Source organism: Trachurus japonicus, chromosome 18 (genome assembly GCF_045865225.1).
Source record: "Trachurus japonicus isolate A0001 chromosome 18, Traja_1.0".
NCBI lineage: Eukaryota > Metazoa > Chordata > Actinopteri > Carangiformes > Carangidae > Trachurus > Trachurus japonicus.
Genome location: NC_140924.1, coordinates 21,827,440 through 22,049,776, shown reverse-complemented (window position 1 = coordinate 22,049,776; position 222,337 = coordinate 21,827,440). Strand labels below are relative to the sequence as shown.

Sequence of the window (222,337 nt, the reverse complement as noted above, 5' to 3'; positions counted from 1 at the left end):
AAAGGCACAAAACAAGTACACAGTATAAGGTGAAAAGAAAAGAAAAGAAAAGAAAGCAAGAAACTAACTCAAATATAAGATTGATGATTTCTGGTATTGTAAAATATTTTATAACATCATCACTCTGCTGTTACTTTCCACCTATTAAGTAAAATTAGACACCAGTCTAGTTGTGTGCATTGTTCGATACAGTGTAAAGTTACATTACAGATTGCTGTCTATTTTAGGTGTGGGGGCTGTGGCTGCCCAGCCATTGAAGCAGAAACAGGATGTGGCTGATGCGCTTCACATTCAGAAACCTTGTGCAGCTTTTGAGTTTGGTGCATCCATTTGATAGGTTATAAACTGACATGTGTGATGTATTATCATAAACTCTTTTTTTTTCCATAGATGAAACAATTATATGGATTACAAGTGTATATATATCGAAAGTACATGAGCTCAACAGTAAAGGTCACCATCACTTCTGTTGCCTTTTACGGAGCTGGTGTTACAACCTGCATGTGAACAGAAACGACAGTGCCAAGTTCAAACGTGTAACAGGAAACATGTACAGTATCTAACTTATAGCCCTCGTTAGTTTGCGTGTCTGTGTCTTAAGATATGCGTAATGTAATTGCCACCTGTGGTGCGGATTCAAAGTGATACTGTGCAATGAAAAAAATATTCAAATGTGTAAATCTTCCTCTTTCCATAAATAACCACGTGTTTTCCTTGCTGTGCTTTCCACCGCACCCTGCTTGATTTTTTTTTTTTGTCTTTAATCTGCGTTCTCGCCCCCCTTCCCCTCCACCCTCCACCCTCCACCCTCTACTCACAGTTTCAGCTCTAGCTTTTCATCACCACATGCCATGCACCAGCCCTTGTCTCCTCCTTACAGACACACACAGACTATCACTGTTCAAAACTACTGTCAATGTCACCAGTCACTCCCTTTCTGGTCTTCGTGTTTTGGCTCCACAAAGATTATCTCCTGTTCACAAACGTGGTGAGTTTTTCCCGCTGTTTATTTATGTTCATGTTCATTTTATACTTTTTTTTAATTTTTTTTTTGAACAACATTTTTTGCTGCATGTATTTTTGTTTTGTCTAATGTGAATGGCTCATGTTTTGTCTGCTTGTGTCTGTAGTTATCAGCTCCAAACCTATTTAAACATTTTATATTTAAAAATATTTGAACCATAATTTTAAGTACTGGTACAAGAATCGGTGTTATAATTGAAATATTGCGAGCATTGTCATATCACTAATATCAGATCAGATCAGATCAGAATATTTTAGCTTTGATTGCATCTTTAATGTTTTTTTTCATATTTAAACTTAAAGTTGCACTACACAATGCATATATGAGATTAATCTGCTCAGCAATGGCTTGAAAAGTTTCCCCGCCTCAAACTGACAGATGCAGTTTAATTATCATTTTTGACAGGAAACCAGCAATGCTGTCAGCGGTCTGCTAGCTTCCTGTCATTCCAGCGCAGACGATATCTTACTCAAACAAGATAGGCAATACACACTTCCTGTTGTACCACAAGCGTATGTAGCCAACTTATTATAATTCTTTGTAGATGATGCCCTCATTTAATTAAATGTCAAGTAATTCAGACAGGTAGATGGAAGCACCATGCGCCTTCATTTTACTCTTACTTGTCTTTACTTTACTACGTTTTCTTTATTTAGATTCTGGCTGTGAATTCACCAATGGACCGCCTTCTTATCAAAACTTCACAACTGCTTTGAAAGCACAAGGGGTTTGACAAACTGCCAAAAATCAACCCGTGACTGTGACAACAAGCCAGTGGGATTTTTCTACACAATAAGGATTTTTTTCTTTCTAAAGAGGTATGGTAGCCTACATGTCTGAATCTAATCTGACTCAGTGTTTTGAGATTTACAGCTTGATAAAACTGAGAATTTTGTTTTGCTTCCCCTGCTCACAAGAAACACCGCTTAACATCTGTGTAACTCTGCTTTTTGATATTGAAGAACGCCACCTAGTTTTGTCTGAAGGTGAAAAAATATGCACACAAACAGCTTCCTTCCCCAGTTTTCATGTTTTACGCTTCGCTAAGACGACTGACTGCTGGCGGATATTTACTTCACACACGTGTAAATGATTTTACACCTAAAGATATAGTAACTATCCCCCAGGGTGACACTCCCATGAACACAAAAACATACACTTGACACTACAATGACATTCTCTAATGTATGACGTGCTAACTCTGTGAAACTTGTCTCGCCCTTCATTTCAGGCATGGAGGATAAAGCGCCCTCAACTACAATTGTCATTGGCCTTTCTCTCTTCCTAGTCTGCCTGCTTGCATTGCTGTTCTTCTTGTACAAGAAGTTGAACAGGGATACGAATGGAGAATACACTATCCGCCAAATGGTGTACAAGGAAGGAGGGATCAGGGACCGGGTGAGGCGTGCAACATTAGCTCTGGAGACACGTCTGGGAGTCCACCTGTGGCCTCGCGGTGACTCGGATGAAGAAGGAGAGGAAATGCAGGAATTCGAAGATGAGGAGGAACAGGTGGAGGAAGGTGATAGTCAGAGAAGTTACAGTGAAGGCGATGACCAGGAGGAGGAGGAGGACGACGAGGAGGAAGAGGAAGAGGACGAGGCTGGAAATAATGCCCTACTGTGTGGTAAGGGAAAAGGAGATGGCACCTCAGAGAAGTCAAACTTGGAGAACTCGGACGCGGGGGGGCAAAGCGTGCTGACGGACCAGTCAGAGGCACAGGAAGAGACGGATGAGAAAAAAGGGGATAAAGATGGGGATGGAGAAGGTAAAGGGGAAGCAAGTGGAGGGACTGGATTGTTGATAGACCTTAAGCAGTTCTCTGGAAGTGCCATCTGGTCTGACGAAAGCAAAAGTGATGGAGATATGACTGCATTGTGAGTACAGTATGAAAAAATATCGAATACAAAGGTGGTTGAGGGAACTGTCCCAAGCACACTGTCAGGGATACAATCCCATGGTGTTGAAATGATTCATCCACTATTTTCCCAGAAAAAGCGTAATATAATGATGGTAGCTATGACTCTCGTCTTAATTACTTCCAGTTAAGGTGTTGTGATAAAAAAAGAAAAAGAAAAAAAAGCTGACTGCTGAATGAAGCTATTATAAATATGCAGGGGTAAAATGGATTTTGAATGTTTGTGTAAATGTACCTTTCATAATGTACCACTGACTAAGAGTGAAGAAATCATATTTTGGATTATTGTAATAGCCTATTACATGCTGTATAATGTTGGAGTGTCGCTTATCTTTTTTTTGCTTTAAATGTTTTTTCTGACTTGCATTAAAAAATAAATAAAAGTGCAAAAAAAAGCATTTTAATGTGTTCTTCTTATTTGTAATTAGCTGAAACCCAATAAGGGTTGTTGTCTTTATGAAAAATATTGAAGCTGATTCAAAACTTGACCATCAAGAAATAGGTACTGTAGGATGCATCACATGATTTTACAGTGAAATTAAATTGACAGCAAAGTCACTATAAACTCAAAGCCACACAAAACATTGAGCATTGCATCACCAAGCTGCCTTATAATTGTAGGCAATTTCCTTTTTTTAAACAGTAACCTATAGTAAAAATAAAATTCAGGATACACACAACCCATTACCGTAGGCTACCTAAATACAAGTACCAAAGTAGGCTACTGCTTGCAAAATGCAGTTTAAGTACCAAAAGGAGCTAGTACAGTAGAGAAACTTGTGTATCATTAGTGGTTTAGGAAACTCATTTTAACAACCTAATGATGAATCACTCTATGTCATACTGTAGCTATAATGTCATAATCTGCTAAGTGATCAGCACACATACAGTCCCCCAAAAATGTCAGTGCAGTATTTAACTGCAGCCTACTTAAAAGTGAATGTACTGAAAAGTTTCTACCTAGTTTTAAGATTGTGTATATATTCACTTCACTCTACACAAAGAAAAAAAAAATTCACATTTGTATTATCAACAATACACGACAGCCTTAGTACTTTGAAGTACCTATTAAATGGTAATGTACACCATGAAAACAACCAATGGGGATGTAGCTCAGTGGTAGAGCGCATGCTTCGCATGTATGAGGTCCCGGGTTCAATCCCCGGCATCTCCACTCTTTTGTATAGTTCTTTTCTTTCTCCTTTTCTTCAAATCCACAACACACCACGAGGACCGGCTAATGTGCAGAGAAAAGCGTGATTTTACCATCATGACACAGGAATTACATGTCAACTTTACACTTTTACACCTCAACACGATGCTCAGCGAGCGTGACACCACAGGTCCTCTCTGATTGGCCGCACGGAGCACTTGCTCGATTCTGATTGGACGTCGGGGCGGACCGTCTTTGGCGTGGGAGTGTTCGTGCACGCGAGTGTCAAACATTTATTTTTCGCCGGCTTGAATAATTTTCCAGCTTTGGGGGTGAGAGAGAGCCACTCGACGGAGGAGAAACTACATGGAAGAGACAAGAAGTGAGCCCGAGTGTGCGGCGGGTTAGACGCCAAGTGCGGTGACACATTATCAAAATAATTATGTAACCAGAAAGCCGGGATTTTACCTCAAGACTGAAGACATCTTCACAGTGATGGATCAGTGCTAAAGCATCACAACTGCTCCACTAAGCAGTGATTTGACCGGAGACTGGAGCTGATCTAACCTGGTAAATATGTGTGTGTTCTCAGGAATGTGTGCACAGACAGCACTGATTTGGTGAATAATGTTTCTTCTTTTTTCTTCTTCTAAAAAAACAAAACAAAACAAAAAAAACCCCAAAAAAACCTTTGCATTGCACGATCAAAGCCAGCCTGTCACAGTAACCTACTTTACGAGTGCCGCACCACCCTGAGCATCCAAGTTGCATTTTCTCCTCTCACCCTAACTTGATTGTGCCGGAGAAATTATTTCAGCACACGTCACTCATCTGCATAGGGAGTAAGATGCAACCAGCCTGTGAGGCTTTTCAGCGCCCTGAAAGCCTCTCTTGTGTGATTAAAGGACCGACTAATTGCTGCATAGCCGAAACTACAAACATGGAAGGTACAGTTTGCATGCACTGTCATCCCCGAAATATATATTTATGTCCACAGATAGGAGACACATCTGGGTTTGCAAACTGTCCAAGATGGATGCAGCGCCGCTGTGCGCAGGGATGCACGGCGGAGCGGCGGCAGGGTGTCTTTAAATACCCACCACCACCACCACCACCATCATCATCATCACCGGCGGGTTTTTGCATTGCATTTTAATGCCTCAATATTGCCATTTCCCCCCTCATCCTTGCAGGAGTAGGATGTTACTAGCGTCCGCGGTAGTGGTATGGGAATGGCTGAACGAGCACGGACGCTGGCGGCCCTACAGCCCGGCTGTCTGTCATCACATCGAGGCAGTCATCCGGAGCGACCCGCGCTGTGGTAGTGTTGTCCTCGGCCAGGTGGACTCTCGCCTCTCGCCCTACATCATCGATTTGCATTCCATGCACCAGTTCCGACAAGACACAGGTGAGGAGCAGAGAGGAGAGGAGAGGCACAGACACACACACACACACACGGTGGAGGGTGTAGCAGTATAGCCGGGCCTGAGGTGGAGGCCCTTTCTCTCTCTTTTTTTTTTTTTATTGCTCATACTTTATCTTTACAAACCCCTGTGATGATTCTGCTCCAGATGCAGAAGCTTTAATAGGGGGTGGTGAGGTGGGGACTGGGTGTTATGCTACAAAGTGGCTCCTTCTTCTAAATTCTCCTCTGCCATGCAACAAATGTCATTGTTTGTATGTCAAATTTTGGAAAAAATGTGGTCTCCCATATTGCTCCTCAAGGTATTTTCCAGATTTATGCAAACATCACCGCAGAGCAGGGGATGTGTTGATGTGCATCTGTGGTTTTCAAAAGTTGTCAGTGAGTCATTCTGATAGGATCTCCGTGTGTGTGTGTGTGTGTGTGTGTTTGCATGTGATACAGTGGCAGCTGAAGTGTCCAGTCATTCTCACAAACACAACAAACACTTCACTCCTCCTGCAGAAACATTGTTATCAGTCAGTCGGTCAGTCAGTAGGCTACTGCTAAGAGGATACGGACCTGAGAAGGTGAACCATCACACAAGTCAGAGCTCCATACCCGAAAAAAAAGAAAAAAGGCAGGCAGGGCAGTGGAAAACAAAGCAGGGGATTGTCAGTTGTCAGATGTCTAACTTTGGCAGAGACCCCAACTTCGTCCCTCTCTCCCTCTCTCTCCCCCTCTCTCTCTCAACATTGGCTGACAAAAGCTTTTGTGCAGTTTGTTTTCTAAACCCAGCAGAGGCTGAAATGTGGGAGCCAGGCAGGGTGCCCCAATTTAAATAGGAGACAGGGATGAGGAGGAGGAGGAAGAGGAGGAGGAGGGAGAGGAATTTCAGGAGTCTGAGGTCGTAGACAAAATGGGGTTGATGGGAACAGATTTTGTGAATTAACTCCCTTTTGTTGTTTTTGTTAAATGTGGGGAGAACTGTGCCACACATACTGTATAGATATCAGGGTTGGATCCCATTCAGTTTGTTCCCTTTTAAACAGTTTTGTGAGTTACTCTGTTTTTTTCTAATGTCTGAATGAGGGCCTGCGAGGTCAGGGTGGTCCTTTGGCCAGAGATCCAGTTTGTAGAGATTGAAGAGCTCAGATGAGATCGGCACAAAGAAGTGCAAACTTTCAGTCAAGTGGCTGGAAGAGGTGGTGACGACTTTTACATTTGTGTGTATTTTTCTCATCATCCATCCACGGCGATCATCAGGTGGGAAAAAGAGAAAGAATACAGTCCGACCTATAAAACGAAACAGTAAAATGCATATTTCACAATGCTGGGGGGGAAAAAAACTTTAATCTGTCACCTTAACATCTATGTGAAGGCTTGATAGTAGGAAGAGTTTCTCTGGACACCCTGGGAAAGCAAACACAGCCAGCTTTGGGTCGAATCAAGGCTGCCAGCCAATCAGAACGCAGCACACCGTGTGCTGTTACCAGGGGCAACCTGTTTGCCCAAATTCTTAGCAAGCAAACACAGACATGTTGAATTTGTTAGGGTTGTAATCTACTTGTCCACAGCAAATAGTAGTGCAAGTCCACTTACCTCCTCTTGCTTCTGCCTCTAACATGATGGTTACATGATACTTGATGTTTACAATGACAGTGAAGGATGACGTGCAGTAAATCATTCAAATAAAACCACTCCAGATTACAATCTTCATCTTCTGCCCCGCCTCAGGTACCCTTCGACCGGTACGACGTAGCTTCTACGACCCCACCTCGGCGCCAGGACAGGGCTGGTTGTGGGAGTGGGAGAACGACGCCGGCAGTTGGACGGCGTACGACACGGAGGTGGGCATCGCCATCCAGGCGGCACGGGATCGTCAGCAGCCCTGGCTGGACCTGGCGCCGCTGGGTTTCTGCTACCTCATTGACTTCGAGAGCATGACCCAAATCAACGGGCAGACGCAGCGCTGCCGGCGCATCCAGCGCCGCTCGGACCTGGCTTACCCGCTGGTGTCCGGGCCCCTGCCCAAGTCCCACCACGCATGGGGGCCGGCGTCCATGCCCAGCCACGGAGGACTGCTCGGCGTGGACGTGTCCGGAGTGGGAATGGGGATCAGGATGAGCAGCAGTGGCGGGACGGGGAACGGGAGCGCGTACCCGAGCGGCGCCCTCCCCGCTTCGGCCATCACCTCTCTGGGACAGCCCTGCGCCTGCCAGCAGTGCATGCTGGTCCTGAGCGTCAAAGCGGGCGCCATGTCGACCGCTCACACTCTGGGTCGGAGACCGCCACAGACCAAGCCACCCAGTCCCAAAATCAGCAGCCACCCAATCCCGGGGGGGTCGTACTCACTGACGCTCCCTCGGCCCCCCACCCTGTCACGGTCACTCTCCCCAAACAGGACGTCTATAATCGGGGCGACGGGGGGCTTCAGTGTGGGCGGGATGGGCGGCGCAGGAGGTGTAGGTATGGTCGGCGGTGGCGGCCTCGGCGGCCCCAGCCTCGGCTTCGGAGGGGGCTTCACCCACTCCCTCTCCCTCCTCGGCTCGGCCACCGCCGCCCTCTCCATCTCCTCCACCCGTCCCCCTCCTCCGCCTCTCCCCCCTCCTCCGCCGCCCCCTCCGCCGCCCTCCACCACACCCTCCTCCATCGCCACCTCCCCGCCCCACCCCTCCACCTCCTCCTCCCTCTCTGCCTCCTGCTCCGCCCCCCCTAGCCTGCCCACTCCGGGGCCCCCCCCCCCTCATCTCCACGGCTGCCTCCACCTGCACGCCCTCGCCTTCTGCCCGCGTCCTGGGCCCAGTGTCTTCGTCTGGCGCCGCCGCCTGCGCCGCCCCTCTGCCGCCCCGGTCCAGCCTGGCGGGGCTGAGCCGACCCGCGCTGCAGCGCATCGCCATGGCTCAGTCGCGCGCCCTCATCGCCTCGGGGTGAGTCGACAACCACTGCGGTCGCATGTCTGTTTTGTTCAAAATATTCTCCTCCACCTTAAAAAAAGTTCAAGAAATTATGAGAAACCCTCTGGAAATGAAGTATAACTAGAGAATGCATTTCCTGAAGGAAATACGGGTGAATGCTGAAAGCAATAACCCTAATTATGCAAGATTCACATTCCTACAAAAGCCACCCATCATGTGCTTTTCAATTTTAGCCACAAAATTAATCACTTCCTCTGTGAAAATGAATGAACTGGCTGATCAAAAGTAGGTGTGATGATGTCCTCATCACCAAATCAAAATGTGTGGAAAACAGTGAAGTAGCACATGAGGCCCCCCTACCCCAAATCTTACATTGCCACGTATCACTGTAACTGGTCCGTGACATTTTAATCAGAAAGTGTTGCTGAAAAATTTCATGTATTATTCAAAATGTTCCCAGCGATCACACCCCATATCAATTTTTACTGTGTACGAAACAAAGTGAGAGCAGCTGAACGGGATATGTAAGAGAAATCAGTTTAGACAGGAATTTCCCATTTGTTTTGAAGGCCTCATTACACAAGTGTCTGACATCAGCCTCATTAGCATTCGTGAGCCTTTAATCTTTGTGACAAAGTCCACCGGCCTCGTTCATTTCCACGGGAAAAACAATGAAGAGCATTCATACTCGACAAGCTCGGCTCTCACAAGTGTTACACACATTCCAGACGTTTGTCATGCAACAACTTAGTGATGAATTTAAACACACAAAACACTTGTACACATACAGTTTAAATACATTTAGTGATGAGTAAATAGTTTTCTCCAAACATCAGGAGATTGAGGGGGGTCCAGGATTCAGAAAAGCTTGGAAATACTTGCACATGGGCCGGTAACCATGGCAACCAATGTAGTCCAAGGGCTTGTGTCCCAAAACAGGTTCATGGAGTTGTCTGAATAACGTAACCGATTAAAAATGTAAAAGAAAAAATGAACAAGAATCATATTTTAAAAAAAAAACGTTTTCACTTTTTTTCTTACAGCAAACCAGATGTGGAATGCATCTTGGATGCAGCTGATCCACATCTGGGATGTTGTGATTGTTATCAAATGTTTGGTATGCAGTGACTTCAGTTTTCAGGACACTGCATTTCGCCTCAGTGTGTTTCTGATAGGTGGAGCCTGCACCTTATATTTTCTATGGTGCTAACAAAGAGTTGCTGTAAAGATCTTATTCATTGGTAAATGTTTTGGGAACATTTAAAAGCAACACAAGTAAGAGTGTGATTTTCATATTGTTTTCTTTCTTCAATACAAACCTTCCTTAGATATTTAATTTCTCTCAAGAGCTTGGTAATAGCTTTTGATATAGTGTTTTGTCAGTGGTGAAGGAAAAAGATATTATGTTCTGTGATTTTTTTTATTTTTTTTTTAAATGGAAAAAAACTTACCAGGTGCATTTTTTCATTCATGACAGATGGTTTTTCTAGGTCTACATAAATGTTGAGTATTTTAAACAGAACGGTCCTGATCATGAATATGTTTCTCCACGTCACCACACCTGAAGACCAATGTGTGGCCATCTGGTGTTTTGGTGTGTTACAGTTGTTTTGACTGTGCGTCAGTGTCAGTGATTGTCAAGAGGTGAAGGAAGTCACACTATCCACGTGCCATAGCCAGAGGGCGCTGGTCAGCAAGATGTTTGTGGTTCAAGAAACAGACTATTACTAGAACAGGGACATGGCGGTTTCTAAACGTCTGTTTAGCAGCACTTTCTGTTTTGCAGCTGATGGTGGCGCCTTTCTTGTGAAGCGTGTTACAAATGTAGGCATCTAGATTTCATCATACCCCCAATTATAGCCGTTCATCAACATGCTTTCCTCACAATCCGCGTCGTCTCGCTGGAGGAGATGTTTCTGGGACACCTCAGAAATATGAAAATGTCATAACATACAAGAAAAAAGTGACACCTCGTGAATCCCAGATAGTGCAGAGACACTGAGTCATTGAAGAGCAAGTCTTAATGAATTTGGATGCTTGTACTGTGATCAAACATTTAAAAAAAAAAAGAAGAAAAAATCATGTGCTGAGGATGATTTCCATGTGAGCCACCTAACATTTGCATCCCAAGTTTCTGAATCCTCACATTAGCTGAGACAACCCCTGTAAAACAGTTTAGCAGCCGCTAAGCCTCAGATTAATACCAAATACCACAGGCTTAATATTCCTGCTCCAGTAATCTGTGTATTTTGCGTCAGGTGAGCTGCATGTGTGTGACTGACCCATTCTTTCAACATATCATGTGAGAGTGCTCCTCCGTCCAACAGATGGTCCCACCTGCTGCTGTAGTAAACCCAGCGGCGTCACACACGACGAGTCTCCCTGATGCTGTCAGCCTGGGATTCTCTGCTTACCTCTCTGCCGCCCGCCCTTCCTCTCTCCTTCAACCTGTTCTTAGCAAAAGCTCCACTTAGGGCTCCTGCTGTCATCCACCTTACTGCTCTATCCCCAAATGCATTAGATTATCATATAACCCCATTAGTACCGTATTGGAAATGAAGTTCACACTTATAAATTAGGTGATTTAAAATAACAAAACAGCTGAAATGGTGGGTTATTGGTGTTACTAACAGCACTACTTTATTCATTAACAAGTAATCAAAGAAGTTACTGTTTCCCCTGTTGTAACAGCGTTAGTTACCATTAGTGACAATAAAATGCGCCATTACTCGGCATTACTTGACTCAAGAAATCCCGTCACAAAATAATACAACCGCTTAAGTGTACATTAGGCTATATACACATTTGTTTTAGTCCATCAACTGACTGGAAAAAAGCCGTTTATCTGGAACTAACCAACTCACTCAGTATTCCTCCGCAGAGGCAGGAAAAGTGTGCCTCTGCGGAGGAATACTGAGTGAGTTGGTTAGTTCCAGAGGGTTAGGATTAGTTAGTTTGACATATTCGAGCATTTTAAAAAGTAACACAATAGTTACTTTTCCTGGAAATTAATTACTTTTATTATGTAGTAACTCAGTTACTTTTGGGGAAAGTAATGAGTAACTATAACTAATGACTTCATCTTCGTTTTCATTCTTTGACATATTGCTTCTGCTCCTGCACATTTCACTTGGTGTGTATGTGGTTTCAGTCAAAAATCTCACTCGCATTCAATACCCACATAACTATTACCTTATAGCTCTTACATCTAAGATAATGGTTAACTTTTGCCTTTTCACTTCCCAACTTTAGCTAGCTGTTCTAGCTAGCAAGCTTTGTTTTGGTTTCCACATACTAATAAAAAGTTTCTCAGTTGCTAAATGCTATATGCTAAATGCTCCACTATTTTGAGCTGAAAGTGTACAATTGTTGATTTTTTAGTTTTCCTCCTAAAAATAGCTCATTGGTGTGACTAGAGGTGAGGTTAACAAGAATTTTTAAAGTGAACCAAAACATTGAAAGTTGTAGCCCAGGAAACCAAAACAGAAAGCTCTTAATGATATGAAGGGAAACTGAACGGCAGCTTAAAGCAGAAGTAAGCGGAATGTTTGTGTTAATATAAGTCTTAAACAGTTATATCTTCCGACGGCAATCACTTATATAGAGTGTTTGGTCTGAAACACGGGTCTGTCAGTCACTCTGCTCTGCTGTAAGACGAGGAGAAAACTTAACTTGTATCCTACAACCTTTATCCAATGAGGAGAGAGAACGGCATAAAGGGGCGGTCCTCTCCGTGTGTGCAGCCAAGGGATGCGTGTGAATGTGGTGATGTAGGGACGAGGGCGGGGACTGCTAACTCCATCGGCTGACAGGAAGTTAGCCAAAACGACCGGATCGCTTACTTCTGCTTTAATTATAATTCTCAGTGGGTTTATCACTAGGGACAACACAACACATCCTCACTTTATCCATTGTTAACACAAAAATATTGACAAGGGTAGTTTTACCTGGGTTATATGATAGCCTATATAAATCTCTCAGATGCTTATTTATCAATTGAATGAATAATAAAGAGGTACTGAATACTAAAGAGTTAAAGACAGAACTTCACAATATATTGGGAAGCAAATAAAAAGAGACAAATAGATTCAAAAAATTACTACTAATAATACTAATTAATGGTGATATTGATTTTGAGCCAATGTATTGCAGTTATTGACATAAAGTCAGGTGTGCTGTTATAAGATCTGATAAAACAATAACCAAACTTGTATTAGGATTAGAGGTGCCATTGATGAAATAAGAAAAGCTAAGGAGTGAGTGGTGAGTTCCATGTAAAGTTTGTTTTTGTTGTGAAAGCTCGCCAGTGAAATGGAGCAGATGGTCTTTCAAGTGAAGACGTAAACTCTGAGGGGTCTCTAACGTCACAGATTATCACAGTGGTGAGATCTGCTTTTCATTAACACACCTGTCGTGGTCCTTTCTCCACCATCTGCAGTGGGGTTAAGTTCGTGACACCACCACTACCACCACCACAAAACTGTATAATGTGTCCCTGAGCAGAGTTTTTTCTCTTTCTTCACGGGTTAATGTTTTTCTCCTCTTTCTTTTTTTTTTTTACTTCATTCAAGGTGTGAGCTTCTATTTATGTGAGCACTGCCATATGCTGTGTGTGAGTGTGTGCCATCACCTAGTTCTGCAGATGGACGCTGTTCTAATGCCACTAGATTAGCCTGGATCAAAGAAACGTGACAAGCTGACACACCTCTCCTCCTGCTTCCCACCCTTTCTATGCCTTTTCTCCTGCCCCCCCCCTCTTTAATCTTCTCATCACGTTGATCACGTTTACCTTCTTGACACACAAATGCTCAGATCAGTTATTCCTGCTCAGGTTTGAGTTTGTGATTTTGTGAATCACGTAAGTAAGGCACGATCACAGGAGGCTAATGCCGCTGCTTTGACCTGCTGTTGGTAAACAAACCAATATAGTAAGGTAGCACAGCGTAATCTCGTCTGATTGACCAGTACAGTTACTGACTGTACCATGACTATAGTTGACTGCTTTCCATGTCATGTGTTGCATTTAGAGGGAAGAAGACGTAAACAAAAGAGATGGTCGTGTTTTTTTCTTCACCCACAACCCTGGTCCCCAACTTGTTAAAATAATGGAAAGGACAAATGGTGATATATGCCAAGACAACAAATGAAATATATTTAAAGCAGAAGTAAGCGGAATATTTGTGTTAATATAAGTCTTAAATAGTTATATCTTCCGACAGCAATCATTTATATAGAGTGTTTGGTCTGAAACACGGGTCTGTCAGTCACTCTGCTCTGCTGTAAGCCGAGGAGAAAACTTTCCTTGTATCCTACAACCTTTATCCAATGAGGAGAGAGAACGGCAAAAGGGGCGGCCCTTTCTGTGTGTGCAGCCAAGGGATGCACGTGAATGTGGTGACGTAGGGACGAGAGCAGGGACTGCTAACTCCATCGGCTGACAAGAAGTTAGCCAAAACGACCGGATCGCTTACTTCTGCTTTAACAGCACAAATAGCAAAAAAAAGTTTCTGTAAGTATGAATCTACAGTAGGGATGTCACGATTATAGATTTTCTTTGTACGATTATTGTCAGAGAAATAATCACGGTATTACAATTATCACGATTATTATGCATTAATTAATTTCACAACATATGAAAGTGTAAAATCACATACAGTCAAAATATAATTACATTAATAATTATTTACGCTAAATATTTTAAGTAGCTGCTATACCAAATGTTTAAGTTTATTTTAATTGTTTGTTTGTTTGTTTGTTTTTATCACAAATGACATGCTAACATTTAAATTCCTACCACTTGTATGTTACATTATGGACCAGTATTTCTTACATTTACCTTTACTTTGGTGCACATCTGCCTCTGTGTTTCCAACACAATCTATTTTGGAAAGTGTCGGTATTTAGGAATCTTTACGATTAATTAATTGTGGCATTTAATACCGTGATTAATTGTGAAAACAAGTAATCGTGACATCCCTAATCTACAGTATATTAACTTAGAAAATAGCTAAATACAGGTTAGATAAGGACCAGAGGTTTGCTTGGCCTGATTAAAAGTAAATTAACCAAATACACTGTTACCCATACAGTTGGAATAAAATATATGAAATGATTGTGACAATGTGATTCATTCTTGATAGGTTAAGTGTGTATCTTCTCAAGACTGGTAACTGGGACTCAATGTGTAATCATTGCACCTGGTCAAAGTGTGTGTGTATAAATAGATATAAGAAGAGGAATGTGTCTGAAAACAGAATGATTCCAACCTTATGGGCAACAGTGAAAATAAAGGAGAAATAGATATAAATCTGACATCTTCAGGTTTCTACCAGGTAGTCATTGAAAGGTCCCCATACATTTCTGTGTTGAATGTATTTATCTTGATTTTATTATATTGAAATACCTGTATAGTGGTTTTGCGTTAGCACCCAGCTGTATGTGCTCAGGTCTGTCAGCCTTATGGCAACCTGGCAGCGTGACGCGGTACCTAACAGGTAATCCCTGCTGTGACGAATCTCTGGCCTACAACCAGAGTTTAGTCAACAGATGGAAACAGGTGGCTTAGCCCTATAAAAGAGGAAGGAGACCTGACACCAGCACACACAGACAGAGGCAGAGCAAGACGGGAGACAGGAGACAGATACACGCAGACATACTACTGCTGAGCCTCAGGATCGATCAGAGGCAGGAAACAGAAGAGAAGAGTGAGAAACGACAGGAAAGAGACGAATAGGGCAGCAAGCGGATATTGTTGCTGGAATATCTTGATTCCTATTTTTTGGTCTCTTGTGCTTGGAAGAGGGAAAGATGACTATTATCAAAACCGGCAGACCGTAAGTACACTTCTGTGACTGGATAGTCTCAGTAGGGATGCTGTTGTGCTCATTGTAGACTATTGATGAGTAAACTTATGGGGCATCTGCGCTTAAAGTAGTTTGACATTTTATCAATATCAGGGAACATATCTAATTCACTCATTCAATACGTTTTTTCTTTTTTTGGCTTATTCTTTTTTTTATTATTATTTGTTCTGTTTTAATTGGACATACATTGACAACCTCATTTAAGTTGAAAATACTGTTTTTTTTTTTCTTTCAAAAAGGCATATTTGGATTCTGTGACAAATGATGCAGTCAATAATTCTACTTTAAATCCAATGTGTTCAAGAATTCAGAGCAAAGCAACTCATTTCACGTGTACTGTAATCTTTAAATTAAGCCGCAGACAACAGGAAGTCCCATCGCCATGGTTGTAGGACAGTATGTCAAGTCAGCGTCTGTTTGTTTCTCCACATGACTCGGCAAAAGCTCCTTAACCGGTTGACACCTGGTGAACTAGGAAATAGCATATGCTCCGAGGCAGCCGTGTGTAATTCTGTCTGTTGACAGGTGACTCATCAGATTTTGATGCCAGTCTGCTGACCTGACCTGTAGATTGTCTGCTGTTATGTGTGCCATTGATCTGTAGATTAATGTGAGGGTGTCTTCTTCTTGTCTCTCAGAGTGCCAACAGTTCCAGTGAAGAACCTGAATGGATCCAGCCCTGTGCACCCTGCTCTGGCAGGTAAATATACTGATGCAGCCAATTTTACTATTGCATTCAAATCAATCAGATGCACTGTCTTTAAGATTTAGCTGTAGGAGACATTTGACCCATTAAAGTTTGTTGTACTCTTACTTGTCACTGATTTGCTGCTCTACAGCTAATGATCTTTTAGCTGATCTACAGCTAATGATCTTTGGCCTCATATTTAATTTAATTTAATTTAATTTAATTTAATTTAATGTGAAATAAATCCACAGGTCAGCCTTCACGTGTATTGTTAACAGATAATTCCCTGGAGCCAGAGCTCATCACGCAAACAGTAAACCCCAATCAAAGTGACTCACACCCCCCCTCTTCTGGCTCTTTGCAGGTATTACAGGCATCCTGATGAGCGCAGCAGGGCTTCCTGTCTGCCTGACCCGCCCACCCAAGCTGGTGCTTCATCCTCCGCCTGTCAGCAAGAGCGACATCAAGCCCGTGCCCGGTCTGGGTCACTGCTGCCGCAAGACTACCAAGAAACAGGCCCGTAAAGGTGGGTGTGATAACGCCAAGTCTGCTTTTGTACATGTGCATTAGTACATACAATAGTGCTTATGAACTTACTCTGTGTTTTTACTTCATAGGCAAGACCCCTGAGGAGGTGGTGAAGAGGTACCTTCAGAAAGTTCGCAACCCCCCAGAAGAGGTGAGTTCTCAGTCACCAGTTCATAAATAAAGCGATGGTAACCCACCATAACTTGGCAAACTCCAAGGAAGTTCAATGAGAAGTGGCTGAGACATGAATTACATATTGAATTGTCTTCACAACTCAGGACTGCACCATCTGCATGGAGGCCCTGGCAGGACCATCAGGCTATAAGGGCCCCGGCGTTGGCGGTATCTCCCGGGCCGAGTCGGTGGGACGCCTGGCACAGTGTGGTCACCAGTACCACCTCCAGTGCCTCGTTGCCATGTACAACAACGGCAACAAGGACGGCAGCCTGCAGTGCCCCACCTGCAAGACCATTTATGGAGTCAAGACCGGCAACCAGCCCCCCGGCAAGATGGAGTACCATGTCATCCCCCACTCCCTGCCGGGCCACCCCGACTGCAAAACCATCCGGATCATTTACAACATCCCTCCTGGCATCCAGGTACATTGAGACTTAGTGTTTCTGTGATAAAGATTGGGGTTTCACACCGACAGGGCCAATTTTGAACCGTTCAGACCGAAAAAATAACAGGTCCAGTGCCTGAAAAGTTGGTTCTCAAGGAAACCAAGAAATAGTTGGAAGAGAAGGCAAGGACTGAAAACTTGGAGGCAAATAATCTGCAGTGGTCTGTTGTAGAAACTAAATGTTTGGTGGCAATTTGGACATCTACGGACAAAAAGAAAAAAAAAAGCTAGAAAGCAGTACAGGAAAGAACAAGTTGTATGAATTTCACTTTGGGGCTTAATAAAGTAAAGTAATTCTTATCTTTGTACTTGGGGAAGAGATGGTCAAGGCTGGATTCACTCCAACGCCAGACCAAATAATTCATAAACTTAAAAAAAACTGAAGAAGCATTACAGAGACAGCGAAAAAGCTGAAAAAAAAAAATTGAGTAATATACTCCCACTTTGGTTCCACTTAAACTGGTGTGAACGCAGGCTGGTTCACCAGAAAGCACCAAGGTCAGAACCAGAACCGTGTCTGTCTGAAAACACCCAAAGTGATTGCTCTGTTAGGTGTCTAGTCTGTGCTTGGATGATGTAGTAATCTTTGACTTGTCTCCGTAGGGCCCAGAGCACCCAAACCCAGGCAAACCCTTCACCGCCCGTGGGTTCCCCAGACACTGTTACCTCCCCGACAGTGAGAAGGGACGCAAGGTAAACGAGAAAACCACCACAAACTCTTTCTGATTTCATGTGAAGCTTGGCTGGAGTTTGTGATTAAAATCAACTCTTTATAAATTTCTTTCATCCAGGTTCTGAGGCTGCTCCTGGTAGCGTGGGACCGCCGGCTCATTTTCTCCGTGGGCACGTCCAGCACCACCGGCGAATCCGACACGGTCATCTGGAATGAGGTTCACCACAAGACGGAGTTCGGCTCCAACCTGACCGGCCACGGTTACCCCGACCCCGGCCACTTGGACAACGTCCTGGAAGAGCTGAAGGCTCAGGGGATCACCGAGGAGGAGTGTCTACCCAGAGACTGAGCAGGAGACATACAACACACACCGAAAAGCGCGAGAAACCTGGCTGGAGTCTGTAAACACAACAATGCTGGGAGAGAGGATCCACACCTGGACAGCAGAATTACTTTCAAAAATCTGACAAAATGAACAGAGAGGAACTTTTACCACCACAGATGGAAAACAACTTTAAAATAAATTACAAAAAAAAATACAAAACTCTTCACAGGAACATTACAGAAATAGTTTCAGCAGAATTTTGCTGAGATTCAAATTTCTCTTACGACTGCATGAGTCAGTTTTGAAACATGGGAAATAATTTTTCTTTCCTAATGCAGTAAACAGTGTCAAGATTGCAGATGTTATTCAGTGAGACATTTGAGACCACTGTGCACATATGAGTCCGTGTTAGATTAAAAAAAAAAGACAAAAAAAAAACAACAACTGTCATTTATACTGTGAGACTTCTTATCAAGAATGTAACAAAGTGAATTTTGCTGAATTTGAAGTGTTTACCACTACAACTGCTGCTATGTGGAATTGAGAGGAGGTTCAGATGGAGACAAAAACGTGGGGTCTGTAGGTTTTTTAAGTGTTTGTCCACAAGCAGAAATAAGTTTTCACTGCAGATAAATATTTCAAGTGTATAACTGGATATCTGAGCATGGATATTTGCTGACCTCTAGTGGTATTTTTCCAGAACTACATTCCTTTTTAGGTTTTGATTTTTAAATTGTATTGTTGTATATTATTAATACTTGATATATTATACGATATTGTTTCCATTCTTTCATGTTTTTATATTTTAATTTGACGGTTTTGTTTTATATGGTGTATTTCATTGCATTGTTTTTGGGTGTGGCGTGACAAGAGTGAGATGTGGGATAAGCTGCTCGTGTACCTGAGTTTGCCTGACGGTTATTATGCCATTTACAAGCCCCTTTCTTTAAGAAAAGAAAATCATTTTCAGTATTTTGTATTTCATGGGTTCGCAAACTGACATTCCTTAATTGTTCTGTCCTCGGAGCATGGGTGCATTTAATAGCTTTCTGTGTCTTCTTGTATCTGCATTACTATTAAGGACTGATAGAGGAAAAGCTACTATGGATTATACCCCCTACCCAACCCCCCCCCCCCCTCTCTCAGGAGGAGTAAATACCCAAAAAGCTAGGATTGAATCTCCTGCCTCCTGAGCTCAGATTTGCACAGAGCTTTCTACTTAGTATCAAAAGGAAATGGACAGCTTGTATCTACTGTACTTCTGTGTAGGACACACACATACACACACACAAACACACACACACATACACACATACACACACACCAGCCTCAAATGCTCTAATCACACTAAAATGTGGTCTTTAGTTGTTTATTCTGTCATGTTTAGTGTTTGCCATGAGCAGGTGCAAAAGACTATCTCTTGTTGTGGATCCAGCTTTGGCCAAAGTGGTCCAGTTCAGTTTGCATTCAGTCCACTGCGGACTGGTTTATTAAGAGGTACAAGATGTACAACAGTATGTGTTGACATACTAATGTAGGCCAACGTTAAAAAGCATTTATACTTTATGATACTTTATGTATGCACTGTACTGTATGTATGTGTTTTATGTGCACAAATTTGCATTAAACGTTTTTTCTAAGGTTCAAAGAGATAACAAAAATGTAGTCTGGTTTACTCTCTCATTTTATGTAACTTGTTGATAAAGGAATGTTTCCTTAGTCCATGAAGTGAGATGACATATAAACTTTGATAAACTACAGCCACTATAGCACTTTACAAAGGCAAGTAACAAGTGTTGGGCATGTTACTTTGAAAAAGTAATTAGTTATAGTTACTAGTTACTTCCCCAAAAAAGTAACTGAGTTAGCCTACTTAATGATAATAGTATAGATACAAGGTAAGTAACTATTGCATTACTTAAAAATTTTTTTAAAAAAAAGCTCAAATATGTCAAATTACTTAAAATAGATGTATTTAACTACTGCACTAACCAACTCACTCAGTATCCCTCCACACAGGCACCTGCGACTGCTGTCTTCCACAAGCCCGCTGATCTAAATAGGCGGAGTGATACAGGCGTCACGGAGCCTGCTTGTGTGCCGCCGCCATTACTCCCATCACTGCAATAGGTAACAAATATGCAAATTATGGTACACCAAAAACACAAATGGTTGTAAAATTTAATGAAAGTAATTAGTGGAGTTTCAAAGTCTACTAACTGAATCCATTAATTGCAAATATTGCATAAACAAACCAAATATCTAATATGTTAAAATGCTGTTTGTTTAGCTACATTTGACACAGACCAGCTGAACAACTTTTTTTTGTCTCTACAACAGATAATTGTTGCAATCGGAGAGATGGAATATTAAAATAGGTAAGTCCTGAAAGGTTGTGATCACTTAACTGAACTGAGAAATATTTAATGTCATGGGTTATTTTGCATTTTTGTTTCACCAAGAGTCAACTTCCACTATGATGTAGAGATTATAGATTATTCAGTTTACTCGGAGAGTGCTCATTTAATGAAATTATTATATTGTTTTAACAGTATTTTGTTGTAAAAGAAAGATTTCTGATACGTCTTGTTATGTGGTTCAATTTTTAAAATGTTGTCAGATCCCTCACATTACTGACTTCTACCTCTAGACATGAGCGCGCATGACCAGTTTATCTGTAGATTAGTCTGGCTCCTGGATTAGTAGTCTGGATTACCTCCACCTTAATGAATGAAAAAATGTATTAAGGTAAGTAAATACAATTATATGGATGTGAGGACCGCAGGGCTTGATAAACAGCTCTGATAGTGAAGTGTTTATTTCCAATATAGTATTGTTTTCACAAAATAAGCATTTGACATTTACTTCAGGATTTATTTTAAACTGTGACATTACCAATCATAACCATGTGAAAAAATAAGCAGAATATGAGTTTATACGTTTAAAAACATTTATTATTTTCACATTTTGAAGCACAGACCTTTTAACTGGCCACCAGAGACAAACTGGAAAAAAACAAACATATTCAACTTTCCACACCAACTTTCATTCACTCTTTCATTTCTGCAAAGGCAGATCTTAACGTCTCTTTTTTACGTGACAGATGTGATGGATTGTGTAAAGCTGCCAATTTGCATTAGGAAAACACGCGGGCCGCCTGTCAGGTTAGTGAGGAGCAGATGGGTTAAGGGCCTAATCAGGCTGGACTGACGTCAACTAGTGTCGCTAATAAAGACAAAGTGAGGCTGGAAGAAATTGTGCATGTAAAAGTAAACAGTGACAAAGCAGCAGCTAGGATGCTGCAGAGCAGAGGAGCAGCCTGGGCTTTTACAGTCTGTGTATTTCTGACAGTGTGGCTTATTTTTTGGGGAAAAAAAGAAAAGAAAAGAGAAGGAGCAGAGTGGGAGGGGGAGAGAAAGGGAGCATGAGACAAGAGGAAAAATACTGATAAGATTGAGAGAGGGGGGCAGAGGAGGGAGATCCGTGCCTTGGTGAGACTTAAATGGGGGAGGGGTCTCTCCAACTGGTCAGAGAAACCCCTCGCGCGGGGGTCCATTGTCTACCACCTACAGCTATGAATAGAAAGCTGATTACAGCAGTCAGCATGTTGTATTCCACTGCAGGGTTGCCTGTGGCTGATCACGGCATGTTGCCATTTTGTGTGATGTCTCCCCTTTGTCATTTCCACCTGAAGTGTTTCACGGTTTTCAGTGAAAGGCTTTTTTCACTCTCCTTTTATGTCTCAACTGCAGGTTGGAAGTGTTTTCCTCTCCACTACATCATGAAGCAAATCTCTCCTCTCCCTGTCTCAAAATGACTTGTCTATTATTAAAAGCTTTTAAATGGAGCAGCGTGTTGGCTGACTACCAAATCTGCTGCCTTGTTGCCAGGGAAACACATACCCGTGGTCTCTTGCTCTCTCTTTTTTTTCTCCCCTCCACCTCTCCTGCCTCCCCCCTCCTCCTCCTCCTCCTCCTCCTCCCCTGAGGCTCATATTTCAAAACTGTCAGCAATCTGGTGCGCTCACACTGCTGCCTTTCAGCTAAAAGCTTTTTGTGCTGCAAGAGGAGCAGAATGGAGGGGAAAGGAGAGCGGACGGGAGTGGTTAGAGGAAAGGGGAGGGAAAACGAAGGGCCTCCCTCTCCGTTGCCAAGGCAACTTGATGTCACGGTGACATCACGCAGCACTAAAAGCTTTTAACCGGATTCCTCTCCTGCCTTAGGCCCCATTTTGAGTCCTCTTTCAGCTAGGCTAGGGGGAAGGGCACAGGCAGGACGCTGGTGTGTGTGCCTTCTTGCTTTTTTTTTTGCATGTATCACTTCCACACCTCACACAGCTCTTAGCACAGTAAAAGGCTTTCAAAACTCTACCTCTAAAGAGATCCTGTTTCTGCAAAACACAGCCAGCACAGGCCAAGGGAACCATTTCAAAAATGGCATCAGACGATGGGTTCAGCTACCTAATGCCAGGCCACAGTGAGAAACACCGGCGGGCCCCGAACTGGACCGACGGCGAAATGAAGGCCCTCCTGTACGTGTGGGAGGAACACCACAACGAGCTGAAAATGAGCAAGAGGAACGCCAAGGTTTACGAGAAGATGTCCCAGAGGTTTTTCCAGCTGACCGGGGAGCAGCGTTTCAAAGAGGAGATCAAGATGAAGATCACCAACATGTCTTTCCAGTACAGGCAAGTGAACCACATCCTGTTTTGCACCTGTTCCTGAGTTTTGATTCCAAACTTTTGCTCTTGTATGACTATAATAAACATCATTTTTTTGCTTCAACAGGCGACTGAAAACCACAGTTGGTGAAAACGGGGAAACACCGGACTGGCCGTACTACAAACCCATCGAGAAGATCCTCTCCAAGCCGCTGGAGAACGGCCGGGTGAGCTCTGTGGAGTTTCAGGGCTCCGCTGCAGGTCCCTCCACTTCATCCCAGTCCACAGAGAACCTGGCCGCCCAGTCGGAGGAGGGGATGATAGGATTCCTGCCAGAGTACACAGGCTCATCAGATGAGATGGAGATAAAGCAAGAGCTGGACTCTTTGAGCTCCGACAGTGATAACACACAGGGCTCCAGGTAACACAAACCAGATGAGATTCATGTGCACGTACGTGTGTGTTTCTTAGAATACTTTTATTTAGCATAATAAGCATGTGAAATGAGAGCAGGTAATTAAATCAGTGATCAGCAGGGTGTAGAAGGGAAACATTTACAAAGCCAAGAGTAGCAATTAGGGATCAAAGTTTTCTTTCAGCGATAATTTGTAGCCTACCGGTGTGCTAGATACAGATTTATATAGTGTTAAATAACACCTTGATATTAAGATTAACCATATACAGCTAAATACAGTTCTATGAATATATATTTCTGTTATCACATAAAATACATTTTAGTTCAAGCCTTCTCCCTGACAACTGAGTAACTCTGTGGGTATAGAACTGCAAGAGAAGAAAAACAGTTAGCTGGGGTTATCTTACGCTAGAATTTCCTCTCTGCCATTCGTTATGTGTTGGACTAGTTCTAAGCTCTTGTAACAGTTTGTAGCAGATTTTACACAGCATTTATTTGAAGTAAAAATATACAGTATATGACAAAACAATAACTTTGCTTTCATCATATCAGTTCTAGCCTTATATCAACTCTGCATTTTAGCTTTTATATGGCAGTACACATCACAGGCAATTTATTTAGATTATCAAGTGTTAAACATACTTTGAAATATTGTTGACATCTGGATTGGAGAGAATGTTAGTGTTATACTGTCTGTTATAAAAGACTGTGGTCTTAACATGAGCTTTCGAGGTGATCTTCAAAGGCTATGTGTATCTTACAAGATGCAGTCTGATCTAAAAGCACCCCCCCTCTCCCTCTCTGTTCTCCAGCTCCCATCCTATTTCAGCCAGGAAGAGGCATGCAAACCGGCACCTGTCTATGAAGAAAAAGAAGCTGCGGGTGATGCAGGCCATGCTGCAGCAGCAGAAGAGGTCGAGCCGAGCCATAGAGGAGACGTGCAGGGAGGTCCGTCGGGCCATGCACCAACAGAACCTGCTCCAGGTCCAGTGTCTGCAGCTGCAGGAGCGTATGATGAACCTCCTGGAGAAGATGATCCAGCCTCTGTCCACTGGAGCCAAAGACCCTGGGAAGCCCTGAAGAGTGAGGGTCCAGGATCGATGGGAGAAACCATGGGCTCGCCTCACCTGTAATCTCTGATGGAGAAATAAAGTAAATTTATTTTGGATTTCAGTTACACATTGAACTGAGTGGTTCGACAATATGCTGTTATGGTGTCATCAGTCTGGATACCAGTAATGAAAGGTGACGACCTCAGTGACCATAATGACATTGCCAGATTAGTCAGGCTCCGGTGTTTTCATCACAAGCATATTTTGTCTCTTTCTTGATAATTTCTTCCCTTTGAAAAAACACTGTGGGAACAAGAGCCTTGCAAAATTAGACTTATCTTGTCACTTCATATTGTCACAGTGCCAGGATAATTACAAGTTGGGAAGCCTTGATGCCAAAACAGAGCAATTTGTAGCATTATGAACCAGGAGCTGAGGCAATAATCCCTGCTGTTATTGAGTGGGTTGTCAGCAAATAGCAACATAATCAGCATAAACTGTGTTAGATTTCTTGTAGATGGAAATTTCACATCTCAAATGTGTCTTAAATATGCCCCTTTTGCGCTCAATATCAAAATTGTCAGTTTAAATGTTCAGGCTTACTGTCTCCCATGGAGGAAACAAAACTGCTTCTAACGGTATTGAGTTTTATTTGTCTTGTTGATGAAGCTCCACAAAAATGACTGTAAAAGACAGATGAAATAATGTATTGTAAAGATACATTGACTGCTCTCGAGTGGGAAAGCTATATAAAGGTGAAGCTCTTTTGGTGTTATAAATAAAGTAGTATGTGTAACAAATACTCTAATTTTATCTTCTTTTCCAAAGCGGCATCTTTAGATGTGTGTCAGTGTGACCACTGACTTGTACTTGGACTGCACAGTTAATTGGACTAAGTGTATTCCATTTATACTGTAGCATTTAATCTTGGTTGGCATTGTGCTTTTAGGATTAGACTTTTTCCCCCCTGAATACTACATTAAAAGATGACCTGTTGTCCTTTGCATTTCTGCTGAATAAACGTATAGCCTGGCCACCATTTCATGTGTTTGACTGTCATTTTCTCCACTGTTTCTCCTGCATATCTGTTTCTGCGGGGTAATTATTGAAATGCAAAGTACACAGAAGGCAAGGAGTGATAGAGCTGAAATGTTAAAGTCTCTGCCTTCCAGCCTATTTTAAGAGGATTTGGAGAAACTAGGGATTAAGTAAGTTCCATCTCACACGACACCAACTTCACAGAAGTCACTGCCTCCTGAGTAAGAAAATGTAGGCTACTGTTTTTTCCCCCATTGTAATGAAGCTATACCTCACTCACCCTAATAATAATGAAAGGGCAACAGTTTGTCTTGGTCTGTAACACTAATCAAATTGCCATGTGACCTGCTTCATCAAATGAGTGTCAGTTATTATTTCCTGTTTGCTGGAAATGTTTTGGCCACACATGTGTCATGCAGCCATGTGACTGTGCACTGCACTACAGCCGTTGCAGCCCTTTGACCAGGTAGGTTTGTTTACAGACCATTCGCTGTAAAGCACTGCACCAGTGTGGAATAAGCAGGGGGACAACCAACCAGGTGATTTACAGAGCAATGATGGCCAAATCATTTTGGTAAGATATGTGTTGCAATTTAATATAAATTATTTATGTGTGGAGAATTTAGTAATATGAGTAGGCCTATATTTCAAATATAATATGCATTTTCATCCGGTTTCATCTAGTTTAAGATTATATCTTGCAGTGAGATTTAAATCGTAGTATTTCTACATTTAAGTGTGATTAGTCATTTAAAGGAACCCAGGCTTTTAAATTAGATATACCTCAGCACAAAAATAAATAAGGTCAACTGACATCCGTATCAGCCAATGGGCTCGCTCCAGTCGTTTGAATATTGAACGCGACACGGGTGGTAATTGGTCAGAGGGCGACGTCACGTGTTCCGGAGACGTTACGCTGTCATGGTTACTGTGAAAGACGCTTTGTGATCTCCGCGGTGAGTCAATGGAGGGAGGAGGTGGTGCCGTCGTGGTGGTTTTCCCATATGGAGTACTACTGAATCACGGCGCGGAAATGTTGTTTTGAATAATTAAAAGAGGAAAAATGGAGTAGTAAAGTGACAAATGCAAACGCGTGGACTTTTATCAACGTGAATGTTAAACCTTTGGCTCTTTCTGCGGAACTTTTCGTCCTTGCAAAAGGTAATTTTAAAACTTAAAACAGTCTCATTGTGGAGCGAGTGTGTGGGACCAAAAGTTCGTGTTTAGCTTTATTTTATCGGTTTGACGTTTTCATAACGGAGTTTAACATAAACATAAAGCAGCCTCAAGGGTTCTCCAGGTGTTTCCTGTGTTGGAAAGTGTTTAACTCGTGCGGTGAGCAAAGTATTGGAGCACGTAAAAACAGAGTGGTTGACTGAAACCAACGAGTCTGGTTATCATTTCAGATGCTGGTGAGTAGGGAGCCAGCTGGCACTCTGTTTTGGGGGAAAGGGTGGAGGGGTGAATGGGGGGGTTAATTTGCGAGCTGTGTTAGGAGGAAGAACATAAAAGCTGTGTGCCTTAACTGTGACAGATAATTGCTAAAATAAGATTGATATCAGTGTTGGCCTACTTAGTTGTTGCAGCTGGAGAAACACTCTGCCTTTCTGTGTCATAAGGTCCACATTATGTTTTCTATTAGCAACCTTTTTTCTTGATGTATTCAAATGCATTTATGAAATTGCATTTTAATTTCAAGTAGTTCATTTGTATCCAAATGTATTTTGTAAATCTCTTTTGACAAAATGCTATAATAATATGTTTAATAGTATTTTGCTCTATGATGGAAATGCTGAGTTTATCCATTAATGGACTCTGACAGAAAAGTAGTGGCTTTTTTTTTTTTTATAAAGGATTCACTTAAAGACTATCAAGCAGCAATGAGCTGTTTTCAGCTTCTTAAAAGTGAGGACTTGTTGCATTTTTATATATTAAAAATGTTAACTAAAAAAACAATCTAAAGACAAGATAGATGAAAGCCTCTATGTCTGGGTATTTGACAGTGTTGTGTTTTACAGACTAAACAATTAATCTGTAAATTACCAGTATAGTATGTGTATTCAAATGAATTATTGATTGTAAATATTAAGTAGTTTCAGCCTCAGTTTAATGTTTCAAAATTAAAAAAAGAAGTTGTTGCTGAAAGCTGATTATAAACTGAGTTACTTCTGTAACCCCAGTCCTATGTTTTGTTTAGTTGTAGTTGAAGTATTGTTCAACATTGTTTCTTACTGTTTTCTCTCCACTGTGTGTAATTACAGCATGACAACCACACAATAGTGTTGGTAACCTGCAAGTGTTTCAGTTCCCACAAACACACGCACACACTGGATCTCACAATACCCTACAGCAAAAATGAGGATACAAGGACAGCCTGAGGGTGCAAGGAGGCGTCTGGATTTAAATGCAGTTGGGGGGATCAGGAGTGTGGAGGTCATCCGGGGTCGTGCAGGATATGGCTTTACTATTTCAGGACAGCGGCCATGTCTGTTGAGTGGCATCCTGGAAGGAAGTCCTGCTGACCTGGTAGGACTCAAACAAGGGGATCGCATCATGGCAATCAATGGGACTGATGTGTCCACTGCTCTACATGAGGCTGTTGTGCAGTTGATTGGCAGCTGCAAAGGACCGCTGGGGATGGTGGTGCATGCTGATGGGAGAATAATGGGGAACCCCATCCTTAATGACGCAAAATTTGGCAATGGCCCGAAGAGTGGCATTTTCCAAAAGGTCGGGGTTCTTCGCACCATCTCTGATGACTCCAACAACTCCTCCTTCAACTCTGGTCATGCTGTTGCCAACAAACTGAGGCCGGTATCAGAGCCTGACATGTCGCAGTGGTCGCAACAGTGGAGTGTTTTATCTGAGCAACCAAAGGAGGAAACGTCCAGGGTGGGGGACACAGACTCTGTTTTTACAGACGCCGAAGAAGTCAACCCAGACTGGAGTATTTTAAACGTGACCTTGGTGGTTGGCTACTTGAGCTCCACAGAGCTGATTTTGAACACTACAGGGCCAGAGGAGGACTGTTTAAAAGCTATCAGGGAGCGAATACGACAGTTGGGAACCGAGCAGGACACACATACTCTGGTGATGATGAAGATTATGTTCGACTGCGTCCGCCTCTGTGATGACACTGGGGCCGTTTTGGCAGCTTTTCCTACTGAGAACCTCGTCTTAGGGGCCGTATGTGCTGAAGACCCGCGGTTCTTCTGCCTGGTCACTACGGCACATATAGTAGATGGCCAGGTACCAGATGATGGTCCTTTGCGGGCCTCCTGCCACGTTTTCTTTATCGATCCAGATTTGGGAAATCATGATGACCACAAAGCGATAGCCGGACGCTTTGGCTTTGATTGCACTCCTGATCCAGATGCTTTGGGCTGTCTGGAGTTCCCTCAGATTCCCCCAGATGTCCTTCACTTTGTCACAGTCCTGTACAGTGACATGGGAGAGGCTGTAGAGAAGCTCAGAGTAAAACTAGACATGGAAGCTCAGCAGCAAGCCAAAGAGAATGGTAGCACTGGGAAACAAGGAAGCGCCAGCAGCAACGGGGACAGTGGAATTGGAAATGCGTCCCCCCCTGAGGAGAGAGCGGACAGGGATTTCCCTTCTGCAATCCGACCCCACCCAGGGGCCCACCTCCCCAGCTGTCCGTGGGATTATCCTCCGTCTGAAGACCTCACCCCAATAAACCTCTCTGAGAACGGCCATAAACTTAATCCAGAGAACAGTGCCAGCACACATTCCCTTTCAGAGTCACTACCTGGTCCTGATTCACTAACCAGTTTTTATGGGGGTCCCCCACCCAGACTCGAGTTCCAATTTAAGCCACCGCCACCTCCCCTGCCGTTGGGTAAAAAACCTAACTTTTTCGGAGACCCTCTCAGAGCTAGCCAAAAGTGGTTTTCCAAGCAAAAGTGGCCTAAAGCCCTGAACGGTGATCTAGAGGCTCAGGTGACATTCACCAACAACTGGTCCTCCAATGGTAGCCTCAGCTCCAGCACAAATAACCTCCCTCCGCCTATGAGCCAGATTCCCACAGACAGGTACCAGCCAGCAGAAGTCATGATGCCTCCCCGGGAGGAATGGACCAAAAGGTTTCTTGAACAGAGAGAGAAACAGCGCAAGGATGGTACAACCAAAAATGTGAGTAAGACAGCTTTCTTACACTTTAATGCTTAAAGTTGCAGGATTTAAAAATGACACTTTTGAGAGGCTCTCTGGTCTGAATTACTGGCTCCCAAATAATCCATCACAATAAAACATTATCTACCAACCAGTTATGTCTACAGATTGTTACAAGTTCACCAAAGAGAGCTGCTTTTCTTCATTTTATTGAGGCTTTAATAGGTTAAAAAACTCCATAATATGCAGATATTAGAGGAAAAGCCTCAGTGTCAACTCAGGTTGATATTTATCTAATACTGTAGGATTTAAAAAAAACTGATGAACCTTGTTTTTTCTCATATAACCTGCTGTATCCTTGCAGATAATTTCTCAGCCACGTGGTGAAGAGAAAACCTTGTACATTCAAAGTGACAATAAATAGTTCCATTGTAAGCACAGTCCCACTGAGGCGAGAGCATCTGTTTCTGTACTTCATTCATGTTTAACACAGCGACACAGGAAGTATTAAATGGTCACGGGGAGTTGAGTTTCCAGACATTTGGGGGCAGGGGGGGTGTATGTTTTTGGTGGCACCTAAAATGAGATACAATACTACTATTTCAACAGTCAATTGGTGCTGAGTGTGAATTGAACTCGGAAAACACCTGTTGTAGCTCAATGATGTCATTGTCACAAACGTGTGGATATGGTTTTGTGTGTGGGTGTGTGTTGCTTTCCGCATTGTCCACAAGATGTCCCTGTGTTGCCATGTAGCCCCGGAAACCAGCCTTTCTCAGGAAGGCAGCGATGTGAATGCAGTATCTTTGAATTTGTGACTTTCTCTCAGCCACACAAATGGCTCCAGTTAACTGGCATATAGGGAAAAATAGTTTTGTAAAGGGTTAGATGTAAAATTCAAGGCAACCATTATGTCCGTATGCTTTTTAAACTGCCATTCCCATCAGTTGCTGCAGTTTGACAAATTATTTACTTAAGCAAAGTATTTTCCTGTGTTTATAAATCAGATCTGGATCGTGTCTTTGCCCCTGAGCTTGCATTAGATCAGAACGAAAGACAATCATGCACAGGAAGCCTGGCAAATTACAGGGTAGAGCCCATGTCATGCAGTGGTAATTATCTGCAATTCTTAAACTCCTGTTCAAGCGTTAGACACAGCCTATGCAATTATAAGAATACGGATAGCTTGTTAAAATGTATTGTCATTTCTTAAGTGATAGGCAAGCAGAGCTGATTTCCAGTGGTGATTATTGACAGACTGTGAATAAGTGTGTCTATCTTGGTAATTAGGAAACAGGGTAGTTGTGCAGGTTAACCTTTATGTGACCAGTTTGCCATTATACATAAATATAGAATATTTAATGGGCAAATCTGGTAGAAATTCTGACATTTTCAGCCTTTTCTCACCTCTCATACCTCATGCTCACTTCTCTTTTTGCTAATGTCACATTTACATTTTCTCTCCATCCATCATGTTTGATTATACGCAATTATAATGACAATAAAGTTAAATTCAGTTCAGTTGATTTAAAATTCATCACAGTAACTTGGAGCTATTGATGTGCAATATGCTAACCTCAAAACTGCTGTCTAGAATGCAATTATCGAAGGAAACAGTATTGACAAGCTGTCAGTTGTATCGATCTTTGTGTCTTTGCTTATCCATCCCGCCTTTGTTTTTGACAGGGCTCCAGGTTTTGGGGTATGGGTGTTGCTCGTGCCTCGAAACGGCGCTCTTCCAAACGTCTCAGCCTGGCACGATCGCTGGATGACCTTGAGGTATGAAATATATATTCGTTTTTTAACTTCAAAGATTTAGCCTTTTGTTCTAAAATGATAGACAGTGTCACAGTTTGTGTGAAGTGCACCGCTTTTTTTTCCCCACATGGGAAATCCTCAGCAGTTTCAATTTCATTTCAGTATTTATTTATTTATTTTAATTCACGGTCTGACAGTCTTATGTAATTCCCATTCTGTTGGGCTTGTATTTGCAGAAAAGTTGGTCAACCTCACTAATGTGGACATTAAGGTGAACCATCCCCCCCTTTCTCACTCTGCTCCACTTTGAGCTCTTTTTTAACCTTTCATTTCCGTTGCCTTGAACTCTGCATTTGCTGCTAAACTTGTGGAAGGGGCGGCTCACAGAGTGGTCTTTGTGCGCGGCCAGAGGCATGGCCCTGTTTGTTTGGCCTCGCTAATGAGCACTGCTGCACGACTGAATATCGTGCCCACATTCTCTCATATTAATGTCGCTGTGGAACTCTTTCTCCGATGGCCTCCGCATGCATGCATTACTCATGCACACTGATTCACATTCATAAAAAACACGCACACTGTTCCTTCGGCTTATAATTGCTTCTGAATGCACAAGAGAAGACACAAAAACAAACCCCCAAAAAATGGCATACTGTATATCCACGCATTAGTCACACACAGACACACCCGCAGACCACACATTGTAATCAAAGAGGCATGCCACCAATCTCCTCCTCAGGATTTTCCCAACACACACACACAAAACAGTGCTGTTGTTAAAAAAGCTCGCCAGTTCTGAGCAGGTCTGTCCCAGATATATAGTCTAAGGATTTAAAGATGGCTATAAAAGGTTACAACAGCTGCAGACGTTCTGCTTGCAAACCACAACTTCTGTGTCTTGTTGATTTACTGTAATCACTAAGACCACGCTATGCTCAGGTCCTTTTATAAAAACATTACAAATACTAAATATTCTTCTTCTGAGTGGTCAAATTGGAGGAGGTTTGCACTTTTAGGTTGTGACTTATGATGTTACAATGTATTTTTTGCTTTGCTTCTGAGCTCCAAGTTGGCTGATGTATGGAGACTCCCTCACTGTGTGTTTTTGTTGGTGTTTTGTTGGTGTTTCATATTCAGTTGCTATGGCTATGGCCTCCTTGCAGTCGCTAATTATGTTGCATCTGTCAAGAGTCAAACTAATTTTGAGCTTACCGTCATCGCTGACAACTGATACACTTGTTTTCCAGGGGTTTGTTATCAGATATTTATCCCTGTTCTTTGTTCAATTTCGAAGTACAGAGAACTGGGTAGCCTCGGGCTACTGTAATCAGATTTCTATTTTACACTTAGAAGGTGGAACTATTTTTCCATGGAACAAAACAGCATTGGCTTGATGGAGAGCTGGATGTTTTCACACTTATAGTATTGTACCGAGTTCACCTTCTCACCTGTAATACCAGTCCTTCACCTCTGTTATGTGGCTGCTTTGGTAATAAGAGATGGCCTATAACCCTAAGTGCCAGTAATGTCAAAAATACTTTCCTTTTGTGTGGTAGCATCATGGGTAATATGATTTCTGCACATAATCCACCTCTGACATGCCGATGGTAGAGTAAGTGGGTAAAGGACTGACTTTGGTTTGCTTTATGTAGAATACCTTGTGGGGGTCCATATAATGATAGTTTGTGTTCAATTAAACAACAAGACTTGGATTTTGATGCTGGAATTATTTAGTTATGAATGTCAGACATTTACATTGTGCAGATTTGACTGCTGGACTGCTTTGTCTCTCCCAGCAAAGCTAAGAAAGTCTGAATTTAGCAAGCTGGATTAATGCTTCCTGCTAAAGGTAAATCACTGCATTTCTTTGGTTTACATAAGATACTTTTTGTTGCCAAAAAGAAGAACATTTAATAATCTCTTGTGAGGGAAAGATCCGTTTTTGTCAAAACAGTGGTAGGAATGTATTTACATTTATAAAATTGAATATATTTACTGCTGTGCAAACAGAGGTGTTCTTTTGTTTGCTTCGTTCACAGCCATATTGACTGCAGTTGTCAAAGGAGTGAATTTCCCTCTGTCCAAAAGTCTGCAAGTGGTCCAAGATTTTGTACCCTTGGATGTTTGGTAAAATTTGTATGACTGTATAATCCCTAAGGCAAGTTATAGATGTTTCCAATTAGTGCTGCAAGTGGTACTGGAGTTTTTGAGGCGAATTTGAGGATTTAAAAAAAAAGTTAACAGCAGAAAAGCTAGCTACCCATAACATAAAACAAACATTTTTGATTTTCTTCAGTTAAAAGATACTACCTCAGATATGTCCTTACCAAACGATGTACTGCCAACACTGTTTTTAAATCACTACAGACATCTCTTCAGAGTTTCCATGCTGTAATTTGGTGTTATTAAATGGACAATTTATCGACCGGGCCCTACTTATTCAAGGACAGCAGCATCCAACAAAAGTTTCTTATGGTTGCATCCAACTCAAAGTTATTCAGACGGCCTCGAACAAGGCAACGGTATTTAAGCCGTCTACTTTTTCAGGCGGGTCGTCGTGGGCCTATACATTCTGAGACATTACACCATAGGGAATGCTTTATGGCTGTCAACGGCAATTAGATCCTCACCTCGCACTTGGCCCGGGGGCTCTCATTTCAAGGGCTTCACCCTGAGTTCATGGTCAGGTATCAGATAGCGCACCCCTGCCACAGCAAACCAAAGCCCATCCATTGGCATTACCTATGATGTCCTTACTAAATGCAGGGGTTTATAGTTGGAGAATCAGTTGTGTTTACTGTTAGAAGCAACATCGACACAAGCTTCAATACTGGAATCTATAACATCATCATGTATCAGGTAAGTAGAGCATGGGAGATATTCTCTGTTGAATTCTCTGCTCCACTTCAGAGGGAATAGAGATATAGAGTGATCAACCTATCAATCTAAACTGTTGACCTTGACTGTTTGAAGTGCAGGTACAGACTTGAAGGGGTTTTGAAGTGTTTGATTTCTGCTGCACTTCCTAACTCGTGTGTCCTTTCGAAGGATGTCATTGAAGGACTCTTCTCATGGCAAGTGTAGCATGAAAAAATGCGATAAGCTCTCAGTCGGTGCACACATCTGGACTCACAAGGACACTGTGAGACTATTTTGGAGTTCACCATCAGCGCTCGGGGGTCAGACCCTTGCGGATAACCCCTGGATCGTGGCCTCGCTACATGTTGCGGATGAGCCCAGAACAATTTGGACGCGTGAGGCCGTGTTGCTTTTTCCATGGTCGGCGGTGTGCGTCACAGTGGCTTGCAGAGGAATGAGCAAATGATGCTTGTTATTTTTCTTCACATTACAAAGGCTCTGACACGTAGCTTTCGCAACCCACGCACCCAAGTCAGAATAGCATACATATAATCTCGTGCTTTTGGACATGCTTCGATTGTATGTGTGTGCCTTTCTGGCTCAGCAGTGGGAGAAACTGCTTTATAATTCTTGCTGATTCGTTTTCTCTCCGCATCTTGTGATGGGGAAGTGTTTTGATGTATGCTGAGCGTTTTGTTGTCAGATCCTCTTATGTTTGGGCATGTTGAAGAATGTGCAGCTTTGGCACCTCCATGAGCCATACTGAAAATGCCCCCACATCCCAGAGCTCCACCGCTATGAGCCGATTTCTTCTTCATCGTCACAGACTCCTTGATTTTTTTTAGCTCCAAACAGATGCTTTGCCGCCCGTGATGCTTTGCAGATGACGGCGTGTTCAACTTTACAGCGATGACACCATTTGCCGGCTGCTGTGCCTTGTCTTCTGATGTGTTGCTGCATGTGAAAACATCTGTTATTGTGACCTGTGAGTTTATTATGCACACTGTTTTATTCAGGCGTACTCCCGGCGCCTGCTGGGAAATTTGGGGCACCTTTTTTTTCTTTTTTTTTGCTCCATCAGTGTGAAGTTTCTCCTTTTAGGTGTGGAGACATTAGCAGCTCTTGTTTGCACGCCTGTGGGTAATAGATCTATCCTGTGGGCGTAGCAGAAACCAAGAGAAGGCATGAAGACACAGAGACGGGGAGGGAGGTAAACAGAGAGGGAAAGAGGTGGAATTTACAGCAACGAGAGAGAGAGAGGAGGGGGTAGAGGGAGAGAGAGAGAGCAGCAGAGAGAAAGAGAGAGAGAGAGAGGAACCGGCAGCAAAGGAAGAGAGAGGGAGCTTTTGAACTCCCAGTAGCTGTCAGGATTTTCGGCTCTCTTCCACGCTCTCTCCTCCCCCGTTGAGCTCTGTCTCTCTTCACTGCAAACATTGACTCGCACACGCACCGCGGAGCTCCAGCGGATGGACTCGTTCACACACACCAGGTGTGTGGAGCAGCGCTGAAGAGAAAGCCAAACGCACGCACGCAGTGCCATACATGGAGCAAACTTTAACTCTCAACTCAGTAAGTCTTTTTAAGTCTTCCTCATTTTGTCCGTCTCCGCCGCTCTTCTCTCTGCTGATGCCATCTTCATCTCTCACACTGGTGGTATCCTCCCCTGCCACCGTTAACTTTTCCTTCTTTGGGCTCTTTGTAGCTCCTGTTGTAGCCTTTTGAGCGGCATACAGTGGTTAGCTTGTGTGGTCTGTCAGTGGAATGTTTTGAGCAGTGCCAGCCGAATCCTCATGTGCTTTATGGTACACACAGCGCCGCTGTCTACTGCAAAATGTGCTCTAACATCACATATCGGGATGCATGCTGACTTTAAATTAGACGATATGTTAAAAAGGGTTTTTATGAAGTGACCCAGGATTATTCTTGAAAAACTGTATGGGGCCTTTGAATGAAGCGCGCCCTGTTGCGCTCGCCCTGAGAAGTGACCCCCTTTTTTTTTTGGCAAGTCAGTTGGTGCCATTGGAAGAAGTGAGATTCAGTGCGAGAGAAGCAGATGAGAGGTCGTTGTTGTTGGACAGAATCAAATCCTCAGTGAACGTACACTAGCGCTGTGTGTTTGAGGTCGTCGTGTTACAGCGGTGGTTCAGTCTGAACTTGAAATGGTTGCCTGTGGGTTTACCTCGCCACTACTGGCATTGTGCAGGCATGTCCCTGCTCTGATTCACCATCATTATTCACTCATCTCCAGAGCAAGCTTAAGAAAATATGTGTGTGTGTGTGTGTTTTTTTTGTGTGAGGACTATGATGCAAATTAAACATACATAAGCAACTATCAAGTGGCGTTATGATGATTAATATTGTGTTTTGGTGTCATTTGCTAAATTTAGATGGCATGCCTCATTATATACATTTCTCTCGCTATTTTTGATGTGGGTGCTATAACTTGAGAGAATGTGTTCCTGTGGATCAGCAGCAGACGCAGGCGAACACGAAGCACTTTTATCTCACTGACATCACATGGCCGGTTCTGGAGTGTGGGTGGACAGTTGCGCTCACGAAATGTGTCCTTAGGCTAGCATTATAGGATGCAAAGACTAAGCAGCCTGACATTTTCTAAATGTCTCTCCACGATGATTCCTTCTCTTCTTTCCTTCCTCCTGCAAGAGTTTTTTTTTATTGCAAATTACATAGACTCCTCTCTCCAAACCCACTAACTGGAAAAACAGTACATTAACACAACAAAGCTTGAGTAGAAGTTATTTAGCTGTCCAGCTGCTGCTGCTCCGCGTATGAATATGCAACAGCCAATAACCAGATGACCAGATGTGGCTGTGGTTTGCTGAGTTTGCTATTTGACCAAGCTGTAACCACGGAAAATACCCGCTGCCTCTCCATCTCTGGACCGAGACTTCGCTGCAGCTCCGCTCTCACACCAACGCCATGACATCATCTATCGACATTCATGATTATGATATATCTTTTCAGCTAACCGCAGAGCTCCTCAACATCCCCCTGTTGATTGGCTATAGGAAAAGCTGTCAGAACCAGGATGTCTATGGATGTGATACACAACCCCTGGAAATGATTCATTCCACACTCACTGTTTACCTTCCTCAAACATACTATTATTAAATGTCTCTGCTTCACTGAAGGGGAATCTGCTGCCAAGGGTGTGGAGGTTACTCAACGAGGAATGGCTTCAGAACTGCCAAAGTCTTTTATCACCTTCACTGGTAACAGTTCAGACTTGTCTCCGATACATGGGCTGCTCGTCTTTCGTACTGTTTACCTCACACACCTGTAGTTCAGACAACGCCGGGGTTACGCTTGCTTCATGGCTGAGACGCCAAGAGAGAGAAGACAAGGCTGTCTTGTTTTAACTGGAGGGGATTGCAGGAAGGCTTCGGGAAGCTGAATGCAACCGGTATCGTTTTGGCCTTGTGTTGGCAAAAGATGCTGCGAAATCAGGCCAAGGTCTTGTCTGTTTCGCACTGTGGAAATCATAAACATGGATTATTGGGGGCAGCCAAGTTACTCTCCCTGTGATGTTGTGAGGGATTGGCTTGGCAGTCTACTTTGACAACGTAAACACTAACTTTCCCTGATGAGGTATTTTCATAAACATCTTCATCCTGTCGTCAACATAAATAAACATGATATTTATGCTTATATGGCGCCGTTATTGCACGATATCCTTGCTTCAGGTTGAGTCAAAGGCCATATATTGTTCGTGTTTTGTCCTGCCCCATGTGTCATGCTGTTTCCCAAGGTAGTAAATGAAAATGTTGCCCTGAGATGCAAATTATGTAGTACAAATGAATGAATGGCATATTGTGAAATATACTGTATGCTTAGGAAAAGGGGGGGACCGGCACTGTCATTTACATGTGACAGAGATGAATAAAACAAGCTTTTCCCAGGAAGGGTGTGTGTGTTCACAAGGCATCACACCATTTTTGAGTCCCCAACTGCTTTTTTTTCCACCTCTGTGAACATTGCCATGAGCTCGTTATCTTGCCAAATGCCAGTAGTGACTCAGTGCCACCCTTAAGTTTGGTTTAACTTGCCACCTCAGGTTTTGTGCATGACCAAGATGATTACAAAACTTACTTGCACGGAAAGTAAAGGATTGTGTCCGTTGCTTGTCACTGGCAGCGTATGGCCTTGTACATTCCCCAAAAGGGCAGATATTCATTCATATCCTGACCTTATCATTACCCAACAAATGCACCCAAAGCACCCAAGACTTTTCAAAACAGCGTGCGCTAAGCTTTCATGTAGCTCGGTGGAAAACCTGGGGGGGGACTCACAGGGCTAATTATAAGTGTCAGGTTTCAGGTTGGAAAGTCCATTTCTGGTGTTTTTTATGGACGAGGAGAGCAGTCAGAGGGTGTGGTGGCATCTTATGTGGTTTACCCACCTAAAGCCCTCCAGGCTCATGTGAGCGCAGCCTTTTCTCTATGACAATAAATTGAGATGGGAGGGGTCGTGGTCACTGTTTCTAGTTTCTTTCTCTGAAGTTGTTCTATTTTCGAGGGGGTTCAGCTGTGCCTTACAAATCAAATGTATTTTTGTATTGTTTGTTACTTAGTTTGTGTAGTGTTTTCCCAAAACCACCCTGTCATTGATCAAGCCACTATTCCCCTTTAGTCACTCACAAAGGGAGTTAAAGTTAGGCTTCCTTACACAGACATGAGTAGTAGTGAGCAGTGAGTTCAAAATATGTGAGCTGACGGGTTCAGGCAGAGTTAAAATCTGTTGATATCAGAATTCATATTGGGTAAGACAAAATCTGATATTGGTGAAAGCACCACATTCATGACCCTGGGAGAAGTAGGGCAGCAAAGGGAAAAGGGTAAACATATCCACTCAGATGAATGCTAGCACACCCTGTCAGGTTTTTTATCAGCAACAAGTGGCTAACAGACACGCGCGCGCAGGAATGCACAAATCATAGTAATGCCACTTTAATCTAGACAAGAGCAGGCCTGCACCCATCTGCTGCGGCTAACCAGTCGGAGTTTTGGGAACAGGCAGTAGATTACTGCTGATCAGAGGGGATTAAGAGATGAAATGCACTGTGACGATGACGATGGCCTCTGTTTGCATGCAAATCACTCATGTCTTTAAAGATACTGAGAGCAACTCATTTGTTTACCGAGAGGATTACATTTTAAAAGCCGCCTCGACACAAGTCTGGTCTATTTACACGGCTCACGATCCGGGGCCAGACGTGCATCCACCTAGCGTGATTTATTTTAACGTCTGAGGTGGGATCTTGATCAACATAAAAACCCTTTTTATAAGATTAGTTTTTTTTTTAATTAAGCTCTTCAGAGATCAACATAATTAAATCACAACTAAAATGTTGGCTTCCCACTCCAGTGCCTAAGTGTAGTCTCATCTGTACACAAACACACAACATGATGAATTTCACATCCGAAACTCTTGCCTGCCAAAACACATTTTCTAATTTCTTCTTTTAGTTAGGGTCAGGGTTTCGGTAAAGGACCTGCCAGTCAGGTGAGACAATAATTGTGACAAAGACATTCAAAGGATGGTTTTTCTTCCCCGCCTTCCAGTTTGTGTGTTTGTGAAATCAAACCCTTACATGGCTTAATTTTTTAGGGAAGTTTTTTTTTACTGTTCAGTTGTGTTACATGGATTTCAACACCACTGCATCTAATCTAATATTCAAATCCAGGATAAGCTGTGTGTGAAGGTAAGAGCTGAATCATTTCAAGATTGAAACTGACATTGAGTATTTTATTTCTCAGGCTTTTGTGAGAAATATTTCCCTATACTTTCCTAATGGAGAGTGACGGAGGTGAACTATTAGGATGTTCTGTACAAGTTATGAAAAATACATTTTTTTTGTCTGAAGGGACTCAATATAGAGTTTCACAGCTTGAGATCTATAGACATAATACACATGCCAAAACCCAGACGGATGCTAATTGTGCTCATGTTGTTTACCATTCCTGATCTGTTAGCATCTCATAAGCATGCTGACCTCATCAGATCCTTGCTAACGCGATAGAGTATCTGGCAGTTTTGTGGTGACAAACAAGATTTCCCATAGTTAAAACACTGAACTTCACTTTTTTATTAACCCGACAACGATCATACACAAGGTTGTCTCTTGTCTCCACTTAGATATTGTCAGAGGAGTTTTATAATTCTCTAAATCAGTCCGACTCCCTCTCTCTCTCCCGCACTCCTTGCTTGGTTGGGAAATAAATGTCTCTTCCCTCTTATCAGTCGCCGCACCCTCTCCCTCCCTCCCTCAAAAGGAAGTTGCAAGGCTCTTTCTTGATGTTATTTTCAGGGAATAGTTTGTCGTCTGCGGCAGATAGCAGGTCCAGATTATTTTCCGTCTTCGGTCAAGATTGCCTGATGGAGAACTTGACATGCAATTAGTTAGGTCTTATGACAAGCTGTGCGTATTGTCACTGCACAGTCTGTCTTAGAAAAAAGTTTCCCAAATTGATTAAATCATGTGGAGGCTCATGAGCTCATGTGAAGCCTTTTTACTTCGTGGCAACGGACTCCAGAGTTCCGCAGCAAGCAGCTGAAAAATGCTTTTCCTCGAGGCATTTTGTCTGAAAAGTCCCAACATGCTTTGCTCTTGTTGTCTGTTTCTAGCCGTGCTCACCTGGCTGCAGTGAACGCTCTGCCTCAGGGGTGTCAAAGGGCAAAAGAAGAGCTGAAGGGCTGAGCCAAACTCTTTTCTTTGTCCTGTGATTTTGTGATCACAGTTATGGGTGACTCAGCTCAGCGCCGCAAATAGCCTCTAATTACTGCATAGTAGATTTTTATCTGCGCAGGAAGGTGAACACGTTCTGCCTGTGGTAGTGCATACAATGTGATTATCTGCATAGCGCAGTGTTTTACATGAATACCATTTTACACTCCCAAGAATATCAAACTGTGACTTTGTGAAGTCACTGCCAATTCAGATTTGGGAAGCATAGTCAATCTTCTCCCGAGAGTTAACTTGTTATTAGATATTTCTGAGATGCTCCTGGAGCTGTATCAACGCTGCCTACAATTAGTTTTCACACAGCTCCTCCATTTATTTGATGCTTTGCATTGTGGGACGGTAAAGTCCGTCAAAAGCGCTTCACACGCTCACCCAGAAGAGAGGTGAAATTGATTATTGGCACAGTCTTTTTCCCCTTTTCTTTGTGAATGCAATGTGTACACAAAATTAAAGGGATAGTTCACCCAAACTTCAAATTTCACTCATTATCTACTCACCCTCATGTCAACTAAGGGCTGGGAGAAGTTTCAGAGTCCTCCGTGCCTTCTCTGAGTTACAGCGGGGCTCCGTGCAGCACTGCATGTCCATATGACGGTTGCAAACGGAGCTCACTTTTCTTCGTCCAAAAAGACGCACCAAAAAACATCCAAATACCTCCGTAGTGCTCGTCTGTAATGTCCCTCTTGTATTGCAGCCCCAACATGAGAAATTGTTCCGAAAAAAATTTAATAAATATATGTTTTAAGCTTGTTTGTAGCGGAAGCTCCCAATGTTGCTCTGCCGGAATCTCACACGATTTGCGGAGCCGTGAACTGGGTGTCAATGTAAATCGTGCGAGATTTGGACGGACTAGGAAGAGCAACACTGGGAGCTTCCGCTACAAACAAGCTTAAAACATATACTTATTTAATTTTTTTTCGAATGATTTCTCATGTTGGGGCGTCAATACAAGAGGGACATTACAGACGAGCACTATGGGGGTATTTGGATGTTTTTTGGTGTGTCTTTTTGGACGAAGAAAAGTGAGCTCCGTTCGCAACCGTCATATGCAGTGCTGCGCTGAGCCCCCCTGTAACTCAGAGAAGGCACGGAGGACTCTGAAAATTCTCACAGCTCTTAGTTGACATGAGGGTGAGTAGATAATGAGAAATTTGAATTTTGGGTGAACTATCCCTTTAAGCTTTAGGTAACATGTAAGGAGAAAGTAGAACACAGCTTTGTTTTCTTTAGGTCCCAAATGCATTAGATGAGGTGTTGATTGGATAATCAGGCCACCTTCAGACCGACATCGTGTCAGCATCACATGAGACGAGCACTTGTCTAAATCATTCCAGTCAGACTGCTGCATGGACGTAGCAGGTGTAGAGAGAGAGCTTCATCAAAAAAACAAACAAAAAAAAGAAAATTGGCATCTGGCAGTGTATTGTGTTGGTCAGTCAGATATTAAGCACATGGGGCTAAGGGATATGCACACAAAAAAGAGAAAGGAAAACACATTGTGATTGTTTTGGCAGGTATTGCATTTGAGACATGAGTCATATCACTTGGAGTGGTCATGTTTAGTTTTCATTTTCACTGAAAAAAGTATAAATATTGTGATATATGATGATGTGTGATGATTTTAGTGAACAAGCATCTTCCTTTATGTGTAGAGAATATTATGTGTGGACCTGGGTTTCTCAGTAGCACCACCATGGTGTATTTATAGTACGTTGCAACACATTTTACTGTAGTATCCAAACTCTTATGAACTCCATTATATTTTGATTAGTTGTTCAGCCCTAGTAAGCACACATCTCTGCTGAAGTGCTTTGAAATGTGAATCATCATCATCTTTATCCAACCTTTATTTAAGCCTCGAAAATCATCGAGGTTTCCCTCATTCGCAATGATGTCGAGATACAGAAAAAGAAAAAGATCAAGCAAACATTAATATGGAAATAAAACAGTAGGAGACAATACTTGGTGCTCGGTAAAACTGGATTTCGACTGTGTTCCTGGATTGGATTGTCATTCATTGAGACAAAAGACAAAATGATTGTCATCGTAGTAACTTTCCAGGGTTGAAAAATTCTCCCTAGAAATGTGCAGTGTTTCGGCACGTGACGAGCTTTTAAAACCTGTCCTTCAAACTCCACTAAAACTGGACGTCCTGGATCGTATTTCGCTGCCTACAGCAACACTCCCCACTACCAGCACAGCTTTGATTTATTTTTCGTTAACCCAGAGTCCATTAAAAGACCTCGAAACCCTTGTTCTGATAGTGAAATTGGGAAGGCTTTGTCCAACTTTTCAAAATGCACAATTTGACAATGACACTCACTTCACACCAGGTGGTTTACCAGGTGTGTGGAGGTGTGAAGGTAAGCAGGGTACGAGTGTTTCTCTCAACCTCTCGTTCTTCAGTTGTTACACAGCTACTGTACTTGTCAATTTCTGTGTGTGCAATCAAGTGGAACATATGAAAGCCTTTAAAGAGCCACTGTCCAAACATGTTCACTGTTATTTATCCAGATTACAGTTCACATCTATTTCAGTGCCAATACAAACACTATAAAAACTACTGCATTTGAAGCACAGAGACCTTTTCTCTCGCTCTGTCCTCGTGTGCGCTTTCTCTTTCGTGTTTACATACATGAACACACACACACATACACCTCTCCGGTGTATGACTAACATGTCATCTGCAGTTGCCCCCCTTCCAAAAACCAGAAACACAGACCTGCACATATGGCAAACATCCAATTCCAAAAGTGATAGACCGTATAAAAACCTAATTAAATGTGAGAAATCTACCATGAAAAACAGGCTGTTAATAAACACTGTATCTCATTCATTATTCACGGCAAAATTAAGTCAGAAGAATGCTCGCTCGTTTGCCACGGGAAAAACCTCAGAGAATGAAACCACCCATGCTATAAGAATAATAGTTGGTCTCCAAAAACAGTTGGCATGTTGATTGCAGAGATTTGCCAGATATGTGGAGGCACAGTACTGCAGCGGAGACAAGGAGTGATGCCAGGATAAAAAATAAAAAATAAAAAAATAAATCTTTTTCTGGTACATGAGCTAAATTGCAAGCAGAAAACACCAATTGACTCGATTACCGTCCGGGGCGTAAGAATGGAGCTCTGTGACAGCGGGTAATGAAGCCCAAGAGTTCACCAAACTTTTATTTTGATTAAACAAAAATTCATCTGGTTTCAATTTTAACTGACCGAGTATTTTTTTTTCTCTCTTGAAAGAAAAAAGAGAGAGTTCCCCGACTGGAAACAAAAGGGGGGGGGGGGTTGCAGTGTGGTTTTGACATAGTGAGTGTGTGTGTGTTTTTGTGAGGGGAATAAATGGAGGACAAGGAGGGGGGGGGGGGGTTGATTCATCTGATTCCTTCATGCCACTGTGGCACAGGCTGTATGTATTGTCAGGTGGGTTGCCATGGCAACAGCTGCGGAGTAAGGAAATCTTTCTCTCCTCCTTCACACCCCCCCCTCCTCTTCCCCGTTCTCCCTCTCCTCCTCTTTCTTCCTTTCTGTCCAGTACCTTGTCAAATTTCTTGCTCCCTTTTTTTCCTCCCTCCCTCCCTCCCTTTCGTCTCCCTCGCTCCGACTTGTACAGACATGGTTTGCAAGAGTTTTTGGGTGGGGAGTGTTCAGGTATGCATTTTCACACACACACACACACACATACTCTGTCTGGTGTGCTGCTGGTGTAGCTTCTAGGGAACAATGAGTCTCAAAAAGAGACTTTCCTTCAAGAGGACCTGGAACTTCGGCTCCGTAAGTAAACTGTGGTTCACCGACCAACCCTCCTCTACCTCCTCCGTATGAAGCGGGGAGAGTCTTTTTGTTCAGTCAGCTGTTTTTCTCATTAATCTCCCTCTTTGTCGCTCGTTGTCTGTCTCCCACTCTGAACAGCTGTTTGAAGCGGCGCGGTGACTCGTGGTTGTTTGTTTGCGGGGCGCTAGAATCAGCCTTGACTTGAAAGAAAGTAAAACTTTTTTTGAAGATGTTTTTTTTTTTTTTTTTCTCATTTTATGTGAGTGTGGCAAAGTCTTAAAGGAGGGTACATCTCAACCCAGTTTTTGGAAAGCGGGGGACATGCCTAAACAAGCCCAAAAGATAAAAGAACTCACTTTTAAAACATCTGAAATCCAGTCTTTAAGAGGTTTCTAAGGATCTCATTAACATGTGTGTGAATGGAGTTTATCTTTCAGCTATTCAAACGGGATGAAAGCGTGGTCTACCAGTCATGATGTCTCACTCCATATCGTACACATAAATCTGTCGCTGTGATCATCAGCGTTCCTTCGTCATGTGGTGTCTCGAGATGCCAGACTGTGTGTGTCGTTGGGGGGGCCGTGCCACAGTAGAGCCAGAGTTGTGTTTTCCCACTGCAGAAGCCAAATCACACTCTCCTCAGAGACAGAGGGGGGCGCCCACTGTGACTCGAATCCTGATTTTGCCCATTTGGTTGATGACAACATAACGTGGACATCTTGCAGAGGCTTTCCCCACTGGGAAATGGGACATTTGCCAATTTAACCCTGATATGAAAGAGATCAAAGAGGGTCCGTGCTACTTGCAGAGCCACCCACAGTGGACTGGCTTGTTGTCACCGCCGGAGGTGTCGACAGAGGAAGGGGTTGTGTGTGATCGGGCTCCTGGGTCATCGCTTCAGCCTCATTGGTCGGGGGGGGGGGCACTTGTGAGCGAGGAAGCAATAACGAGTTTGAAAAACACACACAGTGGTGTGTGTGGTCTAACCCCTGAAGCCTCATACACACAAACATCCACAAACACTCTGTATGTGTTTGCCAGCCCTGCCTGGTCAACCTTTACAAGTATCATGTGTAATGATGTCATTGTATGGAAGAAAAGGGCTAAAACGATCAGTCAGTCTATTGATTAGTTAATCCCCAGATTATTAACCAACAATTATTGATCGTGTAGGCCATATATGAGGCTAAACAGCCATGTTTTTGTTGTTTCCAGTCTCTCAGTGTGAGGGTTTTTTGTTTCTGTTTTATATCACTGTAAACTAAGTATCTTTTATAAACTACCATCTAGCCACATCTTTTGGGTTTGTACTCAGTTGGATAAAACCAGCTCTTTCATTATTTTTCAAAACTTCCTGTTGTGACACAGACAATTAAGTCTGTCATTGGCAAAAAAAAAAAAAATCAGCAAATCACCCAGTAATGAAAATAATTGTTACTTTGTTGTTACCCATTTGGGAATGTACATCAGTTTGGGAGTATAATCTAATAAGTATGTGACGCACTTGCTGAGATCAGTTGCAATATTTCCTTCATTCATTCATTCGTTCATTCATTCAGAGGATTAGGCGTGCTTACTCAACCTATGACACATTTGCCATTGACATAATTCTCCTCTGACACGAGTGTGTATGATTTGTTGCAACTCTATGGAATTTTAACTCCTACAAAATGTTGATATATATAAATCCTTTGTCATCTAAGAAGGAAAATGAATGAGTGCACTTTATTCTTTTTTTTTTTAAAAGCTTCAGCCTGGAAACCTTTTTGTTTGTTCAAAGTTTACGTCACCGCGTGTGATGTCTGTCTCGTCCTTTAAAATGAACCACAGTCACAACAGTCCATATATTAAAGGTTAGATGGTTTTTAGCTTTTTTTAGATCCAAGGGGGGAACAGACAGATGGAGTGGGTGTTCTCTCTTTTCTCTCTCCTCTGTTTCAGCTTTATGATGGTCCTCATCCTTTTACCCACCCATGATTACTGTACACATGCTGGCCACCACAGAAGGGGCGGCTTTTTGGGTGTTGACTATACGGGGCTGGACTCAGCAGCAACAGAGTTGTAAAGAGGCCTATGACGGACAATTAGTGGTTTAGTGGTCTATGTCTGATAGAGATTTTGCATGTGGTTGTTCCCAAAATGGAACAACGCGTCACGTCAGTGCTCATGACTGCGACTACTTCCCCCTGCCTGTACAGATGGCAAGCTGAATAAGCTGCTCCAGGAGATGTCTGGACTTGTTTCTCGGGCCGAATGACCCATTTGAGAACCACCAATTGCATCAGAATTCAGAGGAAGTTAGAAATTAGAAATGGATGAAGTCATTAAATCAACATCCACCATTTTTTGTGTCATCTTCCTAATGATATTACACCTCCAGAATCTACTATTATGCAATTTCACCACAGCCCAAACTGTGCTAATGCTCACAGGAGACTCGGTTAGATATATTAGCAGCCTTGAATATTCACACTTTGAAGTGGCAGCTCAGAAAACACTCTTCTGGAAATAGTCTCCCCTTTTCAGACGAATCCTCCAACGCACCGATTTTTCAAGTGTTCTTGGACCGAGCTCGAAGATGTGCCTCTCATATCCTCCCCCCTGCATTTAAATTTATTTGCGACGACGGCCTCGCAGCTCAGGAATTAAACCTCCCTTTATTAGCCGGCCTAAAATTACGTTAACATGGTTTTTAGAAGCCCCGATGCGGAGACAGTGATTACTAATTGAGGAATTTGCGAGGAGGTGTTTGTTTAGCCATCATGAGATCAGACATGGGTGGTGCTTTTTTTTATTGAGTATCATTCCTCAGCTATAATTACACCCAGTTATGGAAAGTTGTCTCCGTGAAATGTCCATGCTCGCTAGGGGTGATTGTGCTGTTTGCCCCTTTATTCAGGAGCCTCCACACACGCATAAACCACTCATTCCCCCAAATTAGCAAGTGAAAAGAGGGCCATTACAGCCAGTGATGGCCTCTCAAGAAGCTCTGCCTTGATGAGCTGTGATCTTTGTGACAACAGTTAGCAGGAATGCACACATTCAGGGGCTGAGTGTGTGTGTGAGAGGATAATATAAAATGAGGGGTGGGTCCCGGTGTGGAGGTGTGAACAGCTGTGTTTGGTGGCGACCAGGGGTCCACCCACTTAGAAATGAATGTCTCCCAGTAGCACATTCACACACACTCACTCACACACTCTCAGATTCAAACCACAAAGACACAGACACACACACCTCAGAGCTACCACTGGCTGGATGCCTGGAGAGACGCTGCCATCAGCTGAGTCCTCAGTCTCTTGTCTCAGCACAGGAGGTCATGAGAGCAGCTTTTCACTCATGTCTCTCTTTGTTCTCTTTCAGTCTGTGGCTTCTTCAGATGGTGGTGAGTACCATTCTTTTACTATTACTTTAAAAACACTATTATTTACAAGAATATCACACCTAAACACAAACCTTTTGATTTTAAAAGTTAGGTCATGAATTATTTCTAAGAAAATAGAGGTTTAAAGGTTTTTTCTTCTTAATTATTTCTTTTTATTAACACAGTGAGACCTTTTCATCCTGTCTAGCTCGCAGTGTCGTGTCCATTTATTTGTCTGCATTTTTTATTTCTCGCTCTCTCCCCTCAACGCTCAACTTTGTAGTTGCTCAGTAAAGCGGTCTAATAATAATTAAAAAAAAAGACTTCTGGGTGAGGATGGTGTATTCACTGTAGGCAGCATGCCTCATTAACAAAGGATGTTTGTCGAGCGTGTTTTGGGTCACAGTCGGTGCTAGCGTTGCATGCTGTCTGGGCCTCCTTTTCATAGCCGTTTTTTAATAACATTTGCTAACAGGCTGACCGAGGCTGCGGCGAGGAGTGCGGCTCGGCTCTTTTCACCGTGGATGTGGATCAGGCATGCAGGACTGTTTGCTCACTAAAGCCATCTCATTAACCGCGCTCCACACAATGTGGTAAACACAGATCCCCAAAGCTTCAAACCTGATAGGTTAAACCAAGACCAAACAAATGGCTTGTCAGCAAACTGTACAAACAGCCTCCAAAGAGACACAGGGAAAATTGTCATTTGGCCTTATTGTAGAAAAAAAGACAGGAAGCCTGTTGAATTTTAATAACACGCCCCCAGATTCGTGGAGTTAAATGCTAACACAGAATAAGGACCTACTCTACTTTTTCAGAAGGTCATGTAGAGGCCACATTAGTCATAATCTGAAAGACCTCGCTGTCTGTCAGTGATGTCATTGACTATTTACGCTGCTTTTATTTCACAACTCCATCTGTGTGTGAATCCAACCTACACCTCCTGCAGAAGATGAAGACACTGCAGCTTACTTCACCCAGCTAACATTTCTCTCCTGATCTGCAAAGACACAGCCTGTTAATAGCCGTTGCCCATGCCAACCAGTTTAACTCTCTGCAGAATAACAACAGCTACTATGAATCTGTAACCGATCCTACTGTGATTTCTTTTCTTTTCTTGTCTTTTTATTGTGCGCTCCTTGATTGGTCGGCACACAGTTTTAAAGTGGCCATCTGCCGCCATGATTGCAGGTACTGTGCAGACCCAGGCCCCCACTTTTAGTTTAGTTGACCAGCAGCTCCCGGATCCTCAGCCACTCTCCCTCCCTCCCTCTTTCCCTTTAGCGGTGTCGCCCTGTGCTCCACACTTCCCTCACAACATGTTTTGACCTTTGATGTCCACTTGTTGTGTCACATTTGCTGGAGAAAGGTGTAACAAAGAGCCATTCCTTTAACTCCTTTAGTCCTATCCATGTTGTGTATGTTACAGTTATCGTGTCTTGGTTATCTGTTCCAGTAGGATCAAGACTTTGTTACACTGCTGACACATTATATGTTGTTCCTTTATCCCCAAATTTCCCTAAGCTCAACTTGAAACTGTAGTGAGTTTTAGTTGGTAGTTGAGTTAGTGACATTAGCGCAAAAACTAGAGTCTCATTTTGTTCCTATACAACTCGTCCTTTTTATTTTATTTGTCTGCTGCATGTTGTTTTTACTTTTAACAAAAAAATCTTGCCTACTTTTGAAGATGTCTATTAATAGTGGGAGTTTTTTTTTAAATTGTGTCTTTGATGAGCTCTTGGAAAATATAATAGCGCTCTGTTACAACATTGCTACAAATGGCCTTCTTAAAACTTCAAACATAACCAACCTTCATGAAAATAAAGGGCTAAAAACGAAGGGAAATACAAAAGTCTGAAAGCAGCCTTGACGATAACAATAATATTCCCTCTGGTGGGAACTCCCCCTAAACATTAGAGCTTTCTAACCTCCCCGTTGCTCTCCCTGGTCTTGCAGACTACAGCGGAGTCCAGTTGCAGGGATGCTGCAGCCAGAGCAGCCTGAACAGCAATGGCAGTCTTCCAGGAGCGGGCAGCCACCGAGGGGTCCCAGAGCAGCGCGTGGCCAGCTGGGCCGCCTGTTTTGAACGTCTCCTCCAGGATCCGCTGGCCGTGCGCTACTTCTCGGTAAGCCGGGAAAAAAGTTTCACCAGTTTGAGATGAAAGAATAAAGCAGAGCAGTGTGTTGTTTGAGTGTGTAGATACTGCTCACTGATTCTGTTTTTAGTGAAATCTAGTCTTGAGTTAAAGGTGTACAGAAAAGAAAATTGAATTTAAGCCCACTCTGGGTCATAAAATTAGTGTAATAACTCATCTATCAGACGATGTAGGCCAAACTTTGTGCAAAATTCTATTTTTGAGTAAATCCGGGATGAAAGTGTGTATTTTAGTGTAGTTTTTTTTTTCGCATTGGATAATGCAGGCGCACGGATTATACGTCAGCCTGTACACGATTCACTAGCCACTGATATTGGATCCTAATCCGTCATTCAAACGTCTGACACACGCACACACACACGGAGCTTGGTCTCGCCCCAAGCTTTGAATATCCCGCCCGCTCGATAACGACCAATCAAATTCGTTTTCCTTACTCGGGTAAACTCGTGTTGCAGCTCGTGACAACTCGGCGCGACAAACAGGACAAACGGCCATTTCTGTACACCTTTAACATTTGTTATCAGAGCAGAAAAATATGTTGCTATGCTAGCATTAATAAAACTATTCTCTATGAATTTACATTTGTAGCTGATGTGTGGCTGAATTATCTGACTATTTCCCATTATGCCTATACATATTTAAAGGGATAGTTGGGATATTTTGGCAAATTGGCCTATTGCTATAATCCCTATAGTCATAGCAGTAGGTTCATTACCTTTAAATTCCATTAGCCTCCGTAGCATAGCTCTGAGCAGCTCGCGGCTCTGCTCTGCCATTCTAAAAATAGCTTGCACCGACAATTAAAGGTAACAAACATACTCCTAAGACTGTAAGGATTATGGCAATGGGCCGATTTTCCAAAATGTTGAACTATCCCTTTAACTATTAATATATTTTTTTTTAAATTAAAAAAAAAAATCTTGTTGAAGTATTTTCACATAGTTATTACATTTTGCTGTATAAGTTCATTAAGTTCAGAAACAACTCTCAATACTCATCCTAGTGTGTACCGGCTTTTCTGTTACCGTACCTCCCACAAAAAAGATGTGTGTTTGAATTTAGCCTGCAACACCTTCAGAAAGCTCAACCTTAAGTTCTGGCCCCCTCAGAACCACCTCGCTCCTCACCTTCCCTCAACACCGATCAGAGCTGCACTCGCCCACACACCATCCTGCGCCTACACATCCACCAGTCCTTGTTCACAACATAACACCCAGTAATTTCCTCCCTCACCACTGGTCTCGACACAAACAGAGCCACTGGCAGGGGGAGAAAGTGATAAACCGGCTGCAGATCGTATAGAAACTTTTTTTCTTTACTGTCTGTTTTTACAGGAATTCCTCAAGAAAGAATTCAGTGAGGAGAATATCTTGTTCTGGCAGGCCTGTGAATACTTCAGTCATGTCCCTGCAACTGATAAGAAGCAGGTAAGTCACAGTGTGCTGCTACAGTTGCAGTCATGGTTGTGTGCTTTGTATACTGTGGTCCAGTGTGACTGGCAGATCATGACATTGTTATAAACCTACTGTGGTAAAATTGTATAAGCAGTGGCTTCCACGTTAAAACACATGTCACACATTTAAAAGTAGTCAGCTGTTTCTTTAGAATAGGGATCCAGGAGAAATCTTTGATCAGAGGAATAATAAACTCTCTCTCTCTGTAGAAGAGTTATTTTTTAGTTTTTCTGCTTCTTACTCAATAAACTGATTTTGGTTGACATCACTGTATTACAGCGTAGGGTCAGCCCAATTAATAGTCTTGTTTGTAATTATGTGTCTCTGAACCTCTTCCTCACAGCTGTCCCAGAGAGCAGGAGAGATCTACAACAGCTTCCTGTCCAGCAAGGCCACCATGCCGGTCAATATCGACAGCCAGGCCCAGCTGGCCGACGACGTCCTCACCTCCCCGCGGCCCGACATGTTCAAGACCCAGCAGCTACAGGTACACACAGGCAGGGCGGTTCAGTTTGAAGGACAGCACAGATGGAGACCTTTGTGTTGACAGTATTATGTGGAGTGGGGTTTTGTTCTCTCCCTTTAGTCGCTTTGCACAAGCATATTGTTTTGCCGTCTCGGTTTGTTTATGAAAGGGCTCTGAGGCTTTAGCAGAGAGATAAACACACACTGCTATACACCCACAGACAATCTCGAGCAAACTGTACACACAGACTCGTGGGTTAAAGATCTGTAAATTACTCACAGATGAGCATGGTGAAATGTCAAGAGTCAAGACACCTGTCATAACATCAGCTCTAAGCACATGTTCACAGTGGCAGTTCTGTCTCCATTATGTCATTTTCTCGTCTGTACCCATCCTGCCTTTTTGCACGTCTCACTTCTTCCTCTCATTTTCTTTTTCTCACTTTCACCAACCCTCTTTCATTATGTCTCATCATTCATCACAGTTTTTTATTTTATTTTTTATATTTACGATCTCCTCCCTCTTTCTCCTCATCTCCAGATCTTCAACCTGATGAAGTTTGACAGCTATTCCCGGTTCCTCAAGTCCTCCCTTTACCAGGAGTGTATGCGCGCCGAGGTGGACGGCCAGCCTTTGCCCGACCCGTATCAGATTCCCTGCAGCCCGGCTCCGTCCAAACACAGCGCCAGCTCCGACCGCTCCACCCTCTCCACTCCCAAAAAGGTGCCACTTGAGATTTAGGCTGTTTTCTTAAATGGACCGGTGGCGGAAATTTATGGGGCGGTCATCAGTTTCAGCCTGACAGGTTAAGTACATCTCGTTTGTCTTCCGTCCCGCAGGAGGCGAGGAAGCAGAGGTCAGGGAGGTCGCTGACTGAAGACGGCCGAGACGAAAGCGCCGACAAGAAACGCGGGATCTTCTTCTCGTGGTCCCGCAACAGGAGCTTTGGAAAGGGTCCAAAGAAGAAGGAAATTGGCGACATTAACCTCGGTGAGAAATTAATTAACAAGCCCCGTTTGCCTTTCCAGTTACAAACATCCCCACTGTTAAAAGCCTCTGCGATACACAAACCTCCAAAGGGCTGAAGTGTCCTTGAACAAGACACCAAATCGCTGCCAGCTCCGAGGTTGCCATGAGCTACATGCAGGGGGAGGCATGTAGCAACACAGCTGCCCTGCAGTGATCAAAGTGTTCCCACTAGTGCACTGACAAAAACATACTTGTTGCAACTCTGGCATTTTGGCTCAGTTAAGAGTATTATTCACAAAGAGACGGCATTCAAAGCTGGCAAAACACCAACCTCTGGTGAATGCGGTGAATTTTAATGAAGAGAAATGTTGGGTTCGGATTTTTCATAGACTTTTCTACTTTGTAGTTATGTATACCATTCCTCATTTATTCATTGTGGCTTCACAGGGATGCAGATTATTGTAAGTGAGCTTCCTTTGGTGCTCAACTGAAACCACTCTGCATTTCACCCAGGTCCTTTAAAGGGATAGTTCAACATTTTGTTGTGACCTGCACATTCACCACACTATGAGATAATAACGGAACGTTACGAGACGGAGTTGTTTTCTAGGTAAATTCATGCAAAACCGCTGATGCGCTTGCCTTCAGGGGCAGTTTTTCGGAAAGCAGTCTCTGCATGTGCCTCGAAAACAACTCCGTCTAGTAACGTTCCGTTATTATCTCATAGTGTGGTGAATGTGCAGGTCACAACTTGTCCACGAGAGCGTTGGATTGTGTATTTGATGAGTTTGATGAGGGAAACCAAGAAATCCCATTAGCCTCCATAGCATAGCTCTGAGCAGCTCGCGGCTCTGCTCCGCCGTTCTAAGAATATCTTGCACCGACAATTAAAGGTAACGAACCAACTGCTATGACTATAGCGATTATGGCAATGGGCCAATTTGCCAAAAATGTTGAACTATCCCTTTAACATAAACTCTTTGAATGTAGCTGAAAGAAATATCCACTGTTTACTCATCTTGTTTGATGACACATACTTTCTTGCCTGCCAAGATTTTGGAGCGGCAAAGTGAGAAGTCAGAAATCAGAAATAAAAAAGAATCGTTGCTATTAGTCATGCTGTAGCCTTCCACTGCACCCAGCCGTTTCTTATCATCGACTCTGTGCTGTTGTGTGCAGACTACTGGGGCAGTAATGGGCGGAGGGAGTCCCAGGGCTCCTTGTCGTCCGGTACCAGCCTGGAGATGGCGACTTCCTGCTCTGCCGGAAAGATTGAGGTAAGATTCCTCTGGACAGATCACCATGGCAACACAGAGCCCAGTGTCTAGTAAAGACATCATTATAGGTCACAGTTGTTGGGTTTTTTTTTTTAGATGAAATAAATCCGTGGAAAAAACACTGTAGCTGCAAGTACAACTGAATCTGTATACCACTCTTGTTGCTAATTTAACCCTTTGAATCTTTTTCTTTTCAATCTTTAGTCTGATAATCGCCACTCAGTCGGGGTCTGGGAGCGCACCCCTAAACACTGCAGCGTGATCGTCCCCGACGGCTCCTGCTCCTCCATCACGCTCCGGCCTGGCGCCTCCATCAGGGACGTCCTTCAAGACCTCTGTCACAGCATTAGTGTCAACATCGCGGCTGTTGACCTCTTCCTGGTGGGAGGAGAGAAGGTGAGGGAGCCTGATGTCGCCGGCAAATTACTGACAGAGTCTGAGAGCATCTGCTGCTAATAGATCAGGAAGCAGAGCACCGCTGAGAGCAGCTCTTGACTCAGGCGAAGTGACTCAGCGCTCTGTTTATTAGAAACCAAACTTTGATAATCCAGTGTGACTACATTTACTATTTTAATATGTCTTATTTTGTGAGGAGTCACTGTGAACTTTATCTGAAATCAAAGAATCACAGAGGATTTAAGTGGAGAATAAGATGTTCCAGTATGAGCAGTTTTTGATTTAGTGTTTTTAATGTGTGCTTTTCTTTCCTCACAGCCTTTGGTGCTGGACCAGGACTGCATGACCCTCAGCTCACGGGACCTGAGACTGGAGAAGCGGACCTTGTTCAGGTATGAGTCAATGAATCAATCAAGTTTTTTCAACTTCCTCTTCAAATTATAATCATATTTTCTGTCTTTTTTTCTTTTTAATCTCACAATATTAACTTTTGTTCCTTATCTGCTCTCAGATTGGACCTGGTTCCCATTAACCGCTCCGTGGGCCTGAAAGCCAAACCCACCAAACCGGTCACCGAGGTCTTACGTCCCGTGGTGGCCAAATACGGCCTCCACCTCACCGATCTTGTGGCCAAAATAGTAAGTCGTCCCCGCGGGTTACAATGGCCCTAATGTGTTTAAAGAGCTCCTGTGTGTCCAGAGTGCAGCCTGTGCAGTGTGTGACAGTGCCACAGGGTGGAGTATCATGGTTAGGGGAGGGAAGCGACCGCATCCTTTTCCATCTCTACACGGTGGTTAGCACTCTGACTCAGCCCAGCCTCTGAAGATGGAGCACCAGGGCTATAATTAAGAATGACGACACTCCTCAAACATGCCGACTCTTTTCTCCTCCCCTTAAACCCCGGCCAGATGATTTATTTTCGTCCTGTGGGTTTCCAGCATTATAACAGTATTATACAGTAGACCGGAGCTCAAAGACGGCTTATAAATTAAGCGAAATGCTTGTGCGCTCAGATCACAACCATATGCTAAGACGCATGAAAATGGCAACATATGTAGACTTTTTTTTGGCAAAAAACAGGTGAAGGTGCTAACATCGACTTGTGTTTTTGTTCCAGAGCGGAGAAACTGAGCCTTTGGATCTGGGTGCCCCCATATCCAGTTTGGACGGCCTGCGAGTTGTGCTGGATCGAGCAGATCCGACCTCAGTGAAAGGTGAGACCATCACACAAGCATTACAGACTGATACAACTCAGACTCAGGCTACTTTATTGTACATTAAACTTAAATACAATGGAAAATTGTCCTTGGCACTGGCATGGGTTAGAAAAAAATACACCAGTGGGAGGGTATGCTTTTTTTGTCCTTTTTGTTCTGTTTGCTTTGTTGTTGCAGGTTTTCTGTTTGCTATTCATTTTTGTCATTTGTCATTGTTGTCAGGGATGGAATTGTTATTATTTTTTCTTACTTTCTGTAAAAAACTAAAAAAAAAAGTCAACATAACTGTTGATTGTTAATTTCTCTCTTAATTGATTGGTTTCCCCAATAAACATATTTGAAAGAATAAACAAAAAAATACACACATCATATCAACAGTAGACAAACACATTACATTATGTAAAGAAAATAAGTCATCATAAATATATATATATATATATATATATAAAAGTGCTTTAAGCAGATCAAAGTTATATAGTCAGTTCTAGCTTCTCCAGCTCTCTTATTCCACTGATTAATATATTCAAGTTTTACAGAATCTGTCTCAAGTGTCCACTCCTCCCGTTGTACCTCACCCTGTCCTCATCTGTCCCTGACCTGATGAATTCATGTGTCTCTTGTTTCGACAGACAAACCCAAGTCTTCCTCCCTGAAGAACCACCCTCCTAGCAGGAGCTTTTCTGCTGCAGTAAGTTCTCATTGCATCTTTACTCTCATTCAACATTGCACTAAAAAAAAGTCCACACACTGTGTTTTTTCTGTTTTGTTTTTTTGGCCTTTTTCTACTGCTGCACAGCTTCTGCATCACTCAGATTCATTTATTAGCTGCCCACATTAATCCTTATTAACATGGAGCTAATGCTAAGCCAGCATTTGGTGTTTATTTCCTTTTTTTTCTTTTTTTTGGTATTCTTTGCCCTAACCCTGCCTGTGGCTGACTCACTCACTCACTCACTCATGTTTGTTTGTTTTCCGTGCTGGAGTTACAGAAACATATGTAGGCAGATCATACTCTTAGATACCGGCAAGGTCAGTAAAGACACCGAGCCAGCAGATGGTCCAGTCTCATCTTTACATGACGGCCTGAGTAAATCTGGACACTCGGGCTCAGTAGGGTGCTTGGTAGCTCATGCTTAGCCTCCCCCCCTCCTCCGCCCCCCACCCCCACCCACCCACCCACTTCATCTCCCACCCCATCCCTCCATCCCCTAACAGAGTGCATTGTTATTGTTGCATCTGCAGGGAGATGAGAGGTCAACACCAAAGGACTTTTCTGTGAGAGCAAGTGGACCAGACTCAGCACTCCCAGGGGAAAAGAGAAAACAGAAAAAGATTAATATAGATGAAGCTGAAGGTAAATCCCCCTTTTTCCTTCTTTCTCTCCTTTTTTATTTATTTATTTATTTATTTATTTTTTTTACCTGTGGTGGATTTTCTTAGCTTTGCTTTGCCTCAGGACTAACTGGTATCTTTGGCAGCTCTGGAGGGTTATGCTGTCTGTCAGGTGTGAGGCTGCTGCTGCTGCATGTTAAACCCAACTAATCCTTTTTCTGTCAGGTGCATCCGCTACTTGGGAAGTTTAAAGTAAATAGAAACTCGTTTGATCTGTTTCTTGTTTGGTTTTTTTTGCAGAATTCTTTGAGCTGCTGAGCCGGGCACAAAGCAGCCGAGCCAACGACCAGCGCGGACTGCTGAGCAAAGAAGACCTGGTGCTTCCGGACTTCCTGCGTCTGACCCCGCCCACCTCCTCCTGCTCCGTCTCCTCCGACCTGGCCTGCTCCACCCCCGACTCCCTGAGGCAGAGCAGAGAGAACGGCGTGGTCGTCTCCTCGCGGGGGCTCCTCTCCTCCGGCCTCCGTTCGGAAAGCCTGGACTCCTCCCTCAGCTCCAGCGCCAACAACGGACACGGACACTCCGGAACCAGACGGTGCCTGCTGCCCCCTCCCCGCCACCCCACCTTCGGCACCCACCTGTCCCCCATCCCCCGGCCCTCGGACACCCGGCCGAGCCTCCGCACCGTGGAGGAGGACGCCCACGGCGACCTGACGTTGGTGGGCGAGGGCGACATCAACAGCCCCAACAGCACGCTGCTGCCCCCGTCCCCGTCCCCCATGCCGTCCTTCGACAGCAGCCTGCCAGAAGCCAACTTCACTCCGCCGCCGCCCTGCCCCCAGCCTCAAGACGCGGGCGGAGAGGGAAAGTCCAGTTCAGGTATTTCTACAGCGTAATAATAATAATAATAATAATAATAATAAACCAACGCTCGGTGTGTTTGCGTGTGTGTCGTACGTGCATGTGTGCGCTCTCCTCCTCCTTCATGATAAAAACTCCCTCTACACTGACTCTGATGCACTTTAATGACAAATTGATATTGACTCTTTCTCAGTTTGCCAATCATTTTCAACTGATTTGTTTTTATTAAACATAGCAAAGCATGTGTGTGATTGATCTGAATTACACTCAGTCATGGTGTAAATAGTGATGTGTATATTTTGTTCAGTGAGTAACGTTTACTTGGATGTCAACTTCCCACGCTACAAATTTGCCGGACTGGAACGAGTTTATTCCAGTTGAATATTTTCAAATTTATTTTGTAGGTTTTTGGGTGCATGATGATAATGATGTAACTGATTGCAGAGCTTATAAATATGAATAATATATGCATAATGCATACAGATTAATGATCAATATTTGACAGTACTGTAGTCAGTAAATGTTGTACTGAGGATTCTGATTCAAAGTAACTGAACAATTGAAAGTCACCAGATGAGCAGCTGTGTTTCTTGGCATTATGACTCCATCATGTACAATTTAGAAAACATCGTAGCAAAGCCAGACCCATTTTGTTTTTCCTGTGTTGGACCCGCAAATGCTAAACAGTCATTACAAAAAAACCAAAACAAATGCTGTATTCCTATTCCTCTCCATCCCACCACTTCTAGTTAAGAGCAATTCAACAATGTCAATGTCAAAAAAAAGAAAAACAGAGGTTGTTGGTCGTTTCTTACGCAACTCCCTACAACCGGTGAGTCATTAAACGGTGTCGGCTCCTGCTGTAGTAAATTTGAGCAATGGTGGAAAAAAAAAATTAGTCACAGAAGGACAAGTGCTTCTTTAGCAGCGGTGACATTGTTGAATTGCCCGTCATTCTTTATCTGGGTCATCCACTCTTCCTCTCTAGATGCCTGTTGTAGATAATCACTGCCAATAAACTCTGTACCTGTGATTGAGTAGATCTAATAAATGTTAGAATTGGAAATCACTCTCGTCTGTCTTTTTACACGTTTGTGAACTCAGTTCCCCTCCTCCTCCTCCTCCTCCTCTTCTTCCACCTCTCCTCCCCTCCGCCTCCGCATGCCTTCTCCCGTTCTCCTTTAGCTCGTTTCTTTTTTTTGTCTTGTAGCTTCCTGCTCTCATCAGCTCCCACTCCTTTGTGTACTTTTGCTAGCCTGTGTGCACTAGTTTTTCTTTTCAGGGTGCCTCTGCCTCTGCTCGCTGTGTGTGTGTGTGTTCGCTCTGCTCAGATTGTTTGCTGTGGTGTGTTTGTTGTGTGTGGTCTACTTGTTTGAACACTGCCTCGGTCTACCTTGCTTGGTGATTCGTGAGTGTGTCTTTTCATTGGGGTCACGTTGGCTCTTGTTGTGTGCGGTTTTCAGCGTCGGCATCGTGGGGTCTGTGGAGCGTGTCTTCTGTTAAACTTTGCGTTTTCAAAGCTTTTGCTGGTGTGTTGGTTCATTCTGTGTGTGGAGCGCAAGAACATGATCATGTCTTGCAGATGGATTTCATTTTCTGTTTCCCGTCTTGATGTGTCATTTCCCCTCCTCAGTTCTCACCTGTATGTGTGTGTGTTTCTGAGATTTTTAAAGGGATAGTTCAACATTTTGGCAAATTCACCTATTGCCATAATCTATTACCTTTAATTATCGGTGCATGTTGTTTTGAGATCAGCGGGGCAGAGACGTGAGCTGCTCAGCGAACACAATGGAGGTGAATGGTACAAGGTCCCCTGCCCCTCATTAAACTCATCGTATACACAATCCAACAACTCCAAAATGCTCTCATGAACAAGTTGTGACCTGCACATTCACCACGCTATGAAATAATCATGTAACATTATATTATTATGCAATATTACGACACATGAAGCAAATACTCTGAACTACTTGCACTTTTGAAATCACTCCGCCCAGCAGCCATGTCTGGAAAGTAGTTCCGGCTCAAGTTTGCCTCTAAAACAACTCAGTCTGGTAATGTTACGTTATTATTTCATAGCGTGGTGAATGTGCAGGTCACAGCTTGTCCACGAGAGCGTTTTGGAGTTGTTGGATTGTGTATTTCATGAGTTAGATGAGAGGGACAAGGGACCTGTACCATTCCCCTTCATTGTGTTTGCTGAGCAGCTCACATCTCTGCCCCGCTGATCTCAAAACAACACGCACCGATAATTAAAGGTAATGACAACAGGGATTATTATGGCAAAAAGAGAATTTGCCAAAATGTTGAACTATCCCTTTAAGGTGGTGAATTGATTTGTGATGGTGTTGGTTTCTTGTACAGTAGGCGTGACACTGTCTGTCACAGTCTCTCTCTGCACTTCGAATGTGTGTGCGCGTATGTGTGTGTGTGTTGAGATATCCAATTAGAGACGACAACAACATGTTCTGATTCTGGCTGTAAAGAAAATCCAAGGAAGCTTCTTTTGAAACACTGTGGAGAGAAAAAAAAAAAGATAATTACGCTCAACATGTTTCCCAACAACAACAAAGCCAAATGCTCTTTTGATGAGTATCTTGCACTTCAAAGCACTTTAATCAAAGAGACACGGACATGTTCACTGTGACCTCTCTGCCTGGTGTGGTAATAACCTGTGATATGTACACAAGACCATGAGGAGGAATCGAAGCTTTTCAGCTCCTCTGTTCTGGCTGTTAAGTGCATGAGCCTGATTTCTTCCCACCACCGGGCGCCATGGTAACCTTATCCACGAGTTGACTGAGCTACACAGATAGAAACTGTCACTACTGCTTTTCATCTATCCCCTAGCCCCATTTCTCTCTCTGTCTCCCTTCTCTCTTTTTCTCCAACCCGGCTAAAATAGAAACATATATAGCCATGATGATTCAGTCCGGCGCCACCTCGACGTGGCTGAATCTGTGCTGCTGTGGGATCTGCAAACATGGAAACGACAGCGACGCATCCACTTGACTTGGCTTTTTTAGTGCAGTTGTTGAGTTTGGATGGAAAGCGACACTTAAGAGAGGCACGATGATGGGTACGAGAGCCAAACAGAAGGAGGATAAATCCATCAGTCCAACCAAACCCAGTAAAGTGGCATTTTCTCCTCCTCATCTGCTTCACTCAGTCACTGCTGCCCCTCTCCACTTTGTGTATTTTCTGTCCGAATGACGCCCTCTGCTGTTCCAAGGGAACACGTATAAGTGCTGCCGAGGTGGAGCAACATGTTCCTGGAACAACTTCTATCCAAAACTTATAATAGGCTACCTGAGGGTGTGAAATGCAACAGCAGAAGAGTTTCCACCATCAAACAGGGCTTAGTGACTGCATCTCCTATATGTGGATGTATGGAGTATATAATAAACATGTAAATCAGTGACTCTATGGCCCGTTCCCCAGCTCTGAGAGTCTTTCTGGCCCACAGGTGGTTCACTGTGTTCGCTTGGCACATCAGGTGTAAATTAGCCTCCTGATTGGCCTGTAAAAAATAAAAACCAAATAGACCCTGGTCTCAATCCAGAGGAGCAAAACTGCCACACTGTAATGCTTCAGCTGCTTCTTAATCACAGCTGTAATCACTTCCCCACTCTGTCTGCCAAAGAGTCAGGTCTGTAGGGATTAGGACGTCCACTAGGGGGAGACATCACACAGTGTAACTCCATTCATATGAAACTGATTTGAACTCGATACATATAGTGTTTAGTCTACTCAATACTTCATAAAGTGCACCTAGTTGCAGTGTTTAATAGACTTTTTTGGGGAATGAGAGGCCATAGAGTGTTGCAAGGATCATGATAAGACTGTGTTTCCTTGGCTCACACAGAGAAGATGAAAGGCTCCCTCACCCTTAATGGCACCTCTATCTTATGGATGTGCTATCAGCAAAAAAAAAAAAAAAAAAAGCCCTGTGATGGCTCCATTTCAGCAGTGAGCACCTGAGGCACCATATGGCTCCATTTTCCCCCTCAGGCGCCATGTCACTGTCTTCCTCCTCATATCCCTGCATCAGCTCTCAAAGCTGGCAGCCGCTGACCCCAGACCAGCCTTATCACCCATCTGGCGGTCAGGGGAGGACTCGCAGCGCAGATCTTTTGGCAGCCGGCCTCAGGGAGGACCGAAGCTGGCCCCAGTTCCAGTCCGGCTGGTCTGTCTCTACACTCCCTGCTGTTGCTGTTGCTGCTGTCATGGCTGTGGACAAGACTCGCCACAGGAGACGGGGCAACGTGTGACATGCAAGTGTCAAGAGCTGGTTTTTACTCAGTCACAGTGCAGTCAGCAAGCTTGAATACTGACAAATCTATAGATAAATAATGAAGGCTAAACACAGTCAGGTGCTGGCTCACAAAAATGTAAAACTATATCTATGAAGTTTATAGTTTTTAACATAAACTGTTGATATGGCGACTGCAAACCTGTTAGGGTGTTTCCCAGCATTCTGCCCGGTGCACGCTCGGATATGTTTCAATATATCATCCTTCTGACCCTTAGCTGTTGCTGATGTCATAAACACTTCATCAAGACCCCACCTTTGGTTTTGGGAAGTGAGGAATCGACATTTTTCTGTTAATTTTATCTAGAAAGTTATTGTCAGATTGAGTGTCTAGCTTTAAAAGTTTTTTAAAGGTTGTTTTTCTAAAAGCCGTGAGCACCTGAACCAAACACATATATTTGTGAGCATTAAAAGATCAACTTTAACAGCGATAATACATTTATAAAGATAAAATGAAAGATTTTTTCATCTTTCCCAACTTCTTTATTATCTCCTGACAACTCAGGTTTTTCCTGTGACTCTGACGTCCAGGTTGGGATTCACCGTGATAGGAAATTATATAAATTAATGGCTTTGGAAGATCTACCATTTAAAATCTTTAAAACCGCAATTCATCAAAATGCGTCACCTCCGCATCTCTACATACCAACATCAACACATCGCATCCTGCGGAAAAAACCCTGTGACTCTGCAGATTTGTGTTGATAAAGTACAGGATGTGTCAAGAGGTCTGATTAATTTCTAATTTTGACCAATGTTGTGACTTTTTTTCCCCACCAAACACACAAACTCAGCATCCTTCCGTTGAACTCCACACACAACCATGACAGACACTCATCACTGCTTGTATTTACTTCCTGGGAGTGGGGGGAGGTTATCAGTTTGATTCACCTTATACTTTGTTACACAGAGGGTCTGTGTAAGGTCAGCTGTTGGAGCTCACAGGCTGTGTTTACATGTGTACTGGACAGCAGTGAATCACAGCCAGCAGCGCCTCTGTGTTGAAGTGCTGTGTTTGAGTCACTTGTGCCTCTGTGTTTAGAGTCTGTGGGGCCACGGGGTTCACATGACAAGTGGAGAGTTTATCACTCATCATAACTATAATGCCAGCGTCCCGGAAAACTTTGCCTCTTAGGCCCCTGAGTGCACTCACGTAAGAACAGGGGTAATATCGGAGCCCCCGTGTCCAAGGACGTGATTTTTTTTTTTTTTTTTTTACAGTCCGGGGCTTTCTGATGAGGTCATGCACCTCAGATGAAGTGCAGATGTTGAAATATCCTACATGTGAGGGCAGTGAATCAATACATTTCCCCCCCAAGTTCCACTTTATTACGCTCCTTCCCATGAATTGGCAAGCGAGTCGAGCAAGTTTTAGCAGAAGCAGTTATGTCATCAACCTTGTCTTGACAACAGCTGTCCGGATTACACAACTACATAAATTGTCAGTTTATACAAACGCATTGAACTGATGTGTTCATTTAAGCGAGGTCGGGTTAAAATGTGCGTGCACCCCCTGCGATGGGTGACCAAGACTCTGTTTCTTAAATCCTCTGAAATTTAACACAGTCATGCACAGCATCTGGTCATCGAGCAGTGTATTGTTAAGTTATTACTCAATCGCCTGCGGGTCCACATGAGTCAAAGACAAACACACAGAGATGAAGCAAAGGCCAGTTATAATTGGGTGGTTTTTGTCTATATTTAGTTGTAGTCACTTAAAAAGACATTTTGACATCCATCTGTAAAGAATGAAGATTTTCTATTGTTATTTAGTCATTTAAAGCAGAAGTAAGCGGAATGTTTGTGTTAATATAAGTATAGTAGTTAGTAGTAGTTAATAGTTATATCTTCCGACAGCAATCACTTATATAGAGTGTTTGGTCTGAAACACGGGTCTGTCAGTCACTCTGCTCTGCTGTAAGACGAGGAGAAAACTTTCCTTGTATCCTACAACCTTTATCCAATGAGGAGAGAGAACGGCATAAAGGGGCGGTCCTCTCTGTGTGTGCAGCCAAGGATGCGCGTGCATGTGGTGACGTAGGGACGAGGGCGGGGACTGCTAACTCCATCTGCTGACAGGAAGTTAGCCAAAACGACCGGATCGCTTACTTCTGCTTTAATTACCTGTATCTGTGGTATATATGTAAAATAAATCAACTTACAGTACATTAAATAAACTGATCACCTAACTCTGTAGCTTCAGCTCTGTGCTGCATTTCTTTTTAGTTTCTTTAGTTTGTCAGTTTTCCAACCCACAAACTCATGAAACCCAGTTCCAGCAGTAACAGGCAGAAAAACTCGGGGCTGCTTAGGCTTCCTGCCCAGCACCAACCACCTAGGTGGTGAACATGATGGAGCATCTAGCAACTGAGGAGCCAGACTTTTTTTTTTTAGTTGGTTGGTTGAGACCAAAACAGAGTGTAAAGTAGAGTGAATATTGGATAAGAGGTTGTTAACATGTTTGGTTACAATGTGTTGAGATGTTCCTGCTGTGTTTGAGTCTTTCTGCCTCCCCCTAGTGGCCACAGATAGAAGAAGTGTTGTAGTTGTAGTTTGCCATTTTTCACAAGTGCAACCATAAATATTTAAGTAGACATCTTGCGATCCATAACTGTGTGTCAGCTGACCTTAAATCTTCTGTGTCTTTCTTTCTTGCGATCCACAGAGGGAAGAACAGAGGCAGCTCCCGACATCAAATCACCTGCTGACAGAGCCGCCGACGCCGCACAGCCGGCAGTCCAGGAGGTGATGGATGTGGAGGGGGTTCACCTAGAGGAGGGAACACTGGAAACGTCCAAGGGAGAGGACTCTGAACTCAGCCTGAGCTTCCAGGGCTACGTGGCCGAGCTGCGGCAGTGCCAGAGCAAGATGAGGGGCGCCCAGATGCCCCAAAACGGCCGCAGTCCGCCAGAGGGCAAGGACTGCAAGACAGACCTTTACAAGGCCACCATTGTCTAAAAGGGAACCCACCACTGCTGCACTTTTAAAGCCTGAGGCACTGTCTTCTGAAAGAGAGTCAGTCAAACGATGGGCTGCATGTACAAAGCTGTCAATTTACAGTTAACATTATGGTGATAGATATTGTATATTTCTTATGAATTTTGACGTCTTGTTGATTTTTAGTACTGGTTGTAATTTTTGGGACAGTGGTGCTTTTTTTGGTTTGGTATAGTTTAAAAATTAAGCACAAAGCAGATCTATTATGAGCCATGTTAGACTAAGGACAACCGTGGAAGAAGATTTAAACCAACATTTGGGGACCATTTTCTAATGAGGCACACATCACACATTGTCTATATGTTGTTAATTAATAGCTTTGCCATTATAAGCCACTGCTTGGTATGCCAAACCAAAATCATGAAGCATTAATTAAGCTATTTATTGCAATTTATATAAACGCTTAAGATCCACTTACTAACTTTTCCCACTAGTCTGGAGCACTAAATGCTCCAGACAAAGCAAGAAAATGTTTTCTATTAAGCATTACTAAATTTGATTAAAGACCTATTAATTACAATTTACAGACTATTTGTAAAGACAAACTCAATGCACATTCGATTTTTTACCGAATGCATTGGAAAGCTCCAGAAAAAGGTAGGAATTAGGTTATTTATTGACTGAGAATTGGTAGAGCTGGTAATTAAGATGTTAATTATAATTAATTAAGCTAAACAGCAACTTATGTAAAGTTAAACTATGTGTCAACTTTGTAGTATTTGCACTGGTCTTGACTTCCATTTTTGAAAATAAATATTCATAGGAACCATACAGACATATGGAAAAATGAACTTTGTCAGCTTTATAAAGTGTGCCCCGTTAGAAAGTGATACCCACTGTTGATGGACCATATGTTAGGCAGAACTCTGTTTGTAGGATCAAAAGGGAGGTAGTTCACAATTTTCTTGGATATTTAACTATTTCCTGTTTGTATCTTCTTCCTGTTTTACAGATAACACATGACAGTACCTTTATTGCCTGTAGTTCCTGCTTCTGTGGTTTTGAGGTTGTCCAAATGTTGAATGATTAAAAAGCTTTGATGGCTGTAATTCCAAGAAAATGGACGTGATTCTCTTTTGTACATTTGTCCTGGTATTTTTTTTAATCCTGGCAGCAGAGAAACATCCTCACCGTCCCGTTCTTCTGACCTCTAGCTCAAATATCCTTCTGTTGGATTTTACAAAACAAAGTCTCACATGAGACATTGGCATTCCTGAATTGACCTTCTTGTCATATTTGGTCAACCACGTGCGATGGCTGAGAGTCAAAACTGTCAATAATTAACAGCATAGTTGTCTTAGTTGAACAATTTCCTCTGTGGAAACACACCACCCCCACCTGAGGACCGGTTACTCACGTGGACGTGCTCTTTAGCCGTCAAAACCTACTGTTCGTATTCTTAGCCCAGCATCTGGAGAGGGATTGTTACAGCTGGTGAAAATTAGAGGTTGGATTATGGGACTGGGGAGTTTGTCTTGACACAGCATGTCACTGCTGGAATGCTGACAACACACGAGGCTAGGGTTTGTTACACTCTTCACGTTCATTTCTTCCTGGATGCAAGGGTACTGTCACAATTAACAGAACATTCCTTCAAGATCCCGTTGATACAACCCCAGATCTGAATTTGTCTGGACTTAAAAACTGGAAGTTCCTCAGTGCTGGGTCACTAATTTTGAACGGCAAACACACCTGTACCACCTCAAACACATTTTGAAAGAATTGAATGCAAAACAGTGCACATGTGTCCCAATGTAGTTTGTGTTTTAGTCAGCCAGTGAGTATTGCACCTCCTACAGTTTGGGGATTTTTTTTTTTAGAGTCAACAGTGTCCACATTTTCTGCTGAGTTAACTTAAGTTAAACACAATGAGTCACTCACAGAGTTTTGACGTAATGATTTAAATGTCATGGTAGTTTTGTGGTGCTTTCCATTTTCGCTGGAAATCGGAAGTCAGAGGTCAAAATGATGTCACCTCCGAGTTTAGCGCTTTCCAGATAAAAACACAAATAAGTTGAAAACATGGACAATGCATGTTGCTTGGAGTAACAGACTACAGCCTCATCTGCCTTTCGAGTCGGAGGTCCGACTTCAGATTTAAAAAATCCATCTGAAAGCTCCAAATGAAAGAAATACAAATGAAACACACCATTAGCCCAACCAACCTGTTAGCTGCTTTGTAAGATAACTGATGAGTTAGCTTAGACAGTCAGTTTAAATTTTTTTTTTTTTTTACTAGCCTACTTGGCTGATGAGTGTATTTGACTGACTTATCTGAAATCATTAATCATTTATATCCGAACTTTATTTAATCTCCTTTCACATTCTGGTATTGGTTTGGTTAGAAACATTAGTGACTGAGAGAACCAGCAGGACTGGACCGACTGCGGCTCAGTGTCGGCTCACACTCGGCTGTGTTCTGGCAAAGGTTGCGGGAGCCAGATTTGGATGGACTTGGACCGAGTTCAACCAAGAACCAAGACACATTTGACTGAACTTGTGCCATTTTTTTTCACCTTAAACCTTAAGCAAACAGTAGCCAACTTGTTCTGAACTAAAACAATTTGTTCAGGGTGAATCGCTTTGCAGCAAGTTAAGATTAATGCAAATATTTATTTATCAGACCGTCTTTTAAAAAAAAGAAAAAAGAAAGAAAGAAAACTATGACATATACCTGACAACTATTGAAAGTGACTGGCTTAGGCAGGACAGGACAGGACAGGAGGATCCCTGTGCCCCCCCATCCCCCGCCCCCTCCTCCGCCCCTGCCTCTGGAAACTTTTGCTCTTGTCTTCTTCGTCTTCTTCTCTCCGGCGATAAGTTGCGATGATAAAAAAAAAACCCCACAAAAAAACCGTGGGCGTCTGCGGAGAAGGTGCCGAGGGAACACCAGCCACCAGGGTATATCGCCTCACACATAGACAAGAAGCCTAATGACGCAACGGGTTTACTCAATCCAGCTCAATATTGTGAGGGACAGGATAATACTTGCAGGATTTCCCACGTTTCCTATGACCAAAAGCAGACTGAGGACTCTGAAACTGACAGATATAACGTGACACACTTCAGACCCCTCTCCTACGAGTTCAGGAAATAAGCCTCTCCGGACAGCAGCAGGGCAGCACCAGCAGCAGCAGCAGCCGATTGCAACCTTTTCTGATGGCATACATGATACTCCTCCTCCTCCTACTACTACCATGTGTATTCAGTGCACAGACGGTAAGTTTGATTTATTTATTTATTTCATTTATTAAATCCATCGTGCGTGCAGAAGGAAAAAAAAAAAAGTTAAAACAACCTGTGGATCTTCCTGGATTTCCAGCGCATATTCGTCCCAGGATATGAGACAGACATCTCCAAAGAGCCATGGAGGGAAAACAGGAAAGGTATACTACTTTTTTTTCTTTCTTTTTTTTTAACTTCAGTGCTGTCTTTAATTTAGAGGAAAAAGAGGAAGAGTGGGAGGGATGCACATAGAACTGACAGTTGATCTGATATAGTTTGTGTTAAAGTAACTGAGACAGTCGGTGGTGCAAGATAAATCTGTGCCTGGACAGGTCTGTCATCTGTCATTTACTGTAATATCTGTGTTGTTGATTTAAATACATGAGAAAGTGAGAGTTTGGATGTTTTTTGTTGTGTTATTGTGTGTTGTTCCATCTGTGTTCATTCAAAGTCACTAATACAACTTTTATCTGTTTACAAGTTTTTACTACAACAGGCAAAGAATGTAAATTCCCATTTCGTCAGGGTGGAAGGATTCACCATCACTGCATCACCGTCCTGTTTTCAAAACCATGGTGAGTCTTCATTAACCAAGCCTGTCTGGATTGACTGTTTTGGTTACACAAACACCCACTCACTAGTGTGTATGTATGTGTGTGTGTGTGTGTGTGAACTTGAAGGTTACCACACATTTTGATTACACAAAAGAGACAATTCTTGTGGAAGTGCTGCCTCATCATAATTGGTGTTGTTCAGACGTACACTCATAAAACCACAACGCTTCTCTACGTCACCATCCGACAAAGCGAAGGTATTTAAAAACAAAACACACACAGTGCAGTCATGAATGTGACACTGATGCAAGAGTGTAATTGTGCCTAGTGTCACCTAATTACAACTCACAGTGACGAGGGATTTGTGCAACACCGCCATCGGGAAACATTATGCAATTTTAACGACGTAATGAGATAATTGTCTTTATTAAATTGCTCATTGCTGAATCATTAGCGGGCTTTCTAATGATGTGTGTGCTGCCACCGGAACGTCAGATGTACAGCGATATAAACTGAGGTGATATAAGGTAGAATTAAACAACCTGCTTGATTACCCAGATGAAGTTTATCCTAAGGGCGTGTAAACAGCTGTCACATAAAACCATCATGGGTTTTTATTGCCTCTGAATGTGACACAGCTAGTTTTTTTTTTTTACTGTTATATACATGTTTATTTTGATTAGAAAAAAACACACACAGCAACAGACTTTGCCGAAGGGATTTCATCATTCTTTAGAGACAGGAAGGGTGGGTGCCACTGCCAACAAGCTGGAGCAACATGTATGCAATTACATATGGCCCAACATCTCCTGTCCACCTACACATGAAGGGTAGAGCGATATGACCCCAGCTGTTTGTGTGATGTGTTCATCAACCTCAGTGATTACATGGGCTCTACTCTACGTGCTGCAGATTCAGATTCATGCTGACATTTCCTCACTTTTACCCAAAGACTGGATGATTGACAGAGTCAGTGCTGCTTTTCATCTGGCTGCTGTTCGACCTTCAGGGGTAGATAAAAGCACATTTCACATTGATTGAATGCCACAATATTGGTGTAATATATTTACACTGAAATATATATATATATATATATATATATTGAGGAGCTGTTAGTAATAGATAAAATGTATGTGTGTGCTAGCAGATAGATAGATAGATAGATAGATAGATAGATAGATAGATAGATAGATAGATAGATAGATAGATAGATAGATAGATAGATAGATAGATAGGGAAGGAAGGTGGATGTTATGTAGGTTTAATATTTGCCAAGGTGGCGAGATGACAGGTGATGGTGACAGTTCAAGACGAAAACAAATGAATCCACTTGTTTTTAAGGATATTTCACATCAGACTAAAGTGGTGAACGGACATGCGGATCATATTATATTACCTTAAAGGAGCTGTTCTGGTTGACTTCCAAAATCACCCACAAACAACAATGCCAAAATTAAACTCTCACAGTGCATATCGTCATATTACCCAACCCTAATTTCACAGTCGGTTTGTAATCCAGGTGACTTGCTCGTGACTGTGCCACTCGTCTGTTTCCTCTCCCACAGGTGCTCTGTTACTCATAACTTTGATCGGGACCGGTTGGGGGGCTACTGTGCACTGGAGAAAACTCAGCCAAATGGTTATATATTTATATATTTTTTTATTTTAAAGTTAATTCCCTCTTAGAAAATGTGGTATTTCATTACCAGAAATGCTGTGTATTGCTCTTGTTCATCCTCTAATTATGGTTTTGTTCATTGGTGTGTTACAGTTTCCATCCACACGTCTCGCAAAGACACAGATCCATGTAAGGTGAACCCGTGCCAGAACGGAGGCGTCTGCACGCTCATCCCAAGGGATCGCACGTTCGAGTGCTCCTGTCCTGAGGGCTTCTCTGGGACACTGTGTGAGCAGAGTACGTATCCAGACTACTAATATTAAGATTAAGATGCTTTATTGTCATTGTATATCATACAACGAAATTTCCATATTGTTATGTATAGTTAAAATTATAATGAAACTGCTTTTCTTTTCTTTTTTCATTTTACCATTTTACCATTCATTCAGTCTTAGCAACTATATTAATAACAGCCTAAACCAGACTTCTTTTTTTTTTTAATCATCTATGCATGTGCACAATTGGCTGCTAACTGTTAATCACCTGACAGCCACAGAAGGAAACAGAAGAATTGGCCAGGAAATGATTCCTCAAAACATGCCAACACATTTTTTATCATCGTAGTCATATTGTTTACGGGAAGCATGGCAACAGCGTTAGGAGTTAATCTACTCTAGATTTCACTCCCCATAAAATAACTTTAATATAATACCCACTTACTAGCTTTTTCCATGCATCATAGTCTTCATAGAGGTCGTTCAGTTGTCATGGAGTTGTTTTAAACTTGAGTCAGTTACATAAGAAATGAAAAGAGGGAATATACAGTACAACTCTGTTCTCATAAAGATGCTGAAATAATGAAATAATGTAGTTAAGAAACCTGAATGGACTGAGTCACATCAGTTAAGATCCCTAAGATAAGCTGACCTCTGAGTGAGTTTTTATTGTTGCGACTTTCCTATATTTACTATTTAAAAAACCTATTTAATATGCTTTTAAAATTCCATGCTTTTCAAAATGCTCAAAGGTTTATGGGTAATGTTGAAACGGTGTCTTTTTTTTCTCCGCCAAGGTAAAAGAATCACTCAAACTCTCTTGTCTCCGGTGAAGAGATATCATCTTTAGTTCCAGCCAAGTTCCAAGGCGAAATGGAAAAATCAGTTATGAGTCATGTGCACATAGGTCTCACCCAGCATTTGAATCGCTCACTACCAAAACAATAAAACATAAACATAAGAAAAACACTTGGTATCCACTCTGAATGCATGGCACACAGCTCAGCTAGCAAGAGTTTGCTCTGTACGCTCCACTGAGCTCTTCAATCACCTCTCACATTTCAAACCTATTGCCTTTTGTGTGTTGTGTGTCGGCCCTTCAGAGAAATGCTATGAAATCGTACACCTGCGCTATTATGACACCGGAGAGTCTTGGGGACGAATTCACCTCCGCAACGTGGAACAGTGCACATGTGTGGCAGGGGAAATCAAGTGTGAAAGAGTCCGCTACACAAGTAAGATGTCAGCTTTTGTTTTTCTGTTCCAGCCGTGTCTTGTTTTTTGGCACCATGAACTAAGAACGATATATATTCCCAGCAGGCACAGCATGTTTCTTTTAGTAGTTCACATAACATGATATATAAGACAACTTTTTTTTTGTTACACAACTTTTTCATGTCTCAAAAAAAGTAAAAAAAAAAAAAAAAAAAAAAAAGGATCAGATCTCCTCCCAGCCTGGAGAAATCCCTTCTTTCCTCCTCCAAAATCACCACTTAGTAGAATATAGGAGAGACAGGTCCTACCCCCTCTTTGATCACAGCTCCATAGTTACAAGAGGAACTTCTCCATGGATGAAAAGACAGATTATATGACTCACCGTGACTCAGGAACGGTGTTTTAGGACACACCCCATGGGTCCATGAGGTGCTTTCATCTTAACAGATTCTCTGGCATAAAGGAGCGAGCAGAAGCGAGGTGGTTTCATGCTCCCTGAACCGAAACTGCTTCATGTCATGATGGTAGGGGTTAGTAAAAAAAAAGGTTTCCTTTTAGCTGAGTGCACCTGCATGTGCCTTGACTCGGTTTTCAGCTGAAATTGGACGTTTTTTTTTTTTTTTTACCGAGACAATTTTATATGTTGGCTGATTTGAACTCAAATATTTTGAAGAGGATGAAGTCACCTTTTATTGCAGCGTTTAACACTATGATCTTTATGGACTCAGATGTGGCAGATGTTGCAACAGATTTTAGTTGAATTATTCAGTTTCAAACACATTTTGGCCCGTTTGTGCAGTGCAAATTAAATAGTGTATGTCAGTGCAGAGATTTATTTAGCTGGTGCCAGTGTAAAGAGCTGTACTGACATGTAATCACATTAAAGAGGAACTATGCAAAATTTGCACCTTAATTAAACAGCTCTGGCGTAATTGTGATGGTTAAATGACTTGTTACGGGGAGAATAGAGGCTCTCTGTCCTCCACCTAGCATCTCTTTGCCGAAAACCAACCTTGCAAGATCAGAGCCTCCGACCTGGTGTCCTAGATCTCGTCTCGTGAGAAACATGGACTGCTTCACGGCACTATGACAGAAACACACCCGGTAATCTGTAATCTCTTGTTAAAGGGATAGTTCAACATTTTGGCAAATTGGCCCATTGCCATAATCCCTATAGTCATAGCAGTAGGTTCATTACCTTTAATTGTCGGTGCAAGATATTTTTAGAACGGCAGAGCAGAGCTGCTCAGAGCTACGCTACGGAGGCTCATGGGATTTCTTGGTTTCCCTCATCAAACTTATCAAATACACAATCCAACAACTCTGAAACGCTCTCGTGGACAAGGTGTCCATGAATGCTATGAGCTAATAACAGAACGTTACGAAACTGAGTCTTTTTCGAGGTAAATTCATGCAAAACTGCTGATGCGCGTTCCTGTCAGGGGCAGTTTTTCGGCAAGCAGTCTCTGCATTTACCTCGAAAACAACTCTGTCTCGTAACGTTTCGTTATTATCTCATAGCGTGGTGAATGTGCAGGTCACAACTTGACTACAAGAGCGTTTTGGAGTTGTTGGATTGTGTATTTGATGAGGGAAACCAAGAAATCCCATTAGCCTCTGTAGCATAGCTCTGAGCAGCTCGCGGCTCTGCTCCGCCGTTCTAAAAATAGCTTGCACCGACAATTAAAGGTAACGAACCTACTGCTATGACTATAGGGATTATGGTAATGGGCCAATATGGCAAAATGTTGAACAATACCCACCTCAGTAGACGTAGGTCCAGAGTTTTTATGAAAGTCAAAATATGCACTTGAAAAATGTAGGGGGAGCTCTGTTGGGAAAAAAGCGACTAAAACTGCGAAAAAGCGACCAGACCATAGTTCCTTTAAAAAAAAAATTGATATGGTGAACAGTTACCTATTTACACACTTATCACATCTGACTCTCTAAATGTTAAATGCTCCACTTGATCTACCAGCCGGCTGCTAACATTGCCTGTCTGCCATGTGGTTACAGAGCTGGCGGCACACGGTACAGTAGGTTTATCAGAGGTGACCGCTGCAAATAAAAACAGCGCTGATGAGAGTAATGAGACTGAACTGAAATAATAAACAAGTTCCAGGGCAGGAAACCAAAGCAATGAGGTGAAAGCTGCAGAGCTGAGGGGGGAAACTGCAGAGATGTGTTAAAAAAGTCTTTGGGCTTGTCTCTACCGGCAGCTCCTGTGACTCTACTTGGGCCCACTTTTAAAATGAAAATACTGAATAGTGCAGCTTTGAACTCGGTGAACTCAGATGATGCTGATAAAAGTTTATGATCATCTATCTAAGTATTCATAATGGCTGCAGTTAAACTTCGATTTAAGCTGTTTCATGCTAATGCAGGAATTCATCTTTTACATGCTTGAAAGAAATCTGAATGTGTGGTTTTAAGAGTGTGTCTTGATGTATCCAGTGTGCCGGAGGAACCCTTGTCGCAATGAGGGAACATGTCGACTGATCACCAGCACTGGCAAGGAGGTTTGCAACTGCAGGCGCGGCTACGGCGGAGCAGACTGTAGCTTCGGTGAGTAGAGAGACTGTGTGACACTGTTTGCTCTCACTAATTATCATCAGTATTATCACTCATCATGTGGAAAACAATGGATAACAGGAGTCACACATGTGCATCATCAGAGCAGGTCTTATGTGTGTGTGCACCTCACAGTCTTCGTGTGTTCGCTCTGTGCATTTGTTTCATGTGCATGTTCATACACTGCATGCGTGTTCATGCATGTGTGTGTATGTGTGTGTGTTTGTGAAAATGGTTTGATTAATAATAGCAGGTGAAGACATGAGCAAGCTGCCAAACTTGTCCTCAGTTGCTGTAACTGTTAATGCACGCAGAGAGAGAAAGAGAGGGTTTTTTATCCCCGGACTTGTTCTGACTGATTCCAATGTGAAAGAAAGGGGATCTGTCATCGCACAGATACTCATCTGCATCCGCAAACACTCTGGTTTCTTTCATATTGTTTACATACCTGCGTCGGCCTGTGGAAAAACCTAGACACGGCTGAAATCGCAGTGCGCTTCCGTCCGTGGTTTTTTAGCCAGAATGCATGTGTGTGTGTGTGTGTGTGTGTGTGTGTGTGTGGGTGCAGAGCCGGAGGCAGAGTGCTATAGCAGCAGGGGGAAGCGTTACCGAGGGCTGGTGAACACCACCGCGTCCGGCGCCCGCTGCCTGCCGTGGAACTCGGACCTGCTGCATGACGAGATCCACGTGGGCACGCTGGTCGCATCGTCCATCAGGGGCCTCGGGGAGCATGCCTACTGCAGGTGTGTGTGTGTGTGTGTGTGTGTGTGCTAAGACATCCTGCTGCTGTATATTTCTGGTAGTATCACAACAAATGAAAGATTCCTCCTGAATACGACTTCACAGTTTTATTCGCGGCTTATCTGCAAAACCAGATTTCCTCTCACTTTTTTTTTTCTCCCCCTAAAATCTATTTTAAAGCTGAAATACCCAACTTTACCCTGCGTTACCAAAGCTCTCTGCCAGTCCTGCCCCCTTATCTGTGGAGTTCACGTGCCAACACTCGTCACTTACATGCATGAGCTCTCAAATGACATCCACTCAGAGGCAACCAGCCACCATAAACCCACCAGGAACGATAAAGAAGCTTCATAGTGAATCCACCCTGTCTATGATTAAAAAAAGAAAAAAGAAAAAAAAAAAGTCTTATCTGTAGCACATTTCCTCCTCTTCTATTACTGCTTTCAGTTGTTGTTGTTGCTATGACTACCTAGCAGCCATATGCCCACAGCAAATAGTAGCTATATGCCCTGAAATGTCCCAAACATCAAAGAGCCAATTTCGAGAAAATACTGGGCAAAAAACACACAGCATCAGACGGTCTGACTGACTCTGGCTCAGACGGCTCATTTGCAATTATCACTGGAACAGTTGCACATGGGAGCTTTTATATCAATGAAACCTTCTTACAAGAGAAAAACCAAAAAAAATCAGAGTGTGAGGCTTGGTGAGAAATAAAAACCAGTGTCCCTGTGCGGCATGTGTTAAAAAACAGCAATGCCACACCTACACAAACTCTGTCCACTGTGTTTGTGTGCAGAAACCCAGATGGGGACAAGAAGCCGTGGTGCTACACACTAATTGACGGTGCCATCTCCTGGGAGTACTGCGACGTCCCCTCCTGTGTGATGTCTGTGTGTGAGTAGACAGGACACAGGAGAGTGGTTTTAACAGCGATTTTTGTTTCAAACTCTAATTTATTTTTAATTATAGCAAGTTTATAGTAAAGGCGTCATTATCTATTTAGCTTAGTCAGGCATATTCAAGACAGCTTCATTTTGCTTTCATCCTGTGCTTCCACTGTTTATGAATCTTGACGAAAAAGGTTTATTTTCTGAATGTTTTTATGAAGGATGGCATTGCATCATCGGGGTCATTCCTATGTTCCCACAGCCTTATGTTCCCACATTTCTAACTTTTGTTGTCACTGAAAATTAGGCCCTATGTTCCCACAGCCCTTTGGTCCCACCATTGGTTGGGTTTAGGCAATGAAGAAAAGAGTTGGTTAAGTTTATTAAAAAGACCCGGTAGAGGCTAGACAGGCCAGATAGATAGAGTCCAGATAGGTAGAGAGAGTCCAGTGGGAACATAGGGCCTAATTTTGAGAAAAATCTTAGAACTGTGGGAACATAAGGCTGTGGAAACATAGGCATGGACCCGCATCATCTAGCTTCTACGGTGGCCCTGAGGGCTCAACTATTGTACAAATTCAGAAAACAAGTTCAACATTTTCACATTTCGCAAAAATAAAACAACCCTCACAACATTAAGGAAGTGTTTCCAGGGACACAAAAAGTGGACGGACCCGGCTAAAGGCTTAAGCTAAGCTAACAGTGCATATTTACACTAAGATGTGAATTATGTGTTATAGATGTTATAATAAATCAAACAAACTCACCTTATTTTCATCCACCACTAAAAGGTAGCATCTTCACAACTTCTAAAGTCAAGAAGCATGGCCCAGCTGGGTCCGACACTTGTTCGTGTCCCCGGAAACACTTCTGTTGTGTTGTGTAGTTTTAGAGGCACATGTGTTGTTAATATGATGAAGCTGTTTTCTGAATTTGTGGCATGTTTCTGTCTTTGCATGAATTTTCTTTAAGCTGCCTTGCGTTGAACAGTCATGGCCAACATAAGCCGTCCTCATTTACATTCTTATTTGAATATTCATCTCATTATCATGAAATATGCAGAGTAGGCCTATGAATTACGGCTTTCCATGCTGCATCATGTGATGTCTTATTGACTCAGCCTGATTAAATAAAAAGCGTAGAGATCACAGCTGATCTGCGGAGTCATGCTGCTCTGAAAAGCTGGATTCAGCCGAGCTCACTGCTTTTTTGTTTTTTTTCTAAACGTGGGCTAGATGAGATAGTGGGGGAAATAAGGCATGAGTCACAGTGAATCAACATGTCATGTCAGGTGGAGGAGCCAAATGTTCGTGTGGTGAGTGGGATTTGGCACAGTTGGCCGTTTGTCAGGGCGCCAGGGGTATGCACAGAATCCACAAGCTTGTTCCATCTGTTTCGCCCTCCTCAGCATATGATTTGCAGCTCGGAGATGCTCTGTTACCCTGACATTACCACCACACAGAGCAGCTTTATTGCCTCATGCAGGGAGGGAATCAGCCAGAGAGGAATATTGAAAAATATTCAGGAGAGGTATTTAGGGAGTGAGCTGCAAAAATATTCCAGTTGTGAAACGGTTTATTTCAGCCTGTTCCAGCTCTTGTTATAAAATTGAAGTTTATAGAAGGATTTAATTATATATAATTATGCACTTGTTTCTTCATGCAGTCTCTTCTAGGAGGATTATCCCATTAAATGTCCTGCCCGACATTAAAAAACCTAGCCCCCGCAAGCCGGCGAAGAAGCCCGTGTGTGGGAAAAAGCACAAGAAGAGGTTGTCGATAGCAAGAGGGAGGATAATGGGTGGAACCTCCGCTCTGCCGGGTACGCACCCCTGGATGGCAGCGATTTACATCGGACAGTCAGACTTCTGCGCCGGCAACCTCATCTCCTCCTGCTGGGTCGTCTCCGCAGCGCACTGCTTCTTCCGCAAGTACGTCAGGCAACGGATGATTTCTATTTATGTCTCTGCAGAACAAGCCAAGAGCCAATATACTGTACATAATGTCATAATGTGCAAAACAATGTGCCTCTGAAAAGACATTTTGTGTCCTCGGGAGTGCTTTTCAGCTGCAATTTGTAAAAAAAAAACAAAAAAAACATCAACCTTCAGAAAACGTGCTTTTACTCAGAGTGTTCTTCTCTCTGAGAAGTTTTCTGACTGTTGTAGGAGGTCGCGGCTCAACAGGCCCGTCATTTAAAGACTTTGACCCCCTCAGCTTCACAGCTTTATGAACAGACTATATTTAGAACAGCATCCAGTTCGAGGAAAACCTAAAAACATCACATGCACAGATGCTGTTTACGTGCAAACCTGATGTCAACAAACAGGCATCTGTTGTCGCTGCTCAAGTTCAGAGATCTTTTGTTAAACCATTAAATCGTCCGATTGGACGTTAGGTGCAGATTAAAAAAGACAACCTTATCCTTGGGAATCTGCGAGGGCCCTTCTTTTAAACATTCATCCGCTGCTCAGCTTTCCTTACCAGCTGAACTTTGTTTGGAGCAGAACTAGAGTCCACACGATCATGTTCGGTGTCTGTTCTGCAAATGTGGAACAGACGAGTTAATGTTGGTGGTTAAAGAGAGGTCATGGTCTGTGTCTGGATTCGCCGTCTGGAGACTCTAAACACTTCAGGGAAATCCAGCCGGCAGTTGTGGAGATAAGTTGTCTCTGGACTAAAGTGTTGGACAGATGGACAGTGTTGTGAGTGCATCCATTAATAATAAAAAAAAATGTCCTCCTCTCCCCAGTCCGCTGAAGTCTCAGATCCGCGTGGTGCTCGGCCAGCAGAGGTTCAACGTCACCGATCCCAACACCAGGACGTTTGGAGTGGAGGAGTACATCTTTCCAAAACAGTTCTCAGTGTTTAATCCGACGCTACATGACATTGGTAATCATTAATTGCACGCACAAACACACACACACACACACACACACACACACACATACACACCAGTGACTCACATAAACTAGAAGACCTCCTGTCCCCATTCAGAAACACACAAACTCACTTAAGACCCCGCTCTGCGTGCACAGCTGTGCGTCACTGAACAGCTGTGTCCCTGCGCTCCCCCGCATGAACACACACACACACACACACACACACACATAGACACACACACACACATTGACAGTTGGGTGTGGTGGTTTCACTGTGCAGCGGAGTCTCCAAGTCTACCACTTGCTTCATCGCTTAAGCTTCTCAGTGTCTCTCTGTAACGTTACATCTCCGTTGGCAGTTCTGATCAAGCTGAAGAAGCAGGACGGCCGCTGCGTGAGGAGAACCCCCTTCATCGCGCCCATCTGTCTGCCAGACAAGGACATGACGTTCCCCGACGGCTACTGCTGCACCATTAGCGGCTGGGGACATATGCATGAGAGTGAGTGACCGGCCGAGTCATCACGGCAGTGCTGCTTCACTTCAGTGTCATCACGACAGATCACATTCACCCTGTTCAATGTGTGTCGTTAATGGTTTATTTGTTTACGCGAGGAACTGCCAGAGCAGAGTCACTGTGTTTGTTTGCACATTTGCTTCGCTCGGACCAAAGTTTTGTCTTTATTGTCAGGATGCCGAGGTGTTAGAAACTTTATTTTGACAGTTGAGGTCCAGGCCTGGTCGCTGCAGCTACTTGCAAATCTGTGACTAAGTTTGCACATAAAGATATTTCATGGCAGAGAATAGAAACATATAGCATATAGCATTAAAACTTAAGACTTAAAGAGGAACTATGCAAGATTTTTACCTTAACTATGCTACATTTTTCATTAATTTAACAGCTTTGGAGTAACTGTGATGGTCAAATACCAAACTCAGTGCCTCCCACCCAGTGTCCCAGATCTCATCTTAGTGGCACCGCAACACAAACATGTCCCGTAACCCATAATCTCTTGTTTATGACAGATAAGTCCACATAAATATACACATCATATATGATAAATAACATTATCCAGCGCTCCATCGTTTGCTTTCTTGCCGGCTTTGTTGAAAACAGATGCACGTGGTCGGGAGGATGGTTAGCAAAACAGTGGAAAAATGACCAGACTTGCAGCGTAGCGTAACGTAATATAATGTAAAGTCTTGTAATGTTATATGTAACGTAACGCAGTGTAACATAATGTAAGGTAACGTTATGTATCATAACTTAACGTAACACAACGTTATGTGACACGACATAACAGCTATTGTTTTTTCAGGAATTTGGGGGTTTAGCAAACACACAAGCTATTATTAGACCTTCCTTTTGTGAGATATGGAAACAGCATTGATTTATTGTCATTTTAGTATTAAGTTAAAGAGGGATTTAGAGTTCATTTTTCACTTTGAGACTTCATGCACCCACTCAGTTACTTCAACTAGTTATAAGTCTCTTGTTCCCACATGATTTACTATGTCTGCCATCTTGGACAGCTACTTACAACAGTATATTCTACATTTACTGTGAACAGGCAGATGCTAGAGTCCAGCCAATAAATCTTGCTAAATTTTAAGATTTCAGGTACTGTACTTAATGGTATAAAAGTGTTTTTTATTAAACACATACAGGTGATGACAGGGGTTTTATTGTGTGTTACCATGTGAGGATTGATCCAGCAGAGGAGTTCTGAAGCTAGACTCATATGGAGTGAATGACAGGAGCCTTATGTTGCCAAAAAACTTTACTACTGACTATGAAGACGGTGTAGAGTGAGGGAGATGTCAGATCAATCCCGGCCTACCCACACCTCCACAGCCTGGAGACCAGTCTAATGAGGCAACAACCGTGGTGAACTCACCTGTGTGGGTGGACCATGTGTGCGCTGGGGCCTCGAATCCAGCTCGTACCCGATATAATTGAACAACGAAGTGAAGAAACCCAAACATCAGTAAACATTTAGACTTTCTCTCTGGTGTTGTTTGTGCTTGATTCGACAGAGGCGGAGGGATACTCCAGTCTACAGGAGGCGGGAGTCAGACTGGTCCCTCACGAAAGCTGCAGGAAGCCGGAGGTCTACGGCAACCATGTCACTACCGACATGATCTGTGCCGGGCTCTACGGCTGTGCCGACGCTTGCCAGGTAGGACGGCATTTCAAGACAGCGTGTGATGTTACAAAATAAAATCAAGTTTGATATGTAACACCTTTTAAATGTTTTCTGTAAACCACACAGTGTGAATGTGTGAAGGCGCGTTATCGCAGGTCCTTTCTCCCTGCAGCTGTCAGACTCCACAAGAGCTATTCTCAGCACAAAATATGATATGTATATATATATTATATACATACATACATATATGTTTTTCTTATTCTTATTATTCATCAATCATACTCTGCTGCTGCTGCTGCTGCTATTGCTATTGCTATTTATTATCTGTGCTATACATTTCTTTGGTGTTGTCTGCAGCTGCAACCTTGTAAATTTACCCACTGTGGGACAAATAAAGGATTACATATCTTATCTTATCTTACCTTATACTTAAGAGTTAGTTCATTGAGTTTAATATTGTGTAAAATTTAAGTTTGAACCTGAAGATCTATTGCAACTCCTACATTTGTTTTCCTTCCTTTTTTTTTGCTTTCAATTGATCATGAAGTGTTCTGAGCAAAATACACACCTGAGCTCTGCGAAGGGTCGATTTCAGAAAGTTGTCTCGAGGTGTTAGAGTAATGAAACAGCACTTCAGATGGCAGCAGGGATCCCCCTCCCTCCCCCCAGGAGTGAGCTGCAGGGGGAAGTTAGCGCGGGGCTGAAATCTGGTGCCAGACGACCCCATCAACCTGCTGTGTAAAATATTTAAGCTCCTTTCTCTTAAATGAAATGTCACAGTTGTGAAGTGTTTACCTCGTGGGCAGAGAGCAGGTCCCGGTGATATATGAAGTTGAAGTGTGTGATTCAGCTGTTTGTGTGCGTCCGCTTTGATCTGTCCATGTATGTTTATTCGTGTGCGCTGACTGTATGTACTTAATGTGTGTGTGGTTTTTTCCCCAGGGCGACTCCGGGGGCCCTCTGGCCTGTGCGAGGAATGATGTCAGCTTCCTGTATGGGATCATCAGCTGGGGAGAGGGCTGCGGGCGCACCGATAAGCCTGGTGTTTACACTAAAGTAGTGAACTATATCGACTGGATCAATTCAGTGATCAAACGTAAACGAAAAAACTTTGTAAATTGAAATAACTTGGACATTAAATATTAAATATTGTACTGTATTATATTGTAACTGTTATTTTTATTGTAATACTTGTGGAAGTATAAAGATTATCTTTTTTAACTGTGAAACATTTTGTAACTGAATAAACCTTTATTGACTTATTAAGTTTTGGGTGTCGATTTAAAGGTCAATCTTTAAGGCAGTTAAACGTTACTCCAAAAACAGGGAAAAGTATGTTTACTCTTGCAAAACTTTCTCACACACTCGTTCAAAGATTTACTGTTTTTCCTTCAATAATATAGTTCTGTTTTTTAAATGTTTTCCTTCCTTCAGCTTCCAGCTGTCACCTACAAATGAACTTTGAACAAAAATGGAAGAAAACTAAAACATCAATTAACCACAAAACAAGCCAAACCTAAGAAAATGATAGAATAATGGATGCATTTCTCAAACTTTTTAAATCTATGCTCATGCTTTGAGGACTATATGTTCAGTTCTTAGTTGTTGTTAAGCTGTGTTTCTCTTTTCCTTTATTTTAACAAGTGCAAGTAAACGCATCTCAATGTCATCAAACATTGTGTTATCTGTGGTATGAGAACCATGTGAATTGCTTCTTACAGTTAGTTTTCTCTGGTGCAGCAGGTGGTGTAAAGCAGCCCAGGTGGCAGCCACACACACACACACACACACACACACACACACACACACACACACACACACACACACACACACACACACACACACACACACACACACTGACAGACGGACAGACAGACACACACAGAGACAGACGGACAGACAGACAGACTGTGGTCATGCCATTTTCCATGTGGCTTGCTGCTGGGGGCGAGTTTGCGCCCCACAAGCAGAGAGAGCAGCTATTTTGAAAGTGACCCCTCATTCAGGCAGCGACTGTGCAGCTGTCAGGAACTATGACTGAAGATGACGGATTCTGTTGTCGTGGAGGGATACGCCAGACTCAGAGATGGAAAAAAGGTGTTTAGCGTCACTTAATTTCGCACGCGGACACGGCAGAAGTTGTGCGGCGCTCTTTGATCTGTGCTTTAAAAAGTTTGTTTTGCTCTTTTTCTACAGTGGAAAACTAGGTGGCTCGTTCTTCGCAAGCCTTCGCCTGTAGCAGGTAAAAAAAAACATACCGTCGTTTAGCGGCCAGAGACACATTTCACTTCTGTTTATCGCTATAAGCTTGAATTATGTCAAGGTGAACCTGTAAAAAAAGACGGTGAAATTAATGCGCAATTCAGCTGCGCCATTACGGAGCCTGGAGAAGGAGCTGGACGTATCAGGTGCTGCTGCTGCTCGGCGTGTGTTTTCATGGACCTCCCTGGTTTGTGTTTACAGAACACGGGCCCAGACCGTGAACTAGTCACAGGAACATTGAATGATATGTGGAATAAATTCAGCGAGTTAACAGAGAAAACAAAACAAAAACAACGCAACAGGTTCCACAGTTGGCACGTGAGGACATTTGTTTTCTTTTCAGTTGACTTTTTTGTGTAAAGTTTGGCTCTGAATCTTACGACCTTTGTGAAGTTAGCTTTGCCTTTGAATAAGAAACCGTTTTTTCTTTATACTGCCAGAGTGTTGATGTAATTCATGCAAAAGTGTTGTTTTGTTGTTACATTTTCATGTAGATATGTTTTTAAATCTGTAGCCTATAGGGCTGTTGTGCAGTGTGACATCATAAGTGTCAACAATTCATTGCCTGAAGACTTTAATATCCAACAAAAATCAAATAGCCTAATCAGTTTAATATATTTTAAATGAAAAATAACCATTCACACTGAAACGTCTGCCCATGTAATTGCAAATAATGATGCTATTTGCTCATGGTGGAGCTCTAATATCGTTCCACTGGCTTTGATTTGACCCCATCATCAAAGCTAATGTGCTAAAGAGTGATAGTCTGGGCCTTGCTGTATTTTTAGATGCATCATGAATGTGCAGTTAGTGAATCTGGACCTGCTCTTTAGTCACATTTACCAAGCAGGCTTCAGGTTGCCAGAGGAGTTTCAGGTTATCTAAACCCCTTGATTTGATCAATTACGTCTGGCCTGTCTGTTCTCTGTTGAGAATAAGTAACGGCGATGATGATGAAGTGTCTGTATTACGTTACACTGCACCTCAGAGTGGGTTTCTGCTGCTGCGCGGCTTAACATGCTCCACAGGTTGGACTGAGGTTGAGCTCTGCTCCTCCTCGCATCTTTGATGTCAGTGTTATCACAGCTGTCTGTGCTCAGCCCTCAGTTATGTGTGTGTGTGTGTGTGTGTGTGTTCATGTGATGGAGACACACACACACACAGCTTGTTTGGTCAGTTGACACTAATTGTTTGAAGGTGCCAAAAGACTAGAGGACAGTGTAGCACCTACTGTGTGTCAGAACACATCTAACGAGGGATTTGACATGAACTCAGGGTATTAATTGAGGATTTCAGCTTCCCAGTTATTTTTAGGCAGCAGGTATGTTTTGACATCGTACAAACCTGTAAAGTTCACTCACTGCAATCAATCAAGAACCATTTAAATCTCTCGTATCATCTCTGTCTCTCCCTCTCAGATTGCCTCGTGCTGCTGGTTTTCAAAGACAAGTCCGACAAAGCTCAGGGCAACAAGGAGAGAGCCAGCGTCACCTTGGAGGAGATCTGCGGCCTGGAGGCTGGACAGTGGTATGAAGGCGTGGCTTTCACTCTGGTCATCCTCTGCCTGAACCAGACGGTGCTGCTGGGCTTCGACAGCAGGGAGGCTGTGCAGGCGTGGGACGCCCGCCTCCGGTACAGCCTCGGGGAGGGTGAGGAAAATCTGTTGTTGGTGCTTTTTTTCTTTTGTTACTCCAGTTGCTTCGGCTCACAAAGCAGAATCGTATTTGACCTCACTGTGTTGCAGCTTAAGCAATTCTCAACAACTAGATGAGTTCATCCATCATGCTGGCAGCTTTCAGTGTTTGAAATTCACCGCAGTCAAAGCAAAAGTGCCCCATCATTTGCCAAACCCGTGAGAACTGCGAGGAAAAGTTAGCATCTTTTGTTTTGTAGAGAAAGAGATCCAAAGTTCACAAGCTCAAGGAGAAACAAGTGACTGTAACTGCTCAGCAGCCGCGGCACGGTCGGTACAAGAACATATTTAAATGCAGTTTAAAGTGGTGGTGGACCTCAGAAAGAAGAAGAGTTTCCACTCGCTGCTGTTGGGTGATACTACTGATCCTTCAGGATAAACAGCTGCTGGTGGTGTTGATATGTCTCCAGTCAGATGGAAAAGATGCAGCAAGATGAGGCAATTTAAAGGCTGCAAACCGGGTGATGCAGAAACTGATGGAAAGGTGGCGATGATGTCGGTTTCATGTATCGATTTAAGGACGGATGTTGCCATCTTTGCATCTCATCAGTGGACATCTGAGTCGCGCACAATGCTTCTCCATCGCAGCCAAGAGTAAAAAAAAAAAACATTTTGATGGGTTTTTCAAAAATTGAAAATGCACATAAATATAAAACTCACCTTAGATTATTCTGCAGCGAAACGGTGTCACCACACATCGTCAGCAGACTCTGGTAGAACGACCTTAACAGTCCCTCCGCGGCGGCAGCGGCGCCCAGGAGCTTGATTTATGAAAGGCATACAGGTGATCAGCAGGATCTCAGGCGAGCTCCTCTAGTTGACCTGCAGAAAAATTGAATAGGAGGCAAGACTTCAGAGAAGCAGCCGTTTCTGCACTGATGATTTATTGAAGCGAGACATCAACGCGGTGGAGTAAGTCCGAAACAAAAGGCATGAATAATTGACTGGATGTCAAGGTGTGAGAGAGAGAAAAGGGGGGATCATTTAGAAGTATTTTGAAGATGGAAAAACAAGAACATGACAGGGGCTTGATGATATCTTTAAGAATCGTGTGCTTCCAGATCTCTTTATTTATTATATAGGTTTTTAGTTCCTATTGGTTATTTGGTTATTTATTGATATCTTTTTATCTATTTACCTCACTGGTCCTGAGAAACACTTTTTGTTCTCTGTTTTTAACATAAAGAATCTGAATCTGAATAATGACGAGGAGTTACATCTGCAGGCGATTATTAATCAGTGTTTATGTTTTTTGACTCATCGTGATGCAGGGAGTTGTTGATGCAGTTAAGGATGTTTATGAATGACTCTGCAATGTTGTTGGATGTGAAGCTGCGCACTAAGCTTAGTGTATCCGTAGGTTTACAGAAGGTCTTCCCACATTTTGCTTCTGTTTGATTCATTGGAGTGAAATTGAAAATGTAAAATTACTTATACATTATGGTCACCGACTGTCCTTTAAAACAGTGGTTCTCAAAGTGGGGTCCGGGGACCCCCAGGGGTCTTTAAGAGGGCTGGGGGGGTCCCCAACTTTTTCTAGAAATTTTACCACTTTTTTTCCTGAAATATTACAGAAATTTCTCCAAAAATTCACACCATTGGCTCTAATTTGAACGGTATTCAGTCCAGTGTGGTCTAATTTCTGTCAGATTTGGGGTCCTTGATGTAAAAAAGTTTCAAAACCACTACTCAAAAACACTGTACTCTAAAATCCTGCCTTTTATTTTTAATGATAATGAATTCCTAACTTATTATTTCTAAGAAACATGTCTTAATTCATGGTCAGTACAGACACTCATTGACATGTATATGGTCTCCAGTGAGGATCTGTTACACCAGTTATATAATTCATAAACAAATGGGAGCTATTAATAGGTCTGGACTGTTGAGCTGGTGGCAGGGGTTGAGTTGAATTTTTAAAGCAGACACTTAATGACGTTGTGTTTACAGGACTCGATTGTGCGGAGGAGTACGTTGTGCTTAAATTGGCCGATGTTAAAAACTATCTGTGTATGTTTTTTATAGACGCACCTGTGTCTGTTCAGGCTGGCATGTGTGTTGAGAGTTAGATGAAAGTGTGTGTTGTCACCATGTGTGTGTGGGTGGCCTGTTGCTTAATGCCGCAGAGTGAGTGGAGTGTGTCCAAACCAGCAGAAATGTCACCTGCCAGCCCGCGTGCAGGGCTTTTGTTGTGGCGTGCGCCCGCGGTATGAATCTTCCTTAACCTGAGAGTGATGACGAGACGCGACTGGCCGACATTTCCTCATCATCATCGCCTCCATCAATCTCACCTGGTCAAGTTTTTGCTCGGCACAGTAAAAAAACAAAAAAAAACAAGCCTTTAACTCAGTGCTGCCGGGGAACTCCACACATGCTCTGAATGAAATCCCACAAAAACACACGGACCAAAACAAAACAAAACACCAAAAAAAACCCTGTCAAACTTTGTTTTACTTAATTCTAATTTTACATCCGATTATAGACAATACACAGATGTTTATGACAGGCTTTGATCGATTTGCGCCGGGCTTCAGATCTTGTTCCCGTTGAGCCTGTCGTGCTCGGAGCTCGTCTTGCTGAATTGATCCTGCGTCTAATCAAATCCACACCGAAGTCCTCATCGTGTAAGGACGCAGAGTTTTCCACCCCCTTAAAAGTTTGACTCAAATTATTTTCAACTTGACATGTCAAAGTCAGTATAATGATGCTCCCTCCTATTCCGTGTTGACATTTTGAGGAAAAAAAAAAAAAAAGATCCAGTTATTCGTTGTCTTGCTGAGAATTGGATGAGAAGATCAATACCACTCTCATGACAGTGTGGAAAATATGAAGCTACAAGCACATAAAGTAGGAAGACTGTAAAAAAGAAAAGGTACAGCTAAAAGGATGGACTACCAGCATCTCTAAAAGCTCACTGAGCTACACAATTTATTAGAGTCGTTTAATCTGTGCGAGAAAACGGTGTAAAAAAGCAACACATTGCAGTTTTGGTGTCACTTTTTTTGGACCGAGCCGGCTGTTTCCAGTGTTTATGTTATGATGAGCTGAGCAGATGCTGCTTCCAGCTCCATGTTTACTGAACACACATGAGAGCGGTATCGATCTTCATCTTCTTCGTCTTCTTCTTCTAACACTTGGCAAGAAATCAAACAAACATCCCGTCTGTCGTAGCATCCGCAAATAAACACCTCACTGATCACTCTGTGTTGCATCTGGACATATACGTGTGTGTGTGTATATATATATATACAGTACACACGGTATGGATGAGTATGCAAGTACTGTCCATGCGACCATGTGCTCAGAGTGTGGATATATGCGTTTTTATGTGAGATATGCAAATGTGCTTAATGAGAATCAAGAAAGGTTTCTTTGTTCCAATCTAGACTTTACAAGTACAACAGCAGTGTTATTGCAAAAATAAAGATTAAAATTTTGAAAAGTAGTGTATATTAGGGATGCACATTTTGAATTTTTTTTCTGACCGATAACCGACGCTCGTTAACCGATTATTAACCGTTAACCGATAAGATTAAGACACAAAAAAATAAAAAAATGTATCACTCCAATTTTTTTTTTTTTTTTTTTTTGCCGTTAAATACACACGTGCGCCGCGACAGCTGATCAGTGCGCTCTGTCACGGCTGATCGCGCTCATATGGAGGTTAGATCGTCCAATAACTGTTTTTATAAAGTGCAGCCAAACACCAGGCTGAAGGAACAGCAGAGCTCCTCTGACAGCTCCTCTATGGAGCTGCAGGAGAGCTGCAGGTGAACAGGCTGGAGAGCAGCGACGTCCTCGTCCTCTTTTTTTTTTTTTTTCTCAGCGCCGTAGTTACAGGTGATTCACACCTATGTCCATGTAGGCTATATTTATTGTCTGACCTTCCTTCACTGGGGCTGCTGCTGCACATACCGTCAGTCCTCCTGTGTAACTTTTTGCTGGGAAATATGACTGAAGGCACGTGAACTCTGCACGTGTCGACACGCCCCCATGAGTTGACGACATAAGGAGCTAATAAAATAAATAAATAACCGATAGTATTAATCGGTCAAAGTTCTTGTTATCGGTTAACGGTTAAACGGTTAATCATGTGCATCCCTAGTGTATATATCTACGAAGAAGAGCTATATACATTTCTATATACGCAAAATACAAGAAATAGGGTCAGAGGAAAAAAAGCAAGTACTATAATAGCCAGATTGATTGTCAAGTAGCAGCAATAGTGTACCATGAATGCCAACAGCAGCCAATTTGTAAACAGCAGCAATATTATATATATAAATTATGTCAAGTGTACTGTGTTGTATCCAAGCAGAGCAGTTGCAATGGCGTGTGGTGTCACCTCAGCCATCATGAATCCTTATTGTAAAAACTAGTTTTACGTGCCACATTGTTCATTTCTTTATTCTTACTTCCTGTTACAATCTTCTTTACTTTTTACTTTATTTATCTGGTGTAGAGAAGTCTCATCCAGTGAGATCACAGAGCCCTGACTGGAGCAGTTATATTGAATTTTCAAAGTTAATTGATAACCATTGGATCAAACTTGAAGTTGCTGCCATTGTTCTTTCTTTAGTGCTATATCAGTGTCTCTGTTTGCTCAGTTCACAGATTCAGTGTGGGAGTCTTACCAGGGACCAAGTTGGAGAGCGGACCCGCCACTCTTCATCTGTGCAACAACCTACTGGCTCTGGCCCGGGACGTCCCTCCCGTCATCATCGGCCACTGGAACCTCCCAGACCTGCGCAGATATGGACCCGTACCCAACGGGTTTGTGTTTGAGGGGGGAACCAGATGCGGTTACTGTAAGTTCATCACTGCTTCTATTATTATTTCTACACGTCATTCAGATTTGTTTCATTTGGTTCTTTAAAACATTGCAAGAACTGGTTCCTAGGCTCAAACATCACAATATGTTTGCAGATATAAAACGTCTTGGAAGATTAATGAGCAACAGACATTTGGTACATAGGCAGAATGTACTGTACATAATCAAAGGTTTTAATGAAGAAGAGCGTAAAAAATCAGTCCATAAACAGAGAAAATGAAACATAACATTTGATGATTCTTGATGTTCAGAAAACAGAAAGACTCCGAGTACGACCACGTTAATCACTATCTTCATCATCTCGTGGCTGTGATGTCTCTGGTGTGAAATTAGGTCACGTCATTAGAGGCTAATGGCTCATTAAATGGTGATATGAGCCTGTGTTTTCCTTATGTGTATCTCAAACAGAGCAATTAATCACTGGGCTGTGATTCACTCGTACCTTTCACTCATCAGTGGCCGTTTCATAGCGAGGAGAGAGAATCTGCCGTTTAAGTTTGAGTCTTTTTATTATAAGTAATTAGGTCGTTCTGTCTTCATTTTGCTAATGCGGTTTGTGCAAAAATATATAACATATATTTTTTTTTCTGCTTCCCGTGGCTGCAGCAGTAAACAATCTGCAGAAACAAATCTTTTGGTCCAGCAGCCCGGAGAAAATTGATCATCCTGGCTGCAGCAGCTCATTTCCCTCCCAGGCCTGTTTTTTTTTTTTTAAGTTAAGGATTGTCTGGATGAAAAGTGGCTGTCTTAAACGGAGGGTTTTTGATCACTCTGTCGTTGTCTGTAATGTCTCAGCGGTGAATAATTGATCAACTGTGGACAAATGAATGTGATTCATGGAAGGGACCAACCAAGAAACATGAAGCCATTCAGAAGCTTCTGTCACATTCTGGATACATGTTTGTGGTATTATATTTATAATAGTCATAGTTAAAGTCATTTGGCTTTACCTTTCAGAGAAGCTGTCAACAATAATGAATATAGTTCCTTTTTGATTCAGCTCATTCTCCTTCCTCAGTGTGTTTTGATGGATTTAAATCATTTTGCCGCCGTGGATGTTTCAGGGCTGATTCCTACGTTCAAGCGCCTCCACTTCCAGCTAGCATCCCGGTGTCAGTTTTAGGATTAGTGGGTTGATCTGAGTCACTGGATGTGTTCTCCTCTATCTGCTCCTGCATCTGGCCTCCCTCAGGGCAGACACATTAAGAAAAAAATGCTCAATGGAATTTTATGACATAAAGAGAAAAGAGCCTTCACATGTGTTTTATCTCTGCCAGAAGGGTGAAATGTGCAGATGCAGGATTTTCAATGGGTTCTTGTTTAACTGGCTCGTATCTGAAAACCATGTGATTGTGATGTTGATTGGGCAGCTAATGGCCCTGCAATGTACTCCTTCAGCTCCAGCTGTTGTTTCATTTTGTTGCACCGGAATAAAACTTTTCATATTAATCTTCAATTCAGAGTTGAGGATGTGTTTCCTGGCTCATAGAAAAAAGTTTCCTGCTCTCATTCTCGTTGCTTTGTAAAGTATCTGGACGTCCTGTAACTTTTGAGGCTGTTTTTGTTTTCTGTTTTTTTTTTTTTCGCTTCTGCTTTCTGCTTCGTTTCTGTGAAGGAAAATCTTCAACACTTCAGTTCAGTCTATGACGATGCCTCTGGAGCCTTATCAGATGGGTTCAAGAACCGCCAGTGACACCGTGGCTGCACCTAATATCAATTATGGCGTTTTTCCACTGCATGACTCAGCTCGACTTGACTTGACTTGACTTGACAGCGAAAGCTGTCATGATGTCATCTTGAACGCAACATGCAATTGTGGATATAGAAAGGGATACGAAACAGAGAAAAGTCTGCACCTCCTCAACTGACCTTGGCATCGTGTTAAAGAAATAATACAAGGCTGAGGGTTTGGTTACCTCGACAGTGAGCCGTGCACAGTTGTTGTTTGGATGTACATGCTCACGTTACCCTTTGGTGTGACATCAGTTTATACTTGGAGCCTTGGCTGAGGTTTGATCAAGTAGGCATTTGTTTACTACCCATTAGCGAGTCTATGAGGCCTGTGACTGGTTGCAGTCTTTTGTTATTGTGACTATTATTATGATTGTATAATCCTCCTTGAAACTACGGTGGCCCTTAGAGCTCAAAAACACACACATAAGGACACAAATGTGCTTCCTGGGGACACAAACAGTGACAGACCACAGTTATTAGTATTTTAAAGCATGCCTCATGTTTGTTTAGTTCATCATAACATCAATATACAGTAACATGATTCAGATCTCTTGCAAATATGTTCTGTACTGTAATTGTGAGATGTCGTGCTAATGTGATCTCAGCGTGCCCCAGCCGTGTCCCTCACTTTTTGTGTGTTTTTTTAATTCTATTTTTTCTATTTTTTAATTAGCTGTTGCTCTCCTGTGGGGCTGTTGTCAGCCAGACACCTGATCTGAGAGCATCAGAGCCGCCAACAGAAACAACTCCCACTGTCCACACGCTACCGTGCTGCCCTCCGTTTCCATCATCCACTCCTGTCACACTTAGTTTTGCAGTTTAGTCACTTTATAAATGATGTTTCTGCCCCGAGCAGTGGAGGCTGTCATGGCAACATATTAATGTCCACTGGGAGATGAGATTCAAAAAATAAAAAATAAAAAAATAAATCGCAGCTTGTGCTATTTCAGTGCTGCGTGAGTGCGAGTAATATCCAAATATTAGTTTTAGAATTGAAACATTAGGCTGTTAGAGTTGATTTGATTTGTGCAGCTCAGTAATGGAGAGAATACGGCATCTAAGGCGCTGAATTCATCTCTTTTTTTCGTCTCATTTGCTCGTCGTGTTTTGTTGTCTGAGTTGGAAACAGAAAAACAGCTGCTTCATGACAGCGAGGAACATACTGGAGGAAATAATTCGGGATCACCCCCCCGCTGCGCCCCCAAAACCCACCGTCACGTGTCAGCTCAGAGAAGCTGTTTTTGAGGAGTGTGAGTTATCCCTAAGCTCAGATGTAACACTCATGGTCGTGTGTGTGTATGTGTGTGTGTGTGTGTGTGTGTGAGATAAGGTAAACCACAGCTGGGAATAGGCACGAAAGCATTAAAGAGAAGAGTGTGTGTCAACACCTGGAGGAGGAGAGGGGGAGGGGAGGGGCTGACACGGGGGGACACACCAGAGACATCAGAGCGTTTCGGACACGCGATGGAAACGCGACACTTGAGAATGTGATTTGTGATTTATTTAGCTCCATTAACTCTTCAGCAGTGACTCGCGCATAATGCAAAGAAGGTCAGGCATCACTTTTAGTTTCACTTGAGCAAATATGAAAAGAAGTGAGCGAACGCTGAGGTGCATCGAAAATGTCTGTGTGTGTGTGTGTGTTGAAGGGCGAGCATTCCTGCGACATGTTATCTCCCAGCACAGTTTATCCACAGCAGAGGGAGAACTGGACCTTCTGATCTTTATGTCCATGTCCTGCTCGATAGGTCATCTTCAGTGTGTAGTTTACAGTAGGCAATTCTGGGTTAATATGTGTATGTATGAATCTAAAGAATCAGAGCTGTAATAATTGTTCAATAAGTCAATGGACAGAACATTTTATTATCTTTTAACATCTTTCGGAGGTTTGAAGTAAAAAATACCGAACATCTGATGCTATCATGTCCTCAGATGTTGTTTCCCTCTCTTTTATCTTATTGAACTGTAAGAAACTATAAAACAGGCAGATAAAGAGTTAATTATTGTAATCATTAGTTGCACCTTTGTACTGTATATAAAACACTAGTGTAACAGATTAGTTTAATAATGAACTATTCCTGTAGCTTATCAAGTGATGCCAAAGATTTCCTGGTATTGGCTTCAAAACTTCTAACACTGAGCAAACATGACACAGTGGCATCAGTTGTTTCCATATGTGGTCCTGCCACAGACTAGTTTCATATTAGATTTTACCTTGTCTTGTTTCATTATGACAAAGACATCAGTTCACCTCAGTTCTGCTCTACAGAAGTTTTTTTTTGGTGTTTTCCTACTCCTCATTTTAGTTTTTGAACTCGCACTATTAGTGTTTATGTTCACTCCCATCAGCTCATTCATCCTCACCTCACAGCTGTCTGAGGTGATGAAGCTTTAAAAAGTGACAGTTGGCTCCCTGTGCAGCCTGAGAGACAAAGTGAATGACTTGCTGGAGAAGGAAGTGGAGGGTTTAGCATTTAGCTATTTTAGTGTTGTTTATGGGATAAGTCTTTTTTTTTTTAATAATGTGAATAATTTTACTAAAAATGAAGACATGCTTGTGTTGGTGAAGGCAAAGTTGAGAGAGAAGCTGTGACATTTGTTCATGAGGAGAAACTCTCAGTTTACTGTTTGTGTGTCTGGATGAATTTACTGCTGTTAAAAATAAAAGGCTGACCTGTAAAGATTCAAGCTAATTTACACTTGGTGAACAAAATTTAACAAGTGTTGCTACTTGTTATTGGTTAACAATAAAAAAACTAAAAACAAACTAAACTAAATACAACTCCGCCCACACTAGTACTTCTTTCCCAGAATGAGGGAATAAAATAGCTCCATAAAATGCTTCTTTATAAAAGAAGAATAGATATTCATATCTATTGTGTTTCTACATAGAATCTTTAACAAGCTCTGCCTCTTATTGTTTTTGCTGTTTGGCTCTGGCCGTTCACCTGATGTTCAGTCACCTGCTGTCAAAAGTTTGATGTGTGTAGGTGTGTGTAGGTGTGCGTCCTCACAGAAACAAGAGGAGGAAGTTTCGGCATCAGTCGTTCTTGTGCCACAGTTACATCTCTGATAATCATCACATCCACCTCATCATCGTATCACACTGTGCAGGTGATGATACATACTTCAGTCTCAACCGGTCTCAGACATCTTCACAGACTTTGCTGCTGACCTTTGACCCTGCTCAGTGCTCGGGGGGTTGTCAGGAATGTGATTGAGACCAGCCTTGACATGGGTGGTCTCAGGAAGAGGGCGACACAACGACCCTCCATCAGTGACACCTTGTAATGGGACAGCTGGCCGTATCGTCAGAGGGCGAGGTCAAGAGACCTCTGGAGAGCTTGACCTCTGACCTCTGCATCACTGCACCTGATTCGATGACAGTATAGATCAGTGTGGAAAATGAAAGAGGAGCCATAAAAAGCCAGTTAGATTAACTTTTATACTTGATAAAATGATGAACAGCAACGATGACCTCAGCAGGGAATCGACCCTCATTATAAACGACCAAAACCTGGCAAAGGATTCTGGAACAGAACTTTAGTCTTTGTCTACTTCCTTGATATTCTTCTTGTTTTTCATTACAATGTGTACACTTTTAGACTGTATTTTATTGATTTATTTATGTAAAGTATTGGTTTAGAAACAATAATTAATTAATGGATAGAAGGTTAATTGTACTGGACATTCTTTCAGTTAAAGAGCAAATTATTATATAGCAAAGACCCTAACCCTAATTATTGAAGAACTTGAAATGATACTTATCCAGTCTTTTGATAACTTTTAATAAATCAGTAAACAAATCAATCCATCAATTGATTGATCATTAGACAGTTTTCCTCTACCCATGTGCAATAATCTGATAACAAATCAAATACATAATTCAATCTCTACAAAATGTAAATATGAACCCTGTTGACAGGGTATATTTTCTATATTTTTAATATGCAGGGTAATGATATAATTTTTATGTTTATTATTTTTGTATAAGTTAAATGAAGCACTGTTACACTACAGTTACCTGAGTGACATTAATAAAGTATTCCTGACTCTGCTGCTGACAAACTGTGACCAGCATCAGTACCTTCCACCTGGTGCAGTGTGTACTGTATGTTTCAGTGCAACACGACACTAATAAAGTCTTGCTTTTTACAGGGGCCGGTGTTTTCCTGCTCGCATCTGCTGAGAGCGAGCAGATCAGCTTTCTGTTCGACTGCATCGTCCGAGGCATCTCCCCCACCAGGGGCCCCTTTGGCCTGCGGCCAGTTTTGCCAGGTCAGTACCGAGAGGTGTTTAATGCTGCTTAGCTGGGAACGGGGCTGGACTGCGTGTCAAGAGATCTCCACAGACGGGTGGCAGAGTTTAGGCGTGAGCGACTAAGGTGGATCTCTTGAGTGATGATTATGTAGATAATGACTAGCTGCACTGTTGCCAGGGAAGAAGAACAAACACTTAAATCAACACTTTCCATGATAATTGTAGCGAACGCGGCTCCTGTGCTTCCAGGGATTGATGTTGGTAGCGAGGTGCGCTGCCTTCCTGGAACCAAGCCATTTTTGGCAGAATGAGTCAGAGGCTTGCTCTGCGGATGGATGTGCTTTGATGTGTCTAAATTATGACTGACGGTCGTTTTTTAAAAATATATAATTGGGTAATCCTCTGAAGCAATTTATAATTTTAACCCCTGACTTAAGCGTACTGTGGTGAATGTAAAGCCGCGGGTGACCTTAACCATCCATACGAGGATGACTACTGTGCACGCTGTGATTATGGCGGCGAGTTCACTTGTCGCCTATGTATAGTTGAGTGTGTGGTGCTACTGGAGGACGGGCTCACTTCCAAATAGCCATTAGCTTTGTTTTACTATTGTTACACCATGGCCGTCTGGCAGGATCTCAGTTTGTACAGTAGTGAAGTGGTGGCGCTAACATGTGAACATCATGACCTCCATTTGTGAACATTTGAAAACTAAAGTGCAGTAAGTTTCCCAGAGTTAATAGGGTGGAATATTTTAATAGTGAGTCGGTTACAGTTGTTGGTGCATTTGTGTGATGATGAGTACTGAGCTCCAACCCTGTCCACCCTCAGCTTCTCTACTGCCAGCCGCTGTGCCAGTAAAGCTGACAGAATCTGGTTATTTTCCTGGCTTTAAAAAAAAAAAAAAGTTTTATTTTTCAGCACACAGCCTGCTTTAGGAGAACATTACTGTTGTTTAATTTCAGAGCTGGAAATGGATTAAAAGAGTTTTTTGATAGTAGTAATTTCTCACTGCCAAACATTTTCTGGCTCTGGCGTCGCAGCTGTGAGGATTTTCTGGTGGTGAACAGAAGACGAATATTCAGGGTCTGAGCTGCAGATGAAGATGAGGAAACAACTTAAGATGTTCTCTGTGTAAATTTTATGTAAATGTTACGTCAATATCCTAAATCAAAATCTAGAGCTCTTTCTGACAGTTCATGGACTGGGACTAACTGACTTAAATATCTTTACATTACGAACCAGTTAAACAGGTCCAGATGTATGCAACCTCTAAAACCGACTTTACACTTCCTGCACAACAAAGTTAGTGAATGAAAAAAAAGTTAGTTTGGATAAGTAAACAGAAACAAATGAGACAAAGAAGGAAAGCTAATGTAGGACAATGTCTGCAGGATAAAAATGCAACTGTTTGCTAATATTCTCGCTAATAAGGTTTGTAAAAAAAATCTTATTGCAGCTTCGCTTTAAATCTGATATAAACTATAAATTGTATCTTGGCATGTGGAAAAATGAACTTATGAATGATATGAGTCAACATCTCATCTACCTGCCTCTTCAAACTTTTACTCCATCCATCCCACACCTTCCAAAAAAATAGAAAAGGTGAAATTATCTCGGATACAAAGAATCACTCTCCTCTCTGTATCTTCTCCTGCTTCAATTACCCAGATAAAACATGTGGATGCTCCATCTAAAGTCACTAAAGCTGTTAAACATTATCTGCTCTCCCATCGTCCACTTCAACACCTCTGATTTTCCACTCGACCAGTTTCGAACATTTTTCTCACCCAGTCTGCAACTTAACAGAAAATGCGGGGCGGGTGAACTGTGTGTGTGTGTAGGGGGTTTCGCACATATTCTGGTTTTCTCACATCTCGCCGCCCCGACCGCAGGTTGAGCTCATACTCCTATTATTGTTGCGCGTAGTAGAATAAATAGCAGGGAGGATGTTGCAGGGGGAGCGCGGGGTCAAAGTCACAGTTCACACAAGCAGAGCAGCCAAAGCCTCCTAATCACTCCGGGCATGTATGTAACCTCATCCACAGGATTCCTCTGCTGCCTCCCCCCCTCACTGCATACTCACCAATCACTCCCCCTCCTCTCCCCTCTTCTGTTCCTCTTGTACTGCCTTATTTCTCTCTGCAGCTCGTCATTGTTACCCATGCGTGGTGTAGTGTTTTGACCTCGCTTTGCTCTTTGTTTAGTTTCCTGGGTACAAACTTTCAAATTTAATCACTAAAATGTTTTAGAAAAGGAAATCATGAGGCTTAAACTTAGATTTAACTTTTATTAACTTTAATTTTGGCTAGTTGTTATTATGTAAAGCCAATTTCCATTAACTTTTTGTTTTCTAATGAAATGCTGTCACATTCAGCTGATTTAGCTTCGACTCCTCATCTCGTAACCGTAAGATAACATCTCTGCAGCCTGTTTACAGCTCGGTGCCCTCGATGCCAGATACTAGAGCCAAAGAATCCTCACTTGGTCAAAGGGGAGGGGGCGTTAGAGGAGATTAGGTGGGATGAGCAGGCCGCAAAAATACAGCCGAGTGTGATAGGCTGCCACACCTGTCAGTTCAGCAGGTGCTACCCACGGGGATACGTGCCACTTTGGTCCGTTTGGCTGCTGCGCTGCATTTGGGGCAAGCTGGCAATGGCAGGGAAACCTGCTCAAACGGAGTGCAGGTGGCAAATGAGGCGGCAGGTACGATGGTGGAGTCTCCATCAGCTGATGGTCGAGCAGCAGCAGCAGCAGCAGCAGCAGCAGCAGGTGGTGGAGAGGCTGCGCTGAACTTTGATTTTGTTTTTCACAGCTTTTAAGCACTACACAAAACACAAAACCTTCCATTTCTGTCTGTTTGGATGCAGCTGAGACGAGCCATGTTTTATCTTTTTTATCAGTCTGTGTGGTTTTGTGTGGATGTTGTTGCTACACTTTTATTAATAAAACCACAGAAGCACTTAAGTACCAATAAAATACATCTATTTTTTATGTCAGATAAAAGAGAAAGACACATCTTGATGAGGAGACTGTTATTTAAAAAAAATATTTGTACACAATTAAATACTGTACAATACCAAATTACCAATTACCACTGATTGTCAGGATTGACAGGAACACACTGGTGCATGGCATATGTGTGACAGTTGTGTAAAACATATTGATTTTCATTTCAGTACACAAGTTTTTGTTTCAGTACCATATCCCTGCAGAAATAGAGATAAAACACCTGTTGATGTCATAATCACATCATAGCAGCAACATTGCACAAAACCAACAGCTTCAAGGCTGAATGTGAATATGATACAGGTATAAAATATATAGATACATTGTTTGGCTGGTTTTCACAGCCATGTGTAATAAGTGACATTTTTCCTGCAAAAAAATAAATGAGAAAGGAATTATTAAGGAAAAAAAATCCAGCATTCCTGTGACCATGCGATAGTGCCTACAATAAGTAAGTTATCATAATAGTGCAAATGTGAATTTAGGCCTATCTCTTCTGGAGATGAATTACTTGCATCTGTTTTTCAGTTCAGCAGGAAGCCTGGTCTTTGTATTTCTTTCTTTTCTTTTTTTTGTTCACCTGTGCTAAACTTAATTCCCGGGGAAGGATATAAACACGTTTATTCTGCATTGAAGGTTCCCAAGAGGCCTCTATCAGTATTAAATGGAAGATCAACCAGGACTCCTCCTAGAGCTGAGCACAATGCTACAATGAGTAATCAGGGAGAAGCTCCAGAGATCCTGTTTTGGAGATGGCGGAAAGATCTAGGACAACAATCACTGCACCTCTCCCCCCATTTGGCCAGTGAAGCTTCAGTGAGAGACACATGGAAGCTGTTGTAAATCTGCACAAAAAAGGAACAAAGACTTTCAGCCCTGACAAAATCAAGAATGAACTATTTGACCTCGATTCTGAGCGTCATGTCTGGAGGAAACCAGACATGACATCTCCAAACAGAATCTCTGGAGCTTCGCCAGACAGAGATCCTCAGATCTGTGCCGTGACACAATCCTGTCTCTGAGCTCTGCGGCTCCCTGAGCCTCGATCAGATTCTGCATCCTCTCCATTTTTTCTTTTTCACACCACCAGAGGAGCCAGTTTGTATAATCAGACAGTCACAGAATAGAAACCAATCAGGAGTAGAGCTAAATCATCTTTCCCACAGAGAAACTCCAGTGCTTTTCTCCTCCCATCTTAAATAACCGATCTGCCTCATTAACGAGCAGTCATTTCTCACTGTCGTCAGCACTGAGACGCGCGGTAGCTCCTCCCTCCCTGATAGCGACCGGCCTGAACCTCTGTGGTCCGGCCACCTGGCGAGACGGATTCTCACTCGCAAGATATCCATCTGTCTCGTAAGGTTACATAGTTTCCGTGTGCACTGTACATGAGACAAAGGACACTGGAGGCAAGACTCACCAAGGGCCTCAGAGTCTGTCCCAGTCCGTGTTTTTTTTAAATTTAATGACACCTTCTACACTGTGAGTCAATATGTCACGTGTAAGACGGGATCTTAATCCCTTAAGTGTTTGATATGTTTATCACATTAATATTTCAGGCTCTTATAGGTGTGAAAAATCGATCCGGTGTCGGGGTTGACCTTGGTGGTCCGAGGTACATTAGATCCTTGCACAGCACCGACGGTCTTTAGCCGCCAGCAGCGGAGCGCGTACCAGCAGAGCCATGTGGCAGCGCTATTAATAAACCCTGTAGTGTTGCACAAATGCTGCAAGGTGTTCCCCTGTGTGACCCTTTTCCTCGGCCCCGTCCATATTCTGTGTCTTACACTAACTAACAGGCCGCGGGGGCCAGTACACAACTCCGCTGCCAACGAGTTTGTTGTCCCGCTGTTTGTCCTCGTCACCGGGATCTTGTTTTCACGACGCCAGATGAAGAAGAGCGAGACCCTTGTGGTTTAAAGTGTCCCCTCTTGTTCCTCTGGAGAAGCTGGGATGTGTTATCACAGCTGTGTCACAGCAGTACGAAACCGCTCAGCTGCGTCACATTCGATCTCACCGACAACAGCGAGGGCTCAGAAAACATAGCCTACCTCATCATCACTTGTTAGTTTGCTGATTCACAGCCCCCTGCAGGAGATGGTTATTTCTTTTTATTATGATGATGTTGGTTTCTCAGGGAGCAATATGAGCTGCGGGTGAATTTATGTTTCTGCTGCTCTCCTCTGACAGATCCCAGCGCCAGTCAGACCAGCTCGGAGGAGAAGCTGAACCACGAGGCTCAGGAGCTGGAGAAACGACTGAGCATGCTCTCTCACAGGAGCAGCACAGGTAGAAAAAGCTGCACCTGTTTCACTCACCTTCATGCTTTAAAGGGATAGTTCAACATTTTGGCAAATTCGCCCACTGCCATAATCCCTATAGTCATAGCAGTAGGTTCGTTACCTTTTGATTGTTGGTGTAAGCTAATTTTAGAACGGTGGAGCAGAGCCGCGAGCTGCTCAGAGCTACGCTACGGTTTGCCTCATCAAACTCATTAAATACACAATCCAACAACTCCAAAATGCTCTCGTGGACAAGTTGTGACCTGCACATTCACCATGCTATGAGATAATAACGGAACGTTATGAGACGGGAGTTGTTTTCAAGGCAAATACATGCAAAACCGCTAATGCTTGTTCCCATCGGGGGCAGTTTTTCAGCAAGCAGTCTCTGCATGAGCCTCGTAGCGTAGCTCTGAGCAGCTCACCGCCGTTCTAAAAATAGCTTGCACCGACAATTAAAGGTAACAAACCTACTGCTATGACTATAGACTACAGGATTATGGCAATGGGCCAATTTGCTAAAATGTTGAACTATCCCTTTAAATGTGGATCTTTTAATACAGAATAGTCCCAAAGCATATAGTATAATCATTCTCTCACTGCAGAGAGCCTTCGTCCCCTCCAAAGAGTTCAAATGATGAATTAGCTTTTAATAATGTTGTACTTAGGTTTAAATTAAGTTTGCAGACTTGACATTATTCACACAGGTGATATTGTTCCTATTATGTGGAGAACACCAGAGAGAGGCTGCTGAGGGAAAACAAGCCTAATAACATTATGAAGCTTTAATATGTGTTATTGATGAAAGTCGTGTGTTTCCTGCTGACGAGATTTAATTTCTCCGCAGCCTCGTCCACGTACTGCCCGTCCGCCGGTGGAGATGACCGCAGCATATCCGGCTCCTCGGACACCTCGGACACCAGCCAATCAGACTGCAGCATCGGCAGCCGTCTGGCCATGTGGACCGAGCCGGCCTCCGCCCCGTCGGACAACGTCGGCCACGTTGCCGCCAAGGTGACGCTGCAGAGCGTGGAGAAGCTGTCGGTCAGCCAGGGGGCTGGCGGCCGGCCTCCGGCCAAGCCTCTCCGGCAGCTTCAGGAAATCGGGCGTCAGAACTCATCCGACAGCGGCATCGCCACCGGGAGCCATTCCTCCTACTCCGGGAGTTTCTCCTCCTACACAGGCAGCCTGGATATCACCTCCGGGGAGGACTATGGGTCGGTTTTCAGCCTGCCTCCACATTTGGCTCAAGACCTGAGCCCTTGTACGTGCCCCACTGTTCCCGGACACGAGTACCAGGCGCCAACATCACTTAGATATCTCTATGACTCTCCCAAAAATCTTTTACAAGGGGGAAATGTGGGTGCCAAAGACAATGAACCCCCCACAACAACTACAGACACGTCTGTGCCGACAGGTCTCACAATAGAGGCGATAAAGCTGGATAAAAGCAGCGTTACGACGTGTGAGCATCACTCAGAAACATCTGAAAGACAATCACAGAGTGAGCGCTCATCACAGGGCTCAGCAGAGGGGAGTAAAAAAAACAAGGTGGTGCCCCCCAGTGAGCACCCTGACCCCTGTCACATCTGCAGCTCTTTCACCTCTGTCCCCAAAACCATCGTCACCATCTGCTCAGTGTGCGGTGGATTTAAGGTGAGTGTTTGGACCAAAGCTTCTTGTTAACTTCTTGTTTTTTTGTATTTTGTATTTTATATTATTTTTCTGCACAAACATATCATTTAAAACAATTTAACAATTATTATGATTCGGATGTGCGAAGGAGAGGTATGAAACACGAGAGGGCTTATATGAAAACCTCACCCATGAAGACAGTAATCAAACACCACATTTGTTACAAACTAGGGCAAAAAATAAGAAACAATGAAATGACATTACTCACAGAGATAAGTGTTGAGTTTTATCTTAAAACAAAAATGTAATATCATCTTTCTTGGTCAGACGGTCTCCGTTGTGTAACCTGCTGTCGTGTAGCAGCAGTTTGTGCGAGCAGGCCTGATCATCACTCTATCATCTGTTCTGTGGCTCGCTGTCAATATGACCTTTGTGCTATGGAGCGGGCTGACGGCGATGCCGCTTTGCATTTGGTGTCAGAACGACGAGCAGGCCCACGGCCCATCTGGCTGACGACTTAAGTGTTTGAGCAGCCAGTCGAGGTTGACGCTGTCGTTGTGTCCAGCAGATCTGGGCCTTGTGGGTTGTGAAAGGAGTCTTCTCCATTTACAACAAGTCCGTTGCTGAAAGATTCAGAGTTTCCTGGTGTTTTATGAGCGTTGTGCGTGTAAACTGAACTCATCAGGTTTAATCAGGTGTTTTTATTTATCGATAAGCTGCCAATTGAACTCATGATGAGTTGCTTTACTGGTAAAGTCTGAGTCAGTCTGAGCTTTGAGGTCTTTTACCCATGTTGTTTCTTTAGGTGATGCTGATTCTGAGCACGATCGATCTTGGTTTTAAGGCAGCAACTAATTTTCATTATCGATTAACTCGCTCATTATTTTCTCAACAGTTTGATCCGAAAAATGTCAGAGGATAATTAAAATCCCCATTAGAGTCTCCCAAGTTCACGTCGCTTGTTCTGCAACAATTGATCTATCATTAGATATTTATTGACAACTATTTTGATCACTAGGTAATCTTGTAAATAATTTTTGAATAATATAAAATATTCACTTTTAAAAAGTTTGAACCTGAGATTAAACTTTGAAATCACTTGAATGACTAATTTGTTATCAGTGTGATTACATATTAATTGGATGCCAATCAGTTAATAGTCTAATTACCTCAGCTCTACTTTGCCGCTTTCAGTCTGTCATCTCAGTGAGAGATGTATTAGATTTTAAACCAGTTGCATGTTTGAGATGTTTCCTGCTGAATGTTGCATTATTCATTCACAAATAAGAGATGATTGACAACTTAACTATTTAACAGATGATTTAAAGTAAAAATCTTCCCTCATTTGTTGCACAACAACTCTTAACTGTTGAGTATAACATTATTTTCTTTACCAATAGTTATGTTTGTTCATGTCAGTCGGTGTATTGAACTCACAGCTCCACCTGCTGGTGGTGCATTTAGTCTGGGATGCAAATTGCATCTGATTAACTTTTCATGTGTTTCTGGATAAAGTATGTCTCCTCTTTGTTCCCTTCAGTCCGTCTCCGGTGAGCTAAATTTAACATAACTTATTGGCCAGAAGCTGATGGATCAGGCTTTGGAGGGCATTTATCACCCTCAGCCTCGGCTACACAATCCACCCCTGTGGTGTTTATCGGCTCCCTGTTAAAGGACTGGTTCAAAACAAAAGAGCATGAGAGGCATAACTCAACACATGTCAATTCACATATTGGAGTATATTTATAAATGCATGAAAGTCATTTTATCATAACTAATAATCATATAATTTGCAATGGATCTCATTGTACATCAGTCATACACATTCAGATTCATGACACCTGTTGATGGGAAACATAAATATGAAAATAGACACACCTACTGTGGCAAATTTCTAAAGGATAAAGCTGTCAATAATCTAAATTATATATTTACTATGGATCCTGTTAACAAGTGTTGACTGATTAGAGTGGTTTTACTGGGTCATTGAGCTCCACTATTGTTCATAAACTAATAAAAAACTATTAAAAACACACTAGAGCAACAAATGTGCACAAACTCTCTAAAACATGCACAATTTATTCTTGTTTTTATAAACTCTGCTCAAAGTTAGCCTTTTCTTAAAATGAAACAATATATTAAAAACCCACTTATATAGATTTACATAATCAGAGGAACCTGTTGTGAAAGTTATAGACGTCAGAAAATACCATGATAAGAACTTTTTGGGTGTTTTGGTCTTTTCATGGGTTTACAATAAAAGAAATTATAGTCTGATCATTGCCAGCCTTTTCCTTTTTAGTGCCTCCTATATAAAACACCAGCTCAGATGTTTGCTCAGTGTTTATATTTAACTAAAGCATCAATGTGAGGCAGTTTGCATAAAGCACCAAATGACTTTATTTCCATTATAATTTCACAGGGGACACCGTGCATCCTTGCAGGTGGTTCAGTGACAGCAGTCGTACCAGGTAAGTGTAATCAGCTGAAATATTGCATGATCGCATGACTGCTAGTGTTTTCTTTGGCTTGCATGACCAGAATTGAAGCACGGTTGTACGCAGCAGCAGTGATGCAGCAGCCGCAGCTCGCTGATTTGATTTGGGTCAGGAATCAAAGTGTGTTGAAGGATTTTTGCCTCCAGAACATCATCTTTTACAATTCAGCAGATCAAAGTGTTGACAAATCATCATGCGGACCCAGCGCTGCCATTAAACACAGCAATGCAGAGAGGAAAATGCAGGAGAAATCCAGGGCCTCTCCTGGCTCGGGAAGCATCCTCGGGACGATTGAGGATTCGCCGCTGCCAAAAAGAGGAAGAGAGAAATTAGCCAGCCTCTTAGCTGATCTGCTCGGCTTTCCAAGTGCGGATCGGCAGCCAGAGGCGAAGACAAATGGACTCAACTTGTATGAGTCAATGAGCCCGGCTTTTGGAAATGAGCTCAGATCCGCACCGACCGGCACCTGTGCACCATTACAAGACCCACAGCAAGAAGGAAGAGCTGTCATTTATGAAAACTGTCTGAAGTGTCTAAGAGACCACTGCCAGCCTCCTCCTCGGGTCCTACCTGCTGAAATGTTCCGCAGCAGGAACATTTTCGCTTCGCGAGCGTTTCCGCACCTGAAGAGAAGCCAAGAACACGAAGGAGCCGTTAATGAGGAGCCGCTCGGTCCAGCTCACTGTGATGGATCACACAGCCAGGACGGCCGGTGTCAGTATGAAGAGATGAATGGTCGCTCAGTGACCAGTGAAGGTAAGAGGCCTCTTCACCAGCTTCCTCTTCGACTGATAACAAAGCCTCAGCGATGCCTTTGGTGTCTTCCTCTTTCCTCCTCTGTCCTCTGAGACAAGTCTTTTTTGATTCTGACCTGCTCCTCCTCTTTGTCATCAAAAAAACACACACACACACATTTTTCCTCTTGGCTTCTTTTGTTTTATTAACTGCTTGTTTTCTCTTCACACTCTGTGATGTTTGTTTAGTGCTGCAGCTGAGCACTTTGAGTTCTCTGGAAACTACAGGGAATAGAAGTTACTGCAAAGTTTGTAAAACTCAGAGATGAACTCCTGACTAGTGGATATTGAAGAATGACAAACTTTCCTCACACTTTCTAACAAGGCAGTTGTTATAAATGGGTTTACTAAAACTTTGAGGTTCTTTAAGGTTCCTCTGACCGACTGGGCCACGTGAGCCGTCTCCTTCTGGAGTAGGGCTGCAGAGATCCCAATCAAACTCTCACTACTTATTAAGCATTTATTGATGGACCATTGATATTTATAACACCTTTGATGCCAAATATTTTTTACAACTAAAGTTGTAATTCTGTCTTTCTTTTCAATTATAACCCATATAATCCAAGAAGAGCCAAATTTAATTGTCTGTAAAGGCTGCTTTATTATGCAGGTTGAGTTTTTTGCCTCCTAAATGAGAAGAAATCACAGGAAAAAACCTGTCAAAAATGTGTTTAATAGAATGTCACTACAACCCAGAATGTAATAGTTTGTGAAGAGAAGTCAAACTGTGGTCAAGAGAAATTCTTAGGCAAAAATTGTCATGAGATTATGTGGAAAAAAATTGATACCGTACATCTCTTTCTTTTTCTATTGACAGTAATCTGTTATTGACCTTAAAAATCCACCATCAACTGGGCTGCAACGTTAATGCCACTGTCTTTAGAATAGGATTAATGTCAGATTATATCATCAATGCTGATGAAGCTGTTAAAATAAAATATGAAGCTTTTTTTTTTTCCAGATGATGAAACTGAAAGTAACAGTGGTTGTTTTTTACACTAAACTTTCAGCAGCATGTCAAATTTCTCTACCAGCATGCAGACTTGTATGTACTTTACATTAGCTGTGATTAATACATCCCTTATTCCCAGCAGCAGGCAGCGGAGGGATGCTGTTTTCCCATGTGTAATATCTTTGTGGTTTTATGAGATGACAGATCAATCCACTGTCATTTGTTCCCATCAGTGGATCTGCAGGAATTCATGCATTTATACCCAGAGTGCACTCGGTCCACTTTGATTCACAAATGGATTTCAAAACCACAGTGTGGGATTATTTCCTCTGCTGGCACAAAAAAAATGCAGTTTTGTTTCATATATTTAAAACACACTATATTTTTTTCATTCCCACCAGACAAAAGGCTTAATAGCAAAGAGGAAAGACGCAGAGCTGATCCTGCTTATGAGATCATGGAGAGTCGGGCGCCGGAGAGGAGCTCCGAGGTAGGCCAATCCAAAACTCTAATCCGCTTTATGCTATCAACCGCTCACACATTTTGACTGTGTATCTCATTGTGCTACGAGTTCAGCTAAACATTTTTTGGGGGTAAAGGTCTGATATCACGGGAGCACCAATTAATAGGGATTACGGAGAAGGAATAACGGCTTAAAAAGCGGCGCAAGTGAAAAAGTCGTAAGAGCAATATCCGTAATTGAACAAGAGGAAGTTTGTTCACTCAGCGTTTTGAGAGAGGTGTCCGGCTAATTATCCCATCTGTGGATAATCCGAGCTTCAGTGTGTTCGTGTGGTGAGAGAGACGTGTGTTGTCCTCGGAGGAAGACCATTCAGCAGGAAAAGTCCAGCAGCAGTTGGACAATATGACCTGAATGCTGTGATGCTGCTTTCTGTTGTTTCATGGAGGTGTTGATAGAGGCTGTAGTAGTTTGTAGGTTAGTGTCTCCTCCCTTCATAGAAGCAGTGTATTTACAGACCTGTTAGTTTTATCTATGTGTACATAATTTGTTTATATAGTGAAAATGTGACTTTTGAAAATACTTTACTATATTATATTTACTTCTTGCACTGGCTGCATAGATTCAGATGCTTTAATTGTCCCACTAAATTGCCCTCAGAGGGGCAATTCAGTTCTTACAGTCACCGACTTAACAAGACAAACATTTGTACTCACATTATCAAACAAGGGAGCACAATATGTGGCAAGTAGGGAATAAAAAATGCAAATAAGCTTGAATAAAAACCAACTTAAAAGGGAAAAAAACAGTCAGGTAAATGAAAAAAGTGCCTAAGTGTATTGCACAAGTGTGTTGGTCTGAACTGGAGTAAGTGCCTGAGTAAATTACACATGGAAAACCTACTTTGCAGCTTAATGGCTTAAAATCACTGTTTTCAGGTCCCATTTTGTACTAATAGGTTCAGATTTTTGGAAGTGTGGATTTACAGCTGTGCCTGCCTACAGTGGGTCGGTGTGCAGGCACCAGGGTTATGCTGTGCAGATGATTTCATAGTTGATGTGCCTCCTCAAAAATGGAGTAGTACAGTAAATGATAGGAAGACAAGCAGAGGGAAACCACATAGAGACAACAAGAACTGTGATTGGCCGCTTGTGTTTTCCTCTGCAGGCCTGTGGTGCCAGTGATGAGAGTGTAGACAACATTAAGAAACTCTCTGGAGTCTTTTCACTTTCAGACACAGACACTGCTCAGTACCATCACCACAATGTATGAACATAAACAGCCTTTGCACCACAGTAGTGTCTTACTCTGTAATGAGACATGATACAATATAATGTCACAAGTCACCAGGATGTAACTCCACTTCTATAAATCATATCGTCTCACTGTCCCTGTGGATAAAAAGCATGATACGATCTGATCTTATAAAACACATGCACTTAGCTTTTATGGGTGAAATTGGCTCCTACACTATAAATCAACATCTATTCTACAGACGTCTATTTGTAGGACCACTGTTAACCCCTCAGGTCCACTGTAAATCCACCAACTGTCATCCCACCACAGTGTCCCAGTCTGAGCTTACTCCACAGCATCTACTGGATTAAAACCTGAGCTCTGAGAGTCATCAGTCACCACTCGTTACAGATATCCACAGTGTGACTAAAAACAATCGTTTCACACCACAATAGCTGCACTTACAGTGGCCGTCTGGAGTCGGAGACTTTTATTTTGGAAGGCACGGCTGTCCGTCCACATTGATGAGACATCGCGCACAACGGCGTTTCCACATGTTAGACGCAGCCCTGAGCTCTCGGTGAATCCTGAATATCAGCCTCTGCCCGTAAATACTCCTGACGTATCCACCGAGCTGTTGAGTCCTCGTCACACGTCTTATGTAATAAACGTATGTGGTGGCTACGGTCACTCACTGCAAATTAATATCAACAGTGCTCACTCTATGTGTGTGTTTGTGTGTGTCTCTTGCAGGCAGAGGGAAAAAAGTACGAGTTAATGGGCAGCTGTGGTCAGCAGAGGTTCCTTCAAGACTCTGAAGGTGAGTGAGGCTGACATCACCACATAATGAGGTTCAGTTTTTTAAACCCGACATATGCAGATTGTTGTCTCTCCTGCACAAATGCATTCTGTTTTCTTCCACAATGGACCGTTTCTTTTTTTTTTTTGTTATTTGTAAGTGCTCTGAGTGCTTCCAGCTGTGCATTACCCAGGCTTCCCACAATACCCGGGCCCCACTTACAGAAAGTGAATTAAATTGATGACTCATACACCTGAATCAACATAGCCACGAACGCATCACCTGCTGGCAGAAATAAAATGTAGGAAATAGGAAATGGCACAGCGGCACGGTCAGGCAGGAATAACATTCACAAACTGACACCAACACCACGCAAGTTATGTTTCCTTGACTTTTTCCAGGCTAATGGACTGTGACATTGACAGGAAGATGTTTATAGAGTGGCTGCCTCCACATAGTACGTGCAGTGCTGCATGGGATTTTGCCTAGACAGTTGAAAAGTAGTTTTCTTGCAATGTGACCAGAGTATGGTACGGTATGGTAATGTGGTATCGTTACATTTGAGTTAAATAATGATGCTTTTTTTTCTTGAGAATAGATCAGATAGATCTGTTTTGAGTTTAATTTACAAAATCCTCACGGACCATGTCTGAGGTGCATGTAGCTCAAGGCTCACATTGCTGAAGAATTTTTAAAAGTTAGGCCGGCTGTATTCCTTTTTTAAATATATATCAACAAATCCTTTGAAAAGACGTGTCAGTTTACAAAAAAACGTTGCCGTCATGTCTGTGCCTCTCAGCTCCAGGACATTCACTCCTGTTGAAGGTGTAAACTGAATATACATATCTGTTTAATAATGAAGGAAAATCTGAACCAAAATGTGGTTTTATCCTCATGGTTATTAATTAAAGTGTCTCCCTTGATGTGTTTTTAATAGCTAATGATCAACGATGTAAGTCAGCGTGTAGTGTAGAAATGCAGTCTGTTGTGTTACAGAGGGAGAGCCTCATGACAGTAGGAAAAACTGAATATTAATCATTAACCTGTTTCCTAAGCCACAGCCATGTTTCATAAATCAAGGCTACTATTGTTATTTTTTCATAAGGGCTGTCAACCCAGTATAATATTTAATCTTTATTTTTACATGAGGGTCCATAGCTTATCATGATTAATTATAAATTCATGATTAATTACAATTATACATTTATTATTTGTTAAAAATGTACCTTTAGGGAATATTTTAAAGTGTACAATAAAATAATAATAACATTCAAATATGCTGCTTTATGCAAATGTAACTTTATCAAACATGAAAAAAAACTAATATTCTTCAGAAACCTTAAAAGACCTCACTGCATTTAGCATTAAAGAAAATATGCTCAAATAATAACATAACGGCATCATGTGACTGAGAACTGTTAGCAGAGACAGCAGCTGATTCATTTCCAGGAATTGATTCAAACTATGGGCCAGGTCAAAGGTCAACATATCGGAGTGTGTTAATGCTGTATTCAAATTGTGGTGTTTAAACACATTATGTATGAAAATTTGAGCTTTTAGTGTCTTTTAGCGTTACAAAGGGTTGAATTTGTGTTACGTCTCTGCTGCATCTCTGAGGATTGTGGAATACCGTCACAGCAGCATTAAGTGTTGTTACATGACCTCTGCAGGTTGTTACATACGATAATGTGATAAAGAAAAACTGAATCTTAGCTCTGTGTCTTGAACGTAATCAGAATTTATAAGAGTCACAAGCCGGGGGTTAAGTAGAGGTGACAGCTGGAATGACTTCCATTTTCGTCATCGTCAGATGAATTCCAAGTGCGCACAGGTATGAGTCACATCACATGTCATCTGAGTTGCAATTAATGTCATTCAGAATAAAGGACCTGGTTCAGCGACCTCTCCTCCTCCTCCTCGTCGCGAAGGCAGAGCGGCTCGCTGCCGAGCGAACCGTCGTTTCTTCATCTGCATTTTATGTAACCCCCGTAAACTTGAGTTACGCAACAGCCAATTGTGTCGAGGGGAGACGCGCAGTATACGTAACCAAACAGAGTGCGCTGATGCGTGACGGGATACCTGCCCTGATGTGAGGTGAGAGGACAGTTGTCAGGGGACATTTGGCCACTTAAGCATCCCACACCCAGAAACATGCCCTCAGTCTAATGCACACCTGTTCTACAAAGTCCCAGCAGCTGTCACAATGTGGCACCAAACCCATCACTCATGTTCACGTAAGTACACACACACACACACACACACACACACAGCTCTGCTCCCATGTCATCTCTCCCCATCATCCTGCCTCAGTAGGCAGTTAATGGACGGGGACGTGCAGGAGGTGGGCCAGGTCCAGCGGCTCAGGCTTGATGGCACTCGATCAAAATGTTCCTTGCGATGTTCAAGTATTTTTAAATCTCATATTAAAACAGCTGATTTAATAAACCAGTGCAGTCAGCAGCTAAGATTGATTATATTAACTTTTTTTAAGGTGCCACAGAGGTATGCAGACTTTTTCTAGAGCAGAGGTTCTCAAACTTTTTCACCTCCAGAGCCCCAGAACTGGCAAATTAGACGAAGGACCCACCCCCTATCTGATGAGTTTTGCTTAAAGATGCTTTATTACAGAAATAGTTTGAGATCCATGTTAATAGTAGTCTTGTATTCTGTCTGTGTGTTTTGCTAGGAACCCCCCAGGGAGCCTTTAAAGAACCCCTGGGGGTCGGTGAACCCCGCTTTGAAAATGACGGTTGTGCTGAAGGCATGAAGGTTTCTGTTCAGACACTTTTACCTTGGCACCACCTTGTCTTCAAGGCCTGACACACACCGTTCAATGATGGCAATTTTTCTGGTTCATTGCACGCGACCCTGTGCAAGACGGTGGTGATGCTGATGACGCTCGACAGCCCCGTATATATTTTAAAGGATGTCATCCTGTGTGATGAATACCTGGGGAGTCGTAGTGCCTCGCTCTGTCCAGGAGCCATGAATGAACCTGAATGAACCATTTGTTTTGTTCTGACTGAGTGACTGGTTTGGCTTTGTTCATTGATAAATTGATCGTCTGTGCGGATGTCACTCTGATTGGGATCTTCAAGCGTCATTTTGGAAAGTGGTAGAGATGAACTGCACTGGTCTTTTTTTTTCTCCAAACGGTGCTTTCTCTTTTCGTTCTTCACACAACTGCCACTTTTTGCTCGTAAAACATGACTGCCTTTGAAGATCAGATCTTATGTGTCATTATCCCCATTTGTTTTGCACTCTGCCTTTTGAGTGTTGCCTTTTAGCAGAGGTAGAAATGCTTTTGAGTGCAGGGACGACTTTTTTGTTTAAAGCATGCCATGGCCAACATCTCAGGGTCTCAGTCTTGTGTAGGTGTGCTGTTGTTGTACGTGTCATTGTTATTGGGGTAAAAAAACAATGTGGTTGACACTAGAGTTGCCTGGGTTCAGTCTCTGGTAGTGATAACCTCTTGCTTGATTGTGCACATTTTCAACTGGGAAGCCAGTGAGGGATTAATAATTAGGTCTTTACATAAGCAGTGACTCATTTTGGCTGGGCTAGACGAAGCTAAGAAGATAAAATAGTGTTGTTACAGTGAAGTTCTTGTAGTAAGATGCAATTTTATTCTTCATAACAAAGATTAGTGAGGTAACATTGCATAAATTTGGACTTGAATGTGCTGTAGAGGCAGTATGTTTTCAGTTTAACATCTGCCTGCTGCAGTAACATGTGAGGGATGAAAAAAAACAAAAACAGTTTCAATGTGTCTCTTACCCTGAAGACACAGCCATCATTAGACCCATGTTTCCCTCAAACAGCAGTTGACGTTGAGTCCGGGTCACTGAGCTCTGCCAAGTTTTGTCCTCGGAGGTTTCACAAAGTGTATTATCGAAAAAAGCCCCCCCAGCCTTGGAGCTGTGGGCAAACCCACCGTTGTAATGGCAGCCATTATGAAACACCACACTTCAGCCAGGGATTGGTGTCTGATCAATTAGGTATCAGGCCTCTTAGATGTTGCCAAAGGCCGCAACCACGGAGACTCTGCTGGCGTCTAATGGCCTCTCACTGATTGTACTAGTGTCCCCCGGGGTTCGTGCTTCTGAGCTGTGGGTAATGGCCACTGCTGCTGCTGCCGCCGCCATTTAGAAACAGTTGATAGCAGGTGAATTCTTTCTGTTAGAAAATACCCAGTATGGAACAGAGTCTACAGCACTGCATCTACGTCAATACAACACAAAGCTGGATCCATCTTTACAGTGAGGGTGAAAGCTATAAGACTAACCCTATACTATTAAAAATAAATATGTTTGATCTACTGGTGCAGGTGTACTGTATTACACTGCAGCCATTGTGTTGTATAGATCCCTCATTAGTGTTTCCAGCTGCGAGCGCCTTCAGCCGAAGTTCGTCCTCGGGTTGAAGGTTGACTGCTGCTGCCGGGATCGTCCAACACGAGGCAGTAAAATGTGTTTTCAGTGATCTAGATATGCTCTTTAATCTTCAAACGTCAGCACTTAATCAATAACAAACACAAGATAAGGTGAATGATGCTCAGATCTGAAGTGTTTGTTTAAATATGCAATGCAGGTTTGCGGAGCTGGTTTCTCCTCACCACTATGGTTTTAATCCAAATCTACATACTGGTGCTGGGTTTTTGAAGATGATAACAATGTTTTAACAATAAAAAACGTAATATATTGGAGGAGGCATTTCAGGACATTAGTGTTGAGCTCTAGAAGATGATGATGATGATTTAATCCATCTAAGAAAGAAAGTGATCCAAGTGGAAAGTTATATTTTTCACGTTACATACATTTCAGTATCCGTCCATGTTCAACTTCGTGAGCATATGAACTGTGTGTCGACAAACGTGTGTTTAATCTCAAACTTTGAATTATAACCATGGCTGGATTTGCCTGTTTAGTATTTTAGCATATAAAATGTGATTGTACACAGGTTTAAATGTTTGAACACTGGTACTTTTTATTTGAGTTACATTAGAAAAATGTGTTCCCAGGAGAAATGTCCTACTTCTCATTATTCACAGGGGAGAAATAAGTATTCAGGTTATACAGATTCCCGTATATCCTTGACTGTACTTTCCCCTCCTACTGAAGGTTGCAGCTGTTTTCTGGTGTGACATAAGCACAGGGTTACGTATGGCAGTGCTCAAACGTTCACCTACTTTATGTGGTTGCTCAGATTCTGTATCAGCAAGATATCGAGGTAAGCAGCACTCATGCAGCCGGCTGTGAACTCCGCTCCGTACCTCTTTATCCCGTGTGGCTTTTAGGTTTATGACAGGTAAAGCCGACAGGGGCTTCCTGTTGTCACTGGAAACCATTCATCAAACACAATAAATTACAAGCGTAACGCACTTTAGGCAACGCTGTGGCTGTAATTTGTGTGTTTGAGAGGAAAAGCTGTGGGTGAAGGCCACATTTCTTCTTAGTTTTTACTTGTCACCTCTTTTTGCTGACTGCACAGTTTGATAGATCGATAGATCTGCCGAGCACCAGCGCAGTTACACTACAGCCAGGCTGCCTGTTTTTCCAGTATGTTGTCAGTATGTTGAATGAATAATCGTGTTAAAACAGAATTGATTTGTTGATTTATAGCAGCTGAGGTTGGTTGTTTTGTCAGTTTGGTTGGAAAAATCCTAGAAAAACTATGAGAAAACAACAAGGATGTTTGTTGAAGACACATAAAACACCCTAGAAATTATCTCAAAGAGGTGGATCCGACACGGAGCTGTGCACACAGTTTGCAGCAGCGTGATAGACTTGACAAAATAGCTTGATGGTTTAATTAAAAGGGCAATAAGTTAGAGTTTTACTACCCCATGGCACAGAATGACTATAATGTATCTAATAATTTATCTCTGGGGCCTATGAGCTAATTATGCATAATTAGCCTCTGGGGGAAAAGGGCAATTCAGTGGGATACACTGTGTTCCAGTGCTGCCGCTGCTGCTGCTGCCGATGTCTTATCTGCTTCTGTGCTTCACTGCTGAAACTGAATATTGTCGCTTTGTGGCTGCATTTGAACGACTCTAATAAACACATGAGCCTCAAGAGTTGTTCGGCCTGGAGGGGAAGTCGTCCAGCTTTTGATTAAGGTTGTAATGACAAAGAGTTAAAAATAACACCAGGCTTATCCTTTAATTCTTTGTCGTTATTATCTTTTAATTAAGGTCATGATGACAACAAAACAAATCCTGTTTGAAGTGATTGTTAAAAAAAAAGCCAACTCTTAGTCTTTATCTTTTCAATATTAACGAATCCCATAGAGCCGTGATGTTGCATTAAAGTGGGATTTTTAATGAAAATGATGTGAATACTTGTCTGTGTTGATCATCTTGATAGAATAATCATCCAAAAGTGCACGTGTACATTTCTTTTATGGGTTTTTTTGGCTGGATTTACAGTGTAACAGTATCAGGCTGCTACTACAGAGCCAAATCCTGTCAGTGGGATAAATCACTTGTTTGCTTTGGTCTCTTCAGGGGATTTCTGTTGATTAAAAATAGATGCTCACACCTTCAGAAACAAAAAAACCTCACAGAAGTTCACCTCAGCTGAATTAACACAGTTTTGTTCTCTTATTCACAGGGGCAGTGTTCGTTTTCCCCCCTGAGGCTCCGCTGGCTGAGAGGCCGTGCAGCGAGGGGGTGACGTACGTGAATATTCCCGTTAGTCCCACGTCTAAGAAGCAGCTCAACTACATGGAGCTGGAGCTGCAGGAGCTGGGGCCCGGCGGCCGAGGGACTGTCGCACATCTACCAGCTCAGAGTAAGGATGCATCCGAAATAACCACTTGATAGGTAAAATTGGTTATCTCTGCAATTGTACAATTAGGGGTTAGGTTTAGGTAACATTAACATCATCACTGGGTCACTTTATCTTCTTTTCCTAAAATCCAGAGTCTTTCTAACTCAGTTTCTCTGACCTCTCACCAAGTTGCATGCACATAAATCGCTCGCTTCAAACCAAAGGACACCATCTGTTCATGAGGAGCTGCACATTAGAGAGAGTTGATCATCAGCTCCTTATAACTTCTGCAAATTTTACTGTATTTATTTAACAAGAAATGTGCTTTCAAGAGGGATCACATGATATGATGGATGGTTACAATCGAAGAAAAACCCTAGACATGATAAAAGTTAATCAATAATAGTGTATGGAATCTGTATAAAATCATCAAATGAAGCAGTTATTATCTGCTTTATGGGACCCAAAACAATTAGAAACTTAACAGCACATGTGTCAGTGACATGTCATCAGAGCAGCTCTGTGCTATGACAGAAATAAACAGAGAATAGTTTCAGCTGCAGAAAGTTGGGCTGTGACTCAGGAACATCACATCCTCCAGTAGGACGGGTGGATGTTACAGTGGCAGGTGTTATAACAGGATGATGGTGGACGGGGAACTACATCCAGACCCCGAGGCAGCTGTTAGAGCGAGAGAGGAGAACGACTGACAGGTATTAGCTGCCGTGACGAGACGTGACAATTAAAATACCCAAGCCCACAAAACCTCTCAGTTGAATGGAGCTTCCAGCAGAGCCAGGGCGGTGGTGATATAATAAACGGGGAGCTCATTTTTGTATACTCTTTTCAACAGAATCAATTATATTTGATATTCAGTGTTATATTTAAAGTGTGTTTCCCCGGGCGATCTGTTGATGATTGATTCGACATGCCACGAAGTCTCTCAAACCTCATACATGCTGCTGATGAATGAATGTGTTGTGTTTCAATAATAGTTGATATCCAAATACCCTGGTGGGTTGTTTGATATTTAGGTCACATCAATGAATGCTGTATTATACAGTATATGGACTGAACTGGCAGCAGCACACAAATAAACACAAAACCTCATACTAATACACTACAATAGCGCTACATTATACAACCGTCATACAGTTTGCTCGTATACAATGCTATTACATATTCTCATTAGTTTCTATTGACCGATTGACAAAGGTTTGAATTTAAAAGAAAATCCCCCTGACCTGATTAAACCGTCCTGAAACGACCCCAAGTTCTCGTCCTTGTTCTCGCTGTGTACAAGGTTTTTTATTAATTCTGTTTGTATTCTGTTTCTTCTCCTGTTGAAACCCTGCAGACAGATACAAAAAAAGAGCCAATTTCAGATCAGCCAGGATATCAATATCAAGTGAGGTGGAGAAGTCGCTTTAGAAACACAGATTGCTCCGTAATTCCATTTTACTCCATCAGTTTACGGGAACGGCTCCCGAACGATCCGGGCCCGATTTGGTCTCGTCTCACTAAAAGACAGCTGAGTCCTTGTCATCGGAGACGCGGGACAGAGCTGTAATTGACAGACAAGTCGGCTATTAGCGTCATTGCCCTCGGGAATACGAGGACCTCGCTCGAGCTCTGACACAAGAGAGGTTAATATCTGATGTCGGCAATACAGTTGATATTCTGGCAAGCGGGCTCATTAATCTGTCACCTGGGAGTGGGGGGGGTGCGGTGTCCTATCTCGCCGCTGAAGGAGGGAGGGTCACAGGGCATTCAGATGACAGCTGTGAATTCACTGGCTCTAATGGGATCCACCTCCAGGGAGCATTGATGCGTCGTGAGGAGCGGCCTTTTGATTTCCTCGACTTTACGGGAGTGTAAAACATAATTCAAACAGGAGGCAACAATACAGTGATGTGCATTTCGGTGACGTTCGTTCACATGCGGCCGTGATTAAACCAAGACGTCTTTGCTTATTTGATTTTCACACAAGAGTGGGCATCAAATTATGGTAATGCCGGTGACGTGCATATGGAGAGGAGCGCGCGTGAGGGGAATGTTAAAGGTCCCCAGCTGCACTCATTTGTATGTTCCTCGGCTGCGCGTGGTGACGCTCGGTCGCTTACCTCGAGCCGTCAGGTCCACACAGGGCACGGATCCACTTCACTTTGTTTGGACGTTAATTAGTTGTTAAAATTCAGAGGTTTTTTTTTCTTTTCATGCGTGTGACAAGAATGTTAAAGAAAATTCTCCTTAAATTAGCAGAATTTGTTCTTTGGGCAACAAAATGACAAAATATTATCACTGATAGTTGTATTACATCCAAAGGAGGTCACAGAAAATCAGAACTGTTTCATATTTTAGAAGCTGGAGCCTGTGAATAAAACAGAAAACAGTTGCGAAATAAAGGAGGAAGGTGGCTTACATCCTCTTTGTTTGAGATTTAGATGAGAGCTCTGGCACCGCTCCTGTCTAAAACTGAGTGGAAACAGAGAAGTGGTTAGCAGCACGGCTCTGTCTGAAGGAAATAAAACCCACCAATATATTTAGACAAACATCTCTGCAGCTAATTAATGGTCATGTTCTGTCTCGTTTTCGCTTTGTTCAGAAAGTGTTCTAAATGTTTGCTGCTGGTAAGCAAGAAATAGTCTAGCTCATAACTCTGAAAGACAACATCTCACACATATCACACTTCCAGTTGTGTATTAATTAAAAGGATAGTTCAACATTTTGGCAAATTCTCCTATTGCCATAATCCCTATAGTCATAGCAGTATGTTCATTCCCTTTAATTATCGGTGCATGTTGTTTTGAGATCAGCGGGGCAGAGATGCAAGCTGCTCAGTGAACACAATGGAGGTGAACGGTACAGGTCCCCTGTCCCTCAAAACTCATAAAATACACAATCCAACAACTCCAAAACGCTCTGGTGGACAAGTTGTGACCTGCACATTCACCACGCTATGAAATAATAATGTAACATTACGAGACTGAGTTGTTTTCAAGGCAAATGCAGCTGGAACTACATTCCTGACACGGCTGCTGGGCGGAGTGATTTCAAAAGAAAAAAATTGCTTCATGTGTTATATATATAATTATACATGATTATTTCATAGTGTGGCAAGTTGTTGGATTGTGTATTTGATCAGTTTGATGAGGGACAGGGGACCTGTACCATTCACCTCCACTGTATTCACTGAGCAGCTCACGTCTCTGCCCCGCTGATCTCAAAACAACATGCACCGATAATTAAAAGGAATGAACCCACTCCTATGACTATAGGGATTATGGCAAAAAGCAAATTTGCCAAAATGTTGAACTATTCCTTTAAGCAAACATAAGTACAATATGTTCATTAGCTCTGGTAGGCAGCTTTTGTTTCCTGATGTCAAAGCCAGGCTGTTTCCCTCTCTCTCCAGTTTTTATGCTAAACTAGGCTAAGATACCCTGCTGGTAGTGATAACGTCATATATAGGTGTTAATCTAACCGGAGTGGTATCGAACTTCTCTTCTAACTCTTGTGAAGCATTCAAATGTTATGTCTTTGTCAGACAAAATTAAATATCAAGCTGATTTGTCTATGTGTTTTGACAGGGAAGAGCTCCACCAAATATGCCCAGATTGACATCACAGCCACAGAAACGGCCCACAAAGTGGGCACGCAGCACGCCCTGGGTCGACAGGAGGGCCTGCACACTCTGGAGCTACTACGCAAGGGGACGCCACATTGATGTCTTTGTCCTACTGAGATCATGAGTTCAGCGATGAGGAAGTCAAAGTGAAAGGTTTGCCAAAAGTACAGCTCTGAGTTTTACTCTGAGACTCACCGAGCTGGCTCCTTCTGTTCCATCTTTTAATTTTTTTTTCTCTTTAAGTCGGCATATACCCAAAATCCTAGCAAATGTCATCTGCACAGTGTCCGTGTTGTTTAGTTTCAGACCTGTTACTGTACTCGCTGAGCAACAGGAAGACGGAGCCTCCTTTGGCTCAGGAGGTTTGGCTCGGGATCAGGAGCAACATTTCAGTCTCGCTCTCCTTTGTGGACTTTGGGCATCTCATTAAGTGGCATTATGTCAGCACCGGAGCCTCGGGCAAACTTGGAGGAAGATGTGCCAGTCTTGAGCTGAGTCACCAGCGCCGATAAACCCCCAGAGCAGAGGCATTTCACAGCTCACTCCGTAATAACAAGCACTACGACGTTTTTTTGTCCTCATCTGGGAGAACAAGGCGGGGTGGTGGAGAGGGCGGGGGGGGAGTTGGACGATGATGTTTATTCACACTCACTTATTCCTCAGTGGTCAGTAATTGCACATCCAGCTATGCAGAACTCTTTATCAATGTATTAGGGGAAAAAAAAAAAACTTCATCCAGTCTTACGCCAAACGCTTCACATTTCAGGCTAGTTCACCATGACAAGATTTATGTTTGTTCACTGTACGTTAGAGCGGGCGAATCAATGGCTCTGGATATTCCTTCCATATTGCGCATGTTGAGTTTTGTTTGCCTGGGTATAACTAATGGATGTGTGTTTGTCATCAACAGAATCCCAATGCTGCTACTGTGTTTTTCTGTGTCATATAGACTGGGATTTACTGTAGCAAAACTCTCCATAAATTATGCAAAACAGAGAGGACGCTGAATGTCTCTGGGTTTTTTTTTACTCTCTCAAACAACAGATGTCTCCAAAAACTGACTGACACATTATGTATTCTGTTTTTGTTTTTTTCATTAACTCAATCAAATGGTTCAAATCTCATCCTTTTCATTAGTATTCCTTAATATGTGTGTGCAACATAGACATTTTAACTGGAAGTGCAATTACAGTGACGTTATTTAGTTTGTGTTGTGTAGAGCTCCTCATCTTAGACTATATATTGTTTTTGTCTCATACGCTTCACTTTATTTTGATAATCGGTACTGTTTCTTTCTATGTTGGTGATAAGGACTGTATATTGTAAAATATACATGTGAAGACATTATATATGTACAGTAAAGATGTAAGGCGATATTTTATTCCTTGTAATACAATGTTTCTTGTAAATTATTTATAACATTAACAACAGCTTTGATGTGTGTGTTGAGGTCTTCTAGAGATGGATTATATATATGGGACTCCCCCACTCATGTAGAATTATAAACTGGTTTGGTACCATAATATATACAAATGATGTTTGTTTTCATTCAACACTATGATGGAGTAATTTCAGACTGATGCACAATTTTAAAGGAGTTAGCACATGTTATGTTGTTGACATGATATTTTGAACTCAGTCCCTGGAGTCTATAGATTGACTTATTATTTCAATTAGCGATTTAAAATTGATGTATCTAAAAATATATATTATAAATTGATCCCTTTGCATTATTTAAATGCACAAAGTATCACATGGTAATTAGCAAATAAATATCTGTTTCTTTTGGTTTTGAATTATATGAAATAAATGTTTAAAATTTTAAAAAAAGATATTCCATTTACTTATTTTTTTGCAGATGTTAGACACCACTTGATGGCCATATTGCACATCACTGTGTGTTTAACATTTCAAATGACAAACAAACAAAACGCAATAAATGCACTTTTATAATTTTGGTGATTTGCAGGATTTTTGTTTTTTTGTGTCATTTCACATTTACACTGCTGCTCACCAGTGACTTTAGTTACTAAAGTTACTAGTTTAGTACACTGTTGCTCATAAAGTTGGAATATTTTTACCTCTGACAATGTGATTTGTTCTATGAAGTGTCTATCTCCTCAAAACTTTATTGTCCAATCTCTTCCAAACATATCACTGTTAAAAAAAAATTAATAATAAACCACAATTGACCTTTATAACAAAAATCTAAAGAGGAATGTGTCTGAAAACAAAATTATTCCAACTTTATGGGCGACAGTGTGTGTTGGTGTATGTCAGTTCATCAACATTAAAATCAGCTATTTGTATTGTAGAATTTAAATCTAATCACTGTGACATTTCATAAAACAAGAGTTTACTGACCAACATTAGTTGAAAACGAATCCACATCAGAATAAATAGTTCTTACCTTCCTCTGGGCCTTGACCTGTTGTTGAATACAGGAACAGGATGCAGAAGACACCTGTAGGATTAATCACAATTATCAATAATCAATGGGTCACATTTGCTCACAGTCTTTGTGTCTGAGCTGTAGAGTGTTTATGGACGTGCCACAGGTCCAGTGTGGGGCTGATAAGTAGTGGAGATGCCTTAGCAGCAATGCATGGAGGAGCTCCAGCTCGGCTGTTTGAGGGCTTTGGAAGATAAACAGTGAATCTTGCACATAATTCACACAGTGTGTCACAGTCCTGCCTGCTGCAAAAGCTCCAAATTAAAAGCCTCCGCACAAAGGGACTATTAATAGGGATTGTTCCTGTTCCACATATTTTCTAGATGGTGATGTATAGTCTGGCAGCTCTCAGAGACACATGATTCGCATTGACTTGTCATACAGTCACTCACACTGTGGACATTAACTTCACTGACCTGGAACGAAACCATACGGCGCAGCGAAGTGTTCTTGGAAACTCATTTACTCATTAAAATTAGCTGCAGAGAGTGGAGAAATAACGCATAATTGGCTGTCTCTGCGGTCAAATATCGATATAAATAAATTAATGTTAATGCCATTGAAGAACTGGTGGCAGTAGTTTAATGAACTATGCAAAGCCACAGATAGCTTTGTGTGTAATTTCAGTTCTTGTTTTCAATGGAAAACACAGGAGTTCAGCTCTTCTGGCAGAGTTTTAATCTCCCACTGTGCCCACCAACAGTGAATACACCACAGGTCTGACTCAGGAGCACCATCTGCCAGAGCTGAAATTGGACTTGAAATCTCAAGTCAAAGAAATACGAACTTGTGACACTTAACTTACTTGAATCTCCTCACTCACTAAAGACCTAAGTTAAAACTTCAGATAAAAAAATATCATAAGTCAAAAGATCTTGCAATATCCTATAAAAATAAAAGCAACAGTAACAGTAGACCTCAAATATCAGGGCTCTGGATTGAAGGGACCTTTTTCTGGTGAATAGATTTAGAGCTGCCCAGTTGGACTTAAGGTTTATTTTGACAGGACTTAAGAGTCTGAGACTTGTTTTGATACATCCTGAAACTTAACTTTGAGGACAAGACTTGAGTCTTCACTTTGACTGATTCAAGGTGCGACTTGAGACATTGACAAGATTTGTGTCCCTGGACTCCACTGAGTTGATCTGAGCTTTTGTCCTCACAGCACCAGCGCAATGCTCATTGAAAAACTTACCACAGCAAGAAAAAGTAAGTGAACAGTTTATAATTACCACATTGCTTTATATACTTAAATATGGTTTAAATCTTCTAAATTACAATTAGGAAGAATCCATTGTATCTGATACGCAAATCGTTGTTTAGTTCTTCTCAATAATCCTTTTAAATCCCAGTGTAGGTTGGAGAAAGTCTGTGAGGCCCCAGGCTACTGAAAACAAGAGCTAATTGAAGTGAGTGTGTTAACAAACCTGGAGTCCAATCAATGAAACCAAATTGGAGAGTCGGGCAGAAGCTGCTAGGACTAATAAAAACACAAATATTTTGAGTTTGCTATTCACAAGCAGCATCACAATGGCGTGTGTTGTTAACTTTTACGCATTGTGTTTTTGTCTACACTTTGGTAAAAATCAGATGAAATATTGTGATAAATGAATGCACGTACCACAGGGTTCATGTACGTCCTCATGCCGCTGTACGGTCGTGCATAGAAATCCAGGGCCATTCGGCTCGGCTTCGATTATCTTTAATCTCTCCCCATCAAAAAAAAAAAGACATCTACTGAGTAAGAAATTGTTGCTTGCAGATCAAACTGTCTGCTCTGCTCTGTCAATCTTATACTTACAAATTCAAACAACTCAATGACTTTAATTATTAATACAGAGTCATTTTCCCCTCCCTCTCTGCCTCTCGGTACTTCATCACCGACCTCGCCCGCTCCTTTCATACGACTCGGAGGAAATAAAGACTAAATTTCATAAATTATTCAGGAACCGTGAGAAAGGGATTATTTTCAGGCAACAGCACTTTAAGGTCAGACGAGAAAAATCCTGCCACAAAGTGCATTAATAATTCTTCAAGAACATTTAATACATTGTTTGGTCAGATAAAAGTAATTCTTTGAGCCTCATTGAATGCACTGTGCAGCTCCGGGTACCTCTCATGTCAAATGACCAGATTTTGACCTTTTTCTTCGGCCTAATGAGCCTGACTTGTTTACAGGTCATTAAGGAGCAAGATGACATTTGTAGAATGAGGCAGAAAGGCACCTTGATGCAACGTGCAAGAAATGACCCTAACTAACCCTAATTCCTTGAGCTAAGAGTAGAGAGCATTTTCATATCCTTATACAGGAGGAAAAAGTTACTGTTAAAACTTTAAAATCAATCCAGGACTTTCTGTGGAGCTGCACTAATCAATACTTTTATATTGAGGCTGGGTATGGCTGATTCCCCAAACTGATTCAGTTCTGATTAACAAGGTCCCAGTTCAACCAGATCCCCCCAATCCAACGTCTGTTCAGATACAGTACTAAATTTCCCAGAGAACTAATGGTGGAAATTGTTCCTCTAATCTGGTGAATTATTAAACATTTACATTAAAACAGCCCTAAAGCTGTAACATCAACGCACTTTTCATTAAACGTAAACTCTTCTTGTTAATGCACCCAGGTGCACCACAGATAACGCACTACTTCTTCTTCTAGCAGCGTCTTCCTGTACATTTTAAATCTGAGATACAACCACCAACGGTCCTTTTGACCTAACTTGGAGCTCTTGTGTCTCTCAAATGACTAGTAATATAATATATTAAATGATCAATCTCTGGATTTTACAAATCAGTCAATACCAGATCATTCACAATCTTAGAGTCTTCTTATATCAACAATGGATAAAACGATGGTGATGATATGGAGGTAATTTGTTATGACAAAGACAAACCAACTTAGACTCTATTGTTTCTTGGCTTTGTGGAGGATTTTAGCATCTTTAAACTTATTGTTGTGGTTTCTTTGTCAGCCTTGTGCTGGATTGGCAACTTTTCCAGGATGTACCCCACACTCACCCCATGTCAACTGGGATTGGCACCAAATCTCCCCACAATCCCTTTAAGGATAAGTGGTATGGCGTATGGATATTTTGGGTTTCCAGGTTGTGACACTATTGGTTATAGTTTATCTGGTTCTTACCAGAAACAACATCAGTAATGCGGGCTTAAATATTTTCCTAACAACACCAGTCAACGTCCCAACAAGTCATAAACCAACCCATAAAAATCTCACTAACCTGGTAAGTCAACCTCAAACTGTGCCATCCAGTGGAACACCCTATGTGCTAAAACCCAGCCAATGATATGTGACATCATTCCCTTCGTTACTGTACACAGCAGCGTACAGCTTGTTATATACTAGGAATGTTCTACCTCTGCATCACAGACCACGTCGACCACGACGATAATCTGGCACATTAAACCATTCATTTCACAATTTGGACGAGCATTATTTCCCGCTTGACTATCGACCTACTAATTGTCCTTTTTTTTTTTTTTTTACTACACGATATTGTTATTCATGTCACTCTTTTCCTCTTGTTTCAATCAATTCTCATTCTGGGTCGTGCGCAGCGATAGATTCGATTACAGGAGCACATGTTCTGCAGGCTGGTGTCTGGCAGAGCAACGGAGAACATAAAGGACACCGGAATTAGTCATTTGTAGGGTAAATGTCTTGGCTTGCCTTGAGATACACTGTCCTGATATAATGAATGTGAGATCAGACTGTGCTTGCTACACTGTTATTCCTTGACTTTGTATTTGTTCGCAACAAGAGGCGAGCCCGCGTCCTTGTGGCGCACCAACAAAGTCGTAAACTGGAAGCATTTGTTTTGACTTTGGAGACGTCTCACAACAAGCAGGAAAGCGTCGCGAGTGTTGAGTCGGGCTCTGCTGAGTGTTGAGTAACGGTCTCTTAACACACGCACTGATGCTTGAACCTACAACCTCATGGCTTCTAAGTAAATGTTATGCTTCCACAAATAGCAGCTGATCGGTTTATCTGTCGGAAGTGATTTGTTGCAAATGGTCCAAGCCTGCAGGGTTCAGTAGCATTTCCAAACGGCAACCCAATAAACTCCAGCCGTTGACCTTTCTGCTCTGGTCATTGGGCCTTGGTCATTGGCCTTGTTCAGCCCAACTCGATTATGACCCCTAATGTCTTGCACAAAGAGCCTGCTGCAGTCAGTGCCCACGAGGCATCTCAAGAGGAAACGCCTTAATCTTTTCTTTTTTTCTCTCTATTCAGGATTTGTAGGCTTCGTTCTCCTCATGAATCAGTCGCTCTGTTGCCAATGCTTTCATGTTGTCTTTATTTCAGTTCTTCTTTCACTTTCAAATGCACTCTTACATTGATAATAGTCTATTATAATTAGCTAATTATATTGTACTTTATGAAGGCTCATAATATTCCAGGCTGTTCAGCGTGACTTAACGGACTGCTAGGGACACAAACATCATCATAATTATCTCCACACAACCTCACTGCTGAATGCAGACACACACACACACACGCACAACAAACCGGCAAATGACAGATCACGATTAATGCTCTTCTTCTTTCTCAGGTCCAGTTTTAAAGCCCCAGTGTGTAACTTATTTGGCTTTTTATTAGCAAAAATCAAACACTGCTTTCATAAATACGTATTTCACTGAAGTGGAATCACACCCGCATACAAATGAAAGCTTTCTCGTACCTTACAATGAGTTGTTACAAGTTGTTACAAATACATACTGTAAGTGGGCGACGCACCAAACCGAGGCTGCCATGTTGCATCGTCATTGTCATTTTATTCGACGAGAGAAAGATAAAATGTGGGTCAGGTAAACAATACGACATCACCATGACAACATATTGTCACGCCTGTATTGTTTTGCCTCGTGCTGGCGGACCACTTGTTTACATAGACGCTTGTTTATCCTGTTACATGCAGCGTCTGTTGTCTGTCTGACGTCTGCCCGATTTCACGTGAATGCAACATCAAGAATACGTTCCGATATGCAACCGCACCGCTAGATGGGGGTAATTCCAACATATTATACCTTTAAAAAGTTTTGCTCTTCAGATCAGTCCGAAAGACATTTCTTCCATTTTTTACTAACAATATGAACACCTACAAATATATGATATATAATACTGATCAATATTTGTTCACTGACTAGCTACCCATTCTTTTCTCCACAATGACACACCAACTTTTTTAAGTGGAAGTGATTGAGAAGGAGATAGTGAGAGCATTTGGGAGGATTTTCGGAGGGAAAAGCGTTCTGTCCTGGGCCTGATAACACCTCCACATACTGGACATTTGGACGTAATCACTCCGACCAACAAATTTTCGATCTCTCATTTTTCAGCCTCTCATTATCCGTTAAGCCGCTCCAGGCTTATCTGTAGTTATGATTCACTCACTTATGGCTCTATCGCTGTGCCAAATATCGATCGCGTCCACTCTGCCTCGCCACGCAACGTATTCTAGATTTCCAATATCAATCATGTAACAGGAAGAGTCACGTGAAACTGAACTGCTGCTGTATTTAAATTATATATATCAGTAAAACCCCTCACAGAGTCTGATCTCAGTGATACATCGAGTTGCGGGCTTTGTTTGGGTGTGAGTTATGTAATGTAGGAAAACGGGGGATGGTTCTTTATCTTTTAGCCGTTAACAACAATGAGAGTCCTGCCAAACACAAACACTTCAGCCTGATAATTTGATTGACTGTTACTGAAAAGGAGGAAAACAATGACAAGTGACAAGTGGCTCCAACAACATGTGCAACAACAACAGCCCACTTAGTGACATCATTACCTTGGTAATGAAGCACATCTTAAGGGTTTTTCCCCCACCTTTGTTTAGTCTACATCTATTCCATTTCCATTAGTCTTTTGTTTAACCAAAGCGAAGCCCCGATGGCTGTTGATGCTGCTGCATGATGACCGTTAGGAGAGGAAGGTGGACGTGCAAATTATTCTAATCTTGTACTATTAAGTCTGTATTTTACCATTTTACCTTTTGACCTCACCTCGACCTCCATGTGGCGTTTTCTTCTTGATTTTATCCTCCGTTAATTTCACTGTCTGGGTTTTTGTCTTTTGTGCAAAATGTGAAAAATGTAACTGAAAAGTTGCTTCAAATATGCAGAATACTTATCACAGCGAGGGCTTCGCAACACAGTATGACGCAGCTCAGCATGATACAAATGATCCTTTAAATGACTTGCTGATTTTTTGGGGGTGGAAACAAAAAAAAAATCACGTATTCAAAGGGCTGTGTGGTGTAGCCTGGAGCCACATCTGAAAAGTGATGGTGATTGTAAAGAACATGTAACTCTTTCTTGCTGTTTCTTCAAAAAAAAATGCATCCATTCAAGGAAACAGTAATTAAAAAACAATTTTAAAGACGTGTGGTAAAGTCTAAAAGGAAATCAAGTCTCTAAAGCTGAAGTAGTAGTAGAAGTAGAAGGAGTCTTCTTCAGTCTGTAGTCAAACCTCAGCAACACAACTTGATATAAATTATAAGGTACAAGGTAAACCAAATACACACAACCCAGCCAGCCCTGTCAGTTGTCAGTCAAATGTCAGGTTTGTTTACATCAGATCAGCTATAGGCGACATGCAGTGAAAGCAACTCTTCTGATGACAGAACAGATGTAAACTGAACAGGACTCAAGAACTCAAGCTGACCGCCAGCTACAATTTGGCGATGCATAATCGGGTCTTGTTCACGAGTGAGGGGAGAACGGAGCGCGAGAGCGACAGGCGGATCGGTGCGGCGGCCACAGTAATGCGGTCATTGTATCGGTCCGTCATGGTGAAGAAGGAGCTGAGCCGAAAGGCAAAGCTCTCGATTTACCGGTCGATCTACGTTCCCACCCTCACCTATGGTCATGAACTCTGGGTCATGACCGAAAGAATGGGATCCCAGATACAAGCGGCCGAAATGAGCTTCCTCCGCAGGGTGGCGGGGCGCTCCCTTAGAGATAGGGTGAGGAGCTCTGTCACCCGGGAGGAGCTCGGAGTAGAGCCGCTGCTCCTCCACATCGAGAGGAGCCAGCTGAGGTGGCTCGGGCATCTGTATCGGATGCCCCCTGGAAGCCTCCCTCGGGAGGTGTTCCGGGCATGTCCCACCGGGAGGAGGCCCAGAGGAAGACCCAGGACACGCTGGAGTGACTACGTCACTCAGCTGGCCTGGGAAAGCCTTGGGGTCCCCCCGGAAGAGCTGGAGGAAGTGTCCGGGGAGAGGGAAGTCTGGGGATCCCTGCTCAGACTGCTGCCCCCGCGACCTGACTCCGGATAACGCGGTGGACGATGGATGGATGGATCTACTGGCAGAGCCGTATAGGGGAGAAAGGTGATGATAATTCTAGGGGCCCAGCGCCCAGTAGGGCCCACAAAAAAACCCAGTAGTCTAATCTTTGTATAACTGAATTATTCTGCATAAGACCCTGACTAATACTCATAGTAATGCTGCATTAGCATCAAAACAAAAATTTCTAAATAAAAAATGATAATATATATGTAGTCTAAGAAAAAAAGTGGAAAAGTCAGGGGCCCACTTTAGTATCCTTTCAGGGGCCCAGAATTCTTAGCAACGGCCCTGTCTACTGGTACTGACAGGACATGGATGCACGAACATTTCATGCGTGAAAGCAACATGATTGAGCAGTTAGGTTCATTCCTTCCGACAGTGAGGACAGCAAGTTTACAATTTTGGATTGATACATTATCAGTGATTGCTGGGGTGAAATATTTTTTACGCCCCCCAACAATAAAAAAAATCATGCCATAGAGGGGTTAAGACTGATACATACTGAGCGACAGTGAATGACTACACACTGTAATCTAATCCAATAAGATAAGGTCATATTCTCTGTTCATAGCCCCAGCTTCATGTAAACTTCCTCTTTGCATGGACTCCATTATCATTAAAGCATATCCATGATAGACTTGTATCAATGCTGCTCTGGAGCACAGACGTTGATGGGGTGAAAAGTTGAGTAAACAGAGATTCAGCTGAAACTTCCTCAGCTTAACTTCTCCGTCTTCCCCGGTGTGCTTTTCAGTGAACCGAGGGGGAACCTGGCAGAAAACTTGGCTTTTGATTTGCTCTTCAAGACAGAAGTAAATGGGATGCTCATCTCTCACACACACACACACACACACACTCACACACACTCACACACACATACACACAAAAGGTGATTTGACATTTTGGAGATGAATCATGAGGTTTCAATGTGAAGACATAGAATCATTACTCAGCAGATTCTCTCTGTATCATCGGTGCATGTGACTTGCTTGCAGATACTCACATCCCACAGTGTCACTGTGACACCTGTGATCCAGAGGGGACGGTTTACCCACAGGTTCACTCATTTCATTTTCTCTCCTGGTCTCTTCCCCAAACTTGAATTAACTACGTTTCTGCAGTTTGTCTTTTGACTTCTTGTTCCTGGGCAGCGCTGCTCTTTTCGTTTCTTTTTGCTGTACTTAAAAATCTGCAGACATTTGCAATGTGTGTGGGGAATATTCATTCTTGCTGAGAGTAAGAGAAGAAGATCAATACCACTCTTATAATTCTGTGTATACAAACAAGGCTCAGGTCTTTATAGACATAGGACAATTTTACAGTGCAATTTCTATTCTATTACTTCACTTCTAGTTTATTCACCGGTACAAACTGTATTTATTTGCACACTTTGTCTTATTGTTAATGGTGTAAACTTTTGAATAGTGGAGCGACTATGCCACCAAAGCTGAGCAAAGATTACAACAACAACAACACACTCACTACACAACATCAGATGTCAGTGCTTTTATAGTGATTTGTCTATGTGCTCCCTGAACGCACCTCACCCGGAGGAGGTCTTTGTCTTGACATTGAAAGAACTACCGAACACAGCATCAATGGAGTTATAAAAATATCAAAAATACCATTGAACACTCAAGGTGAGGCAATTTCTTTCAGCCTTGGGATTTCTGCTGTGCAGCTTTGCTTCTATTCCTGTATTCCATTGCTCCCTCAAGAAAGACACAAAAGATGCATTAAGAAAGTGCGTCATCCCCCATCAAGAGTCGGTTAATGCACTGTAAGACGGATATTAACGTGTTTGTTTGAGAGTAGCTGGTTTGTTTTATGTCTCCGTACCTGAAACAAGCTCTCTGAATGAACCAGCAAACATAAATGGAGGAAATCTAGTAGAAGACACTAACACGCAGTAAAACCCATCATTACTGTCACACAATTACAGGGCCGGTCTTTGAAGACGTGTATGACACGGTTCAGCTGTTTTTTATTCTCAAAATCACAATTTATTCAAACTACAGTGATTAAAAGGCCACTTGAGTCTCTTCATTTTCTCTATACATGTACACAAGAGAGGATGAGTGGGAGTTGTCACGGCACACCACCTCAAACAAACAGATTTGAATCATGGACCTACGCAGCAACACAGCACCGCTAACAGTTTGCAATGAACACTTTCATGAGTAATTGGAACAAATAGATTTTGATGCTGGGCTTCACAGAGGGATATCGACATGGAGCGCTGCTAAAAAATAATGGGTCCTCACTTACAGTAGTTACATTGACAGGAGACTCTAGATACAGTATATTCTCCATTGATTAGTTTTCACTACAAAGAGAGATGTAGTAAACTGCTTCTTAATAAATAAAACTGTAATGAGTGTCTGTGGACACCTGCTAACTTCAATAGAGAAGAGTTAAAGGGACATCGAGGAGTTTTGGAAAAGCGAATCGTTTTCACACTACATTTATGAGCCTCCGCGCGCACCGTGAAATTCTTTGACCGGCGCAAGACAGACTCATGTTTTCATTCATCAATAATTAAAGTCAGAGGTTCGAAGACGATCAGATACCGTCGTAGTTCCGACCATAAATGGCGATTCGGCGGCGTAATTGTCATGACTCGCCGGGCAGCGTCCGCGAAACCGAAAGTAAGGAAACGCTGGTCGGCTCGCCCAGCATTTCCGCCACCACTAATAATAACAAAATAACGATAGAGACAAAACGATATATTTATCGAAAATGGGCCCATTAACAAGTGTGGGTAACGTAGATTCATCCACATTAATATGAGACTTTTTTATTGTCGCGGAATTTTTCGTTCTGCCGATGGAGAAACTCCTCGTTGTCCCTTTAACGTTAACGTTTCTGAAGGCAGCTTTTGGCAAGTATAACATTTAAAGGGATAGTTCACCCTAGAATGATATTTCGCTCATTATCTACTCACCCTCATGTTGACTAAGGGCTGGAAGAAGTTTCAGAGTCCTCCGTGGCTTCTCTGAGTTACAGGGGGTCTTGGCGTAGCAGTGCATGTCCATATAACGGTTGCAAAGGGACACCAGAGCTCTTCGTAAAAAAACACACACAAAAAAACATCCAAATACCTCCATGATGCTCGTATGTAATGTCCGTCTTGTGCTGAAGCCCCAAATTGTGTAATTGTCCCGAAAAAAATTAAATAAGTCTATATTTTAAGCTTGTTTGTAGCGGAAGCTTCTCGAAGCTCCTCTTCCTGGTCCGTCCAAATCTCGCGTGATTCGCAGTAACCGCACTGACGCCGGCGCAAATCACGCGAGATTTGGACAGCATCATGGAGGTATTTGGATGTTTTTTTGTGTGTGTTTTTTTACGAAGAGCTCTGGTGTCCCTTTGCAACTGTTATATGGACATGCACTGCTACGCCAAGACCCCCTGTAACTCAGAGAAGGGACGGTGGACTCTGGAAATTCTTCCAGCCCTTAGTCAACATGAGGGTGAGTAGATAATGAGCGAAATATCATTCTAGGGTGAACTATCCCTTTAAGTTTTAGCTCCTTTTATTGAGTGTTTGGACAAAATCATGCTAGTTGTTTACACCATCTTTATGCTAAGCTATGCTAATTTTCTAGTGTCTCTCAACCTAATAATTAACACCTAGATATAGCTATGAGAGGTGTAGATTAGCAGCATTGTTCCTAAATTGTTGAACTCCTCCTATGAGGTATGAATATTTATTTTTTATACATTTTGTTGCAGGAACAAGACAGCTTAAAAAATACAAATAGTTTGATCAGAACAAGCAGCAGCTATAATTAGGAGGCTTTGTTGACATGGTCAGATGCTTTGAATTTGGTTTGGTTCTGTGGGGAAATGCCCTGAGCTATGAATAGAGTCTCATCACAGTGAAGTGAAACTGCAACGAGAGCAAAGCAACAGCATTATAAAGTCATTATAGGCTATAGCGACATGTAATCAAGACACCAGGCAGGAATCTACGACTATAAGACACATTTACTGCTCTGCAATCAACATCCTCGAGTAACAATACCAGCGCCTAAGTATGTGTGCGATTATGTTTCTGTGTGAGTGTCCTAAAGGAAAATAATGATATTAAGACCGTCCTATTATAATTGCAAAGTTTAGTGGCTGTTTTCCAACCGGCTTATAAGATTGGGGAAAAGATATAACCACAGGCTTCCTGACTGTCCTGGTAGAGGCTTGATAATGGATTGAAGAGAGGGACAGAATCGATACGGCTGTCCCCACTCTGGGCCGGGAAACCATCATTTGTGAGCAGACTGTTTCTCTGCTAAGGTTGTCCCGGCTTGTGTGGGCCTCTCAGGAACCCTGATGCTGATGTGTACGAGCAATATGTCAACAGCAATCAAGAGCCATTTGCCACAGCGAGTGAACTGTGGACAGTAATTCTTTTTCCATTTCTGCAAAATGTCATCTCATGTGTGATCAGTCTTCTGCACCAATCTGTAACTGGAGATCGTCATCTTTGACTAGAGGCTTCGACATGCTCTATCTCGCCGATACAGATCCTTTCACCTGAGCATGTCATCTGCTCAAGAGACATAATAAACCCTTTTGAAAAGTGAACTGGGATATTTGCTACCACATCATGAAAGGACGTTAAAACTGTTCATGGAAAGGTTTGTTTATATTTTCATCCAAAAGTGTACTACTGGTACAATTAAAAGTCAACTAATTAAAAGCATAAATCAAGGACTTACTATATTAATATTTGATGAATTGCTATGCAGAAAGTAAAAATTAAAAAACAATTCTATGGCTGCACTGATAGTGCTTTTAAAAAAATCATTTAAATCCATTCCTACAAGAACAAGTGGATGATTTATTAGTTTTGTGAAGATGCAGAATTAAAACTGGAATATTTCAAAAAGAAACTCTCCAAGTAGGAAGATTTTCTATTTCATTTGTCTTTAACACAGTTTAATTATCAGTTGATACTTTCCAATAGATCCATAAATATGAAGTCCAATTCAGACTTTTACCTCAAAATGATATTAAATGTTTTGTTTTGCTCCTTACTGTGGAATAAATGTGGTTGCAGCCTCAGCAAATATGATCAGAACGTCACCATTATTACACAAGCAACAAATCCAACCTCTTTCTGGACAACGCTTTGCTACATCCTATAGAGGACAGTCAGTTAGTGTTGTGGTCAAGACCATGTGACCCGAGACCGAGTCAAGACCAAGACCAGATCAGACCAAGACCAAAGGGGAGCCGAGACCAAGTCTAAAGGTGGGTTATACTGTACAAGACGGTCCAGAGAGCCGTTGTTTGGTCTGCACCAGAGTTTGAGGCCAGTGTACACACCGACCCAAACAAACCGCACCGAGGGGGTAAACGCTCCAGGGTTTGGTTCAACCGGACTAAACAAGGCTGGTGTGAACGCAACATAAAACTGAAACCAAACCGATGCAAGACCATTTTCAAGTCCATTACTGTATTTAGTGCCAGTCGTCATAATAATCATGTGGCTTGAAATTTACATTATTTCTCAGCTAAAAAGAAAAGATTATTATGATTTTTTTTAATTTTTTTTAATAAAAATCTATACCATATTTAATTGAAACGAAGTTTGGATTGAACAGAAGAACACAGCACAGACACGCCTGATGAAGTCCCACTTTTGACAATGGTTCATCCAAGTTTTTCAGGTGGTTACACAAGCATATTGTAAAACTATTTTTTTTAAATAACCTTAAAGTTATTTAAAGTGAGTGGGTGACAGAGAGAGACATTTGTGGTAAAAAAAAAAAAAAAGATGTCTGCAGCTCTGGTCTTGACTGGTGTTCATGAGAAAGTTGAGTCCTGCTCAACCGAGACCCAGACAAAGAACCATTCATAAAATCATTCATAACGCAGAACATAAGACGCCGAGAGACCTTCTGCCGGTCGCAGCGTGCGCATGCGCCCAGATGGACTAAACCTCAAGACAAGACAAGACAAGACGAAGACCTTGAAAATGTGGTCTCAAGAGTACCACAACACACTATTACTCTGTGAGAGTTGGCCATACCTCTCATTGCTGACAGCATGAATCAGCCTCTAGCTTTCTTTCTGATTGATGATTTTAAAAGTGAACACAGCGGATGTCCATCTCTGGAGGAATCTTGTGGGTATGTCCAAGGGGCAGGAGACACCAGGGCAGACCCACAACTTGCTGGAGGGATTATATATCAATTCTGGACTGGGAACGCCTCGGGATCCCCCAGGAGCTCAGCGGTGTTACTGGGGTAGAGGAACGTCTGGAACCCTCTGCTTAATCTGCTGCACCACAACTTGGCCCCGGATCAGCGGAAGAAGATGATTGGATGGATATAACTGAGCTCACAGCACACGGTTTTACCAGCCGAACAGCAGTTTGGAAATAGCTGGAACGTTAACATTAACGTGTTTCTGTCACTATTTCAAACTGATAACAGACACGGAAAAAAACGAGAATCGATTTCTTGGAAATTTGGCTGCATTACAACCTGAGCAGAGAGAGAAGCAACTAGATAAAGAGCTGAAACTGAGAAGAATCGAACATAGTACATTATTCTATACATTATTCACATGGTCACACTGTGATATACTCAGGGAAACACAGTTAAGATTCATCTACTGTTAAAATACAAGTGGTGCTGACAGATTTATGACATTGGAGTTAAATACTGTGACCTTTAATCACAACAATGTCTTCAGGCCAAATAATTGTTTTGAACACATTAAGAGGCATCGTGCACTGGTTTTATAATAGAGCTATTGAAGAGGCTTTTGCTGTGAGGAAATTCCAATGCATACAGGCTACAAATGATGTATGCTCTGCTCTGCTTGTCCTTTGTTCAGCAGGTAGCGATAACCATGGAACAGCAGGAGAGCTTTCAAGGCGACAATCACTATGGCAGGTTTAAGGGCCGACCGAGGACAGGTGCAGATGTGTCAACTCTTCAAAGAGCGACCTCTGGTTTCCTTTTTAACCTGGCACGTCTCTAAAGAGTCCTTCAGGCAAACATAAAAGCAGCAGAGCCGAGACAAGGGACACGGGGAATATACATACAGCCTATTCTATGATATAATATTCTGAATATGTGTCGGCTTTGTTTATGCTTTGGGATCATTTATGCTCAAGTGGGAAAAAAGCTGCAGCTTATTAAGAATGCAGACTTTGGCATTGGTGTAGTTTTAGACAATTACTGGGAGTAATATTGAGTTAAGTTGTTCAAAAGCTGGATTTGTTGTTGTTGTTGTTGTTGTGCTGCAGATAATAAGGCATTTCATTACCAACAGAAATTCTGAGCCTGCAGCTTCGAGCAGAAACTGATGCTGAAGAATTAACAAGCTGTGGAAATGATTGTGGCCGTCTGTAAACACTGTACAGCGAAAAACTTTTGATGATTTTTGTCCTTGGAGAAAAACTGAGGCGACTTCATCCCAAGCCACCAAAGAGCAAATGGACACTTCTTCAAGAGAGCAAAAAAAAAAGAAAAAGAAAAGAAAAAGAAGAAAGCTCTCGACTGTTGATCTTCAGGCTTAGTGATGTGACTTATCTTTGCTCAGACATGGTTTAGCACTTAAATCGAACTCCTGCTCGTACCAGCCAAGGTTTAGAGAATGGCAAAGCGAGCACATGAACTTCAATCTATCACTTTCAGAGGGTGAAGCAGCAGAGTACGAGGTGTGAGGATGAGTGTTTTATTTTGATAGGAAAGCTGAGTGGTTTTTTTTTTCTTCCTTTGTGTACATTTCTAGCTGGTATTCCTTTATTTTTTTGTTTCTTCCTTCACCATCAGCATGCAACTCCTGGTCATTTCTGCAGAAACTCATCAACCTTTTGAAATTAACTTGGACATTTATCCTAAAGGCACCGACTCCAACTCTTGTTATTCTGCGTTGTATGAGCTACACCCGCTGCACCCTGACTCAGACGGTCCGGCACGGGATTCAGGTTCTACCTAATTCATAACAAGTGACTCAGAGGAAATGATGCAGAATGTCACCTGTGTTTTTGTTTGCGATTTCAATATCAGTGTCACTGTTCACCGACTGGCTAATGCTAATTGTGAAGCAGTCACAGTTGATGCTGAAGGGGCTTTTATAAAGTCCTGTTTTTATTTTATTTTTTAGACTTTATTGTTGACTTTTATTGTTAGTGATTATGAGTCTAACTTTTGTAAATGAAATATTTCAGGGGGGTTTTTTGTATACATTTGCAAAAATGTCTAACCATGTTCCCACTTTGTCGTTATTTACAATTTAAAATTAAATCGGTAACATAATATACACTGTACAAGAGGGGAAGGGGTGTGGATACTGTCCAAACCCACTGTTAATATTTAGTAAAGATTAGCATTAAGTGAATTTTTCTTAAAAATGCTAACACATCGGTTGAATTTAAGTAACAATTCATTAGCTTTGCAGGATTTGTGTTTATGCCTCTCCTTAATCGACATGAATATTAGCTGACATTTCAGTGAGTCAACAGCCATCTTCATTTCTGAGCCTGGCCTTTCCATGGCTTGACATTTCATCCTGCACTTGATTGGTGGAAGGAGAGGAAGTACTCTAGCCTCTCATGCGCTCCCCTACCTATCCCTTGTTCTCCTTGTCTCTTTCAATTAAGGACTCTGCCCTTAGGACTGCCAAGAAAAACGCTCTAAGGCTTTAAAGCATCTTGCGTGGCCCTCGCAAAGGCCACAAATTTAGAATTCATGACATTTCTGCTCGCTCGAGAGCGCTTTAACACGCAATCACATGTTGTTTGGGCAAATCAAGAGGAGGGCGCAACACTGTTGACATGGACTCACATGATGTTGTGTGCAACAGAAAATACTGAACATTATGTAAACAGAGAATTTCATCCCGAAATGTTTCACGCTCATCGCCGTGTTGTTGCTTTTAATTAAATTCTGAGATGAAATGCGTTCTGCGCATAATGTGTCCTATGATTAATAACAGGACTAATCAACAAATAATCAACCGAGTGTGTCTCTTATCAGGCCGGACGCATGAGGGATAAATTTGTAAGCGAGGGTTTTTCATGAAAAACATGGGTTTAGAAAAGAAATGAAGCTGTTTCTCTCATCTCACCATGAAGCCCTTGAAAGTCTGGAGCCTATTATTCAAACATCCTCAAATCCAGCCTCATTAGATGATACTACATTATTATTTTTACCATAGCAGGGTCGAAGGCCCACTTTTTGTAACAAGGGTCATTTTTCACAACATCTTTCAAGGGCTATTCTCAATTATTGAGAAAAAACATCACACTAACTCTTTAATGCCATGGCTGGAACTGCTCATCTCTGGCAAAGGAGCCCGACTTTAGATGTTGATGTGATGCAGTGCCGCTTGTTTTCCAGGTTTGGGCACCCAAACTCAGTGGAAGGGCATTAAATTTATCCAAGCGCATTTGACCTTGTAACTCATCCAGTTAACATGTTCTGAGCTGTAATGGTACCCACAAGGCACTCTGGCCTTTTATTTCGACAAAACCATAATAGCTTGCCCATGTCTCTTGGAAAGGCATCAGTGACACAGACCCAGACATGACTCTCTTTTTTTTTTCTTGTTGTTGTCTAGAGATTTTTTTTATATATTTATGAACTGCCTAATGTATCAAAGTGTCTCATGGGGCTGCGTTGCCTGAAGGCCAGACGTCCTCCGACTCTGCTCTACAGCGAGTGGATTCAGGATATACTGTATAATTGACTTGGTGGTGCAAGTAAATTGCTGCTTCATTTAAAATGTCAAACGGTCACATATCAAACGGATCATTGCCCTTGCGAGCACTTTTTGAATAAGCATATGTCTGTACAGTATGGTCTGGCCTTGAGGGGATTATATTCACTCACATGAGCATATAATACGACTATAAATATACTCTAAATGTCATTGTAGTTGACAAGACGGTGCTACAGGATGAAAAGAGATAAGAGAAATAATGACATAGCTGTCAAATCGCCAGTACACAACAATGAAGCTGTAGTTCTTTGTGCCATATAACGTTTACTTACAGTAGAGTTTCTTTTTTACACTTTTAAGTGGCAACATTTTTCTATTAAAATGAAATACAGATCAAATGATAGGAAACAGCCTGTTAACGGTAACAGTGGTGAAATGGCTCAGGGCTTACAGCGTTGCTGGTGTCTCCACCATTGGTCCTAATTGAAAGACCTAGCCAATTATTGGATGGAATGCCTTGATATTTGGCACAAACATTCAAGGTCTATTTCCACCATCAGGTCAAGGTTGTTAGTTTTGGGTTCGGCACAGAATTTAGAAAACAGAAATGCACGACCTCCCCCACAGGAAAACCAGTAATGACTTTGATGATTATCCCTTAACCTGTAATCTTAATGCCATCATTTGACCTGTACTAAGGTGCTAAGCTAAGATAGGGGAATGTGATAAGCTCTAATCAATTTCACTGCACAGTTGGACCGACCAACAGAAGACACCTACACTCACGCTTCTCTTACCTTCCTTTAGCTTTAGGGTTAGAAGACACTAGAAAAACCTTCTCAGCTTTTATTAAAAAAAGGCAATAACTATTCTAATAGCTTTAAAATAATTATTCATGAATACTTTCTCTGCATCTCTGGATTTAAAACCCCCATCTAACCTCAGTTGCTCTTCTCCAAAGGGAAGTAATTGTTGGGAAGTTAATCTTTCATCCTTTAATGGTTGTTGATGCGATTACTAATAAATATGATTGATGGGAGAACCCATTGACCTCGACCCATAAATATATCCGCCTTAATAGAGCGTTAAAGCCAATATAGACTGGTAAATTCACAGTGATGCATCAGCAATCAAACTCTAATTTAGCTCAGGTCTGCCACTGTAAAGAAGTGACGTTATTAATGCAGGCGCCAGGCCACTGAGTCAAAGATCCATTAACCTTCACTTTCTGAGTGTTTTATTACTATCAGAGTGAACTATTGTTGCAAGAGGAATTCAATTTGTGGGGGGAATAGTGACAGGGAGCACGTCGGCCTAACACGTGCGCGTTTCCTCTGCTCGCTGGAGTGACTCGAGCGAGCGGCTTACTGCGAGCGAGGAGATAGAGTTGTGAGACATCAGGGGGGATGGCAGTGATTCATTATTTCATTTTCTCGCAGCATCAGACATTATTTACACAGATGGTTCAGACAATTCACTGATGTGTGGCATCGCTGAGCCGCTCACAGCTCAATGAACTGATAAGTGCCGCTACAAAGCAGTCGGCCTTGTTTGCATTACCCTCTGTTCCTTCCTGCCCCCGGTGACAGAATAATGTCGGGGTGCAACTCCACTGACCACCAACCCTCCCTCATTTACCACCCAAAATCTTATTATATTATGGAAATCGTCTTGTTTCTTCTCTGGAAAATTAAATTCTCCCTGCAATAAGTAACTCAAGGGCTTTTTCAAAAAGAGAAGAGTTAGCGTGTGTGTGGTTACATATTATGATCTAAAATCTAAAAAATATTTTTAACAAACTATATACAGCAATTTTAAAACATGTTTATAAGTTACGATTGAAACCTGTTTAACTGCTTTAAAGTCCTTATGATGGAAATCTATTTATATTGTTTAAGGGCCTAAATACTTTATGGGGAATAGTTTTTGCTAGTGTCTGCAAATGTGACTTATTTCTCAAGTGTAGCTTTTGTGACAAGTCTTTTTTCCTTAACTCCAAGACAACTTCATCCCTCAGACCGTGAACGTTGAACTTTGAGAGGAGGTTTGTGTTTGTGTTTTATCTTCTTTAAGTTGTCAAAGTCTTGTTTTTGCCTGTAAAGTGCCACCTGTAAACTTGCTGACGAAACTCTTCCTCTGAAGCGCACAGCAGAGGGTTTCAGGCGCTGTCAGCACATCATCATCAATGAGTGCATTAATATTAATCTGAATGTGTTATCTGCTGCGACGCTGCTGGCTGAGGGAAAGCCCAGTGCACTGTAAGTGACAAATGTCTTCATCTACGGTGCCGCCATCTACAGATACTGTAGTAGGCTACTCGTCAGTTAAAGCATCTTTGCTCATCGGTGAAAGTTATATTCAGGAGATGTATATACCTACTAAACTTTACACTTACACAAATTTGCAGGAAACATTATAATACATAAAACTAGAAAAAGCATTTCCAAGAATGGAAATGGTGTGAATGCTGAAAGCAATGCTGAATGAGCTGAAGAAATTGTTGAAACAATGCTGAATGAGCTGAAGAAAGAAAGAAAGAAGAAAAGGACAGAAGGAAAGAAAGAAAATGGGAAGGGTAGATGGAGAAAGAAAGAAAGAACAAAAGGACAGAAAGAAAGAAGACACAGAGAGAAGGGTAGATAGAGAAAGAAAAAGGTAAGAAAAACAGAATAATAGAACATAAAGAGAATAGAGAATGAATGAAAGAGACAGAGGGGTAGTAAGAAAGAAGGAAAGAAATTGGGGTGGATACATGAAAGAGAGAGATATACAGAGAGCAGTAGAAAGAAAGAAAGAAATGGGGTAGAAACATAGAAAGAGAAAAGGAGTAGAAAGAAAAACAGAAAGAAACAAAGAAGTAAAAAGAAATGGGGTGAAAGAAAGAAAGAAAGAAGAAAAAGAGAGAGGGGGATGATAGATAGAAAGAGGTAGATGGATGGATGGATAGGGAGGGAAAGATAGAAAGAAGTTATGTAAAATACAAATGAAGGAGTAAAAGAAAGAAAGAAAAAGAGAGAAAAAAATAGACAAAGGGTTTATAGATAGATAGATTAATATTAATATATTAATAGAGTTGGAAAGACTAGACCTCTGAACTTAAAGCAGATATCAGTGGAATGTTTTTGTTAATATAAGTCCTAAATAGTCCTATTTTCCGTCAGCAATCACTTACATGAAGTATTTCAGCCTAAACACGAGTCTCTCCGTCACTCTGCTCTGCTGTAAGCCGAGGAGAAAATTTTCCTTGTGGGATACAAGTGTTATCCAATGAGGGGAGAGAACGGCATGAAGGGCTGTGTGTGCAGCCAAGGGATGCGCGTGAATGTGGTGACGTAGCACGAGGACCAATTGATGCCTGACAAGGGCGGGGGCTGCTAACTCATGGTGCGTTCAAGGAAACTCGTACTTTGTGTTTTTCCTTCCTGTGAAGTCATACCAGTTCGATCTGGTACGAGTTCACGGGTCGGAAGTTACGAGTGGCCGTTATAGGGAACTTTCACAGACAACAGGACGGTAAAAACACGAGCTACGGGTTACCTGGAACGCTACCAAGTCGTAGTTGTGACTTGAAGCTGTAACTTACGGTTTCAAAAGCCTGCCTTGAACACAGCATTAGCCGAAACGGCCGTGCCACTGATATCTGCTTTAAATTCATGAGAAAAATATAAATTGTTGGAGATGTTTACATCAAAAGTATAAAATCATTGAGAGGTTGATGAATGTGAGCTGAAAACCTGTGTGTGTGTGTGTGTGTGTGTGTGTGTGTGTGTGTGTGTGTGTGTGTGTGAGTCTGACGGTCTCTCTGTCTGCGTGTACATGTGCAGAAAGCCACAGAACTCCTCTCTCCCTAATGATCTGATTGATTGGCAGCCTGCCCTCAGAAGTTACCATGGCGACTCAACTAACTGCTTACATTTTACTGTGTGGAACAGTGTTGTGTTTGTGTGTTTGTCTGTTTGTGTATGTGTGCATGTGTGACTGTGTGTGAGTGTCTGTGTGTGTCTGTCTGTGTGAGTGTGATGCCTGTGTTTGTGCGTGGACATCCTCTGTCAGTCTGGTTTATCGTGTGTCTGTGTGGGGCTGTGTTTAAAAACATCTTAACGAGCAGCCAGGCTGCACCTGCACTGTTCTATTTATAGACTTTGATAACGAGCTGGCCCCAACAGCTGGACCAACTGCACACAGAGCAGAGCAGAGCAGAGAGATTTGAGCTCTGTGCAGCTTCCCAAAACAGCCCAGTAAAAGAGAACCGTACCTCTTATCAGAATGTGGCCATGACTACTGGGGCAAGGAGACCTTCCTGAGCACATTGATGTGCATTAAATGTTTGTAGGGCAAAAACTTTTCTCAGGGTCGCAAGGTAGAAAAGGGGGGCATTTCTGTTTTTCTAAAAAAACAGCTCCTACTTTTATATTGAAGTGGATGAGCCACTGGAGCGGGTCTAGCTGCACAATTAGGATCATAGAGACAATTCTGTAAGTCTGTCTGCTGTTTTGAACACATCAAATGAGACACGACAAGTGTGGCTACAAACCAGTGAGGAAATCATGTGTCTAGAGTTTAATTTGTGGCCGTGCTGGCAATTTATCCAGAAAAAATCCTGAATGTTTTTTCGATCCCTCTCACTCTAGCGATGATGTCACTCACTCTAAGCCCTGCTCGTTAGACGCAACACACACCCATTATAAAGCTGGATTTTGTCAAAAAACTTAATGATTTTAAAGCGGCCAAATATCAGAAACTGTTGAAGATATCAATAAGCTGAGTCATAGAGGAATACTTAAAAAGTTTGTCTACAGCTCAGAATTTGAATGAAGTCTCTAGCTGAAAGTATGTGGACACTTTAAAGGCTGAAAGAAGTAAGAAGATTTGAAGAGTTTCAAGACTGTTCCAATGCATTCTCTATGGGGAAAAAAAAATCAGAAATAGTTGAATATTGCAAAAAGTATGAATAGTTGAAAAGAGAAAAGACATAGCACACCTGTCCCGAAAAAGCTGAACATTTTGATATTTGAATTGTTGAAATAGCACAAAGTATGAAGGACTAGTTACATGACGAAGAAAGGCAGAAAGTGGCCGAACCGAATAATAATAATTTAAATCTGGTTCCTTAGTTCCTGCTGCCAAACCGTGAACAGTCTTTTCTTCTAGCCCCATATGCATTGACCAAATTTCTTAGTAATTTTTGAAACACTAGGCGTAAACCAACATGCTGTGTCATTTTTAATATCTGCTGAAACTAGGTATGTAACTAATTAAGCTATAACCTATCCATAAAATCGATCCAAAGCTAGTTAGCTATAGCTAGTTTTTCCTCAGTTGTTGTGGTCTAAGGGCAGAGGATGGGCTATTCAAATAAAATTGCCATGGCTTGCCTAGCTAGATTAAGCTATATTTTCATCAACCCAAAACTTAATAGGTTACTAGTTAAAATCACCTACAAATCCATAAATATCCACAAAAAACGAGCTTAAAACAAAGCCAGGCATTCACTAATTCATTCAATCTCAAACTCTAAATCAAGGAAAGAGCAGAACAGCTAACATAACGTTAGCATTAACTTAACATCCAAAGAAAAAACATTCTAGTAACTTGTAACACTTAAATTTAATTTGTTTATGATGTTTCTTGGCATAACACTTGAGGACATTCGGCTCTAGTGGTTTTTGGAAACTCCAAAAAGAGACAAAGCCTTCAAATTCTTTGTGTACAGAGTATCTCTCTTCCTAGAGCTCCATGGATACGCAGAGAAATACAGTGCCGGCCTGTCGTGCATAGATACGGTTGCTAAGCTGTGACAGAAAAATCATTGTCCGAGTTGTTTGGTGAACAGTGAATAAAAACGACAACAAAACACTTAAAACACCTTTTCATATTCTTATTGAAGCGTCTCCTTATATCATTAGCACCACTACCACCTGTTGCTGTTTTTCAGATCACTGATGGTATTCAATGAGGCAAGTGAAGACCATCTGACCACGAGCTGACCTGCAGCAGCAGCACCGTCTCCATCCTGTCCTTCTGCCTTGCCTCACTTATAGATAATCTGAGGAGGATATTATGGCCGTCTGATTTCAGTTAGATCCCATTTCATGCCCACTGGATTGAAATGATGGAGCGCTCTGATGTTGAAGCTGTCAGTGATGTTAATAGCCCTTAAAGTCCAGTCCCAGCTCTCATGATGGTGAGGCTGGAATTTAATGCACTAGAACAATCACAGATAAGGATATCAACACATTAATAAAGACTTCACCGACTCAGAGTTGAATCCAAATAGGTTTCACAGCTATCTATCGCCCATTGAGTTTCTTGCCTGTCAGAGGGGAGTGACACAGGAAGGTGTAAGGGATTATAAGATTATACTGAGGTTTGAATGACAAGATGGGCAAACCCACAGTGCAAAGCCATCTGCCACTGTATTAAAGGTATTATGAAAAGTTGTCAGTGTTTTACTGTGTTCACTGGCTTGGTTAGTGCGGGCAGCTGGAGTCTGTCTGAAAACAGCTGTCTTGCAACTGGAAACAGGGTTAATGGGAGTGGGGTCAGTGAACCACAGCAGTGGGCTGGAAACCCAAACAATAAGCTTTAATTATAATTATCCACAGAATGAATACTTCACTATAAGCTGCCATTTTCACATTACAGAGTCAAATGGTATTGGTGATTTTTTTAAAAAAAAGAAAGAAGCATTGCTTAGTGATGTTTAAAGAGCATGTTTAGCAATGTCTTAACACAAGTAACTAGCCTACATACACAAAAAAACGTTTTTTTTAAAATGAATTTTACAGATAGTTTAGGTCTCAGTTATAACTAAAATGACACGTATGAATTTTTGCTGGAAATCCACGTTGTCATTCTCTTTGCTTATTCCTCCACAATGGCACATTTTATCCTGTGCTCTGCTGTCATGCTGGGCACAGCTTCAGATGAGTGACATGAACGTTTCAGGAGGTCACGACGAGAAAGCAGACTCGGCATATGGTAAGTGTCCTCCTCAGATAAAACAGAAATCTGGGCTTGATCAATTATTCATTGGGCACTGCTTATAATCTCTTAGAAAAATCCAAAAGGTGAGTAAAACAGTTCAAATCTAACCATCGTTATTTATATGTTTATGACTAACCGAGGTGCCTTATGCATATATAATGTGACAAATAATTATGGTAATGGAATAATTTATTGATCTTCAAAAGACAAAAAATCTCTTGTGGCATGACTCTCGGCAGCGGGGTCTCAGTCTCACTCAAGGACACTGAAGCAACTTTAGAAATGAAAGGAGAATGATTTGCACATATCACATATTCTGAGGGTCACTGAGGAGTCATGTTGTTTTTAATTAGAGAACATATGATACGGAGCAAATTACTGGAGAAAATGCGGAGGGCTAACATGAAAGTGTTGTGTTGTTAGTGTGCGCTGCCGCCCTGAAGCTCCTTCATTTACTGTGTTACTCATATCATGACTCACACTTCTCTGAAAAAGGACAATTTGTATCTGTTTGATTGAATTAGAAAAGACATGCATAATACACAGATAATCACGAGCGGCTTAATCTCTTGAATAACCACCATGGGGTTGGGTTTTAAAAAAATTTAAAAAAACAGAAAAGGAAAAAGTAGAATTACTAATTTATCAAAGCTTAACCAGCTTGAACTGATGTACTTCAAAACAAAGGGAGGAAATGGACAGCATAAACAACTATTAGCACAAGTGCATCCAAACAGGAAACCTATTGACATTTCATTATCATGCTAGTCCTTTAACAAGTTTGGCTGAAATTTATCATAACAGAGCAGAGAGCTGTCAACACAGATTGTCAAGCTGATGTTGTGTTTAATGTGGTGTGTGTGTGTGTGTGTGTGTGTGTCCAGGGCCTGACTGAACAATTAGCCAAAGCTAATAATAAAAAAGTAATAATAACACTAACTCCTTTTGAATCTCACCATGTTCATCTTTAGCAATCAGATTTCACAGATTTACATCTATATGAACTGTGGGGATCAATGTCACAGTCAAATATTGATTTTCTACAGTCACGGTGGTTAAATGACAAAGACCAACCAGACAAAAATTAACTAAATGAGGATTAAATAAAATACATGGACGTGTTGCACTGCATTCACTATTTGTTTGTCTTGCACTGTGTAATAGCTTGGGTGATGAAATTACAACACCTTATAATCACATTAGAGCCAGAAAAATGAAAGATTTCTGAGGTGTGTGATGAAACATTAAATGAATCCTTGAAAAACTGTGTTTTCACGACGCACACCGAAGGAAATCGAAACTATGTAGGCTATTCAACGGCAAAGAATATTATTTATGCTTTTCTCTTATTGGTTGGTCACGGCATGTTTAACGGTTGTCGTCATAGTTACGGAAACATCCATCGCCCTTTGTTAAGTTGAGTTCAAGGACAATGACAGACAACTTAAGATGAAATATTGACCTTGGGTGTGAAATAGCCTTTTAACAGCTCATAAATCAACATCAAGCAGTATTTGATCTGTGAAATTGCATCATAGCATCATAAATACAAGAATTTATGTTTTAACAACACTCTCCTCTGCTCTATGGGAGATATACCTGACTTGTCATCAGGGGACGATTTGGATAAAGTACTCCATTGTGATAAAATATTTGTCCCACATCAGTGAGCCACACTATTGCACTGGGTCACATGTTTCTTTATCTAATAACTGCAGCCACTCTATGTAATCTATACACCCGTTTGCCACTTACTTATCAGTGAATGTACCAATCTGCGACTGAAAATAGTCCTTAAATGGTACCTCAACAAATCAAGGTGATCACTGGTACAACTTTGCCAACAACAATTTAACACAATCAATACTATACGCACAGATATATATACATGAACTATCCAGCTCCATAGAACTGCACACACACTGTGGCCACTCTGCTGCCTGAAGTAAAGACATCATTGTCAAGTATCTACCCTGGGAGCGTGATGGATGAGTGTTTGATGTATTTCCATTAGGTCATCAATCTACAGAGACTGACACCGTTTCAAAGAGAGCAGGCTGTCGTAACTGAGCCATGATGGTTTGCTCCTTTCCTGACTCAGACTGAAGATTACACTTCTAATGAGGAGGGCACTACTCCGTACATTTAGCGATGGAGCGCCGCCAGAATCAAAAGATGGGAAATTAATTCATTCTAAAGAGAAGAGCTGATGAAAGATGGAAGAAAAAAGTCTGCAGATGGTTTGTAAAGGATTTCTCTGATTCACTGATTCCTCTCTGGGATTGGAGCTGAGCCGCTCTTTGTCCCTGGGAAATCCTGCTCTGTTACAAGATCTCTCCATTATTATTGACCAAACCAAAGTAACACCTGCCGTACTGCATTTACCAAGCCCTCCATTTGGCTGCCAGCTCCTCACAGTCTTCCCAGAGCCCAATACTCACTCACATTCAGCTCATCCAGACAGCTGCAGCCTCCCTGCAGCCTCTGTGTGAACCTATTTCAGCTCATTATTTGCATGCAGTTTTTAAAGAACTGTTTTTTCGGCCCTCCAATTTAGGTTTCATTGTCTTGCTGACGGACACTTCCCCATGTGGACAGGAAGCCAGGGATCAGACCACCAACACCACATTCACCCACTAATCCGCTGCACCAACTGAGATGATCCTGTATTGTTTGCTCCTAATTTGCCTGGAGATGCAGAAAACCAGCCAAGAACCTCACGCTGCACCGACACACACACACCTGCTGACAGGTTTCAGCTCTGCATTTGTGTTTGATCAATGAAGGCATCTAATAATGTTTTCATTACTGATCAATCTGCTGTGCATTTTCTCAGGGATTCCTCTGGGAAATATAAGAAAACATTGGTGTTGCTGTCATCCAGTTCTACATTTAATCTCAAAGAAATGTAATTTTTGATTATTACATTACATTAAATTGTATTCATTTGGCTGACGACGATCGTTTTGTCAAAGCTGACTTACAGTACAAGTCAGGGACCTACTTTTTCAGCATGAAAACATAATTGCTTCCGAGAAACTGGAACTAGATAGTAGATAGATTGTTTTTTTTTTAATTGCTGCAGATATTTTGGGTTGAACCATTTCCATACAGCTTAATTTAATTTGGAAACAACGTAAGAACTTTATAATAAAATGGACCCTGAAAAATACTTAATGTGCATTCCATCAAGTGCGTTGGCAAAAATAATATAAACAAAAAAGCAAAAACAATTTTAAGCTTAAAAAGTTTTTTTTTACATGGGGTCAAAGGTTAGAGCCAAAAGATTAAGTAATAATGCTGCAGAAACCTTTGGGGCAGGACTCTCTGGACTCTTAAAGTTATCACTGAGGAAAACCTCCCACCTTCCCCGGACACTTTGGGAGCTGGAGCCAAACGCCGCTGCTGCTCTTCATCATCTGCGACCCATACGTGGCACCGCTCTCATTAAACAGCTGTCAGACTACAAAGCTGAGAGCCGAATACTGTACCCTGCCATCGTGCATTAAATCGCCCATCGCTTATTAGTTTTATTGGCTGCTCGGCCTGGCGGCTCGTCGATCATTACGGGGCTGGGTTCATTACCGAAGCACCCCCGCGCACCACTGTACTCACGGTCAGCTCTGCATTATTGATGCCTTTTATAAACTAGAATAGTATTGAACAACAGAGATGAATAAGTAAAAGTCTTGGTCCTGGGAGAAACTGTGGTGATGTGAAATATTTCTTTGCTGGAGGAAGCAAGTGAACTCAAATATATGGCATCTGTGTGTGTGTTAGTCCATTTAAAATCCTGTGGTAAATGTTTTTATTGTATTTCATACATGACACTCAGAGGTAAATATGAAAGTTTAAAGGGGCACTTCCCCTTTTAGACGATTCAAAAGTGAGCACTATCCGCTGCCATAATATGAAAATCTGCTGACAGTCGGACCCTCTTGGAACTCCAAAAGCGTTTTGATGGCTCCTAAAGTTCTCCAAAGCATGCTCAGTCTGAAAGTAAATCTAGTCCGAGCATGTGTAATTCAATGAATCATGTCTAATGCAACTGTATAGATTATATATATATTTTTTTACAATTCAACAAATCATGTCCAATCCTCCTGCAACTATGTAAATGTACTTATTTTGTTATCTACCGGTCCTCTGTCTTTATGGATTTTTTATGTTAATTTTTGTATTGTTTTGCAGACTACGGATGTAATTTAGCATTAGTGCTAAATCCGGTGTATTTACAGTGAGTACTCATGCACTCACTGTTCATTAATATGCACTGTCCCGACTAAATAAACAAATAAAGTAAAGTAAAGTAGAAAATTGGTGAATTGTCGATTCTGGGTGAAGTATCCCTTTAAGGCTTTCCCCATCCTGGTCCTGACAACACAACTCACTGTCCTGCAGGTGCAACGGGATTCACGACCCCATGTCAGCCTTTAGCTTGTTGTTGGCGTGACAACAGACAGACAGCCGCTCTGTGCTACGCTCAGTATTATTAAAGGACATGTTGGAGCAGCTCCAGGTCTAACACACATGCTTTACTAGTGACAGGCCTTCAAAATGTGCGAGTGTTGACAGTTGGTGCAGCAGCTGCCCCCCTGAAGAGACTGACATGAATCTGACTCGACACTAACTGCACATTGTGTCTGTTGGCAGTTACACTTAGGCTACAGTTTGTTGATATTAGCTCCTGAACGTCTCCGACTACGTGGGAACAGAAGGTCGAGATCCAACACATACTTTTTTTTCTTTTACGTGTCTTTGTGTGTATGTGTGTGTGTGTATCTGCATGTGTTCATCCAACCTCCCCCTGCTCGGCGAGAAGCAGCGATGACGGAGAGAGGCCTCTAATGTCACACACTCCTACTTGAAAAATCAGTGAAGAAGAGTTGTAGCGCACTTAATGTGAATGATTACTGTGCGCGGGGTCAACAGCTAATTGAGGCGGTAAATTGTCAGCGGGAAGATCTCACACGGCGGACTAAGAGGATTTTTGTCAGCCGGAGGCCGTAATTCATAAACATTTACTGCATCATTAACAACGGCAGTTTGTCACAACTGGTTATGATCCACGAACATTTTTATATATATCGACACCTTCAGCTCTGTTGATCCACTTGAACCTTTAAACAACATCAGATATGTTTTTATCGTTTACACGCAAGAAATAATATCAGGTTTTGCGTTGGATTTGTCAGTGCACTGGTCTGGTGGAGAGCCATTACCGGCCTGACAATCACTCTCCTGACAGGACTGTGCTGTTCTCAGTTGAAAGGGAACAACTGACAAATGGAGCCATTAAAGCCAAATGACTCGGCAGAGCGAGTTAACCGTGTGATTGTTTCGAGGGACGGCCATTTTCAACGCTAATTAAATCTCATCACTCAGCGGCAACAGATGAAAACATATGGCAGGAATTTTGATTGTTATCACGGTATTTAGTCACATACAGTAAAGATAAAGGTATCTTTGATATGAACAGCTGGTGACGACTCCAGACCGGTGATCCCTGGAGGCTTTTAAGAGCTCATGAAATTAAAAATGTAGCCTATATTTTTCGGCTTCAATCCTGTGTCCTCATGTTAACAGTTCATTTATCTGGTGATATTTGCCATATTTATGTCAGTATTTCTTTTTACATCAGGATTGATGCAATTTCTCTTCAGGTAAAACAATTTTAGGCGTTTGATGACTCATCCTGCACTTGGGGGCGTTAACTATTTTTCAATTCAAATTGATTCTTGAATTCTTTCATCCCTCCCCTGACATATGTTCTGTCTATTAGGATAAAATAGTACTTTACTACTACTACTACTACTACTACTACTACTTCAGGAAATTTTGCGTCACAACAGCTCCAATGAAATAGAATAAAAAAATACAGATATGATTATTAGGAGAATTAAAAAAAAAAAAAAGTAATATAAACCAGAACCAGAATCTCTCCACTGCTAGTGTAGCGGAGGTCCGCGGGTATAGTCAAAGTCACGACGTACCAGTGAGGAGAAGTGACAGCGTGTGGCGGCTGAAGTTAAACTCACTCACCCATAAAACACGTGCTAATCCACTTGCCAAGTGGTCATTGACCTCTTGGTGAAACGGTTGGCATCGTCACTCACAGTGCGGGAGACCTAGGTTCGAAACCTCGAGGCTCAAACTGTTGTGGGCGAAGGTGAGAAAGAGAAGTCCGCCACAGCCAACTAGACAATCCCACAGGTGGTGGTGCTTAATTTACATTCACATACATACATTAATTCAAACATACATTCAATGCCATTGTTTATCGATCAAAATCCGTGACACGCCCCTCCCTAGATTTGTGCACTGTCATGAGGAACTGCACAGCGCTTCAGGACGTCTTCAAACATGACATCACTTTTAGGTCTTAACTTCTACACGAGTCAGATTTACAACACCGCACTCAGACATGAACTCAGCCACGAACACATTCAGATTGACAGATGCACAGATTCACAGAACAAGAAATCTGTGAAAATCTGTGAAATTTTCATTTACTGCCTGTGCCTCGGCAACGGTCTGCCTAAACTGCCAGAGCCACGAAACGACAGCTCTGATTTTTAATAAAACGCAGATGGAGGATGCATCTTGCTCCGCATGAACTAACAAAAGGCTTTTCATTCATTGTGGATTATGCAGGCGCATTAACAATGTCAAAATCCCCATTCCTAACGCCAAACATGTAAATTAAATGAATTATTCTGAATTATTACCTGCAAATAAAAGTCTAATTAGGGTGGCAAGGCTGGCTGCCCATAATGATCAGGCAACAAAAGGGTTCACGCTGAGTTTTTCGCTCAGCCTCCTCTCTCCCCCTCACAGTTTCTTGTCATGCCTCACAAGTGCCTTTTGTGCTCATTTAACAATACGCCGCTCGCTCCTCAGCACAGACTGTTTTTTTTTTTGTTTCTTTCAGCTCTCCTTGACTGCCTGCACGGAGCAGATGTTAATGCTGCTGACCTCATGTTGTAGAGACAGTGAAGTCAATGGAAGTGATTTCTTCCCCCCACACCCCACTACTGTACGTATATGTGCTGCTATGCGTCCAGGATGCTGATGAGAATCCATCCTGTGTCCTGTTTCCACAGAGGTGAACATCTGATAGTGATGAGGAGACCCTGCACCCTTCATGTGCAATCTGAAATAGCTCACATACTGTACACACACATACACACACTACTGTAATGGCCGTCATGTTGTGGGTTTTCAGTCCAAGGACCGGGTCGTTGAATAGCTCTGTCGTTTACAGTCATAAAAAATCAACCGTCCTTTAAAAAGAATATGCAGAGGCAATTCGTTGGCACGCCAATGACAGACTGAGTGGGAGGCATCACTGTGCTTTTCAGTGTTTTTGTTTCGCTTCATTTGAGTTGTATAATTTCTGAATGCCATCTATTGTGTTTTCATTATGTAAATCCATCCAGGGCAGCTGACACTGTATGTTTGTAAATAGATATTAATGTATATTGATATCTATAATGTAGTTTATGTTTTTGTAATGAATGTTCATTATGTTATGTGTCATGTACTGTATGTCAGCGTGGGGATAAGCTGAACCTCTGGGGCAACATAACTAATATAGAGTCTGTTAAATAAACACTGAGACTTTACCTGGGGTAAAGATTTAGCACTGTCAATATCTCTCACAAGCGATTGTACAGCAGCAACAAGTTCATGATGATGGACAAGGATTAGTCAGTCTGGTCAATAAGACCATGAAGTGATGACAAACCACAGAAAAATAGAAACACTGAAGAACAGCGTGGGGAAAAAAGGCTTCAAACTGTGCTTTGACTCAATAAAACTAAACTAAATACCAAGGTAGAAGAGAAACTAAATCTATCAATATTTGCGATAAAGAAAAAACACAATAAACCATGTTCTTTTAAAAAGCCGCCTGTCAGTCAGCGAACTCCTGGTCAGCAGAGGATTTTCTATGTGTGAAGTGACGGTTCCCTGTTGGATGTGTGTGATCAGGAAGTGTGAATTTGCAATCTCACAGGTTTTTGTCCTTCACCTGAAAAGACAAAATCATAAATCTACTGTTGTGTATCAAACACCACGCCAAGATGATGCCGAGCCACGATTTGCACAGAACAAATGACACCAGCTCTTCAAAAAGTTTCAGGGTTATGTATTATTAAGTCACTAAAGAGTCTGATCTGAGACAAAAAACCAGACATATCAATCTGAACTAGTGACTCAGATTTCAATTTGAAAAGTTCAATAAGTCTGAAAAACACTGAAATGATACAGTACATGTCTGTTGAAGGAGAAAATAAAACAAATATTGTGATGCTGGTGTTGAGTAATAGTAGTACAAAAAAAAATTGACACAAGTTCAGTTTGACTTCTGGTCCTTGAGATGAAGGATTTTCTGTTCTCAGTTTCTTCGACTCATTTTTTTTTCTTTTTACCTGAAGGAACAAAACTGTTTTATTTGAAAAAATAAAAATCAGTAGACATGAACAAAAATTTTCCTTCAAATTCTTAAACTCATTATCCAAATGATCCCATGACCCTTTAAATCCCTCTAACGGCCCCGGAGTTATGATTGGCTGACTGCACAGGACACGCCTCCGATCACCTGAGCATCATGTGCTGCCTCCACAGACTGAGAACAGATGAAAGGAGAAGAAAGAAGTGCAAAGAGAGAGAAAGAGTGCGACATTAAACATTGATATAACTAATTGTGAACTGAATTAAAGCAAACGGCAAAAAGAAACATTGATGTAACTGCACAAACACTAAAAAGAAAAGTTAAAGAGAGAGAGAGGGATCACGACAGGCAGTTTTCACAGTAATGACACACTGAGACGAGATCAGTGAGAGCGGAGCAGTAATTACAGCTCAGGCATCGTTTCCCATCATCACCGGCTCCTCTGCACAAACGCGAATGGTTTTTGACGGCTGTCGGCTCGTCTCACCTCCTGCACACTCTACACAACTTAAACCCTGCACATACTGTATACCACTCCCCCTCCCACACGCACACACCCACAACATTTAACACCGTCGACCCACAGACACGTGTTTCCGGATGAGGAAACGCTCCACAAGAACAAGCTGCTAACAAACAAACAAAGAAACAGCAGTGCAACACAGAATGAAGACAAATGTTCACTATGATCCTTTCAAAGTCTGATGTTTTACATTTACTGTACCACGCTGCATTCGCATTTCTTGTATTCAATGATAATAATAAGTTAGTGACAGAGTGAATGACAAAACCACACCAGTCCTTTGTACTTTATGTCTTTCACCTTACGGGAAAAAAAAAATCAAGATTCTTTCATTGTCAGTCAACAACAGGATCCACAAACAAAGAAAGACAGAAAAAATAAAAAAAATAAGCAAAGATAGAAAAATGGTGTGCGTGGTTTAAAAAGCACGTCTTTATCAGGAATAAGAAACTAAACTCAGAACTTTGATCGAGGGCGTGAGCTGTGATTAAAAAATACATGACATGAGACCTGAGGATGAAACATCTGGGATGGACGGACAGACTGGAGGACAGCGGGTTAGTGAGGGAAGAGTTTTATCACATTATAACTAATGTTTCTACAGTTTCTTCCTCACATTACTGAAACTCACTGAACGCATCTCTGTAGGAGCTTTACGGATCAAATTGAATATATTAAATGTCTTATTCCTCTCAGTCTCCCGGGTAACCTTGAATCAAAACTGAACATGTCTGAGTGATCAGTGCTATTCATAAGTGGCCGCAAAGAAGTTCAATATAGAGTTGATTTAAATAGATACTTTTTCATAGGCTTTAATGGGATAGTTTGGTTGTTTATTTTAGCTGTGGTTGTGTGAGGTAGTCAGACAGAGTCAGTACATCACCTGCAGTAGATCATGTCACTGATTCAATTGTTAACACTTCATTTATAACACGGTATTTAAAAATGGCACTGATAGTGACCTGTAGCTTGCTAAATAGTAAGCCCACATGTATCTTTTCCAGTATTTGTACCCATCTGCTTCAAGCTAATATAATTTACCACTTTCAGCATCTTAATGGTGGAAAAGTTCATCAGGCTAATCAGTTTATCACAAACCAAATGATCACATCAAATGACCAGATTCATGCAGAAACTATAAGGCTTCTACAGAATTCACAGTCTTATATTGTAGAAGCTCATTAGCAAGATAAATAAGTAAACATTAATATAATCTTGCTGAATATTGAACCAGCATCAAAACTATGTTACTTGTTTATTATTGTTTATTTCTGATTCCTAAAATGTTAACAACCAAATGAATGACATAGTTATAAACGATTTGAAACTCCTTTGTAAGGTTAGTCTTATTCTAAAGCGTTATCTATCTATCTATCTATCTATCTATCTATCTATCTATCTATCTATCTATCTATCTATCTATCTATGGTAATGAACCAACACATGCACAACAACCTCACACAACTCCACTTCAAAAAAATAAAACAGAAGAAAAACTTCTTTAAAGTGACTGGATGTGACTCTGAGCTTCTTCACTCCTGCTCTTTAGTGACCGCCATGTCTACACACACACAAACACACACACACACACACTTCATTTATATAGTGTGATGTATATGCTGAGGCCTGCAGCACTGCTGCTGCATGTATGACTGAATGTATACAACGTGTGCGTCTGCTCACTGTTGCACTGTCTCTTGTCCTTTCATGGGTGATGCGCGCTGCCTTTAAAATAAAGAGGTGTGGGACGCACAAGTTCACATCTGAGACAAAAGATATTTAAGAGAGGAAAATCATCTTCATCATCTTCATCTGCGTCTGTACTCTGTATAGTCTCTCTCTCTATCTGAACCTTTTCTATTTGTGACTCATCAACAGTGAAGAGTAGAAAGCAGAAGCCTCTTGGTTTCATCAGAGTAAAACTTACATTAAGAGGACGATTTCTACCTGACAAGCAGCGTTACATAACAGAAAAGTTGTGTTCCAGCCCAACACAACACAACCAGCTGCACCTGAGGGGCTCCTGTCCTGATAACAACACTAACAGAGATGTTACAACCCTGACGTGTCCGCAGGCGTCGCTTTCAATCTGTTAACACAATAACAACCGTCACAGAGGTCACACAGACACACACACACTGCAGCGATACTGTCTGTCAGGTGTTTGGCTTGGATGCACTGCATGTGTGTGTGTGTGTGTGTGTGTGTGTGTGTGTGTGTGTGTGTGTGTGTGTGTGTTTGTGCCTCTCAACTGATTTAAAATCCCAACATGCACCTCACACCCCCTCCTCTTCACTGCCCCCGCTCAGAAAGACACACAACTCCAGTGTGTGAGCTGGTGTTTTACCTCATGGCTTTTTATAAGTTGTAACCTTGGACTATCCTGCTTACAGCAGCTTCACTGTGGCTGCCTGCACATTCACACTGAGCCACAGCAGTTGGGAGTTGCCCCTCATTTTTATTTCCTTTGTCTAAAGCCCCTGACACACACAAAAAACAGTTTATCCTAATAATTTTGGAGCTGCCGTGATGCCCACTTGTCAATGGCCTCATCATATTCCCACAAAATCTGAATAATGCTGTGTGTCGAAGAGGAGGAGGAGGAGAAGGGGAGGAGGGCAGGAGGGGCGGGGCAGGAGTGGGTGAGTGTTATGAGAACAACACATGGGGCATCATCAGGAGCGAGAGCGCACCATGCTGAGGAGGGAGAGCTGCGGCTGGACGGCACTCAACTCCTCTCACACAGGAGGCGAGGAGAGCAGCATCTCCGGCTGCACGGGAGACTATGTTTGTTTGTTTTTTATGTATCTATATATATTAGTAAGTTATCTTGATCAACAGGCTGAAGGAAACCTGATCTGTGGAGTCTTTTCACGCGCGCACATCCATGTCGTCAGATTTATAAATTGGCCACGGAGCCGCGCGTATTTCTTTCTTTTTTTTCTTTTTTCTTTCTTTCTTTCTTTTTTTTTTAATCAGTATTTTTGTTTTGATGGACTCTTCACCGAGTAGAAGAGTGAATGTGAGTGTCCGTGCCATCGCTCCACCGGTCCAGGAGGATATACATGTATAAAGCGCACGTCGGCGGGATGGAGTCGTTTAACGCCAGCGGAGTGGACGCGTTCATGGTCATCCACCTGAATTCCTCCTGGAGCCTGGACAGCGGATACTCTCTGGCAGCCATAGCCGGCATCGCGGCGCTCGTAAGTTTCCTCATCGTGTTCACGGTGGTTGGGAATATCCTGGTGGTCATCGCGGTGCTGACGAGCAGGGCGCTCAAAGCCCCGCAGAACCTGTTCCTGGTGTCGCTGGCCACCGCGGACATCCTGGTCGCCACCCTGGTGATGCCCTTCTCCCTGGCGAACGAGCTCATGGGCTACTGGTATTTCGGGAAAGTTTGGTGCGGCATTTATTTGGCTTTGGATGTCTTGTTTTGCACTTCGTCTATTGTGCATCTGTGCGCAATAAGCCTGGACCGGTACTGGTCCGTTACGCAGGCTGTAGAGTACAACCTGAAGCGGACTCCTAAGCGCGTCAAGTGCATCATCGTGATTGTGTGGCTCATATCTGCTTTCATCTCGTCCCCTCCGCTCATATCTATAGACAGCAACAACGACACCAGCTCTCAGCCTCAGTGCGAGCTCAACGATGACACCTGGTACATCCTCTCCTCCAGCATCGCGTCCTTCTTCGCTCCCTGTTTAATCATGATCCTGGTCTACATCAGAATATACCAGGTGGCCAAAACCAGAACCAGAGGCATATCGGGAAAAAGTCCCAAGCCAGATGGTGTGACACAAACTGAGAATGGACTGAGCAAAGCCACCTCCCCTTTCCACGGCGAGAGAGAGAACGGCCACTGCCAGTGCCAGTGCCCGCCCACGCCCAGCCAGCGCACCGTCACCATGGGGGCGCAGACCGAGGATGGAGACATGGAGGAGAGCTCGTCCTCGGAGGGCAAAGGTCACAAGCCCCATCAGCAGCAGCAGCAGCAGCAGCAGGACTCTCAGGCAGCCAAGAGGGCCAGCCAAAAGAAAACCCCCCTCTCCAAACACTCCACTCGCATCTCCAGAGTAAGTAACAAATCCATGGACCTCTTTGCCTCCAGGAGGAAACGTCGCCGCAGCTCCTTGGCCAGGAAAAAGGTCTCTCAGGCCAGGGAGAAGAGGTTTACCTTCGTCCTGGCTGTGGTCATGGGGGTTTTCGTGGTGTGCTGGTTCCCCTTTTTCTTCAGCTACAGTCTGTACGGTGTGTGCAGGGACTCGTGTAAAATCCCTGACCCGCTCTTTAAATTCTTCTTCTGGATTGGCTACTGCAACAGCTCCCTCAACCCGGCCATCTACACCATCTTCAACCGGGACTTCAGGCGAGCCTTCCACAAAATCCTCTGCAAGTCGTGCAAAAAGTCCTTCTAGATCTGAAGCAGAGCTGCTGCTGCACCGTGACAATCGTAAAAAGGGAATATCAAAGTGAATTTAAAAAAGAAAAGAAGAAAAAAGAAGCCTGTTTTGTCTGTTATGTCACATTGTCCTGTTGTAATGCAGTCATGGCAGCGGCCACTCTGGTCCAGCTACTGGGTGAAGCATCAACATGAGTTATGTTTCCACCTCGAGCTTCTCACGTCTGATTAGTGAGCCTCACATTTCCTTTGCTCCTGACTCAAGTGTGCTTTGATGCTTCGTAGTGTATCATCATCGGTCCACCTCTATAACTTCCACTAAAGTTGCACACAGGGCCGGATTTATGTGCCAGAGGAGACCAGGGGCAAACAAGGCTCCAGTGCCCCCTCAACCCCCCCTCAGTTAATTCCTACTCCCTTTGCAATGTGTACACATTTTTTAATGCTAGAATAACTATAAATTGGCCACAAATTTGCTGTGTGACCATTTTATTTAACATTTATTTAAATCATCTACACGCAATATTGAGAGAATGAATGTTTTAAAACTTGATTTTGACACTGGGATACTTTATAATTCAATCTCTTACAGTAGATGACAAAAATTTATATAACTCATGTCTGCACTATAAATATGTAGCTGGAGGACAAATACGTAGCCAGCTGGTTAGTTTAACTTATCTTAGCTCAGCTTAGTTTAGCTTAGCATAGCATAAAGACTGGAAACTAACAGAAACAGTTCCCCTGCTCTCCGGAAAACAAAATCTGCTTTTCCAGCTCACTAATTAGCATCTTATTTTCATTTATTCAATCTGTACCAGAAAATTAAGAGTAAAAGCAACAATACAATTACCTGGGATAATGTGTTGGTCTTAGATGAAACCAGTTGCTAGGCAACCCTTGGAAAAGCCATCATCCAGTGGTGTGCCATTAGGACAAGGAAGGCGAGCGGTGCTTGACCAGTTTAAATAGACGTCAATTATCTCTAACAGTGTCTGTCGGTCCCGTACAGGACGGGAGAGTAAGTGTGAGGCGTTTGAGGCGACACACTGAAGCAGGAAAATACAGGATGCTTCATTGTGTGGGTCGTTGCCAGTTAATGGTAAATACTGGTAAAAGTACCATATTAGTGGAAGGAGAGCAGAGAGGTGAAGATGTCCAGGTAGAGAGCAGCAAGATACAGCAGAGAAAGACAGACCTGATCGTCTCCTATAGCAAAAAAAAAAAAAAAAGGCCTTGATTTAAGTTTCTGGCCTATTTCTCTCACATCAAAAGTCACCACACGTCACTGCCGTCATCCAGTCTGCATGCTAAGCTAAAAGTGGCTGCAGCTCCATAGTTACAGCGCTGACATGAAGATGCTGCTGATCTTCTCATCCAACTCGCAGAGAAGGTTTTGTTTGTCAGCCTCTTTCCCCAACATGTCCAACTATTCCTGAGGATTACATAATAATAAAGCAAGACTTGCCTGCAGGGCCTTATACCATGTCAGTGTTGTGCTTAAATTCTGCATATTTGTTTAAAAAAAAAGAAAAAAGAAATAAGCACAAACCAGTTCACACAGTAAGTCTGCAGCCTGGAGCAGTTTAAACAGAGTCATTTTCTCTTCTCAGAGTTTCATTTAAACAACTTTTAATGGCCTGAAAGGCTGAAACTTTCTCTTCCATGACCGCTCTGACTTATCTTTGGACCTTTTTCTGGGGGGTCCCAACCACTCAGTGGATGAGATTGAATCTTTTCTTTGTTTGTTTGTTTCTTGAGTGCTTGCCATGATGTTGTTGACCACGTCAGCTTGGACATTACTGCTGTAAACAGACTCTAAAACAGTCCGAAAGAAGGAATAATAACGTCGCTGTGCTCTGCATGTACCTGGAGTGTATCGATGATGGGGATTCATAACACAGCTGACAAATGGCAAAGCACAACGACAGACTAACTCACCACAGAGTCTTGGTCTTACTGGACCTTAAAGCTTGGACACTGAGAAGGGCTGATGCTGCAGACCATAAGCTACATTTTTTCCTTACAATGTGAACAACAGGTTGTTATTTTCAACTACTGAGTTATTTAAGATCAAATGTGTTGATTTTGCATTTATTTTTCAAGAAACTACCTCTGTTTTTGTTTTTTATTATTTTGCCATTTTTTGGATTTATATTTTGCAAAGTGCAGTACACATCTTTCCTCTGCTTAAGCTGTCTGCTGTCGTGCAAAAATAAAAGATTAAATATTTAAAAAAAAGTCTTCTGTTACCCGCTGTTGTGATGTCACAACATGGAGCCTCTCTGTCTGCACACATGCACTGCTGCAATTATACTAAATATTCCTTTTGTTCATAACTAAAACAGCACAGTGATGGTGTACTGGTGATTTGTAATATTTCCTATTCACTGCCAAATGTTGACAGCCCCAGAATAATCACACACAGTTATGTCTCTAACTGCTAATTTATTATCGTTCATCACATTAAAATTCGACAGATGTTAATTAAATCCAACTATGCAGTTTACTATTCAGCTGGAAGAGAAAATCCCCAAACGTGCAAAACTGACGGGATCACACATTTGGCTTCAGCATGTCGGTGTACGTGTGTTTAATAAAAAAAAGAAAGAAAAAAAAGGAAGCTTTGTAACCACACAACTGCTCATTATCTCTCAGGAGGATTTAAGGTGACACAGTGTCACATATCTGTCAAGTCCACCTGATGTCACACTTTGAGCAGTGTGAAATCCATGAGGACACCACAGTGGGGGTAATAAAAAGACGGGTCCAGACTCTGTGGTGGACTGTGGACTGTGCCCGTCTCAGGGGTGTTGGTGGTGACCTTTGAGCACAACAGGTTAGATGTCGGCTCTGGCTGCCACATTATCTAATATCCCCCCTCTGAGCCCTCGTGGGCAGGACCGAGGTGAAAGTGAATTCCCTACACCGAGCACTTGTTGTTTTTCTTCCTTACTTTCCTGCCGTGGCCGGGCGTGAGCAGCCAGAAGCCATTTGTAATGGGTTACGACTCCATCTGCTGTTGTTCCAACTGCTGTTTGCAGCCAACGAAGATTTATGCGCCCAAAAAAAGCAGTTTCCCAGTCTGTGTAATTGTTTGAAAAAAGAGAATAAACAGTGAGATGCACAGAGGTTGATGGAAAACAGTGGGCCTGCAGTGATAGATTTTCATTGTTTAAAAAAACACAAATAAAAAAAACACTTAAATGTCATTTTATATAAACAGGATCATAAAAGCTTTTAACTAAATTGTTCCACCAGCCCAAATACTCTTCACTGTCTGAATAAAACTGTGTTCTTACGTTCAAATTGTTCTAAATCTACTCTATAAAACTGAAAGAGATGGTTTTCTTCATAAGGTCAAAGACGAACAAATCAGATTAACTGTGCCGCTCTTCCACAGATTTATAGTTTTGGTAAAGACGGCGCCCTCTTCGCTCAGGTAAATAAAAACGTATTTGGTTGCACATTAACCCTCGAGGTTCGCAGGAGTTGAGAAAACAACCGGCGGGGTCACTGGGGTTTATTATTGATTGCCATGACTCAACAATAACTTTGTGAGCTGCTGAGACTTTATGGCTTTCAAAAAAAGACAAACAGAAAAAAAAAACCTCTCAGCTCTGCACTTTGTTTGAAAAGCCAGCAGCACCCGGAGATAGGTTGGTAAAAATTGAAGGTGATTCATGTCTTCTCTGGCTGGAAATCAAGGTGAAGGTGTCACCAGGGAAACTCTTTTCCTTTCAGATGAAGGAAAGTTCGGTAGCTCGGCTTTATACTTGGCGAACATTAAAGACATTTCAAGAGTCTGACCGTGACAATGTGTGAAAGTAGTCAGCAGAAGAGAAAGCAACTCAGTCAGTCCTCACATCTCTTTATAGCCACTGGAGCCAAATAGATGTTGCTACATCAGTCACACATCTACGGTGCTATAACTACTATGGAGGGACATTCAGTTACACATCCAGCCGTGTCTCTGCCTACATGATGATACAGTCTCTCTCTCTCAAGGGGGAAATATCTCAGCCCTTTAGCTGCTATATGCTCCACCACCATGTTCACCAGCTGGTCACTGACTCAGTCCCCCTGCTGTTTGATAAACCCACAGTTTGAGCTTTTACACTGAAGAATCAGCCTGCAGCTACCGGACATGTGGTTGATGAGAGTGTTGAGACTGAACCACAGAGCTATAGCTGTAGACTAAAGCCAAAAACAATGAGCTGAGAGACACTAAAAGGCTCCACAGGGGAGCGGCAATTAATTTTACGGCAGATTAGAGTTCGGCAAAATTGAAAAGGACGACTCGTTTGTACAGATTTATTTATATCTGTGGTGGTATGTGAGTTTCATATACAGTAGTAACAGCCACAGCTCCTCTGGGTGTTAGATATAAATGCACCGTCACACCTCAGATGTTCCAGTGAGCTCAAAGAACTGATGCAGCATGCAGACATAAACTCTGGGATTACAAATTGTACTTACTATGTAATACTATGTCTGTCCCACCTCAGGCCTTCCCAGTCTTTATCCTGTAGCGCAGATACCCGAGAAGATGGTGGTGAGTCATAAATCCACATCTGAGTTGGGCTATAATTGGATTGGATGAAATAATTGAGTTATTCTACATATTTATAAACTGTCAAGTCAGTATATTGGTACCGACCGAATTCCCACAGTAATCCAGAGTATCAATTCACGTAAAATCAAACAGTACCACATTTCGGTACCTGAACGCACCCACGTTAAGGAAGTCTATCGCCCTTAAGGAAGACCCCTCATTATGTCAGCTGTTTACACTGAACCATAACAATAAACATTCAAAATTCAAAAGTGTTAACTTTTTTAAAATAAACAAAATAACTTCAATTACCACACATACCCCCCAAAAAGTACTGAAAACAGGTATGGTTGCATACTGGTACCAGTTCTCAGGAACCAGGTATCGGTACCGTATCGGTTTGAATGTGAAAGGCGCCCATCCCTAAACGTCAGTCAGCTGACATTAGATATCAGTGTTTAATGTAATATAATGAAGTTTGGAGAGGCAGCATCAGAGCGTTGTGACTCCTACATCTACATTTCAGCATGCGATGAACTGGTGACTTCAGCCAATCGTGCATTGCGGCGTAGCTGTCGCTGGTGATGATGGAGAGCACCTCAGACGCTCCTTCACAAACAGCTGAGCTAGGGGTTTGCTGCCGAGTCAGACGGCTCAGATACGAGAACGCGTGGATGACTCAACAACTGTTTTAGCAGCAGCAACACCTGAGACATCTTAATGTTTAGCACTTGAATACTTACACCTAGGGACAGACATAAACAATAAGAAGAATAATGATGTTCTGCACTGGTTTTCTCCCTAGAAGTAGGAGTGCTCTTAAGTAAGATACTATGGCTTCATCTCATATTGTTCTTCCATCAGTTGGGCATTTATTCACTAAACCCAAAGCCAGAATATGCCTGAACGAGTCCATTGTGAAAATCACAAGCTGTCACTATCACAGTTTGTTAGTCCATCCCCTTAACACCTTTCCACATTTAGCCTGAAGCCCACATCAATTCATCCCCTAAGAAACTAATCAAACACATATTTTCATATTCAAAAACTACTGTAAATGAGGTCCTGTAGCAGATCTGGTGTTTATCAAATGTAATAAGGTAAATGCAGTTTTTGTTGGGGACTATTTTCCACTGTGGATTGATACGTGTTTGGTTTGGTCCCTATGTAATAACACCATCAGGTCTGTGAATGTGGGAATGATTTGAAACAAACTAGAGCAGCCAAGTTCACTGGGATAAACCAAGACGGCAGTGTGTGACTCACTGATGTGTTACTTTACTTCTCGGACAACAATGGAGGTCGACAGCACAGAGGAATAATGGTCTTTTGCTGCATATGTCACTTTTTGCCACGTAATAAAGACCATAATAATCTGTAAAAACATACAATCTAATGATTAATCAGGATAAGAATTATTAAAATTTACATGGCAAAGTGTATCAAAATATAAATCCTTACTATGTCGTGTTACGGTCTGATTGTGATGGTATTATTGTAATGAGCCTGATAATATTTCAATTTCTGAGGGGTTATTAACTCTAGAATAATGCATGATAATTTTAAATCTTAACACATATTTTGTTGTTGTCTTTATATGTTTGTTTCAAATTCTCATTTGAATAACTAAAATAACTGTAAGATAAATAACAAGTGCATTAACTCCCTGTGAAATGTCCTATAGAATAAACAGTGTCAGTGTCGTGAGATTAGAAAAGTACAAATGTCTCACATTAGCAGTAGTTTAGTTCTGCAGAAGCGCTCCGTGGACTCACACTTCTTCTACCTCACCTGACAGAAGATTATTTATCTCTACATTTAGGCTGCACTGTTTTGATTGTGTTGTGTTGAGGGAACAATAGGGGAACAGGCAGACCCCTAAAAAAGCCCTTAAGTCATTTTTATAGTTTTGTTTGCTCCAGTGAGTTCATCCAGCCTCGGGGAGGGAACGAAGGCAAAACAACGCAGCTGAGATCGACTCTTTTGCATCACCAAGACTATTGCAAAACCCTGTTAAAATCTAGTCATATAGCCTAATGACTTATCTTTCCATGGTAACGGTGTCCAACAATGTGGCAAGTCTAAATCATCGTTATAATTACAGCCTGGAACTCAAAGCCGGAGAGACAGTGTGAATTTGGTGATAATTACTTGTGCAGAAGGTGAGAGGGCGCAGGAAACAAGATGTAATTTATTATTTTATAATGTGACAGCTTGATGTGCTAAAGTTCACAGAGTTCAAACAGCTTCCTCACAGGAGAATAACTGAAGATGAATATTAAACAAAAAAGTGTGTGTTGTTCAAGAGGAGTTATTTTTAAAAAAAAGTTGGAGCTTCAACAACATCATCATCAACAACAACAACATCAACAACAAGCCAACACTGAAAAGAACCAACTTCTACTTTACACATTCACACTCTCACCCTGCCATATATTGTATTATCACCTGTCAACAACACAACTAGAGAGACAATGTGATTATGAGACCTTTATGGCCTAAAATAAAACCTCAAATATGTCTTTGGCCACTTGGGGGCAGCAAAAACAAGAAGCATATTCACTGATGTAGTATGAAGCGGTGAGCTGCCTATTTACATATTCAACTGCTATGGGGTTAACAGTATTGAGTTGTTTTTTATTCTCTCTTTTTTAATAAAATCAATTTATAAATGTTAATCTTACATTATTAAACGTTATTTCGCATCATTAAAAGCTCCTGGGGCAGATGATTTGTGTGTTAAGCTGCTAAATGCCAGCTAGCTGCTAACTTCCTCTACTGTTAGACACCAGACAGAAAGTGTACAACAATACATTCACTGTAATCATGATGTTAAATATGCGGGATTGTGAAAGAGTGTGAAAGAGTAACCCTAACCCTAACCCAAAAGCTAAACAAGTTTACTTTCGGTGTTACACATCAAATGCCTTCTCAATTTCATGCCCTCAATTACATTTAATTTTAAGCCTTAATTAAATTCAAATAAGTGTATAGGTGGGTATATAAAATTTGCAATAAAGGCCTAAACACTTTTTTTGTTTCTGCTGCAAAGTTGAACATTTGAACATGGGAGTCTAAGGAGATGACTGACGTTTTGAGCTACCCTCTAGTGGCAAGTGGCAGAATTGCAGTTATTGGCACTTCTGTGTTGTTTTCACATCCTGGAGTTTGCAGCTGTAATAAAATGTGTTGAAAGCATTTCCCTATTCATAAATTGACATTGGTTACATCCACGTTCATTAGTTTGCAGCCATCTTCTTGTTGCCTCTGTTAGTTCATTGCTGCATATCTCCCTATCAGTGCAGTATTGTGAAGCCATCTACGTGAACATGTATATATCCTTGAACACACACAGAAAAAACTAGAGGTCAAGAACTCGACAGGAAACTTTTAACCAGTCGGTGAAAGTGCAGCACTTCATTCTGCTGACTGACTGATTTAATATCAAATAATGTGCGCGGGCGGCGGGAGCTCTGCAGTGAAGTTATAGCCTATGTAAATGTAGTCAGAGAGGAACCTCCATTGAGATGAAGCATATGGCTCGAGGTGGAGAAGCTGATGGGTGTCATCAGTTCCACTTGTACCATTAACAGCAGCCACATTACCAGACTGCACAGCCTCCCCCATCGTAGCAAACCTCCCATATCTGCCCCAAGGTCTCCTGATGCTTCTCTATCCCATCAGCAGCCTACAGCAGAGTATTAGAGTATGTGGCACATGCAGGATTTAACATGCGTTCCCTCACATCCCAATTTAACGCAAAGAGCAGTGAACTCTGAAATAGATTTCTATGAAGACAAGAGTTTTGTCAGAATAAAATGTGTCGAGTGTGCCACCATAATGTGATAATGCCACATATTAAACATTTGATAGTGACACATTTGGCTTACTTCTAATGTAATAGCATACATCAGAAGTTATACATTTAAACTTTTCTTTTTCACTTATTCGTTAGAATAAGAGATATTAGAGTGTCTGAGGTTGACTGCAGATATAATATATTGCATATAACACCTGTACCTTTTATTGTACAGGTCTGCTGTTGTCGATAGTGTCAATAGTATATTGTTCAGAATGAGAGATAGAGCACCAATCATTGCAATCTATTTCAAAGGCCTGGATCATATAGATTTATAAAGACTTGTAGAGAACAGACTCCTCTGTATAATTATGTCTCCAGCCTGAATGCCATACCCTTTGTCTAAATAATAGAAAAGCAAACATACAAAAGACTGAGCCAAATGCAACCTGCACTCCGGCATAATGAAGCTGCCGTTGCCAGCTGATCCTGGTTTAAAGCAACACACACTTTGCCATTTATTTACCAAAGATCAGGATACAAATAGTTGTATGCATCCATTTATAATGACAAGCTTAGCTCCTTTTGTCTTACCAGCTTGCGATATGGGAACACAATATGAGCGTCTATAGTCTCAGTAGCAGCAGCAGACTCAGGCGAGTTATGATTCAGTGAAATGATCATTTCCCTTCCTCAGATGAATCAGGATTACACTCATGAGACAACAGCCACTCGAGGGCTTCAACAGAGAACCCCATAGTAAAACACGCTTTCCATGGTAAGACCTCTCTCCCAAGGACACAGGGGGGATTACGTACAACTGGGAGAAACATTAAAACGAGGCAGTTTGCTCTACATCGACTGAAAGGGCCGTTCAAACACTGTGGCTGCGAAGAAAAGCTCGCATCTGCAGTTTAGACAACCACAAACCAAGGAAAACAAGAATGGTCCAATGTGCTAAAGGTCAATTAACAAGGCCCCATAAGGGATTTCGAAGAGATAAACACAAAATCGCCATGGAAATGTAAAATAAAGGTAACAAGTCACAACAGGAAGCAGATAAATGTGAGTTGACTGATCATTACACACTGAGGGACAGCTGTGCAGTCTATTAATGCCACAGCAGCTTGAACACTTTGAGGCTTCCTAATCTCTCTTTTGTGACGATTCGTGTGTCGAGCAGTGACGAAGTGATTGGAAAAGACAAGAACCCTACAGATGGAGGCTTTAGTCCATGAACGGTTCCCCGTCATTTCAGACATGGCCTCGGATTTAAGTGGCTCTCTCTCTCTGTCTCTGAAAAAGACAGAAATTAACTCAACAATCAGTTGTGACTTGGGAGAAACCAATGGAAAAGAGTGGGGTATTTTGAATGCTCATGTGATATTAAAGGAGAGATATTATGCCCCTTTTCCACAAGTTAAAATAGTTCCAAAGGTGTCTTAAAGAGATGTGAGATTAAAATACCCCAAGGATCGAACAACACAGCTCTTTTCATCCACTCAAGACAGCCCTGTTCCGAAAAGCTGGATTCAGTGCCTGTCCCTTTAAATTCAAATGAACTGCTCACCCAGCCCCACCCCCTCTACCAGTACAGGTACTCACAAGTAGCGGTGGTATTATGCAAATTAGAAAATTAATGACTTCATTGTCAGACAACTGAGGGAACAGCTCGTAAAACCACATGGATTTCAACCTTGGGAGCCTAAGAATTCCAGATAATTTTGTCAATTCTCACATTTTGGGGGCCGGAAGGCAAGAAAAACACCCAAATATAGAGCTTTCAAGTGATATTTCCATAATATGTCCCTTTTAAAAGGCTGTAGGACGTAAAAGTCGAGTCCATTCTGTTGTTTCTAAAACTTTCAGCAGGTTTTAGGGACAGAAAATAATCATTTTGATTTAGGTCTATCAACCCAAATGACATTAGCTTTAGTGTTTCTAACTGTCCTCCGTTCTGTGAGGCCTCCAGATGCTGAGTGGTGGTGAACCGTCTTGTGTGATCTCGAGTGCGCAGGGGGAGAAATGGGACACAGCACGAGATTACAGCGCTCAACAATGCACTTTAATGTCAGCTTTCTAAAGCAGCTCTTTCTCACGTTCGGAGCAGCTCTCTAACCGCATTACCAGACCGTGACTTGACTTCTTTTTTTTCCCTTCTCCGGCGAACAAAAAGCTTCCGAGGGACGAGCAAGCGGTCGGCGGCCTCCATCTGGGGGACGTCATCTCAGCTGGAAACTGCCTGAGCAGCGTTTTTGCGCGCTCTCGCTGTTGTTCCCCTGTCGCCCACACACAGAGAGCCAAGTCTCATCCCGCCAGAGTGTAACCGTTTGATCAGTGGATTTGTGTCAGCACCTGCAGACCCAGCAATTTGCCTTTTGGTGTCCTACTTTCTTCCGGCATGAGGACAGCGAGTCCAGGAAAGCAAAAAAAAGAAGAAGAAAGGCAAAGACCGAGGGAGAACACAAACACACCACCGATCGTAGAATCTCCCAGAGACTTGAATGAGTGTGAAAACACCAATTATACCAAACGAATTAACGCCCGTGTTTACGTTTCGGCGACTGTTGACTCGCGCGTGCTCCGTGTTGATCCAGGATTATTTTCCGACACCCCTCGTGAAAGAGAAAGTGTTGACTCGAGCCTTTGCTTTTCATTTTCTCTTTCAGTTACAGGCAAATAAACTGCAAATGAGTTCAGAAGACGGGAGGGAAGACGGGAGTCATCGGGGAACACGGAGGAATTATTGATATAGCAGTTTTGCCAATTCACTGCATTCTGCATTGATGGGGACTGGGCTCGGGGCAGGTCTGGGATTTTCAGTTAATGGAGTGGCTCATGCCTCCTCCCGCGCTGAGTGTTCATCTTCCATTAAGAATTATTGCCCCTGAAACAACTGCTCCACCCCAAATTGAATATCATGTTGTATATTATCGCCGAGGCCATGGGGGAAATCAGCGGCGCCTCGCGTGATGCAACCGGATTCTGGGATGACACTTCAAACTTGTGCTCATTTGACACTTTGAGTTGATGTTTTTAGTGTTGTTGTTGTTGAAAAGTGAATTTTAACCAGTTTTCCAAAACAGAAACTTCTCACGTCTTCACGTCTGCGCAAACACTTCTTTGGTGATCGGAGGCAACCCACGCGTAACCGGTATCAATCACGGCTCCAGTCGGCGCTCACTGGGTCATATTTACCATTCACCTGCCAACAGCTGTGATTTAACACTGATTCATATTCATGATTTCAGAAATACGCCTCGGCAAACACAGACTGCTGACTGTAAACAGCCCGGTAAATTTCCCTCAATGTCACTTTCTCCTTTCTCCTTCGCTGGATTTCCCACCTGCACAGATAAGGCCGCACAACAGATGAATTAATAAAATCATAAGCAGCAGCCTTTGTTTATGTCTGCAAGAAGTGAAGGATTGATTATTATTTCCAAAAAATAAATATGTAAATACTGTCAGAAAACAATGAATGCATCAAATCTGGAAACTTTGAGCACTTCCTTACCCTTTATCCGAGTGGGTACATGTGCCCAGTGCATGCTGGGATAGCCGTGACTCATTCAACCCCGTGAGCCCCCTCAGTGTCAGCTACACTGAATGGCATGTGTGTGATTAGTTAAATTACAGTTGTCTCCTTTCTAACAGGATCATTGTCTGACTAAAATAAATGCTGCTGCCATACACACAAACCTCAAGGGCACAGCAAGACCTGATTTCTTTTTCTTTCTTTTTTTTATATATAATAGATGGATTTGAAAATTAAGTTTAGCTCACACTGACTTCACTGTAGATCTACAGGGAGATGAAATATGATATAGTATTAGATTTATGTCAAAGGTATGAAATGCTGTATTATGTTTAAAGGCAGTTTTCAACTTCAAGGTCCACTTACTCAGCCGTTGAGGAGTTTGTGGCTCTCGTTGGAGTTGTGTCAGCTTTTTTTTCCAAAGGTAAATGTCAACTGTCATTTTCTCCAAAGGAAAAACTCATCAAAACCTGTACAATTCATACCGCGGCAGCTAATTTAGTCGACAATCAGGAGGCTCTTGAGCAACGTTTTCTGACAAGCTTGCCGTGATAATAATTAGATTTCTGAATCACTGTCGCACTGTGACTCCTCTCCTCTGCCAAGACGTTCACTTCTGTCTCCTCTGAGCCGAGCGACGGAGCGACTTGTGTACTTTTGGAAAGAGGGCAGGGGGTGGGTGAGCCTTGAATTGGACTGAGAGTGAGAAAAGGAGCACAGCTTGTAAATGTCCCTGAAAACCACATTGAGAAAAACGTGCACAGGTGTCTGAACTGTGAAGTCCCAGTGGTACTGTCCCTCATGTTCACTTTTTTCTGCTGCTGTGTTTTGTGCAGCGATGTACAAAAGCTAAATGAGGGTGGGTTGCTCCACTGAGGGGTTCCCCAGAGAACCGAAGGCGGATAAAGACGATGACCGTCAGGCAGACCCTATAATGTCCAACAGCGTTACAGTGATTTAGCTTCTCATTTAAAACCACCGCGCTCGGCGCCTTCTCCTCAAGGTTGCGTCGCTTTGTGGTTAGAAATGATTCTACTTGCATGTGTCGAGTCATTAATGATACTTAGGGTCATATCATATTCCTGCTCATGCATTTTAAATGTACCCTTGGTGTTAATTAACTCTAACCAGATCTCTCTTATGCTGTGCTTTTCTGCATGGAGGCATTTGTTACATTTCAGCAGCACAATAAGAAGAAATGCACTCTCTCTTTCTCTTTCTCTCTCCCCTAAAAGATGGTGTATCTGTTATAATTTTATCTGCAACATTTCCTCATTTCTCCCACGCTGTGGCAGAAGGCTGCCGAGATAATAATTGGATTTCTGAATCTCTAAAAAGAAGAGAGGGAGGGGGGAAAAAAATCTGTTTTCAGAGTGTGGATGTTAACAGTTTGGGGATTTCTGATGAGCTGTCCGTCAGCGAATGATTCACACACAGGACGCTGCTGCTCTATTTCAATCACAAAACCTAAAAACAAGCTTTTATGAACCAGTCTGCCGACCAGTGTTCCCATTAATCTGGCCTGCTCTCCCTGCTTCTCCTGTGTAAGCTCTGTTGTAAACTTCTTGCCTGCACACAACATCAATTGCACGTCTGCACAAGTGAGGGATCCCTCCTCTGTTGCTCACTCGGAGGTTTCTCCTGGGAGTTTTTCCTCAGTCGATGTGAGAGTCTAAGAGCAGAAGATGTTATACTGTAATGATCCTACGTAAAGCCCCTTGAGACAAACTGTTTGTAAATAAACTTGCCTTGCCTTTTTGTAGCCGTGGTTTATTCACGCTATAGGCTCCACCTGCTCGCTGAGATGAATCATTGAGTGAATGGCCAAACCCCCCCACCACCACCCCGGTTTGTGACATCTGTGTTTATTGCAGGAGGCTTTTGATGTCTGAAACCTTTTTTTTTTCTTTTTTCACACAAATTCTATCAAAGCCAAAGTGACAGAAATGGGATTTCATCTGAACAGTAATGAGATTAAAACCTTCCTGTCTTGATGTTCTGGTGATAAATGTGTTGTAAGATTTGATAAACCCCACTGAATAATACCCCCGGTATTCTTTAATGTCGTTATTCGCACAGACGAGAAGTGAAAATGCGCTGGTAGCCTAAAGATATAGGCTATTACAAGTCATTATACACCAGAAAGAAAAGTTCATTCGGTAATGATTATATTAATTATATCAGTTGTTTTCCATCCACCGGAACCTCTTCTTTAAATAAATCTCAAAGAGCATTTATAACATCAATGGCAATTTATATGAGGACTCCCATGAAGAACACAGCAAATCCCCAAGCGTGAGCGTACATATGGAAAGCATTGGCCGTGTTGTTAATGGATGCATGAAAGTAAGAGTGAAAACCCCCGAGGCCATCCAGCTTTCGGTGTTCCACAGCTCCTTAATTACATGGAAGGCTGAAACTTAGCAGACGGACTGGGCGAGACAAATGAGTCCCTTAATCATGACCTACAAAGCTCTGTTTATCAGTGGGAGAACCTTGTAGACGTGCGGAGACGCTGGCAGCGGCAGAGCCATCAAAAGTGACCCAGAATGTGCAGCAACACGGTCGCACCAAGTCCGACACAGTTAGAGGAGAAGGACAGTTCAATGATGTGATGTCCTGAATGGGACGTTGAGCGGTGACGTTCATTTCCTCGGTGCTTGTGTGTGTTTGTAAAGGTGTTCCAGTTTCCTCCTCTGCTTTGAATGCAGGTCACAAAGACACCAATTTATTTCCAGAGGTATGAATCTACTTTTATTTGTACAAGTCCTGCGATAGTAAACATATTCAGAATTTTTTTTTTTATCTTCAAACTAGGGATAGACCAATTATCGGCCGATATTCTGCATTTTTATGGTGTTTGTTGTTTTTTTCACCAATAACTGATATTACTTTATTTAAAAACACACTCCTTTGGCTCGGATGCAGCTGTCTCTTACCAAGATTTGTGTTGGAGTTTTTGTTATTCTACAAAAATTGAAGGTCTTTTGATCATAGATTTTAACAGTGTACAAAAAAGAAACAAACACAATGCTGTATTCAGTCTAATCCCTGGTGTGTTATTCTAAATTTGACACCAAGATTTTCATTTTTACTGCAAATGAATTTTGGTTCTCAATATCGGTTAATTGGTTTCCTTGATTACTAATAATCCATATTGGTATCGGCCCTGAAAAAACCATATCGGTTGATTCCTACTTCAAACATTTCCTCTTAAGGATTTGGTCCCAACAACAGGTGTCAAACATTCTCAGACCGGTACATTTTGGACCTATTTTTAGGTTTACAGGTAAAACACCAAAATTTGCCCCCCAATGGTCATTGACTTATGGTAATGTCAAACAGTGTCAATATAAATATTCAAGACAGCGATCAGTGGCAGCCTTCATTTTTGCTTTTGGGTGCCCCCTCCCCCAGATTCACTGTTGTTACCCCCTGTGCCCCCCACCAGAAAATACTCTGGACCCGCCCCTGGTCACTTTCCAATGACAACAGTCTATGATCATGAAGGCGTTTCATCAACCTATGGTGGTGAGCTGCAAGCTGAAATGTTCACAGCTAATGCTCAAGGACGATGTTATTTCATTTTTTCTGACAAAATATCCAATCTTACAATACACCAATGTCCTCTTAACAACTTCAAAATATCCAACCCTCTTATGGCTCTGTTAAGGTGTAGGCAGATCTTCCCAACAACCTTGTTGAGACCCCAACGCATTACAAAGTGCGTTGTTTGATGTAGTATGTGTCACGGCTCATTCATGCTTTCACAAAGACGTTGTCTCTGAACAGAACCCAGACGCCAAGAACATTTCTTATAAAGATGTTCCTGGAAAACCAAAGTGGAACACGTCGTTTCTATGAGACGGCACCGCCAAAGAACTAAGGGAGAGATTTTCTGTGGGAGGAGAGACTTTGTGGAAAAGTTTGATGACATTGAGGTTACTAAACGACACAACTGAGCTAAAACCAACTGAATATTTGTATGGGGGGATACAATAGCTCCATCTGCAAGGTCCTTGCAGCCTCATGTGTCGTGGTGTGGCTGTGAAGATCTGGCTCTATCTCAACCGACCATTGTGGCAGGGATAAATCAAACTTTAGAGAGCCTCAGAAAACGCACCGATTCATTAATTTCCCCACTGCTCAGGGTAAAGCCGCAGAAAAGAAAGTGCAACAAAGATCTATTTTACGCATTGTTAAGCAATGTGATTGAACAGGGCCGGCTTGGGTAATTTCACATCACACAGTACACATAACACACGGCTGTCTGGAGGTTTGCCGGTATTAACCTAGAGGCTGCTTCAGCAGGCTGGTAAATTTAATTACTGTATGTGTATTCCTTTTGACATTTGATATCTGTGAATCTGTACACATAATTTACCCTTCCACTTTTACCGGTAACACTCTGTACCTGCAGTGAAACTTCACTTTTCTGCATGTACAGTAGGATGCTTCAGAAATAGATTTCAGGTTGTATGCCAAGGTAGAACCCAACCCTCAACATAACTTCAACGTGGCATTTTGAGATGCTTGATAAAACGCATTGAGAAAGGGAGAAAAGCCAGTGAAAGAATCTACATTGAAAAACAACATAACTAAAGAACTAAAAATATTTCAAGCACCATGTTCTTCACAGTCAGTTCTCCAAAGGGATGGACGTCCAGATGCTGTATCAGAATAACGACTGAAAGTCTAGATAATAGATTTAGAAATTCGTAGAACAACAGCATATGGGATGAGAAGGGAAATCTGTCTGCAGCGAGTTCAGAGGAGGCTTTTTAAAACGGAAAAACAACAACAACAGCTTTGATATCACCCGGAATAACAACAATTTACAACCAAAATCACATTTTCTCCTGTGAAAACCGCCTCTTTGACAGCATCTCCAGTAAACTACTGCAATAAAGTAGAACCCATTACGATCAGAATAATCCCCATAAAAACTGACAAGAGCCATAAACGGAGGAGGAAACCTCAGCGATTGTGTTACATGCTGAGTGCAGAGACATGATGGAAATTCCCCGCTGAAGTGTTCGGGCAATCAAAGGTTTCCTGTTGCTCAGCAGTTTTGACTTTGATAATACGGTTTTTGCCTTTTAAACACAATATCTGCTGGATGCATTACACATTATATAATACACACAGGAGCATTATGTCCTGGTTGTTGTTTTTTTTCCGTATCTTTTAAAAAATCAGACAGGGGATGGCTGACTCAGCACATTGTATTTACTGAGCAGTCCCTTTAGTTTTTCCTTCCTCTCAGCTGGAATCAAAAGTTTTCCTCCGCCTGTTAATGGCGCCTCGGTGTCGCTGCTATCGGCGATGTCATCAGGTGATTGTGCTGCTTTCAGAGTCAATAAAGCGAATGTCAGTTAGAGTGTGCTGACGCTGGCCCCTGAAGGCAGCACAATAGCGGACGCCGGGTTTGTCTTTTTTCGCTGGTGATTATCTACGCCCGCTCATCAGGACGGGATTAAGAGACGACAGAGGCCACAGAGCTACAACTGCCCCGGCTGATTAATTAAAGAGATCGACTTGTCAATCAGCAGAAAACTTCACCCCCTCCTATAAGCCTCTACGTTGTGATTGTGAAGTCACCCGGTGATCGACGTGCGGTCCCTCAAATCAAAGTCTCTCGTCGTTCTAAAGGAAAAGTACATCTCGCTTTTTAAGAGCTTTGTTGCTGTTCCGGCGTCGGAAAACCCTCTGTCAGGGATTTTACATTGTTTGAAGCCTCAGGAGAGCAGCTATTATTTCTACACCTGCTTCAGCTGTGGCCGTTATCTCTGCGAATCCTCACTCGGCACTGAGTGCTTCCTGTAAAAGGTCAACCAAAAGGAGGACGGGGGACGTTTTAACCAAAATAGATGTCTAATAGAAAGTATGGATTCTCCATTAGAAACATATTTGTCAGATTTTGACACTTTCTTTGGATGCTTACCAATTTTTGGGGGGTTTTGACTTTGGTTCCATGTTGTCCACAAGGTCATCGCTTATCAAGAAACTTTGTGTATTTTTTTTTACCTCATGCATAATATAATGGCCCACACTCACACAGACTGTGTCGGGATAGGTATGGCACTGGTAAATAATTCAGCAGCACGGATAAGAACAAGTCAAGGTCTATACGAGGATGAGTTCAGTGAGTGATAAGAAATCTGTTCCAACTTTGCTATTATGCATTAAACTGTATGTCGCTGATAAAGGTTTACAGAGTCGGGTTTTAAATGTGCAGATTTAAATTGCAAATGTGGCAGCGACAAAAGCATTAGTCAGCAGAAACAGAAGGAAACGTCTTCTTGTCGTGTGAATATAGGAAGAGGGGGGGGGGGTCACGTAGCAAAAATACAACAGATTGGATGTAATTACTGTACGCCATCTTGGTGAACAGATACGGGACAGAATGTAAAGACCAAAGATGTGAAGGCCACTTTCATTAACCTCCGCTGACCCTCCGTCACTACACAGTGATGCTGCGGAGCCAAACTGTTTTCTAACTCGCAGAACTTTACGTTTAATCCTCAAGAACATCCCGATGTTTCCAAAGACACAGACTATGTCAGGCTCAATTAAAACTCAGCACATCAGGAACATTAAATCTCTATTTGAAGGAATGGTGCAGCTGTAAAAAAAAAACAGCACAGACTTGTTATAGTATTAACCATTTGTCAGTCAGTCAGAGTGATGGCTACGAAGTTTTTCAGAGGTTACTGTGACCTTTGACCCTCAAAATCTTATCAGTTCATCCTTGAAAGTGAACCAATGCACCGATTTGCAAGGATTCCCTTTGGAAGTTCGGGAGATATTGTGATCACAAAATCATAACTTGATCTTTGACCTTTGACCTTTGACCAACAAATAATCAGTCTGTTTTTGAGTCCAGGTGACTGTTTTTACTAAATTTAAAGAAATTCCTTAAACATATTACAGAGAAATAAAAGACAAACGTGGATAAAGGCAAACGTGGATAAGATGGGGCTGAATTTAAACTTAAAAAACTCTATTTAAACAAGCAAATATGGAAATATATCCAGAAGAAGATACAATGTAGTTAGCAGAATATATTATAGAACTGTTTACTATTTATCAACACTACAGATGGTAAATATTCAGCTAAAAGTGTCAGTCCTTCAAAATAAAAGAGCATATCTGTCTCTGTATGTTTGTCCTTTTACACAACCACATGGAGAACAGGTGATTAGAGAAGCAGCAGAGACACTGAGGTCTCCACTGACTGGAGGAGCTTCAGTGGTAAAGCCACCACACACACCTCACATGACTTCTGAATGAGCAGTGCAACACCTAAATACCTCCGGCTGCACGAACATCTTGACAATCACATTTACACTGATTTCATCATAAATCTTCATGCTCTTTAATCTGAACCAAACTGAATTGTAACGCGTGCCGCCACATGCTGCAGCCACTCACAGCTGCTGCTGAGGAAACACAAGACTTGTGCAGGATTATTGTGCGCCGGTGATTAAGTTTTCCGGTCCGTGACAGGTACGGCGGCCACCTGCACTCCGCCGTGCACCTTCAGAGGAGCAGACGCCGGTGTTGGAGGGGAGCGCGCGTCACGCAGCTGGCAGACCAACACTCTTCATTAGCGGAGGGAAAACTAGATGACAGAGCACAGTTAGGCTGAGAGCCACGGCGCCATCTGGGAGGCTGATAAGGAGGGAAAGGGCACGGTGGTATTGTGCTACCTGAAGATCAAGGGGGGATGGAACAGAAACGGCGGTGATGTATTGTGACAAGTCTCCAATTTAGCTCCACAGCTCCAAATAATACACAAGAAGCAGTGATGGTTTATGAAATATGTGAAGTGTATCCAAGTCTACAGAGCTTCAAATACAAATGTGTAAAGGTAAAATGATCAGATTTAAACTAAACCATACAGTATGCAACACTCAATTGTTCAATCCAAAATCATTTTCACTATCATCTGTTGGGTTTGTTTGTTCTTTATAATCCTGGTTTAAAGGGGAACGATGCAACTCAGGTCCTTTTTCTGTAGTTTTGGTCACTTTTTTCTCAACAGAGCTCCTGCATATTTTCACTGTTACAAACCCACAGCTAAGTCTTCCATAGTTCCTCTTTAAATGGATAGTTCAACATTTTGGCAAATTGGCCCATTGTCATAATCCCTATAGTTTTAGGAGTAGGTTCGTTACCTTTAATTGTTGCTGCAAGCTATTTTTAGAACGGCGGAGCAGAGCTGCAAGCTGCTCAGAGCTACGCTACGGAGGCAAATGGAATTTCTTGGTTTCCCTCATCAAACTCATCAAATACACAATCCAAAAACTCCAAAGCGCTCTGGTGGACAAGTTGTGACCTGCACATTCACCACGCTATGAGATAATAATGGAACGTTACAAGATGGAGTTGTTTTCGAGGCAAATGCAGAGACTGATGCCGAAAAACTGGCAGGCGGGAACGCACATCAGCGGTTTTGCATTAATTTACCTCAAAAACAACTCTGTCTTGTAACGTTCTGTTATTATCTCATAGCGTGGTGAATGTGCAGGTCACAACTTGTCCACCTGAGCGCTTTGGAGTTGTTGGATTGTGTATTTGATGAGTTTGATGAGGGAAACCAAGAAATCCCATTAGCCTCCGTAGTGTAGCCCTGCCGTGTAGCCCTGCCGTTCTAAAAACAGCTTGCACCAACAATTAAAGGTAATGAACCTACTCCTAAAACTATGGGGATTATGGCAATGGGCCAATTTGCCAAAATGTTGAACTATCCCTTTAAAGGTTTTTGTGAACATTAACAGGTTTGTATAGATCACAAAAAAGGTTTTCATACGACGACCATGGTGACTTTTTACCCAAAAAAGTCACCATGGTCAAAACACTCTGAACTCTACAGCTACAAAAACGTGATAAAAAGCAGCAACAATGACACGTAGACCAGACTGTAGTTTGATCAATATAACTTCAGTACAACCAAGGATCTGTAACTTTACAGGTATTGTGCTGCACTTCTACCTTCCAGTAACAAGGTCAAGACTAAATAAGTGAAAATAAATGTTTTATTTTCTGAGTGAATCTCATATTGAATTTTATTGTAGGAAAAAATGTCTTTGTTGTAGGTGATTAAGCCTTTTGTGAATCTTTTTATGTGAGAATTAACAAAGGTTTGCAAACCTGGCTTGTTCTGTTCTCTTGAATAGTTTTGACTAAAACCGAAATACACTGTTAGAAAACCCCTGCTAGACTAAATTAAATGTTATTCCTCCTTATAATCCAATTCACAATTGAACGGGACTTAACGATTGAATTCTGGCGTATGAACATAGTCAGCACATACTGTATCACCATCCCTACAGTCAGAAAAGTGATGACGCATCAAGGTTGATAACTCTGCAGAGCCTGGACTCGGCCTAATGCATGTGTGTCATGTTAAATAAGACGTTTTGCGTTGCAGGATGAAATGAATTCACAGTGCGCGGTGGCGCCGGGGCTGCTGGAGAAGAGAGACAGCTGGAGGCGATGTAAATGACAGACTCTAACTGGACTCCCAGGATCTGCCTCCTATGCCACCCGCACACATGGTGTTAAGGATCCTGTTGATACAGAAGCCCAGTCAGACTCATTTGCATTAAGATGGGAGTGTTTTTTCCTCCTCACACAAGAGACAGCCTCATGCAATTATTTATTTTTTACTCCTTGTTTCCCTCTCTCTCTTGCACAGGAGCCTCGTGACAAGGAGATATTCTGCGTCTAAGCTCCTCTGAAGGACTAATTTGATTTGATAGGCTGTGGAGAGAAAAGGCGTGCTGTGTGCAATGCGAACGAGCCCTCTGTCTCCTTGTAATGAATTAAGCTGTACGTTGCGCGCAGGGTCCTAGACACAGACGTCGTGCACCCCGCCTCGTCTCCATCCAGCCGTGTGTAACTGCCAGAGACGGGCGGTCGTCTTCGTTCTCAATCCGAGCAGGTGTTAAGTCCACGGAGCAAAAACGCAGGTCCGGCTCAATAACAAAGTGCCCCTATCTGTCGTCCTCAGTGACGGCTCGGGGACTGCTCACTTGATCCCGGCATGCGTAATCTGTGACTCTCACAGGTTCATGTCCGACTTAAAGAACAGAGCACCTCAGAAACAGTTACCATCAATCTCTAGGTTACAACCCTGTCATATCAGAGTTTGAATTTATGTGAATTTTTTGTCATAATTGTTCAATTCTAGAGTGACAGCTACTAGGTCATGAGGAACTTTGATCTTTGACCACGAATGAATAATCAGTCCCTCCTTGAGTGCATATGAGTATTTGTTAAAAGTGAAAAGCATTTTTTGCCTAGACTTAGATAGGAAAGTGGAGAGTGTGGTTTTAAACTAATGCCCCCCTCAAGTGAATATTTGCACCAAATTTGAATTGATTCCCTGAGGAGTTCCGGAGATATCGCATTCACAAGGCCGTGATGTCACCGAGATCTTGACATTTGACCTTAAACTACACAAAATATTATAATCAGTTCATCTTCCGGGCCAAAAGAACGTTTGTGCCAAAGAAGAAGTTCTGTCAAGGTGTCACTGAGACATCATGTCCACGAGACAACACGCCATTGGCTCTGGCTGTCACAGGCTTTGGAGATATAAAAAAAAACCACTTGGTGGTCAGAGATTCTTGTGTATGACCTGTTCCACCAAATGTCTCAAGTCTTATAGTTAGTTATAGAAGAAAAGACCTGCTAATGAACAAAGTGAGATGCTGTTGAACTCTTGCTGGAGCATTATTTTGAAAGGTATTGATCACAACACAATAAAGTTGTGGATTGAAGTTCAAGCTGCAAAATAAACCTTGAGATGAACTTGTTTTGTCACGTCTTTTGTTTGAGGTGCTTCAAAACTCAAGACTATATTTCAAACTGGGCGATGTGATAGAAACATTTCATTTTTGCACAAACAACATAAAGACTTAACAACATAACACAGTCGCAACAAAGCCTGAACATCACGCTGCTCATTAAAGTCTCCTTTATTACTGAGGGAGTGGAGAGTGTTAGATTAAGCAGGTGTTGGTGTTACTGTGCCCGCTGCCTGTGGACGTGGCTCGAACGACCGCGGAGATGACGAACATCACTCGCAGATGAAGACGTGTACGCGAGTGTCTCTATATTCTCCAATGCCAAATTACCTCCTGCCTCCGCGAGGATGGGCTGACATGCCCCGCTCAGAGACGTAATAATCTCAGGTAACGGATGATGGTGTAATTTTGTTCTGTAGCAGCTCGCACAGTCGTCTTGATGGATGAGGTTTCCCTATTTTCCACAAGTATATTATCTATTAATGAGCCTCCCATTGATTGGCTTTCGGCGAGGACTGGGTTTATAGCCTCTTGGTGTACAGCGAGGAGAGAAATAGCAAGCACACAGTTGAAAACAGAGACATAACGGTACAATGTACTGTGCATACTAAATGTGCCTATACTGTAGACTGCAAGGTAATGCCAGAGGGGTTGTATAACACTGAGCAGCACCTCGACTCAGGGTAAACAGTGGGAAAAGATCATTCCTCACCTTCTGCCACATTCAGAGGTGGATATTAAACTTTTAACTGTGTATGTGACGACTGTTTTCTAGGGATGCATGATAACTCTTTTTTTCCATGAACTATCTGCTTCTCATAACCGATACTGAAAACATTTTTTATGTTTACATCCACACCTGAAGTCAAGAAAGGCTAGGATGTACTGAGAAAAGATGAATTTAACTTTGAAGCACTGCATCTGACTTCAAGGGATAGTTCAACATTTTGGCAAATTGATCCATTGCCATAATCCCTATAGTCATAGCAGTAGGTTTGTTACCTTTAATTGTTGGTGCAAGCTATTTTTCGAACGGCGGAGCAGAGCCGCGAGCTGCTCAGAGCTACGCTACGGAGGCTCATGGGATGGGCACTCTCTGCATTTGTCTCGAAAACAACTCCAGTTGTTGGATTGTGTATTTGATGAGTTTGATTGGAAACCATCAAGAAATAAGTGACAATGTACAGCCATATTCAAGTCTCAAATTAGGGCTTTGTTAATGATTCTGACAATGAAAAGAGATTGATTGTGTTACTACTGTAAAATTGTAATTACATTGGCAACTGTGGGCTACTGTGCAATTACCAAGCTGTTGGTGTTAAATTACATGTCTCTAATATGATGTTTGGTGATTTATTTTTGGATGTAATAGATGTAATTTGCCCACAAAAGAATATGTTTCTATAACTGTATACACCAATAAAACATCTTATATCCCATTAGTTGGTTGATATATGTTACATAAATCCTGGCATTTTCTATAACCAGCAATGAACTTCCCCTAGGGGATATATGAAGTATCTATCTATCTAACTATCTCCCACTAAGAAGCCTCATATTGAGACACTCTGACTTCTTTTGACCGATCTGTGCCTGAATCCACCACCTCAAGTGTTTAACGGTGCACTTGTAACCTCCGTTATAGATTAAATGCTTTCCCATATGTCTCTCTGCCTCAGCAGAGGAGGGGGCTCAATGGAGCGAATCAAACACTATAATTAAGACGTCGAGGCTGTCAATAGTTGAAAAGTCTTATTTGCATATGAAAGGTTCAGACTGAGTGAAATGACCCGGAAGTGTCTGAGCAGCAGCCGCCAGATAAGAGCTGGTTGGATTCTCTGAGTGATAAACAAAGCAGCTTCCTGTCTTATCTCCTTCGGCGTAGGAAACACCGGACCTTCCTTTAATGAAGGAGGGGAGAGATGCCGTCACACAATTCCTTGCCAACATTTAAAGCGACGTATATTGTAGTCTCACTGCGGCAGATGCAATTAAACACAGAGACAACAGAGCAGCTGTTCTCTGTTGTCGTATGATCCAGAATTTATGGCTACAGATTTATTATTTTTTCAAATCTGTCCAGTACAGGGATCCCAATGAAAAACAACCAATTTCTAGTTTGCAATATCATCACAACCATAAGAAAATACTATAGCCTAAACATAAATGTCATTTTACTAGCCTAAATCCCTTCTCACTGAATTTGTTAAGCAGAGAAATGAATTTCTCGTAGTAACAGATATAAGAAAGTCAAAAGGAACTACTAGATTTCATAATGTATAGGAGTTATTGTGATTCCTTGATCAGTTTCTTATTTCTAATCATCATTTTAATGTGTCAGCTTTATCTCTTTTATATTACCTTATTTTAACATTTTAATCCTGTCTGTTGCAGGACATCAGGATTAATTACCCGGAGTTATAATTAAAGTTACCAACAACAACAAAGCAGCTAAGAGTAAGTGCAGTCAGATTCACATCCTCTCTTGGCCTTGTGACGTTTCCCATGGAGGTGAAGATGAGTCTGACTTTCTCCACTGCAGAGCTGTTGTAACACTGCCACCTAGTGACCAGAGAGCGACGTTGCAGACACAAACACACACCCAGTCCATGAGGAGGCGTTGTTGACCACTGTCACTCTCGCCCCTCCAGCCCACTGAGCTCTCAGAGGGAGTCCATGAGGACTTATAGAAACAACTTCCACAGTCACTACAAGATTTTAAAATAAAGTCTTTAGTCATTTTCAGATCTCAGTTGAATCTTCTTTACTTTTTCTTCTAGACTTCAATTTATCTGTTGATTATCTTTTCTTTTTTTTTTGTGGCACCGTCCTTACACACACTGATGTCCATGTAAATTTGTCGTCTGACCGTCTTCCACATGAACAGCTCTTTTACAAAGTTTGCAAATGGTCTGTGTGGTTGTACCTTGAATTTGTGTCACTGTCAGTTTGAAACTAGAGAAGGTTTATTGAAAAGTTACTTTCTCACTGTTATGTCCTGTTGCGTTACTGCATACAATGCAGGCAAGGTTTACTGTTTCTGTTTACACTCACAGAGGGGAACATCAAAACTAACTAAAGTTAAAGCTTTATGAATCAGAGTTTTTTTTAAAAATTATTATTATTTAAATTATTTTTTTAGGCCATATTGCCCAGATGAGTTGTTAAACAACGTGTCAATAGTTGGATAATAATTCCTTGTGCCCTTACATAGATGACAGTAGCGCCTCTTTTCTGTGAAGATAAACCTCATCCTCATCCTATGGAGAGCTACTGTATGTTAAAATGCATATATCCTAGTTTGGGGAGGGGGGGATCCCAAAAAAAGCCTTTTCTTTCAGCACCCCCTGCTCAGAATTACTTCCAGCGGCCCAGACTGTGTTTTGCTGCCCTCTGCTGGCTCCATAGCTGTGATGGATGATACTTGGTCATGTGACCATACTTGGATAGCAGAGTAGTGTCCATGTGCCTCCTTCATGGGGTAACTTCATTTTTGTTTCTATTGATGATTTCCAGCTGTTTTCACATTTCTTCAGCTTTGATCACTTTTTTTTTTTTTTTTTTTTACACAAGCACAAATAAAACTCCTCAAACCAATCACATCATCACAAACTGTGATATCTTCCTCACTCCTTTTCCTCTTCATGACACACTGTGACATAATGATACAAACCAGAGTCACATTCATCACGAACAGCCGCCATACATTAAAGCCTTTTTCTCTATCGGGTCCACACGTTGAGCTCAAACAGCACATTACACTGAGTGGAGTTTCAGGTCTGGAAACAGCTCCAGGCTCTGCAGAGACCTGCTGCACCAACTCCCCCAGAAACTGCTTCACATTAGCTGCTTTCTTTCATGTCACACAATCAAAACTATCAGCACAACACACACACACACACACACACACTGCAGCACTGGTGGGACCTTCAAAGTAAAAGGTTTGCATTGACCATTTCAAGAAAGCCTCTCATCTATTTGATGATTACACTGATACACATGGGCGTTGAAAATAGCTTTTAGCTTCAAGTGTGATGAACTTTACAACTCGGCCTGTTCACTGTATGTGAGATGTAATTGTGAATCATTAACTATTATTATTTTTTTACCAAATAGTGCAGTTTAGTTCCTTATTATTCTTCTCATCATGAGCCAGTAATTTATGTCAGATGTTGAGTGAATGATAAATTTGTGTGTTACAGCTTCTTTTCCTCATGGGATGAGTAACTGAGTAAACATCTAATAAAAATCAAAATAAATATATAACCCAGACATTCACAAGCTTATAATTTACACCTGTTGAAGTGTTTGATATGCATATACTCTAATAACTTGTCTGCAAAAACGCACAGTTTTTTGTTGTTGTTGTTTCTTTTACTAGGCTATATAAAAGGCCTAGTTTCGATATTATTTTCAAAATAAAATGTCTTGCTCTTCTTAGAGAAAACTGTTACTGACTCGTTTGAACAAAATGAAAAGAATTATTTTTCTGGTTATAGTTATAGCCTAGTAGAACAAAAATGTATTTATCTGATAGTCCGCGGACTTTCATGGCAGGGCAGCTGCGGGACGAAAAGTTAAAAAATAAATAAATAAAAAACCCGTCAATTTCACTTAAATGAAAAAGAAGCGCAGATGTTTAACGAACAGTGTAAAAACACAATAATTTCAACCAGCGAAGAGTTCATCAAACTCTGGAAACATTAAATAAACAAACACAAAAGTTTGATCAGATTAATGAAATAACGCTCCCACAGGTCGATTAATATTTATATGAATAGAGATATTTAGCTAAGTCTGACTTAAACTTCTAATTCACACCGTTTACACTGAGGTTTTTTGTTTTTTGAATAAAGTTGGTAAAACATCAGTAAAAGACTGTTTCAGGATCAGCTCGCCCTTAAAAAATAAAAGCTGACGATTTGACGTATTATTTTTAAATATCAACTGTCTGACAATTAACTTTTTTTCTTTTTTTTTCAAAATTAGCCAAGGTGTTTTAATGCAGGCTGATCTCCTAAGTGTGAGACATTAACAGGCTCTGTTCCCGACAAAAACAACAATAACGGGGGAAAAAAGTCCAAACAAAACGACTAAATAATAGAGTCGTTTATTTTTTTAAAGATTGGGTCATTTCTCTTTCGATAATATTGAACGCGTGACGTTTGAGGCCTTCAACGTGACCGGAAGTCTGCCACGGACCTGGATTTCACAGGCTAAAAATACAGAAGCTTTTATTGACCAAATTGAAACAGCCTATTAAAGTGAACATTGAGAAAAAAAAGAAAAAAAAAGTCGAGTCGTCTCGTCCCGGTTGCGGGTCAGATTCCCGGGGCAGCAGCGGTGAGACTTGCGTGACAAGACTTTATGCGGAAATGTGTCCTGCAGGCAAACATTAGAGTGGACTCTTTCATCTTTCATGTCGCCTCGTGCTCTGCCTCTCTGCATGTAAGTTTAATCACAGCGGATGGTCCTGGAGTCCGCAGAGACTCAGTAGCCTATATGGATCAACGATCCACACCGGAGCTAATGACAGAGAAAAACATCTGAATTTGAGACTAAACATCTTGTCTGTCATAAAACTTCTCTAAAATGTCTATAGGCTTCAATTCTAATCATAATAGCAACACTTGTAGCCTATACCAAAACTATCTGTCATTATTTTTTATTATCAATCATTAGCCTGTTTAATTGTTACCATCACAGTATTCAACTTTTATAATCCTTTCTATTATTGTTGTATTGTATTTCATTATCATATTATTATTATTGATGCTAAAGTTTATGAAGTTGTAGAAAGATTTCAGTTGGCTTAAAATCTCACCAGAGGTTTTATCTTAAAGATTTATATATAGGCTACATATACTATTATGTAGCCTATTATTAATTTTATTGAGGCACTCATCTAACACCATAAACTGGGGCTTTGTAAACACAACTTTATTAAGACATGTTGACTGCATTAACAGTTAAAATAATATATATTTCCGCAATTTATATATAAATAAATATATCCCAAAAAAAAGTCACCAACTGGATTTAACTAAACTAAAAGGTAAGAGCCTCCCATTGGATAATTACTGCATGGATGATTATGTTTCAGCTGGCAACAACTTATTTAACACCAACTGATGTAGTCTCATTTCTTAAACAACCATGTTGGAAGACACATTTTGTGGTAGTGGAAAATATGTTAATCTGATCCAGAAGGGTCAAATTATTGGCATCAAGCAAATAAAACATCTATTGCTGAGAGTAAAACTGGGTTAAGAACTGTCAACACATTATTAAAAATAGAAGGATAGTGGGGAATCATCATCTTCAAGAAAGAAATGTGGTCCAATGTGACCCCAGAGTTCATATCTTAACCTCATTGAGAATCTTTGAAAATTAATGCAACTCTGAACAGATATAATGTTGTGACATTGCAGAAGCTTATAGAAACAATGCAACAGCAAATGCATGTGGTAATCGAAGCTAAAAGGTGTGTGTGACTTTTTTTGGACAGGCAGTGTAGCCTATATAATTAAAAATTCTAGGCAAATAACCATCACAATTGCTGCTATTGTACAATAAACAATAATACTTGACGTGATGAAAATGAGACTTTCCTCATTAGATGTAATTCGGCGGTGGAGGAGGAGGCTCCCACAGGCCCAGGACTGGCTGCTGCTGTAATAGCCTGTGTACTCCCAGTCATCCTTCAGGGCCATGATTTATTGAAAAATATGGACCCTGTGTATAAGCTAATATGACAGAAGTGCTTTTACCTCGGGGGGGGCGGGCGCACTCTCTGTGGACGTCAGCCGCTACCTTGAGTGTACTCGGCTCCTTTCTCACGCGATACCACTCTTGGAAGGGTCTTCAGCTCCATGTCCCCTCTTTTCTGCTTTTCACAACTCGCTCTAAATTTTCTCTGAGGTTTGTGCAGATGGAAAAATAAAAATAAAATAAAAATAAACAACCTGCATGAGCTCTGACTGTCCCGGGTCAGATGGAGTGTGCTCGGGGAAAACATTTGAGGACACGCAGAGAGAAAAGTCCTGTGAGAAGTTCTAAAGCCCTTTAAAAAGTTTGAGCATTTGTCAATTCAGTTGTTATTTAGCTGAAATCATCCTGAGAATTACAAGCTATTCGTTCACATTTGACCCCCAGTTCCTGGCACAGCTAAAGACATTAGTGGTATTAGGAGGAAGCTGATGCTCTCTCATTGATCTGATGTCCCATAAGCCTCGGTATTTGTGGTGGGCCTGTAATCCATCAGACGTGCTCCGTCTTTCCCACCCCCTGAGGGATAAAACATGTTTCCTGTGTAGGTATATTGTACCTGCTGGCAGTTGCACTTATCTGATGTGATTAGACCCAATCCCTTTAATGTGCATGGGAATAAGCCAATTATTGGAAGGACTAACATTTTCTGACGATGTGGGATGAGGACAGATCCATGAAATTCATGCAAAACTTATCATTATAATGGTACAATGTGTGTTTTTCTTGTGTTTTCCAGCTTTTAACATGGGGAATGTTTGCTTTTCTATGTCAGACCCAGAGAGTGGGGTGTGGATGTGTGGCATTAGGCCACAATGTGGTTAAAATATCAAGCTTTTTCTTCCTTTGTACTGAACTGACAAGCTGGCTCTAACAGGGGTTAATTTGCCGTTCAAGGGTTAAACAAACAGGCCTTAGTAGTTTATTCCAGCCAAGACCTAAATGTGTTTTCTCTCCAGGCTTGAAAGACAAAATTCAAAAACTAACAAAACCAAAAACAACAAAGTTATTTTTTGCTCACAGGCCTTTTTTTTCTCTTTTGTTGTTGTTGCTTTTACAAATTACGCAAACAGCTCCCAGAATGCTTTCCCTCCGTCCCGATGAACTGGGATGTGGGTGCAGTGAGGTGGAGGCTAATGGGGATTAAGCAGGAAAAGTATGTGTCAGTTTCAATGGTTGTAATCTGGAGTGTTCTTTTTGGACTTTCTGAGCAGGTATTTAAAAAAAAAAAACGCAGATTAGGAAGTGACAGCGAGGGCCTGGAGGTCTGTTTTCACGCAGGCTCCCAACGCCGACCCTGTTTGACACCAACCGCCAGGAGAGAAATGGCGTCTCCTTTAAAAAAAAAGAAAGAAACAAGTCTCATCTGTTGGGAACTGGTTGAGCGTTTTGATTGAGAAAGATGAAGAAACGGCGGCGGATGCGGATTCAGAGGTTGCAAGAGAGAGGCTAAAAAATCAGACAGCTTCATCAGTAGCTCCACGCTCCATGAGGCATAAAGGGGCCTTCTGGTTGACTGGCTCTGTTAAAGGCCCGACCTAAGATGTCTGGACCTCATTGACCTCATATACACTACTGCATTCTGGGCCATGGCTTTGACCTCGACAGCTTGCAGTGGCCCATTATAGCGCCAGAAATAATGATGTGGAGGATCCCCCCTCCCCAGCAGATTATCAATACTCTCGTAGCGTATAAGGGAAGACAAACAAATAAACATTGTTAATGACAGTGGATTAGATTCCCATCTGGATGCTGACATCAGGAAATCAAAGTAATCGGCAGGATGGACGGTGACAAGACTGTTCAGTGAGGGCAAATGTTTTATTAATCATCTTGGCCAAAGAGCAAATAATAGTCCAACAGGCAGTGGAGGAAAAATAAATGAACTGAAACTCTCTAATTTAAGGACCTTTTAACTCTTGTTTCTGAGAATTAACTCCTTGAAACCACCTGCACTGATGTGCTTCCTTTAGGGGTTAGGGTTTCCTTCTTTGACAAACACAACTTGTGTCCAATAGTATTTTAGAAAAAAAGAAAAGAAAAAAAAGAGCAGACCTGAAAGTAACAAGTACTTTTCAGCCATCCTAGAAATTAACTCGAGTAAAAGTAAAAATATTTGTCTTGGAAATGTATTCAAGTAAGAGTAATAAGTACCAAATAAATCTAATACTCAATAGTACTCAAGTAAATTTACTCCGTTACTGTCCACCACTGACCATAACTTTCTTATTTCAACACTGCAAATCATCATCAGACAAATATTACACTAGCAGCAAAAAGTGCATTAAATGAGCCTACGTTAATGAATAGTGTGTTTTCCTCATCATTTGAACTGAATTAGGTCATTTACAGTGAGTACTACTCAGATAGTTTTTATTCCTAGGGTCCATTCAGCAGGTAATGTTCCTCATTGCATCATGTCTACCTTGTGAGGCTGCTGTGCCATCTTTAATTAAGAGATCTTGAACATGCCTCTGTGCAACGCTTCACAACGAGCCGGGACAGGAAGTGATGTGTCCGTGTTGCTGTTGACAACAGAGGCATTAGATCATCTGTAGCTTTCCTCAGACTGACACAAAAACATGTCCGCCTGGATTATGGTTGGGGAAAAGAAACAAGAGATAAACAGAGAGCAGATAAAACACCACCATCCTGCCTCTATTAAACACACACACATACACCTCAGCTGCTCCAGCAGACTCAGTTACGTGTAGAATAGACCCCTGCTTGTTTTTTTTTTATAGCCCTGCAAAATAGCTCCAGATTAATAGGATATTATAGCAATTATCGCCTCTGATGAAATGTGGTTCCTTGGCAGGCCTCCACGCGACTTTATGAACCCTGACCTATTTATGTAAGGACATGATACGCCTGGACTCTGCCTCCAAACATCACGGGCCACCTCCCTGTGGACCCAGATAAAGACACCACAGTCAGATTACTGTGTGTTTAGAGAAGACACAGGCTGGAGACACATTTCCCTCCAGACCACTATCAATTCACAATTACTAAAAAAAAAAAAAAAAAGTAGTGACTTTTGACCAACATCTGGATACTGAATTAAAACCATCATGAAATCATGTGGAAACTTAAAGCCAAGAATGGAGGGAAAGATTGGCTTCCAAAATCTCAAGCTTTTATCTATTCTGTTTTATCTCTCTCTATATCTGACTCACAAACAAATTAAAAATCAAAATCAAATATACTCTCCACACAGACTCATACAGCTTTAACATGAAGTTTCATTTTAAAGACCCTGAAACTTATTTTCTCCACCAGCTTTTTAGGATCAAACTATAAATAAAAGTGAGAACAGCTGACTTCAGTAATCTATTTGTACTTTATTTTGAAAATACAATGCCACATATTTCCATTCGCCTGATCTGACCACAGCCACATGGTCCTGATGAAGCAGATTAATTGATCATAAACACTTATTTGTACATTAATAGTTGCTCATTTTATGTATTTATGATTTTTAAAGGGTCAAAAATCAAAAACGTGTATCACACCATCTGGAAACTGTAAATACAAAAGCAAATGTTTGCTTTCTTGATACTGTGCACAAACCCAAACAAACCCCTGCTCATTTATTGTTTCCAGTTTAAGCCAGAATTAAGTCTTTCACTTTAAAAATAAAAGAACAGCTTCGAATCAGCGAGCACAAACATCAGATTAGGAACGAATTAATAGTTAATAACCGTCTTTATGAATCCTGATTACCAGCTGTACTGCCCACATGTGCTCTGCAGCACAACACACACACACTGCTTGATGGCTTTACTCACTTCTGTGTGTCGTAAAACTTTACGTAAAAGTAAATTCTGCGAATCTTTTCATTTTCCTGCCAGTGCTAAATTGTGTGTGTGGCGCTCGGCTCGGTCCAGGGCCCACAGCATTATAGGTTGATAGGCTAATACTCGCAAAGAGGCTTTCGCAAAGTCAATTTAGTGGCACAATGGAGAACAATTGTGAGCAAAAATCTTCTGAGAGCACAAACGGTTTGTTGTTCTCTTGCCTCTCCTCGCCGCTCGACCACAGTCTGCACGCGGATTAGATATCTCTCCTCTGTTCGCTCGCCCCCGTCTTTTCTCATTCTTCCGCTAATGTTTGCTGAAGTGTTGTGAGCTGCTTTCTCCAGAGAGAGACACAGGGCAGGGTCGGGTTCACGGCGTTTGATCGACATTGGCGGGGGCCGGAGACCTGCGGCCTGGAATGTCCTGAGCATTTGTTCAGGCTTACTTACAGATGAAAGTATAAGCTTTTTTCACGGTGTTTCAATCCTATTACAACTCCAAACGCAGGCCTGTTTTACAGTTTTTTTCGGAGCTGACTCGACATTTTTCCACCTTCAGCGTCAATTAGCTCATTTTTAAGCTGGATCTCGGTCCATCTGCAGGCCATTTAAGGTAGAAGGGGGCTCTTTTCAAAGGAACAGAAATGTTCTCCATGGATGAGCTGCACTCGAGTGTTCATATTAGGTTTAAGGATTATTTCATAACCACGGTGAAACGCTTCTGTTTCAGCCTGTCACTTTGAAAACGGGACTGTTTTCTGAGGCCTGTGGTGGTGGTGGGCACTGATTGGCCCTTTAAGTCTGCTGGGAGGAAGGAATAACAACCCCAAAAGAGAGATGATGATGTTAACACTGTTGATGCCTGTGGGTGTATTGTGGGTAATTTGGAAAAGCATGTTTGCAAACACACAAAAGAGACAGGCATTGAAATTACATTATGATTTACATTTTCTCAGTGCAAGAAAGTATGAACACATTTTGCTTATTATTAAATCCTTCACCCAGACATGACACTTTGGCTCTAGAACGCTCTTTTCACAGCTGAAGCTGGAACGTAAGTTTCTCACACTAAAATGTTAGAGTTTACGACCTGTGCGAATGAGCAGCATTTTGTGACATCACAAATGATTAAGAAGCAAATGCTGATCTGCAATGCCACTTGAAAAAAGAAAAAAAACAGAGTTGTGGAAACTAGACTCCCTAAATCCAGAATAGTTTCACTTTTGAAATGAAAAATAATATTACTTTTATTTACTTTGTTTTAACCTACTTTGTGAAAAATATTTTTTAAAATATCGTTTGGTTTGTAAAATTCAATTCTGTGCATTTTGGGACAACAGACTAACGAAAGTGTCGAAGCTTCATCAACTTTTACAAAGTCAATTACAAATAAAAAACTTGATTCCCTTAAAGAATTTAAGTGTAGTTGGCTATGTAATGATTATACAGAGTTAACGAACAGATTATAAAGCAGTTACTCTGATTACACTTCCTGTTGTGGGAAAAAAAATCAAAAGCCAGAAACGGAGCTGTCGGCAACTTCGTCAACTTGACCTATGAGATATTTACACATTTAGATCCTCTTAGCCTTTATGATCAGTTTTGCAATTTATAAGTCGTTTTTTTTCTCCAAATAAACAGGGGAAAAAATATTACTATGATTATTATTGTTATTGTTGGTGGTGCTCCCTGTTAGTCATCAGACATGTTAGTTGTTATATGTTTGACATCATGTGCGCCGTTCTGGAGAGTTGAGAGCACTAAAGTTGAGAGCTGAGTGGAGTTGTAGTCGCAGAGTCAATGTGAAGTGTGCATGGACAGATGTAACCAATAGGCGGTACTGTGCCATTCTTCATGAAGCGCTCTCCATCTCCAGCCCTGAGGACAACACTGTATCTCTGCTTTGCTTTGCTCCTTCACTGACCTAAATACAGCATCTCCTCGGTCCCTGCAGGCAGACTCAGCCCAGACCAGAGAGGCTCGGAACAACCACACTGTCTAGAGTTGTTTTTGTTTTTTTCCTGGAGTATAATTCCTCCTCGCTTCCCGATTACAGATCCAACCAAAGAGGGTTGTGTTGGCTTTTTTTTTTTTTTTGTCTCGATCACTTACAACTGCAGGCTCGAGCTCTCTCTGTGTGTGCTCGCGTGGATTGCGGCGGGATGGTTTCCACGGAGCAGAAGACCGTCCTGGTTGGAAACGAGACACATTCCCGGGAATGATTTGATAAGATCATAACATCTTGGGGGTGGGGTGGGGGGATTTATTTTTTAAAAGGCTGAAACGCGACCCTGGGGACGGACGAGACGAAAGAAGAAGAAAAAAAAGGCACGATGCTGGACGAGAAAGCGCCGGTGTCGAAACTCGGTCCTCCGTCGAGAGGTTCGTCTTTTTACATTGAGAATTTACTGAGAAGCAACAAGGACAGAGGAGCTCCGGCAGCCGAGGAGCGGGTGGAGACCCCGGGGAAAGTTAGCGCGCACAGCCCGGTGATGGAGGCGCTGACCTGGAGAGAGACGTCAGTAAACACAGTGTACGGCAGCTCCACCTGTGAGTGTCCACCTGTATCTGTGTTTTTATGTGTGGTTCTGGACTCGAACATGTTATCATTCAACTAAATGATCGATTCCGTTTGGCCTGTGTGTGATAATAGCTGGATTATCAGGATTAGTGTTTAACAGAGTCGTGACACCACTATAAAGATCTGATCTATGAAAACAGAAAACTATCACTCTAATTATTGCGTCACACGTCAAATCCCACGTGCGTAAAAGTGTAAAACTACAGCAGCTGGATCAGTCAGGCAACATTTATTATCTTCACTACATTACCTCACCCTGGTGTTTCAACAGGCCACTAGTGGAGACGACACGTGGGCTCGAGCACGTTCTACTGTCCCTGCGTCCGTGCGTAAAAAAAAAAAAAAAAAAAACCCAAACTCTTCCAATTACCAGCCGTGGACGAGCCAACACTGTTTGGCATCCACACAACAATCTGTAACTCCGATGCTTCAAACACAGCAGCAGTGTCGATGATGCGTTTAAGTTCCTCAGAAAAAACACATTATTAATGCGCATTATTAATTTCTACGTGTGAAACCGCGTCTTTATGATTTTGGAGCACGAGTGCAGTGAAGTCCCAACAGTGTTTAGTTGATAGAGCAAAAGTGAGTTGTATTTATTTTTCTTCTTCTTTTCCCCCCACCCACGGTATTCCTCGAAGGTCCACAGTTCAAGGCCTGTGACTCGGAGCAGCGCGGGGACCGGGAATCCCCGGCTCTACCGGGGCGCGCGGAGGAGAGCGAGGAGCCGGAGGAGAAGGGAGAAGATGGTCTGATGGATGAGAGAGAGGACGACGCGCGCTCCTCCTGCTTCTCTCGTGAGGACAGCTGCGACCCAGGTGAGGCCCAAGTCCGCAGGCCCACTAGATCCAGTCCACTGTGAGCACGAGCGGACATGCGCAGCCTCTCTGCGCGTGAAACGCTGCTCTGCAGACTTTTCTTTTTCATTTTGACCGTGGGACGTAGTAGGGTACAAAAAAAATGTTGCTTTGCAGTTGAGTTTATATTAAACACGGTTCATTCCTCTATTGAAATCAATAGCCTATAATTGTAGTTTTCATAAGTTTCACATGAAGCAGCAGGGGTGCAGCGAACACTTCCTGGGTCCATGTGACACAAAACTGCCATGGACACCTTTTATTAAAAAAGTGTTGCTGCCCGTTTTTGACGTCTTGATAAAATCTATATAAATACTGGACATACATTGATTATATATTTAATATCTGCAATTATGTGACACAAACAGGCCTCTATGGAGGATAAGTGTAAACTCTAATAGCCTGATAAAGACACAGTCAGAGTGTATAGGGGAATTAAATCACCCAAAACCAACATTATTATCTGAGTATTTTATCTGTTTCCCAATTTACTTTTTTTACTCTTAAAATTTTATAAAATTTTAATTTTACAAAATGAAACGAGAGGGGGGATCTGAGACCAAGGCCAACGTTAAATAACATTCAGAGAATAAAAGAAAAATCTAATTCATAGTTAATGATCCAGAGTCTAACAGGTTCTTCCCTGGCCTGTGTCTAATCTGTCCAATAAATTAGCTGTAAATAGTTTTTGTGTATTTTCTGCTGATGAACAAATGCGAGTGTTGGCAGAGACTGAGAGAAGATTAATAAAGCTATCAGAAGTTGTATTAAATTACATTTAGTGAAATCTCTCCATCCTCCTCCTCTTCCTCTCAGGTGACAACAAAGCGGCGAGAAAGAAGAAGACCCGCACCGTGTTCAGCCGCAGTCAGGTCTTCCAGCTGGAGTCCACGTTCGACCTGAAGCGCTACCTGAGCAGCGCCGAGCGGGCCGGGCTGGCCGCCTCGCTGCAGCTCACCGAGACCCAGGTGAAGATCTGGTTTCAGAACCGCAGGAACAAGTGGAAGAGGCAGATCGCCGAGGACATGGAGGCCAGCAGCGTCGCCGCCGCCACTACGGTCGCCATCCCCTACGCCGCGCAGAGGGTCGTCCGAGTTCCCGTGCTGTATCGCGAGAACATGACCACGCCCGTGGCGCTGAGCGGCCTGCCCCCGTTGTCGCCATCGGTGGTTAGCTTCTCCAATGCCGTTAACTATCCATTGACTACTCACTTCGCTCATCCGGTGTCGTTCATGACGCCACAGATGGCGGGACTGGTGTGACCGCGAGGGAGGAGGACGGGCTGAGACGAGCCGGCAAACCTCTGACTCCTTGGACACTGATTACTGAAATAAAAAATGCTGCAAAATGTTTGTTTTAGCTCCTTTAAAGTCACAACTTCACTTCTGCTGATGCACTGGGGATAATTCTACTGTTTCTTTTTGGCTTCTTTCCCTGAAACAACACTGACAGATTTAGATCGAGGTCGATCACTCGTCTAGGAAACCATCCAATAAAACCCCTCTCTGTGTTCGCTGTGCTGTTTTCCCTCCCATTTAATTTTAAAAGCTTGTAAATTTTTAAGATTCACTGCTGGATTTATGGATATTTTTGGAGTATTTGAGCTATACCCACCCACAATCTTTTATCCTCAGGCCAGACATTTCACACAACACAGGATTCAAATAAACTGTAGCTCTATTTTATGATGATTGTTCACTATTGTATAATTTGACCCACATTCTGTACATATGGGAGCAATAAAGGGTCAGTAATGTTTTTAGTTTGTTGCATTATACGTTTAGAGATCATTTCAAAAGCTGTAAACCTGTGAAACAACTCTAAACGTCTGAACATTAAAATAATACTGAGCGCACTGATGGTGTCAATGGAGGTTACACTGTGTGTGAACGCCTCATTCAATAGCATTAAACTGTGAAACTCAAAGCTCCCACACTGAAGTTACATTTGAACGCACCCATGCTTTAACAGACTTTTACAGCCAAATCCAGTGCATTGGTTAAATATGCAATTTACAGTTACATGTTATTTCTTTGTGTGACATCACCGTGCAACACGACTAAAAGTATTTTCTCCACATAAACACACTTTGTCGACTTTATTTCATCACCTTTTTGACCCTTTTCTAAGCCCATACAGTATTTATTAATACAGACCCTAAAGCTCTGCTCATTGGACGGTTCTACAATGTGTAGAAACTGGATCATTGATGAAAAAGCTGTGAGCACGGCTTCGTTGTTAGCAATAACCTTTGACACATTTTTTTTTTATTTAAGAGAATTTTAATACTGACTTTTCTACACTGATGTGTGTTTATTCACGTGTGAATAAAATCTATGCACAACTTATTTTTGTGTGTTGTTGTCTCTTACTCAAGAGGGAAGTGTCGCTCTGTGACTGTTTCTAGTGTAAAAATATTTAAATGAATGCTAAAGTTGGTTCATGGGAGTGTGAGACTCAGATGTACCAATTTAGAAATAACACCAACACATGTAGCCCTTCAGAATAGCTGGCAGGCTCAACAGCAAACACACAATATAAGTTATTAAAGTGTTTTCCTGATGCAGGTGAGCATGAAATCCCATAATTCTCATGAGCCCAGGAGACAGAGAGTTTTCAAACTGACATGTTAATATCAGTTAGTCCAAGAAATGAGCAACATCTCAGTGTGTATGAACCTGTTAGTGATGCCAGTGCAAAGGATAGAAAAAATAAAAAATAAGAAAAAGTCTTGAATGTGTGTGTGAGTTTGTGTTGACACTACGCTGCACTGAGCAAACACACATGAATTCTGGTGACAGAAAAGTGTTTAAAGCCACAATATGGCAGCCAGACGGAAATCTGCATCCCGCCCTCATCTGCCCCACAACCTCACCAATCAAAAGCTGCTAAACCGCAGTCTTCCGGGTCGTTGAAGAGCGTCGCGCCGGCTCCTCCGCGCGCTAGTCGCAGCCGGGGAGCAATGGTGCTCGGAGCGTCCGGAGACGTCGTCGTCGTCGTCGGTGTTTCGGGAATCGCGGAGGAGCGGATGAGATGCCGGGGAATAATATGAGCAAGGAGGACGCACCGAGCCGGAGCGCTTCTTTGACCTTCACCATCGACAACATCCTCAACCTGAAGCAGCAGGACGCGGGAGACTTTGGCCGCGCGAAGGCGCAGAGTGGATGTAAGGAGGATTTTCAGGCGCGGTACGAGGAGGAGGCGTGGGACGTCCGGAGGAGACATGACAGCGGCTCAGAGGAGACAGGTAACTCTGGGACATTTACTGCGCCTCTCTAAAAAAAGTACTTTAACAACAGTGATGGTTGCATTTTTATCAGGATTTTGTTGCTTGTTCAGAGTTGGATGTGTGAACATTAGATGGATAAAACAAAACAAAAAAAACTGAGAGTAACAGCGAGTTTTTTTTTCCTGAGATGAACAGTGTGCAGAGTGGAGATGTCTGGCTGCAGATTGTTCATTTATTTTTTATTAATTGCTTCAGTAATTGTGCAGCCTCTTTGCATGCGTGTGTGTATGTGTGTGTGTGTGTGTGTGTGTGTGTGTGTGTGTGTGTGTGTACGGAGTGGCAGAGGAGTGTGTGTGTCTGACTTTACCGCCGCATCAAAGCACGTTTTGTCGCTTCATCCACAGTGAAGCCCCGAGTGCAGCGTGCGGACCTCGGGGAAAACACCCCGCCGCTCTCCGCTGGCTCCTGTCCCGGGGCGCAAAGTGCGCACAGCGGCGAGGACGCGACGGAACAGCAGCAGCAACAACAACAACAACAACAACAACAACAACAGGCCAGCACCGACACCAAAGCCATGGCGAAGAAGAAGACGCGCACCATCTTCTCCAAGAGACAGATATTCCAGCTGGAGGCGACTTTTGACATGAAGCGCTACCTGAGCAGCTCGGAGAGAGCGTGCCTCGCCAGCTCGCTGCAGCTCACCGAGACGCAGGTGAAGATCTGGTTCCAGAACCGGCGCAACAAGCTCAAGAGGCAGCTGTCCACGGACATGGAGGCGCCGCTGGCCGCCGACCACTTCTCAGAGGCGAGCAAAAATGTGCAATTACCGACTTTTTACAAAGACAGCAGCGGCGGCGGCAGCCTGCTGGGTGGATGTTTGTTACCCATGCCTTTCCCCGTCATGTACCCGACCGCAAACGCTGCGCCTTACATCTACTTCTCCAACACTGGCAAATACTTCGGCCTGTTCGAGGCGGACTGATCGCTTCCCCTCCTGTGTGGACACTCCGACATACAGTCAGTCGCCCCGGGGTCGGCGTTAGATGAGCCTGTCACTTTTTCAAAATTTCTTTATCATCAATCTTTTTTTTCTTCTTTTTTTTTAGTTTTGTTTTTTAATTTTGTATTTTTTTTTTTTTAAGTTTATACAATTCTCCCAACTTTAATGTAAACATATCAACTAATCCAATACACGCATGTGCCACTTTTTACCCTCTCCAAATAGTTTATTATTATTATTATAACTATTTTTATTATTATTATTATTATTATGGAATATTTGAAATAGAAAGTTTATCGTCAGAACAAAGTGCATGCATTAAAGTTCCTGAGCAGTTTTCCTTTGCGCAGTAATGTCATCTGACTGAATGTATGTTCATGCTGCATTCACTGTCACCCCGCAATAATGACTTTGTCCTGTTTTTTTCCAGCTCTTATACTGAAAAAGTTTTTAAAAGAGCAACACTTCATTTGTATTTATAAGGCCTTATTATTATTATTAATATTAATATTAATATTATTATTATTATTATTGATGTTATTGTTGTTGATGATGTTGTTTTTGTTAAACACTTTTATCGGTTGTTTTCACTCGATCTTTCATATGAGACTGTTGAACTGTGAACACAGTTATTATATCATGACTATGCTGAATTTTTGCAATAAAAAGTGGAATATTTGCAGAGTGTGGTGACTTCAAACTAAAAAGTGGCTTTTAAATAAAAGTTTTTTATACATATCACTCTTCATTGTATTTTAAAAAATAAATATTTTTCCTATGGTGCAGTTTTCCAGGTTATGAGTTACTGAATGTTTGTATTCCTTTACAAAGTGTAAATTCTCATCTAGTCGTCACAATAACATGGTTAAAGTTGAGCTTTCCCTCTACAATGATTAAGTTAGGAATAACTTATAGTTTCTAAAACTTTATTGTTGAAAACTTTGAAACCTTCTTGATGTTTTTCTGATGTGCTTCAAACTTTCATTCAGTCTGAATTCTCACTTCCCTGCATCTCTTCTTTAACTGCAGCTCTCGGCTACTGTCTTAACAATATTTCTAAAAGCCACCATCAGCTGCCTCTCTCCGTGCTGTGAGGTGTTAAACTGTCACTTCTCTTCATATCTGTGTGGCAAAGTTGTAACTTCACAGTTTTGTACGATCTGCGATTTTTCTGTCTGATTCTTTCATGTTAGTTTTCAGCACTAAAGTCAAACACCTGCAGAGTTTGTGTCTCCTCATCCATTTAAGCCAGTCAGTCTTTTCTTGCTCCATCTATCAGAGGCCTGTTGAAACATTATTGTTTCATAAGCAGCTTTGCTTAGGCTGATTTTGTGTTTGAAGAAAGAAATTAAACATTTACTGAAATTAAATTCAGTGGGATTATTAATTCATAGAGACTCTGAAGTTGCTGCTGACAGCTTCAATAGAAAAATAAACAGTGGTAAATAGAAAAGTAATGCTAAACAGAGAGGGTTATAAAATATTATTCTTTTTAAATATTCTGAATAATGACACAATTTTGATCATTAGAAAAATTGCCATGGTGAGTGTGCGGTTAAAGTTCCTGTTAGAATCGAACCATCTGTGTCCAGATTTTAACCACTGGTGTTCCTGCTGAAAACGTGATGACACCAGATCTAGAGAGAGAGCAGGAAGTCATGTGGTGAACCACAGGTCAAACTGGGACAGTGGTTCGCTGGTCGCTTTGTATTTTTTTGTTTTTGCCTCCAACTGAAAGAATCTGGTACAAAATAGGAAAAATGTGTCGTATCACATTTGGTTCATGTTTCGAGAGTCTTAGAGATTCAAAAGTTCACAACAGATCTCCTTCAGGACAAAATCCCCCTCAAATATAATATTAAAAACATAAACATACGTCGAAGTCAGGTTGATACGCTCAAATTGTTTAACTTCATGCACTAAACTTTCTGTAAAATGTTAAGTGCAACGGGATGGGAGCATATAAGTGACACTGTAAAAACTTCCTGTTATATCTGGTGAACGATAGTATCACAAACATAATTTAAATCCTACAGAAAGTCATAACATTTCATTACATAACAGACTGAAACGCAAAAGCTATTGATAAGATACAGTTTGTATCAGTAGCAAAGTTTGCAAATGTTCAATTTATTATAAAAGACGAGTTATGATCAATTTCATTTACTTTAAATCACATTTTTAGTGCTTCTTCTTGACTGTGACTCTTTTATACTGTGGTAATAATAAACAAATACATTATTATAAATGTATAACTCAAAATATCAATGATGTAAAAAAAAATAATGAGGCTGAACAACAACGTTTTAATGGAATCAATCAGAGAATCAGTGAGGAGCCGAGTACGTAGCTACACACTGATCATGAGTGTGTATCTTTGTGTGGCAAGACGCGCGTTTTCATACCACACAAGAAAATCTGAGCCAAGATTCTTCAGGAAAAACTACCACACACACACACACACACACACCTCTTATTATTTGCACGGAAGTGATGAAATATTTTCTAAGAACTGAAAATACGCTCGAAGGAAAGAATTTCAGGTCTCTATCTGTTGTTCTCTGCTGTTATAGCACAAGTGATCGTCGCTGGGTAACGCGCCTCTCTGCGTTGGAAAGCGAGGGCGAGGAATAAGAGAAATGTGTATTTAGGTGGACTTGCATCAGTGCTTCTGGAGAGATTTTTTCCTAAAGGGCCCAGCAAGCTGCACTTACACACCGTTTCCGGGTCACTTCCCCCTTCAGTGCTGGAGCCTCTCACTGCTTTCTCCCTGTCACAGCCATTCAAGGCCCCGTCGCTGTTAACCTGTTCACTCAACCACTTAGTCTGCCTGCAAATCTGCTGTTTTCTCTGCTAAATTCCTGTCTACCTTTGCTGTGCATGCAGAGTTGTACTGTATCTCATTATTACCCACAGTGGAAACGAGCTGCTGCTGCTCCTGCGTCCAGTTGAGGAACTTTTCTTCAAGTGTTGTGTGTGTAAGAATAATGTTTAAAAAGATGCACACAGTGATTTATGACCTTTAAAGCTATCTGTTTTATTTCTTATTTCTTATTTAGTGTTTTGCAGTGAAGTGAAGTTTTCTGCTTTCAAATGAGAGAAAGTTTCTATTTCAAAACTAAAAATCAGCATATTTACAAGTGGGAAGTGAACGCACCGTGGTCCATGGTACCAACTGTAAACTATACAGCAGATCCTTCTAAGCCTTTAACACCACTCAGTTGGCCTGGATTTAGCTTCTCTTTGTCCAACAAACTGGCAGCAGCCCATTGATAATCTATCTCAGACTTTATTACTGCTGTAAATATTATCATCATCTTTATTACAATTTCATTGCTTTCATTTAATACTATTAATTGAGGATATTGATTCTGATAAATGTTTCCTATTATAACATGACAGTGCAGCCAATGTGTGGTAAAAACATTTAAAGAAGTAACTTTCAAGTATTTGCAGCCAATACCATTGACCAAGTATTGCTTATGCACTGAAACCTCATACAAAGTGTGTGTATTTGTGAAGTTTTGTGGGTTTTACTGGACTCACTGTCCACCTGGGTGAAAATCCAAATCCCACTTGCTTATTTAGACGGAATATCAAATCTGTCACACGGGTGCACTTAAAAAAAAAAAAAGGAGCTATAAAGTTTCAGATTTGGTGAAAGTATGACAGCCTGCATCTCCAGGCACAGCGTTACATCAGTAATATCTGTAAAATATTGATGTATTTCGAATTAAGGTCAGATTCGTTTTTAAATGGCTGTTTTCAATGTGTTTCTCAAATTATTTATATCAAGGCGTCAAATATACATGGACAGTCTCACTGCTGAGTTTTAGCCCTAACATTATGGAATATTATATCACACCTTCAATAGTGCAGTTGAAAATATAAGTGTAGGTGTAGACTGACTTGTCAGCTGTGTAATAAGCGTGCACAGTTTTTTCAGGCTTAATTTTGTAAATGATGGATTTTTCCGCTTTCTTTATGTATTTATCTGGAGTTCACTGACAGTAACCTGCATTGTTATACAGAAATATAAATATACACAGTTGCAAAAGGAAGGAGCATATTATTTTAAAATATTAGGGTTTTGGTTTAAAGACCTCTTTTCTTTTCTTTTCTTTTCTTTTCTTGTCTTTTGTGTGTGTCTGTTGCCAGGCATGACTAAACTGTTTGATTTAATAAAGTCAAACAACATTGTTTCTTATTTCTTCTTATTCAAAATAAATTAATGTATCATTGGATATTGAAAATGAAACACTGATAATAGAGATTGTGCAGTTCAGTTGTGTTTCTTGCTGGTTTGCTTCATTCAGATGTAAACATGATGCTGGAGTGCAGGGTGAGCAGTTATGGGTAAAACTAGGTGTGGAGATAATGAACCTGAGTGAACACAAATGTCCTCACAGATATACCACTGCGGGTCTGTGTGTGCTGAAGTGCCGGTCCGTCGTGTCTTGGGAGTGTGCGCGAGATGGGTGGTGGGGGGGGTGGGGCTCGGGTGGGGTTTACAGTCGCCAGACTTCCTGACTCTCCCGCTGTCGGACACTTGTGAACGCAGCGTTGGCTCTTTGTGTCTCAGCACTCTGCTCTTGCAACCACAAGGTTCAAATGACCCCGGCGGCTGCTCGCAGTCTCAGTCTGCCCCCAGCCCGGCTCAGAAACCCCCACCCACCTCCCCACCCACCCCCCAGCCACGTCTGTCAGAGGCGAAGAAAAATCCATTAAAATCTCAACCTGATCAAAAAGACGCCCAAAAGCCAGGACGCCATATGCACTCATTTAGAGGCTATCGATGACTGGCGAACATTGTGGGGTAGTTTAATACATGCGATTGACTTACTGCCAACAGTGGCAACAAAGACGGTTTTTCTACAAAAACGAAATGGAGCTGCGAGTCTGGCGGAGTTATTCTGGGCTGATGTGCAGCTCAAGGCCATCCAGAGCTGTCAGCACGTTTCTCCAGTTTGACCATCACTAACCCACGCAAGCACATGGTTTCCATTTGATGTTACATGCATGAACGCCAGGCCGCCATTGTTTGAAAACACTGATCCCCCAATTGCAAGTGATAATGCGGTCCCCGCCGAGCGGCTGCGCTGGAGGTTTCTCTCATGCCACTAGCATGCGAGCGCAGAGACGTGACCCCGAACGCTGTGGCTTTCGCCGAGTTCCCATTAAACAACCCTGTGAAGTTTGGACGAGTCGTTTTGAATCATGTCGAGAAACGCGTAGAAAGTAAATGGAGAACAGTGTTTGTACACACTGCGATCACATTCATAACCCCCATGTGTGTGTGCTATGCTCTTGGATGTGTGTGTCGGCTAAAGGATCATCCTCTTGTCTTGGTCTCAGAGAGGTTGACATGTTGTCAGATCCAATTTCGTCTACCCTAACAGCGAGTGACGGCTTTGATTGAGATTTCCATATCAATCGTCCACCGCTGGCCTCGTTCGTAACTGGACCCGAACGTATGAATAGTTGTTTAATAACCCTGATAATGACCCATTAATCTACATCCACACTACTTGGCACTCGGCGCTGACAAACAGGCCTGGTTTTGCCTTGAGCTTTCTTTGTGCATTCTCAGACGGGATTTATAATTACTACCAATTAATGTTGGATCTGCCTCCAGATAGGCTGGATCTGATGTGGCAGTGGTTTTATTTGGTTAACGTGATGTATTAGAGCTGAGCTGGAACTGCTGTAAAATACTGGAACTGCTTTTTTAAGCCTAATCTTGGCGCATACACTGGGATAAACAGAGGGGAGGAGTTTGGAGGGATGCTAAATACTGCTTAGCTCGTTTAAAACTCAACATGATATTGACGACAAGAGTAACACAACATATACACCATATCAGATGACGATAAACGTCAGCACACAAACCCCATTCTGACGTCATCATATGACTAGCAACTATAGCAAATGTAAATATATAAGAAACACGTTAGCAAACAGTTCCCTGTTTTCACATCAAGCCAACAGAATGAAACATTAGTATTTGTGTCACTCACAATTAAGTCCTGATTTGGTCTCCACCAACTCCTGAGGGAAATATTTGCTGTGCTATTTTTTTCCACTGCTTTTCCTTTTAACCTGACCAGCAGAACAACACAAAGTTAGCATCAAACACAGTGTTAGCATCAATATGAGAGCAATTACACCAAAACAATAAGCTGACACAAAAAAAAGAGGGAACTGCAGAATTGGAATGAAAATTTTCATCATAATCAAGCAAATGTGAGAAACTCCTATCACAATACACAAAGCTAATCAAATAGAGGAAAGTATCTCAATTAGGAAAGCCATTAAAGGTGTACAGAAAAGAAAACTGAATTTGAGCCCACTCTGGATCATAAAATTAATGTGATAACTCATCTTTCAGACGATGTAGGCCAAACTTTGTGCAAAATTCTATTTTTGAGTAAATCCGGGATGAAAGTGTGTATTTTTTTTTTCGCATTGGCTAATGCAGGCGCACAGATTATACGTCAGCCTGTACACGATTCACCAGCCACTGATATTGGATCCGTAATCCGTCATTCAAACGTCTGAGACACGCACACACACACGGAGCTCGGGCTCGCCCCAAACTTTGAATATCCCGCCCGCTCGATAACGACCAATCAAATTCGTTTTCCTTACTCGGGTAAACTCGTGTTGCAGCTCGTGACAACTCGGCGCGACAAACAGGACAAACGGCCATTTCTGTACACCTTTAATAATTTCCACTTCTATAGCCTCACATGTGGCTTGTGTTATGGCGACCTAGCGCCTCTTTTTATTGTGAGGTGACCTCTAGTGGCTGAAATAATTATGACGGGGGCAAAGGGGGAAGTCAGGTGATGTAGAATTATGGAGAAATAAAGTCTACATTGGGAGGAGATTGCAACGGATGGATGGGTAAACAACCCATAACAGTGTGGTTTTGTTACTGTAGCCTTGACGCAGATCCTTGACATTGGGGTCCAAATACCACGACAATAAAAGATCAGGTAGTACATCCCTGTGGGTCCTTTCCTGGGGGTTTGTGGGTGGGCAAACTATATTTCTGTTAAGTACTTTCACATCAGGCTTGTCAGTGTGATTACTGAAATATTTTAATGTTACAGTTATAATACATTAGGGTGTACTTTTTTTGTGCCCATAATACACCGAGCATAGACAGGACCATTCAGGTCAACATGTTAATTATGACCCAATCTGTGTACATGGTTCAACTTGACCTTCTGGTTAAACAGGAAATCCTGACAGAGCCTAATTTTTAATCCTTCATTCATTTCTCAGCCAAAGCAATTCTCTCTCAATTGTTGCGATATAATCCTAAAAAGAGATTAAATGTCAGTTTTAGTGTTTTTGCTTTCTTCTTCACATCTTGGGACAATTCCTTTAAAATTAGAAAACAATGAGCGGGGGGGAAAAACTATTTTTGTTTTACGTTTTAGTTCCAAACTTGTCTGTTCCCATTGCAATCAATTAATGAAATACAAAGGGTTTGTTGTTTTCCTGTTCTATATGTTAAATATTTATGTTGTGCATAGTGGTTTTTGTTTCATCTTTATCAAACATAGATAATTTAATTCAGATGGTTTTTCATAAAGAAGAATTATTCCCAATCCATAAATTAAAAAATTGATGAAGAATAAGCTATTAGAGAGGATCCATCAGAGTGTTGTTGTAAGTTGTGAATGAATGCATTGTGGTCCAGATCTTCTAGTTTTCTCTCCATAGGGTACATCATTAAATGGGCCAATGGAGGATGTTACTGAGGAACCAAAGATCTAAAAACACAAAGTAAACAGCCACATTTGGTTTCTCAACAACCTGGAAAAACTCATAACTCATAAAGTGCATTATCAAAAAGTGTTACACTTTTTGAATGTCTTCATTTGACTGTGTCCCCATCACTTCTCTGGACACAGTGGTGCACTAAGCTCGGGCTAAGAGGGTGGTTTGTTCAAAGGACTCAGTGACGCTGCACTTTACAACATAAACAACACCCCATTCATTATGACTCGTAACTTGATAGCAACTGTGGGGATCTGGACCCTCCCGCCAGGCTTTCAGAGGGGTTATTGATCCATTAATTTCGTCGACTTTAGTGGTCTGCCGTGACAGAGTGCCTCTGTAAATTGAATGGGGGCTGAGGGATTACAATGACCGCATCTGATGAAAAGGTCCTGCATGAGTGGCAACGACATAAATAAAGCCAAAGGTCATCCATCTTCTTCTCGCGGCAACCAGTCTACTGTGTAAAGGAATACCTAATCCCATCCCGGGAGGCCCCCTAGTGGTAAATATGTCACAGTAGTGAGGAGCGAGCAAATGTCAGCATATGCTCTTCACACTTTGGAGATGTTGGTGTCACAGTGGGGAGGAAGCAGGAAGAGGTCAAAGGAAATGAGGGGATACCGATTTTGAATTGCAGTTCCAGACTTTATCTAGTCACTCAAGAAACATGTGTAGAATATTTTGTGGGAATTGAATTTGATGTCTGACAGTACAAACAGGAAACAGAATGAGGGAAGAGACAGATGGCGACACTACAAAGGTCCCTCACTGGGGGGGGGGGGGGGGCATAGACTGGGGGTGTTGCAGCCAGTAGTTGGCCATTGAGCAATAAGATAATAAAATCAAGTGACATTACTGTGAGAACAATACAAAAATGTTTTTTCTGAGCTCCTTTCCATTTCAAATATCAAAACTATCATGACGGAGAATTCACCGACAGGCTCTCATGACGCCTTTTTCATAACAGATGCCAGAGAGTTCGTAATCACTAGGGACACGTGGCCATATTGTGCCTCCATATTTGCTGTGATGTTCCTCCATGTATGACAACAACAGGTCATTTCATTGTGGCCTCTCAGATGAAAAGCCCTGACCTCAGAGGTCAGTCAGTCTGGCCCCCGACTTCAAACTGCATGTCATCTGATCCAGGATCAGATGTTAGACACTTGGTCCTCCTGCTCCACAGACTTTAAAGGGATAGTTCAACATTTTGGCAAATTGGCCTATTGCCATAATCCCTATAGTTTTAGGAGTAGGTTCGTTACCTTTAATTGTTGGTTCAAGCTATTTTTAGATCGGCGGAGCAGAGCCGCAAGCTGCTCAGAGCTATGCTATGGAGGCTCATGGGATTTCTTGGTTTCCCTCATCGAACTCATCAAATACACAATCCAACAACTCCAAAATGCTCTCTCGCTCTTGAGTTGTTTTCAAGGCAAATGTAGAGACTGTTTCTGAAAAACTGCCCCCGACGGGAACGCGCATCAGCGGTTTTGCATGAATTTACCTCGAGAACGTCTCATAACGTTCCGTTATTATCTCATAGTGTGGTGAATGTGCAGGTCACAACTTGTCCACCAGAGCGTTTTGGAGTTGTTGGATTGTGTATTTTATGAGAAGAAATCCCATTAGCCTCTGTAGCGCAGCTCTGAGCAGCTCTGCTCCGCTGTTCTAAAAAATAGCTTGTACCGACATTTAAAGGTAACAAACCTAGTCCTAAAACTATAGGGATTATTTGCCAAAATGTTGAACTATCCCTTTAAGGCTGTGATGAGCAGCGACGATGTGAGGTGATGGCAATCACTCAATGAGAAGAACAAGGAGGAACTTTGATGCCGAGGTGACAGAGTCTATCCTGTCCACGATGGAGCTGCCCCCCCCCCCACTGTCTTTAAGATCAGTGTACACGCTCTGAGCAAAAAGACACACCGAAATCAATAGTACAAGTTGGAGGAAACAGATACTTGAGACTAATGGACAGTGGGAATTGCAGCTGATGGGTGCAAAGGGGCTGAAACTCAAATTGATACAGACATCACAGGCCAGTGGGCTCCAGGAGGGCGAGAGGAGGTCACAGGTTGCTTTGACAGCCTACCCCCTCTTAATGGAGGCCTATCGACTGAATTGGAAAAAAGCTTCTGTGACTAACATGTAACGGGGGAGGGCACAGAGTCTGCGTACGCCCGCACCACAATAGATGTGTCTGTATGGGCGCTTGTACATGTGCATCTTTTATGTGTGTGAATGTAGATGGATCAGTTTCTCAGTCTTGAGGGATTCTTTGCTGCTGATCAATAGGAAGGTTATTAGTTGCTCAATATAAAGCTTTTTTCAGCTCAGGGCCAGGATGGCATGCTTTGAAATCTGAAATAATGATTGCGTTGTTATATAATTGTGCTGCTGTATTGTACATAATTCAAAAGCTGCTGTTTTTTAAGTGTTTAATGTTGTCGAGCGTTTGACACCGTGGTTCTACTGCGCTTCATTATTCATAAGCAGGAGGGCAGCAGCCAGCTCTGCTGCTACTGATGTGAATGGATCATGTGACCATGAGATTGGTCAGATTAAATTTGAGATGATTGGTCATCATAAAGTCTTGCTCCTCATTAATCAAAAAATACAGAAATAGGTGAAGGTGAAGGTTCAGGTAAGTAGGTGCTAAGCTTCGTACACCTTTACAAAATCAAACTGTTTTAGTGTGCCTACAATAAAGTTACAAAAATCTGCCATTAAAATGCAGTAATATCAACATTAAAGATCCTTGATTACATCTCCTTTCTCATTGTTCTAGAGCATCTCACGGCATCTCTCTACTACTACAACAAGGCTAAAAACAGAGATCAAATAAATTTTTTCCAAACAACTTTTTCATGTCGCGGCTTCAGGACACTTGGGTCAGTACAGACGAGCAGTATGGAGGTATTTTGGTGTTTCATAGTGTGTGTTTTGGACGATTCAAAAGTGAGCTCTATCCGTCGCCATTATGAAAATCTGTTTCCAGCCGGACCCCCCCTGGAACTCCAAAAGCTTTTTGATGACTCTGAAAGTTCTACGAACCCTTCCTTGGCATGACGGTGAGTAGAAAATTGGTGAATTATCGATTTTGGGCGAAGTATCCCTTTAAAGGAGCCATTTGAAAAATGTTCCATCTCTGTGTTTACAAGACAAGGAGATTTATATCACATCCTCTGAGCTACATCATATCTTCTGTGTGGATTGGACACCACAGTGACTCACTATCAGAAAGTGAGCAGACAGAATAGTGCGAGATGGTTAGCATGCTAACTTCAGTAGAAGGTGACGTTAGCATGTTAGCAGCTAATAATAATAATTAAGTCCAATGCTGAGTTGACAGTTCTTCTTCCTCCGAAACTGGTAAGTAAACAGCTGTTGATGCTAATGTTAGATACTGTATGAAGCGAGGGCAAAACCTACAAACAGTTCCTTCGAAATAAAGCAGCATGATGATTTGGAGAAACAATATTTTCACTAAATATGAGTTTTTCCCTTCTTGTTTATATCAGTGACTTGTGAGCAGTGACAATGTTTTTGTAAATAGATTTTTTTCTTCATTAATTCAGACTCATTAATCATCTCACAACCAGACAACCAACTCATACTATGAGATGATCTAATATGGGAAACCACCATATTAGATCATCTCTTGTGCTCTCCTGCAGTGTAACTCTTAATCACAGCGAGTACAAAGTGCTTGCACACAAACTGCTGACTCAATACGAGATTGTAGTGTGAAAGTGACAGTTAATTGACTGCTGGTGTATTTCCTGCCGATTTACCCTCCTCTTCCAGGCAGTTGGCGACAGGACGTAACCTGACCCATATCTCTCACCGCGGAAACGCAATAATCTGTGCTGCAACGATTTTGCTTCCTTCTGAATTGGCAGCATGTGCTCCCAGCTCGCCTCTCCCCCGAGGGCCGAGCAGCTGCGCATCGCTCGCCTCATCCAGTGTGACAGCCCGAAATCACAAGTGCAACAGCTCAGTCATGGGAATTTATCATCTGTAAACACACATATCACTGAGCAATCAGCAAACGAGTCTAATACAAGTCGAGCTGCGGTTGATGCAGTGAAAAGGACAACTGCTCCCCAAATAGGGATCATTGGATTGTGAGCTAATAGCCTGAGTGGCTGCCTGCCAGGTAGACGCACCTGTGGCTCCAAAAACAGACTGTGTCATCACTGCAGTTAAACCATTACATATGGTTTTACCGTACCAAGAGTACAATTAAAACAACAGCTGCTGAGAAACAGCCTTGGCTCCCAATAGCACTGAAGCCAACAGCTCCTCTTATTCCTACAGTTTTACATATCATACGATGCAGGAGATCAAGTACAGTCTATCTCTGTCAACCACAGATTTCTGAAAGGATGTATATACAACTGATCTGGATTCAGATTTACCACTTCCCGCCCTCTCAATTTAGAGCTTCAACCACGTAGGGAAAAAAAAAAAAATCATTTTTAACATCTGTTTAACAATGACATGTTATGAGCTAAGTCGTTTTTAGAAAAGTGTTTATGGGAACATGTTTCACCAATTTTCACCTCTCTCCATTGGCTGCTTGTGAGTTTTAGGTTTGGTTTCAAGGTTTTATAAATAACTTTTAATGCATTAAGATTAGAGAGCCTCAGGTGGAGTGGGTTTTATTCATTCCTCTCGCCTGTCTGATTACTGAAGGGTTTGTGCCCCGAAGCTGTGGAGCTCCCTCCCTGTGAGCATCTTTTAAGTCATGTCTTAAAAGTCACTTTTACAGAAATGTATTTCAATAATTGTATAGACAATGTCTATTATACAATATGATTAAGTTTTATTGCTGTATTGTCATTATCATTTTAACCAGCTATATACAGCAAGTCCACCATTCGCTCTCATTTTGGCTCTGCTTTGGTCTCCACCAGCCTGAGGGAAATATCTGTCACTTTAGTTGTTAAATGTTCCACAGTGCACACGAGCTAATCATTGGGGATTTGGCGCTTTTCCCATAAGAACAGCTGCCTGCTGCATCTGGAAAAACGACACTAACGACGATGTGGTAACACTAAATCTAAACAGGAAAAAAAATGCAAATTATCCAAAATAGCAGGTTTTTGCTGGGCTGATGGAAGCTGCAGGGTTGGGTGGCGTTGCACAAGTGTCACCTTTGATATAACAAAGTATTTTTGATTAATTGTTGATATGAAAATATTCATCAGTGCAGCTTTAACTCCGTTTTTATGAATGACTTCACACCTATCCAGCAGAAAAACACCCATCAGATCTTGCAGAAACTGCAGGCACAAATTAAAAGTGTGTTCTTGTGCCAAGTCGGACAAAGGAATACTAACAATATGAACATATGTTTCACCATATTAGCAAATAAAAGCAACAACTAACAACATTAAGATTATTTCTGTGGCAGTGGGTCACACTGTTTTCACATTAGCAGTGCGATTGTTTTCAGAGTGATGAATTAATGAACAGTTTTGCACTCCACTTGTCCTCTAAGGCGACTCTGTGATGCAGCGCCGGTCACTTCAGAGCTCGACAGTGCCAGAAGCTCTGACCCGTTCACCAGCTCCTTGGCCCAAACTGAAACACAGTTTGTAACAGCCCAGTCATTTCTGTTTGAACCGCTCATCTGAAACAAATCCGGCGGCTCTGACTGATTCGCAGATGGTGCAGAGGACTAACTGTCCTGTTAATCACTGCATGATGGACACTCGGCTGCATTACTTCACGCAGAAAAGTGCACATCAAGCAGCTACACCATGAAAATGTCAATGAATCCAAACGCAAGCTGTTTTTTTTTTTACAACACAATCTGCTTACAATGGTGACAAAGGCTCATCATCCCTACAGTACATTTCACGCCAACAAGTGGATACAGCGCGACAGAAGCCCGAGGTGGAGCTCACATCATTATCATCATCATCATCTTCATCATGATTGGACGCTCAGAAGACTCTCATACAACCTGTCATCTGCTATCCAAGGCTCTATTAACACAGCTGTCAGCACGAGTCATCAGCTGAGATGAGTGATGTGCCGAAAAGGTCACAGTTCACAGCCACTTCAGACTGTCAACAAATGTCTGCGTCAACTCCGATGGTTATCAGAAAACACTGGATTTCGGGGACATGTGGCTTTGACCTGTCTTCACCATCACAGACTGACTGAACCGCTGACACCAATAACAGCATATTGAGCGAGTGCAGCGATATGATGTTCAACTAGTTGGAGAACATGCAAAAAACATTTACCCATCAGGTCAATGACACTCAGTGCGCTCTCATCTATATTGTCAATACTCCACAGTGTTACAGCACTTCTGCTAAAGTGCTGCTCTCAGGCTTTTCATTTCATACGTAATGTAACTTTTAGTGCATTTCTTCAACTGTAACATCAAAAAATCCCCTGCTTTTACCCTCTATTAGAGATAAAAGTTCAAAACTATGATCTCGTGTGATTCTGTCAATAGTGCATGGTGCTTTAAAAAAAACAAAAAAAACAGGTGAGTGCTGAGGTGACTTGACAGCATCTGTTTCTTCTGAAATCAAACAACGCTTCATAAATATCTGTGCTTACTTGCCTCCAAATCCCCGCGGTGTCCGGGAGAAGATGCAGCTCAGAGAGATGACAGATGCTTTCAGCCATGCATTATTCACCACTTTAATTCCACAACCCTACAAAAGAGAAAACAGAGAGAGTTTGTGTTTATTTTATTTATCTTTCAAATCCACAAATAGATAGCTGCAAAGTGTTCCTGGTTAAAGATTTATCACGAGGCATCAAGTAGTGAACCTTTGTGCTGTTGCCCTGAAAGGGTTATGACCAGAAACTTTGTGTCTTCTCACCAAAAGTCTCAACACTTTTCAGTTCAAACACTTGTTAGAAGAGGGAGAGAAAAAAAAAAACTGTGAGAATGAGGCCATTTGACATTTAATATTTGGACTTGTTCTGAGTAAAATTAATTTAAAGTGACAGAAATCCTAACATGAGATTTGCTGTGTATGTCTGAAGCCTTTGTTCAAGAACAAAAAGACACAACAAAGACGCTTTTGTTACTTGATCTGCAATGTTGAGCAAAGCTTTTATAGAAATCGCTCATGTTTTGACTGAAAATAAATATTGTATACATTGAAGAAAGGCTTAAAAATAATAATGAATACAAGTTGTCACTTTCATTCCAGAAGCGCCATGTAGCGTAAATATAATCAGATGTGGCATGTTGGATGAGAAGACTGATACCACTCTTATGGCTTTGTGCTACGTTAAAGAGCAACAGCTGGGACGTGATTAGCTAAGCATGAATAAAAGTGGAGCCGCGGCTAGCTTAACTCAGTGGGGAGAAAAAAAGAGTCAATATCAGAAACTAATTTATTGTATCATGTTTGTTTAATTCATGCACAGTAAAAGCAATAGGCTACTTTATCTGGGGTAATAAAGAGCATGTTAGCTTGACTTGTTATCTACAGTAGTTTTGCTAACAATGTGCTGTGCTTGCTTGTGAAGAAATAGTACTTAGGCTACTACACAATTCTGTTTTTATAAGAATTAAACTAAAATTGATTGTTAATTACTGAATTTCAGAGGTGATGATGGGTGTGTTTTAACTTTGAAACAGCTTTTCTCCTGCCTCCAGACTTGATGCTACGCTAAGTCATTAGCTTCCAAACTCCACATCCATGCAAACCACAGACAATACACTTGTATCATTCCTATCGTCTCATTATAAGAAACAAAAATCATGTGCGTACATATTTTCTCCTTTAACAAACTATTTTCAAGTGGATATAGAGTTGATACTGTAGCCTACATATTATCGCCTAATAAAGGGAATCCACGCAGTGACTACAGACGTTGTGTGTCTGACTGTCAGGACCATTTTTTTTCCTTTGACATGGAGAACAAGAGCAACAACAACAACAAAAAATGAATAAAGGGCGGCACAGATGAGCTGGTCAAAGCTGGATTTCAAACTCGATTGTGTTTAACCTCACTCACACGGAGAGACTTTCAAATCCATCCTACCCTGTAGGATGAAGCACTCTCTCCAAATGCTTTGAGATTTGGAGGGAAGTGGCTGAACAGATTGTTATGTCACCATTAGGGAGCTGTAATAAAGTCATATTTCTTTTGCATTTTGCATGACTGGAGGGCCTTCCACTCTCGCCTGTCTGCTCCTCTCACATCAGCCTCCCTTAAGTGGAGCAGTTCTGGGCTGCAGGTTTTGCCTCGCTGCCGCCAGAGTGTGTCTGTGCCAGATGGCATTGCATGATTACACTCAGCAGCGCAGAATTTTGTAGACAGCATTATAGCAGGAGAATAAAATGTCTTAGGCCTCATTAAACGCCCACACATTTGGAAATTAAAAACCAGTTACTCATCATTGCGAAAGAAATAGGGTGATCAAAATTAAGTCTTTTACAACAGGTTATTTACTAGCTACAAGGGGGCGGAGGCGGGGGGCTGCCTCATAAAAATGCAGAGGCCAAATATCAGCCTGAAACGTCCATGAATCAACAGTCTTATTTAGTGCTTTTGGATAACTGCCAGCTGTTAAAACACGATCTTGTTGATTTCCCCCTGCTTCTAAATCCATTGTTTTATGTGTGATCATTTTTGGGGTTCTGGTTGAGATGTGTTTGTGACAATCAAGTGCACAACATGTATTGTGTCTCCTCTGAGCTATAAAACACTAAAGCTGTTCTGACAGCTTTTTTTTGGCCAGGAGCTGATGCAAACAGAACAATAATGCTTTCTGCTGTACAGTATTTGTGACTGCACTGTGGAAGAGTATACTGTCAAGTTAATTTTGCTCAAAATTTCAAGTGGTGCGCTGGATATGTGGCTTGTTTTCACATGAATATTTGACCAGTTACTAAATTAATTAAAAAATATATATAGCCTACATATGTATGGGTTAAGCAACTACAGATATATGTAAATGTAATCTCTCTGTGTCTGTAACTTGAGGTTGAAAATCAATTACAGTATTATTAAATCCCACTTGTCGGCTTTACTCCACCACCACCAGTGTCCAGACTACAGATTCTTTTTTGCATCATATCATGGAGGTTATCCATAACCCAGTCATTCTTCACTGCTAAAGAAATTATACAACATTTTTTTCAGTCATTTGCCAGTTTTCACAAATAGATGCAGTAGCCACATACAAATTCCCTTTTTTTTTTCAAAACACCAAGCTACTTTGCCAAAGGTCCGCTTTGGTGTGAAGTGGACATATTCACAGTGACACAGACCTAAGGGACTGTTGTAAGGTTTTCAGCAGACAATGATAGTGTCTCAAATAGTGCTGTATACCACACACTGTGAGTATTTCTGGTGATGACAAATAATCTAAATCATTTATTAGTTCTTCAAACATGATCTCAGCTCTGTGACTGTTGTCTTTGCTGAGAGAGTTACAATATTTGGTGTACGTTACCAGGGCTACATGGCTAAATGGCTGGTGCCAAAGACGGTCAGCAGTAAAGACGAGAGGAGAGGAGTTGGGATCTTCATCTTTTGTTTTGACTGTGTGAAATGTTGATGTTGTTTTAAAGATTTTTTTTGGAGCTCTGACTTCGATTAGACAACCCTGCAAATCCCGCGAGAATACCAACTGTCGTTTCTCTGTTTCTGTACCAAAACAAACATGGACAGCAACCACAGCTTGGACTTGTTTATCTGCAGTATAATATGTGATGGAGAGGCCAAACACTAGGAAGAAGCACAGAGTTTGTGTGAGATCCTGGATGGAGAGGCGTGGGAAGGGAGGTGAACCTCAGCTCTAGCCGATATGTCTCCCTTGGGCGTCACACATAAGACGTTATCTGTCCCAATGTCAGGCATAGATATTAGACAGTTTCTCTCTGAGAGAAACAGGATCTGAAGACCTAATACCAGACATATCACACATTACAGTATATGATTCTGTCTCTCTACCAACTCACCCACAACAGACCTGGCCCAACCTTGATGAGACCAGTCATCACGCCCAAGTCATATTGATAATCTGCTTAAAGGTGTACAGAAAAGAAAACTGAATTTGAGCCCACTCTGGATCATAAAATTAATGTGATAACTCATCTTACAGACGATGTAGGCCAAACTTTGTGCAAAATTCTATTTTTGAGTAAATCCGGGATGAAAGTGTGTATTTTTTTTTTCGCATTGGATAATGCAGGCGCACGGATTATACGTCAGCCTGTACACGATTCATCAGCCACTGATATTGGATCTGTCATCCGTCATTCAAACGTCTGAGAGACGCACACACACACGGAGCTCGGGCTCGCTCCAAGCTTTGAATATCCCGCCCACTCGATAACGACCAATCAAATTCGTTTTCCTTACTCGGGTAAACTCGTGTTGCAGCTCGTGACAACTCGGCGCGACAAACAGGACAAACGGCCATTTCTGTACAGCTTTAACATTAGCAATGTGTGTTCCCACTTTTATGAGGCATAATATTTCAGACCTGGAGATATTCATGACAGTATAAGGAAGAGTTTGTCGCCCAGATCAACCACTAAGATTCAACAGTTTACAGACGTCTTAGCAGCTACACGCGAGGATAAAGAAATGAATGAGTTTGAGGCCTGTAGCCTGCGCTGCGATCCCAAACAAACTTGTTGAGAGATTACATTACCAGCCTTTCTCAAGTGGGCATTGCTGCTGCTTGGCTCCGCCTTGTGCCTCTCTGGGTTTGATTTGAGCCAAAAGAGCCACAGGATACAACTTCCAAGGCATTAGCATTCTCAGCAGTCACCCAGCAAAATTTCACATCTTGCTAGTTTAAAGTGACAGGGTGCTTAAACTACAGTACATGGGGGTAAGAGACAACCGCCTCCTGCTAACTACAACCACATCATGTTAGGCAGAGTGATGGGCTCATGCCCTTTCATCTGCCGCGGCCTGTTTCTTACTGTATTTCCCAACACTATAGTGTTACACCTCCTGGGTATGCATGCTAATGCCTTTTAAGCACTGTGACTTTATAATGTGGTGAGAAGTAATATGGAATAAAGTGATGGGATTGGCTAAGGAGTCCAACTGATCTTTAACTCACTGTCCGAGCGTTTTGTTGCACAGCGAACAGATTAACTTAACCTGGATGTTTCTCTTATTCTAGCTGTTCACCTTCTCACGGGTTTTAGGAAAATTTGATTGGCAGGAAAACGGACATGGGGAAACCATTCACCAGTTTAAAGGGATAGTTCACCCTAGAATGATATTTCGCTCATTATCTACTCACCCTCATGTTGACTAAGGGCTGGAAGAAGTTTCAGATTCCTCCGTGGCTTCTCTGAGTTACAGGGGGTCTCGGCATAGCAGTGCATGTCCATATAACGGTTGCAAAGGGACACCGGAGCTCTTCGTAAAAAAACACACACAAAAAAACATCCAAATACCTCCATGATGCTCGTATGTAATGTCCATCTTGTGCTGAAGCCCCAAATTGCGTAATTGTCCCGAAAAAAATTAAATAAGTCTATATTTTAAGCTTGTTTGTAGCGGAAGCTTCTCGAAGCTCCTCTTCCTGGTCCGTCCAAATCTCGCGTGATTTGCGCCGGCGTCAGCATGCGTCAGTGCGGTTACTGCGAATCACGCGAGAAATATCATTCTAGGGTGAACTATCCCTTTAAGCTAACCAAAAAAAGCAGAGATAATGAGATTTTAGTGTTATTTTCAGTGTAGTTCCAGTTAAGTCCTTGAGCTTTTTCTTTCAATGGTTTAAAAAAAAGTTTCCCCCTAAAACAATCCCACAAGAAAGTCTGTGTACGAGTCTTCTCAAGAGCTTTCTGCTGTAACACAGTCTTCAACAGTTTGAGATCAGTCTTTCATGATTCTGTTGACATGCAAGAAGACCCTGTGGTACAGCCGAAAGCTCAGGGTGGACCTCGAGTAGACTGTTTCATCAGGAATGAATGTTCATGGTGAGTTTTTCTTTTACCTTTGATTGGGGGAAATAGTGGCTTTTGAATGTTTCAGTTTTCATGAACAACATTAACCTTTAATTGTAGCACATAGTTTTTGACCAATTAGCAGCACATTTGTATCCTCAGTGCTTCTGTAATGTTTGAATCAATAATAATTTGAATCTTTGTTTGCCTTCACACACTGTGGGCTCTCTATGAATCCGTGTGTGAAGTTTAGCCCACTGTTAACCCACCATTTAATCCAACTGGTGTGAGTGGTGGGATATTGTGCAGCATTTGATCACAAGTTCCCAGCAATCTCTCCACTCACATCCATCCATGACATTTTGAAAACATCCTGTCTGCAGACAGAGCGGGTTCAACACGGAGCCCCTCACTGACTCCGGTGGTGAGAGTAATTAGGTGTAATTGCACCGTGGGTGAAACCTTTGAAGACCCAGTTTGTGTTGTGAGTGAAACAATGATGATTAGAGCTTGTTCACTTGTCAATAGTGATTAGGGGAGCAACCACATTAAAAAAGCAGGTCTATTTACCAAGCAAAGCTGAATATCCCATATTAAATATTAGGCTCAAAAACATTAAAATGCTTATATTATTTAAACGTCAGGATTGTGTTCATCGGAAAACATGATCAAGGTGCATTTTGCACCTTTTCCAGTAGCCGCGGCCCGCGACAACATGACTGAACAAGCCAGTGATCAACCATGCGGAAGGCACAAAAGAATATATTTACTTTTTTAGCTGCAGGGGGAAACTGCCTCGGTGACAAACAATACACAGCATGAGAGCCGACTGGAGGCTTGAAAGGCCGCCGCTCACACCACATGATATAGATTACCTGAGGAGAAATCTGGGCGCCCATTAAGGCCGCCGTTTGATCTCGGTGGCACAAATTGATCCAAGGTGAAGAAATTGTTGCGTAATTATGATTGATGATGACAAGAAGGGGAAATGATTTGTGCCTTTAAATTCTCAGTTCCTCGAGTTTAGACTCCACAGTAGGAGCTTCAGGAAGTTGTAATGAGATGTGAAGATTGCGCTGATGAGTAGCTCAAACCAAGAGGGTGCTAGACCCACACAGAGCCACTCACTACAGACACAAATGACCTTTTAATAGCATTTGTGTTATTGTTTTCCAACTATATCTTATTGAGACTTTTTTACAAGCATAATACAGTGACAATTGAACCATCTGAGCAAACTCTAGGCCACAAAATGTGACCAAAACTGTGGTAAGTATTTTTACCGAGACATTTTTTGCAGTTGAACGAGGCTAAATGCTAATGTCTGGTTGCTAACATGCTGATATTAAGCAGGCATGCTCTCCAACTTAAATTAGCATGTTAGCGTGGTGATTTGCTATTGCTAATTAACATCTCAGTGCTATTCTGACACTTCCTCAATGACCTCAGGAAGCCAATCAGTCAATATACTGTACAGTGTGTGCACGCAGAGATTCATCAGAAGCTGAGCCAGTAACATTATATCAGCTGGCTGATTCATCTGTTGGTCTCTGGTGCACACAATTT

At 42.0% G+C, this 222,337-nt stretch overlaps 9 protein-coding genes and 1 non-coding gene across 12 annotated transcripts; all 10 read left to right on the top strand.

Moving 5' to 3' along the window:
- Window positions 1-833: 833 nt before the first annotated feature.
- Window positions 834-3,284, top strand: LOC146969324 (uncharacterized). Of its 2 annotated transcripts, XM_085758898.1 has the most exons (4): window positions 860-988; window positions 1,430-1,536; window positions 1,681-1,842; window positions 2,256-3,284. In XM_085758898.1, exon 4 carries the CDS (start codon window positions 2,258-2,260, stop codon window positions 2,903-2,905), a length of 648 nt encoding a protein of 215 aa, XP_085615024.1. In that variant the 5' UTR covers window positions 860-988; window positions 1,430-1,536; window positions 1,681-1,842; window positions 2,256-2,257; the 3' UTR covers window positions 2,906-3,284. The 2 variants fall into 2 exon arrangements, with proteins under 2 accessions (XP_085615023.1, XP_085615024.1); XM_085758897.1 differs by lacking the exon at window positions 1,430-1,536 and having other exon boundaries at window positions 834-988.
- A 760-nt stretch (window positions 3,285-4,044) lies between these two features.
- trnaa-cgc (transfer RNA alanine (anticodon CGC)) lies at window positions 4,045-4,116 on the top strand. Its single transcript has one exon. It is a non-coding gene; the product is annotated as a tRNA-Ala (tRNA).
- An 800-nt stretch (window positions 4,117-4,916) lies between these two features.
- On the top strand, window positions 4,917-19,775 carry dtx4a (deltex 4, E3 ubiquitin ligase a). The gene is given in 10 exon segments (XM_085758933.1): window positions 4,917-5,042; window positions 5,289-5,503; window positions 7,235-8,235; window positions 8,237-8,427; window positions 15,917-15,978; window positions 16,331-16,492; window positions 16,584-16,645; window positions 16,773-17,093; window positions 17,720-17,809; window positions 17,908-19,775. Coding segments are annotated over 9 exon segments (2,328 nt in total). The 5' UTR covers window positions 4,917-5,042; window positions 5,289-5,295; the 3' UTR covers window positions 18,139-19,775.
- A 2,358-nt stretch (window positions 19,776-22,133) lies between these two features.
- msantd1 (Myb/SANT-like DNA-binding domain containing 1) lies at window positions 22,134-24,383 on the top strand. Its single transcript, XM_085759869.1, has 3 exons — window positions 22,134-22,800; window positions 22,901-23,194; window positions 24,001-24,383. The coding sequence occupies exons 1-3, from the start codon at window positions 22,547-22,549 to the stop codon at window positions 24,266-24,268; spliced, it is 816 nt and encodes a 271-aa protein (XP_085615995.1). The 5' UTR covers window positions 22,134-22,546; the 3' UTR covers window positions 24,269-24,383.
- Window positions 24,384-26,224: 1,841 nt separating this feature from the next.
- On the top strand, window positions 26,225-66,417 carry rgs12a (regulator of G protein signaling 12a). The gene is made up of 18 exons (XM_085806293.1): window positions 26,225-26,439; window positions 27,540-29,427; window positions 31,093-31,185; window positions 47,920-47,941; window positions 49,877-50,046; window positions 51,411-51,503; window positions 51,874-52,017; window positions 52,537-52,719; window positions 52,836-52,986; window positions 54,145-54,242; window positions 54,447-54,638; window positions 54,957-55,030; window positions 55,150-55,276; window positions 55,756-55,852; window positions 56,485-56,543; window positions 57,098-57,209; window positions 57,488-58,066; window positions 65,026-66,417. Exons 2-18 carry the CDS (start codon window positions 27,634-27,636, stop codon window positions 65,316-65,318), a joined length of 4,281 nt encoding a protein of 1,426 aa, XP_085662419.1. The 5' UTR covers window positions 26,225-26,439; window positions 27,540-27,633; the 3' UTR covers window positions 65,319-66,417.
- Window positions 66,418-68,049: 1,632 nt separating this feature from the next.
- Window positions 68,050-82,733, top strand: hgfac (HGF activator). The gene is made up of 14 exons (XM_085759613.1): window positions 68,050-68,576; window positions 68,680-68,743; window positions 69,064-69,157; window positions 70,702-70,775; window positions 70,908-71,051; window positions 72,133-72,264; window positions 74,699-74,809; window positions 75,384-75,558; window positions 76,356-76,453; window positions 78,112-78,376; window positions 79,198-79,337; window positions 79,687-79,827; window positions 81,363-81,505; window positions 82,415-82,733. The coding sequence occupies exons 1-14, from the start codon at window positions 68,517-68,519 to the stop codon at window positions 82,592-82,594; spliced, it is 1,821 nt and encodes a 606-aa protein (XP_085615739.1). The 5' UTR covers window positions 68,050-68,516; the 3' UTR covers window positions 82,595-82,733.
- A 614-nt stretch (window positions 82,734-83,347) lies between these two features.
- Window positions 83,348-121,741, top strand: LOC146969318 (protein Dok-7-like). Of its 2 annotated transcripts, XM_085759223.1 has the most exons (13): window positions 83,348-83,569; window positions 83,669-83,714; window positions 85,153-85,383; window positions 90,035-90,235; window positions 96,151-96,270; window positions 101,452-101,550; window positions 102,391-103,199; window positions 105,601-105,649; window positions 105,845-106,432; window positions 107,824-107,912; window positions 109,872-109,938; window positions 116,532-116,711; window positions 120,281-121,741. In XM_085759223.1, the coding sequence occupies exons 1-13, from the start codon at window positions 83,516-83,518 to the stop codon at window positions 120,415-120,417; spliced, it is 2,670 nt and encodes an 889-aa protein (XP_085615349.1). In that variant the 5' UTR covers window positions 83,348-83,515; the 3' UTR covers window positions 120,418-121,741. The 2 variants fall into 2 exon arrangements, with proteins under 2 accessions (XP_085615349.1, XP_085615350.1); XM_085759224.1 differs by lacking the exon at window positions 105,845-106,432.
- A 36,977-nt stretch (window positions 121,742-158,718) lies between these two features.
- LOC146969317 (alpha-2 adrenergic receptor-like) lies at window positions 158,719-160,419 on the top strand. Its single transcript, XM_085806466.1, has one exon. The coding sequence runs from the start codon at window positions 158,795-158,797 to the stop codon at window positions 160,142-160,144; it is 1,350 nt and encodes a 449-aa protein (XP_085662592.1). The 5' UTR covers window positions 158,719-158,794; the 3' UTR covers window positions 160,145-160,419.
- A 35,276-nt stretch (window positions 160,420-195,695) lies between these two features.
- On the top strand, window positions 195,696-198,233 carry LOC146969316 (homeobox protein HMX3-like). Its single transcript, XM_085758927.1, has 3 exons — window positions 195,696-195,951; window positions 196,624-196,800; window positions 197,656-198,233. The coding sequence occupies exons 1-3, from the start codon at window positions 195,735-195,737 to the stop codon at window positions 198,099-198,101; spliced, it is 840 nt and encodes a 279-aa protein (XP_085615053.1). The 5' UTR covers window positions 195,696-195,734; the 3' UTR covers window positions 198,102-198,233.
- Window positions 198,234-199,700: 1,467 nt separating this feature from the next.
- LOC146969315 (uncharacterized) lies at window positions 199,701-201,705 on the top strand. The gene is made up of 2 exons (XM_085758888.1): window positions 199,701-200,086; window positions 200,473-201,705. The coding sequence occupies exons 1-2, from the start codon at window positions 199,873-199,875 to the stop codon at window positions 201,048-201,050; spliced, it is 792 nt and encodes a 263-aa protein (XP_085615014.1). The 5' UTR covers window positions 199,701-199,872; the 3' UTR covers window positions 201,051-201,705.
- Window positions 201,706-222,337: the final 20,632 nt, after the last annotated feature.

Coding starts and splice junctions, on each gene's coding strand:
- LOC146969324 (XM_085758897.1), top strand. CDS start 2,258: ATGGAGGATAAAGCGCCCTCAACTACAATTGTCATTGGCCTTTCTCTC.
- msantd1 (XM_085759869.1), top strand. CDS start 22,547: ATGGCATCAGACGATGGGTTCAGCTACCTAATGCCAGGCCACAGTGAG. Junction 22,801..22,900: donor AACATGTCTTTCCAGTACAG/GCAAGTGAACCA, acceptor TTGCTTCAACAG/GCGACTGAAAACCACAGTTG. Junction 23,195..24,000: donor GATAACACACAGGGCTCCAG/GTAACACAAACC, acceptor TCTGTTCTCCAG/CTCCCATCCTATTTCAGCCA.
- rgs12a (XM_085806293.1), top strand. CDS start 27,634: ATGAGGATACAAGGACAGCCTGAGGGTGCAAGGAGGCGTCTGGATTTA. Junction 52,720..52,835: donor CCCTCTCCACTCCCAAAAAG/GTGCCACTTGAG, acceptor TCCGTCCCGCAG/GAGGCGAGGAAGCAGAGGTC. Junction 56,544..57,097: donor GCAGGAGCTTTTCTGCTGCA/GTAAGTTCTCAT, acceptor TTGCATCTGCAG/GGAGATGAGAGGTCAACACC.
- hgfac (XM_085759613.1), top strand. CDS start 68,517: ATGGCATACATGATACTCCTCCTCCTCCTACTACTACCATGTGTATTC. Junction 68,577..68,679: donor GTGTATTCAGTGCACAGACG/GTAAGTTTGATT, acceptor CTGGATTTCCAG/CGCATATTCGTCCCAGGATA. Junction 81,506..82,414: donor GCTGTGCCGACGCTTGCCAG/GTAGGACGGCAT, acceptor TTTTTTCCCCAG/GGCGACTCCGGGGGCCCTCT.
- LOC146969318 (XM_085759223.1), top strand. CDS start 83,516: ATGACGGATTCTGTTGTCGTGGAGGGATACGCCAGACTCAGAGATGGA. Junction 83,715..85,152: donor CAAGCCTTCGCCTGTAGCAG/GTAAAAAAAAAC, acceptor TCTCCCTCTCAG/ATTGCCTCGTGCTGCTGGTT. Junction 106,433..107,823: donor TCGCTCAGTGACCAGTGAAG/GTAAGAGGCCTC, acceptor CATTCCCACCAG/ACAAAAGGCTTAATAGCAAA.
- LOC146969317 (XM_085806466.1), top strand. CDS start 158,795: ATGTATAAAGCGCACGTCGGCGGGATGGAGTCGTTTAACGCCAGCGGA.
- LOC146969316 (XM_085758927.1), top strand. CDS start 195,735: ATGCTGGACGAGAAAGCGCCGGTGTCGAAACTCGGTCCTCCGTCGAGA. Junction 195,952..196,623: donor AGTGTACGGCAGCTCCACCT/GTGAGTGTCCAC, acceptor TATTCCTCGAAG/GTCCACAGTTCAAGGCCTGT. Junction 196,801..197,655: donor TGAGGACAGCTGCGACCCAG/GTGAGGCCCAAG, acceptor TCTTCCTCTCAG/GTGACAACAAAGCGGCGAGA.
- LOC146969315 (XM_085758888.1), top strand. CDS start 199,873: ATGCCGGGGAATAATATGAGCAAGGAGGACGCACCGAGCCGGAGCGCT. Junction 200,087..200,472: donor CAGCGGCTCAGAGGAGACAG/GTAACTCTGGGA, acceptor CTTCATCCACAG/TGAAGCCCCGAGTGCAGCGT.